Source organism: Loxodonta africana, chromosome 3, assembly GCF_030014295.1.
Source record: "Loxodonta africana isolate mLoxAfr1 chromosome 3, mLoxAfr1.hap2, whole genome shotgun sequence".
Taxonomy (NCBI): domain Eukaryota; kingdom Metazoa; phylum Chordata; class Mammalia; order Proboscidea; family Elephantidae; genus Loxodonta; species Loxodonta africana.
In genome coordinates, this window is record NC_087344.1 from 60,492,700 (window position 1) to 60,770,118 (window position 277,419).

General features: G+C 42.5%; 5 protein-coding genes and 1 long non-coding RNA gene across 10 annotated transcripts; 2 read left to right on the top strand and 4 right to left on the bottom strand.

Moving 5' to 3' along the window:
* Positions 1 to 14,980: 14,980 nt before the first annotated feature.
* On the bottom strand, positions 14,981 to 23,489 carry SYF2 (SYF2 pre-mRNA splicing factor). The gene is made up of 7 exons (XM_003415246.4): positions 23,386 to 23,489; positions 23,098 to 23,208; positions 20,638 to 20,763; positions 20,073 to 20,190; positions 19,650 to 19,740; positions 18,569 to 18,667; positions 14,981 to 17,460 (listed from the first exon to the last, which is right to left on the bottom strand). Exons 1-7 carry the CDS (start codon positions 23,410 to 23,412, stop codon positions 17,295 to 17,297), a joined length of 738 nt encoding a protein of 245 aa, XP_003415294.1. The 5' UTR covers positions 23,413 to 23,489; the 3' UTR covers positions 14,981 to 17,294.
* Positions 23,490 to 47,160: 23,671 nt separating this feature from the next.
* On the bottom strand, positions 47,161 to 52,903 carry RSRP1 (arginine and serine rich protein 1). Of its 3 annotated transcripts, XM_003415398.4 has the most exons (5): positions 52,710 to 52,903; positions 51,812 to 52,396; positions 49,865 to 50,001; positions 48,195 to 48,281; positions 47,161 to 47,622 (listed from the first exon to the last, which is right to left on the bottom strand). In XM_003415398.4, the coding sequence occupies exons 2-5, from the start codon at positions 52,332 to 52,334 to the stop codon at positions 47,503 to 47,505; spliced, it is 867 nt and encodes a 288-aa protein (XP_003415446.1). In that variant the 5' UTR covers positions 52,335 to 52,396; positions 52,710 to 52,903; the 3' UTR covers positions 47,161 to 47,502. The 3 variants fall into 3 exon arrangements, with proteins under 3 accessions (XP_003415446.1, XP_010593394.1, XP_023410145.1); XM_010595092.3 differs by lacking the exon at positions 48,195 to 48,281 and having other exon boundaries at positions 52,710 to 52,900; XM_023554377.2 differs by lacking the exon at positions 47,161 to 47,622 and having other exon boundaries at positions 48,162 to 49,264; positions 52,710 to 52,902.
* A 12,551-nt stretch (positions 52,904 to 65,454) lies between these two features.
* Positions 65,455 to 82,188, bottom strand: LOC111752050 (uncharacterized). Its single transcript, XR_010321327.1, has 3 exons — positions 81,535 to 82,188; positions 79,781 to 79,930; positions 65,455 to 78,414 (listed from the first exon to the last, which is right to left on the bottom strand). It is a non-coding gene; the product is annotated as an uncharacterized LOC111752050 (long non-coding RNA).
* A 335-nt stretch (positions 82,189 to 82,523) lies between these two features.
* On the top strand, positions 82,524 to 102,527 carry TMEM50A (transmembrane protein 50A). Of its 2 annotated transcripts, XM_010595094.3 has the most exons (8): positions 82,524 to 82,867; positions 84,239 to 84,376; positions 86,241 to 86,345; positions 89,172 to 89,284; positions 90,826 to 90,893; positions 92,711 to 92,803; positions 95,416 to 95,476; positions 101,410 to 102,527. In XM_010595094.3, exons 3-8 carry the CDS (start codon positions 86,253 to 86,255, stop codon positions 101,453 to 101,455), a joined length of 474 nt encoding a protein of 157 aa, XP_010593396.1. In that variant the 5' UTR covers positions 82,524 to 82,867; positions 84,239 to 84,376; positions 86,241 to 86,252; the 3' UTR covers positions 101,456 to 102,527. The 2 variants fall into 2 exon arrangements, with proteins under 2 accessions (XP_010593396.1, XP_003415447.1); XM_003415399.4 differs by lacking the exon at positions 84,239 to 84,376.
* Positions 102,528 to 102,948: 421 nt separating this feature from the next.
* LOC100669207 (RH-like protein IC) lies at positions 102,949 to 153,497 on the bottom strand. The gene is made up of 10 exons (XM_023554378.2): positions 152,063 to 153,497; positions 142,823 to 143,009; positions 138,370 to 138,520; positions 134,599 to 134,746; positions 130,908 to 131,074; positions 129,095 to 129,232; positions 127,767 to 127,882; positions 113,457 to 113,536; positions 108,061 to 108,134; positions 102,949 to 103,460 (listed from the first exon to the last, which is right to left on the bottom strand). Exons 1-10 carry the CDS (start codon positions 152,205 to 152,207, stop codon positions 103,434 to 103,436), a joined length of 1,233 nt encoding a protein of 410 aa, XP_023410146.1. The 5' UTR covers positions 152,208 to 153,497; the 3' UTR covers positions 102,949 to 103,433.
* A 20,171-nt stretch (positions 153,498 to 173,668) lies between these two features.
* MACO1 (macoilin 1) lies at positions 173,669 to 239,664 on the top strand. Of its 2 annotated transcripts, XM_064281488.1 has the most exons (11): positions 173,669 to 173,776; positions 190,620 to 190,761; positions 192,254 to 192,380; positions 197,086 to 197,209; positions 198,799 to 198,977; positions 200,178 to 200,676; positions 226,292 to 226,450; positions 228,097 to 228,279; positions 230,493 to 230,613; positions 233,057 to 233,231; positions 237,983 to 239,664. In XM_064281488.1, the coding sequence occupies exons 1-11, from the start codon at positions 173,697 to 173,699 to the stop codon at positions 238,183 to 238,185; spliced, it is 1,992 nt and encodes a 663-aa protein (XP_064137558.1). In that variant the 5' UTR covers positions 173,669 to 173,696; the 3' UTR covers positions 238,186 to 239,664. The 2 variants fall into 2 exon arrangements, with proteins under 2 accessions (XP_064137558.1, XP_064137559.1); XM_064281489.1 differs by lacking the exons at positions 190,620 to 190,761; positions 192,254 to 192,380; positions 197,086 to 197,209; positions 198,799 to 198,977; positions 200,178 to 200,676.
* The last annotated feature ends 37,755 nt before the right edge of the window (positions 239,665 to 277,419 follow it).

The window sequence follows — 277,419 nt, forward strand, 5'->3', positions numbered from 1 at the left end:
CAACAAAACTTTGAAGACTCAGTATCAACGGATGGAAAGTGAGCACCCAAGTTTTTAAGTATTATTTCAAGATCTGCAAAGAGCCCACCAATAAACACTGTACGACAAACAAATGAAATTATTTCCAGCTGCCTTGTAAGTACTCTTTCTTTCGACTACCTCAGACCTGAAGAACAAAATTATGTGCTCTAAATCCATTCTTTTTACTTATTAATTTTCAAATAGAAGTTTTTCCAGTAATGTCCAAACTCAAATGCAAATTTTATTTTATAAGTGTTATTTATTTTCAATTATTCAAATGTATTTGCTCTGGTAGAACCAAATTTTAAAAGCGACATAATTTTATAACCAGTTAAAATGAAACGGCAACAACTACGCGGAGCTCAAAAAGGAAAGCTCAAAAAAGATGAAAAGGATGTGTGAATCCCTGAAGACAATTTCAAAATTAACTTCCTTTTTAAAATGTAATGAATCAGAAGAGACTTCTTTCATTGAATGCTCAAGTTTAATGGATACAAATTGTTGCACCAGTACCCCTAGTTCTGAAATTACTAATAGCAATACGAATATAATAGAATTTGTTCCAAATTCTGCACACATTCTTTGCTGTGGTAAAAAAAATTAATAATAGTGAAATTATAATCCAAAATTGTCACATCTGCAGACCGCTTTAATAACAGAAACGCAGATTGTGCTTTGTGGAATAGTTTTCCTTCTAATGATGTAAATTATTGGATCGAAAGAGAGCCAGGTGATTGTCAACATCACAGTGGACCATTTGAAAATTCTGGATGGCAAACAAACAAGGTTCCGTAGCCAGACTATATTTCTAGGGTGCAAAGCTAACAGTGAAAATTATCAGAGGGAGTGGCTACTGTATTCTCCATCAGTCAGCTCTGTATATTGTTCTGTTTGCCAATTATTCAGTCCTAAATCATTTAATTCTCAATTTGCTACAGATGGACTTAGCAATCGGCATAACTCAAATATTTGATAAACATGAAAACAGTTCAATTCACAGGGGTTGTATGTTGTCTATTTAAACTGAAGACATGGTTTTGGCTTAAACTCATGAACTGGAAACAGAAAGTAATGAAGAATGTCAGTATTGGAAAGCTGTTTTGCAACCTGTTGTTGCTGTCATTATAGCAGTTGCTGAACGTGAACTATCTTTTCCTGGTTTTTGGGTTCACACAAAAAAGAAATTTTGAGGATTTACTTGAACTTCCTGCTTAGTTTGATCCATTTTTAGCACGTCGCATCTCAAAATATGGTAACACAGAAAGGACATTCCACTGCCTATGTCTATAACAATGTGTGAAGAATTAATAAACTCAGTAAGTGATAAAGTTAGATCAACTATTTTCAGTGAAATAAGTATAGCTTGATATTTAAGTTTGCCTGTAGATTCAGTTCTTAAAACATATTTAGGCAATGACAGAGTATTAAGATGCCTTTCTAATACACATTGGAATCCTGGTGCCACAGTGGTTAAGAGTTCGGCTGCCAACCAAAAAGGCAGCAGTTTGAATCTACCAGGCACTCCTTTGAAATGCTATGGGGCAGTTCTACTCTGTCCTGTAGGGTTGTTATCAGTTGGAATCTACTCGAAGACAACAGGTTTGGCTTTGTCGTTGTTGTTGTTGGTTAACACACATTGGGAAGCACATGCTGTAGCAGAGTGCAACCATACACTCAGATTCTAGATGCCTTAGAAAACACTGCTGAAGACAAGACACAAAAAGGAGATAGCAGAAAAGAAGCTGAAAACATCACCAACAAAATGCAAACCCTAGAGTCATGTGTTTGTGTTGGCTATGTGGAATAATATATTGCAGCATTTTCATCGAACAAGTCAAGTTCTCCAAGATTCCGAAGTAAATTCAAAGACATGCACAGACCTCCATCACTCATTAACAGACTATTTAGATACTTTAAGAGAATATTTTGAAAATTTTGATAAAACAAACACTGCCAAATACTGATTATCAAGTAGTTCACCATTGCAGAAGCATTAGAAAGAAACAAGTAAATGACAGAGGTACTCCAGAAATATTGAGTGCCAGAGGTCAATTTCACATAGCTGCCTACTACACCATCATTGACATACTTGCATGAAAAGATGGGCAAAGTGAACAATGTTTTTCAAATTTGTTTTCCTTCTTCAACAATGTGGATACACCTGATGAAGAATGCATGAAGACATCTAAGAAATTAGTGTGGGCTTATCCCGATGACTTAAATATAAACCTTTAAGCAGAAGTGTGACAATTTCATTCTTACATGAGAACTAAGTTTACAGATTCAGGAAAGACAAGTTTTACTTATGTAGGCATGCATGACCTCATAATAAAAGATAAAATACAATGCATATTTCCCAATGTTGAAATTACTTTGTGCATATTCCTAACTGTAATGATCACAGACTACGCAACAGAACATTCATTTTCTTCCCTAAAAAGACTCAGAAACCCTCAGTGTACAACAATGATTCAGGAAAGACTCGGTTCGTTATCCTTATTATATATAGAAGTAGATATTATTTGGTGGTTTAATTGTAAGGAAATCATTGAAGAATTCCTAAGAGCAAAGAATAGTAAGAAATGTTTTTAATTATAACATGTTAAAGATGAAAGATCTATCTAAAAATAAAACATAGTAATTTGTTGTAATTTTTGTTTTCTGAGCATTAAATTGTCTTTTATGACAGCTCATGTACAATTATAGCATTGATTCAAAACAAGCATCAAAACTGAAGTATGAGCCGTTTACAGCAACATTGGTAAAAGTCGATTTTTCATTGTGGGAGACCAACAGAATTTAACGTTGATTGTTGAAACAACTAAATTCACTCACTTCTTTTCTTTGTAGTAGAATATGTGGAGTATTCTTTTGTAAAAACTGTGGTATATAGTAAAAATCTTAGTACTTCACATTCACTAAAAATTTTATAATCCAGTTGATCTCCTTCCACAAAATGGCATACACCATTTCGCATTCATTCACTAATATTATAGTTGCATTTAAAAAGTAGTTACATCACGGATAGCTAGACACATATACACACACATATATGTGTGTATATATCTAACTCACATATCTTGTTCGAATGCATGAGTTAACAGAGGAGGGAGCACCACAGGTTATCCATGTTTAGGGCCTTCACATGCCTTAATCTGGCATGCGAGAGCTTTAACCACTACGCAACCAGGGCTGCTCTTCCAGGCTTAAAAACTCCTTCTCTTCAAAGCATCAGATTGGCAGAAAAAGGAAGTCTCTGCAGGTCTTTTGAAAAATGGCCAAGACTCTCAGGGGCAGGGAGCAAGTCATGTGGAAATCTTACCTCCTTTGGAGATTCCTGCTATTTCAATTTGAGATTATCTTGATTTAGAAGCGAGGAAAGGAGAACAGTCCAACTACAAGCAATGTAAATGACTATTCCTCATGTTGCAATAGGGAAGGATTCTATGGGAGAAATATTAAATGATGCAGGAAGCATCAAAAGAAAATGGAAAAGAATACAGGGTCATTATACCAAAAAGAATTAGTCGACATTCAACCATTTCAGGAGGTAGCATATGATCAGGAACCGATGGTGCTGAAGGAAGAAGCCCAAGCTGCACTGAAGGCACTGGGGAAAAACAAGGCTCCAGGAATTGACGGAGTATCAGTTGAGATATTTCAACAAAACGGTTGCAGCGCTGGAGGTGCCTACTCATCTATGCCAAGAAATATGGAAGACAGCTTCCTGGCCAACTGACTGAAAGGGATCCATATTTATGCCTATTCCCAAGAAAGGTGATCCAACCGAATGCAGAAATTATTGAACGATATCATTAATATCACATGCAAGCAAGATTTTGCAGATCATTCAAGAGCAGCTGCAGCAGTATATCAACAAGGAACTGCCAGAAATTCAGAAGAGCACATGGAACCAGGGATATCATTGCTGATGTCAGATGGATCCTGGCTGAAAGCAGAGAATACCAGAAGGATGTTTATCTGTGTTTTATTGACTATGCAAAGGCATTTGACTGTGTGGATCATAATAAATTATGGATAACATTGCGAAGAATGGGAATTCCAGAACACTTAACTGTGCTCATGAGGAACCTTTACATAGATCAAGGGGCAGTTGTTCAGACAGAACAAGGGGATACTGATTGGTTTAATTTCAACTGGTTTAATTGGTTTATTCAATCTATATGCTGAGCAAATAATCTGAGAACGTGGACTATATGAAGAAGAACGGGGCATCAGGTTTGGAGGAAGACTCATTAACAACCTGCGTTATGCAGATGACACAACTTTGCTTGCTGAAAGAGGACTTGAAGCACTTACTACTGAAGATCAGAGACCACAGCCTTCAGTATGGATTACCACCTCAACAGAAAAAGAACAAAAATCCTCACAACTAGACCAATAAGCAACATCATGATAAACAGAAAAGCTTAAAAGTGTCAAGGGTTTCATTTTACTTGGATTCACAATCAACACCTATGGAAGCAGCAGGCAAGAAATCAAAAGATGCATTGCATTGGGCAAATCTGCTGCAAAGAACGTCTTTAAAGTGTTGAAAAGCAAAGATGAAGACTAAGTGCGCCTGACCCAAGCCATGGTATTTTCAATCACATCATATGCATGTGAAATCTGGAGAATGAATGAGGAAGACTGAAGAAGAATTGATGCCTTTGAATTGTGGTGTTGGCGAAGAATATTGATTACACCATGGACTGCCAAAAGAACGAACAAATCTGTCTTGGAAGAAGTACAACCAAAATGCTCCTTACAAGCAAGGATGGTGAGACTGCATTTTACATACTTTGGACATGTTGTCAGGAGGGATCAGTCCCTGGAGAGGGACATCCTGCTTGGTAAAGTAGAGGGTCAGCGGGAAAGAGGAAGACCCTCAACAAGGTGGATTGAGACAATGGCTGCAACAATGAGCTCAACCATAACGATTGCAAGGATGGTGCAGGACTGGGCAGTGTTTCGTTCTGTTGTGTATAGGGTTGCTACGAGTCAGAACCAACTCAAGAGCACCTAACAACAACAACAACCTGATGGTGATAATATTTATTAATTTTATCATTACTATTACAACCTATATAGCACCAGGCACTGGTCTAAGCGCTTTAGCAAAACAGTTGTCGTCAAGTCAACTCTGACTCGTGGAGACCCCATATGTGTGAGAGTAGAACTGGGCCTCATAGGATTTTTAATGGCTGGTTTTTTCGGAAATAAATTACCAGGCATTTCTTCTCAGGCACCTCTGGGTAGACTCAGATCTCCAGTCTCTCAGTTAGCAGCCAAGCTCGCCTACCCAGGGACTCCTCTAAGCACTAATTTAATCCTCACAATGACCCTCTAAGATAGGTATTATTAATCCTTTTTAGAGCTGTGGAAAAGTGATTAGGTGACTTGCCTGAGATCTTTCACCTGGCAAATGGAAGAGCTAGGATTTGAATCTAGGCCTCCTGGCACCTGAGTCCATGGTTTTAATAGTTATTGCATCCTACTTCTCACCTTGAGAAACGAGCAGGAGAGAGTCCTACTGGAGACCGTAATGGTGACAATAGGAACCACTAAAATGCCTGGGCATTTACCTCACTAGCCACCTGCTCAAAGTGCTTTCATGGATTGCCTGCCCACTTAACACCAACAACAGTCCTATAACATGAGTATCGTTATTGCTCCCATTTCACTAAGGCCCTAAGAGGATTCCAGTGGAGGCAAACTCGCTCCAGAGCCAGCCTGGAACACTATGCTCTACTGCAATTAGCTATAACTAGTAGAGGTTCCACTCTGTCTTATAGGGTCACTATGAGTCAGAATTGACTCGATGGCAGTGGGTTTGGTTTTTGTTTGTTTGTTTGTTTAGTAGCGGTAAAGAAGCATTAGGCTACTGTTCAAAAGGTTGGCAGTTCAAGTCCATCCAGCAGCTCTGCAGATGCGGCAATCTGCTCCCATAAAGATCACAGCCTAGAAAATCCTAAGGAACAGTTATACTATGTCATATGGGGTCACTATGCGTAGGAATCGACTCAACAACACACAACAACAATAACGCAGTAATGTGGTGGTGGTGGTCAGCTCCACTGAGGAAGGCATCTCTACCAAGATGTCACAGCTTTGGGGAGAAAGGGCCAGTGGGGAGGCAGCCCTGCCCATATGAGGAGGAGCAGGGAGAAGGAAGAGCACTGTCACAGGAGCTCTGCCCAGTCAAGACTCTAATCAGGGGATGAACACAACCACCACCGTTCTGCCTGTGAATAAGGAAAGGGACCACTCATCTGTCAGTTAGTTGTACTTCAGAAGCTGGTGTGTTTTTATGATGCTGGAAACTATGCCACCAGTATTTCAAATACCCATGGTGGATAAGCTTCAGCAGAGCTTCCAAACTAGGAAGAAAGGCCTGACAACCTACTTCTGAAAATTAGCCAATGAAAACCCTGTGGATCACAACAGAATATTGTCCCATGCAGTGCTAGAAGATGAACCCTTTACATCGGTCGCACTCAAAATGCACAGTGGCCACAGCAATGGACTCAAGCACACCAACGATCGTGAAGATGTTGCAGGACTGGGCAACATTTTGTTCCGTTGTACACAGGGTTACCATGACTCAGAGCAGGCTCCATGACAACTAACAACAATTTGGAGTTAGTGACAGCCAGGTTAGGGTCTGAGGAGGGTCATTAACATTTCTTCTAGTCCCAGCCACATGCACCTTGAAACAAAGAACACCTTGATCTTCCATTTCCATCATTACCCTCCACATCCCCCAAATAGGCCTTGTTTTCTTTTTTAGGTGCTCAGTTTCATCAGTCCTCATGGGTGGGTTCCAAAAACCAAACCTGTTGCCAACAAGTTGATTCAGATTCATGGCAACCCTACAGAACAGAGCTGCCCCACAGGGTTTTCAAGGAGTGGCTGGGGGATTCAAACTGCCAACCTTTCGGTTAGCAGCCAAGCTCTTAACCACCACGCAGTGGGTTAGAAAGGACAAAAATAAAAGTTCTCCCATTCTGCTGGCACATTTCCCAAAGGGTGAAATGTGCCCCACCAAAAAAAAAAGAAAATCCTCAGCTGCTAACCAAAACAACCGAAAGGTCAGCGATTCGAAACCATCAGCCAGCCACTCCACGGGAGAAAGATGCGGCTCCTGTAAAAATTTACAGCTTTGAAAACCATGCTGTCCTATAGGGTTGCTATGCGTTGGAATCAACCCCATGGCATCCTGCAGAGTCTCTAGTGGGTTCAAACCACCGATGTTTTGGTTAAGCGCCAAGCCACCAGGGCTCATAACCCAGCCCACCGTGAGACAGGCCCTTGTCAGCCCTTTCTCCATCTCGCTGACTGTGTCAAGGAGAAAGCCTCTGTTTGGTGCTAACGTGCATTTAATAACACCTCTCATATTTGCACAAAGAGAGATCTGACTTCAGATTCAGAGCCTTCCATGGGCAGCAGTTGCCTCTGCTTTTGGGGACTCCAAATTATATACACAATGTCCCACAATTCACTGATGCCCTGTTCTTTTTTTTTTTTTTTAACTCTTTTTACTCTCCATGTTTCACTTTCGATGGTTTCTACTGCTCTGACTTCAAATCCATTAATCTCTCCTGTGATGTCTAATCTGCGGTTAATCCCATCTGGTGTAGTTTTCATTTTAGACACGGTAGGTTTCATGCCTAGAAGTTCAGTGCAGGTCTTTTTTATATCTTTTATCTCTTCTTAATTTTTTGAACATGTGGAACCCAGTTATAATGGCTGTTTTAATTTCTGGTCCTATTAATTTCCTTTCACTTAATTTCTAACATGTATCAGTTCTTGGTTACTTTAGATTGATTGATTTTTCTTCTCAGTTATGGGTTCCATTTTCCAGTTTCTTTCAATAGCTGCTGTACATTGTGAATTTGACATTGCTGGGTACCAGATGTTTCTGTGTTTTTTTAATTATTCTTCATCTTTGTTCTGGGATGCAATTAAGTTACTCGGAAACAGTTTGACCCTTTCAGGTTTTACTCTGAAGATTTGTTAGGCAGGCCCCAAGCAGTATTTAGTCTGGGGCTGGTTATTTCCCATCACTGAGGCAAGAACCTTCTCAGTATTCTACTCAAAGCTCTGTGAATTATGAAGTTTTCCATTCTGGCTGGTGGGAAAAACACTATTCCTGGCCATGTGTAAGTGCCAGGTACTATCCTCTCTAACCCTTTAAGATAGTTCTTTCCCTAAAGCCAAAAAATAAAACCAAACCCACTGCAGTTGATTCCGACTCATAGCGATCCTATAGGACAGTGTAGAACTGCCCCATAGAATGTCCACAGAGCACTTGGTGGATTCGAACTGCAAACCATTTGGTTAACATCCGTAGTTCTTTTTTTTATATATTTTTTCTTTTTTTAATTGAACTTTAGATGAAGGTTTACAGAACAAGCTAGTTTCTCATCAAACAGTACACACATTGTTGTATGACATTGGTTAACATCCCCAAGACATGTCAACACTCTCCCTTCTCAACCCTGGGTTCCCTATTACCAGCTTTTCCCTCCTGCCTTTCAGTCCCTGCCCCAGGGCTGGTGCGCCCCTTTAGTTTTGTTTTGTTCCATGGGTCTATTCAGTCTTTGGCTGAAGGGTGAACCTCAGGAGTGGCCTCATTACTGAGCTGAAAGGGTGTCCAGGAGCCATACTCTCAGGGTTTCTCCAGTCTCTGTGAGGCCAGCAAGTCTAGTCTTTGAGTTAGAGTTTTGTTCTACATTTTTTCTCCAGCTCTGTCCAGGACCATCTAGTTGTACTGGGCTCAGTGTGGTGAAGGCCATGGTATATGTGGTCCACCAGTCCTTTGGACTAACCTTTCCTTTGTGTCTTTAGTTTTCTTCATTATTCCTTGCTCCCAAAGGCGTGAGACCACTGGAGTATCCTAGATGGCTGCTCACAGGCTTTCAAGACACCACACAGTACTCACCAAAGTAGAATATAGAACATTTTATTTATAAACTCTGTTATGCCAATTGAGGAAACCTGATGGCCTAGTGGTTAAGTGCTACGGCTGCTAACCAAAGGGTCGGCAGTTCAAATCCGCCAGGCATTCCTTGGAAACTCCATGGGGCAGTTCTACTGTGTCCTATAGGGTCCTATGAGTCGGAATCGACTCGACGGCACTGGGTTTGGTTTTTGGTTTTTTGGTATGCCAATTGAGCTAGATGTTCCCTGAGACCATGGTCCCCACAGCCCCTTGGCCAGTAATTCCATCCTTCAGGGAGTTTGGATAACTCTATGGAGCTGCTGTGGCCTTGCCTTGTATATGTTGTGCTGGCTTCCTCAGTATTGTGTACTGTCTTACCTTTCACCAAAGTTACTGTTTATCTTTTGTCTTTTAAGTGTTTTTCCATCCCCACCCCTCCCCTCCCTCATAACCATCAATGTATGTAAACATTTTCATGAGTTTTTACAGTAGTGGTCTCATGCAATATTTGTCCTTTTGTCATTGACTTATATTTTACTCAACATAACGTCCTCCAGATGCATCCATGTTATGAGATGCCTCACAGAGCCATTGTTGTTCTTTATCGTTGAGTTTATTGCTGTCATTTTGTAGCGCTTTTTTTTGTGTGTGTGTGGTGTTAACGTTTTCTTTGTTCCCCTTACTCTCCTGTGCGGAGTTCCTTTTGTTTGTGGATTTCTTTTTCATTTCTTTTGTTTTTGTAGATTTTGTTTTTATTGAGACTTTATGTTTTTCTTCTTTATTCTGATGAGTAGGTTCATTAACTTTCTTTGTGGTTACCTTGAAATTTACCCTTGTCTTCCTAAGTAATAACCATAACCCACTGCCGTGGAGTCAATTCCAACTCATAGCAACCCTATAGGACAGAGTAGAACTGCCCCCATAGAGTTTCCAAGGAGCACCTGGTGGATTTGAACTGACAATCTTTTGGTTAGCAGCTGTAGCACTTAACCACTCTGCCACCAGGGTTTCCTCCTAGGTAATACATTCCTATTATTACTTGGTATCGCCTTGCCTTCCTCTCCATTAGAAAATTCTATACCTATACTGTTTATTCCCTGCTTTATTGTTCTGGCTTTTGTTGTCATTTACAGATTAACCTCTCTGGTTCCCTGTTGCAATTGTTTTGGTTTTGCATAGTTCTTGAGAGTTCATTTCCTAGGTTGGTATCTGGCTGGTAAAATCTTGCATCCTAGACTCAGGCTGTGGTCTGGTGTTGTTTGTTCTCAGACCAAAGGACTCCCTTTAATAATTCTTGTAAGTTTGGTTTGGTTTTATCCCCTTAATTTCTGTTTATCTGGAAATGTTCTAATTTCACCATCATATTTGAATGAGAGTTTTGCAGGATATATTATTCTTGGTTGGCAAATTTTTCTTTTGAGGTTTTATATATGTCATCCCACTGCCTTCTTGCCTGCATGGTCTCTGCCAAATAATCAGAGCTGTCTGATTGTTTCTCTTCTGTACGTGTCTTTTTGTTTTTCTCCAGCTGCTTGCAGGATTTTTTTCTTTGTTTTTGGTTTTAGTGAGTGTGATTATGATATGCCTCAGTGTTTTTTTTTTTGGGGTGTATTCTATATGGGGTTCGTTGAGCTTCTTGGATGGTCAACTTTTCATCATTCATGACATTAGGGAAGTTTTCTGTCAGCAAGTGTTCAATGATCCTCTCTGTGTTTTCCATTTTCTCTCCCTGTTCTGGAACTCTGATCACTCGCAAATTTTTGCTTTTGATTGTATGGCACATAATTCTCAGGGTTTTTTCATTTTTCAGTCTTTTTTCTGATTTTTCCTCAGAGTTGTATCCAAGTGTTTGTCTTCAATTTCGCTGATAGTGTCTACCACCATTTTAAACCTGTTCCTCAGCCGTTCTATGACACTGTCCATTTCCAAAATCTTGTTTATCTTTTGGGTTTCTAATTGTTGTTTACGTATTATTTCTAGCTGTGAATTTATTTTGGCATTTTGTTCCTATATTACTTTCCTGAATTGTTCCATTTTTTTGTCTGTATTTTCTATGAATTTTTCTCCCTTTTCCAAAAATTGTCTACTTTTTCCTCATTTTTGTCTGCTTTTTGGTTCAACTCTCAGATTGCTCCGAATATTAGGGATTTGAATTCCCTGTCGGGTAGTTTTAATGCCTTTTCTTCTACCAGAAAGTCGTCTGGTGTTTTATTTTGAATGCCTACTGGACCCATCCTGTCCAATTTTTTTATATGTTTTGATATTGTCTGCTGTCTTCAGAACATTCGGTAGGTATTTTCTTCATTTCTTGATTGTAGATTTGTTTGTTTCATCCTGCTTCTTTGTTTTATTTGGTTATGTCTGAGCAGACAGGCTGTGCATTCTTTGTTGTTTGCTCATCTGTAGTCACAATATTTTTCACCTCCTTGTCCAATGTCAGAGACAGTCATTCAGCTATGATGCAGCAGGACAGCTCCAGCTGAAGGGGAGGGGCTGGGATGGATTGTTTTTGGCATGTACTTTAGGGCCGACAGGGAGGGCCAGGAATCAATGCTGGGCAGGTTCCAGTAGGCCGTGCCTGTGCTGCTCGGAAGTGTGATGTTCAGTGCACAGTAGAGGATGTCAGGAAAGATGGGGGAGGCTGTGGTGTGTGGCACTAATAGGAGTATGGAGAGGGAGGAGAAAGAAACAGGAGCCCAAAACAAACAAGCAAGCAAAGAAAGAGAGAGAGAAAAAAAAAAAGAACGCTAAGGGAGCTTGCCGTTGGAGTGGAAAGATAAGAAACCGAAAAATGGAGAAAAGCAAAAACGGAAAAAGAAAGAAAGAAAAAAAAAAACTGATAAAAATTTGAAAAATAAAAAAAGAAAAGCCCCCAGGAGTCCCAGAGTCCCACTGGTTGGGCTGCTAAGACTGGGGAAGTGGCTCCTAGGCTGAGCAGTATAGCCTGGTTACAGCGGGTATAGATGTCACACAGCACCAGGTATTCAGGAGACAGGGAAACAAGTGTAGAGAGGCAAAAACTGAGAAATAAAGACAGAAAGGGAACAAGAGAGAGAAAAAAAAGAAAAAAAGAAATGCCCCCAGGGATCCCACCTACGTGGCTGTGCAGCTAGGGGGAGTGGCCCCTAGGCTGTGCAATGCAGCCCAGCTAGAAGTGGCTCCCAAGCTGCAAAAAGAAAAACAAAACAAACAAAACAGAACAAAGCAAAACAAGGGGGAAAAAGCCCCAGGGATCCCACAAGCGTGGTGTTGAGGGGCAGAGGAGTGATTCCCCAGTCAAGAGTGGCTTCACAGCCTTTTCAAGAAGAAGCAAAGATGGCACACGGAGCCAAGTGTTCCAGAGAAAGGAGAGGGAGGTTGTAGGAGGCACAGAAGAAACCAAAAGAGATGGAAAGAAGCAATATCAGCTTAGGGGCCGGCCAGTGTAGACAGGGTGAGTCTAAGCAGCCTGAGGCTAAAGCAATTGCCTCCAGGCCAAGAGACCTCGGGTGGCAGGAAGCAGAGGAGGCCAAAGGGGGGGGTGGGGAGGGTGCTAGGAAAGCATATATCACCAGTTACCGGGTGCTCTGTCTCCTGCTGGGAACTCATGAAGCTGCCTTCCCATACTCCCTGTCCACTGATCTCCGACGTGGGTGAGGCGAATCCAAGCGGCAAGGAGGCTGCACTTCCCGGCCAGCCAAGCCACCATGGCCAGCCAGCAAGCTCAGAGGTAGAGCAGTGGGGAGAGAATGGGGGGTGGGAAAGCGTGTATCACTGATTACTGGGAGCTCTGTCTCCTGCTGGGAGTTCTGTGAAGCTGCTTTCCCGTGCTCCCTGTCTGCTGATCCCCAACGGGCGTCCAAGATGGCGGATCTGTGCTGCGTTAGCTGGTGGGGCCCTGCGCACGTATCTCCCCTAGCTCTCTGTCCTCTGTCAGTTTTTTATTCCATTCAGTGCTTGACTCAGTTCTCTATCTCTTCATTTGGCACTTCAGGTTCCACAAGTGATGTCTGTCTGTGTTTCACTTAGTTTTTGGGTCTTTGCTGTGGAAGGATGGGTCCGTGGTGTTTCTGTCTATGGCCCATTTTGGCTAGAAGTCCTCAACAGCCTTAACTCTTAACCACTACACCACCAGGTTCTGTCCCTAGCCTTGAGTAATTTCCTCATGCACAGGTGCTGATCAGCACTCTGCCTAAAATTTGAGGTGACCTCTGCAGATTTCCAGAGCTCTCTCTGCAGCTCTGTCCTCTCCAGCACTCTACGGTGAGCTCTTGTCACCTAGACTTTCAGCTCTGCTTCCTCAACTGAGTTCACCAGGTTGCGCCTGACATCTCCCCTTTTTCACAGCCTGGAAACTTTCTCAAGACAGTAAGCCCACTGTCGTAGGGTTCACCTTGTTCTTTTCCTGCTCTGAGGGATCACTGTTCTTCCTGATGTCCAGCATCTTGAAAATTTTTTCACATACGTTATCCTTTTTGTGGATCCAAATGCTATCCAGCGCTATCCTTTTACTTGGATCCACAATCAATGCCCATGAAGCAGCAGTCAAGAAATTAAATGACATATTGCATTGGGCAAATGTGCTGCGAAAGACCTCCTTAAAGTGTTAAAAACCAAAGATGTCCCTTTGAGGACTAAGGTGCACCTAAACCAAGCCATGGTGTTTTCAATCCCCTCATATGTATGCAAAAGCTGGACAATGAATAAGGAAGACTGAAGAATTGATGCGTTTGGCAAAGGATATTGAGTATATCATGGACTACCAGAAGAATGAACAAATCTGTCTTGGAAGATGTACAGCCAGAATACTTCTTAGAAGCGATGATGGTGAGACTTTGTCCCACATACTTGGACAGTTATCGGGGGCCAGTACCTGGAGAAGGGCATCCTACTGGGTGAAGTACAGGGTCGGTGAAAAAGAGAAAGACCTTCAGTGAGACAGATTGACAAAGTGGCTACAACAATGGACTCAAACATAGAAACGATTGTGAGGATGGCACAGGACCAGGCAGTGCTTCGTTCTGTTGTACGTAGATCACTATGAGTTGAAACTAACTCAAGAGCACCTAACAACACCACTTTCTGTTATTTCAGGAAGGACGGCAAATCTGTTCCCTATCACTACATCTCTGTTCACTCTTTCAATTAGATTTTATAATTTTCCTCATAGAAGTCCTATGCCTTCTCACTAAATTTGTGTCTAAGTATTTATAACTTTTGTAGCTATTATAACTGGACTATTTTCTCCCATCTCCATGTCCAGGTACTTATTTCTAGAGTGTAGCCCTCGTGGTGTAGTGGTTAAGAGCTTGGCTGCTAAATAAAAGGTTGGCAGTTCGAATCCACCAGCTGCTCCTTGGAAACCCTATGGGACAGTTCTACTCTGTCCTATAGGGTCATTATGAGTCAAAATTGACTTGGTGGCAGTGGTAGTTCTGTGGTAGACTTCAGTTTGATTCACAGCCAGTGCACCTCATGCGAAACCACTACCTGTCAGTGGAGGCTTGCATGTTGTTATGATCCTGGACGTGATAAGGAGCCCTGGAGGCACAATGGTTAAGAGCTCAGCTGCTAACCAAAATGTTGGTAATTTGAACCCACCCGGCAGCTCTGCTAGAGAAAGACCTGGCAATCTGCTTTTGCAAGATCACAGCCTAGAAATCCCTATGAGGCAGTTCTGCTGTGTCACATGGGGTTGCTGTGAGTCAGAATCAACTCAACAGCACTCAACAATAACATGATGCTAAACAGATGCCAGCAGAGTTTCCAGACTAAGACAGACTAGAAAGAAAGGCTTGGCCATCTACTTCCAAAAATCAGCCAGTGAAAATCCTACAGATCACAGTGGCCCAATCCACAACTGATCATGGGAATGGCACAGATCAGGCAGCATTTCATTCCATTGAGCATGGCATCACCATGAGTCAGAGGCCGACTTGACAGCAGCTAACATTTTTAGAATTAAAAAAAAAAAAAAAAAAAACTATTGCTTTTCGTATACTTATTTGTTGACAGGTGTCCTGAAACTAACATCAGTTCTGAATTTACCCAGCAAGTAATGAGTATCTAGGGCTGGTGCAGCTGCTCAGCAATGCCAACAACCCAAGCACTGCTCCACCCATCCCAGCTCTTGTCCTCATGCTTGTTACTTCATGGCACGAAATGGCTGCTACAGCTCCACGCCACCTTTATGTGCCACAGGCAAGAAGGAAGAGGGAAACAGAGTGGCAACTCCTGTATCAGGAAACCAAATATTTCTCAAAATAAATTCAGCTGGTGTCTTATTAGCCAGAATTATAACATTTGTAACAATTTTAACATTATAACAATTCTGACTGTAACAGTAGTCTGGGGAAGCATGTGTTTAGCAAGAAATATTACCATAAATTCACAAAAAATGTCAGGGTTCTAGCTGGTAATGTAGAAAGAATTGATATGGGTAGGCAACTAAGAGTCTACAACAAGCTATGCTTGAATTCCTAGAATAAATGCTGCTGAGTCATAGTGATTCTTTTAAAAATACTGTCAAGTTCTATTGGATGTTTTTGTTTTTTAGGCTATTGCAGTATTCTGTTAAAGAAAAACTTCAAGGTAGCGGGAATAGCACAAATTTTTCAAAGGTAGCATCAAGATCTTGTGACCAGACCAACGATTAACTACACACAGAAATGCTAGAAATGGAAACAAAATGAGAGCAGAAAACAAAGTGCTACATAAATTTTAAAAAATTACCAGTGGTATTAAATGTTGTCTTCTTTAAAACTAATGCTGAGGTATTTGTGAAATTTTCTCTGTATTTCAAATGTCTCTTAAGTATTTGACCTTTTAATCAGCAAGTAGAAAAAAAATGTCTCCCTTTCTGTTTGTACTTATTAAAACTATTGCTGTGATAATATTTTTTTTAAGTTTTTACTTTCTAGAGACTTTTTTAAGTCTTTACCTTTTAGAGGAAAAGCAAAGATGTCACCTTGAAGACTAAGGTGCGCCTGACCCAAGCCATTGTATTTTCCATATATGCATGTGAAAGCTGGACAATAAATAAGGAAGACCGAAGAATTGATTTCTTTGGATTGTCGTGTTGGCAAAGAATATTGAATACACCATGGACTGCCAAAAGAACAAACAAATCTGTCTTAGAAGAAGTACAGTCAGAATGCTCCTTAGAAGCAAGGATGGCGAGACTGCGTCTTACATACTTCGGACATGTTGTCAGGAGGGATCAGTCGCTGGAGAAGGACATCATGCTTGGCAGAGTACAGGGTCAGCAGAAAAGAGGAAGACCCTTAACGAGGTGGGCTGACACGCTTAACAATTTTAAGGATGGCACAGGACTGGGCAGCGTTTCGTTCTGTTGTACGTAGGGTCAGAGTCAGAACCAACTCGACGGCACTAACAACAACCTTTTAGGGACACTTGCTGAAGTATTTGTAGATAAAACTATACATCCAATATTTGCTTCAAAGTAACATGATGTCATGGAGGGGCAAATGGATAGGTATAAAGGTAAAACAAGACTGGGTATATGGAGTTCACTGAATTATTCTGTCTTCTTTTGACTACATATGAATTTTTCCATAAAAAAAAAAAATCTGTGGAATGAAAATTTAGCATTTTAAACAGCATGTAGAAAAAAATGTCTGTGGACTTTTTACTAAATAAGACTAACGCTGGGGTAATAGTATTGTGATTTTTTTTTAAGTCTTTACGGGCATATATGTGCAAATGCACAAATATTTTAAATGAAACAAAGTGTTCAGCAGAGATCCTACTCCAAAGGATATTTGATTTTTAAAAAGGAATTGTACATGGACAAAAGCCATGGGGAGCTAGTTCTGCTGCTCCCTAAACTCAGTCATAAGCAGCTGTGTGTATAGACTGTATCAACCCCTCAGTGGCTGCTGCGACCTTTCCCAGCACTGTCCACAGCATGGGAGTCTACAACCCCAAATGGTTCCTGGGTCCAACTATAGATTTTGTCAATCTCATATTCATGGCAACAATGACTACATTTCCATATACTTTGAGTAATCTTAAACCTGTAAGGCTTCAAAGATTAAAGTCATACACATTTAAAATACATAGAAAAATAATGTAATTAGAATTTATACAAAGTAGATTTTTACAAAACAAGTACACTACAAGAAATACATCTTATATCCAAGCACAAAAATATGGAAATATACATGGAAGTATATGTTTAAGAAAAAAAAAAAACATTTATTTCTAAACGCTGAGTGGGAAGGCATAGGTTGAGTCCTGGTTGACTAGGAGAATTCTGAAGAAACCTTCGATTTGTTAGCAGAACGTTCCACTCCATTCCCCAGCTTCTAAAAACAGTTCCTGCAGGAGATTAGACAGCTGTCCCTCTTTCCAGGTTTTGTTTAATTTCAGCTGTGTATTTCCCATAGAATCTCTCTGCCTTCTTGTTGAATTTGGCATTCCTCTCATTAATGTAGTCGATATCTGCATCATCATTATAAGGACGTCTCCGGCTATATTTGTCTCGTTTTTCAATTCTGGGGAAGGGAGAAAATAATTTACACAATTGAAAATTGTACTTATTTTGATTTTAATAAAACATGGCCAAGTGGCTAAGGATACAATCAGAACACTTAGAATAGCACCCTTTGGAAAAAAAAAAAAAAAGAGCTGTTTTCATCAAGTTTAAACTGCTAAGAAAAGGCATAACCCTGGGTATGAATTTGATAAATACGAACTCATCTTCAAAATGCTTCTAAAAGAGCAACGATACATTGTTAGGAACAGTACACAGGAAGTATTACTTAAAAGAGGATATAACCAGTTGCCAGTTGCATTCCAGTCAACTCTGACTCATGGCGACCCCGTGTGTGTCAGAGTAGAACTGTGTTCCGTAGGGCTTTCAATGGCTGATTTTTTGGAAGTAGACTGCCAGGCCTTTCTTCTGAGGCGCCTCTAGATGAACTCAAATCTCCAAACTTTACATTAGCAGCCAAGCACATGAACCGTTTGCGCCACCCAGAAACCCCATCATTGAAATAACTATTACCATATTAGTAACGATACCTGCTGCTAATGTGAACTGAGTGCTTAGTGTATGTTAAACATTATTCCTAACACTCTCCATATGTTAACTCCTACAATACAAATTCATCCTGCTCTGCCTGATACTTACCACTACCAGTGTTAAGAAACAACAAATGTAACTGGGGCTCACTTACTAGCACATTATGCTTGCCTCTGCAAATCAAACAGCGGGATAGCTGTTAAAGTAAAAGCCTTTCAAGAAGAGCTATTTTCTTTACGCTTTTCCTCCTCCATTATAACAACTCAATTTCATCAATACTCTGCATCTCCATTACAAATCATATGAACTCAATCCATACTTGAGTTTCAAATTTTTCTTAACTTAGAACATTCTACTTGGGTATTTAGCATTTTAATCAGCACATAGAAAAAATCTCTCTCTGGACTCTTCGTTAAAATAAAACTACTGCTGTGATAACAGTACTGAAGTGTGTTTAAGTCTTTTATCTTTTAGAAATACATACTGTAATTAGCAAGTATAGTTTCTGTCTGCTCAATTCATTCTCAGCATACTATATCCATTTTGTCTTCATTTCAGCTGCTCTATTGAGTACTCACTGTTTTTCCAGATCTATGACCATCCTATCAATTTCCTCTGTGGAAGGCACATGTGTTCCATGAATAAGACTGTTAGATGTTGGGAAAAACTCTTCTCCACTGAAAAGACAGCAAAATGGACTTAAGGCAAGACTACGAATGCTCCACATTGCCAAATTTCAAACTAAACCAACATTCATGATGAGAGATAAAATATACACATATATTTACCATGAGGTCCTACCTTAATTTTTTTTTTTTTTTTTTTAAAAAGGCAAGTACAGAATTGGAAGGAACCTAAGAAACCATCTACTCCAATGCCTTCATTCTACAGACAAAAGAGCTCAGGGCCAGAGTCAGAGAACTTAACAAAATCACGAAGCTGGGATTAGAACTTCTAAGCTCAGGTTATTTCCCTTTCCACTAAAGAAGGGATCAGCAAACTACAGCCTGCCGCTTGTTTTTGTAAATAGTTTTACTGGAACACAGCCACACCCATTCATTTCTGTAGCCTCCATGGGGGCTTTCACACTACAGCAGCAAAGCTGATGAGCTGTGACAGAGACCATGTGGACCACAAAGCCTGTAATATTTACTATCTGGCCCTTCACCAGTTCTCCCACCCTTCACTAATGTATTCTGTCTCCAAAAATGGTATCTAAGTAACTGTGAAAATCTGGGTATTATCCATTTAACAGCTCAGCTAGAAAGACAACCCAGTGGCTGGCTTAACTGCTGAGGAATGAGCAATAAATAGAGTTGTCGAGATCAGAGACCATTCTTAGACAGCTGTTGATAACACACACCTCAGCATTAAGGTATGTTTGTATTTACGTGTGTGTGTCTGTTGTGCATAAACCAAAACCAAACCCAGTGCCGTCGAGTCGATTCCGACTCATAGTGACCCTACAGGACAGAGTAGAACTGCCCCATAGAGTTTCCAAGGAGCGCCTGGCGGATTTGAACTGCCAAGCCTTTGGTTGGCAGCCATAGCACTTAACCACTACACCACCAGGGTTTCCCTGTTGTGCTTATACACACACAAATACACATATGCCATCTCAAGATGAAAAAGGGCCTTGAGTTAAGCCTGTCGACTTACTGCTTTTCTCTCATTCTCTCATACGTCTCCATGTCAGGTTTGATCTGTTTAGTCAACCGGTGATACTGCCGTAACTGGGCAGCAGCATAATCTAAAAATAAGAGTAAAATCAGAAACTATGAATTTCCTTGTTTGGGCATTAGTACTCAGAGAAAAATCAAAACTATTACGTAATGTACATAAAGGAAATTAACTTAAGCATAGTTTCTATCCTGAAGATGCTGACGATATGGGCTTCGACCAATTTTACCACAAAAAATAGAAGAATCCAGCATTTTAGTTCTGTCATATGAGACCTATTTGTATTTTTCCTGGTTTTAGGCCTCTCAGAGAATATTCCATGAAGGAACAACAGGGGGCACATCCCTCCTTGAAACCTGAAACAGTAAAGGCAACATTTAATCAAATAAAGGCCAATTTTACCTGAAAACCCCAGATCGGGGTTTTTCCTCTTCTTCTTCCTCTCCCATCTTTCTGCATCTTCTGCACTGATCTCCAGCAACTTCACTTTCTCATAGTCTTCCCCTTTTGCTGCACATTCCTAAAGAGGGGAAAAAGGAGACAAAAAGAGCTATGACACCTGCAACTGTGACTCAAGCAATTATTTTAAATCAAGGAAAATCCCGTAAACGCATCAAGCAATACTTCAAAAATAACAATATTCAAAAGAAATTTGGTAATCTGTAAGAAGTGAATGCACCAATTTCAAAAATAATATTTACTGTTTATCAGGTACCAGGCCCTGCTTTAAATGTTTTACATGCATTAACACATTTAATTCATAATTAACTAAACAGATGAGAAAACACAAGCACAGAAAGAATACACAACTCGCCCAGAGGGTCACAGCTAGCGAAGGGCAGAGCCAGGAAATGCCATCTAGCAGGCTGGCTCCAGAGCTGGTGTGCTCAAGCACCATGTTATACAGTCTCAGTGCAACACACTGATTGAATACACCACTAATAAAGACAGCAGGGTAGTTCTTAACCTTTTTCTTTTCTTCTTCCCGCAATTCCCATTCCAAACGGGCTTTTTTGGCTTCCCAATTCGCAGGTAACTTAAGCCTTTTATCTTCCTCCACAACTTCCTGGTGATTTAATTTGCGAGCTTCATTCTAAAAACATAACATGAAAACTTTGTCAGGTGAAATGAGAAAATAAATCCAAAAAGATCTCGTTTTCTTTGAGGAGGGTCAGGTCAGACCCTGCAACAAGGGGGTTCCATTTTATCCTAAAGTAACAGAGAGGCATCAAAGGATTTTAAGCAAAGGAACAGCAAAATTAGGTTTGCATATCTGTACAGTCAAGAAAAATTTGTTAGGCCCCATTGGTTTGGTACCTCCAGAGGTAGTTAGTATCAGCTTTGTCACTAGTTAGCTGTGTGGTCCCTTCAGGAAACCCTGGTGGCGTAGTGGTTAAGTGCTACAGCTGCTAACCAAAAGGCCAGCAGTTCAAATCCACCACGCCCTCCTTGGAAACCCTGCGGGGCAGTTCAACTCTGTTCTATAGAGTCGCTATGAGTTGGAATCGACCCGACGGCAACAGTTTTTTGTTTTTTTTTTGGTGGTCCCTTTGAGAAGGTTCCTTAGAGTTAGATTCGAGCAAGGTTTTGCAAAGTGAGGGAGTCATTACTGGAATGGTGCTTGAGTACACTTTAGATGGCATTAAATAATGTTAAATCACAAGATGAGAAAGATACTCTACTTTCACTTCTCTTTTAACCCTGATTAATTCAAAGGAAAAGGCTCAAATTGGGCCTGGAGGGTTTTAACACCTATGTTTATATCATTAACACTTTCTAAGTCCTCCTCCCTTTAATATTTTAACACTTTATATTACGATAAATGAAAGGAACTTTCCATTCAAAATACTAATAAACAGCCTATTTTAAAACAAATTTAACCACGTAAAAGAAGATGAGTAAGTCTTCTTAAGAAAAACTTATGTGAGATGTTTTTTAGGACACGGCTGGTAGCAGAGTTAGTCCCGGAAGCCATGTCTCCCAATTTCCAGTCAATTCCTTTACACAATCCCTCCAAGTAAGTATTTAAGAGTGTTTGTCTATTAGACTGACATTTTCTAGGCAAAGAGAGATATTCCTTTCAACTACCATCCCTCACATACTCTGGGCTCCGGCAATGCCCTGTAGTCAGACACCAAGAACACACCAGTAGTCTAACAAAGTTAGGTTGATTGCACTGGGGAGACAGCACGCCATGGGGAACCACAGGCATTTCGGTGAGAGAGTGTTGGAAGGAGCTGGTTACAGGATTTCAGTTTGTATCAGGTGATTTGGGGTAAGGTTCAAGGAAGCTTAGGTTTGCTCTGAATTGGGCACTGTCAGAAAGCGAGGATAATTCTCAGCCTGGTACCCAAGGAGGTGTGACTAATGGAGACTAATGCTGTATTTCCTAATAAGTCCCTCCTGTTAGCCAGAAGAGGGGGACGGGCGGTCACATCTGTGGTTTGAACAGTGTTCTTGTCTTTGTCTCAGTCCAGTAGTCACAGGGTTATGGTGGAGTTTTGGGAAAACATGGCCTAGCAGATAGCCATGCCAGCTCCAAGAGGACAACAGTCAGGGTCTGTTCTTTTCTTTCCCACTCAACTGCACCCAGCTATTTGCTGGACTCTCATCCCTAATGAGAACTCTTCCTTTGCACCTGCTCTCTCTGCTTGGATACCGCTTCCTCCAATTCCTTTGTCTGTTAATTTCCTACTTTCAAACAGTAGCTTAGGTGTCACTTCTTATATGAGGCATTCCCTGGAGCCTCACTTCACCCCCAAAACTGCATTATTTCCTCCTCCTCTGCATCACCAGGGCACTCTTTTTCTCCTCTACCATGGCATTTAGCACAGTATAATTTATGGTTATAAAGCTGTCTCCTCTACTTAAAAACAAAGACCTTAACTTAATCATCTGGTTCTCTACCAACTAGCTCAGCCATGGCACTGTAGACTTTTATTAGAGGTTAACTGAATGTTTTTGAATGAGAAGACAACCAACTCTAAGGGGCGCTGGTCCGATTTCTTCTAGTCTCTAAAACCAAAAAAACCAAACCTGTTGCCGTCCAGTCAATTCCGACTCATAGCTACCCTATAAGACGGAGCAGAACTGCCCCATGGAGTTTCCAAGGTGCGACTGCTGGATTCGAACTGCCGACCTTTTAGTTAGCAGCTGTAGCTCTAGTCTCTAAAAAAAAGTGCTCCGTATTTCCGTAGGTAAAATGAAAGGCTTGTTAGAATCATAGAGCAGGAAGAATGTTAGTCATAGAGCCTCCCGGGTCTAACCGATAAATTAAATCAGACTGGGGGAAGAGGAAAAGAAGATCCAATTCTGTGGGTCTACAAGGAGTGCTGGTTCGACTTCTTATCGCAGATAAGTTCCTCTGCCAACGCACCTACAGGCCTGGCCAAGTGACAGGTCTGAGCTGGCCTCCGGGACTACTCACCCGCTTCAGGTGCAACTCCCGGAATTTGCGCAGTCGCTGTTCGCGCTTCTGGGCCGCCAGCTCCTCCGTAGCCGTGAGGGGCTGCTCCTCCTCCGCGAGGTCCACCGGCACCTGCGGCGAGAAGGACAGGCTTCAGGCGGGGCAGACTCCACTAATTCCGGTTCGGCCCAGACCGATTCCCGGTCGCTCCCGACAAGCCGCGGAAGACCCTGTAACTCCGATCCCCCGCCCCTGCCTCCCTGTATTCCTCCTCCACAAACACCTCCGGGCAGAGCTGATAGCACCCACCGCCTCAAATTGAGTCGCAGCCGCCATCACAACCTTCCACTTCGCACTTCCGCAACACCAAACAGCATTTCCGTCAGCCTTCCGAACGCACCGCCTATAAACGTTATTAAGCTGCGATGAAGCCCCGCCTCTTCCGGGCGACCTCAATAATTAGGACCAATCGCTGCCCCTTTTAACAATGAGCGGGTTTTGATTGGCCTGGGTGCTGCTCCGCCGCAGAAAGCCTCAGGGGCAGGGCAAGGCAGGGAGGGGCGAGTGGCTGAGGGAAGTGTCAGAAGCGGCTCGGAAAATGGCAGCTTCAAAGGACTTTCCAAAAGGAGCCGTGGTAGAAAGTAACCGAATCTACTTGTTCACTATAAGTGGAAAGTACCTTCCATTCGCGTTCAGCTTTATGTCACATCCCAAGAGGCAGGTCTCCTCTGACTACCTTGTGTCACGTAGGCCTTTGTTGCGGTTGTTAGGTGCCTTCCAGTCGATTACACCTCATAGCGACGCCCTGTACAACAGAACGAACCACTGCCTGACCCTCAGCCACCCGCATAATCTTTGATATGTTTGAGCCCAGTTTTGCAGCCACTGTGTCAAACCACCTCATTAAGGGTCTTCCTCTTTTTTCGCTGACCCGCTACCAGGATGTCCTTCTCCAGGGCCTGGTGCCCAAAATACAAAGTCTCATCATCTCGCTTCTAAGGAAAAATCTGGCTGTACTTCTTCCAGAACAGATTTGTTCGTTCTTCTGGCAGTCCATGGTATATTCCATATTCTGCGCCAACACCAAAATTCAAAGGCTTCAGTGCTTCTGCCTTCCTTATTCATTGTGCAACTTTCATATGCATATGAGGCAGCTGAAAATATCATAGTTTGGGTCAGGCTCATCTTAGTCCTCAAGGTGACATCTTTGCTTTTCAACACTTTAATTTAAAGAGGTCTTTTGCAGCAGACTTTGCCCAGTGGAATACATCCTTTGATTTCTCAACTCCTGCTTCTATGGGTGTTGATTGTGGATCCAAGTAAAATGAAACCCTTGACAACTTCAATCTTTTCTGTTTATCATGATGCTTCTTATAGGTCCAAATGTGAGGATTTTTTTTTTCCTTTATGTTGAGATGTAATCCATACTGAAGGCTGTGGTCTTTGATCATCATCAGTAAGTGCTTTAAGTCCTTTTGGGAACAAGCAAGGTTGTGTCATCTGCATATGCAAGAGCCTTCCTCCAGTCCTGATACCAGGTTTTTTTTTCATATTGTCCAGCTTCTTGGATTATTTGCTCAGCATACAGGTTGAATAAGTATGATGAAAGGATACAACTCTGATGCACACCTTTCCTGATTTTAAACCACGCAGTATCCTCTTATTCTCTTCAAACAACTGCCTCTTAGCCTATGTACAGGTTCCTCATAAGCACGATTAAGTGTTATAGAATTCCCATTCTTCACAATATTACCCATAATTTGTTATGATCCACACAGTCAAATGCCTTTGCATAGTCAATTAAACACAGATAAACATCTTTCTGGTATTCTCTGCTTTCAGCCAGGATCCATCTGACATCACCAATGATATCTCTCATTCTATGTCCTCTTCTGAAGCCAGCTTGAAATTCTGGCAGTTCCCTGTCAATGTACTGCAACCATTTTTAATCATCTTCAGCAAAATATTACTTGCATGTGATATTAATAATATTGCCCAATAATTTCCACATTTTGTTAGATCACCTTTCTGTGGAATAGGCACAGATATGGATCTCTTCCAGTCAGTTGACCAAGTGGCTGTTTTCCAAATTCTCTTGGCACCTCCAGCACTGCATTTGTTTGTTGAAACATCTCAGTTGGTATACTGTCAACTCCTGGAGCCTTGTTTTTCTCCAATGCCTTCAGTGTAGCTTGGATTTCTTCCTTTGGTACCATTTGTCATAGATTGAATTGTGTCCCCAAAAAATATGTGTATCAATTTGGCTAGGCCATGTTCACAATTGTGTCATCTGAAGTGATTCTCTTATGTGTTGTAAATCCTATCTCTATGATGTTAATGAGATGGATTGGCAGCAGTTATGTTGATGAGATCTGTAAGATTAGATTGTGTCTGGAGCCAATCTCTTTTGATATAGAAAGAGAAGCCTCAGAGAGACACGGGGACCTCATACCACCAAGAAAGCAGCTCCAGGAGCAGAGCGTGTCCTTTGGACCTGTGGTTCCTGCATGGAGAAGCTCCTAGTCCAAGGGAAGACTGATGACAAGGACCTTCCTCCAGATCTGACAGAGAAAGCCTTCTCCTGGGCCCGACTCCCTGAATTTGAGCTTCTAGCCTACCAGAGTGTGAGAGAATAAACTTCTGTTTGTTAAAGCCACCCACTTGTGGTATTTCTCTTATAGCAGCACTAGATGACTAAGACGCCATTCATTCTTGATCATATGCTACCTCCTGAAATGGTTGAATGTTGACCAATTGTTTTTGATACAGTGACTGTGCATATTCCTTCCAGCTTCTGACGCTTCATGCATTGTTCAATATTTTGCCCATAGAATCTTTCAATATTATAACTTGAGGCTTGAATTTTTCTCCAGTTCTTTAATCTTGAGAAATGCTGAGCGTGTTCTTCCCTTTTGATTTTCTAATTCCAGGTCTTTGCACATTTCATTATAATGCTTTACTTTGTCTTCTCAAGCAGCCCTTTGAAATCCTTGGTTCAACTCTTTTACTTCATCCTTTCTTCCATTTGCTTTAGCTACTGCTACTCCATGTTCAAAAGCAAGTTTCAGAGTCTCTTCTGACATCCATTTTGGTATTTTCTTTCTTTCCTGTCTTTTTAATGACCATTTGCTTTCTTCATGTATGATTTCCTTGATGTCATCCCACAATTCATCTGGTCTTCAGTCATTAGTATTCGATGTGTCAAATCCATTCTCAAGATGGTCTCTAAACTCAAGTGGGATATGCACAAGGTCATACTTTGGCTCTCATGGACTTTTTAAAATTTTTCTTCAGCTTTAACTCGAACTTGCATATGAGTAATTGATGGTCTGCTCGGCAGTTGGTCCCTGGCCTTGTTCTGACTGATAATATTGAGTTTCTCCATCATCTTTTTCCACAGGTGTAGTCGATTTGATTCCTGTGTATTCCATCTGGCAAGGTGTGTGTGTATAGTTGCCATCTGTGTTGTTGAAAAAAGATATTTCTGACACCAACCATCCCTCCCATGGCACTCTCTACTTCTCTGCTAGGTTTGATAATTCATTGCAATGGCCACACAGAACCCACAGACAATACTCATGATTATGGGGTTTATTAGGGAAATAACAGGTTACAAGTCAGGTTCAGGAATACTCAGGATACAGTACTTTAATCAGGACAGCCTCTTCTCAGCCATGCCTACAGGCTCACCTTTCTCTAGCCCCTTGGCCTCTGCCCTACTTGGGCAAGTGTTAAACAAAACTCTTTTAAATCTACCAGGAAGTGCTCTGAGGCACCCCACTCTGCCAGTAAGCCTCAGCCTGAAGGCCCAGCTCTAAGTCCAGGGGTTGGTAAACCTAGCTCCACCAAGTGCCCTGAGGCACCCCATTCCGTCAGCAAGCCTCCTGTCCAAATGTGCTCAGCTTTCTCACTCCATGGGCCAGGAACCCACTGCGCTGTCTCTTGCTTCTGCTGCCGCCATTTCTCTTCATCTTCAGTGGTACAGCTCGCTCTCTGTGTCCTGGATCTAAGAGATTCTGAGAACAGGGATCTTGGGTCCCAAGGATGCACTCCTCTCCTGGCTCTTCTTTCTTGGTGGTGGTGAGATCCTTCCTTCCCGATTCTGAGACAGTTCATTTAAGCCTAGCAGGATGGGGAAACAGACTAATGCCCTCGTTAGGGTTCCATATACCTTATTTGCATAGTCCCACTCAATTACTGTGTGTGAGTTACAAAGACTATGGCTAGAAGGGCCATATTAAGTAATTCATCACCCCGAAGGCTACAAGATTTAATATTATAAAAACTTAGCATCACAAAAGTCTATCTCAAGTTAGTCTATAAATGTAATGTCAGTGCCATATGAATTTATTGGTTACTGTTTTTTGAAATTGCGATTTTTTTAATTTTTATTGTGCTTTAAGTGAAAGTTTACAAATCAAGTCAGTCTCTCACACAAAAATATATATGCGCCTTGCTATGTACTCCTAGTTGCTCTCCCCCTAATGAAACAGCACACTCCTTCTCTCCACCCTCTATTTTTGTGTCCGTTCAGCTGATCCCCTCTGCCCTCTCATCTCCCATCCAGACAGGAGCTGCCCACATAGTCTCATATGTCTACTTGATCCAAGAAGCTCACTCACCTGTATCATTTTCTTTCCCATAGTCCAGTCCAATCCCTGTCTGAAGAGTTGGCTTTGGGAATGGTTCCAGTTTTGGGCTAACAGAAAGTCTGGGGACCGTGACCTCCAGGGTCCCTCTAGTCTCAGTCAGATCATTAAGTCCGGTCTTTTTATGAGAATTTGGGGTCTGCATCCCACTGTTCTCCTGCTCCTTCAGGGGTACTCTCTATTGTGTTCCCTGTCAGGCCAGTCATTGGTTATAGCCGGGCACCGTCTAGTTCTTCTGGTCTCAGGCTGATGTAGTCTCTGGTTTATGTGGCCCTTTCTGTCTCTTGGGCTCATAATTACCTTGTGTCTTTGGTATTCTTCATTCTCCTTTGCTCCAGGTGGGTTGAGACCAATTGATACATGTTAGATGGCTGCTAGCTAGCATTTAAGACCCCAGGCGCCACTCTCCAAAGTGGGATGCAGAATGTTTTCTTAAAAGATTTTCTTATGCCAATTGAACTAGGTGTCCCCTGAAACCATGGCCCCCAAAGTCCCACTGCTGCTACGCTGGCCTTCGAAGAGTTCATTCAGGAAACTGCTTTTGGTTTAGTCCAGTTGTGCTGACCTCTCCTGTATTGTGTGTTGTCTTTCCCTTCACCTAAAATAGTTCTTGTCCACTGTCTAATTAGGATATACTCCTCTCCCTTCCTCCCTCCCCATTCTCATAACCGTCAAAGAATATTTCCTTCTCTGTTTAAACTATTTCTCAAGGTCTTATAATAGTGGTCTCATACAATATTTGTCCTTTTTGAAATTGCCAAAATAATTTTAAAGTTCATATGCCACTGTAAGACAGGCAAAAATCCAAAAATATAACAACACACTGTGTTGGTGAGATTGTGAAGAAACACAAATTTATATATTGCCAGCGGGACTGCAAATTAGTACAACCCCTAGAAGGGGCAATTAGCAATATCTGTAAAAATTACAAATGCGTTTACTTTCATACAGCTGTCCCACTTCTGGGAATCTACCCTACAGGTGCACTTGCTAAATATGAAATGAGTTATCTACAAGGTTGTTCATTTCAGCTTTTGTGTATGTGCATGTGTGTGTGTAAGAGCAAAAAATTGGAAACAACCCAAATGGGTGTCAATAGAAAACTGCTTAAATATAGTTCATTCATGGGAACACTATGAAGCTATAAAAAGGAATGGTGCAGCTTTCTGTATACTGATTTGGAAAGACCTCCAAAACATACTAATGCAAGGTGCAGAACTGTGTACATAAACCAAAAAAAAAAAAAAAAACAAGCCTCCTTCCCTTCAAGTTGATTCTAACTGATTGTGATCCCATGTATTACAGGGAAGATCTGCTCCATGGGGTTTTCTTGGTTGTAATCTCTACAGGAGCACATCACCAGGCATTTTCTTCCAAAGCATGGTGGGGTGAGTTTGAACCACCAACCTTTAGGCTAGCGACCTATGCAAACAACTTGCATCACCCAGGGACCTTGGTTTTGTGTATATAGTATGCTACATTTAAAGAAGGTGACGGAGGAGGGGAAGTGTTACCAAGAATATATTTTTGTTTTGCATAAAGAATCCTGGAGGGACAGACAAGAAGCTAAATTAAGTGGGAACTTTCTAAGGGGTGTTTACTCTTTGTGTGTGTGTGCATGTGTGTGTGTGCACTGCAATGGGTTACTCTTTATATACAGCCTTTCTGGCCTTGGGTTTATAATTCTGCCAAAAATGATTGGTTGGGCTACAGCCTGTCCTGTGATTGGTCTATTTTACACACCTTGCAGGGATTGTTCAATTCACTATGCAGATAGGGTACATGAGACTACCCAGTGGGATGAGTGACCTGCAGGGATTCATTGGTCTATGGTCCTGTTGGGAGAGCCATGCCTTGAAATTGATAAGGAGATTGCTTTTAAAAGCAGTCAACTCATCCTCAGAGAGAGGCAATGGGAGAAAGAAGGAACCTCCTAAAAGAGTGGTAATACGGGTCAAGAGCTGTAACACTGAATTCTGCATGAGACTGCACCAGCCAGCAGCAGCACTATGAGTAGCAGGAACCATGGGACTGACTTGTAGGCCCATTGATAGAAAGAGAGAGAAAGCTGAGTGCACTTGGGTAGGAGGCTTGCTGGCACAGCAGGGTGCCTCTAGCCACTTGTAGGTGGAGCCAAAAGGACTGTACACTTGCTCAAGTGGCACAGAGGTCCAGCAAAGCCCAGAGGGACCCATTGGCAGAGCCAACAGCAACAGCAGAAAGCTACTACTTAGGAGGGCAGCAACCAAGCGGGCTGCTACACTGGCCATGAGTTGGGCCAGTTAGCAGCAGAGAGGCTGGCAGCAGGGAGAGAAGGGCATGTGCACAGCCAAGAGAAGAGTCTGCCTGTGGTGATGGCCAAAAAGAAGCTGAGAGACATCCTGATTGGAAGCCATCCTGATTAACAAATTTGATCCTATCTCCTGAGTTGTACCCTCTTACTTCCAAGATGATCCTGATCCGAGTTGTAGCCTGTGATTTCCATAATAAACCACAAAACTGTGAGCGTGATCTGTGAGTTCTGTGTGGCCATTGCAAGGAATTATCAAACCCAACAGAGAAGTAGAGAGTTCATGGGGGGCAGGGGGGCAACTAGTGTCAGAAATGGTGAAAAAGTTGGAGGTATGTCTGACTTCCACCTCATAGGAGCCAGCTTTGTGTTGATCCTGATTCTTACCTCTCAGGAGTTTAGGTGAATACCAACACTAGATTACAGTGTGTGTGTAGTATTTAGTCTCAGATAAAAAAGTGACATAGAACAATAAAATCTATTAAGAAAACATTCTACATCCCACTTTGGTGAGTGGCATCTAGGGTCTTAAATGCTAGCAAGCAGCCATCTAAGATGCATCAATTGGTCTCAACCCACCTGGAGCAAAGGAGAATGAAGAACACCAAAGACACAAGGTAATTATGAGCCCAAGAGACAGAAAGGCCACATAAACCACAGACTACATCAGCCTGAGACCAGAAGAGCTAGATGGTGCTGGCTACAACTGATAACTACCCTGAGAGGGAACACAACAGAGTATCCCTGATGGAGCAGAGATCAGTGGGATGCAGGCCTCAAATTCTCATAAAAAGACCAGACTTAATGGTTTGACTGAGACTAGAAGGACCCCAGAAGTCATGGTCCCCAGACTTTCTGTTAGCCCAAGACTGGAACCATTCCCAAAGCCAACTCTTCAGACAGGGATTGGACTGGACTATGGGATAGAAAATGATACTGGTGAGGAGTAAGCTTCTTGGCTCAAGTAGACATGTGAGACTATGTGGGCAGCTCCTGTCTGAAGGGGAGATGGGAAGGCAGAGGGGGTCAGAAGTTGGCTGAATGGACATGGGAATACAGGGTGGAGAGAAGGTGTGTGCTGTCTCATTAGGGGAAGAGCAACTAGGAGTATATAGCAAGGTGTATATAAATTTTTGTATGAGAGACTGACTTGATTTGTAAACTTTCACTTAAAGCGCAATAAAAATCGAAAAAAGAAAAAAAAAGTGGCATAGAAAGGAAAGGTAACATTTTCTGTGGTAAAAATTGCTTAACAAACCTGATTTTATAAGATAATGTATTAAGAACATTTAGAGGAATATCCATCTTGTTTTCCTGGCAATATGGAGATTTGTGTGATTCCTCAAAGCTATTTCAAACTGTATAATTTATTGTAGCATAATAAGTCACTCCGAAACTTGGTAGCCTAACACAACAACGATCATTTTATTATAATTTCTCACAGTTTTTGGGATTGACTGTGCTCAACAAGGCAATTCTCACTTGGAGTCTCGTGCAGTTACAGTCAGATGGTGGTTGGGACTGGAGTCATTGAAAGACTTCCTCACTCAAATGTCTGGTAGTTGATGTTGCTTGTCATCCAAAACACTTACATGTGGCCCCTCCATTTGGCCTTCCTCAAGGCATGATGTCTGGATTTCAAGAACAAGCATCACAAATGTGGTGTAGTGAATGACTTTGTGTGGCCGTTCTAGTCACGATCTTGTGGCTCCCACAAGAGGATTATGTGGAACTATGCAAATAAGGTGCTTGTGGCCCACCAAGGGGATTGGAACACCTGCTAATAATGCAAATAAGGTGCACGGAACCCTTGAAAGTGGGTGGGACTTTGCAAATAAGGTGCTTGGAACCCTGGTAGGGGATTGGTCAGTTATGCCATTCTGCTAGGCTTAAAGGGAGCCTATTCCAGATGCAGAGGGGGACCTCACTACCATCAAGAAGAGTTGGGAGTGAAGCATGTCATTTGGATCCAGGTTCCCTGTGCTGAGAACCTCCTAGACCCAAGAGACAGCATGAGACATTGGGAAGTGAAGGCAGAGTCCAGTGGCAGAGAAACGCCAGCAGCAGAATCAGGAGACTGGCGTGAGACGGCTCGGTTGGCTTCCTGGTCCACTGAGCAAGGTGGCTACGGTGGGTGTGCTGACCCACAGAGCAAGAGAACTGCGGGCCTTTGGGCAGAAGGCTTCCTGACAGAGTGCAGAGCCTCCAGACACTTATCAAAAGAGCTAAAGAGCTTTGTAGCACTTGCCCAAGCAGAGCAGAGGCCAGGCTGAGAGCCGAGGCCCAAGAAAGGAGGCCTGTCATGAGGGAGCCAAAATGATCCCGTCCTTAGGGGGCCAAGAGGAGACCTGCATGGCTGAGAAGGGCCTGTTTGCTTGCACAGCCTAGAGGAGCTGAGAGAGCTGTCCTGCAATGAAGAAGGGAGACTTTGTCTACATGCTTCCTGATCCTGATCCCGAGTTGTAGCCTGTTGATTCTGATCGTGAGTTGTACCATAAACCACTTAACTATAAGTATGGTCTGTGAGTTCTGTGTGGTCATTAGAACAAATTATCCAATCCACCAGAGAAGTAGAGAGTGCTGTGGGAGGGACGGCTGCTGCCAGAATTGGTAAAAAGGTTGGAGAGTGGGGGTGTGTCTGACCTTCACCTTATGGGAATCATCCTTGGGCTGATGCTGCTGATCTTGACTCTCCTTCCCTCTCCTGGAGTTAGATGAGGAGGTCTGACGCCACGCCATTTTTATACCAAGACAACCAGGTGAAATTTGTATCACCTTTTACACCTCAGAAGTCACTATGTCCTCCATAGTCAGAGATTCAAGTCAATGATGTTTCAAGTCGATGAGAGAAGTGTCAACGTCACATGGTGGTTTAAGAACACCTTGGAAAATTCAATTGGCCATACAATTTTTTCTGTTTTCTATATTAATAAATATAATGTGAACAAAGAGCTCTTTTAAGACTTCGTAAATTTTAAAAGTTCTTGCCTAGTCCTGCAAAAAGAATTGTGCTAGGTGTTTTCTGTTTGCTCTTGTAGAACAACTCTCTACCAGTCTCTACCCTATTCTGTGCCCTCAAGGACTGGTGTGTATGGATGTGCCAAGAAGCTCACTTGCCCTCTCCCTAGCTTCTCACTGGGTTCTGCCAGTGGGTGGCACCTACAGATCTGAAGTCCAAAAGAGATGAGGTCAGGATATTTATTACCTGGCTGGATAACAGGCTGGCTGCTTTTCTTTAGTCACAGTTTCTGTCTGAAAGCCTTCTCCTATCAATACACTCTGGGTTCCCATAGCTGCTCCCTCCCCTTGCCTCTTTAAATCTAGGGGTGGCAATGGTTTCCCACTCGTGCTTCACTATCTTTTGTTGGTTTCTCTTAACCCAGTCCACACTTAAATAGATCCTTTATTAAAATCTCCCTAAGTATATAGGACCCAGATTGATACAAGAATCTTTAAAACCTATAATTTTGATCAGTGGTCTTCCTGAAAGTAATTTTGTAATGGAAATTTTTGTATTCCTGAAGAATACACTTGTAGGATTTCTCTATCAATCATATTACAGAAAAAAAATAAATCCCTATGGCTCTGCTAGATTTGCTACAAAGAAATTTGTCCCATTTAAAATAACTATATTAAATAAAGCAATTCCACACGTAATTACATTTTTGTAAGTGTTGCAAAGGAGGAAAATAACTATGAAGAGCTATCTTCCTTCTTTCCAAGGATGGGGAAATTGATTTTTTTGGGGGGTGGTGGAGAGTAGGGCTTCCCTGAAAAGGGACATTTAAGAAGATCTGAAGCGGTAGGGGGATAAATCTGACTCCAACTGGGAAAAGCCAACAATTACTCAGCATTTCCTATGGGCCAGGCACTTGTCACAAATACTGTTGTTGTTAGGTGCCAGCAAGTCAGTTTCGACTCATAGCAACCCTACGTACAACAGAACGAACAACTGCCCAGTCCTGAGCCATCCTCAAAACCGTTGCCATGTTTGAGCACATTGTTGCAGCCACTGTGTCAATCCATCTCCTTAAGGGTCTTCCTCTTTTTCTCTGACCCTCTACTTTACCGAGCATGATGCCCTTCTCCAGGGACTGATCCCTCCTGATAACATGTCCAAAGTATATAAGACGAGAAGTCTCATTATCCTTGCTCCTAAGGAGCATTCTGGCTGTACTTCTTCCAAGACAGATTTGTCCATTCTTTTGGCAGTCCATGATGTATTCAATATTCTTTGCCAACACAATAATTCAAAGTCATCAATTCTTCGGTCTCCCTTATTCATTGTACGGCTTTCGAATGCATATGACACAATTGAAAACACCATGGCTTGGGTCAGGCATACCTTAGTCTTCAAGGTGACATCTTCGCTTTTTAACACTTTAAAGAGGTCTTTTGTAGCAGATTTGCCCAATGCAATGCTGTTTGATTTGACTGCTGCTTCCATAGGTGTTGATTGCAGATCCAAGTGAAATGAAACCTTTTACAACTTCAATCTTTTCTCCATTTATCATGAGGTTGCTAATTGGTCCTGTTTTGAGGATTTCTGTTTTATGTTGAGGGGTGATCCATACTGAAGGCTGTGGTCTTTGATCTCATCAGTAAGTGCTTCAAGTCCTCTTCACTTTCAGCAGGCAAGGTTATGTCATCTCCATAACTAAGGTTATTAATGACTCTTCCACCAATCCTGATGCCCCATTCTTTTTCATATAATCTAGTTTATACTTTACATATATTAATATGTCACAAATACTTTACATATACTAATTTGTCCTCAAATCATCATATGACATAGGCATTACTTTATTATTCCTTTTTCATAAGTGATGAGCCAAAGAATAAACCAAAACCAAACCCCTTGCTGTTGAGTCCATTCTGATTTACAGTGACCTGATGTGTTATAGATTAGAACTGCTCCATAGGGTTTTCTTGGCTGTAAACCACAGTGGCGTTGAGTGGGTTCCAACCTCTAACCCTTAGGCTAGTAGTCAAGCACAAAGTGCAAACTGTTTGTGCTACTCAAGGGCCTAGGAGCCAGAGGATAGATGGATTACATAACCTGAGAATGATTATACAAATCATTGTTCAATAAACAGACGAATAAATGGACAATGATGTTTCATGAATTGTGAAAAGCCAAAGCCTCAAATTAATCCAAGACATCTTTGTGTATCATGTAAATGCTTGAGATCCCTGATGCCCCAAGTCAATCTGTTTCTTCATTCACTCACTCAACAGCATGAAATTAATTCATACTCTGCATCTGGTATGGTTCCCGGCCCTGAGAATCAATTACAAGTTAAGATACAAACAGACTCTGTTCTTAGGGCGTTTACATTGTGCCAAGCAGTGGGGAGAGAGGCTTGGGGGAAGAGTCAATCAACTACTACGCAGAGAATTAAAATAGGATGATGTGGTGTCAACTGTGGGCCTAATGTGGATCGGGTAATGAGGAATCTGAATTACAAGATTGGTTACTTGATGTGCTTTGTGATGCTTTCACACACATTTGGTGGTTTCCTCCCTTATCACTCTTCCTCGTATTTCCCTCTAAGATCCCAATCCCCTAGCTTTTCTATTGTGTTAACCACCACCCCCCCAGGCCCCCCCATCCCCCCGGGCCCCCCTACCCCCCCAGGCCCTCCACCCCCCCACCCCCCATTTGGCCACTCCGTGCAGCTGTGCCTAGGCCTGTAGCCAATCGGATACAGCCTAGGGCTGCGCCGGGCAGGGGTTGGTGCCTCAGCCCTTGTGGGCTCTAGAAAGGGTCAGGGTTTCCCTCAACCTGTGGCTACCTGGCAAGCAGAACTGAACCAGAGAGTCGGAAAAGTTACTTGTTGCCATAAGCCTGGAAAATAAAGCTCTACTGTGTGATTGCTGCTGAGACAGTAGGTCACAGGGCCCTGCCCAAGGGTAGGTGTTGTTGTTGTTAGATGCCCTCATGTTGGGTTCTGACTCATAGCAACCTTATGTACAACAGAACTAAACACTGCCCAGTCCTGTGCCAACCTCACAATCATTGCTACGTTTGAGCCCTTTGTTGCAGCCACTGTCCGTCCATCTCATTGAGGGTCTTCTCTTTTTCGGTAACCCTCTGCTTTACCAAGCATGATGTCCTTCTCCAGGGACTGGTCCCTGATAACATGTCCAAAGCATGTGAGATGAAGTTTCGCCATCCTTGCCTCTGAGGAACAAATCTGTCTCGGAAAAAAGTACAGCTAGAATGCTCCTTAAAGGCAAGGGTAGAGGTAGGGGACATTTACAGGTAAGTCACGCCAAGATGTAGGGGTAATGCCTGGATGCTGGGGCAGGGAAGCGCAGACACTGTGGGGTCAGAGGTGGAAGCCCCAGGCTCAGCATGTAGCTGAACCGGCACCATCTGAAGTCTGCTCCCATCACCACAGGTGCCTGTGAACAGCATGGAGAAAGAGCAGCCCCTCACTGCATCCGAGGAGCTGGCTGCCCGGAAATGCGAATGGACTGCACAAATCCCAGGAGCTGCACCTGACTCGAGTGAGTAGTCCCAGAGGCCAACTCAGACCTGCTACCTGGCTGGGCCTGTGTGTGTTCATAGACAAGGCAGCTACACCAGCCAACCTTCCAGACCGTAGGACTGGATTATCCTCTGAAAGATCTAGCCCGGTGATAACCTTGTAATCATTTTGAAAACTTCTTCAGAAATACACATGGTCAGGCCTCACTCCTATAGTGTTTGATGTGATCAGTTTCTGGACCCAGACATGTCGTTGTTGTTAGGTGCTGTCAAGCTGTTCCGACTCATAGCGACCGTATGCACAGCAGAAGGAAATGCTGCCAGGTCCTATGCCATCCTCACAATTGTTTCTATGCTTGAGCCCACTGTTGCAGCCACTGTGTCAATCCATCTCGTTGAGGTTCTTCCTCTTTTTTGCTGACCCTCTACTTTACCAAGCACGATGTCCTTTTCCAGGGGCTGATCCCTCCTGATAACATGTCCAAAGTATGTGAGACACGGACTCGCTACCCTTGCTTCTAAGGAGCATTCTGGTTGTACCGAGACATAGTTATTTTTAAAGCAACTCCTACACCCTCCACACCCAAGCCCAAATATTTCTATCAAATCTTTCTTTTTGTGGAGTATACTACAAATCAGAGATGAAAAGGAAATTTGTCTAAAAACTCAGTGCGCTGGTCACTCATTCATTCATCCAAAAACAGCCCGATAGCTTCTCATGTGCCACAACCAACTAAATAGTGTAGATACAGTGGTAAATAGGTAAAGGTTCTGTTTTGAGTACAGAAGGCAGGTCCACAGCCAATGATTACTCCATGATTTGGCAAATGCCACGTTGGAGGGAGCAACAAAGTGCCTCCAAAGTGCAGAGAAGAAAAAGACCGTCTTTAGTGGAGACCAGGAATGCTTCGTGTATGAGATGACAATTAAGTCACTTGACAGATGAGTAGGGTATTATCAGACAAATAAGGCAGTTGGGGAAACAGAGGGAACAAGCGCAAAGGATGAATCCTCACTAGGATGAGAGTCCATCCAGGAAGCAGCTGGGTGCAACTGGAGACAGGAATATGTCAGGGGCAAGTGCTTTAGAGCTCTATTTGCCAAGAAAAAATCAGTCAAAAATTGAACACTAATTCACTTGAGATACTGCACAAAGAATGCATATGTGAAAAAAGCAATGATAGAGCATCACCCTTTTGCAGTCTCTAACGAATCACTGATTTAGGTGGTAATTACCAATGGCTGCTAACATCACAAAGAGAGACAGGAGATTTTGTGTCTCCTGAGTACACCAACACCAGCTTCATGTGAAGTAATCTTGCTAAAAAAAAAAAATTAAACCTGAATTGGATAACGCCACTAGATCTAACAACTTATTTATAGGAAATAGAGTGGTCAAAGGAACATGTTAAAGGACATCATAGGGATATAATTAGCAAAATCCACTTTGGGAAACTATAGGACAATCAACTCAGCGTTTTTCAGTCCCCAAACCCAAAAACCCATTGCCATCAAGTCGATTCCAACTTATAGCAGCACTATTTTTTTTATAGGACAGAGCAGAACTGCCCCATAGGGTTTTCAAGGAGCGCCTGGTGGATTTGAACTGCTGACTTTTTGGTTAGCAGCTGTAGCTCTTAACCACTATACAACCAGGGCTTCCCTTTTCAGTCCCCACATCCCCCTAAAAAGGCAAGGGGAAAAAATAGATGAAGAGACGACCTAGAGATTAAATAAGCCTTAAGAGATGAACTAACTGCAGTGTATGGAACTTGTTTGGATCTCAGGTCAAACTATAAAAATAATAAACACTTAGGGGACCATCAGAGCCCTGCTGGTGCAGCGGTTAAGAGCTACAGCTGCTAACCAAAAGGTTCACAATTTGAATCCACCAGCCCCTCATAAACCCTAAGGGGCAGTTCTACTCTTCCTATAGGGTCTCTGTGAGTTGGGATTGACTCGATGGCAACAGGTTTGGATTTTTTGGTATGGGACCATTAAGAAAATGTGAACACTGACAGTGTATTTAACATTAAGGAGTTAATTGTTTTGGGGATGTGATGATGGTACTGTGGTTATGTTTAAAAAGATTTCAAAATATTTATAGGTAGAAAAAAAACTGGAAATCAGGGGATTTGTGTTCTTGGCTGAACTCTGCCATCATCCCTACGACCTCAAACTTTTCTGAACCTTTCATAGACAGTGGGGGAATTGCGTTGGAGTTCTTCTCATGCCCCCTTCATGATATATACGGTAAGTGCACACCACCCATCTACTTGCTCAGTGTTTTTCCTTATATCAGTATTTAAATTTATTTAATATTATCACAGATGGGAACTGTTAAATTTTATCTTTTTTTTTTTAAATCTGTAGGTTCTCCTTCCCCTTGATCTTTTCGTTTTGCAATGTTTTTTAGTTGTATGTGTGTGTTCGTTGGGGGAGAAAAACAAAAAACAGGTTGTTCTATAGTTTCCCAAAGTCTGGATTTTGCTGACTGCATTCTGGTAGTGTTTTTAAGCCCTCCTCACATTTTTGTTTTTAAAGGGAATCTAAAGAGGTATTAAAATAGATATTTTAAAAATTACTGTTAAAACCCATTAGTCCCCGAGATCTTTCCTCAACCTAATCAAGATTAAAAGGGAAATGAAAATGCCATCACTGCCTCACTGTGTGTGACTCACTGTCATTCAGTGCCATCTGAAATCATCTCAAGAACCTCTGTATAGCTAAACTCATACTTTTTGAAATCCTGTTTAATTCAATCTTAAGACACTTGCTTAAAATTGTACAGCTATATAATAGTCAAGTCAGTACTGCTCCTCAGCTCACTTCTCCCAATCGGTGCTCTCTCCACCCCCCATCCCTCCCTAGCATAGGATCCTCCAGTGGCTCCCCCTCCTGTCAGGATAAAATCAAAACCTCTCTTTTGAATGACCTCCCAGACACCAAAACAGGTAATTATTTGGATATTTTTCCATGCCTACACTGACAAACTTATGTGTCCTGGTGATAGAATGAAGCTTGGAAATTAAATCACCATGAAGCAGTGGAGAAGGTCAAAAGATTTAAATTACCTGCAAACTGGGAAGCTCAAAAGCTAGTCTGGAATACGAATTGCAGGAAGAAGAAAAGAAAAAGTAAGTGTAATTCTGCCATCTTCACAAGCCGTGGACTCAAATATTATATTGTCTTTTGAGGCAGGCTGCCTGGCTTTGCCCACCTGTCATCTTAGCCAAATAAACTTCTGGCGTCTCTTTCCTCATCTACACCTAAGAGTTGTAAGAATAAAATATGTAAAACATTTAGAACAGTTAGACATTGTTAGTGCTACATAAGCAATGGCTAGATACATAGGTGAAAGGCTAAGCTACAGTAACAAAAACTCCAACAATAAAACCCATTAATCTCTCAGTTTCCAGGTGAGCAGCCCAAGTCAGAGGGGCAGGTCTGCTCCACACAGGTATTCATCCCATTGTTGTGCTGCCTTTTCCCTGGGCCTTGTTCTTGTCCGCATGGGCAAAGGTGGGTAGTTTTAAGTTCCAGCAGCAGGAAGGACAATGGGTGTAGAAGAGGCACAGCCTGAGTCTTAAGGTCTGGGCCTGGAAGCAGCACTCAGCACTTCTATTTTGTTAAGAACTTAAGTCACCTGGCCTGACTCAAATGCAAAGGAAGTTGGGAAATTGGTGGCCACGAGCCCAGCAAGGAAGGGAGAATGGCATTAAAAAAAATTTTTTTTATTATGCTCTAAGTGAAAATTTAAAGTCAGTCTCTCATACAAAAATTTATATACACCTTGCTATATACTTTTTTTTTTTTTTTAAATATACTCCTAGGAAACCCTGGTGGCATAGTGGTTAAGTGCCATGGCTGCTAACCAAGAGGTCGGCAGTTTGAATCCGCCAGGTGCTCCTTGGAAAGTCTATGGGGCGGTTCTACTCTGTCCCATAGGGTCACTATTAGTCGGAATCAACTCGACGGTAGTGGATTATATACTCCTAGTTGTTCTCCCCGAGACAGCACGCTTATTCTCTCCACTCTTTTCGTGTTCGTTGGGCTAGCCTCTGACCCCCTCTGCCCTCTCATCTCCCACCTAGACAGGAGATGCCAACATAGTCTCATGTGTCTACTTGGGCCAAGGAGCCCACTCCTCACCAGTATCATTTTCTATCCCATAGTCCACAGTCCAATCCCTGTCTGAAGAGTTGGCTTTGGGAATGGTTCCTGTCTTGGGCTAACAGAAGGTCTGGGGTCCATGACCTCCAAGGTCCTTCTAGTGGGAGGAAGGATTTTGATGAACACCTATCTACCACAGCTATTTGTATTACTTCTTATAGATCACAGCCAATTCCACAATTTGCTTTGAAAGTCGATCAACCTTCATCATGTGTAATAAGCAGTAATAGCACTGATTGCCATCTCTAAGTCTTTCTTGATTTAAAAGGAACCAAGGAATTATGAGGTAACAGAGCTAATGTTTTCCCCCTTTTTAGGAAATGTGCAGCAAAAGGGGAAGACTCTGAGAGAATAAAATTGCTGGAGATCAGTGCAGAAGATTCAGAAAAATGGGAGATGAAAAAGGGAAGGAAAAACCCTGACCTGGGATTTTCAGGTAAAACTGGCGTTTATTGAATGGGCCTACCAGTATTGCCTTCAGTGTTTCTTGTTTTAAGAAATGATATGCTCTTTGTACTTCCTTCATGGAATATTCTCTAAGAATCTAAATCCAGGAAATAAACACGAGTACAAAAGTAATAATGCTGCTTTCAATCAGCTGGTAAATTAAAGCCTGGATTATCACCTCTTCAAGCCATGACTCTTATTAGCTTAGTGTCTTGTGCATCATTACTTAATACTAGGTCTAAAAACGCCTCAACATCTAAACAGTTTGTGGTACTGATTTTTAGATTATGCTGCCCAGTTATGCCAGCATCATTGGTTAACCAGGCAGCTCAAACCTGACATGGAAACGTATGAGAAACTGAGATAAAAACAGTTAAGTCAATGTGATTTATCATCATACTCCTTGTATGTTGAGAAGGGCTTTAGGAGTGCTTATTCTGCAGCTTTACTTCCTGGCCCCATCACTTACAAGCTGTGTCACAAAATTTCTTTGCCTCAGTTTTCTCATTTGTATACAGGGAATAATAGTATTTAAATACCGTATACGGCTACTTTAAGAACTAAATGAATTAATTCACACAATGCACTTAAACAGTGCTTGGCACACAGTAGCACTATATATATGTTAGCTGCTGTTCTTACTGTTACTACTGTGTCCCTTAGCAATGGAGGATTTATACTTTCATCATGTATAATGAGCAATGCCAAACTGCAGTTTCTCTAATTATCTAAGACAATTTACGATAATATCTAAGATAGTATGCATAAAATAATGGTTTATAGATAATAAGAGTGGAAAGAGCTATAAATCATGTAGACTAGAGAGTGGTTCTCATTCAGGCTCTGCCACCGTATGAACTTGGTGGGTAAATTAATTGTCTATGAGCTAATTTAACTGCAGGGCATTGGACTAGATGATTTCTTAAGTGTCTTCCAAATCTGAATTCTATTAATTTGAAATCAAACTGTAATCCCAAGCGTTTCCATTTTTACTAAACACTGTCCAGGTCTAAAGGCATAGGATCTTTATAATGTTACTCACCAACTTACCCTTTCTAAGCCAAGAAAAGTTCTACCTAAAATCCAAGTCGTCTTCATGGAACACATGTGCCTTCCACAGAGGAAATTAACAGGATGGTCACAGACCACAAAAGCAGCCTGAAGTTTCAGCACTGATTTCATGCCTAATGACAAAGTTCATTTTTATCGACTCTTAAAGTGTAACATACAGATAGAAATTAAGAACACCTGAAGTACTGATTTGAAGCCCTGGTGGTGCAGCAGTTAAAATGCTCAGCTAATCAAAAGGTCAGTGGCTTAAACCCTCCAGCCGCTCAGAGAGAAAGATGTGGCAGTCTGCTACCATAAAGACTTACGGCCTCGGAAACTCTATGGGGCAGTTACGCTCTGTCCTGTAGGGTTGCTAAGAATCAAATGAGAGTAGTTTGAAGAATGGTCCCATTCACCATTTTTTTTTTATTTAGGCAGAGATAACATAAATGAAAATTCTGTCTCAAAGTAGTGTAATATATTAAATTTACTGCCATTGAGTCGACTCATAGCAACCCTACAGGACAAAGTAGAACTGCCACCAAGAGTTTTCCAAGGCTATAATCTTTATACAGTTTATGGAAGCAGACTGCCACATCCTTCTCCTGCAGAACAGCTGGTGGCCTCAAACCCCCACCCACTCAGCAACTGAGTGCTTAACCACTGTGCCGCAAGTAATGTATTTACTGCCCTCATATTTCAATATGAATCTGGGTTATTTCCCAATCTTCAGTCCAGATCATCTGACAATACTAACTTATAAATTAAAATGAAAGTCAACAAGGCTCATTAAACATGTTTCTTTACAGAATGTTTTTCTATTGTTTTCAATCTTTACTAAAACCAAAAATGAAGGCAGCTTTTATTTCTGTATTTCTCTCCATAACAGGATTGAAAAATGAGACAAATCTAGCCATAGATGACAATGCAGATATCGACTACGTTAATGAAAGGCATGCCACATCCCGCAGGCGACGGACAGATCCTATGGGAAAGAGTAACAGCTGTCTAATCTCCTGCAGGAACTGTTCTGACGTGCAGGGAGAATTTGGGTAGTGAAGTGCCAGTGACAAATTATAACAATAAACCTGGACTCTCTATGTCTTTCTAATATGTACAAACAAACCCACTGACATCGAGTTGATTCTGACTCATAGTGACCTTATAGGACGGAGCAGAACTGCCTCATTTTGTTTCCAAGGAGCACCTGGTGGATTCTAACTGCCAGCCTCTTGGTTAGCAGCTATAGCACTTAACCACTACGGCACCAGGGTTTCCTCTAATATGAAGTGTTCTAAGTTTCTAAAAATGTCTATTTTCATGTTCATATATTTTTTTGCACTTGTTTTAAATAAATCTGCCTTGAATTTGTTTAAAGCATGTGTGTATTTAATGTATGAAGCCTGCTAAGCTTAAATACTAGCTAGACATATGTTGACTCATCACTGTCCTGAAATTTGTCATGTATTTCACCTGACCTGTTGAACTTGGGAGCTAAATTAATAATTTTTCTTACAAGCTATGTAGTGAATAGAAGGTGGCAGTAGCTACCTCTCCCCAGAAGTCATAATTACAGATGCTTGCTTGTCCCATACCCCAAGTACATTTACCTGCTGACTAGTAAGGCAAGAATGTGAGGTAGGACACTGACGCTCTTAGGGCATTTTATGAAAATGTCAAATTTCAAAAAGCAAATACCCCTTGGAAGAAAGTCGCATTAATTTGGTCAAAGTATTACTAAAATATATACAAAATTTCAAAATTAAAAAGGCTTAACTGGTTCAAAAGACTTATGGACCAAAACTACCACAGCCTCCACCAGACTGAGCCCAGCACAACTAGATGGTGCCCAGCTACCACCATTGACTGCTCTGACAGGGATCATGATATAGGGTTCCGGACAGACCTGAAGAAAAATGTAGAATGAGATTCTAACTCACAAAAAGATCAGACTTACTGGCTTGAAAGAGGCTGGAGAAACCCTGAGAGTATGGCCCTCAGACACCCTTTTAACTCAGTACTAAAGTCACTCCTGAGGTTCACCCTTCAGCCAAAGATTAAGACAGGCCCATAAAACGAGACTAAAGGGCACACCAGACCGGGGCACGGACGAGGAGGTAGGAGGGGACAAAAATGCCGGTTATGGGGAACCCAAGCTAGAAAAGTGGAGAGTGTTGACATGTTGTGGGGTTGGCAGCCAATGCCACAAAACAAAGTATATTTAGTTTAATGAGAAACTAATTCACTCTGTAAATGTTCAACTAAAGAATTAAAAAAAAAAAAAAAAAGCGTAACTGGAATTCAAACCTTATTTCAGCCAACAGGTATTACCCAAATCCATTGCCATGGAGTTAATTTCAACTCATAGTGACCCTATAGGACAAAGTACAACCACCCCATGGTTTCCAAGTTAAAACCTGGTGGCAAACTGCAGATCTTCTGGTTAGCGGCCGTAGCTTTTAATCGCTGCACCACCAGGGTTTCCAACAGGTGTTTAAAAAAAAAAAAGGTGTTAGGAACCTTTTATTTCAACTGTTTAAAAAATTGGAGCATATGGTTTGAATACTAATTACGGAAAACACAGGACAGAAAACCTGAAGTCAGGACCATCATACAAAAGTGAAAGAGATTATTTATACGGGGGCACTATCCGTGTGACTAAGACTGGGAACAAGTTGGGTACGTTTGTATAATACTCTGTATATACCCACCCGGAAGGGAAACCCTGGTGGCGTAGTGGTTAAGTGGTATGGGTGCTAACAAAAAGGTCCAAGTTCGAATCCACCTGGCGCTTCCTGGAAACCCTGTGGGGCAGTTCTACTCTGTCCTATAGGGTCACTGTGAGTCAGAATTGACTCGACAGCAATGGGTTTTTTAATACAAGGAAGCTCTAATTTAGTTTTTTTTTTTTTAGTAACTAGAGATGGTAATTTCAGTTCTACTAACAGAGACACTGATCCCTAGGTAACAGGTCTGAGGTCACGTACTAACCCAAAGGTTGGAAGATGGGCCTGCTGATCTGCTTCCCAGAGGTCACGACCATGAAACCCTATGGAGTGCAGATCTACTGACACACGTGGGGGTTGCTCTAAGCTGGATTCAAAGTGACAGCAACTAGTTCTGGTTTTTAGGGTGAAATTTTCCTTCAGAGCAGCTGTCTGAAAGAACTTCCTGTAATGTTAAGTAATAACTTCCATTTCAGAAGTAATAACTTCCATTTCAGATTAACTTTTTAAATATACAAACTTCTATCAAAGAACTTAGGGCTTCTCCTTGTGGACAGCCTGTTATCTATTCATTCTATTCTTTGGGTATTTGTCTTTTTCTGAGTATTTTTTGTTGACCCTCTAATATTCTGCCTATCATATTAACTTCTCATCCGTTGACTGGAAATGTCATCATTTCTCAATTTGCTAAAATGGTGGCACAGGGGGAAGTAAAACTGGTAATTAAAAAGGTACTTAACACTTAGAATGTTTTCCTGATTATGCAAAGGCATTTAACTGTGTGGATCATAACAAATTATGGATAACATTGTAAAAAATGGGAATTCCAGGCCACTTTAATTATGCTCCTGCAGAAGCTACACATAGACCAACAGGCAGTTATTCAAACAGAGCAAGTGACTACTACTGCATGGTTTAAAGTCAAAGAAGGTGTGGGTCAGGGTTGTGTATTTTCACCATACTTATTCAGTCTGTATACTGAGCAAATAATCCAAGAAGCCAGACTCTACGAAGAACGGGACATCAGAACTCACTAACAGCCTGCAACATGCAGATGACACAATTTTGCTTGCTGAAAGCGAAGACTTGAAGCACTTACTGACAAAGATCAAAGAGCACAGCACAGCCTTCAGTATGAGTTATGTCTCAACATAAAAGAAAAAAATCCTCACAACTGAACCAATAATCAACATCATGATAAACAGAATATATTGACATTGCCAAGGATTCTGTTTTACTTGGATCCACAATTAACTCCCATAGAAGCAGCAAGTCAAGAACTCAAATCTGCCACAAAATACCTCTTTTAAGTGTTAAAAAAGTGAAGATGTCACTTGGAGGACTAAGGTATACCTGACTCAAGCCACTGTACTTTTGACAGCTTCATATACATGCAAAAGTCAGACAATGAATAAGAAGACCAAAGGAGAATTGATGCCTCTGAATTATGGTGTTGGAGAATACTGAATATACCATGGACTGCCAGAAGTCTTGGAAAAAGTACAGTCAAAACTCTCCTTAGAATCAAGAATGGTGACTTTATCTCACGTACTTTGGACATGTTGTCAGGAGCAACCAGTCCTTGGAGAAGGACATCATGCTTGGTAAAGCAGAGGGTTGGTGAAAAAGAGAAAGCGCCTCAACGAGATGGACTGACACAGTGGCTGCAACAATAGGCTCAAACACAGCAACAATTGTGAGGGAGGCACAGGACGGGGCAGTGTTTCATTCCGTCGTACATACGGTGGCTGTGTACCTAACACAACAGCACCTAACAACCACAAACAACATACTTAAAAAAAAAGGAAAATCCCAAAATGGCAAACTGAATCTCATGCGTATTTTTATCCTAACAGCATTTTTTAACCTAAAATTTCAATTTGATAACTAAGAGCTTTTAAAAAGCAAAGCATTAAGAATAAAGAAATACAATTAAATCTCGGATTCTATAGCTTATTTAGGTATTTCCATTTCAACTTCTGTCTGTCTTAGTTTGCTGCCCTGAAGTTCTTATTAGCGCTTCAGGTAACACTACTCCAGTTGTCCGTAAATTTTAGCTCAAGCTTTTCAAATTTTAATAAGTATACAAATCAACTGAGAACTTTTTAAAAATTCAGATTCTGACTCAGGTCTGGAGTGGGGACTTGAGTTTCGGCATTTCCAACAAGCTTCCACTTACAGCCAGCAAAGCCCCTACCGGTCCATGGACCGCACTTGGGACTCAAGTAATATACACATAATAAAGTGACACTAAAATAATTTAAAAATGGCATTTATTAACAAATATACATAGCACAAACACAGTTCAATTGCCATGTTTGTCTTACAAATTTCAATTCTACTTAATCAATTATACAAAATATGTACTAGTATATACAAGACTCCCACCTGTTTGTAACCTCTGGTCCATTTGTGCTATCTCACATCTGCAAGACAAACCTAAATTGTTAATATTTAAAAATTTAAAGTACTTAAATCTTACCATGTTGGGTTTTTTATTTGCAACAGTTAGCATCAAATGGCTCAAAGAGATGGGTTAATGCTTGAAACTTTCAATAAAGTGCAGTTTCAGACACCTTCAGCCATTAGTTTTCTTCTTTAGATAGGCAACCACAGTTCATACGGACTTTTTTTCTTATCTACTTTTGGAGATCCTGAAGAAGTCTCTTCACCAGTGGCTTTAGCTGTTTTCTCAAGTGCTGACTTTGCTACAGAATTCTGTAAGAGAACAAGTTCTTAAATCAAATTCCCAAACACATATGATTTCACAAACTTAGTAATTCCACCTACAGTTAAGACTTATCAACCAAATGCAAAGTGTGGAACTCATTCACGACCTGATTCAAACAATCCACAATATCCTAAGAAAACTATTAGGGAAAACTGGACATGCAAAACGTATCTCATGAGAGGCGTCATTAACAGTTCTGACGTTTTGTTTTTTAAACCCTTATCTGATTCTGAGATATTCTGATTTAGGGATATTCTCAGTTCTGCTTTTAAAATATTTCAATTAAAAAAAGTATACAGGGAATAGATAAAAGAATGGCAAAATACTGAAAACAATGTGGATGTGTTAAGATATGGGACCCCATTATACTGGTCACCTGTGGAAGTAGCACAAAAATATAAATCTATCAACTCTATTTAGAGAGGCTTAAAAGACCCCCAACAAAGACAAAACAATAAGCCTTCCAACAGAAGAGCCTACATTGTACTAGTTATGTTCTAAATCTGAATTCTGAATGTCCAAAGCTTAGATTGTTGTTGTTGTTGTTGATAGTACTTACTAAATTAGAGCTAAAAGCTATGCTTCTTTGCTGGAAAGATTTTTCACTGGGACTTTTAGTTCCATCTTTGGTTAGCTTTTCCGATAGCTAGACAGGTAAGAGAGTATATTTTTTAAAAGCATGCCCTTGGTTTGAGTGCTGTGTAACAAGTAGTATACAAATTCAGGTGCTTACACAAGTCAAGCTGGCTTTAACCATATAATTATCAGCCTAAACAACAGACTACTGTTGAGGTTTTCCCTCAAAATTTCTTTAATGAAAACCTTGATTAAGGCATCATTTGCCATAATACAGATAATTTTATCCCCCTACTCCAAATTCAAATAACTTTTAAGAGTAAAGTCATACCAGAAAACACCTAGTTTCTAATTTATTTCTTCAATTAACTATGACACTTGTCTGTTTAGGCACCTAACCACCTGAATAAGCAATTCAACTAAGACCCTATTTGTCTACTAATAACAAACCCACATCGCGGTCCCAACTGTAGACTCATCTAGATAGCACATCTAGAACACATCATCTGTGTTCAACGTTAACTGATTCTTCCACGTTTTTTTATTCAGACACTTGAGAGTTAAAGGATGTATTCAATACAAAAAAAAACTAAGCAGTCCCTAAGTTCAACATAAATCAGAAACAAATATGAACATCAACTGATAACTCCCTTAAACCTCTGAAATTATGAATTTTATGCTTTAGATTTCACATAAAGAAAGTGTCATTTGCCAGTGCATATCCTGCCCATTTCTGGAGAATTACAACAAACTTATCTGCAAGTGAAGCGGGTCTCTTCTTCAGTAATCTTTCAAAACATCTGGAATATATTGCATATATTATGAAAGGGACATCTATAACACAGATGCGCCATCGTTACAAAGTGTACTGTCCATTAGTTTTAAAGCTTTTAGTGCCTGACCCAAATTCTAGCATGCACATCATCTAACTAACCAAAAGCTAAGCTTTCATGTGTGAACATATTTAAAGTTATTTAAACCTGATGCTTTAGCCCATGTACCAATTACCAACAGATTTTCTTCATCAATGTCTGGAGACCACATTCAAGATTTCTATAAGACAGAAATAAAGCAGGTAAACTATACTGTATGTCGAGTACAGAACTGTGGGAACATAACGCTGCAAATGAAAGCTACAGATAAATTATATGTAAAGCCTAGAGTTTAGGAAAATCTGGTAACTATATAGCTATCATCTATGAACCAGTTACAACACATAAGCAGTGTATGATAATTACTAGTATTGTGTCAAGCCAAAATAAAGTTCATTATTTTTCGATTTCCATGGGTGAAAACCTATCTAGTACATTCAGGTCTATTGTTTTTGACACATTTAGGTAGCTTGTCCACAACGCACTGCTGAAAACCAGGACTTTTTGCACCTAATAGGGGTTTCCTACAACACACACTTTCCAGGACAGTCCTAGGCAATCTGGGATGGTTGGTCACCAAAATATAAAGTTCATAATTTCCATTTTGACAGATAACAGCATTTCTAGTATTTTCAGATCTGCTATTTTGAAATTAGCAAATTACATTTGTTAATCTTTCTAAGAAATATACTGTAAAGTAAATCAAATAAAAATGGGTAATCACATCTTCTTGTTAGTAATTCTTCCAAATATTTCCTCTGGATAAAGATGGAACACTTACCTCGAACTTCACAGCTGTTCCACGGTTTGCCTCTTTAGCTACAGGCACAGTTCTCAGACTAGGTGGCAAGTCAAGGTTGGCTGTTCCTAAAGCTTTCGCTGCATTGGCTTTTGCGATTTCTAACAGCTCCACTCGATCTACAAAAATAAAAACAAGATTCACTAGTACCCAAAATGACTGAGAATCACAAACTAAGCATAAGTTTTATGTAGAATATAAACACTCTGTCACTTGTTTTTATTTTTTACATAAAGAGTAACTATTCATGAAAAAAGAGCCCTGGTGGCACAGTTGCTAACCAAAAGATTGGCAGCTCAAATTCACCAGCCACTCCTTCAAAACCCTATACAGCAGTTCTACTCTGTCCTATAGGGTCACTATGAGTCTGAATTGGCTTGACGGCAATGGGTTTTGATTTTTGAAAACAAACGCCTGCCCCTTTTGCTGAGAAAAATATAACAAACACCCTTAAATAACGTCAACAATTAGTTTTCCTTACCAAAGAACTAAACTTCATACTGTTTTTGCCTTCGCTTCGTATTTATATTTCTCAGTTTCAGTTTCGTGGTAATACTTATTTCAGAACAGTTCTAGATTTACAGAAAAGTTGTAAATTTAGAGTTCTCATATCCAATTTGGGAAACCGTGGGGACATACTGGTTAAGTGCTATGGCTGCTAACCAAGGGTCAGCAGTTCAAATCCGCCAGGCACTCCTTGAAAACTATGGGGCAGATCTACTCTGTCCTGTAGGGTCGCTATGAGTCAGAATCCACTTGAAGGCACTGGGTTTGGTTTTATATCCAATTTGACCTCAGGCTGCTAACCAGAAGTTCGCCAGTTCAAATTCACCAGCTGCTCCATGGAAACCCTACAGGGCAGTTCTCTGGCCTACAGGGTGGCTGAGTCAGGAATCAACCTCAATGGCAACAGGTTTGGTTCGATTTTTTTAATACCTACTTTACATTAACATATTACATTAGTATTATGATTCTAATTAATAAGCCGATAATGATAAATTAACTAAAGCCCATACTTCCTTCAGATTTCCTTTGTTTTTCAACGTCTTTTTTCTGTTCCAGACTCCCATCCAAAATACCACTAATTATTTGATTTTCAATTACAGTATAATCCAGCTTTTATTTACTGATATAGTAGTAACTTACAAATTTTCTTTTTACCCTCCGGATTTTGGCCAGTATCAGTAACAAAATGTATACGAAAAAACATAGGAAAAAGATAAAATTGAGTTCAAAGCGGTGATAATGTTCTTACCACTCAGAACAATCTATACCATACTACCTTCAAAGCGCCAGATGTAGTTTGACCTGAAAAGCTAAGGAGGATCAGGCCTGGATAGTACTTGGATGGTAGACTGCCTGGGAATACCGGGTGCTGTAGGATTGGTTAAAGAGCTGGACTGCCAACTGAGGTTGGCGGTTCAACATCACCAGCATCTCCAAAGGAGGAAAACTTGGTAATCTGCTTCCCTAGAGATGTAAAGCCTTAAAAACCCTATGAGATCACTATGAGACCAATAGACTTGATAGCAGTGGGTATTAATAGAAACTGCTTAGTCAGGCCAGGTCATTAATTAACATTAACAAGGCTCCCAAGTAAACGGGTTTTCCTACACCGAGAGCCATTTATTTAACACCCATCATGACCGCGATGAGTCACAACTGACTGGACAGCAGTGGGTTTTTTTTTTTTTTAAACACACCTTTAATTCAGATGAAAAACATCACCATCCATTTAAAAATAGATTAATAGTATTTTAGTGCTGATCAGCTCAACAGCCACCCCGGCCAAAAATACACGGATTTCCTGCTAAGCTAATACACTGAACTTACAAAGCAACTTCAGTTCTGTCCTACACATACACCGTCACCACGCGAAAAAACGTGAAAAAGGAAAACCATGCGCCCCTCTTAACGATAAATACCCACCTTTCTCAGTTAAGCGAAAGGGGGTTCTGCTCCGCGACCTCGTCCTGGATCTCTCCCTCCAACTTCTGTGTTCTCCCGGGTACACGGTGCGGCCAAAGCCATAGTACCGTCGGCCCCGCGCGAGATCACCGGTCTTTCTATAGTAGGACCTCCCCCGAGAGCGGGACCTGCTGCGGGATCGGTGGCGCGAAGGAGGGCGGTAATGCCTCCTAGAAGACACGTAGCGCCGTTCTCGGTACCGGCGGCTGCGGGACCGCGAACGGCTCCGCGAATACGACCGCGAGTAGCGCCTGCAATTCCGCTGGTGGTGCCTCCGGGAGCGAGACCGTGACCTGCCCCTTCTCCGGAGCAGGCTTCGACTGCGAGACGACGACCGACTCGAGACGCTAACGCCGGACCGAGCGCTTCTCGAAGAGGAGCGACTACTGGACCGCGAGGACGACCGGCGGCTGGAAGGGCCCGTGGGGGGGGACTCCTTGTCCTGCGGCGAGCCCGGCCACATGTCGTTCACATAGTTAGACATCTCTGCCTGCGGCTTTAACCACTTCTCCGAGAAGGAACACTTCCCGAAAACTCAAGTTGTTGCTTAAACAGAAACAAACAAAAAAAGGTGAAGTCCGGCGGCGGATGCCCGCGCCGCGTTAGGGCTCCCTCCCGGAAGCGACCCGCCCGCGCCCTCGGGCCGCCCAGCTACGGCGCAGGCGCGGCCAGGCCCTGCGCAAACAAGCGAGCCTTCCTTCACAGCCCGATGAGGGTGTGACTCCGCCAAGCTGCCCCCAGGTTCTTGCCTTCCCGCCCGCCACCCGTTCCACGTTTTGCGCCACGCAGGGCCCAGGACCTTTCTTGCCGCTCACACCTGGGATAACTCCGGGGCCGACCTCACCACCTGAAAACTTACCACAGGCCGTCGATGCCCCACTCAAGACGGATAGATGGTCACAACGAACGCTTCCCTGTCGAAGTTTAGGACGAAAAGAGGCTTCTCCAACCTACTCTAGAAGCTCAAACTCAGAAGCTCCACTTCCGACGTCCTGTCGCGAACGCAGAAGACACCACACAGGCGCGGTCGAAAGTACTAGAAACTAGCGCTCAGCGCATGCGCAGAGACGTTTAGGTGGCGGGCGTGGCTCTCTTCTGGTCCAACCACTGCCCTTCCTCCTCTCTCCCCGCGCCCTTCCTTCCTCGCGTAGTGCTACCAGGCTGCGCATGCGCGGCTGAGCCCCCAGGGGAGAGTGGTGCGATACTGCTACACTTCATTGTTCCGTACCTTGTGGCTGTTTCGTTTTCTTGATTGAAACTAGGAGGAAGTGACGTGGTCCTGCGCTGCGCGACCCCGGGCTCCTAACCTACGGCACGGGCGGGGTCGGGCGGAAGGGCCAGCCGTGGAGTGGGGGAAGGGAGAGGAAGAGTCGCAGTCTAGGGCGCGGATCCGGGACTGTGTGACTCTCCGATAGTTGCCTCCATCCCCCGGGACATTACAGACAGACACTGTGTCTCAGTGGACCCTTCCTGGACGCTTCTGTCTTGTGTCCGTGCCCGGCCCGCAGCCGGTGAAGGCGACTGCACCGCTCCCCCAAGTTAACAGGATTTCTGAAAATGCAATACTAAGTTTTAAATTGCTTCCATGTTTTGGCCAATAATGGTAACGAAGGGTGGAGACAATGCAAAACAGATAGGAAAGTGAGCAAATGGGTGACACCGTTCTTCCTCGTTAACTTAGTAAGAATCTTCAAGTAAACGTTTAATGCTGCTTTTTGTTATCACCTTTGGTTGTGGAGCAGACTATCGTAATCCTTAAGGTTTTTTATTGGAATTGGGTCGCATGGCGTTTCTTCCAGGGTGCCACTGAGTGGACTCAAACCTCCAACCTTTGGTTAGTAGCCAACTACTTTAACCGTTTGCACCACCCAAACCAAAAGCAAACACATTGCTGTGGAGGGGCTTCCGACTCGTAGCGGCGCTATAAAACCAAACAACCGGTTGTCATTGAATCCATTCCAACTCACAGCGAACCTATAGGAACTCCTAATACTGCTTTGGTCACTACTACCACCATCCGCTGCCATCAAGTCGACTCCCAATTGATGGCAACGCCATGTGTGTCAGAGTAGAGTTGTTAGTTATAAATTAACATTAAATACTCTCCACTAGAACTGCCATCTTCAATGAGATGGATTGGTAACAATGGACTCAGACATACCAACAATAATGAAGATGGCACATGATTGGGCAACATTTCATTCGGTTATGCATAAAGTCACCATGACTCAGAACCACCTTGACAGCAATTAATGAGAAGAAATGCCAGCCACTATTAAAAAGGGTTTCCCCAACCTGAGCCTTTAACACCCATAAAACCAGTTGCCACTGAGTCAGTTCTGACTCATGGCAACCCCGGTGTGTCAGAGTAGAGTTTTCATGGCTGTCACCTTTTGGAAGTAGATCAACAGGCCTTTCTTCCAAGGCACCTCTGGGTGGTCTTGAACCACCAACCTTGCAGCAAGTGGTCTAGCACTTAACAGTTTACAGACTCTTTAACACCCATAGTTAATCTCTGATTAGCCAGAATGATGTCTGAGATGTCTGTTCCTAGGAAAGAGAGTGCTTTTTTGTGGTTATTAGGTACCATGGAGTCAGTTCTGATTCATAGCAACAGAATCCTATGGACAGTAGAATGAAACATTGCCCAGTCCAGTGCCATTCTAACAATCACTATGCTTGAGCCCATTGTCGGGGCCACTGTGTCAGTCCATCTCATTTAGGGTCTCCCTTTTTTTCGTTGACCCTCTACCAAGCATGATGTCTTTCTCCAAGGACTGGTCCCTCCTGATGACATGTCCAATGTACATAAGATGAAGTCTCACCATCCTTTCTTCTAAGGAGCATTCTGGCTGTACTTCTTCCAGGACAGATTTGTTTGTTCTTCTGGTAGTCCATGGTATATTCAATATTCTCCAACACCACAGTTCAAAGACATCAATTCTTCTGTCTTCCTCATTCATTGTCTACCTTTCACATGTATATGACATGATTGAAAATACCATGGCTTGAGTCAAGTACACCTTAGTCCTTAAAGTGATATCTTTGCTTTTTAACATTTTAAAGAGATCTTTGCAGCAAATTTGCCCAAGCAATGTGTTGATTCCTTGACTCCTGCTTCCATGGACATTGATTGTGGATCCAAGTGAAATGGAACCCTTGACAACTTCGATCTTTTCTCCGTTTATCCTGAGGTTGCTAACTGGTCGAGTGGTGAGAATTTTGTTTTCTTTATGTTGAGGGGTAACCCATACCAAAGGCTGTGGTCTTTCAGCTTCATCAGTAAATGGTTCAAGTTCTCTTCACTTTCAGCAAGCAAGGTTGTGTCATGTGCATATAAAAAAATATATATATAGCAGGTTGTTAATGAGTCTTCCTCCAATCCTGATGCCCCATTCTTCTTCATATAGTCCAGCTTCTCGGATTATTTGCTCAGCATACAGATTGAATAGGTATGGTGAAAGAATATAACCCTGGCACGCACCCCTCCTGACTTTAAATCACACAGTATCCCCTTGTTCTGTTTGAACAACTGCCTCTTGATCTATGTACAGGTTCCTCATGAGCACAATTAAGTGTTCTAGAATTCCCGTTCTTCGTAATGGTATCCATAATTTGTTATGATCCACACAGCACACAGTCAAATGTCTTTGCATAGTCAATAAAACACAGATAAATATCTTCCTGGCATTCTCTGCTTTCAGCCATAATCCATTTGACATCGCTTGTTCCTTGTTGCCTTCTGAATCCAGCTTGAATTCCTAGGAGTTCCCTGTCAATGTACCTCTGCAACCACTTTTGAATGATCTTCAGCAAAATTTTACTTGTATGTGATATTAATGATATTGTTCGATAATATGCACATTCTGTTGGATCACCTTTCTTTGGAATGTGCGCTTCCAGCGCTGCATCCGTTTGTTGAAACATCTCAGTTGGTATTCCATCAATTCCTGGAGCCTCGTTTTTCGCCAGTTCCTTCAATGCAGCCTGGATTTCTTCCTTCAGTACCGTGGGTTCTTGATCATGTGCTTCCTCCTGAAATGGGTGAATGACAACCATTTTTTCTGGTACAATTACTGTGTATTCCTATTTTCTTTTGATGCTTCCTGTGTCGTTCAATATTTCGACCACAGAATCCTTCAATATTGCAACTCAATGCTTGAATTTTTCATCAGTTCTTTCAGCTTGAGAAATGCTGAGCATATTCTTCCCTTTTGGTTTTCTATCTCCAGGTCTTTGCACATTTCATTATAATACTTAGTCTTCATTTTTTTTTCTTTAATTGTACTTTAGATGAAGGTTTACAGAACTAGTGTTCTCATCAAACTGTTAGTACACACATTGTTCTGTGACATTAGTTAATAACCCCATGACATGCCAATGCTCTCCCTTCTCAACCCTGGGTTCCCTATTATCAGCTTTCCTGTTCCCTCCTGCCTTCCAGTCCCTTCCCAGGGCTGGTGCACTCCTTTAGTCCTGTTTTGTTCCACGGGCCTATTCAATCTTTGGCTGAAGGGTGAACCTCAGGAGTGACCTCATTACTGAGCTGAAAGGGTGTCCAGGGGACATACTCTCAGGGTGTCTCCAGTCTCTGTCGGGCCAGCAAGTCTGGTCTTTCTTTTTGAGTTACAATTTTGTTCTACATTTTTCTCCAGCTCATCTGGGACCGTCTATTGTGATCTCTGTTAGAACAGTCAGTGGTGGTAGCCAGGCACCACCTAGTTGTGCTGGACTCAGTCTGGTGAAGGTTGTGGTAGTTGTGGTCCATTAGTCCTTTGGACTAATCTTTCCCTTGTTTCTTTAGTTTTCTTCACTCTTCCTTGCTCCTGAAGGAGTGAGACCGGTGAAGTATCCTAGATGGCTGCTCACAGGCTTTTAAGACCCCAGATGCTATTCACCGAAGTAGAATGTAGAACATAAAAAAAACTGTGTTATGCCAATTGAGCTAGATGTTCCCCAAGATCATGGTCCCCACAGCCAAAAATTCGGTCCCTCAGGGAGTTTGGATGTGTCCACAGAGCTACCATGACCTTGCCTTGTACAGGTTGTGCTGGCTTCCCCAGTATTGTGTACTGTCTTATCCTTCACCAAAGTTACCACTTACCTATAGTCTATTAAGTGTTTTTCCCTCCCCACCATTCCCCTCCCTTGTAACCATCAAAGATTGTTTCTTTTTGTATGTAAACCTTTTCATGGGTTTTTATAGTAGTGGTCTCATACAATATTTGTCCTTTTGTCATTGACTGATTTCATTCAGCATAACGTCCTCCAGATTCATCCATGTTACGAGATGCTTCACAGTATTCATCGTTGTTCTTTATCTTTGTGTAATACTCCATTGTGTGTATGTACCACAGTTGGTTTATCCATTCATCTATTGAAGGGCATCTAGGTTGTTTCCATCATTTTGCTATTGTGAACAATGCTGCAGTGAACATGGGTGTGCATATGTCTATTTGTGTGATGGCTCTTTTTTCTCTAGGATATATTCCTAGGAGTCAGATTGCTAGATCATTTGGTATTTCTATTTCTAACTTTCTAAGAAAGTGCCGTATCATTTTCCAAAATGGTTGGATCATTTTGCATTCCCACCAGCAGTGCATGAGAGTTTCTATCTCCCCATAGCTTCTCCAACATTTGTTATTTCCTGTTCTATTGATTTGTGCCAGTAATGCCGGGGTGAGATGGTATCTCATTGTGGTTTTGATTTGTATTTCTCTAATGGCTAGAGATGGTGAGCACTTCTCATGTGTCTGTTGCCTGCTTGAATGTCTTCTTTGGTGAAGTATCTATTCATTTCCTTTGCCGATTTTTTAATTGGATTATTTGTCTTTTTGTTGTAGAGGGGTTGGGTTTTCTTGTAGATTTTAGAGATCAGACCTTTATCTGATTTGTAATAGCCAAAATTTTTTTCCCAGTCTGTAGGTTCTCTTTTTACTCTTTTGGTCAAGTCTTTTGATGAGCATAATAAGTGTTTAATTTTTAAAATATCTCAGTTATCTAGTTTATCCTCTGGAGCTTGTGTGTTGTTGCTTGTGGTTTGTAGTACTTTGTTCTTGAGGGACCCTTTAAAATCTTATCTTCAACTCTTTTACTTCATAGTTTCTTCCTTTCTCTTTAGCTACTCAGCATTTAAGAACAAGTTTCAGAGTCTTTTCTGACATCCATTTTGGTCTTTTCTTTCTTTCCTGTCTTTTTAATGACCCCTTGCCTTCTTCATGTATGAAGCCCTTGATGTCATTCCACAACTCATCTGATCTTCAGTCATTAATATTCAGTGTGTCAAATCTATTCTTAAGATGGTCTCTAAATTCAGGTGGGATATACTCAAGGTCGTACTTTGGCTCTCCTGGACTTGTTTTAATTTTCTTCAGCTTCAACTTAAACTTGGATGTGAGCAACTAATGGTCCAGAGTCGGCCCCTGGCCTTGTTCTGACTGATATTGCGATTTTCCATCGTCTCTTTCCACACGAATACTATGTAGTACTTGAGTTACAGTCTATAAGACTAGGGTGCAAGGAATGTTGAATTCCTTTATTTCTCTAACAAAATAAAATCTCTAAAACAACAAAAAGACAACCAACCCAGTAAAAAAAATGGGCAAATGACTTGGACAGTTCACCTCAAAGAGGATACTCACATGGCCTGTAAGTACACGAAAAGATCAACATCATTATCCATTTAAAAAAAAAAAAAAGGTGCAAATCAAAATCACAGTAAGACATCATCCCTATTAGAAAGTCAATGATCAAAAAAAGGAAAAAAAGTATTGGCAAGGTTCTGGAGAAACTGGAACCCTCATACATTGCTGGTAAGAATGTAAAGTGGCACAGCCACTGTGGAAAACAGCATGGTGTTTCCTCAGAAACTTGAACACAGAATTATCATATGACCTAGCAATCCCAATACTAGGTATATACCCAGAATAAGTGAAGGCAGGAACACAAACAGAAACCTGTATGCCAATGTTCATTGTAGCATTTTTCACAATAGCCCAAAGATGGAAACAACCAAAATGTCGATCAAGAGATGAATGGATAAACAAAATGTGGTATGCAGTCATCCCTCAGTATCCATTGGGGATTGGTTCTAGGACCCCCCTATGGATACCACAAACTGTGCATGCTTGAGTCCCGTATATAAAATGGTGTAGTATTTGCATATAACCTACGCAATCCTCCTGTACACTTTAAATTATCTCTAGATTACTTATAATACCTAATACAATGTAAATGCTTGTAAATAGTTGTATTATTTAGGGAATAATGACAAGATGCAAGGCAAACAATGAGTGCTGGAGAGAGGCTGGGATCTGTGAAATGGTGGGAGGCTACAGCTGGGTATGCCTACACATCATTTCATTTCTGTGGATTCTGCATAGTACTCAGCACATGGGAAATTAAAGTTTTGCTTTTTGGAATATTTTTTTTCACCAAATATTTTAGATCTGTGGTTGGTTGAATCCGTGGATGCAGAACCCATGGATACAGTGGGCCAGGTGTATACATGTGTGATAGTTAAAGCTCTGTGTCAACTTGGCTAGGCCATGATTCTTAGTGACGTTACGTAATCATCCTCTATTTTGTGATCTGATGTGAGCAGCTAATCAGTTGAAAGGAGGATTTCTTTGGTGGTGTAGCCTGCCTGCATCCAATATATATGGATGTTCTAGCAAAGAATTCTCTTGATTCTGCATTCATCTCATCATCCTCTGACCTCCAGTTCCTGGGACAAGAGATGCCTTCAGTTTGCTGCCTGACTGGCAGATTTTGGGTTCGCCAGCTCCTGCAACCCCATGAGCCAGTAACCTGCCTTCTGATCTGCAGATTTTGAATTTACCCATTCCCACAACCGGTGAGCCAGCCGCCTATTCCTGACTCCCAGATTTGGGACTTGCCAGCCTTCACAATTTCATGAGCCATTTCCTTGAAATAAATCTCTCTCCCTATATATTTATATATACACTTCACTGGCTTTGCACCTGTAGAGAGCCCAGCCTAGGACAACATGCAATGTAATATTATGCAGTCATAAAGAGAAATGAAGTTCCGATACATGCCAAAACATGGATGAATCTTAAAAACATCATGCTGAGTGAAATAAAGTAGTAGTAAAAGGACAGATATTGCAGCTCTCACATTTGAAATAAGCAAATATATAGAAACCAAAGATTATTAATGGTTACCAGGGGTGGGAGGGGGGAAGAAAAGGGGAATTTTTCTGGGTGGGAGGGAGCACTGAGTTCCCATTAATGGTTGTGGAATGCTTTCGATGAAGATAGCAATAATGGTGGTACAACATGAAAAATATAATTAATGTAATCGAGTTTTAAGTGTGGAAGTTGAGTTGGAGGATGTTTTGATGTGCATGTTTTTACCACAATAAAAAAAAGATATGTATGTATGTGTGTATGTGTGTGTGTGTATATACACACATGTATAAAATCTCTGAGCATCTATTCACCCACCTGATGGGAAATCCAATTTCAGTCATCATCAGAGCATCTTGCACTGAATTGATATGTAGGAATGACATTTTTACAATAGGACATCTTCCCATCCAAGCATATTATACTTTTCTCTGTTTACCTAGGGATTTTTTCTTTATGTCCACTGCTGTGGTTGGCAGACTAATAGTTCCCTGAAGATATCCATGCCCTAATCCCCAAAATTTGTGAATACATTTCATGGGAAAAGGAATTTTACAGACGTGATTAAGGCTAAGGACCTTGAGATGAGATTATTATGGTTTACCCAGTTGCTGCTGCTTAAATTTCAGGGGTTATGTGCAAGGACCAGAGACAGAGGCCTCTAGTAGGTAAGCCTGGCAGTCAGAAAGGAAATGGAGACCTCAGTCCTACAACCTCATTTTAATTTAACAAATTACACCTGCATAGACCGTACTCCCAAGTAAGGTCACATTCTGATGTTCTGGATGGACAAGAATTTCTTTTGGGGTGGGGGGACACTATTCAACCCAGTACACAAGCATATACAGCTTTTCATGAATATGAGCCCATTCTAAACAAATGGATATGAAGCTTGCTTTTATAATCAACATCCTTTAAGATAAATCATACAGGCATAACATTTCTATTTAATAAATTATAGCTGTATGATAATCCACAGTCTAGATGTATCAGAATTTAATATTTTATTTAATCTTTTATTATTTATTCATGGGCATTTATGTGGTTTCCAGTTTTTTCATCACTAAAAATTATGCCTCAAATGCATAGAGACCAATGTTTACTGGTGGTTACTAATGGTAGGAGGGACAAAGAATAGGGAAGTCGTTTAGGAATCAGTGAGTTTTTGTTTATGGTGATGTGAAATTTGTCAGTGATTATGGGTGATGCTTACATGACATGATTAATGTAATTAATATTACTAAATCATACACCTGAAAAATGTTGAATGGGCAAATATTGTGTTGTATACATATTTTCACAATAAAAAAACTGCCTCAATAAACATCCTTGTACATATATCCTTATGCACTGGTACTTTTATAGCTATACAATGATGCTAGTGAACCTCTAAAACTGAGGCACTTGGCATAATAAAATGGCTGACATGGGGTCTGAATCAAAACTCCATTTTGTTACAAGCTCCTGCTTCTGTATTCCTGAGAATGTAACTTTGGCTTCTTCCCATTCATATGCATATGACCTTGGGCCTCTCGCTGGGTGGGCCCAGAAGACCCTGATCCCCTATCAATCCTCTTGTTTAACCAGCCTGGCTCTTGTCCCAAGTCACTCTTAGGTAAATAAGGGTAGGGGCCAGGAATGCAGTTTAGCATCTCTTAGTAAGTAAGAACATTTCAAGATCTACTGTCCATGTTAGGATAATATCCATATGCCAACAAGAAGACCAGTTAATACAATTACTATTCAAATTTACACACCAACCATTAATCTCAAAAAGAAGAATTGAAGATTTTTACCAACTTCTGCAGTCTGAAATTGATCGAACACGCACTCGAGATGCATTGATAATTACTGGTGATTGGAATTCAAAAGTTGGAAACAGAGCAATCAGGAGATGGAAAAAATGGCCTTAGGGACAGAAACTGATGATGCAGATCACATGATGGAATTTTGAAAGACCAATGACTTTTTCATTGCAAATACCTATCTTCAACAACATAAATGATGACTACACACATGGACTGGGCTGGATGGAATACACAGGAATCAAACGCCTACATTTGTGCAAAGAGAAGATGGAAAAGCTCAATACTATCAGTTAGAACAAGGTCAGGGGCCAACTGTGGAACAGACCATCAATTGCTCATATGCAAGTTCAAGTTGAAGCTGAAGGAAATTAAAATAAGCCCATGAGAGCCAAAGTATGAACTTGAATATATCCCACCTGAATTTAGAGACCCTCTCAAGAATAGATTTGATGACTGAACATTAATGACCAAAGATCAGATGAGTTGTGGAATGACATCAAGGACATCATAAATGAAGAAAGCAAGAAGTCATTAAAAAGACAGAAAAGAAAACACCAAAATGGATGTCAGAAGAGACTCTGAAACTTGCTCTTGAACATGAAGTGACTTAAACAGATGAAAGTAACGATGAAGTAAAACAGCTGAACAAAAGATTTCAAAAGGCCACTCAAGAAGACAAAGTATTATAATGAAATGTGCAAAGATCTGGAGTTAGGAAACTAAATGGGAAGAACACACTCAGCTTTTCTCAAACTGAGGAAAAAATTCAAGCCTCGAGTGGCAATTTTTAAGGATTCTAGGGTCAAAATATTGAATGATGCAGGAAGCATCAAAAGAAGATGGAAGGAATACACAGTCACTGTACCAAAAAGAATTGGTCGACATTCAACTATTTCAGGAGGTAGCGTATGATCAAGAACCAATGATACTGAAGAAGTCCAAGCTGCACTAGTGGAAGGCACTGCCGAAAAACAAGGCTCCAGGAATTGATGGAATACCAATTGAGATGTTTCAACAAACAGATGCAGCACTGGAAGTGCTCACTTGTCTATGCCAAGATATTTGGAAGACAGTTACCTGGCCAGCTGACTGAAGGAGATCCATGTTTGTGCCCATTCCAAAGAAAGGTGATTCAACAGAATGTGCATATTATCGAACAATGTCATTAATAATACATACAAATAAAATTTTGCTGAAGATCATTCACAAGTGATTGCAGAACTGCCAGGAATTCAAGCTGGATTCAGAAGAGGAGGGTGAACAAGGAATATCGTTGCTAATGTCAGATGGATCTTGGCTGAAAGCAGAGAACACCAGGAAGATGTCTACCTGTGTTTTATTGACTATGCAAAGTCATTTGACTGTGTGGATCGTAACAAATTATGGATAACATTGCAAAGAATGGGAATTCCAGAACACTTAATTATGTTCATGAGGAACCTGTACACAGACCAAGAAGCAGTCATTTCAACAGAACAAGGGGATACCATGTGGTTTAAAGTCAGGAAATGTGAGCGTCAGGGTTGTATCCTTTCACCATACTTATTCAATCTCTATGGTGAACGAACAATTTGAGAAGCAGGACTATACGAAGAATGTGACATCAGGATTGGAGGAAGACTCATTAACAACCTGCGATATGCAGATGACACAACCTTGCTTGTTGAAGGTGAAGAGAACTTGAAGCACTGATGACGATCAAAGACCATAGCCTTCAGTTATGGACTACATCTCAACATAAAGGAAACAAAAATCCTCACAGCTGAATCTATAAGAAACATCATGAGAAAAGATTGAAGTTGTCAAGGATTTCATTTTACTTGGATGCACAATCAACGCCCATGGAAGCAGCAGTCAAGAAATCAAACAATGGATCACATTCAGCAATCTGCTTCAAAAGACCTCTTCAAAGTATTGAAAAGCATTATGGTATTTTTGATCGCTTCATTCATGTGAAAAATGGACAACAGTAAGGAAGACTGGAGAAGAATTGATGTCTTTTAATTATGGTGTTGGTGAAGAATATTGAATATACCATGGACCAGCAGAAATAAGTCTGTTTTGGAAGTACAGCCAGAGTGCTCCTTGGAAGTGAGTATTGCGAGACTTCATCTCACATACTTGGACATGCTATCAGGAGGAACCAGTCCTCGGAGAAGGACATCATGCTTGGGAAGGTAGAGAAAGGGTCAGCGAAAAAGTGGAAGAACCTCAACGAGATGGGATTGACACAGCTGGTTGCAAAAATGGGCTCAAACATAGCTCTACCCTAAAAGTTATATATTCTAAAATGTCTTCCAATAATTTTAATTTTTAGGCTTTACATTTAGATCTTTACTTCACCAGGAATATGAGCTTCCCCCCCACTTGTGTCAGTATCAATTATTTTTTCCATTATATTGAAACACCTTGTCTGTCATAGGTTAAAGTTCCATATGTACTTGTCTGTTTTGTGCCATTTATCGAGTCTTGTGCCATCAGTGCTTTCTTTACAATCACTTTGTGGTAATGTAAGTAATTTATGAAGGAGTTTGCACTAGAAATATGGGGTGTAAACATGAAACAACTTTAATTTTTCCTGGAGCTACTCTCAACATCCTCTATGTTGAATTTGTTTTTTTCTAAAGAGTGGGTCCTTTAATCACATCTTAACCATTTGCTACAACTTTCTAGTCACCCTTGGTTATAAGAATAGACTCACTTTGGTTTTTAAAACTCCATCTTATTTTAAACTTCAATCTCAAACCCAATTCAGAGCTCATTCTTCCTCAATGCAAACTAGACCGGTCTATGGCTCCGGGGACTTATGGTAGAGTGGATTATGGTGTTCATTCTTTATATACAGACCCCTTCAGTCTCTCTTTGAAAGTCTACCCACTCCTCCCTTCAGATTCTATATTCTCCTGGAGCTACCCCTTGCTCGTATGACTGGCTTCTTGGTGGTAGGATGGTTGATGGGCTTCACTGTAATTAATCCTCATTATCTGGTATGGTGATCTTTGCTGATGGTCTGCCCTAGACAGTGTACGGTGTTCTTTGTTATGTTAATGAGGCAATATCAGTGTAGGGTGTGTGTTAAGCCAATCCCCCCTTTTTTTTTAATAGTTTTTATTGTGCTTTAAGTGAAAGTTTACAAATCAAGTCAGTCTCTCACACAAAAACCCATATACACCTTGCTACACACTCCCAATTACTCCCCTCCTAATGAGACAGCCTGCTCTCTCCCTCCACTCTCTCTTTTCGTGTCCATTTCGCCAGCTTCTAACCCCCTCCGCCCTCTCATCTCTCCTCCAGGCAGGAGATGCCAACATAGTGTCAAGTGTTCACCTGATCCAAGAAGCTCACTCCTCACCAGCATCCCTCTCCAACCCATTGTCCAGTCCAATCCATGTCTGAAGAGTTGGCTTCAGGAATGGTTCCCGTCCTGGGGCAACAGAAGGTCTGGAGGCCATGACCACCGGGGTCCTTCTAGTCTCAGTCAGACCATTAAGTCTGGTCTTATGAGAATTTGGGGTCTGCATCCCACTGCTCTCCTGCTCCCTCAGGGGTTCTCTGTTGTGTTCCCTGTCAGGGCTGTCATCAGTTGTAGCCGGGCACCATCTAGTTCTTCTGGTCTCAAGGCCAATCACTTTTGAGGTACAAAAGGAATAGATTAGGCACTGAGAAGGAAGCAAGGACAAACTAGGAAGGTAATGCCATGTGAAGCTCACCAAGGAACAGATGCTGAAAGAGACTAAGATCTTCCCCCAGAGCCTACAGAGGGAGAGCCTTCCCCTACAGCCCATGTCCTGAAATAGGCCTTCTAGCCTCCTAATATATGAGAAAATAAATTTCTGTTCGTTAAAGCCACCCACTTGGCAGTATTTCTGTTATAGCAGCACTAACAAAGTAAGACAACCTCCCTTGACCCCATTCTAGCCCCTCATTCATCTTTCAAACTCAGTTAACAAGCACTTTCTCAAGAGAGCTTTCCTTATCCCTCAGACCAGGTCCTTTCCCATATTATATGTTATCCTAGTTTCCTGTGCTTCATATTTTTAGCACCACAAATATTTAATGTTTTATTTTGTATTGTGTTTTTTTCCACCAGAATATAAATTACATGAGGACAGGAGCTTGTTCTTCTTAGATTCCCCAGTGTCTTAGTCATCTAGTGCTTCTATAACAGAAATACCACAAGTGGATGGCTTTAACAAAGAGAAGTTCATTTTCTCCCAGTCCAGTAAGCCAGAAGTCTGAATACAGGGCGCCAGCTCCAGGGGAAGGTTTTCTCTCTCTCGGCTCTGGGGGAAGGTCCTTCTTGTTAGTTGTCCCTTGGTCTGGGAGCATCTCAGCACAGGAACCTCAGGTCCAAAGGACGAGCTCTGCTCCAGGTGCTGCTTTCTTGGAGGTATGAGGTCCCCAACTCTCTGCTTACTTCCCTTTCCTTTTATCTCTTGAGAGAGAAAAGGTGGTAGAGGCCACACCCTAGGGAAACTCCCATTATATTGGATCAGGGATGTGACCTGGTAAGGGTGTTATAATCCCACCATAATCCTCTTTAATATAAAATTACAATCACAAAATGGAGGATAGCCACCGAATACTGGGAATCATGGCCTACCCAAGTTAAACACTTTTGGGAGACATAATTCAATCCATTATACCCAGCATTCCAGACAGCACTGCATATAGTAGGTACTCAGTTGGTTTTACTGAATGAACAAATCAAACAATCTGAACTAGGTCTTAAAGGACAGATAAAAGGAAAAAGGAAGAGAAAATTTTAGAGAGGAAGAAAGGTCTTGGCAACACCTTGGAAATAGAAATGCCCATTTTATAATATTGATAAATACCAAGGAACATGATTGCTGGATATATGAACTTACAGTTTTTAACTGAAAATTCTTTAAACTTGATTTTATCAAAATAAGAACTTCAGTACATCCTAGTTTAGTCTTTCTGATCAAGTAATCAGAATCAACAAAGATTTTATTTTAGTGCCTTTATTTCTGTTGATGATGATATTATTGAAAACAGAAAGGATGCAAAACTGACAACAAACTTTGAATCTGTTCATATACACATTTGCAGAAAAGGAAAACCAGAAGTAAATGGTAGCTTCTTTAATTAAGGATCTGGTATCTATTCATTTATTCATTCAACAAGCATTTTCTCAATATCTCCTATTTTACCAGCTACAGGAAAGACTAAACATGATTCTTCTCCGAAGTACAGCACAGGCATCTGGATGTTACACTGTTTTACACGCGTTCAACTGCAGGACACAGTGTAGGGCACTGTTTACATACTCTTCTGAATGCTAATGCCACAGCCCTGTGCACTGATTACAAACACAGGCCAGGATTCTATTTTTCTTGCTACATGTCACACTTTGCCAAAGAGAATATGGAACATAAACAAGCAGTTTTCTGATGCAGTTCTAACTACTACATAAGTTGTCAAAATGAACTCCACTGCTTAAGAAAGGCACAACCACAGTTATAATCACTGCATATAACTGTATATAGGTTGTTACTGTGGGGAATAATAGTTTGTCCAAAGTATTTCCTTTGAAAATTTTGACAGACCAAGGTTCTTTGTTTACATAATAAAAAAAATAACCAACAGCTATCAGATTACCCTGGTCTCACTTATATAAATGTCTTTAGTGTTGTCTTGTGCTGTTGAGTCAGATATAGTTGCACATATATAATTTATGAATTTATTTTTCCTGGGCTCTTAAATTATGAGCATTATTTGAATGAAAGAGAAGCAATCTATGATTCTTTAAAACTTTCACAGACCTCTAGAAAAAATTTTAAACACAGAAGAAAATATTTTTTGATGGTTCTGAGGGTGGGGAGGGAGAGAGAAGGGTATTCACCGATTAGATAGTGGACTATAACTATTTTAGGTGAAAGGAAAGACAACACACAATACAGGAGAGGCCAGCACAACTGGACAAAACCAAAAGCAAACAAGTTTCCTGAATACAACCAAATGCTTCCAAGGCTAGAGTAGCAGGGATAGGGGTTTGGGGACCATGGTTTCAAAGGACATCTAGGTCAACTGGCATAACAAAATGTATTAAGAAAACCTTCTGCATCCCACTTTGGTAAGAGGCATCTGGGGTCTTAAATGCTAGCAAGTGGCCATCTAGGATGCATCAATTGGTCTCAACCCACCTGGAGCAAACGAGAATGAAGAACACAGAAGACATGTGGTAAAGATGAGCCCAAGAGACAGAAAGGGCCACATAAACCAGGGACCCCAACAGCCTGAGACCAGAACTAGATGGTGCCTGGCTACCACTGGTCACTGCCGCAACAGGGAAAACAACAAAAAATTCCTGATGGAGCAGGAGAACAGTGGGGTGCAGATCTTAAATCCTTGTAAAAAGACCAGGCTTAACGGTCTGATGGAGACTAGAGGGATCCTGGAGGTCATGGTCCCTGGGCCCTCTGTTAGCCCAAGGTTGGAACTATTCCTGAAGCCAACTCTCCAGACAGGAATTGGACTAGACTATAAATAGATGATACTGGTAAGGAATGAGCTTCTTGGCTCAAGTAGACACATGAGACTATGCAGGCAACTCCTGTCTGGAGGCGAGATGAGAAGAGGGGGACAGGAGCTGGCTGAATGAACACAGGGATTACAGGGAGGAGAGGAGGAACGTGCTGTCTCATTGAGGGAGAGCAGCTAGGAGCAAATAGCAAGGTGTGTGTAAGTTTTTGTATGAGAGACTGACTTGGTTTGTAAACTTTCACTTAAAGCACAATAAATAAAAAAAAAACTTTCACAGAATTTTTTTTTCATATAATGTACAACAAAGTAAATTGACGCAACTCCCAAACATGTGTGTACGCATGTGTGTATACCCTCCTCGGTGCCCTTCAAATTCTAAGGTGATGCCACTCATAGTGACGGAAATCTTTCTTAGTCATTAACAGACAACAGGTATGTAAAGATACTTTTAAATTGTGATTATGGTCCTTATGCATAAATTCACTCAGTGTTGTTCTGCTTTTCAGGTTTGCTGCTATCTTAAAGACTGCTTTGAAAGAATGTGATTCTTTATGGCCCACATTACCAATTCTGTGTTAATTAATTCTAATACCTCTATTGATGCTTAGTGTATTCCAGGAATTGCCCTAGATTCTGAGGATACATATGTGAGCAAACCACAGGCCCCGTTCTGAAGGAGCGCACAGTCTGACTGAAAAAAAAAACAAACCAAACCCAGTGCCGTGGAGTCAATTCCGACTCATAGCGACCCTATAGGACAAAGTAGAACTGCCCCATAGTTTCCAAGGAGCACCTGGTGGATTCAAACTGCCGACCCTTTGGTTAGCAGCCGTAGCACTCAACCACTATGCCACCAGGGTTTCCTATAGTCTGACTAGAACATTAGAAATTTAGAAAACTGCTACCTTCAAAGATCCCTTGGAGTTCATGAATCCCAGACTGTGAATTGTATTACCTAATAATCCAACTTGCTCATTTAAAAAAATTTATTCATTAATTCACTTATTTAACCAACATTTATTGAGTGCTCACTTTGAGCCTGGGATGCAGAAATAAATTGTATGAAGTCCCTGCCCTCCTGAAGCTTGTATTCCAACAGAGAAGACAGGTAATACAGAATGTAATGTCAGGTAGTAATAAGTACTTTGAGTTAAAATAAAGGTAAGGGGAAAGAATGTCAACTTGTAAAGGAGGCTGGTATGCAAGTTAGGGTGTGAGAGAAGGACTCTCTGAAGAGGTAACATCTGAAGAGCCTTGAATGAAGTTAAGTGACAGAGTGAGCCATAAGGCTATGCTGGGGATGAATGTTTCAGGTAGAGGGAACAAATGCAAAGGCCCCAGAGCAAAGGCCTTAGAGTCAGCAAGGGAGCCACTATGACAGAGTAAGCCAGGGGAAGTGGTTTATGGATGAGGTGGCCCAGAGCTAGAACGTGAAGGATTTTATTCTACAAGAGGAGAAGCCACCGAAGCCTTTGAGAACGGAAATAACATAACCCATGTTTTAAAAGGCTCCTGGCTGTTATGTGGAGAAAAGGTGGAGGAAGGGGGGCCAAGACTGAAGCAGGGAGACAACTGCTGCTGTTAAAGTGAGAAATGATGCTGGCTTGCACTAAAGTGCTAGTGTGGAGGTGTTGAGATGTGCATGTGTGTGGTTTTTTAAAAAAGTGAGGCCCAGCAGGTGTCCAGATGGATTGGATATTCCATGTGAAACAAAGAAGTGTCAACGGTGACTCTATAACTGTGCTAATACTTTCCCAAGCATTGTGATTTCTCACAACAGCCTTATCAGAGAGGCACTACTATTAACCCCAGCTTACATAAGGCACTGAGGTTTAAAGAGGTTAAAGCAACATCAACACCAGTCAATATTGTACCTGGTACTAGGTACCAGGGAAACATTGGTGGCATAGTGGTTAAGTGCTATGGCTGCTCACCAAGAGGTTGCCAGTCCAAATCCACCAGGCGCTCCTTGGAAACTCTATGGGGCAGCTCTACTCTGTCCTGTAGTGGTGGGGCAGCTCTACTCTGTCCTATAGTGTTGGGGCAGCTCTACTCTGTCCTATAGTGTTGGGGCAGCTCTACTCTGTCCTATAGTGTTGCTTTGACTTGGAGTTAACTCGAAGGCAATGGGTTTGGGTTTTTTTGTTTGTGCCAGAGCCAGGCCTCAAACTCAGGTCCATCTGATCTCAAGTCCGTGCTTGACGTCCTCTATACCACTCTCCAATCTTTTTCTTTCACTGAGATGGAGCAACAACCAACTTCAGATTTGGGGATAATCTTTGACTCCTTTTTTTTTTTTTTTTTGCTTTCCTTTTTATATCTTAAGTAGTCACTCAGCCATCCATCTTATTTCTTTGTAGATTTCTCATTCCTTCAGATTTATGTCAACACCATTTCCACTTTAACCTTTCCCAGGGTCCAAGCTCTATTACCTTAGACTTGGATTACTGAAAGTTTCTCACCATGTTCTTCCTATTCGTTCTCTTCATTTCTATCTTCTGAATCTAAAAGCCTCATTTGTGTTTTCTTCCCTCCCCGCTCCCCACCTAAAACTTTAGCTATAGCAATTCTTTAAAGGGCCCTGCTTACACAGTGGTTAAGCGCTTGGCTGCTAACCAAAAGGTTCACGACTCGAACCCACCAGCCACTCCTCAGGAGAAAAATGTCAAAGTCTGCTTCCGTAAAGATCTGCAGCCTTGGAAGCCCAATGGGGGCAGTTCTACTCTGTCCTATAGGGTCACCACGAGTTGGAATCAACTCAAAGGCAATTGGCTTGGGCTTGGTGGTGCAAACAGTTAAGCACTCGGCTGCTAAGTGAAAGATTGGTGGTTTGAACATATCCAGTTACTTCATGTGAGAAAGACCTGGTGATCTGCTCCCACAAAAATTACAGCCAAAAAAACCCCCTATGGGGTAGTTCTACTCTGTCACATGGGGTCACAGAGTTGGAATCTACTCGATGGCATCCAACAACAGCAATGCATCGCGTCTATTATGTCATTGATGAGTGCTCCCTAGCATTTAAAGCCCTCCATAATAGGATCTGGAGGCCTGGTGGTGCGGTGGTTAAGAGCTCAGGCTGCTTAACCAAAAGGTCAGCAGTTTGAATCCACCAGCTGCTCCTTGGAAACCCTATGGGGCAGCTCTACTGTGTCCTACAGGGTCACTATGAATTGGAATCGACTCGACAGCAACAGGTAACAGGCGTAATAGGATCCAACTCTCCACTGACACAACTTCATTTCTTACCACTACCTAGACTGCCCTCTTCAGTTTAGCCAAGCCAGTTTCATCTCTGCCTCCTTCATTGTCCTCCTCCCACCCCACATAACTCATATTACGCTCACTTCCCCCATCTTTGCCTTTACTTCTACCTCCTTTTAGAATGAAACAATAATAATCATAGTAATACATGGCAGCAACTACCACTTCCTGAGCACTATGTAGAAAAACACTGTGGTATGATATTTACATTACTTAAACCTCACATAAACCTCATATTACATAGGTATTATTATGCCACCTGATTAGTAATTTTTAATCATGAATGCCATATGATTAGTAATTTTTAATCACGAAATGTTGTTACATACATACAAAAAACACCTACAATGTACCTAACCAGCTCCTCAAAACTGCCCAGGTCGTCAAAACAAGGAAAGTCTGAGAAACTGTCACAGCCAAGCGGAGCCTAAGGAGACATAACAACTAACGTGGTATCCTATATGGAATCCTGGAACAGAAAAAGGACAACTGGAAAAAACTAAGAAAATTTGAATGGATTTTAGCTAATAATAATGTATCAGTATTAGCATGTTAATTTTAACAAATGGATCACACTAATGCAAAGATGTTAATAGGGAAAACTAAGTGTGTAGAGGGGAGGGGTTTCTCAATTTTTCTGTAAATCTAAAAGAAAAAAAGAAAAGAAAAACCAACAATGTACCCATCTTCCACATTTAATGTAAAGACTTTTGCCATTTTTGCTTCAATTTTTTTGTCTCCTAGGTTTGGAATTAGGTGACTTGCTCAACTTACACTACAAAGTTGATATTTGAACCCAGGTTTGACTGGCTCCAAAGCCCATGTTCTTAACCTCTATGCTTAAATTGGTTTCCGTTAGTGTCCTTGGAACCCCTTTCTCTTTACATAGACGTCAAGGTTTCACCTCCTCCAGAAGGCCCTTCCTTGTATGATTCTATCCTGCTTTTGATCCTAATAATACTAGCTCATGTTCATTCATTCAACAAATATTGCACATTTCCTAGATGGCGCAGTGGTTAGGAGTTTGGCTATTAACTGAAAAGTTGGCAGTTCGAATTCACCAGCTGCCCCTTGGAAACCCTACATGGCAGTTCTACTCTGTCCTGTGGGGTCGCTATGAATCACGATAGACTCGACAGCAGATGGATTTTTTATTTCATAGGTTCCAGGAACTGTGCTTTTAACTATGCCTCATGTAATTCTCACCATAATCCTGTGAGGCAGGTACTGCTATTAATCTGAGGAAACTGCGGCTTATTAAAAAATACAAAAACAAATTCACTGCCATCGAGTGGATTCTGGCTCACTGTGACCCTATAGGACAGTAGAACTGCACCAAGGTGTTTCCAAGGCTGTAATCGTCACAAAAGCAGACTGCCTCAGCTTTCTCCCACAGAGCAACGGGGCTGGTGGGTTCAAACGGCTGACCTTTCAGTTAGCAGCTAAGTACTTTAACCACTGCACCACCAGGACTCAGAGAGGATAAAGCACTTTTTCAATGTTATACACCTATTAGGTGCCTGAGCCAGGCACCCAACTCAGGTGTGGCTGGCTCTAAAGTCACTGCTTTTAATAACCTCCTTTGTTTACTGGAGAGAGAGTATTAAATTTCTTGACCTGTGTTTAACATGAGATGACTGCTGGGGGCTAAGGGCAGGTTAATGTCCCATAACCTCAGGACCTTTTGTCGCACTGTCCCATCCTCTAATTGTCTATACCTCTATTTTGTATTTCCCAGGCCACTGATTATTTCTTCTGCTTCTTTTCTCTCTCCCAGAAGACTGGAGCTCCTTATATGCACAGAACGCTTTACATCTGTACCCTGACACCTAAACAGCTGGAAGGAAGCTGCATGTTCTCTTCCAAAGTTTCATCCTTCTCATTTTAGTGCCTCCTTTCTGAAGCTCTTCTTTCCCTGGTTACTTCGGCACTGAACTCTCTTAGTTCTCTTTCTGTGATCACACATCTTATTTTCGTTATTCCTCCTTCCACTTCCTGAAATGTAGGCAGTTCTCAAGACTCTGTCTGGAACCCTCTTCTTTTTCCTTATTTTCTCATCTCCTTCAACGCCTTCTGTGCAAACATCTCAAATCTTTTATCTTTAGCCCTGATCTCTTCTCTGAGATCTAGGCCTAGGGCTCTGGCCGTCAGACAAATTCAACTTGTGCAAAGCTAACTTCAACATCTACTCTCACCAAACCTGTTCCTCCCTGTATGTTCAGTGCAATGTCATCCCATTCTCTCAGTCAGGTTATCATGGCTATCATGGATTGAATTGTGTCCCTCAAAAATATGTGTCAACTTGGGTAGGCCATGATTCCCAATATTTTGTGGTTATCCTCCATTTTGTGATCTGATGTAATTATCCTCCATTTTGTGATGTTGTAAATACTAGCATCTACGCTTGTAGTTACATTAATGAAGCAGTGTCATGGATTGAATTATGTCCCCCCAAAAATGTGTGTATTAACTTGGTTAGGCCATGATTCCCAATACTATGTGGTTGTCCTCCATTTTGTGATTGTAATTTTATATTGAGAAGTTTAGGGTGGGATTGTAACTCCACCCTTACTTAGGTCACCTCCCCGATCCAAGGTAGTTTCCCTGAAGTGTGGCCTGTACCACCTTTTATCTCTCAAGAGAAGGAAGGGAAGGGAAGCAAGTAGAGAGTTGGGGACCTCATACCACCAAGAATGCAGCACCAGGAACAGAGTGTGTCCTTTGGACACGGGGTTCCTGTGCCTGAGAAGCTCCTCAACCAGGGGAAGACTGAGGACAAGGACCTTCCTCTAGAGTCAACAGAGAGAGAAAGCCTTTCCAGGGAGCCGACACCCTGAATATGGACTTGTAACCTACTAGACCGTGAGAAAATAAATTTCTCTTTGTTAAAGCCATCCAGCTGTGGTATTTCTGTTATAGCAGCACTAGATAACTAAGGCAGGATTAAAAAAGGTCATGTTAATTAATATTAGGTTATGTTTGTTAAGTCACCACCCTTCACACCCTTGCTTGAGTCACACCTTTTATCTTAACCCACTAAAACCCACTGCCGTCAAGTCGATTCCGACTCATAGCGACCCTATAGGACAGAGTAGAACTGCCCCATAGAGTTTCCAAGGAGCGCCTGACAGATTTGAACTGCTGACCTTTTGGTTAGTAACCATAGCACTTAACCACTACACCACCAGGGTTTCCCCTTTTGTCTTACAAGAGATAAAAAGAAAGAGAAGAGAGCAGAGAGAGAGACCTCGATACTACCAAGAAAGAAGAGCCAGGAGCAAAGCATGTCCTTTGGACCTGGGGTTCCTGCACTGAGAAGCTCCTAGATCCAGGGGAAGACTGAAGCCAAGACACACAGAGATCTCCAAGGGGTTCAGGGCCCACAGATGTTGAAAGGAGACAATGACCTTCCCCAAGAGCCAACAGAAAAAGAAAGCCTTCCCTAGAGCTGGTACCTGTATTCAGACTTCTAGTCTCAACTGTGAGAGAATAAATTTGTTTGTTAAAGCCACCCACTTGTGGTATCTCTGTAATAGCAGCACTAAATGACTATGACATCACTTCATTCCTGTACCTTTACCAAAGTCCCTTGGCGGGGGGCGGGGAGGGGGTCTTCCTATTGCTAGTCAAATCCTACTTCCACCATAACTAATGCCAAAGTAATCTTAAAGGCAGCTCAGATCAGTTCACTCTCCTGTGCAAATAAGACTTTAATGGGATTCCCACTGTCTATCACCTCAAACTGGACATTCAAAATGCCCTTTTTGAGCTGCTCTCAACTGACCTTTCAGGTCAAATTAATCTGTTTCATTTTCTCTTATCTACACATCCCCAATTCTGTATCTTTTTCTAATGCTGTTTTTCTCTAGAAAGCCTTTCCTCATTTCTGACTATTAAGACCAACTCAGCCTACGAGGCCCTTCCTTGTGCCCTCAGCCAAAAGTAATAATTCAGTGGTTCTTTTTAACCAAGAATATCTGGTACTGGAGGGAAAAAAGCCCAAAGAAAGAGAATTCACTTACAACAGGGGCCAAATTTTCATAGTTAAAAAGGATAAAAGGAATGACTGTAGGGAGAGCCAACCCTGGAGAAAGCCACCCCTCCCCCAAACACCATAATACACAGTAATCATATATATGTGTTATTACTTTAACATGAAAATCAAGGATATTTGAAATTTATACAGTTGTATTATTTACATTTCGGTTATATAATAGCTATTACTTAAACAAAACGACAGGACTAGTTTACATAACCATTAGTAATAATAGGATGTATTAAACAAATACATATGAAAGATATCCCATTGCCCTTGAGTCAATAGGGACTCAGAGAGACCCTACAGGACACAGCAAAACTGCCCTACAGAGTTTCCAAGGAGTGGCTGGTAGATTCCAACTGCCGACCTTTTGGTTAGCAGCTGAGCTCTTAACCACTGCACCACCAGGGCTCCATGAAAGATAAGCAATATTTCATGTCTTTATGTCCTCTCATATACCAATTAATTTTAACTTTTTAAAACTTTATTGCATAGTGCAAAAATGGTGTGGAGGGCGTCAGACCTCCTTGTCTAACTTCACAAGGTAGAGGAGAGAGAATCAAGATCAACATCAGCCCAAGGCTGATTCCTATGAGGTGGAGGTCAGACATACTTCCTCTCTTCAAACTTTTTAACCAGTTCTAACACCAGCTGTCCCTCCCACAGCACTCTCTACTTCTCTTCTGTGTTTGATAATTCATTGCAACGGCCACACAGAACTTACAGACTATACTTCAGGGTTTCTTAGGTTATAATTCAGGACCAGGAAGGGCTCAGAATACAGTTCTTTGGTCAGGACAGTTTCTTCTCAGCCATGTTTGCAAGCAGGCTTCTCTTTGGCCCTTGGCCTGGCCTCTGCCCTGCTCGCACAAGTGTTACAAAGCTCTTCAGCTCCACCAGTATATACCTGGAGGCACCCCACTCCGCCAGGAAGCCTCCTGTTCAAAGGCACTCAACTCTCTCGCTCCACTCCGTGGGTCTGCATGCCCACTGCAGCCACCTCACTCCATGGGCTGGGAAAACTGACTTATCCCCTCGTTAGGGTTCCATATACCTTATTTGCATGTTCCACCTCTCCCATAAGGGTTCCATGCACCTTATTTGCATTGTCAGCAAGCTGTCCAATCCCCTTGGTGGGCCACAAGCACCTTATAGGTGTAGTCCCACCCAATCATTTTGTGGGAGTCACAAAGGCCATATTAAGTAAGCCACTGCACTAAATATTTAAATTGTGTAGGCTATATTACTGTATATTCTTAAGGCACAAAAATATAAGACTTTTTAAAAAGAAAATGTAAATACGATAGGACTAATTAAACAATTATCTATATTTAATAAAAAATAACAATGGTATGTTTCTTTCTGTTCCATGATATAATAGGACGCTTTATTTCTTCTGTTTCCTTTTCCGATAATACTGCCTGCAACCTTTCGGACATCCTTCTTTCCTTTTATGCAGTAGTAAAACTGAATACAGTCAAAAGGAAAAGTGTCTTTGATTTGTAGCTGTGCTCTTATCAAGCCCACATTACACTGATTCCTGGTGTCAGTCCAATGTGATGACATCAAGTTAAATATCCTCTCAACAAAAACACCTGAACATGGAATACTTAGGATTTTGCTTACTAGCAACAGCAGGTTTTAGACTTGTAGGAATTAAGTTTCTGGCTCTCCAAAAATGTCCATCCATTTTTTAACTGACAGGCTTGTTTTGGTAGACCAGCTGTTTGTCAAGCAGGTCCTTTGCACCTATAAATTCATCATACAGGCTATCCATGTCTAAAATGTCCATCATTTTTAAACATTCTAAAGCGCACTGGATGTCATTATAAGTTAAACCTTTCTTTCTCAAGAAAAATGGTTTTAAAGCACAGAGGTTATCTGAACTCGTGAAATCAAAATTGGATTCCAAAAAAGTTATGGCTCTAGTGAAGAAATTGAGAAAGTCCTGTTTAACTTGACTGCCCTTTTCTGGTGACATTTTTTGAGTTCGAAAGCAGTGTTCTTTCCAACAAATGAGTCTTTTTTTTGCTGCATGAGTTTTTGTTGCAACCTACACATAATCTCAAACAACTCAGGTACAGTCAGTTTATCCTTTTTCTAGGCTTCTTATGGCCTCTTCAAACATCGTCAAGCAGCTTTGGAGAAAGAACATGTAAATTTCTGTTATACTGTGATTCTTTTCTCCATTCTCATCCTCAGTGTATTTCCAAATGAGAGAAAGGCATTCTTCTTTTCCCACACTTTGAAAATATGACTTCATGGTAAGGCCAACATTTTAACATTTTTCTACGGCTGGCAACAATGATAGCCATCTTGTAGGAACATGTCTAAGGAGTCTATCACCTTCCATCTCTAAAAAAAATTAAAAATCTCATTGAGTGCTTCTGCTTCTTTTGAGGAAACTGAAAAGTAACCAAAAACTTTCATTATGAAAGCTTCAATATCACAGGAAAGAAAATCCCACTGGTTTTCAGCAGCCTCTTGTAGAAGGTGTGCAGGACATTTGGCAGGTAAGATCTTGTCATTTTCTTTGGTCAGAAGGCTACAGACTGAATGGAATTAGCCAAAATTCACATTTTCCCTATCTGTTGAATATGAAGAAAGATGAGCAAGGTCTAGTTTGTATTTGGACAGGGTATCAGCAATCTTTTTGTTTTGTTTTCCGGGGTTTCTTTAAAAGCTTCATAGAAATCAAGAAGACGATCTGAAACTCCTCCATCTTTTAAATGAAGGCACGTTAAGAGCTGGGGCAACACCTTCTTGTTGCTGTGATTCAACGCATCACTTGATTCACTATAGAAAACATGGTCATTGGTAAGACCTGACAGAATCAGCTCTACACTGTAAGGAGCCAACATATCTGTTATCAAATCTCCCCCTTTGTTTGCCCACAGGACATTTCAGTTGCAATCTCTGAATCAGGAAATGTAACTTGAGTTCACAGAGCAGTCAAGGCAGCGGTATGATAATGCATGTTCACTTGTGCAGTATGCCCAAGCTAATTCAGCTGCTATTATTTTCGACTGAATATTGATGTCTTTTGGGGAGACAACCACACTTTGAATTGATTTAAAAGTACTTGCTTGTCTCATCCCAGACCTGTGAGATTCAGTCTCCATATGTGCTTTTACATCGCGTTCTCACCGTGTCCAACCCCAAACTCTTTTCTGCATATTGGGCATTATGCTCTGTTTGGGTTATTTACCTCCCTAATCTAGTTGTGTATGCGTCCTTCCATCAGTCATTAAAGTAACATGGCCATTTAGCCTTCTTTTTCGATATTGCCTAGATCTGCTGGTGTTGATTTTGTTTTCATCCTCATTTTCATTATTTCAGTTCTTAGTAAACATGGTCATGATCTTCACAAAGTTAAAATTTAAACTAACATTGTCTCCAGACAAAGTGCAACAGTTAATCAGACTAACACAATTACAGCACTTCGGCATTTAAATTAGTCTGAGAGAATGCAGCAATGGATAATCCATTACTGTGAACCACAAACCAGGGCTGCCAACACTAGGTGTCAAGAGAAGCCGGTGATTACAACCATTTGACACTAAAAATTGTTGTCGTGGCTTCTATTTTTCAGGCCACCATATAATATAGTTTTATATTTTTCCCCCAACTTTCCACACTCATTGCTGAAAATCAGGACTTTCTGCACCCAGGATGGTTTGCTGGGATGTAGGACTTTCTGGGACAGTCCCAGGCAATCGGGGATGGCTGGTTTAACAAAAAATAAATGTTCATAACTCTTCCATTTTCATAGATGACAGTCTATCTAGTATTTTCGGATCTGCTATTTTTGGCATTAACAGATTATATTAGATCGTCTTTCTGAGACATATAGTCTATCAAAAACCAAACCCACTGCTGTCAAGTTGATTCTGACTCATAGCAACCCTATAGGACACCGCAGAACTGCCCCATATAGGGTTTCCAAAGCTGTAAATCTTTTAAGGACAGACTGCCACATCTTTCTGCAGAGAAGCTGGTGGCTTTGAATCATCGATCACTGAGTCAGCAAGGGAGCACTTAACCACTTTGCTACCAGGGCTCCTGCAGTATAGTCTAAGGTAAGTCAAAGAAAAACAGCTAATCAGATCTTTCCAGCAGTAGCTTTTCTGAAGATTTCCTTTGGATAAACCTGAACACTTACCTCAAACTTCATAGCATTATTTGGTACAGCAGTTCCAGTTTGTTTCTTTAGCTATAGGCACAGTTCTGAGACTAGCTGGCAAGTCAAGGTTGGCTGTTCCTAAAGATTTAGTTGCCCTGCCTTTTGCTATTTTTAACAGCTCCACTCTATCTACAAAGAACAAAAACAAATACTTGTTAATTCAATAGCATACCCCAAAAAGACTAAGAATGACAAATTAAGCATTTGCTTTATTATAACAGCAATCTAAAAATGTTTTAACCCAACTATGTAATGGCCAGTAAAAGTAAAAAGGGTGGAGGGCACAGAATGCAAAGAGAAAGGAAGTGATAAAAGGGTAATACTGTTTCTCCCACACTAGTTAGTTAACCTGTTAGAAGCCTAAAAACGAGGTTCCTTAAATGCTATTCAGAGTTGGAAAACTAATGTTAGTCACAAATTAACATTAAAAAGACTCCATTGGGAGCCGCCTGCACCAGATCCCCCCAGCCCGAGCCAGTTAACGGTCACAAAAACCCCCAAAACCCATTGCCATCAAGTCGATTCCAACTCACAGTGACCTTATAAGACAGAGTAGAACTGCCCCATAGGTTTCCAAGGAGTGCCGCCCGCCGCAAAGCCAATACTGAGACAGGAAGAGGTAAGCAGTAAAAAGCAGTAAGAGGGCTTTATTGAATACTGGTATTCAAGAGACAGAGGGGGTTAAATTTCTCCCAAATTCTGTCTAATTCTAAAGAGCTAGTAGGAGAATTTCATAGGGGAAAGGTCAGGGTTACCTAATGTTTTGATCACGCAGTCCACAGATGGTCTTATACGTCACAAAACAACTACAAGAAACTCTTTATTAAACTAAAGGTATGCCTGTCAGAAATCTGGGCTCTAATCAGTATATTTGTAACAGGCTGAAAAAACTCACATAAGAATCTCTCGGCTAGTGGAACTGTTCTGCCAAGTCCATTCTGGGTGAGATAGGGAGCAAGAAAGAAAGGTGTAGATTAAAAATGTCAGGCATCTTTTCTAGCTGTTGTCTTATGGGCTGAAGGCCATTTCTCAAGAGAACAAAAAAGAGAAGAGAGACCAAGGCCACAGGAACTGAGAGAGCTCCGCACTCCTTTGGAAGAGACGGGTGCGGCTGATGCAATAAAAAAATGTTTTTAGAGATTACTTAGAGGATCATTATGGCGTTAGTTATGTCAAGTTCTCAATCGCCCATTGTGAATAGGAGAAAACATGTTGTAAGGTATCAGGGTGTTTGTCAAGAGTGGAACAGAACGGGCTGCTCAGTCATATCTTGAACAGAACCTGTGCCATTTTCTAAAGGCTAAAAATTAAAAAAAGATTAATCACAGCTTATACAGTTATACTAAAACAAATAAGGAAATATATTCTTTTTAATATTAAAACACTGGAGAAAAACTATTTTCTCTACCTCAACCTGGTGGATTCGAACTACCTATCTTCGTTAGCAGCCGAAAAACCTTAACCACTATGCCACCAGGGTTCCAAACTTTAACCCTGAGGGGTAAAAATGATGTCCGTTTAAAAATAAACTGTAGGCTGTATTGTAGTTTTATCTAATAATCAGCTAATGTCCCCCCCAAAACACTCCATAGATTTCATGCACCAAAGAGAAATAAAAAAAAAACTACACAAACTTTTGCTCTAAAGCCTAGTCATATATTGTCCCCATACATGTGAAAGAAGGGAAAAGAGAGAAGTTAACTGTGCGCCACTCTTAAAAGTAAGTGACCCACTATGGGTTCTGCTCCGCCACCTCGTCCTGGATCTCTCCCTCCAACTTTTGTGTTCTTTCAGGTACACCGTGCGGCCAAAGCGAAGGATCGTTGCCCCCTCGTAGGCCCTTCTACAGTGGGACTTCCCCCAAGAACCGGACCTGCTGCAGGATTGGTATCGGACCCGCAGTGCCGCTCTCGGTACCGGCGGCTTCAGGATCGCGACCCACTTGGCGAACAGGACCGCAAGCAGCGCCTGTGCTTCCGCTGCTGGCGCCTCCTGGAAGACGCTGACCTGCTCCTTCTCTGGGGCGGCTCCGACTGCGGGACGACGACTGCCTAAGTCACTCTGGAACAGGACGCAGAGCTGCTGGGAGAGGGGGTGAGCCTGGCCGCGCCGTTCACGTAGCTAAGACGTCGTTGCTTCCTGTCTTTACCTTCCTTCTCTTTTAAAAGGGTCACTTCCCGAAAACCCAGGCCATCCCCTAACAGTGATTCTCAACTGGGGACGATTTTGCCCCCGAGGGGATATTCGGCAATGTCTGGAGACATCTGTGGTGGTCAAAACTTGGGTGGGTGCTACCGACGGAGGCCAGCCTGGGGCGCTACTGAACACTCTATAGTATACAGGACACCTCCAGCAACACAGTTATCCCGCCGAAAATGTCAACAGCGCGGAAAACCGGTCAAGTCCCAGAAGTGGGCCACCATGCCGGGACTAGGTCCCCACGATCCCCCCAAACCGAGGCGCGAATTCCCCGCCTCCCTAAAGTGACCCCGCCCTTCCCTGGGAGGCGGGGCTACGGCGCGGGCGGGGCCAGGCAGTGAGACAATAAACAAAACTTGGAAACCCACCCGAGGCCGCAATCCCGCCCCCGCCTTTGGAGCCACTCAGGGCCCGGCACTTCTCCTGTCACCGCACCTGAGATAACTGCGGGACCTACCCCGCCACCAAGAAACTTCCCACAGGCTGTCGACGCTTCACTCAAGACGTATAGAAAGGCCGTAGAACAAACTACAACTTCTCAAACCCCCTCTTGGAAGAGTGTACTCAAAACCACCACTTCAGCCACCTGGAAGCGGTGGGAAGTACCTGAAGCTAGCGCCCGGAGCATGCGCAGCACGGTGGCACGGTGGGCGTGGCTCATTTCTTCCTTCCCGCCTCCATGACGTCACCTCACGCAGAGCCACGAGGATGCGCATGCGCGACTGAGCCCCGGAGGCGGTGCTGCCACATCCGGGTGTTCGGCGGCCTGTGGTTGTTTTGTTTTCTTGGCTGAAATCAGAAGAAAGCGAGGCGGCCCGGTGTGGCGCAACGGCAGGCTGCGGACTTACTTCACAGGCGAGGTCGCGCGTAAGTGCCGGGCTGGGAGTGAGGGAATGAGGAGGAACAGCCTCCGTCTAGTGCTCAGATCCGGGGCTGTGAGTGGCAGATGCAGGCAGGGTCCTTGCCTCCACCCTCTGGGACGCTGCAGATTAGGGTTTTGCCTGTCGGATCGCTATGAGTCGAAATCGACTCGACGGCAACTGGTTTTGATTTCAGTGAGCCCTTCCTGGACACTCCTTTCGTCCTGTGTCCGGCCCGCAGTCGGAGGGGCGACAGCGCCCAGACCCCGCCTGCCCGCCGGACTGGTGGGGGAGATGGAGATGGGAGATCACAGCATCCCTGAAAATCGTTTCACCCTCCTGCTCTAGAGATGGGAAACCGGGGCCCCGGAAAGGGAGTGTAACCTGGCTGGTCCACACAGCGGGGAAAGTGGCCGAGCTGGAACTAGTTCCCAGACCTTGCAAGTCTCAGTCCACTCTCTAGACCTAAAATTCCCATAGTCTTGGAAGGCGGAGTTTGGGCAAGAGTTGTGTCAGTAATCATGCAAAGCTAAGTAGACTCGGGACGGCGTCACTGGGGAGAACCGAAAGTAAAACATACTGGACTGCTGTTTCTCCCAGGGCAGGAAACAACGAATGACTTTTCAAAATTGAGCCTGTCTTACAATTGTCCCAAAGATTAGCTCTGGTTATAATCACAGTTGTTGTTGTTGTTGTTTTAAATAATATGATACTGTGTTTTGAGTGAAGGTTTACACAGCAGTTAGGTTCCCATTCAGCAGTTTCTACACACATCGTTCACTGACATTGGTCACATTTTTCACAATGCATGAACATTCTCATTATTTCTGTTCTGATTGTTTCATTTCTATTAATCTAGTTTCCCTGCCTCCTTACATTCTCATTTTTGTTTTAAAAGTAATTGTAGACTCTTTGGTCTCATATAGATGATTTGTTTTGGCAAAGTGAAAGTCATTATCATTTATGGAAAGAAAACGATAAACAAGAGATTCTCAAAAGGAGAACTTCTTATCCTTCCTCAAATGACCCGTGTCCATTTTTATGTCACTGGGGAGGCATGCCGTGGCTCAGGTCAGTTGTCAGATGCTGTCTTCATGTCACCACTGCCTCTGGCTACCACCACACTGCTCAGGGCTTATGCTCTGCTACTGAAGCTCACTGGGCCTTGCTTGCTGGCAGAGAGACCCTACATAGGATCTCCCAAGCCTCTGCCACCAGCTCCCCCAATGCTAACTTAGGGCTTTGGGGCTGTCTTGCCACCACACTACCTGGGCCCGCGTTGTCCAGGCGGGGAGGCATACAGTCCCTGCACAAGGCACACTGAGGCTTCCTTGCCCTGCACAAGCAAATGTTACAGCTCCTTTGGTTCTGCTCTCAGGCTTGCTGCCCAGAGGCATCCGGCTCCTTGCTGCAGTAGAAAGACTCCTACGCAGGATCCTCTGAGGCAACACCTGCGTGGGGCAAACTCAGACCTCTGCCTGCACAAACAAGTGTTGCAGCTTATTTAGCTCTGCCGGTAAGCCCCTGCCCAAAGGTGTTCAGCTCTTGCTCCACATCCCAGCAAGTCTACTGCAGCTGCCTTGCTTCTTGGTCTGGCAAGCCCACCATCACTATCTTGCACTGTATTTAGTGTTACAGCTCTCTCTTCTGGATATAGGACGTTCTCAGTGCAGGGACCCCAGGTCGTTGGTCCAAAGAACACACTCCTCTCCAGACTCTTTTTGATGGTAGTGAGGTCCCCCTGCAACTGTGGGGTTGGCAGTTATCTAAAGAAACTCTTGTCAGTTTCAAGGTATGACCCTCACACCAGAACCCTGAATTGAGCAATCCCCTCAGTGGACTTCAAGTCATTCAATTTGCAAAGTATACTGACCAATCCCTTGCAAGATTGTGGCCCGGCCAAATAAAAGCAATTCACTGCAGTAGAAAGGCTATATATATAAAAGCAATTCGCTGCACTGCACACTGTCTTGGTTTTCATTCTTCAGCCAGAATGTTGAATTTTAATAATGTATAATCACAGTTTTTAATATTTACTGTAAAAAAGGGAGGTTATCATTGGATTCGTTTACTTTTTGTAGGATTTAGTGTTTCTGTTGTTATTAAGTGCCATGGAGTTGGTTTCGACTCAGGACCCTACGTACAGCAGAACGAAACACTGCCTGGTCCTGGCGCCATCCTCACAATCGTTATGTTTCTAGACAACCATAATAGCTTCATGGATGGATTCAGCCTTTTTCTAGGAGTTTGGGTGTTACTTGATTATTAGCCAGTTATATGCACTCCGTGCTTTTTCGTACTCTGAAATAGAGATAAAGTCGATGTGCCTTAGGAATGTTTTATGTAATTCATTAAGACAGTTTAGTCGGCAGCTCGAATCCACCAGCTACTCCTTGGAAACCCTATGGGGCAGTTCTCCTCTGTCCTTTAGGGTCGCTATGAGTCGAAATTGACTCTACAGCAATGGGTTTTTTTTTGTTTTTTTGATAAGGTTAATAACCTCATGCTGTGCTTTCTTTTGATTTGGAAGCCATCTGTTAGCATTGTAGTCAGAGAAGTTAAAATGGGTATTCTTTATGTAGAGGAGCCCCGGTGGTGCAGTGGTTAAGCGCTCGGCTGCTAACCGAAGGTCGGCTGTTCGAACCCACTAGCCGCTGTGCCGAAGAAAGATGTGTTGTATAAGATGACTCTAGAAAGACAGGCTTGGAAGAGAAAAAAATGGTGGGATGAAAGGAAGTGATGTGGGCAGAGGTAAAACCTGCAGTGCAGTGTTTAATTTCTTAATCTGAGTGTGAATAAATGTGTATTGTAATAAAATGTGTGCATCGTTAAGAGAAAAAAACTTTCATCTGGATCCGTGCTTTAACTCAGAGCCAAAGTTTAACACTTGTCTCTGCACTATCTTAGTGCCCCTGAACTGTAATATCAAAATTATATAACTTAATTTGGAGTCAGAAGGATACAAAAGAACTCTTGTGGCTTAGTGAGGATTTATGCTAGGTTGTTAAAAGACTTACTTAAACTAATTTAATAACCTACTTGGAAATAATACGTGACATCTAGCAGGAGGAGGTCAACCAGTAGTTAAAAAAAAATTTAGTATTTGGGTCCCCCACCTTTGTTCATTTTACCTGAATATACAAAACCATCTTTTATATTTAAAAAAAAAAAGAAAGAAAGGATTCCAAGTTTTGTTTTCCGAAGTTATAATGTAGAAATTTATCGAAAGCTAAATCAAATATTCAGAAGATGTAGAGCCAAAATACAGCATTTCTAATTGTGTAATAACTTCTATTAAGTTATTCCAGAACTATGCTAATTATTTTCTAGGAATATAGTTTTGAAGCAACTAAATAAAAATACTTTATTTTTTATTTAAGTGACCTGAGAAAATGTCTGGATTTCTAGAAGGCCTGCGATGCTCAGAATGCATCGACTGGGGGGAAAAGCGCAATACTATTGCTTCCATTGCTGCTGGCGTCCTAGTAAGTGTCATGGGTAATTGGGGCTTTCGTTATTTTGGTGTGTTTATGTGTTTTGAATTCTGCGTGTTGTTTTTATACTTGCATTTTTTTTTTATTAACTTTTATTGAGCTTCAAGTGAACGTTTACAAATCCAATCAGTCTGTCACATATAAGTTTACATACATCTTACTCCGTACTCCCACTTGCTCTCCCCCTAATGAGTCAGCCCTTCCAGTCTCTCCTTTCGTGACAATTTTGCCAGCTTCCCTCTCTCTCTATCCTCCCATCCTCCCTCCAGACAAGAGATGCCAACACAATCTCAAGTGTCCACCTGATATAATTAGCTCACTCTTCATCAGCATCTCTCTCCCGCCCACCGACCAGTCCCTTTCATGTCTGATGAGTTGTCTTCGGGGATGGTTCCTGTCCTGTGCCAACAGAAGGTCTGGGGACCATGGCCGCCGGGATTCCTCTAGTCTCAGTCAGACCATTAAGTATGGTCTTTTTATGAGAATATGGGGTCTGCATCCCACTGATCTCCTGCTCCCTCAGGGGTTCTCTGTTGTGCTCCCTGTCAGGGCAGTCATCGATTGTGGCCGGGCACCAACTAGTTCTTCTGGTCTCAGGATGATGTAGGTCTCTGGTTCATGTGGCCCTTTCTGTCTCTTGGGCTCTTAGTTGTCGTGTGACCTTGGTGTTCTTCATTTTCCTTTGCTCCAGGTGGGTTGAGACCAATTGATGCATCTTAGATGGCCACTTGTTAGCATTTAAGACCCCAGTCTGCGTGTTGTTTTTAAATATGTACTGTTTATCTTTGGCCAATGAATTTATTTTATAAATGTTGATATTGTTTTGTTTGTTTATGAGGGAGTTGATTTATTCCATTTTGAAAGCTAAAATTAGGTTTTGAAATTTGAGTAATTGGTTGATTTTTTTTAGCTGCATGATAAAAGTAGCATAATAAGACATTATATTTTATGTATTTATTCATTATAGGGATTATAAGTCCTCCTAATGAGTATAGTAATTTGCCAGGAAATGTTTAAGAAACAATCAGGTTCAAATCAGTCAAGAAATATGATTGCATTTCTCAATAATCCAGGGTTAACTTTCTCCTCAATCTTATAAAAAAGTAGCAGGAAATGCACTAAAATATATTGCTTCGAAGTAACTTACAGTCTAAAATTCTTATTTATACTGCATATTTCTTAAGGGATCTAATAATTGTGTTTTATAGTTTTATGGTGTCATGTGCTCAAAAGAGTAAATTTGAAATAAAAGAATGACTAAAAATCTAAGTTTAAATATCTCCTCTTCACCTAATCCCTAACATTTATGAAAGTAGTTATCCTATACTCTTTCTAAAATGATGGCAAAATTTAAGACTACTATAGAAAGTCTGATCTCCCAAATATCAAATAAAGCTTAAAATTTTAGCACATAAAGAAAATATATTGAATACATTGAGCTGAGGGTGAAAAAAAAAAGATAAAGCAGTACTTAAGCTAGCCAGTAAAAATGTTGTAGTAGAGTATGGATCTATCTATAACCTGATAAAAATAATTTGATCAGGATGAAATAGTTATTTTTAAGTAATTGCCAGGAGATGGTGAAGCCCCAGAGCTGAGTCAGGGTTGAGAGTGAGGGAAAGGTCTACTTTCAAAACCTCCTAAGCCCACTTGTCAGAGTTTGGTTAATATCCTTTTATTATAGCTTCTGCTCAGATGATAAAAGATTCTGTGCAGTTTTAATTGTATTTTTCATCGTGTATTTGCCCTTCATAATATCCAGAACTAAATTCAATTCATATAAATTATAATTTGACACTTAAATTAGGGGGCCATGGTGGCTCAGTGGTTAAGAACTTGCTGCTAACCGAAAGGTGGACAGTTCAAGCCCACCAGCTGCTCCTCAGGAGAGAGATGTGGCAGTCTGCTTCAGATTACAGCCTTCGAAACTCCGTAGGGCAGTTCTATTCTGTTTTGTTCTGTAGGGTCCCTATGAATCGGAATCGACTCCATGGTAATGGGTTTTTTTTAACTTAAACTTAGCATTAAGAAAAAGTCTGTTGCCATCAAGTTGATTCCAACTCACAGCGACTCTCTAGGACAGAGTGGAACTGCCCAATAGAGTTTCCAAGGAGTTCCTGGTGGATTCAAACTGCCAGCTTTTTGGTTGGTAGCTGTAGCACTTAACCACTATGCCACCAGAATTTCTAAAAATTTAGCATTACAGCTGACCTATCTGTAGGCTGCACTGCGATTCTTAGAGCTAAAAAGAGCTAGGGACACCCAAATGAAAAGCATACCTGCAGAGCTGCTACTTATTTCACAGCACAAAGAGAATAGCTAAAATTCTTGACGCCTCCATCAGATGCAACATATGTATCGACAATATTTGTACCCAATATTAAGTATTTTTTTCTTCATTTTTGATAACATTTTCCTGGAGGCTTATATCAGCGATAGACCATGCCTCTGTCAGTTGGAACCTGAGTCAGTTTTATTCCTTTCTCTTCTTGCCAAAAGATACTGTAACTTGTTTCTGGTTCAAAAATTAGATCATGGACTATTATGATAATATAAAAGAATGATTGAAATGGATTTTGAAAATCAGCACGTGTTAGTAGGTATTAATCATTATCAGATTTAAGGGTATCTGGTATGCAACTGCAACCAAATATTAAGCTCTGTGCAAATTATGTACAAGATATTATGCTAGGATCCCCAGAAAATTTGAAATTAATCAGAAGGGGCTGCTATACTTAGACATTGCTCTCTTTAACCAGTAAGATCTGAAATGATTGTAATTTCTCATTGGTTTTACCACTTGCGGTTTTTTTTTAGTTTTTTACAGGCTGGTGGATTATCATCGATGCAGCAGTTATTTATCCCTCTATGGAAGAGTTCAACCACTCATACCATGCCTGTGGTGTGATAGCAACCATAGCCTTCCTAATGTAAGTGTCATTGTTACGGCCACTGCTACATAGATTGTCACAAAACTCTAATGTTTTGCGTACACAGTAAAACCTGTGAAAACCAGAACCTGTGTAAGGGAAAAATCTGTCAGAGAAGGAAAATTCAATATTTTCCACTAATAGAGAGTGATAGAAAATTGGTAAGACTGCACCCTAGCAAAGGCAGAACACTTGAGAGACTCAGAAAAACAAGGCAGTCCTATAGAGTTCTGGCTCTCACAGGTTTCACTGTAGTTGAATAGACTTAAATTTTAAAAATGTTATTAAGATAGCATATTGGCCGTGCTTAAAGTCAGAGAGTAGAGAAGGGCTTATAAAGAAATGCCACAGTCCCGTTTTCACTTCCTCTCCTCTCCACTTCTGCCTCCCACCTGCTCTCAACTCTCCTTCTATCTCTGTGCTGCCGGTGTTGATTACATTTAGGTCAGAAACTATGTACTTTGTCTAAAGGTTTACTTATTTATCCAATAATTATTTATTAAGCTTTTATATTCCAGGCACTTTTCTAGGTACAGAAGATACAGTAATGAATAAAACAGGGGAAAAATCCAGGCCTTCCTGGATTTAATGAATGAGATTAGATCCTTTCATGGATTTAATAAATGAGACAGACAGCAACTAAAGAGAAATAAATTAAACTATAGTGTGTTAGATAATAACAGATACAGAGAAAAAAATAAAGCAGAGAAGGGAGATAGATATCAGCAGGGGGGTATGGAAATGTCAAGGAAGGCCTCACTAAGAAGTCTTAAAAAAATTAAGCTGGCCATGAGGATATATAAGGGAAGGTCATTCCAGGCAGACAGGACAGCAAGTGCGAAGTCTCGATGGCAAGGAGGCCAGTATGGCTGGAGTGGGGTGGTCAAGGGAAAAAGTAGTTGATAAGGTCAGAGAGTGAGAGGAGAGGCGGGTATGGAATAGTCTTGTAAAGCATTGTCAGGACTTTGCTTTCATTGTGAGTAAAATAGGAGCTGTTGGAGAGTTTTGAGCAGAGGAATGACATGATCTGCCTTACGTTTTATTTTAGCAGGATCACTTCTGGTGAACAAAAGTAAAAAAGGAAAGAAAACTCACTGCAAAGCCAAATAACCTGTTATGATACCAGTTTCCATGTCGTGACCCATACTACTCAAAGGAAAATTTTCAAATGTAGTTTTTCTCCTTGCACTCTTAACAGCTTCTCAAATCCATACTACATTTTAGTTTGCTTCACATTTGACATTTTTCTTACTGAGTACTGTTTGTTTTTCCTGGAGTTTCCCTTTAGTACTTATAGATAATTTTCTAACAAGTTCCCAGGCGATGCTGATTCTGCTGCTCTGGGGACCACAGCCACTGCTTGAGAGAATATTTGGTTGAAGGGACTTGTTTAAGGTCATATGAACCCATAACTCAAGACCCATGAGGCATAACTTTAAATTTGAGGAATTCTAGCTTATTGTATCTGGTAATTTCATGTCGTGGATAGTTTCTTCTTGGAGTCAGAGACCCTGATTCTTGGTTTTATTTTATTCATACAGGATTAATGCAGTATCAAATGGACAAGTCCGAGGTGATAGTTACAGTGAAGGTTGTCTGGGTCAAACAGGTAAATAGGTGCAAACAACATTTTGTGATACATGTCTACATCCTTAAATTGAGAATTATACATGGAAGGGCCGCTTGTCTAACTCCTTCAGATCAGGGATAGGATGGAGTTGTATCTAGAGCAGAGGTTATAGTTTCCAGGGCGTAGGAGAAAAATCGCCTCTGGTCAAAGTAGCCTGTATAGTATAGAATTCATAGTCTGGAGTATATAACCCTATGTAATAATATATAGATATAAATGTATAAAGTATGTAGTAGAGAATAGTATATAATAGAGAGGAAATGTGCAAAATAGAATTTTTAATACTTTATACCATATAAATTATTTTCTTCGCTTTTGTTGCCAACCATATTTGGTTAATTAGCATATCATAAATTCACAGATAATGAGATTTCCCTGTATTTCGGAGGATTTTTATAATTGTCATTGCTCAGGAATCTGTAGGAGACATTTGCTGAGTATCAGAAAATTTGCTTATCTTTGAAATAGTTTAGAATTGTAGAATTTTAGTGCTTGGGGTTCTTCTAGACCCTCTCTTCTCTACTTGGGAAGTCTTATCTTCTGGAATCCATAGCTGTGTACCTGAGATAAGCAAAACACAGGGTACATGTGGCACAGCTTTCTAAAGAGCTGAGCTTAAGGATTTGAGGGGGCATCTATACAAAAATGAATATACAAAAATAAACCTGGATGTAGACAAATTTCAACTCTTTTTTTTTGTTTTTGTTTTTAATGAAAGAGGAAAAACGGCTATAGGCAGCTTTGATCTATGCCCTCAGACTCTCCTCTGGTTCACTCTCCCGTTAGAGAAACTTAAGTAGAAGAGATACAGAAACACTGATCTACCATGACCTTGTAAACTCTGGAAGAATAGATAAATGTTAGCAGTTAGCGTTAATAACAGTAAGCCAGTAATAGCTAGAGCCAGGACTGAATAGAGAGTTTTTACATCTTGAAATAAAATTTTTGTTAGCTAATCAGGCACAGTTTTGGAGACTCAGAGCTAATTGTATTTGTTTTAATATCACATCTTATGAGCAATGGCGTATTATTTCTGAATTAGTGTTTTATGTTTGGGACATGAAATAAAATTAACATATAATATATAATTTCTGATTTCACATTCACTGTGCTTTATGGAGCTAGACAGCATTTTTACTGAAACGTATTTGTGCTAATTCAATAAAGAAGCTCACTTATCTCAGAATTTATTTTAGCAAGTGTAATGACTCCATTTATTTGATAACAAATCTTCATAAATATCATTGAAATGTGATTTAAAAATTGATTGTTCTCCTTTGTTCACATAACTTTAATGCAACTTTCCTAAGCGCTAGCTACAGTCAGTGTGAATTTACTTTGCTGTCTGATTTCCCTGAAACTGAAATATGGTACCTTTTAGATTTATCACTGAATATGATTTTTTTAAGTGTATTTATTTAATTGTTTGAAAGTATTTCTGGAGAACTTTAAAATTTAAAACACAGATTCTAAAAATATATGGAGAACGAGCTTCTAAATATGGTAAAACATATTTTGTGAGATGTTTTATAGGAAGGTTGAATAAAGCTTTTTTAATATAGGTAATTGGAGAAAGTAAATACGTACTTAGAATATACAGACCAACCAATCAACAGGTTAAAAAGGTCAATGAAAGGCTGATGAAAGAGACTCAGCGTATCTTCTTTCACCTCCTTTAATGACAACTGTATGTTCTTTTTTTTTCCTGTTTGGGTTTTTGTTTTCTTTTTGAAAAGTTTGATTGTATGCACTGGCCGTATGAGAAACAATTCTGGTAAAATGGTATTTCTTTCAAGGTGCTCGCATTTGGCTATTTATTGGTTTCATGTTGGCCTTTGGATCTCTGATTGCATCTATGTGGATTCTCTTTGGAGGTTATGTTGTTAAAGGTAAGGGAAAACAAAAGTTTACATTTTACCTCAATGGAATACTGAAATTTTGCATTAAAATTGGTTATTTTAGAATAAAGCTTTTTTCATATAAATGGGCTATCTACTAACAATGCATTTTTAGTTTCCCTTTTCTTCTGTATTTTTTGTTCTAACCTAGAGTGGGGAAGTGATGGGACACAGCTCCAAACCTTGTTCCTCTTTGATGTCCAGACACCTCAAGCAGAATATATATATATTTTTAAGTACATTTGTTTGTTTGAAAGCACTCTTGGAGAGCTTTAAACTTTGAAACACAATTTCTAAAAATATATGAGGAACGAGCATCTAAATATGGTAAAACATATTTTGTGAGATGTGTTATAGGAAGGTTGAGTAAAGGTTTTTTCAGGATAGGTAGGTGGGGAAGTAAATATGCACTTAGGGTATACAGACCAACCAACCAACAGGAAAAAGGCCAGCATCTGCTCCGATGAAGGATAGTATATCCTCTAGCTATTGGGCAGATTTTGACTTACTGAATGATGTCCTTGCAAAGTTAATGTCCTAAAATTGAAATTTACTCACTTAAGCCTCCCTGGCTATATGTTATGATCTCTTTATAGATGGAAATGTAAATCAGTACTTAATGTCCATCTGATATATAAGGTCACTTTGAGGCCGGCTCAAGAGAGGGCTTACTCTTAGATCCCTGGCTGAAATTTCACCTCGAGGAACCTCAGAAAAATATCAGACCCATTTAATGTTCATGGCAAAAACTGACTATGCCTATCCTAATAAAAATATAATATTAATAATTTACAAAAACTAGATCAGCATAAACCTAGCTCATGTTTTAACACCACTTCTTAGAATAAAATGCAGTTCTCTGGATTAAAGTCATGGGTTTCCTGATTTTTTATTAAAATCCTTTAAATTTTATGAACAGGAATGACGGGCATTTTTAATTTTTGTATTTTTTTCTTTTGTTGATACAATTTATTATTAAAACCATGTTACCAAAAACTTTAATTTAAAAAAAAAAAAAACTGTAATAACCTCACCACTCTTAAATGTTTGGTGTGTTTCCTTTTGGTCTCTTTTTTTATGATTGTTAAATCACGGGATCATTAGGTATCATAGAGAAAATACAATTTGGAACCCTGTGTTTTGCGTTTAACGTGGCATCGTAGTAGTTTCCTTGCCACTGCAGGGTCTTTATCACATTTTAAAACAGGAAATTCTTTTGTGTGTGATCATATAAATTGCATAATACTCCTTCGTTGTAGAAAACAATACAAAAGAGCTCCAAGAAGAAAATAAAACTGCTGATGATTCTTCTTTCTCAGATATACCACCATTAATACAGACATTTTGTAGGACTGTCTTCGTCTCATAGAATTTTAGGTTATTTTCTTAAAGGCTTCTGAAGCCAACTAGCACGAGGCTATGCTCCAAATATCATTAGCAGCAGATCTGTAACTTTGCCAGGTTTGCCTGTCCTTCTAGTGGCAGTAGTCATTTTATGGGAAATAGTAGTGAAGGCCTATCCAAACCAGATGAATTTAGGATTAACCTGTCCTGAGAAAAGGTTGACAGTTTATCTATTCATCAGGCCTCAGTTTGTCACTTAGTAAGTAATCATTGATAGCTCCGATAGTAGAAATTTATGAGAATCTCAATCCGGGATAAAATGTTCCTCCAGCAGTCTTCCTCCATCTTACTTACTGACTACTCCATCCTTCCAGGTGCTCAGGCCAAAAACCTTGGGTGGTTAAGGTCTGTCAAAGATGACGTCTCTCTTTTTCTCACGTCCAGTCAATCAGCAAATCATATTGACTCAGCTGTCAAAGTACATCCTGAATCCATTTTTGCCATCTGCATTGCTACCACCGTGGTTCAATCCATCACTATCTCTTTCCTGATTTCCTGAAATAGCCTCCTAACTGGTTTCTCTCCTTGCCCCCTTTAGTGTCCTCACCCTCAGTATAGCAACTAGAGTGATCCTGTTAAAATATGTCAGCTTATGTCACTTTTCTGCTCAAAACCCTCCAGTGGCTTCTTACATCACTCAGGGTGAAAATCAGAGTTCTTTCGGTGACCTACCAGGTTCTGTAGGATCTCCCCCGACAACCCCCCCCCCCACTTTCTGCTTTTGTCTCCTTTGCCCACGTGGCTATTCCTCTGCTACACCAGGCACGCTCCCACTGCATGGCTTTTGTACTTGCTGTTCCAGCTGCTTGAAAGTCCCTCTCCCCAGATAGCTGTACTGCTCCTGCCCTCACTTCCTTCACATCCTTCCTCTTGTTACCTTCTCAGGACGTCTTCCTGGCCACCTGGGTAAATGTCATCATCCAATACCTTCCCTGCTTTATTTTTTCTCCTTATTTGTTTATTCTGTTTATGGTCTAGCTCTGTGAGGACAAAAAAAAAAAAATTGTCTGATTTGTTTACTCCTGTGTCCTTAGCACCATAAACAGTGTCTGGCACATAGTGTACACTCAGTAAATGTTTGTTAAATGAATGAAGGGAGTTGTCCTTTATTAATGGAGGAGGCAACTGATTTGCAGTACACCTTGAAACTTAAGTGACTCATAATCATAAACCTCTGAATATTACAATTATTTTTACAGAAAAACCCACAGTTTACCCTGGAATTGCCGTATTTTTCCAGAATGCCTTCATCTTTTTTGGGTAAGTTTGTTTTGAATTCTTCATCCTGTCTTTGTGTTTTCATTTTAGTTTTTTAATAGATAATTTCTTATATGTCATTTACTGTATTTGATTGCTTAATTTACTTCTGTCTAATGCCCCTCGTCCATGTTATTGTTAGAAAATATGAAGAATGAGGATGACAGGATATTTTTAAAATGTCATTTGTTACCAGCCTTGGGAACATACGTTAATTTTTAAAATTGCCACCACTCCGCATTTAATGAAGAGCTGTGATTCATGTAGATTTAGTTATATAACACTGATGATGTTCATTTTAAACCTAGGTCACTAATAGTTGCTTTTGATGAAAGCCTGCTTAAAGCCGTTTCTTCTTAAAAATGTAGTTTCTGGGTACATTTCATAGTTCTTTCTATTCTTAGTGTCATTAGAATTTGTAGGTGAGATTTGAGGTATGGAGAAAAAAGCCCTAAATTCTTTGATCCTTACAGTTACAAATTAAAAGATTATTACCATGAACATCTGCCTCCTTTGTCATGAGACCAGAACTGAATGGTGCCCAGCTACTGTTACTGAACATTTTGATCAAAGATTATGTAGAATCCTAATCAAAAGGGGGAAAATGTAGAACAGAATTTCACATTCTTATGGATTCCACAGAGTCCATGGAGGCTGAATGAACGCCTGAATGAACCATTACCCCAAGATAATCTTTAAGTCCTAAACCAAAAATATCCCCTAAAGTCTTCTGGAAACCAAACAGTAGCTTAGGTTAACTAGCCAAGAACGTCTGCCTTGACAATTATGTTCTTTTAAGATCTATCCACATGGGATCAAACTGACAACAGAAACTCGAAAGATAAGATAGGAACCTTAGGCAGCAGTGAGTTTATATTATTGGGGAAGGAATAACTCAGAAAAGGAGTGTGAGGATGGTTGCACAACTCAAAAGATTGTAATCAGTGTCACTGAACTGTACATGTAGAAATTGTTGAATTGGTATACATTCTGCTGTGTATATTCTCAACAGTAACAACAAAGACAAAATAAATTATTAAAAAAAGAAAAAAAGATTCTGAAAACCTCAGTACTTTCATCAGTAATCTTTTCTAACGTTCATTCTTTCCTGGAAACTTATCCTGCTCTTTCCCCTACACTTAGCCCCAACCCACACCAAAACTTCTCTTTACCCTCTGCATCAAGATTTCTTTTTTAAAAAATAATATTTTATTACGTTTTCAGTGAAAAACATCAGGAGTTCTTAACCTGGATTCCATAAGTAGGATTCTGAAGATAGGGAACCAGTAGACATTTCCATATGCCAAACATTGGTGTTTCTGATTGTTTGCGGGAAGAGAAGTCTGTGGCTTTCATCAGATTTTCAAAGAAATCCTGAATCCTAAAAAGCTTTGTTAGTTGCCATTAAGTCAGTTCCGACTCATGGTGACCCCATGTGTGAAGTGGAACTGCTCCATAGGGTTTTCGAGATAGTGATCTTTCGGACATAGGTCGCCAAGCTCAACTTATGAGGCGTCTCTGGGTGGATTGGAAGCACTTAATCTTTCATGCCACCCAGGGACTCCTCAAAAGAGATTATCTGCTGTGTACTGTAGATGTCTCCTCCCTCATCACTCCTCATCACCTCTAAGAAGGAAAAAAAAAACATCCGGATATGAACCACTCTTTGAAATGCTAACTGTGCTATTCAGTACCAGTCAGCAGTGGGTATTCACACCTATTCAATTCCGCCACTAGGCATTTTTGCAATTTTATAAAATCAGTGTGGAAATAAGAAAAATGTGAACTTGGATGTGGCAAGATCATAACCACTTTGGGTCATAGTTTGTGTCCGGAAACTGGTGTGAAACTCCAAAGAGTTGAAAAATATATGTGTGTGTGTGTGTGTGTGTGTGTGTGTGTATATATGTATGTAAACCCCAAAACCAAACTCATTGCTGTCTAGTCGATTCTGACTCATAGCGACCCTATAGGACAGAGTAGAACTGCCTCATAGGGTTTCCAAGGAGCGGCTGGTGGGTTCCAAATGCTAACCTTTCGGTTAGCAGCCAAACATTTAACCATTGTGCCGCCAGGGCTCCATATATATATATATGTGTCTGTGTATATATACATATTTTTAAGCCATTGTGTTTTATGCAATTGAGCAATTCCTATGTGCTAGGTACCATTCTTAGTGCTTTACATGTACAGTCTCATGTTATCCCCGTAATAACTCTCTGAAAGTGGTTCTATTATCCCCGTTTTATAGATGAGAAAACAAGCGCAGAGAAGTTAGATAGCTTGCTTGAGATCATGTGGCTAAAATTCAGACTGAGGCTGTCTGACTGTAAAATTCAGCCTCTAACTACTATTGTGATGAAATTTGAAAGTTTGGATGAATTCAATTGACATTTGTTCTTTTTGCTACGGCTTCGACCAGTTGATTAGTATTAGTTCTGGTTCCCTCCTCACTTTTTTAAAGAATGTAAATTGTAGTTAAAAATACAAAATGAGTAAACTCCACCCCCAAGTTAATGAAATAAAATTTTACCATTGTAAAGGAAAGTTGGAGAAACATAAGCTATCTCCCAAAGTCCCTTTAAAAATCATTTTCTACCCAGAAAGTCCTTGTTTCCATTTTTAAGAAGTAAAAAGATTGTATTTCATTTTTACAGAAAAAAAAAAAAGTTATCTTTTAGGGATCAGTAATGTTTTTTTGTTTTTTTACCATTTCATAACATTCTAAAATGTATTGCTCCAGCTGTTTAAAGCTTGAGTAAGCTTGACATTCTGTAGGGTAGTATAGCATGTGTTTTATGAGAGAGAGAGAGCAAAATACTTGAGCAACATTGATACTTGGGGTTTCTTTTCCTTTCAAGTTGCAGTGCTGAGACTTAAGCATCTTTTAAGAAGGACCAAGCATCCTCAGCTGACCGCTCCAGTCTGCACAGGGTTGGAGACGCGCTGCGGAATCAGTCACCATAGCGTCAGCCAAAGGAAGATAGGGTCCAAGGCTCAGAGGCAGGGGTGAGAGAAGCTTCAACGGTAGGCAGGGCATTTACTGAGAACAAACTTGGCCCTCATCCAGTGAGGGGCAAAGGGCAGCCTTCTTTATTTTAATCTTTGTCTACCCCAGCAAGGATGAAGAATAAAGGAAGCTCCACCTTGAAATGCTGCTTTTGGCAAAGAAGTCATATAGCAGACCAGAACAGAGGATTGGGAAAGGAAAACTGATGTAAAAGCTTTCTTCCAATGGAGGAGAAACACTTAAATTCATACAGTAGTTATCCCATTTCATAAAACATTGGAAACTGATCACTGACTTGTCATTGTCTCAAAATAGTGACAACAAATACTTTTATACACATCAAGTTTGCTTTATTTCTTATTTACTGCTGTACCTATGAAGTCTAAAAACCAGCTCAGTTTTGTGAATATTCTACAAGCAGATTGAAATTCAATTCAGATAATTGACATTTTTATCGAAATAGTTGCAGCAGATTGCCTCCCATTCTGATTTATAACAGAACAGTCCTCAGCAGCGGCTTAGAAATTACAATTTCAGAAATTAGAAACAGATGTCAGTTCCAAAGGTAACCATCTGACAACGTAGGAGGGATGGGCTCTTACCCGAGAAACTCTTCAGATTACAGTTCACATCTCTTGGCTAGTATTCTGAAATTACCCTGTCTCTTTTAAGCTGTCTGGAGAGGAGAGACCCTAATAACCCATTTTGGTTTTTCTTTTTATGGCAGTGGGTCTGATATTAACCATAAGAGCAGAGATTGAATCACCTTTTGGAGGTTTATTAAATTTTTTATAAAGAGAAATTAATATACTTTCAAAAGGCATAGATGACGTCCTGGTTGCTTTTTTTTTTTTTTTCCCCATTGAAAATCACTTAAGTATTTACCGTTATAAAGGCCTTATGAAACAGTGCAAAATTGATTAACAGCTTTGGATTTGACCTTGAGTATACACTTTGTTTATACACTGGTAATTGGAAAACAGAAAAGAAGACAAAATTAGTACCAGCCTATGCAATTGAAATGTCTAATCTGTCATCAATTTATCCCTCATACTCACCTGCCTCCCCCGACCCAATTCCTGCTGAATCTGCCTCTGAATTGTCTTAAACCTGCTCTCTTTTGTCCATTCCGTTGTGTTTTGGTTGTCATCACCGGTTGTCTAGACAGTTCACATTCCTCGCTGGTTCCTCCCTGTGCCTCTGGTCTCATCCTCCCTCTGATTCATTTTTCCTGCTGCCAGTTTTCCTCCTAAAACATACTCTTATCCTGTCATTTCCCTCTGAAAATTTTTCAGAACTCTGGACTGACTACAGGAGAGATCAAAACTGGCAGCTGTCAGGCTAAATTCTGCCCACACTTATTTTTTATTCAGCCTATATGGTGTTGTTTGTTTGTTTTATTGAGCCCACATTTAAAAATCAGGAGATTCTACATAAAAATCTGTATTTTTAGCTTTTCTTGAAAAACTGGAAGATCCGACAATCCTGGGTGCCCTGTGTGGCAACAGTCAGCCGGCTCTGAGTAGTCATTCCTTTTAGGTAGAGGATGTACCTTCCCTAGTGCCGCTGTGCTCACTGCCTGGGACTGAGTAGCAGCTACCCTCTTCATAGAGCATACAGGCTGGCACCTGCCCTCGTGACTCTTTGAAGGCACCCCTGGTCAATTGGCTTCCCAAGTCTTGGCCACCTCCATTCTCTATTCTCTTCGTCTCTTTTAAACACATAATCTAGCCGTGTTGGATTCTTCCTGGTACTTTTTATGCTTGTAACTGCCCTCTTTTCCCTCTTAGATGAAGCCTTGATGGCAGCTGCTGACCATCCCCACCTAACTCCTAGATTGCGGCAAGCTCTGTGAGAACATATTCCTGATGTGCCAATCTCCTGGTTTCTCCTGAGGCCCCCGAGTCTTTTATGCCTTTTTGCCTTTTGATACACTATCACCTCTCCCTGAAACTTCTTCCTTCATCACCCCATTAGCTCTTGTTCCTACCAACCTCCCATTCAGAATCCTGCTTATCCATCAAAGCCCATCTCAAACATCACTACCTTTTTAGATCCTTTTCTAACACATCCAGGCAGAATTAATTCTAAGTTTCTATGCTTTTTTATGGGAGAAAGGTGTGGCAGTCTGCTTCCATAAAAACTTGCAGCCTTGGAAGCCCTATGGGGCAGTTCTACGCTGTCTTGTAGGATTGCAATCATTTGGAATCCACCTGAAGGCAATGCTCTTTTAACATTTGGTATAAATACCTTGTTCTTTCCCCCCAATATTTACCACATTGTATCATCAAGAATGTGAGGAACTGGAGGACAGGGACTACATCTTACTTACTTTTATAGCCCCAGCATCTAGCACCTAGCACATCAGGATGTGCAAAAATGGGCTCTTGAGTGAATTTGATCAAATCAGACATATCATACCAAACCCACTGCCACCGAGTCAATTCCAACTCATAGCGACCCTATAGGACAGAGTAGAACTGCCCCATAGAGTTTCCAAGGCTGTAAATCTTTATGAAAGTAGACTGCCACATCTTTCTCTGGCGGAACAGCTGGTGGGTTCGAACCTCAACCTTTCAGTTAGCAGCTGAGCGCTTTATGCACTGTGCCATCAGGGTTCCTTAGACATATAATAAGAAAATAGTTATGCATAAATACTGGTTAACTTTTGGAAAGTGACATGTGTCTCCAGTACTCAGACATTAATAGCTGTTGTGGGGCAGCTGATGGTCAATGTCACGGTTGAGCCTAACAGAAGCATTGATTACCTTTGTATGATCCGTTTCTGTTTTGATATACACTCCGTGATTTTTTTTCCTACAGCACGTCAATTATTCGTTGTTGCTAGTTTCCCACCTTTCTCTGAATCTCATAACTCTTTTCCTAAACTCAGGTAATGATATGCTATTTCTTGTTTTATTCACAGAGGACTGGTTTTTAAGTTCGGCCGCACTGAAGACTTATGGCAGTGAAAACCTGTCCTACAGCACAGCAGCCCTGCCTGGGTTTTTTACGCTCACTCCCGGTCTTTTGTAATGGCATTTTCTAAACTTATTTCTGAGTGTAGTCTTGGTTTAAAGTTGTGTAATACAAAAATCATGAGAACTTCCAATTTGAACAACAGAATAATCTATTGTGATTTGTACTTGATTAACTTATAAAATGTTAAAGGAAAATACTTCACAGGGGAAATTTTTTATCAGATTTCATCATGGTATAATTTGTAAAAATAAAATCATGGCTATATCATTACGAGTATTTGTCACACCTGAGGTCCAAAACTGAAGTTAAAATTATCTAAAGATTTAATGTACTTATTTAAATGTGGCATCTTCAGTGTTAACGTTAAATGAAATGTAAACATTTTCTTGTTCTTAAAAACTGTTCATTGGCCAGAATTGTTTTTCACTATACTTTGTTTGGCTTACACAGTTTTACCAAGAATTCTATAAACATTTCAGTGTAAATAGCTGTTGAGGGCTTCCTAAGCAGTGAAATGAACATGTCAGAAGAGAGAAGCCCCACGATCCTGCCGCCAGACTCGTCATGTCCCTTCCGTGGGGATCTCCTCCACTGTGCCGCTCATTCTAGGGGATAAGGGGTATAAGTCAGCCTGGACACTTGGTCCTGGTGGAACGCTGACAGTCGTTTCACATCCACCGTTGAAGGAAGAAAAAAAGGGTAAGGACTTGATGCTCCAGTCCCTTACCCAGGTGAATTTTTTGTTGTTGTTGACGGTGGTGGTCTGATAATGGAATTGGCTGCCATGTTGTTTCATTTTATCTGTTTAGGAGACTGAACCACTAAGCTCATGCTACACCTGCCAGGTCAATTATAGTTACAAACAGTATTGGTAATTCTCATACTTTTTCCTTAAGAAGAGCTTTGTTATTGTCCCAGGCGTCCCACCTTAGCAAAACGGAATTTATTTTTTAATAAGCTAGCTATCAGATAAATGTTCTTCAGAACTACAGCTTGAATGTTTTCTCTCATAAAACTTGTTACAATTAGCTCTTCATTAAACATAAAATATCTCTTACGTGATTTAAATGTGTGATATTCTTTTCCACGTCAGCCATAACTAACTGCCAATATATATGTTTTGAATAATGCCTGGTCCTCAAAGCCCTACTCAAAAAAAAAAAAAAAAAAAAAAGACTATATTGCTGTCATCTCACAGCAAATCAGTCATGGTGAATTTTTAAATCTGTGAGTGTGAGAATTGGAGGGGATATTAGAGGTTGAAGTCTACCCTCTCTTTTTACAGATGAGAGAATCCAGACCTTGGAAATCTAAATAATTTCCTCAAGGTCATACTAGTTTTTCAATGCTGAGGCAGTCTGTCTCCTACGAGGGACCACATCTTTCTCGCAGTGCAATTCAGAATGCACTCAGAGAATGCAGACTACCTTGTAGAACTCCCGGAGTAAAAGTGTAATGTCTGCAAGGACTATATGTAAGTAGCTTCTTAATTTTTTTTTTTTATTAACTTTTATTAAGCTTCAAGTGAACGTTTACAAATCCAATCAGTCTGTCACATATAAGTTTACATACATCTTACTCCGTAGGCTTCTTAATTTTTATCTATTTTGTATTATCTGTTCTGCTGATGTAGGCAAGAGTTAACTGCATAGCACTCTATTAAGCATGAGAAAGGATCTAAAGAATTATAAATAAAATTTAACAGAAACCTTAATTCTGTGTCTGTATCCAAGAAAATATTTATAGCATCATCTTTAAGGAAACTTATCATATTTGAAACTATTATTAAATGACCGGTTAAACAAGTTTTTAGTCTTTTATTTTTAATATCAAATTTATCTCTGACCTTATTTCATTGAATATAATGCGACCTTGCTGTAATGAGTGTTGTGCACAAAAGTGGGGAACAGCCAAAGAGAGTTGTCTTATTTTTTTTGCACAGGACTTGTTTTCCTTGGGTGCTTTGGCTTAAAATCCAGCAGCCAAGTGGGGAAACTGTAAAAGCAAAGCAAACATTTTTATTACAGATGAACCTTCATACTCTTAAATTTTGTATACATATTGATTCTGACTTGATCTTCTCAAACTTACGGTGACCTAAATGTCATCTTGTCACACAGACCTTAGAAGTTTGTTCATAAAATCCTAGTTGGAAGAGACCTACAATAGTTCATTTCATACAGTCCTTTGCATGGATCATTGCTAAATAGTCATCTAGCTTCTGTTTGAAGCCTCCAGTGATGGGGAACTTAACTACCATATGAAGTGGCTCATTCCATTTTACAGATAGTTCAAACTGTTAGAGATGTATACTGCGCTGCCGTTGGGCCTCATTAAATTCTTTGGAGAAACAGAAAAACATTCTTCCTCTTCTACGTGACAGTCTTTCAGGTGTTTGAAGAGAGTTCTTAGGTGTCCGTTCAGTCTATCTTTTCAGACTGAACCACATCATAGCCTGCTGCACAACATCACTGCATGGTTGAATAACCTGGGACCATAAAATTCTAGGACTGGAAATCAGGGCAGCTAACACTTATAGTGTATTTTCTGTGGACCAGTCAGTGTGCTAGCATTTCACACACATTACCTCCTTTAAATCCTGACAATAACCCAGTGAGTGAGTTACTATTATTATCCCCATTTCAGAAATGGGGAGACTGAGGCTCTGTGAGGTCACAGAGCTGGAAGTGGTAGAATTCAGATCTGATTCCAGAATACACTCTCTTAGATCATGGGATTTGATCTCATTTTACAGATGAAGAAACTGAATCCCAGAAAAATAGAGTGACCTGCCTGGGGTTTCAACTCACATCTGCCTCCCACAGCAATGCTCTTTTCACTGGGCCTCCCTGAGACTGGGGGAGGCATCTGGCAGGTTCCAGTCTGTTTTCCTACTTTGCTGTAAAAGCTGCCACTCATTTTGGTTGAACAAGCACTTGGGCATTTACTGTGTGTCTAGAATATACATTTTAGTTCAGAAGCAGGGGTGATACCAGGGTGACAAGGCCAGTTTTTAAGAACGTTGTCTACATGACACAGCAAGAGGAACCCTTAACACATTTTGTTGTGGTTTTGTGCCAAAACAGTGGTGGTGTTTATGTTTTTTGGGGGAAAAAAAACCTGCAAATTCTTGTTCAGAAGCTAACAAATGATCTTTAGCATATTGCAGTCGTTTCAGAATGCATCCTACACGCTTAATCCCATCCTTCTACTAAAAACACTCTATTGCATCATTCCCCCACCGCAGCCTTTGGGAGCTTCCAATGGCCTGTAGGAGGAAATTCGAGTGGCTCCAGCCTGCTTTTCAGCCTTCTCTTCACAAAGTCTGCTAAGCCAAGCTGCTTTATGCTTCTGTTCTTGCTCACAGCCTCCCTCTTGCTTGGGATGCTTTTCACTTAGTCGAATCCAACATACCTTTAAGTTCCATTTTCCCAGCCCTGTGCACGATCTCTCCGTCCTCTGGACTCTTCTAGCAGCTACTGCCAGCATACGTCATTCAACCCCTAGTTTCTTCGTCTGCACTGTACACAATGCCTAGCTCAGGGGCTTGCCCACAGGAGACTAGCAATAAAAACTCTTCACTTGGTTTCACAAAGGCTAATTGTAGGATTAATTTTCAAAAAAGTAGATGCCAGTGGGTCCTTGTGCTTTGGAAAACATAAAATAAATCTGTGGCTTATTAAATTGAAATAAAGAAGGAAGCAATTTAATTATTCTTTTAGTGAAAGCTCATGACACATGAAAAAAATTGTGTTGTAAACTGAATTTTTGTAAATCAGTATCTGGGGTTAGGATCATTGTAAACTACAGAGAGATAGGGGATCAGTATACTCAGTGCCTTGAGACCTAGAATTCAGTTTTATTTAGATTTGTCTTTCTAGCACTTAGCACAGTGCCTGACACATATTAGGCAACACATTTAGTGGAATGAATTAGTGAGTGAATGAGTGAATTTTAATAGAACCATCCAAGGATGAGATGAGTGCCCTTGCAGAGTGGTGAAGGGTCCATCCCAGGAAGTGCCAGGCATAGTCTGAGCAACCAAGGAAGGAATGGTTGAGCCCGCCTCCATGTCTTTTCCAACCCTTGTAGTCTGAGTCTATGATATGCAATCGGGATTCAATAAAGTTTAAAATGTATTTTTGAATAGTTTACATTAAAAAAAAAATCACCCCTGTATTTAATCAGCTTTGCAAGTTTGAATTCTTGCCTCTTTAATGGATTTTTGGCCTTTCAAATGCAAGCTGTAAGTGCTATACTGCTGAGTAAATGGTTCTACTCAGCTGCAAGAAAATAAATTAGAAGATTGGGGGGTGGGGGGAACAACTATTCTCCAGTAGCTGCCACAACACATACACACACACTTGCTGTGTCTTTGGAGCCAAGGTGACATCAACCCCAATTCCCCCTGTCCCATTTGACTAGCTCTGTAATTTTGGACAATTTACTTAATCTCTATAGGCCTCAGTTTCCTCATCTATAAGATGGGGAGACTTATTCTCGTGCAGGGTTTTTGTGACAATAAAATCAGATAATGTTGAAATGCGTCAAGCACAAAACCAGAAACAGCAGGTCTGCAATAAACGATAGCTATTACGCTCACCCATACTCCTTTGTGGCTGGCTAAGCCGCTAGGAATAAACTTCTACATGGATGTAGTACTTTGCATTTTACAGAGTGTTGTTATAGACATTATTACTTCATTTGATCTTCAAAGCAACCCAGTAAAGTAGAATAAAGATTACTATTATTTTACCAATGAGAAAAGTCAGTGGACTTGCCTAAATGGTACATTGCAGAAAGGTAACTAGAATCCATGTCTTCTCATCCCAGGTGCACACTTATCACCTGTTGCTGCAGTGTTAGGCAGGGCTCTTCAGATTTCCTTCATGTGTTCAGCAAAGATTTATTGCACCTCAAATTTTTGAGCTGTGTGTCTGTCCTGTTTGTGGGATCCCTGGTTGATTAACATGATGCCTGATAGTAATTGCTGAATAAATACTTGTGGAATGAATGAATCTGGTTTTCAAGAGTCCTTTCAGTAGATCACCCTGCTTCAGCTTAAGGAGCAACAACACTTGCTGTTGTAGAGGACTGGGAGGGACTGGCTGTTGGGAGAAGCCAAGAGCTAATAACGGCTTTAGAGAGAAGCTGGTGCAAGATGGGGCAGGTTACATGCAACAACATGGATGAATCTCAGAATAATTATGCCAAGTTAAAGGAGCCAGACCAAAAAAAGTACATACAGTAGGGTTCCATTTACATATAGATTCTAGAAAATGCAAACTCATCTATAGTGACAGAAAGTAGTTTTGTGTTTGCCTGGGGGTGGGATGGGTGGGGAGGAGGCAGGGAGGGGTTCCAAAGGGGCCTGAGGAAACACTTGATGGTGATGAATATGCTCATTATCTTGATTGTGCTGTTGTTTTCACAGGCGTGTACATAAATCAAAACATCAAATTGTACACTTCAAATACGTGCAATTTATTGTATGTCAATTCTACCCCAAGCTGAAAGAAGAGAAAGAGAATGAGGACGAAGAGAATAAAAAAGAGAAGAGTAGAAGTGGAAGAAGAAGAAATGAGAAGAAGTAGGAGGAAGAGGAGGAGGAAGAGATGACAACAGTGGCAGCAATGGCAGCAGTGGCACTCTGCTTTGTCACTAGATATGCCCAGGCCCATAGCAAGACTGGTTCTCTGTACTTTAGTAATCAGTCTCTTGGCATGGTGGGTGGAGAAAGGGTTGGCCTGGGACTCAGAAGACCTGGTTTCTGGTCTTGACTCGGCCACTGACAGCGGTGTAATGCTGGGCCTGAGCCTAACCTCTCTTGTCCCCACCTTCCCATTCATAACTTGGCAATATCCATCCCTGCTTGCCCAGCCTATCTGATTACCTAAGGTCAGATACATCACAGGGTTTGTAAACTGTCAATGTAGGTCAAAGGGGGAGGTCAGTGGGCTGGCAGAGAACAATCGCTGACCTTTCTAGTCCCATCATGATGACAAACATTACAGTGTAATACAGAGTCCCTCAGCAGCAGCTAGGTTGTTGGAGCTCATTTTCCCTTTGCTAAATAACCCAAGACTCCTATACCACAAGTTTTCTCGTGTCCATTAGTCACAACTCATCAAGAACAGTGTTTGAGATTCAGCTGTGAGACGGACTCACTGTGAGATGTTGCACAAGTCATCTCCACTCTGAGCATCTGTCAAATGAATGGTTGGACTTGATGGCCCCTGTGGTTCCTTCTGACTCCTACATTGCCTTTGTTTCTAACCATTTGCCCACTTCAGTGACTCCATATGGGGAACGGGAAGTGTGGTCAGTGACACTTTTCTCATTTCTGACTGCAATAACCTCAAGGTATCAGGGAAATATGGTCATCTTTAACCACCTCCCTATCATCTGGCCAACACACATACGCAGACACGCACACACACACAGCTTCATGAATTTGCTCCTTCCCCAATGCTCTTCGTTTTTGTTTTAATCTCATAAACACCAAGTTCACATAGATAACCAGATACCTTTTGAAGTTCATGTACTCCAAATCTATGATGTTAATAGGTTAAAAAAAAAAAAAAAAAAAACTTACCTTCCAGAAAGTTTGGTCATGATAATATTTATTCCTGTCAGGTGCTTTCCATATTTTGAGCCTCAGAAGACTACCTGTTTAAATTTATAATTAAATGTTAAACATTTGGAGTACATTTGTTTTCTCAAGATTAATCAAAATATCATATGTCAACTATGGTATCTCAGTAGAAATTCTTTATCTTCCACGACCAGGAGACAAATTGAAGCCCTGTCTTTCCTTGACCAGCTTAATTCTATAGACACCTTCTAAAAGGAACTAGCAAGAGCAATGATCCCTAAAGGATTTAGATGACACGGAGCAGTGTAGGATAGCCATGTATCTGACATCTGTCCCAGTAGGGAGTAGAAGAGCTCTGTAGGGACTGCCGCATTTAAAAGCAAGAGCTACCATGGAGAGCGACTTAAAATAGCTGCCCCCAAACCCTGATGGCATAGTGGTTAAGAGCTAGGGCTGCTAAACAAAAGATCCAGCAGTTCAAATCCACCAGGCGCTCCTTGGAAACCCTATGGGGCAGTTCTACTCTGTCCTTTAGGGTTGCTATGACTCAGAATTGAATCTTGGCAACGGGTTTAAGGGCGCAATGGTTAAGAGCTTGGCTACTAGCCAAAAGACGGGCAGTTCAAATCCACCAGCTGCTCCTTGGAAACCTTATGAGGCAGTTCTACTCTGTCCTGTAGGATCTCTATGAGTCGGAATCAACTCTATGGCAGTGATTTTTGGTTTTAAGCACAAGTGGGGAGCCCTGGTGGCGCAGTGGTTAAGGGTTCAGCTGTTAACTAAAAAGTCATGCTTCAAATCCACCCAGTGGCTCTGAGGGAAAAAAGACCTGGTAATCTGCTCTCATAAAGATTACAGCCTAGGAAATCCTATGCAGAAGTTCTACTCGATCGTATAGGGTCACTATGAGCAAACGGTTAAGTGCTCAACTACTAGCCAAAGGTTGCAGTTTGAACCCACTCATAGGAGCCTGGGAAGACAAGCCTGGTGATCTGCTTCCAAAAGGTCAGAGCCTTGAAAACCCTATGGAGCAGTTCTACTGTGCACGCATGGGGTCTCCATGAGTCAGAATCAACTTGACAGCAACTAACAACAACGACAAGGTCAGATAGAGGTCCCTGGGTGGCACAAACAGTTTGTGCTCGACTACTAACCAAAAGGTTGTCTGCAGGAATCCACCCAGTGGCTTGGTGAAAGAAAAGGCCTGGTGATCTGCTTCGGTAAAATTTGTTGTTGTTGTTCGCTGCCATGAGCCTAGGCCTATGTGTTACAGAGTAGAGCTGCTCTGTAGGATTTTTTTGGCTGTAATCTTTATGGAAGTGGTTCACCAGGCCCTTCTTCCACAGAGCCACCAGGTGGGTTCAAACTGCCAACCTTTAGGTTAGCAGTTGGCTGAAAACTGCGCCACTCAGGCTCCTTCTATAAGATTACAGACATTGAAAACCCTGTGGAGCAACACATGGGGTCACCATGAGTCAGAATGGACTCAATGGCAATAGGTTTTTTTTTGGGTTCGTAGGTCAAATAAATATACCACACTGTCCCCACTGGTTCCAATAAACTCCCAGCAACTTCAGCTCAAGATTCCACTTGTATGACTAGGAAAGTAGTTTGTAACAGCTTGCTTTTCTACGCGTCCTTCTTTTTACCCATCCAGCCTCTGCCTAGGTAGTTTCACCCTATGGATCCCTCTATTTTTCTCAAAGTCAGCTGAATTTCCCGATACATTCTGTAAGAGTGTACTTTTCACATGAAGCGGCGAATTGCTCTTGTTGGATTTTTCTGTGTGTTTTTAATGATGATAAGTTCCAATGTATTAAATAGTACATTAACAAGAGTAGGAGTGTGCTTAGTGAAATTCTTATTTTCCTGTTGCAGTGAACACCTTTAACTGATATAGCATGTAGGGTGCAGCCAGCACTCCTCATTTAGCTAAAATTACTCAGAAATGATCACTATCTCCCATGTGTATTTTCTAGATAGCTGAGGCTTACTCATCACTGACGAAAATCTAAAATGCGTTGCTTTCTTGTCTTATGAGACAACACTGAACATATTTAGACTCTTTTTTTTTTCAAACATGCAGAAGTGTTGCTAGGAGCATCCTTTTACGAAATGTGCTGTATAACGTGGAGAAGGTACATGGTTGAGGGAGTTGGGTTATTCACTGAACAGTCCGAGCTTTTTGCGTTCTTGTGTCTGGTTTTACGAATTTCTTTTCTGCTGGTAGGCCCTCCTCTAATCTGTTATTTCTAATCTGCCTGAACTGGTAAACTCAATAACCATGCTTGCTAGGATTATTTCTTAAATAAGTATAGACAGGCTCCAAACAAGGGGGTTTCTTACAAGCAAAATGCTCAGCTTTAGGGGGTCAATTGGATGCTGTTGCGGGATCTTTTTCCCTTTCCATTGTCCGAATTCTTTTAATCACCAGTTCGCTAATGTTAAAGGCAATATGTAAACAGGAAAGCTCATTTGTCTTAACTGGTAAAGGAATAATATGAGTTTCTCTTCCTCTTCCTCCTCCTCTTCTTCTTCTTCTCTCCAGTGAAGCCTAAAAAAAGCCCCCTCAGTGCCTTACAAGGAAGAGTTGGAGTCCGTATCACCTTATAAATACCTGTGCTAATGGTGAGTGGGTGAGTGGGAAACCCTGGTGGCATAGTGGTTAAGTGCTACTGCTGCTAACCAAAAGGTCGGCAGTTCAAATCCACCAGGCACTCCTTGGAAACTCTACCAGGCAGTTCTACTCTGTCCTATAGGGTCACTATGAGTTGGAATTGACTCGACGGCAGTGGCTGGGCAATGGTGAGTGGTATGAGCCCAGGAGTACAGTTGCCAGATAAAATACAGGATGCCCAGGTAATTGTAATTTTAAAAAAAGGTGTATTTTCAATTGCTAAATCTGGCAACCCTACCTAGGTGGGTGGGTACTGCCGCTGTGAACAGACTGTAAATTTATGGAGGGAGGTGTTTTTCAGATCTGTATTTAATTAATCACCTCAGACTGTCAGAAAACTGAAACCAACTAGTACATTAAAGCAATTCTAGCCAACTTCACTCTAAAATTACCAAGGTAACTCCAAAAAGTAGCTTTATACATTTTTTAGAACTGGAAGGAAGGCAAAAGATTTGTTTCCAAAATCCTTTCATTTTACAGAGGAACCAGTGGAGCCCCAGAGAGAGGCAGGTGACATGCCCAATGTCACACAGCTCATTAATGTCTACTATGCTATTTTGTTTCTTATTTGATGTCCACCCCCTGCTGAGGGACACACTGTGTGGATGTCTAACCAATAAAAGATGGTCGTAGAATAAAAGTGGACAGTTCTGGACAGAATGCATATTTTTGCCTGGCATATAAATGTCAAAAAAAAAGAATACAAACCAAGCCCATTGCCGTTGAGTGAATTCTGATCCATAGTGACCCTATACGACAGAGTACAACTGCCCCATAGCGTTTCCGAGGAGCAGCTGGTGGATTCAAACTGCCCCATAGCGTTTCCGAGGAGCAACTGGTGAATTCAAACTGCCGACCTTTTGGTTAGCAGCTGTAGCTAGCCATAGCTGTTAACCACTGCACCACCGGGACTCTGGCATATAGGCTGGCAAATTAGTAACCCCCAGAGATTCTTTGCTGTTCTGTCACATTGCAGGCACAAAAACATACTTCACTTCTTTGTTAAAGATTCCCAGGGGCTTCCCATCTGTTACAGTGATCTGGCTCCCTTTTACCACTCTGCCCTCATCCCCTGTCACTCTCCCCCTAACTCTATCCACATCATCCATGCTGACCTTACTGTTCCCCAGACATGCAACACATGCTCCTGCTGTAGGGCCTTTGCAATTGCTGTTCCCTTTCCATGGAACCTCTTCCCCCCAAATAAATACATGACATGCCTCCCTCCTCTTCACTCAGGGCTTTGCTTAAAGGTCTACTTATCAGCTAGGCCTTCCCTGAAGACCCATCTAAAAGAGTACCCCCCCCACACACACAGAGACTATGTTCCCCTACCTTGCTTTATATTTCTTCCTAGCACCTATTGCTGTCTGACCTAATATACATTTATTTGCTGATTTTTTGTTAATACCCCTCACTAGAATGTCAGCTCCATGAGGTCAGGGAATTTGCTTTGTTCACTGCTGTATCCCCAGTGCCCAGAACAGTGCCTGGCTCATAGTAGATACTGAATAAATATTTGTTGAATAAAATAATATTATGGATGTCCTCAGGAGTCCCTGAGTGATACAAACGGTTAACACACTTGGCTGCTAACCAAAAGTTTGGAGGTTCATGTCTACCCAGAAGCTCCTCGGAAGAAAGGCCTAGCAATCTACTTCTGAAAATCAACCATTGAAAATAGCTATGGAGCACAGTTCTACTCTGACACACATGGGGTCACCATGAGTCAGAACTGACTCAATAGCAGCTGGTTTCTGGTTTTATGGGTGTCCTCAGGAAATAAAAGGCAGGCTTTTTTGGCATAAGGGTTTCCTTGATTTTCTATACAAAATTGAGTAAAATCACCAGCCTTGGGCTCAAGAGGCTGCAATGTCACCACTTGTCTCCTCATCCCTACTTATAACCTCAAGAAAGTTCCTTACGAACACAACAGAGAGTCCCTGATGGAACAGGAAAAAGGTTGGGTGCAGAACTCAAATTCTAGTAAAAAGGCCAGACTTAATGGTCTGACTGAGACTGCAGGAACCCCAGAAGACATGGCCCTCTGTTAACCCAGAACTAAAACCATTCCCAAAGCCAAGTCTTCAGACAAAGAATAGACTGACTAAAACCAAAACCAAACCAAACCCACTGCCGTCGAGTCGATTCCGACTCATAGACTATAGGACATAAAATGATACTCGTGAAGAGTGCGCGTCTTAGTTCAAACAGATAAAAAAAACACAAGACTAAATGGGCAGCTCCTGCCCGGAGGCAAGATGAGAAGACAGACAGGGACAGGAGCTGGGTGAATGGACATGGGAAATCTGGGGTGGAAGGAGGAATGTGCTGTCACATTATAGGGAGAGCAACTAGGATCACATAACAATGTGTGTATGAATTTTTGGATGCGAAACTAATTTGAGCCGTAAACTTTCACCCAAAGCACAATAAAAAAAAAAAAAAAGAAAGTCCCTTCCCTTCCCTGGACTTCGGAGTCCATATCTGAAGCAGATGACCTCTGAGGGCCTTTCCAATTCTGAACTTACGTGAGTCTATAATTTTTTTTTTTTTTTCAATCAGAGGCTTGAGCCCTTGGCCTCGTTTGGTTGCACCTGAGGGCGTCTGTTCTCAGGGCAGGGGATGGGCATGCACGCTTCCAGCCACAGGGCAGGTGCACTGTGGGCCAGGACCTGTGCCCTGGCCCACAGTGCAAGAAGGGGTGACTCACACTGACCTGTCAGGAAACCAGTTGCCAGACTCATAACCATGACGAAGCTGAGCACTCCTATGTCAAACAGAATCTTGTAGCACATCCTAGAAATGACAAAGCAGAGGTGGTCACACTCGAGCGCCAGGCTGCAGAGGCCATCTCGGACACAAAGGACTGTTTGGATAATCGTTGGTAGTGACACCGTCAGGAAGGGCTTTCAGGAGAACACGTATACCTTCCCCAGCTAGCTCACGCCCCTGTCATTTGCCCAAAAAACCACGCAGACCTGTAGGACAGAAAGGGGATTCCAGGATCTTCTTTGGCTTATTTTAATCTTCAAGCCCTATGGAAAATGAACTAGACCAGGAGTCAGAAAACTCAAGTTCATGTCCCAGCTCAGTCACTTCCTAACTGTGTAAACCTGGACAAGTCACTTACCCTCTCAGAGCCCACAGTTTCCTCATTAGGGAGTTAAGGCTGATGGCCAGGGAAAAGCCTGGCTACCTGACCCATCTCCCCCGTCTTCACCCACACGCCCCTTAAACATTCTTCCCCTTTCACTCCCCTTCAAGCCAATGACAGGGCTTTGTTTTAAACATAAGACTATTAGGAGGGCCCTGGGGTATTGAGTATGGTTTTCTTAGGGCCCAGCATACACCTGCCCCTTCATTCTAGCCCCACGAATAGCTGTATAGAATGAGCTAGTTTTTAAGAATTCCCAAGCCCTGAGCTCTACCATCTCGTGTCACACAATCCTTACAACCGCCCTGTGAGCTATTAGTGTTCCTATTGCATAGACGGGAAAGCCAAGGTTGGAGAGGTGAACCAAGTATTCCAAGGTCACGTGGCTTGGAGTGGGTAGAGCTTGGGATTCAAATTAGGCCTGTCTGACTACGAAGTACAGCTGGATGTTTCCTAAATTTCAGCATTTGAAGTCCATAATGGCATTCCAGGAATACTATTTTTCTACTTAATATTTTCCTTTAGATTTTTTTTAAATATAAGTAAATGGATCTACAAGGGAATTTTGTGTCACTAGAAGAGAAGTGGAAAGCAACTGTAAAAAGAGATATAATGAAAACAAAACTTTACTAAATTCTTCCCCAATGTGGCAGCCCAAAGGTCTCCTCTGCTACTGTCAAAAGGGATACCAGCAGGAGTCAGAAAGGGGCAGGTAGTCCCTGGCTGGTGCAAAGAGTTAACAGGTTTGGCTGCTAACTGGAAGGTTGGAAGTTCAAGTCCACCCAGGTGTTGTGTTGTTCGGCACCTGTCGAATCAGTTCTGACTCATAATGACCATGTATGTACAACAGAATGAAACACAGCATGGTCCTGTGCCTTCCTCCTGATAGTTGTTATGCTTGAGCCCATTGTTGCGGTTACTGTGTCAATCTATCTCATTGAGGGCCTTCCTCTTTTTCACTGACCCTCTACTTTACCAAGCATGATGTCCAAAGTATTTGAGTTGAAGTCTCACCATCCTTGCTTCTAAGGAGCATTCTGACTGTACTTCGTCCAAGAAAGATTCTTTCTTTTGGCAGTCCATGGTATATTCAATATTCTTCGCCAATACCATAATTCAAAGACATCAATTCTTCTTCCTTATTCATTGTCCAGCTTTCGCACGCATATGAGGCATTGAAAAAACCATGTCTTGGGTCAGGCACACCTTAGTCCTTAAAGTGACTTCTTTGCTTTTTAACACTTTAAAGAGATCTTTTGTAATAGATTTGCCCATTGCAATGCATCTTTTGATTTCCTGACTGCTGCTTCCGTGGGTGTTGATTGTACATCCAAGTAAAATGAAGTCTTTGACAACTTCAGTCTTTTTTCTGTTTATTATGATGTCGCTTATTGGCCCAGTTGTGAGGATTTTTATTTTCTTTATACTGAGGTGTAATCCATACTGAAGGCTGTGGTCTTAGATCGTCATCAGTAAGTGCTTCAAGTCCCCTTCACTTTCAGCAAGCAAGGTTGTGTTATCTGCATAATGCAGATTGTTAATGAGTCTTCCTCCAACCCTATGCCACATTCTTCTTCATATAGTCCAGATGCTTGGATTATTTGCTCAGCATACAGATTGAATAAGTATGGTGAAAGGATATAACCCTGATGCACACCTCTCCTGACTTTAAACCATGAAGTATCCGCTTGTTCTGTTCAAACCACTGCCTCTTGACCTAGGTACAGGTTCCTCATGAGCACGATTAAGTGCTCTGGGAGTCTTATTCTTAGCAGTATTATTCATAATTTGTTACGATCCATACAGTCGAATGCCTTTGCGTAGTCAATAAAACACAGATAAATACCTTTCTGGGTTCTCTGTTTTCAGCCAGGATCCATCTGACATGAGCAATGATACCCCTGGTTCTACATCCTCTTCTGAATCCAGCTTGAATTTCTGGCAGTTCCCTGTTGATGTACTTGCAACAACTTTTTTTTTTTTTAATTAACTTTTATTGAGTTTCAAGTGAACATTTACAATTCAAGTCAGTCTGTCACATATAAGTTTACATACATCTTACTCCGTACTCCCACTTGCTCTCCCCCTAATGAGTCAGACCTTCCAGTCTCTCCTTTCGTGACAATTTTGCCAGCTTCCCACTCTCTCTATCCTCCCAGCCCCTCTCCAGACAGGAGATGCCAACACAGTCTCAAGTGTCCACCTGATATTATTAGCTCACTCTTCATCAGCATCTCTCTCCCACCCATTGTCCAGTCCCTTTCATGTCTGATGAGTTGTCTTTGGGGATGGATCCTGTCCTGTGCCGACAGAAGGTCTGGGGACCATGGCCTCCGGGATTCCTCTAGTCTCAGTCAGACCATTAAGTATGGTATTTTTATGAGAATTTGGGGTCTGCATCCCACTGATCTCCTGCTCCCTCAGGGGTTCTCTGTTGTGCTCCCTGTCAGGGCAGTCATCGATTGTGGCCAGGCACCAACTAGTTCTCCTGGTCTCAGGATGCTGTAGGTCTCTGGTTCATGTGGCCCTTTCTGTCTCTTGGGCTCTTAGTTCTCGTGTGACCTTGGTGTTCTTCATTCTCCTTTGATCCAGGTGGGTTGAGACCAATTGATGCATCTTAGATGGCTGCTTGTTAGCATTTAAGACCCCAGACGCCACATTTCAAAGTGGGATGCAGAATGTTTTCATGATAGAATTATTTTGCCAATTGACTTAGAAGTCTCCTTAAACCATGGTCCCCAAACCCCCGCCCTTGCTCTGCCAACCTTTGAAGCATTCATTTTATCCCGAAACTTCTTTGCTTTTGGTCCAGTCCAACTGAGCTGACCTTCCATGTATTGAGTGTTGTCTTTCCCTTCACCTAAAGCAGTTCTTATCTACTAATTAATCAATAAAAAACCCTCTCCCTCCCTCCGTCCCTCCCCCCGTCGTAACTACAAAAGTATGTGTTCTTCTCAGTTTATACTGTTTCTCAAGATCTTATAATACTGGTCTTATACAATATTTGTCCTTTTGCCTCTGACTAATTTCGCTCAGCATAATGCCTTCCAGGTTCCTCCATGTTATGAAATGTTTGACAGATTCGTCACTGTTCTTTATCGATGCGTAGTATTCCATTGTGTGAATATACCACAATTTATTTACCCATTCATCCATTGATGGACACCTTGGTTGCTTCCAGCTTTTTGCTATTGTAAACAGAGCTGCAATAAACATGGGTGTGCATATATCTGTTTGTGTGAAGGCTCTTGTTTCTCTAGGGTATATTCCGAGGAGTGGGATTTCTCCGTTGTATGGTAGTTCTATTTCTAACTGTTTAAGATAACGCCAGATAGATTTCCAAAGTGGTTGTACCATTTTACATTCCCACCAGCAGTGTATAAGAGTTCCAATCTCTCCACAGCCTCTCCAACATTTATTATTTTGTGTTTTTTTGGATTAATGCCAGCCTTGTTGGCGTGAGATGGAATCTCATCATAGTTTTAATTTGCATTTCTCTAATGGCTAATGATTGAGAGCATTTTCTCATGTATCTGTTAGCTGCCTGAATATCTTCTTTAGTGAAGTGTGTGTTCATATCCTTTGCCCACTTCTTGATTGGGTTGTTTGTCTTTTTGTGGTTGAGTTTTGACAGAATCATGTACATTTTAGAGATCAGGCGCTGGTCGGAGATGTCATAGCTGAAAATTCTTTCCCAGTCTGTAGGTGGTCTTTTTACTCTTTTGGTGAAGTCTTTAGATGAGCATAGGTGTTTGATTTTTAGGAGCTCCCAGTTATCGGGTTTCTCTTCGTCATTTTTGGTAATGTTTTGTATTCTGTTTATGCCTTGTATGAGGGCTCCTAGGGTTGTCCCTATTTTTTCTTCCATGATCTTTATCGTTTTAGTCTTTATGTTTAGGTCTTTTATCCACTTGGAGTTAGTTTTCGTGCATGGTGTGAGGTATGGGTCCTGTTTCATTTTTTTGCAAATGGATATCCAGTTATGCCAGCACCATTTGTTAAAAAGACTATCTTCTCCCCAATTAACTGACACTGGTCCTTTGTCAAATATCAGCTGCTCATACGTGGATGGATTTATATCTGGGTTCTCAATCCTGTTCCATTGGTCTATGTGCCTGTTGTTGTATCAGTACCAGGCTGTTTTGACTACTGTGGCTGTATAATAGCTTCTGAAATCTGGTAGAGTGAGGCCTACCACTTTCTTCTTCTTTTTCAGTAATGCTTTGCTTATCCGAGGCTTCTTTCCCTTCCATATGAAATTGGTGATTTGTTTCTCTATCACCTTAAAATATGACATTGGAATTTGGATCGGAAGTGCGTTATATGTATAGATGGCTTTTGGTAGAATAGACATTTTTACTATGTTAAGTCTTCCTATCCATGAGCAAGGTATGTTTTTCCACTTAAGTATGTCCTTTTGAATTTCTTGTAGTAGAGCTTTGTAGTTTTCTTTGTATAGGTCTTTTACATCCTTGGTAAGATTTATTCCTAAGTATCTTATCTTCTTGGGGGCTACTGTGAATGGTATTGATTTGGTTATTTCCTCTTCGGTGTTCTTTTTGTTGATGTAGAGGAATCCAAGTGATTTTTGTATGTTTATTTTATAACCTGAGACTCTGCCAAACTCTTCTATTAGTTTCAGTAGTTTTCTGGAGGATTCCTTGGGGTTTTCTGTGTATAAGATCATGTCATCTGCAAATAGTGATAACTTTACTTCTTCCTTGCCAATCCGGATACCTTTTATTTCTTTGTCTAGCCTAATTGCCCTGGCTAAGACTTCCAACACGATGTTGAATAAGAGCGGTGATAAAGGGCATCCTTGTCTGGTTCCCGTTCTCAAGGGAAATGCTTTCAGGTTCTCTCCATTTAGAGTGATATTGGCTGTTGGCTTTGCATAGATGCCCTTTATTATGTTGAGGAATTTTCCTTCAATTCCTATTTTGGTAAGAGTTTTTATCATGAATGGGTGTTGGACTTTGTCAAATGCCTTTTCTGCATCAATTGATAAGATCATGTGGTTTTTGTCTTTTGTTTTATTTATGTGATGGATTACATTAATGGTTTTTCTGATATTAAACCAGCTTTGTATACCTGGTATAAATCCCACTTGATCGTGGTGAATTATTTTTTTGATATGTTGTTGAATTCTATTGGCTAGAATTTTGTTGAGGATTTTTGCATCTATGTTCATGAGGGATATAGGTCTGTAATTTTCTTTTTTTGTGATGTCTTTACCTGGTTTTGGTATCAGGGAGATGGTGGCTTCATAGAATGAGTTGGGTAGTATTCCGTCCTTTTCTATGCTTTGAAATACCTTCAGTAGTAGTGGTGTTAACTCTTCTCTGAAAGTTTGATAGAACTCTGCAGTGAAGCCATCTGGGCCAGGGCTGTTTTTTGTTGGGAGTTTTTTGATTACCTTTTCAATCTCTTTTTTTGTTATGGGTCTATTTAGTTGTTCTACTTCTGAATGTGTTAGTTTAGGGAAGTAGTGTTTTTCCAGGAATTCATCCATTTCTTCTAGGTTTGCAAATTTGTTAGAGTACAATTTTTCGTAATAATCTGATATGATTCTTTTAATTTCAGTTAGTTCTGTTGTGATGTGGTCCTTCTCGTTTCTTATTCGGGTTATTTGTTTCCTTTCCTGTATTTCTTTAGTCAGTCTAGCCAATGGTTTATCAATTTTGTTCATTTTTTCAAAGAACCAGCTTTTGGCTTTGTTAATTCTTTCAATTGTTTTTCTGTTCTCTAATTCATTTAGTTCAGCTCTAATTTTTATTATTTGTTTTCTTCTGGTGCCTGATGGATTCTTTTGTTGCTCACTTTCTATTTGTTCAAGTTGTAGGGACAGTTCTCTGATTTTGTCTCTTTCTTCTTTTTGTATGTGTGCATTTATCGATATAAATTGGCCTCTGAGCACTGCTTTTGCTGTGTCCCAGAGGTTTTGATAGGAAGTATTTTCATTCTCGTTGCATTCTATGAATTTCCTTATTCCCTCCTTGATGTCTTCTATAACCCAGTCTTTTTTCAGGAGGGTATTGTTCAGTTTCCAAGTACTTGATTTCTTTTCCCTAGTTTTTCTGTTATTGATTTCTAGTTTTATTGCCTTGTGGTCTGAGAAGATGCTTTGTAATATTTTGATGTTTTGGATTCTGCAAAGGTTTGTTTTATGACCTAATATGTGGTCTATTCTAGAGAATGTTCCATGTGCGCTAGAAAAAAAAGTATACTTTGCAGCAGTTGGGTGGAGAGTTCTGTATAAGTCAATGAGGTCAAGTTGGTTGATTGTTGTAATTAGGTCTTCCGTGTCTCTGTTGAGCTTCTTACTGGATGTCCTGTCCTTCTCCGAAAGTGGTGTGTTGAAGTCTCCTACTATAATTGTGGAGGTGTCTATCTCACTTTTCAGTTCTGTTAAAATTTGATTTATGTATCTTGCAGCCCTGTCATTGGGTGCATAAATATTTAATATGGTTATGTCTTCCTGATCAATTGTCCCTTTTATCATTATGTAGTGTCCTTCTTTATCCTTTGTGGTGGATTTAAGTCTAAAGTCTATTTTGTCAGAAATTAATATTGCTACTCCTCTTCTTTTTTGCTTATTGTTTGCTTGATATATTTTTTTCCATCCTTTGAGTTTTAGTTTGTTTGTGTCTCGAAGTCTAAGGTGTGTATCTTGTAGGCAGCATATAGACAGATCATGTTTCTTTATCCAGTCCAAGACTCTCTGTCTCTTTATTGGTGCATTTAGTCCATTTACATTCAGCGTAATTATAGATAAATAAGTGTTTAGTGTTGTCATTTTGATGCCTTTTTATGTGTGTTGTTGACATTTTCATTTTTCCACATACTTTTTTGTGCTGAGACGTTTTTCTTAGTAAATTGTGAGATCCTCATTTTCGTAGTGTTTGACTTTATGTTTGTTGAGTCGTTACGTTTTTCTTGGCTTTTATCTTGAGTTATGGAGTTGTTACATCTCTTTGTGGTTACCTTATTATTTACCCCTATTTTTCTAAGTAAAAACCTAACTTGTATTGTTCTGTATCGCCTTGTATCACTCTCCATATGGCAGTTCTATGCCTCCTGTGTTTAGTCCCTCTTTTTGATTATTGTGATCTATTACATATTGACTTCCGTAATTCCCTGTTATGAGTATTTTTTTTTTAATTAATCTTAATTTGTTTTTGTGATTTCCCTATTTGAGTTGATATCAGGATGTTCTGTTTTGTGACCTTGTGTTGTGCTGGTATCTGATATTATTGGTTTTCTGACCAAACCATATCCTTTAGTATTTCTTGTAGCTTTGGTTTGGTTTTTGCAAATTCTCTAAACTTGTGTTTATCTGTAAATATCTTAATTTCGCCTTCATATTTCAGAGAGAGTTTTGCTGGATACATGATCCTTGGCTGGCAGTTCTTCTCCTTCAGTGCTCTGTATATGTTGTCGCATTCCCTTCTTGCCTCCATGGTTTCTGCTGAGTAGTCTGAACTTATTCTTATCGATTCTCCCTTGAAGGAAACCTTTCTTTTCTCCGTGGCTGCTTTTAAAATTTTCTGTTTATCTTTGGTTTTGGCGAGTTTGATGATAATATGTCTTGGTGTTTTTCTTTTTGGACCAATCTTAAATGGGGTTCAATGAGCATCTTGGATAGATATCCTTTCGTCTTTCATGATGTCAGGGAAGTTTTCTGTCAGGAGTTCTTCAACTATTTTCTCTGTGTTTTCTGTCCTCCCTCCCTGTTCTGGGACTCCAATCACACGCAAGTTATCCTTCTTGATAGAGTCCCACATGATTCTTAGGGTTTCTTCATTTTTTTAATTCTTTTATCTGATTTTTTTTCAGCTATGTTGGTGTTAATTCCCTGGTCCTCCAGATGTCCCAGTCTGCATTCTAATTGCTCGAGTCTGCTCCTCTGACTTCCTATTGCATTGTCTAATTCTGTAATTTTATTGTTAACCTTTTGGATTTCTACATGCTGTCTCTCTATGGATTCTTGCAACTTATTAATTTTTCCACTATGTTCTTGAATAATCTTTTTGAGTTCTTCAATAGTTTTATCAGTGTGTTCCTTGGCTTTTTCTGCAGTTTGCCTTATTTCGTTTCTGATGTCTTGAAGCATTCTGTAAATTAGTTTTTTATATTCTGTATCTGATAATTCCAGGATTGTATCTTCATTTGGGAAAGATTTTGATTCTTTTGTTTGGGGGGTTGTAGAAGCTGTCATGGTCTGCTTCTTTATGTGGTTTGATATGGACTGCTGTCTCCGAGCCATCACTGGGAAACTAGTTTTTCCAGAAAATCCGCTGACTGGGACGCTGGCTCCGGGCTCTGAAAACAATCGCTGCTTCCCCGTATTTGTTCGTTTTCCATCTCTAAATCTGTGTTTGTTGTTCAGGGTTCGTAGATTGTTATGTATGTGATCGATTCACTTGTTTTTCCGAGTCTTTGTTGCAAGAGGGATCCGAGGTAGCGTCTACCTAGTCCGCCATCTTGGCCCCACCTCCTTGCAACAACTTTTGAATGATCTTCAGCAAAATTTTACTTGTGTGTGATGTTAATGATATTTTTCGATAACTTCCTCATTCTGTTGGATCACCTTTCTTTGGAATGGGCATAAACATGAATCTCTTCCAGTCACTTGGAAACCCTGGTGGCACAGTGGTTAACAGCTATGGCTGCTAACCAAAAGGTCAGCAGTTCAAACCTATCAGGTGCTCTTTGGAAACCCTGTGGGGCAGTTCTACTCTGTCCTGTAGGGTTGCTATGGGTCAGAATTGACTTGAGCGCAATGGGTTTAGTTTTTCTTTTTTTTTTTCTTCCGGTCAGTTGGCCAGGTTGCTGTCTTCCAAATTTCTTGGCACAGATGAGTGAGCACTTCCAGCACTGCATCCATTTGTTGAAACATCTCAATTGTTATTTTGTCAATTCCTGGAGCTTTGTTTTTCACCATGCCTTCAGTGTAGCTTGGACCTCTTCCTTCAGTACCATCAGTTCCTGATCATATGCTACCTCCTGAAATGGTTGAACGTAAACCAATTCTTTTTGGTACAATGACTCTGCATATTCCTTCCATCTTTTTTTGATGTTTCTGGTGTCGTTTAATATTTTTCCTGTAGAATCTTTCGATATTACAATTTGAAGCTTGAGTTGTTTTCTTCAGTTCTTTTAGCTTGGGAAATGATGAGCATGTTCTTCTCTTTTGGTTTTCCATCTCCAGGTCTTTGCACATTTCATTATAAAACTTTACTTTGTCTTCTTAAGCTGCCCTTTGAAATCTTCTCTTCAGTTCTGTTGCTTTATTAACTTCTTCCTTTCGCTTTAGCTACTCTACTTTCAAGAGCAAGTTTCAGAGTGTCTTCTGACATCCACTTTGGTCTTTTCTTTCTTTGCTGTCTTTTTAATGGCCTCTTGCTTTCTTCATGTATGATGTCCTTGATGTCATTCCACAACTAGTCTGGTCTTCGGTCATTAGTGTTCAATGTGTTAAATCTATTCCTGAGATGGTCTCTAAATTCAGGTGGGATATACTCTAGGTTGTTCTTTGGCTCTCTTGGACTTGTTCTAATTTTCTTCAGTTTCAACTTGAACTTGCATATGAGCAGTTGATGGTCTGTTCCACAGTTGGCCCCTGGCCTTGTTCTGACTGATGATAGGGAGCTTTTCCATTATCTCTTTCCACAGATGTAGTTGATTTGATTCCTGTGTATTCCATCCGGTTGGTCCATGTGTGTAGTCATTTATATTGTTAAATAAAAGGTATTTGCAATGTAGAAATCGTTGGTTTTGCAAATTTCTGTCATGCAATTTCCAGCATTGTTTCTATCGCCAAAGCTATATTTTCTAACTACCAATCCTTCTTCTCCGTTTCCAACTTCTGCATTCCAATCACCAGTAATTATCAATGTATTTTCATTGCATGTTTCATCAATTTTAGACTACAGAAGCTGATAAAAATCTTCAATTTCTTCATCTTTGGCCCTAGTGGTTGGTAGGTAAATTTGGATAATAGTCATATTAACTGGTCTTCATTGTAGATTTATGGATATTTTCCTATCACTGACAGCATTATACTTCTGGAATATGAAATGTTCTTTTTGACGATGACTGCAACACTGTTCCTCTTCCATTTGTCATTCCCTGCATTGTAGGCCATATGAATGTCTGATTCAAAATGGCCAGTATCAATCCATTTCAGCTCACTAATGCCTAGGATATAGTTGCTTATACATTCCAGTTCATTTTTGACCATTTCCAATTTTCCTAGATTCATACTTGGTACATTCCACATTCCAATTATTAATGGATGATCGTAGCTGTTTCTTCCCATTTTGAGTCACGCCACATCATCAAATGAAGGTCCCGAAAGCTTGATTCCATCCATGTCATTAAGGTCAACTCTATTCTGAGGAGGCAGCTCTTCCCCAGTCATATTTTGAGTGTCTTCCAACCTGAGGGGCTCATCTTCTGGCATCATATCAGACAGTGTTCCACTGCTATTCATAAGGTTTTCAGTGGCTAACTTTTTTCAGAAGTAAATCACCAGGTCCTAGTCTGTCTTAGTCTGGTAGCTCAGCTGAAACCTGTCCACCATAGGTGACCCTGCTGGCATTTGAAAACCGGTGGCATAGCTTCCAGCATCACAGCAACACACAAGCCCCCACAGTATGACAAACTGACAGAGATGCTTCCAAAGAAAGGTCTGGTAATCTACTTCTGAAAAATCAGTCATTGAAAACCCTTTGGAACACAGTTCTACTCTGACACAGATGGGGTCCCTTTGAGTCGAGGTCAACTCGCCAAGACTGGTTAGAAAGGTACAGAGACTCCATACCAAGTAGAAACTTTCTCCCTGATGTAATCAAAGGATTCAGAATTGGAAAAGTAACACCTGCTGTATTTGTGAAACAGTCTTAGGTACACTCATCTAAATAGGAAACGAGCATATATTGTTTGTGGAATGAATGAAAATTTCACTGACTTGCCCTAATATTAAGTGTTCTGACTGCAAGGTTAGTCCTCTCTCCATTCTTTCCAGTATGTCCAGATGCTTCTTGTATGAAAGCATAAGCATCAACATAAAGAAAGGGGTCATGTATTGGGCTTAATGTCCTGAGGCCTTTATATCACTAAGTCCTCACAGCAGCCCTGGACATAGATCTTATTCTCCCATTTTACACATAGAAAACCAAAGACTTAAAAAGAGAGTTTGAGTAACATGCGTAAGTGTTATCTCGATCTGTCTGTCCCTGAAACCTGTGCCCTCTCCTTCCACCAGACCAAAGGACAAGAGAGGCCACTGCTATCACTCTGCCAGGGGTGGATTCACCAGTAAGCACGGTATGCACTGGCTTGTGTTGAGCAAGGTATGCATGGGCTTAATTGTATTCACTTGCTAATCTGTGATGAGCAATTTTGTATGGGTTTCACCACATCTTTGATGTGGTGGGGGACAGGTGAAATTGTGCACTGCAGGTTGATGGGAAGGCCCAATTGGGCCCGTGCAGACCTCGCTTATTGGGGAATCAGGCCCTGCTGACTCTGCCTTTGTCTTTGCCAGGTCCTTGCCGAGGAGAGAGGACAACTACTTCTTGGCCCTCAGCTAATTCATCCTGATGAGAGATGACTTGCAGAGGTGTGCTGGAGCCAGTTCACACAACAACTCTGCATTTAGTGATGTTATGTTGGTAGCTTGAAATTGGCCACAGTGGGGGTATTTTTACCATGGACATGGGCAAATACTACAGATCAGGACTTTGTTTTTCTGGAGAGCTGTTTGTTAATCATTTACCAACATACCACCGGCTGACAGCCTTTTTTTTTTTTTTTTTCTGCTATAAGTCCCAAACCTACTGCTGTCGAGTCAATTCCTACTTATAGTGACACTATAGGACAGAGTAGAACTGCCCCATAAGGTTTCCAAGGCTGTAAATCTTTATGGAAGCAGACTGCCACATCTTTCTCCCAGTGCTATAGGTCAGTGATTCTCAAAGTTGAGATAGCATGAGAATCACCTGGAGGGCTTGTTAAAACACAGACTGCTGGACCCTAGACCTAGATTTCTGATTGAGTAGGTCTCAAGTGGGGTCCAGGGACTTGCATTTCTAACAAACTCCCAAGTGATGTCGACGCTGTTGAGAATCACTGCTCTAGGAGAACCACAGAATTTGGAATCTAGACAGGTAGCTGGTTCAGAGGTTACATGCTGGCAGCCCACAAGCAGAATTTGTTCCATACAGTATTTCTAAAAAAAGTTTGAATTTTTTGGCAATGCTTAGAGATTAGGAGAGAACATGCATGACTTTAGATTTCTGGATTCTCTTGAAACATCATTAGACCTGGCCACCCTGAGCCTGGGTCCCAGCACGGCAATGGCAGCCTGGAGCTGAGGAGCAACTGCCCGTGCTTTCCCAGCCTCTTCTCACTGGCCTCATTTTTTTTACCTTTCCTACCTGGCCCCTGCAAGCATCTGAGTTGGGAACCCTTGCTAGATCAAGCCCTTGTTTCAGAGGTGTGGACTCAAAGCCCAGGGAAAGGAAAGGATTTGCCCAGAGTCGGCCAGCTCTTACAACAGTGGCCGATACATCACTAGGGCCCAATACTGAGGGGCCTTGCCGCCCCACCCCCAAACAGGTTTCTCTTTGCCCACCTCAAGCAGTCAAGAAGGGATGTTTCACCCACCCAGACATGATTCCTACAACTTGGTCATCTCTAATGTTGGAGCTGGAAGGGACTCAAGAGTCAAAAAAAGGACCCCAGCTGTCCATGATTTCTCTGAGATGCCTCCAAACACTGTGAGCTCCTCCTCACCCACTTCAGGTGCTCCCAACCTTTACAGACAGGTTCCAGGCAAGTGATCTTGGGCAGGTGATTCCCCTAAGTATCATCTCTTAGGGAATGACAATGATATTTACCTTACATGATGGTTGTGAGGATTACATGAGCTGATATGTGTAATGTTCTCAGCACATGCCTTGCACTTAGCAGTCAATGAAAGCTAGTGACCCAGTAACATTATTGTAACTATGTCAGTTCATCTAGAGAAATCTCTCCCTGTATTGTGCCCAAGTCACACTTTCATCTTATTTGGGCTACAACCAGAAGGTACTCACACAGCCTTCAGGAAATAATGGCCAGGATCCTGGTATGGCAAGCTGATCGTTGCCATCCATTGTCTGAGGGTCACAGGACCTAGCTCTGGTCTAGAAGCCCACATTCTCATCCTCCCTCTGCCACTTCTTCACGGTGAGACCTCAGTCAAGCCCTTTCTCTCCCTGGGTCTTGGTGTAAAATGATAGGATTGGTCTGTGCTTAACATTTTCCTGATGCTAAGAGCATCTTCCTCATAACCACATGGTGCCTGCCATCAATTAAAAAAAAAAAACTATTAGAGGCTCAATAAAACATTAATGAATGACTCCTCCCATAGAAGGGGTACTATTGCTAACTTCACTTACAAACGGGAAACAGAGGCTGAGACAGGTTAATTAGCTTGCCCCGCTAGTAAGTGGAGAACCAGGTTTCAAGACCAGTCCGACACTCCACAGCACACTCTTAACCATGACTCAAACCTCCATCAGTTGAAAAATTGACTCAACTATCTCAGGCCTGATTGACCCCCTCTGTCTGCATTTTGGGGGCCTCAGGACTGCCTGTCTTTGCCCTCACCTAAGCTTGCCCCTTTGGAAGGAAGTGGCCTGAGGAGGTGATGACTCTATACATGGTAGGAACTGGCAAGAATTTCTGAATTAATAGGCCAATAATTATTTGTTGAGGGCCTACTGGGTGTGTGGCCCTGAATGCATGCACCCCAGGTAAGGGCTCTGGCACATTTCTTCCTGAGTTGGATGGGGTATTAAGGGGGTGAGTCAAGTGACTCACAGAGAATTCGTGGTCGAGGAGAGCTGATACACCTTCACAATAATGTAGGCGAATTCTCCAAGAAGACCCGGCAGGCCGAAGGTGTAGTGAACCATCAGCATACGGTGAAAACGCATCTGGGGACAAACAGCATCATAAGTAGGTCTGCAGATGAGCTGATAATCCTTACCCACCATTTTTACAGATCCTTGGCATCCAGGGCCACCAAAGGGGGATGGGCACTAAGGCTCACCTAAAGAAGCACTTCTCAGTCTTAAATGTGCACTCACATCACCTGAGATCTTGTTAAAAGGCAGAGTTGGATTTAGTGGGTCTTGGGTGTGGTCTGAGAGTCTGCATTCCTAACGAGGTCCCAGGTTAGGCCAATATTGCTAGTTCACAGATCATACTTTGAGTAGCAAGGGTCTAGCCCAGACAGTTTTAACATTTTGGACTGATAATCCTTTGTTGTAATGTCCTGTGCATTGTAGGATGTTCAGCAGCACCCCTGGACTCTACCTGTAAATGCCACTAGCATATTCCCTGCCTCCCACCCCCAAGATGTGTCAATCCAAAATATCTCCAGACATTGCCAAACTACCCCTGGCTGAGACCCACTGGTCTAGCCCAACCTTAAGTGCCATCCCAAAGGCAACATCACTGGTTGGAATAAAAGTCAGAAGAATCTGACCACAATTCCAGACTCCCAGTTCAGTGTTCCTTCCACCTTACCACTTAGCCTCCAGATGGCTGTAGGCCAACAGGTGTCAATACAAACACAAATTTGATCCTGCTGGTTCCCTCTTAGAAACCTCATTGTTTTCAGAATAAAAATCCAGACCTGTCAGCTGGCCCAAGAGATATAATCCAACCATCCCGTCTCTTGAGGCTTTGGCTCTGCCATGCTACCCCAGAACCCTATGCGTAAGCCACAAGAACTTCTTTCTGTTTCCCATGGGGCCCCATGCCCTTCTCGCTGATGAGTCTTTGTCCATGCTGTTCCTTCCCCCTGGAGTATATTTTCCCACTTCTTTACCTGGCTAATACTACTTACTTGCCAACACTCAGCCAAGACATCCTCTGCTGTGGGGGGCATTTCCTGCTCCAAGCTAGTTTAGATGTGCTCCTGTAGCAGTTACCCCACTGTGTTGTGTTTATTTCCCTCACTAAACCATAGCTTAGAAAGCAGAATAAGTGTTAAAACACATGTGATGGATGGGATGGAGGGATGGAGAAGGTGCCAATGCCCGCCCAATGTAGCCCATAGCACCACATGACAGCCCATCATGGTCCCAGGGGTCTTGCTGGTCTAAATCAAAGCAGAGGATGTGAGTTGCCCAGTTTCTTACCGGCAGGCACTTGGCTCCCCCGATGGAGATCAGCCCAGCCAGAAGGCCCAGCACCATGGCAGGCCAAGGAGAAGAGATCAGATGACACGAGGCACCCATAGCCACGCCTCCCGCCAGCACAGCATTGTGGATATGAGCCTGCAAAGAAATAGCTTGTGGGTGAAGGAAGTGAAGCATAGAGTGGATAACATCTTGCCCAAAGTACACAGCAAGCTGATAGCAAGGCAGAGCTGTAATGTCCTCCTTGCTTCACTGATCCTGAGACCATCCTCTCCTCTTGGTTGGGACTTGTGACCTTCATCAATGGGCTTATCTCACACCCCCGTCCCTCAGGTTCAGGGAGAATTTACCGGACTGGGAAGCATTAGGAATCAGCTTGAAAGTGCAGGTGACTCAGCATCCTTGCACCCCTCACACCTATTAGTGATGTGTTCTTGGGCGCTTAAACTCTCAATGCCTCAATTTTCCCACCAGAAAAATGACGTTGTGATTGTACCTACTCGATAGGGTTATTGTAAGGATTAAATGAATTACCACATGTATGGCTCCTAGCACAGCGCCTGGCACTGAGGATCAAAAAATGCCCAGTAATCATAAACCATTATTCTTTTTCATTATTATTATTGGCTGCTGGGTGCCTACACCACTCCATATGACTGGACCCAGTTCCAATAGCTTCACCTTGTTCCTGGATCACATCTCTGTCATGTTCTTCATTCTCCTAGAACTGGGCCTTGCCTTGCTTTTATCCTGCCCCCACCCCCAATTCTAACCATGTGTTACAACTTTGGGCTCTGGGACCAGCTGTAGGGAAGAGGGGGACCCTCAGTGAGATGGACTGACACAATTGCTGCAACAATTGTTGCTCAAACATAGCAACAGTTGTGAGAATGGTGCAGGACTGGACATTTTGTTCTTTGTAAGGCCACCATGAATTAGAGCCAGCTTGACAGCAGCAAACAACAACCAGCTGCTGAACTTCCCTGGTCTGATGCCTTCACCTGCCTCCCTGGATGTCCCCACCTTGCCTGCTCTTAGGTTCACTGTTACGAAGGAGGTCACCTGTGGGGATGCCAACCTCCCCTCAGGGCTGGGCATATGCTGTTAACCTGTCATCTGCGGCCACATTCTGTCCACGCCAGGCCCCCTGTCGGTCTAGACTTTTCCCTACCACCTCTGGCCGGCTGACCCCATTCCCAAATTACCATGGGAACTTGTTTTGCCTTCAGCTCTCACTTCTCACTCTTCTCTTCCCACCCATCTCACACACAGTCCCCCAGCTATCTTAATAACAGCAGCTAATGTTTGCCTAGCACTCACTTTAAATTGAGCACTTGGCATGCATTTTCTCTTAATTCCCACTTTACAGATGAGGCAGTTGAGGCTCAAAAAGTTTAAGCGCTTGACTCAGGTCATGTGGCTAGTGTAACAGATTACTTCTGACTGAATCTGATAATTCCATTGTTGAAATTTCTTGGGTGAATGGAGGAGACGAATTCTATTCTTGTTTTTTAGTAACTGGAAACCACAGGGTTCGGACTTGGATCTGTTTGCTCTCAAAGCTCATGACTTAATCACTCCCCAGAGAGTCTTTGATCACGTCAGAGTCTCCCAAGTTCCAGTGCCCATTTTGATAGCCCAAAGCTCTTGACCTGATGCTCCATGATACTGTGGGCACTGCAGATGCTGGGCAAGCACTTTCCCAACCCATGGGGCTCGCATTGAGGACAGGCGGGGGTCGGGGGGGTGTAGGGGATGAGTATCCGTGTCAGGCCTGGAGGGCCCAAGGCTGCCTTCCCTCCCCTCTCCTCACCATGTTGATCTTCCCTTGAGGGTGAGCTGACGCCGACACCGAGATGGCTGTGACAGTACTGACTGCAAGAGCATAGTAGGTGTTGAACACAGCGTTCTTCCTTTCATCTGGACTGTACAGCAGAGTGGAGTTGAACCTTGGCCAGAAAATCCATAGGAAGAGAGTGCCTGGGGGTCAGAGAGGGTCACTGAGGGTCACTGGCCAGAATCAACACTCCTGCTCTGAAGTTCTGAGTCTCTGGGGGCTTCAGACGCTGAGCCTCTGGGGCAGGCTAACTCATCACTTTCTAGCTATGTGACTTTGGGCAAGTTGCATCTCCTCTCTGAATTCTCCAGGTGGTAGGAAGTAGCTGGCATTTTTTACAGGCAAGGAAATTAAGTCTCAGGGAGCTGAAATCAGCAAATCTTAGGCCTCCTGACATTGGTCTGTGATGGCCAAATGCTTATTTAAAATAATCAATGGACTGCTTTAATTTGGCCCTGTGGCCTGATATTCACTCACCTGCTATCAAGCTCACTGCTTGATTTTCTCTAAGCCTCTCCTAGGCATTAGTGAGCTGAAATGGACTGGTATTGGCCATTTTGAATCGGACAATCATATAGTCTACTATGCTGGGAATGACAACTCAAAGAGGAATGGTGTTGCATTCATCGTCAAAAAGAACGTTTCAAGATCTATCCTGAAGTACAACGCTGTCTGTGATAGGATAATATCCATATGACTACAAGGAAGACCAGTTAATACGACTATTATTCAAATTTATGCACCAACCACCAGGGCCAAAGATGAAGAAATAGAAGATTTTTATCAGCTGCGGCAGTCTGAAATTGATCGAACATGCAGTCAAGATGCATTGATAATTACTGGCGATTGGAATGTGAAAGTTGGAAACAAAGAAGAAGGATCAGTACTTGGAAAATACGGCCTTGGTGATAGAAACAATGCCAGAGATCGAATGATAGAATTTTGCAAGACCAACGACTTCTTCATTGCAAATACCTTCTTTCACGAACATAAACGGCGACTATATACATGGACCTCGCCAGATGGAACACACAGAAATCAAATTGACTACGTCTGTGGAAAGAGACAATGGAAAAGCTCAATATCATCAGTCAGAACAAGGCCAGGGGCCGACTGTGGAATAGACCATCAATTGCTCATATGCAAGTTCAAGCTGAAACTGAAGAAAATCAGAGCAAGTCCACGAGAGCCAAAATATGACCTTGAATATATCCCACCTGAATTTAGAGACCATCTGAAGAATAGATTTGATGCATTGAACACTAGTGACCGAAGACCAGACGAGTTGTGGAATGACATCAAGGACATCATCCATCCATGAAGAAAGCAAGAGGTCACTGAAAAGACAGGAAAGAAAGAAAAGACCAAGGTGGATGTCAGAGGAGACTCTGAAATTTGCTCTTGAGCGTCGAGAAGCTAAAGCAAAGGGAAGAGTTGATGAAGTAAAAGAACTGAACAGAAGATTTCAAAGGGCCTCTCAAGAAGACAAAGTATTATAATGACATGTGCAAAGAGCTAGAGATGGAAAACCAAAAGGGAAGAACACGCTCGCCGTTTCTCAAGCTGAAAGAACTGAAGAAAAAATTGAAGCCTCAAGTTGCAATAGTGAAGGATTCCATGGGGAGGGAAAATACTAAATGATGCAGGAAGCATCAAAAGAAGATGGAAGGAATACAGAGTCATTATACCAAAAAGAATTAGTCAATATTCAACCACTTCAAGAGGTGGCATATGATCAGGCACCGATGGTACTGAGGGAAGAAGTCCAAGCTGCTCTGAAGGCACTGGTGAAAAACAAGGCTCCAGGAATTGATGGAATATCAGTTGAGATGTTTCAACAAACAGATGCAGCGCCAGAGGTGCTCACTCGTCTATGCCAAGAAATATGGAAGACGGCTTCCTGGCCAACTGACTGGAAGAGATCCATATTTATGCCTATTCCCAAGAAAGGTGATCCAACCGAATGTGGAAATTATAGAACAATATCATTAATATCACAGGCAAGTAAAATTCTGCTGAAGATCATTCAGAAACAGCTGCAGCAGTATATCGACAGGGAACTACCAGAAATTCAGGCCAGTTTCAGAAGACGATGTGGAACCAGGGATATCATTGCTGATGTCAGATGGATCCTGGCTGAAAGCAGAGAACACCAGAAGGATGTTTACCTGTGTTTTATTGACTATGCAAAGGCATTCGACTGTGTGGATCATAACAAACTATGGATAACACTGCGAAGAATGGGAATTCCAGAACACTTAATTGTGCTCTTGAGGAACCTTTACATAGATCAAGAGGCAGTTATTTGGACAGAACAAGGGGACACTGATTGGTTTAAAGTCAGGAAAGGTGTGCGGCAGGGTTGTATTCTTTCACCACACCTATTTAATCTGTATGCTGAACAAATAATACAAGAAGCTGGACTATATGAAGAACAGGGCAACAGGATTGGAGGAAGACTCATTAACAACCTGCGTTACACAGATGACACAACCTTGCTTGCTGAAAGTAAAGAGGACTTGAAGTACTTACTAATAAAGATCAAAGACCACAGCCTTCAGTATGGATTACACCTCAACATAAAGAAAACAAAAATCCTCACAACTGGACCAATGAACATCATCATGATAAATGAGAAAAGATTGAAGTTGTCAAGGATTTAATTTTACCTGGATCTACAAACAACAGCCATGGAAGCAGCAGTCAAGAAATCAAAAGACACATTGCATTGGGCAAATCTGCTGCAAAGGACCTCTTCAAAGTGTTGAAGAGCAAAGATGGTCACCCTGAAGACTAAGAAGCGCCTGATCCAAGCCATGGTATTTTCAGTCACATCATATGCATGTGAAAGCTGGACAATGAATAAGGAAGACTGAAGAAGAGTTGACGCTTTTAAATTGTGGTGTTGGCGAAGAATATTGAATATACATACCATGGACTGCCAAAAGAACGAACAAATCTGTATTGGAAGAAGTGCGGCCAGAATGCTCCTTAGAGGCAAAGATGGCGAGACTGCGTCTTACATACTTTGGACATGTTGTCAAGAGGGATCAGTCCCTGGAGAATGACATCATGCTTGGCAGAGTACAGGGTCAGCAGAGAAGCGGAAGACCCTCAACGAGGTGGATTGACACGGTGGCTGCAACAATGAGCTCAAGCATAACAACGATTGTAAGGATGGCGCAGGACCGGGCAGCATTTCGTTCTGTTGTGCATGGGGTCGCTATGAGTTGGAACTGACTCAACGGCACCTAACACCAACAACTCCTAGCAGCTTAAGTTCATCATTTTCGCAGCAGTTTTTCAAAATGCAACATTACACCTATTCTCTTCCTTCTCCCACCCCCGTTCCTCTATCCACTCTGGGACCTGCTTTCTTTACTTGTCCAATCCCCTCATTTTAGTTGAGGGCAAAAGGATTGGATAAACTTATTTAAACTCAAACATAACCAGTTTCTCCTCTCGACTGAATATTAATAAAGGGAGGACCCTAGAAGGAAATGCTTAACTAAAGGCATGATTTCAACCAACACTACTCTCGGAAGTGTATGGGGGCTTTCAGACACCCAGGGCAGATGAGTAAAGAAGAGATTTTTTTCAGCAGAGCCTTTTTGGGGCCTCTCAGTTCAGCCCAGGTATAAGACCACCCACCCTACCTTGTCCTTACCCAACATGGCGAACAAACTGGAGCTCTTTGCCAACCTTTCTTCCATCTGCTCTTTGGAGGGCGTAGACATTGACAGGCACCAGGTCACAGCCAGCCCGAAATAGGCTGCAAACACGTGGATGTACATCATGCTAGTGCACTCCTCCAGCTGCAAGAAACCCAACAGGGGCAATGTGGGTCAGCCACCTCTGCCCACGGGCAAACCCCTCGTGTTCCTCAGAGAAAGCTCTTCGTGTCACGCAGAGGGTGGGGCCTGAGAGCTTAACCAGCTCAGCAGGCGTCCTCCCTTCGGAAGAGTTCCATGGAGAGCCCTGGATTTACTCCAGGGAGGTCACCAGCTGGCATTTATCAAACCATTTGGCGTCGAGTTGATTACAACTCATGGTGACACCACGTGTCAGAATAGAACTTCGCTCCGTAGGGTTTTCAATAGCTGTGATTTTTTGGAAGTAGATCACCAGGACTTTTTCTTGAGGTGCCTCTGGGTGGGTTCAAACTGCCAACCTTTTGGTTGGTAGCTGACTGCTTAACTATTTGCACCTTCCAGGGACTCTGACTTTTATCAGGAGCTCCTAAATGTTTGTGACAGGGGTCCACTTCGTAGGGGCAAAAAGCCACATGGACATGCACAGCACTCTTTCTTACTTTTCAGTGGAATTCCAACTATTTGAACGGGGGCACAAGGGATATAAACTTTGCAACACGAAGCAGCCAGAATTCCTTGTAATACGGAACTAAGCCCTCAGCGAATTTCAAATATATGCTAATTTTGCTTTATGAATATCAAATGTAGTAATTCTTAATAACGCACTAAGTGAGCTACTGGTAAAGTAGCCTGTGACTTCAAAGATTCCCAGAATTGGCAGGATTTCTACCACCTCTCCCCATTGACACCACCTTGGTTTATCCACCATACCACTACCCCAAATTATTGCACAAGCCTCCTAACTGGCCTCTCTGTTTCCACCCTTGCCCCCTACCAATTAGTCTCCATGCACCAGCCAGGGTGATCCTATTAAAATGTAAGTCAGACCACCAAAGTCTCAGAGAAGAAACTAGTTTACGGGGCTGATAGCCTACACGAGCCACAACCTCATTTGCCTTGAGACCAGAATAATTAGATGGTGCCCGGCTACCACTACTGACCATTCTGATCAGGGCCACAATAGTTGGACCATGATAGAATGGGGAAAGTACAGACTTACTGGACCAGTTGACACTGGAGGACTCCCTGAGACTACTATCCTGAGATACTTTTTAAACATTGAATCAAAACTGTAAAACAATTTAGCAAAATAATTTGGCACACAAAATAAAGAATATCACCCGTGAGTATGGTTCTCCATTAAGGAAACATCTGTATGAGACCAAAAGGTCCACAGTTACTGTGAGGCAAAGATGAGAAGATAAGGGGGCAAGGAAACTAGGGTAATGGGAACAGAACAACCAGAATGGAATTAAAGAGAATGTAGACTCATGGTGGAAAATCTAAAAAAAAAAAATGATGTAAGTCAGAACAAGTCACTTCTCCGCTCAGAATCCTCCAGTGGCTCCTATCTCACTCCAAGTAAAAGTCAGCCTTCTTGCTATGACCTGCAGGACCTGTGTGATCTGCTCTTCCCTAACCTCCATGATTCACCTCCTACTCCCTTTGCTCCACTCCAGACACACTGTCCTCCTCTGTCTTTCTCAAACCTACCAGGTATACTTCCACCTCAAGGCCTCTGCACTGGCTATCCTGCTGCCTGGACCGCTCTTCCCCCCGGCAGCACTGTAACAAGGGGAGGGTGGAGGTAGCAGTCCACCCTGGATGCAGGCAATAAGGGGGTTGTCTGTAGGTTCCCATACAACGTCTCCACTGGGATGCCTGATACACATCTATCTCTAACCCTGACCTTAACCGTAACCCTACCACATTCAAATCTGATTTCTGGATTTTTCCTCCCAGATCTACTCTATGCCGGTGCTCCCCATCTTGGTAAACGGCACAGTCATCCACCCATTTCCTCAGGAGCCAAACCTTGGAGTCATCTTTGACGCCTCTTTTTTTCATAGCCCATGTGCAATCCATCAGCAATTCCTGTCAGTTCTGCCTTCAAAATGCAGCCAGAATCCAGCCACTTCCCACTACCTTCATGGCTGCCAAGCCTGGATGATTGCAGCAGTCTCCTCTCCGGTCTCCACCTGCTTTCACCCTTGTGCGCTTTAGTCTATTCTGAACCCAGCAGCCGGAGAGAATCTCTTAAAACGGATCATGGCTCTCTTCTGCTCAAAGCTCCCCAGTGCTCCTCAGATTTCTCAGAGTAAAATCTGAAGTCCTTATTATGGCACATCACAGGACACCAAAGAGGGCTTACATTTTTTAAAAACATTTATCATCTTGTTTAAGGTTCCTGCATAATGTAAACAGTTTGCACTCAACTACTAACCAAAAGGTTGGTACTGCGAACCCACCCAGCAGCATTGCTGAAGAAAGCCGTGGTAATCTGCTTCTGCGAAGACTGTTGTTGAATCTGTAGAGATTGTACAGCCAAGAAAACCCTAGAGAGAGCAGTTCTACTCTGTTAACACGTAGGGTTGCCATGAGTTAGAACTGATGAGAAAACTGGTTTTTATGTTGTTGTTGTTGGTATCATCTTGTTTAATTAATTCAGTTTTTCCAAAACCCCTATAAAGCAGTAACGTTATCTTCGTATTACGGATGAAGACACTAAAAGATGAAAACACAGATCAAGATAAAAAAAAAAAATTTATAGATCAAGATACTAAAGGTTAAATTGCCCAAATTCACATGTGGTTTATGGTAGAACTGGGATGCAAATTCCAGTCTTTGACTCCAAGTCCAGTGTTCTTTCTCCTAAACCATGCTGGGGCTCTGGGCTCTGACCTGGGTTCTTCTATCACCTTGCTGTGTGATTTGGGCAATCCCTTTCCCTCTCTGGGGATCAGCTTTCTCCCCTGTGAGATGAGGATGTCAACCATGTGATCACTCAGTGTCAGGGCCAGGGAAGGGGAGCTGGGAAGGTCATTTGGCCTAGTCTCACCTTCATAGGGAATCCTTGTATAGTAGGAAGGATTAATGTACTTGGCTGCTAACTGAAAGGTTGGCAGTTTGAGTCCACCCAGTAGCACCTCGGAAGAAAGGCCTAGAGATCCACATGCAAAAAATTAGCCACTGAAAACCCTATGGAGTCACTGAACAATTTGTGTTGATATTGTTGAATGGGAACCTAAACTGATGTATAAACCTTCACTGAAAACACAGTAACATATTAGGAAAAAAAAAAGAAAACTATATGGAGCACAGTTCTATTCTGACACACATAGGGTCTCCATAAATTGGAATCTACTTGACAGTGGCTAGTTACTGGTTTTCACTCTCACAAGTGGCTCTAAACTTAAGACTTGACAATTTCTCCTAATGAGATCACATGTACAGTTACTGACGCACTGACTAGCTTGAAAGAAGACAGTGGTCAGACAACTAGGTAGCTCTGATGCCTTTAGGGCCATGGGAGTTAATTATCTTTTTATACATTTCATAATTATCTTGTGAATAGCACAATTCTATATTATCGTGTCTTGAATGTTAAGAGCATCATTTTGCTGTGTTTAAACATTTTGCATAGACTACATTTTATAACCTCATTTGGGACTGTTTTAATTTTTTTTACAATCCCAGAAGCTGCCCAAAATGGAGGTGGTGGCCCCCTCCTTTCCCCCTCCTCACCCTTCCTCCTAAGGTCCCCCCCCATTGGCGCCATGACTTACACTGAAGACTTTTTTGCTGGTCATATACACGACACTGAAGGCCGTCACCTCCACCAGTGCCATCATCATCAGCTGCACCAAGTTGGTCTTCCCCAGGACAGCACTTGCTGAGATCAGCACAGACATGGCACTCATGGTGGCCACCTGAATACTGGTGGAGAGAGAGAGACAAGGTGACGAAGAAGGAAGGATGTCTTCTCATTCGTTCATTCAACAAACATTTGTTGAATCCCTACTCTGTGCATGGCACTGCTCCAGGCACTGGGGACACATTAGGAGATTTCCACCCACGTGGGGGCTGATACTGCAGTCTGGAGTTTCTTTCGTTCCCTTCCCCGTCAGGGTGGCAGCTACACTCTGAGTAATTGATCTGAACACATTCACACTGAAGATTCACTGAGCTTCTCATACAAGGTGTCAGGGTGAGTTAAGGAAGGTGATCGTTCACGCAGAGCCCGCTCTGAGATCTAGCAATGGGGACTCTGCCACGGATTCTTCTCTTTTGCTGTCATCACTCACAGGTGCTCAATAGAGGGCGCTCTTCACCTGCTGGCCTACCCACCATTTAGTCCCTGCCAGCCTCATCTGTGGCCATTGTGTCTCCTCTCCCTATCCACGGTGGTGGAAGGAGGCTGAGCTTTTTCCACGTGAGTAGCTATTTATATAACCTCCCTGAACCTGTTTCTCCATCTGTAAAATAAGTATGACCATAATACTTATAATAGTACTTATCTCATGGCGGTGGTGTGGAAATTAGAAGAAACATTGGTACATGTATATCTAGCATCATGACTGGCACAAAGAACTAACTCATGAACTATTTATGAATAAACACTGGTATTACTACTACTATTACCTAAATACTTCCTGGGTGGTTCAAATAGTTAAGCACTTAGCTCCTAACTGAAAGGTTGGCAGTTTGAACCCACTCAGAGACATCTCAGAAGAAAGGCCTGGCAATCTGCTTCTGAAAGGTCACAACTATGAAAACCCTATGTATTGCAATTCTACTCTACAACACATGGGGTCATCATAAGTTGGAATTAACTCGATGACAACTGGGACTGGTATTACTGAGTCCTTCCTTCCCTGACAAATGAGCATATTCAGCCCAGGGGATCAGGAGGAGAAAACAATTTCATCTTCAAGGTGCTTATGATCCAGCTGGAGAGACAAGGCTGACACGCCACAAGCCTGTCAGCTAAGGGTATCCATGAATGATAGCAGCTTGCTAGGGGGGTTCGCTGGAGGGAGAGAGTGATGTGGACTGGACTCATGGTCGGGGGGCTTCCTGGGGGAGGTGGCACAGAATCGGACAATCCATGGTGATTAAACCAACCCACTCTCCCCTGGGGCACCTTCCTCTGAGGCCCCCTACTCCCCCTGGGAAAATGAGGATTCTTCAACCACCACTACAACAATGGGGATTTATTGAGCATCATGTATAACAGGCTTGCACCTACATCGCTTATTTAAATGTTAACCCTCTAAGGGACCCTCTGTAAAACAGTGCCAGGGGTTCCTTTCAGTACCCCTGTTTTACAGAAGAGCGCATTGAGACTAGAAGGGATTGCTTTCATGGCAATGGCCACACAGCTAGTTGATGGCAAACAGGAAGCTCAAGCCCAGTTGACCTGGATCCAGAGCTGAAGACTCCCCAGTGTTTGCTACCGAAGCAAATGTCCTGCTCAGAGCTCAGGGACTTCAGAGGGAAGGACAGAGGAGGGCGAAGGACAGCTGAAGGGGTCTTACAAGGACCAGGAATTATTTAGAGCAAGGGGCCACTCAATGCTTCATCATGGCTCGAAGTGTTACGCCTGTCCAGTGAGCACTCATTTACTTGAAAAGGTACCATTGGAAAGGGCGTGTGCCAGTGGTGGCATTTGAGACCTCAGGGGCCAGGAGGGGAGATGTTGAGACAGTGAACCACGGTGGTTAGGAGTGCAGTCTCAGGGCCAGACTGCCTGGGCTAGAATCCTGACTCAGCTGCTTCTTGGATGCGTGTCCTTGGGCAAATTACTTAGCCACTCTGTGCCTCAATGTCCTTGTCTACAAGGAGGAGACAACATCTATGGAGCTGTTGTGAGGGTGAAATGAGTTAGTCTACATAAAGAACAATAAGAAGGTTGGTTACTGCTATTATCTTCTGAAGGGAGCCCTCTTGGACCTTTCAAAATACAGCGTTTAAAAAAAAAAATCACACCATTGAGTGGTTCCTTTTATTCTCCTTTTTGTTCCAAGAACCATTTACTAAGTCATTAAAAACAAAGGAGGACAAAGATGAATAAGACAGGGCCCTGCCCTGAAGGAACTGACTGTCCCTGACTCAAGGCAGAACCAATTCAGTGCCAAGTCAGGCGGCACAGGAGTGGTGTGGCCCTGTCCCCGGAGGCAGGCCTGGACACCGCCCATCAACCCCACCCTGGCAGGAACCCAGTCAGGAAGGAGCCCATTGTTCAGTCTATGAAGCCAGTCCCAGAGGGAGTCACAGCCGGGAGGATCCCAGTGGTCAGAGACAGGGTCAGGGGAGCTGACTTGGGCTCGAAAGGCCCTTTTTTGGTCGTGTTGAATTAAGAGCAAACAGGTGGGGACTTCAGGAGGGGACAGTCAGATGGGAAGCAGCTTGAGACACCCTTGCTTGTTAAGACTACTGGAGTCTCTGGGTATTGTGAATGGTGAAATGCTCAACTGCTAACCAAAAGGTTGACAGTTTGAACCCATGCAGAGGTGCCTCAGAAGAAAGGCCTGATGATCTAGTTCTGGAAGGTCACAGCCACTGAAAACCCTAGGGAGCGGAGTTCCACTCTGACACACGTGGGGTCTCCATGAGTCTGAAGTGACTCAACAAGTCCTTTGGTTTGGTTTATTGAGACGACTAAGTCTTCTGGTTCTTCAGCAGGAGGTTGAAGGCTTATGTGACCTTCCTTCTGAGCCAGGGTGGCAGGAATGCCCAGCTAGGCTATCACCATGGTCAGAATTCCCCCAGAGCTGATGCTCTTTGTCACTTCCTCGGGGTTACTCAAGTTATCCCGTCCCCCTGGGTATAGCCCTGAAATCTTTAGAAAGAAAAAATGTGGAGTGTTTATTTTCAGGGACTTAGGGAAACTGGCTAGAATGTGTTTAGCATCACAACCCTGGAGTGGGCAGGGAAGGCTGCAGGGTAGGTAAAAGCTCAGAAGCCATTTCCAACACTTAGCTGGGTGACCCTAGGTAAGTGCCTTACTGTCTCTGAGCCTCCGTTTCTTATCTGTTTACCAGGTTATGCCCCTACCTGGGTATATGTTTGTAAAGTGCCTGGCTCATGGAGAGACGTTCAGCAGCAGGGCCCAGAGGTTGGCAGGGTCTCAGAGGAGAGCGTGGGGTGACCTTGAGAAGGGACAGGGTCCCTAAAATGCCAAAGATGGGATTTACTATCATCTGAGCAGATTCAGAGATTCAGAGTTGGATAAAACCAAGAAAACAATTTTTAAGGAAAAGTTTTACTGAGCTTTGCAACCCTGGTGGTGTAGTGGTTAAGAGCTATAGCTGCTAACCAAAAGGTCGGCAGTTCGAATCTACCAGGCGCTCCTTGGAAACTCTATGGGGCAGTTCTACTCTGTCCTATAGCGTCGCTATGAGTCAGAATTGACTCGATGGCAATGGGTGTGGTTTTGGTTTTTTCTTTTAAGTGCTGGTGCCTTTTAAAAAAAGTGCAACTTGATGGATTTTTATACATATCCCTCCAGAAGCCCTGGTGCCATAGTGGTTAAGAGTTTGGCTGCTAACCCAAAGGTCAGCAGTTTGAATCCACTGGGTGCTCCTTGGAAACTCTATGGGGCAGTTCCACTCTGTCCTATAGGGTCACTATGAGTCGGAACGGACTCCAAGGCAATGGGTTTGTGTTTGGTGTAACCACTGCTAGGTTAAGATAGAGAATATTTACTGTATCCCATAAGGTTCCTTTGCGTACCTTTCTCGTCAATAACTACCCCCTTCCCCAGGTGACCACTATTCTGACTTCTAGCACCAGGAGTTAGTATAAATGCATATAAATGGATCAGAGTGAATTTAAAGAAAGTAAAGGAATGGATATTTCTTCTTTTCAAGAGACTCTCTCTCTGGGTGTGACATTTCTATTTCTTTTTATCTAATCTTGCTCTCTTGATTTTTCCATGAACCTGTATTGATTGTGTAACTTTACGAAATCATAATTGATAAAAAAGAAAGGAAGAATTCAGGGAGGGCTGTAGGTTGGGCCCCCAGTGAGGCCACAGAAGTAGGGTTGCCAGATAAAATACAGGATGCCCAGTCAAATTTGAATTTCAGATCAACAACAAATACTTTTTTAGTATAAGTAAGTCCCAAATAATGTATGGCATTGGTGCTAGAAGGAGAGGGGGACATCCCAACTCTTCTAGAACCCACCCTCTCAGGCCTCACATCCTCAAGAACCCAAAAGCTGCCATCTGGTTACCTGGACAGTTCGATGACTATCTCACCGTTGTAATCATCCTTCAGGAAGCCGTTCAGCAGGACTGCCCATTGCACCCCAACAGCCAGAATGAAGAGGTCGAAGGCTATACTGCTCCAGCTGTGTTTGGGAAAAGACGAGGCAAGGAAGCCCAAGCCAAGGGCCGCCATGACGGTAACATCCTGGAAGACTGCACAGGGAGAAGTCGAGAAGGAGGAGGAGGAGGAGGAAACAGACAGGATGGAAGGTTATGTGAAATTAGAGTTTTTACATGTCCTTGGTCAAGTGACTTCACCTCTTTGAGCCTCAGTTTCCTCATCTGAATAATGAAGGTGATAATATACGCATACCTGCAAGGTTGAGGAAACCTTGGTGTAGTGGTTAAGAGCTATGGCTGCTAACCGAAAGGTCTGCAGTTCGAATCCACTAGCGCTCCTTGGAAACTCTATGGGACAGTTCTCTTCTGTCCTGTAGGGTCACTATGAGTCGGAATGGACTCGATGGCAATGGGTTTGGTTTTTTTGGTTTCACAGGGTTGAGGTAAAGATGAAACGAGCTAATGCTGGTTAATGAATTAAGGCAAGGTCTGGCCCACAGTGAGTGCTCAGTAAATGTAGCAATTGTTCTTATTTTTAAATGTAGTGACGTCATCTAGGGTAAAAGAGCCCTGGTGGCGTAATGATTAAGTGCTCGAATATTAACCGAAGGTTGGTGGTAAGAACCCACCCAGAGGCTCCAGGGTAGAAAGACCTGGCAACCTGCTCTCATGCAGATTAAAAAAACAAAAAACAAACCCACTGCCCTTAGGTTGCTTCTGACTCAAGATTACGGCCTGGAAAACCCTATGGGGCAGTTCTATTTTGTCACATGGGGTCACTATGAGTCAGAATTGACTAGACAGCACCTGACAAAGAATTGGGACCAGTGCTTGGCACATAACTGACACTTAGTAAAAGTAAGTATGGTTGTTATTATTGATCAGGTTCAACTCCCCAATCATAAAAAATCATACACATGAGAAAATAAAACCAGAGAAGCCAAGTGACTTGGCACAGGCCACACAGGGAGGAGGGAGCAGAGGCAGGCCCATAGCCTCTACGGGCAAGAACCAAAGTATCTTCATAGAAAATGGCTCTCTCCCTTTGCCACTTGCTGTGAGGGACCAGGTGGGCCAGTAGAAAGCACAGGGCCCTTTGGGTGGCCCTTACATTTCCTGGCTTCAGAATCTGAGCAGGGGCTGCTGCGGCAGGTGAGTGGAAGCACGGTAAGAGGCTTACCTTGTGCAGGGAGGGCCCAGCAAGGAAAAGGGTGGAGGTTTTGACTGAATTAATTCCAGTTTTAAAAAATGGGGTTGAGAACTAGACAGGCCTGGATTTAAATCAGGGTTCTGACACTTTCTATATGTGTGGTCTTGATCTAGTTATTCAACCTCTGTGAGCTTTTTAGTAACAGCCTACATTTGTTAAGTGTTTACCATGTGCCAGCACGGTTTTAATGGTTTTATACAGACTATCTCTTTTAGTTCTCACAACAACCCTTTGAGGTGGTGCTGTTAGTATCACCATTTTACAGGCATGAAAACCGAGGTGCAGAGAAGTTAAGTAACTTGCCCCAGGCTAGTAAAACCGTGATTTAAACCTAGACAGTCTGTTCTGGAGGCTGTGCCTTTACCCACCGTGCTATCTGCCCCTCTTAGTTTTCTTGTCTGTTAAATAGGAAAAATAAGTCTCTTAGAGGCTTGCCAGAATCAAATGGTGTAATGCATGTAATTGCTCAGAATAGTAAATAAACACCAGCTATTTTCGCACATGTATAAATGCCTGGGGAAAGGTCTTTAAGTCTTCTTTTTTTTTCCCTTCAGTGGATATTGTCCCTGGGTTTGGGAGGTTTTTTACTTTCTTTATATTTTCAGTGCTTACATTTTCTATAATCAGCATGCAGAAAAGCATGTTAAAAAAGAAAAAATCATGGGCTTTAGTTCAGACAGTTATTTTTTATACGAAAATTTGGTAGATATTTATTTTATGTATTCATATAAGAGTTAAATTTTTGTTAGAATGCATCTCTTTTTTTTTTTTTCTTCATTGTGGTAAATATGTAGGCAACAAAATATTTGCCGTTTCAACCATCTTCACAGGTACAGTTCAGTGATATTATATATGTTTATCATGTTTAACCGTCATCATTAACCATTCCCGAATTTTTCCATCACCCTTACCAGAAGCTCAGTGTCCCCTGAGCGCCGGCAGACAGTTCTGTTTTGATCCCAGCTCTATCATTTCTCATTAGGTTGAACCATATTAAATTGTCAACACTTGACCGTTTTGACCTATAACAATGGCAATTCCTATGTTTCATCCTCATAGCTGTGTGGCCTTGTAGGTTGCTTACTTTTCCCATTGGCTAAATAAGGACAATTATACCCACCTCGAAGGGTGTGTGAGAGCTGAAGGAAATAATAGTTTGTTCACATGCTTGGTACAGTGCCTGGCACCTGGAGAACGCTCAGTAAATGGTAGCTATTCATCATCATTGCCATGATGGCAATCACAGCGGCGAGAACTCACTTGCCACTGGCCTCCAGTCCTGGTTCTGATAAAGATGAGGAAGCTCTCTTTACTGGAATTCTCCAAAGTCTCAGAAACCTCCTTAGATCTCAGAGTCCATTTCAATTCACTTTCATTAAAAAATAGGCATCCCTAAAGCCTGGCACACAGGGTTTGGGTGGGTGTTGATGTTACCAAATCAATCTGACAGTTGCTCTAGGATGTAGAAGGCCCCTGAGACCTCTGTGAGCCTAGGGATTTAAGGAGTGGGCTTAAGGAGATCAACTACTTGCACCCTCTCCGCTTACATGGAGAAGGGGAGAAGGGGGGTACAGAGAATGTTTTGGTCTCCTGCTTGCATTCTTTTAAGAATGGGGTTGGGGATAGGTGGACAGGGCACATTTGTATAAGAGTTTCTCTTGGGATGGCTCAAATTCCTTCAGGAGTGAAGCAGGAAACTATGTATGTGAAGGGTCAACGTCTATTTGGGAGTGATGAGGCCTGTGGCTAATTGCAGACTGCACCCCCCACCAAGTGCTTTAGATATTCATATTCAATCTTTTATTAAACACTGTGCTGTTGAATAAAACATGTCTGCCATTTTGTAGCCACACTATCCACATAGGGTCTAGACTTACTGAAGAGTTCATGTATAGGGAGGCCCCTTGATGGTACCCTTCACTTTCCTCCAATTTTACTGAAGGGAATCAGAGAGAACCAGTGACTTCCTTAAGGCCACACAGCATGTCAGCGGCAGAGCCAAGCTCTGAACTCCTGGTACAGGGCTTTACTGACAGGCCGGGCTGTCTCTCACTCTTGTTCTCTCTGAGGGACCTTAGGCAAGTCCTTAGCCCTCTCTGGGCCTCAGTTTCCCCATCCGTAACACCTGGGAGTTGCACTTGATACTCTAAGGCCCTTATAGCCCTGGCATATTCTGCGGAGGGAATTAGTGAGAAGGCAGGGAGAGGAGGGCACCAGGATAGGGCAGAAGTGGGCCCTGAGGATCCAGAAGTCAGAGAATCAAGGGCAAAGGCTTCATCAGGCACAGCAGCCACCCTGCTTCCAGGTACAAGAGCTTGAGGCCTCCATCCTGGAGGTTCTAACTGTCCCCAAGGGAAGAGCCATGCTTCGGCCAGCAGGATGAAATTAGAGCATCAGTTAACTAGAAGCTGTTGACAGAGCCCACTACTCACAAACTGGTTAAAAAATAACATTCGATTTCAGGACCTTTTGCCTCACCCCTGTATCCTCTTCCTCTCATTTCTTCTCTCAGTCTTCTGGCATTCTAGGCCCACAGCCACCCCTCCGCATCTCACTACCTGGCCCCTACTTCAGGGCTGGTTCCCAGATCAGGGTGTCCCATTAGTGTCAGCCTCCACCTCTTGGAGTCTGCTCTGCACCCCACGTCTGATAAGCTAGTGGGCTATAAGGTGTTCGGGATGATAAGGAATGGGTGTGCTACTGAGAGTTTTACTGTCTAAGGCCTTCAAGAGAAGTTTGTGAAGGCCCATGACTTGGAGACAAAAAGTCTAACCTTAGAGTCCACCAGTATGAAATGAGGCAATAATTAACCACCATTGTAATGGCAGTCCTTCCCATATGTTACTTTCTGCATCCCAGGCACTGTGCTAAGCGCCTTACAGCGTTAACCAACAACAACCTCATATGGTAAAAAAAAAACTCTCGTGCCATTGAGTCGACTGCAGCTCATAGCAACCCTATAGGACAGAATAGAGCTGCCCCATAGGGTTTCCAAGGAGCGCCTGGTGGATTCGAACTGCCGACCGTCTGGCTAGCAGGCGAACTCTTAACCACTATGCCACCAGGGTTTCCTCTCATACAGAAGATACTATTTATTATTCTCACTTTACACAAGGGAGAGGGAGGCACAGGGAGGTGCCATAATTAGCCCAGGTCACACAGCTAGTTTATGGTGCTGGGAAGATTTGAACCCTGACCTTATGGGTTTAACCACTACAGCATCCTACTGCTCCATATAGCACATACAGTGTAATGGTTAAGAGTGGGGGCATCTGAGGTAGATGGTCAGGGTTCAGAGTCTGGCTCCACCTCTGTGTCCCAAATTCCTAATTGGTAGAATGGGAAGAAGCAATGGCACGTGCTTGGAGGATGGCTGTGAGTACTGAGCTCACTAGGCCAGTGTCGGGGCACAGTGAGTGTTAGTAACTATTATCCCGTGCCTGCCCTTATTAGCTGTGTGACCTTAGGCAGGACCATTCCCTCTCTGGGCCGTCTACTTGTAAACAGTCCATTTGTATAATTTTAGTGCCAGCCTTCTGAGTCCATCCACATGGACAGCTGCTTCCTCCAGCTTGGATGCCATGTGATTATGGCTCTGTGCTCCCACTCACCACTGCCCTTCTCTCTGGCCTGCAGATACCTCAACACCAACAGCTTCTGGTTCTCAGGCTCTGGGCTTGACCTTCTCACCAGGGACTAATAAGAATTCTGCAGCCCCAGGCTGGAGTCATGTATTGAGCCCCACTCTGCCTCACTGTCTCCACAGCTTCCAACTCTTACCCTCCACTCACACAGCAGCCTGGGAAGAGAATAAGAGACTTTCCAAAGAGACCCCCTCAAGGTTGAAATGTGGAAGGTGCCAGGGTTGGGGGCATTTACATGTCACTGGGAAAGCCCCTCTTGCCTTTAATTGCCCTTCTCCCTGCCTCTGAGGAGTAAAGGGGCACTGGGTGGTATCTACAGCAATAGATAACTGAAACACCCTGTTTCCCCTAAGCATTTCACAGGCATCTCAACCCCAAGCCCAGAATGAATATATGTATCATTGTTCACTTACCCTCCCCCCTCAACCTGCCCGTTCTCTTGTGTCTCCCATCTCAGCAATAGCCACAGGGCCCAGGTGGTTCCCCAATTTAGCAGTCCTAGGGCAGGTTCTGTGTGGTAAATTTTTACAGTAATGGCCCCCAGTGAATCATGCCTTCTGGTATAGACCCCTTCCCACCTGGGTTTGGCCTTGTGATTTTCTTTGGGACATTAGTTAACATGGTACAAGCAGAGGCTTGACAAGACCCTGCACATTGGGCCTTGCCTTCTCTTAATGCTGGGGACTTTTCTGATGCCATGTGAAGAAGTCTGGGCTAGCCTGATGGAATCCCATGGGCTAGCTGCCAACCAGCACCAACTGCCAAACATGTGAATGAGGCATCTAAGACCATTCCATCCCCAATGAATCTCCAGCTGCAGATGTATGAGGGGCCTAGGTGAAACCAACAGAAGAACCGCCTAGCCGAGCCCAGCCCAAGTTACTGAACCACAGAATCGTGATCATAAGCAAATTAAATGGTTGCTGTTTTAAGCCACTAAGTTTTGGGGTGGCTCGTTATGCAGCAATAGATAACTGAAACACCCGGCTTCCACTAAGCATTTCACAGGTACCTCAACCTCAAGCCCAGAATGAATGTATATATCATTGTTCACTTACCGCCCCCCGACCAACCTGCCCCTTCTCTTGTGTCTCCCATTTCAGCAATAGCCACCTCATCTACCAAATCACACAAGCTGTCCTCAATTTCTCCTTCTTTTTCACCAAGTACAGCTAATTTGAGCTCCTAAATATTTCTTGAACTGTCTTCTTGCTTCTCCTCCACTGCCCCTGCCTGTTTGGCCTGATTGCAGGTCAGCCAGACCAGTGGTCATCAGAGAGGGAACACATCTCAGAAGATGCTTATGACAATCCACAGGGGGTTCTGGAAGAAAGTATTAGCCCAAGTCTAGTTTTATTTATTTTTACCTAAAATAAATAAATAAGAAATTAGAGCTAAATAGTAATAAAGGCTATTATTCCTTATCAGGATTTATATGTTAATTCTTTTAAATCATTTCAATCATTTATGAAATAAGTACTATTATCATCTCACGGAGGTTGAAACTGGGACAGAGAGAAGTAGAGTAATTTGCCCAAGGTCTCACTGCTAATAAGAGAAAGAAGCAACATTTGAATCAGACAGTCTAGCCCGCAGTCCTAAAACTTTAGCTGCATCAGAACCACCTGCAGGGTTTGTTAAAACACAGGTTGCTGGGCCCCATTCTTAGAGTTTCTGAATCAGTGGGTCTGGACTGGGGCCCGAGAATCTGTATTCTCTACTAAATTCCCAGGAGATTCTGAGGCTGTTCATAGCGGACCACACTTTGAGAATCACTGATCTAGGCTATTCTGCTTATAAAGGTGTTTGGTGAAGTTTGCAACTCTGCAAGTGTCAATATTCAGACTGACCCTGGAGCCTTCTCCCACTTGCTCAAGTTACCAGACAGCCTCGAGTCTCCTAGCTTTGGAAAGTGTCCTGAGGGAGTGCAGGGCCACCAGGAAGTGGCTGACAGGTTCTTCTCCATATTCATCATATTGCAACTAATGGCAGTTAATTTTTTCAACTCATTAATATAGAAAATTTCAAACACACACAAAAGCAGAAAGAATAGCATGGTGAAATCTCATAGCCTTCTCCCAGCTCTGACGACCATAACCTGGGGCCAATCTTGTTTTTATTATCCTTCTCCCCTTTTTTCTGGGATTTTCTGGCATAAAGCAAATCCCAGACATCATGCCATTTCAGATCGCTCTCTAACAGATAGGTCCTTTAGGACCCCACACAAAATTAATAACAATTCTTGTATATCATATAATACTCACTCTACGTTTAGATTTACCTGATAGTCTTAAAAATCCCTTTTTAGAAATGGCTGGTTTGAGTAATTTATTGGATTAGATAAGGTGGACTGACAGATTAAGTTACCTAGTTTTAATTAAACTCACCTTCACAAAATGGACCGATGACTTAACTCCTGCCAAACACACACACACACACACACACACACACACACAGTCCTGACAACAATGGCTTTTGCTGTGCTCTCCCTCTGGAGGGCTTTCTTTTTTCACCTGGTTAAGTCAGGTTTTTTTTAACTCCTACTAAGCCTCCAAGGCCCAGTTGGGCAGTCATCTCCCTCCAGAAGCCTCCCCTGACCCCACCATCTCCCCCCGCCCTCCCCTCCCTGGTTGTGAGCACTCCTGTGTATTTCCATACAAAGAGTCTGAGGGCATTTTACACTTAGAGCAGCGAACAGTAGGGGTGAAGAGCACAAGACCTGGAGCCAGTCGACAGGGTTGGAATAGTGACTTCTACCCTTACTGGTTATACTGCCTTGAACAGGTGAGTCGGCCCCACGGTAAAGCCTAATGGTTAAGTCCTTGGAAACTAAAGCAGATTGCCTAAATTTAAATCTGCTGTGCTAGTGTTAGCTGAGTGACCGTGGGCAGATTATTTCACTTCCGTGTGCCTAGTTTCCTCATCTGAAAAACAGAGATCATAACACTACCTAGCTCATGGGGTTGTTGTGAGGATTCAATGCAAAGCATTTAGAACAGTGTCTGGTACATAGTAGACCAGTCACCATGGAATTGACTCCTGCTCATGGCAACCCCATGTGTGTCAGAATAGAACTGTGCTCCATAACATTTTAAGTGGCTGATTTATTAGATCACCAGGCCTTTCTTCTGAGGCACCTCCGGGTGGGCTTGAACAGCCAACCTTTCGGTTAGCAGCTGAGCGTATTAACTGTTTGCCCCACCCAGGGACTCTGGTATGTAGTAAGTGCTCAGTAAATGTCAGCTCTACTCAGTCCATGTCTGACTCCTGCACTGAATGTTAATACATGGTTGAATGAATGAATGCGCTGAATTATATTGTATTGGATTGAAAAGACTTAAACTGAAATGAATTAAAACTGTGCCCAGGGCTTGCTTGTCTAGCACTGAGGGCCCCTTTCTGGTCCAGTCCATTAAGTGGGATAGGGGATTCCCACCCTGAGTCATCTTGTTCTTCTACTTTCCCCAGTCGTGGGTCCTGGAGTGCCTTCTGTTTGCTTTCAGTTAAATAGTCAGTTAACGTCACTTAGGAACAAGCAAGCACTCAATGGGTTCAAGCTTCAGCTTTGTCTCAGGAATGTTGCTCAAGGAGGTCTGTCCACTTTGGTAAACAATCAGTCAGCCCACTGAGATGCTTGAAAGTCATCTCAGCTTAAAAAAAAAAGGCAAAGCCATACCACTGTGGACATCTGTCTTGTTTACAGTTGTTCTCATCACAGTCTGAAGAATATTTTTAGCTTCATATAAAAGAACAACCATTCTACACCCCCCTCCCTTAAGGCATACCTTATGGCTTCTCCGGAGTTGGAGACAGAATGTGGGCTTCCCAGCCCCTAAGTGAGAAGAAGACTGAGGTGGGAGGCGAGAAGGAGAGGTAGGAGGGCAAGACTAAAGAGGGCAGTACAAAAATGAGCAAGAGAGACTGAAAACAAAAAACCCTCATGACGATAGCATGAAAACTCTTGCTGCTAAGGAGAGAGAAGTAGGGGAGAAGCAGGGAAGCAAAAATTATCAAGACAATTTGACAGATGGAATTCTACAACCTAGAAAAGGAGGCCTCTCACTCTGCCCTGACAAATCAACGGAGGCTTTACGGAAGAGGTGATGCCTGGGCTGCTTCTAAAAAAAGAGCCTACATGGTTGGCTAAATCTTTGCACAATCTATGGAAGAGGATGAGAGAATGCCTTTTCTTGGAGACTTTGTGGAAAGTCATGCCCCCAGGGGACCACAGACCTCCCCTGTCCCTGCCCTTGCTATTTGCCTTCGTGACCACTTCCCCTCTGGACCCTCACCTTGATACTTATCCATGAGCTGCTGTTTCTCTGAGACAACATCGTAGGTGGTAAAAAAGAAGAAGATGAGAATGAAAGCCGTCTCCACCACTAAGGCGCACAGGGGCAGGCAGGTCCGGACAGACACCGGGTACTTAGAGGACATCCTGTGTCTGTATCTGTGTGGGGGCTCCACCAGCACCAGACATCAGTTCTGTCCCCCCACACCCACTTGAGGGAGTGATAAGGGAGACACCCGCTGAAGGCCTTATCTCAGGCTGCAAGGCTGCTCCTGCTGGCCTGTCCATGGCGTTAACACAAGAGCTGAAGGACTATGACAGGGAAGGGGGAGGAAAGGCATTTATTTCAATGTTCATTCATTCATTTAATTGTTCATTCATTCAACAAGTTGTTGTTACATTTCTACTGTAGACCAGGCACTGTGCTCAGTTTAAAAGAGGCCACACTATATATAAAACTTGGACAACTTAACAACAAAAAGACAACCCAATCATAAAATGGGCAAAGAACTTGAATAGACAACTCGCCAAAGAGGACGTTGAAATGGACACTAAACCTGTGAAATGATGCTCAGCGTCATTAGCCATCAGAGAGATGTAAATCAAAACCACAACGAGATACCATTACACTCCCACTAGGATAGCTAAGATAAAAAAAAAAACAGAAAACAACAAATGTTGACAAGGATATGGAGAAATTGGAACCCTTACCCACTGCTCGTGGGAATGCAAAATGGTCGTTGTGAAAAACTGTGGTAGTTCCTCAAAAAACTAAAAATAGAACTATCATACCAAAAACCAAACCAAACCCATTGCTGCTGAGTCAGTTTCAACTCATAGCGACCCAATATGACCCAGCAAATCTACTCCTAGGTATATACCCAAAAGACTTGAAAACAGACTCAAACAGAGAGACTTCTATACCAATGTTCACTGCAGCTGTATTCGCAACAGCCAAAAGGTAGAAACAACCTAAATACCCATGAATGGATGAGTGGATAAACAAAATGTGGTACATATATACAATGGAATACTACTCAGTTGGTAAAAGAAATGAAGTCTTGATACATGCTACAATATGGATGGTGCTGGAAGACAGTATGCTGAATGAAATAAGTCAATCACTAAAGGATAAATATTGTATGACCTCACTTACGTAAAAAGACAAGAAAAGACAAATGTATAGAGAACAAAGATTATTAGTGATTACCAGGAAAAAAGGAGGGGGAAAGGTGGGGTGTTGATGGTGATAGAAGGGTAGAGTTGCACAGTTGATTAACGTAATTGCTGTCAATAAGTTGTACACCTGTAAAAAGTTGAACTGGCAAAAGTTGTGTGATAGATATATTTACAACAATGACAAAAAATAAAGAAAGCAATAGTAACTGCTGAGGATGGTTATGTAAGCAAAAACCTCGTGGGATTTGGTTCCTTGGTTTGGAGGTTTAAGGTCATGGTTTCATGGGGCATCCCAGTTAATTGGCTTAATAACTTCTTCAGTGCCTCTGTTCTACCTCCTAGTTCGATTCGCAGTGCTCGGGGTCTTAAAAGTTTGCAAACAACCATCCATGGCAAAACAATAGGTCTCTATTCACCTCGAGCAACAGAGGAAGAAGGAGAGCCAAGAATAGGAGGAGGATATGGAACGTGTGCCTAATTGCCTCGATGAACAACTGCCTCCTTTGCCATGACACCAGAAGCACTGGATGGTGGCTGACTACCATTACCGAACATTTTGATCAAAGATTCCATAGAAGAGTCCTGATCAAAAGGGGGAGAATACAAACTCGAATTTCAAATTCTCATGGACTCCAGACTTCCTAGAGCCATGAAGGTTGAATGAACCCTGAAACTATTGACCTGATATAATCTTTAAACCTTAAACCAAAAATATCTCCTGAAGTATTCTTGAAACGCAACAATAGTTTAGCTTGACTAGTAAAAAATGTCTGCTGCCTTGAAAAAAAAAAAAATTGAGCATTACGCTATTTTAAGAGTTATCTATACGGGATCAAAGTGACAACAGCAACTCGAAAGATTAGATAGGAACTTTAGGGGGCAGTGAATTTAAGTTAACAGGTGAGGAACAATTCAGAAAAGGAGGGTGAGAATGATTACACGACTCAAAAGAGTGTAATAATGTCACCGAACAGTACATGTAGAAACTGTTGAATCAGTGTATATTTTGTTGTGTATATTCTCAAGAACAACAACAACAAAAGAAATAAAATTACATGGAAAAAGACACACACACATACAAACGCCAGCACACAACCATGATAATCCTTCTTTACTCATTACTTCAGTTTATCCTCACCATATCCTTGCAAAAAAGGCAGAGAAGGGGTTGGCACTTTTATTTTAAAAAAGGGAAACTGATGCTCGGAGGGGGCTTTGGATTGGCAAAGCTTCTCTTTAAAACCTTACCACATGGCAGACAGGACACCCGGTGAGTCTTTAACAAGAATGAATAAAGGAATGAAAGTCAGAACAGTACTAAGCCCTGGGGAGGATATAGACAGAACCTATGGAGAATGGGCTCCTCAGAGTTACATAGTTGAAATCATTTATTTGAGTTATTTATATCTGGATTTAAATCTACTTGTTTCTAAGCATGTTAAGAGTAGACAAGGGAAGAGAAAGGAGGCTTGGGTTCAGCTCTCATGAAAACCTGGAGAAAGTCCTGTCCAGCCCTAGGCTAAAGTTGCCCCCACCTCTGGTCACCTCCCCACAGAGCAGCCCAGGACTCTTCCTGGGCAGGAGCACTACAGTGCATCTGAGGGAGGCCACCAGCCTGAGGAGTCCATCTCACAGTGGTGGACAGTTTTCTGGAATGGGATTTAGAGAATCTGGGATCTAGTTTTGACCCTGAAAGTAACTCTGCTTATGCCAACATCCATGTGCCTAGCAGAAGGTCTGATAGGTGAAAAGCATCCAGTGAATGTTTACAGAATGAAGGAAGAAGGAAAGGAGGAAGGAAGGATGGGAACGAAGGAGGAGGGAAGGAAGGAAGAAAGGAAAAGAAGGAGGGAGAGAGGGAGACAGAGATGGAAAGAGGGAAGAAAGAAGGGAGGAGGAAGGAACTTAAGTTTCCTGGCTTTCTAGACTGGTCTCGGCCACTGGCCACTGAATATAGACTGACTGCGTGGGGGGCCCCCAGAGAATCAAACTAGGCTGGAAGCTACAAGGAGGCAGATATCAGCCCAACATAAGTGGATGCTTTACTGACCATTACAGGCATCCAACAATGAAATAGGCCACTCATGAGGCAGTGAGCATCCTGTCATTGGAGGAATGCAAGCAGAGGCTGGAGAGTTACTCATAAGAGAGGTCTTGGAAGTGATTCATGTGTGGATCATAGGAATTTTTAATCACCAGTAGAATCTTGTCATTTTGTTTTTAAATGACGAAACTAAGACTCAGAGAGGTCATACTCAAGGTCATACACTCAGGTGGCATCAGCTTTATTTACAGAAGGAAAATTCAAGAATAGCTCGTGTCCGATAGCAGGGTACTGGTTAAGTAAACTACAGAACATGCGATTGCCACTGATGTTATGGTTCTGAAGACATGGGAGGAAAAGACAGAGGAAATGCATTCAGGTTTATCAAAAGTGGCACAGAGGATATACTATTTGGTGAAAAAATAAAATTAGAGACCAGTATGTATAGTATGTTCCCATTTTTAGAAAATAATAATAACAGTATGCATAGCATGCATAGAAAAAAAAATTGGCTGCAAACTGCTAACACCAGTTACTGTTGGTTTAAAACTTTTCCAGAGCTAACATTTATTAAGTGCTTTCCATTGTTTTTTTTTTTTTTTCCATTGTTAGTTAGGCACTGTTCTAAGCACTTTACAGGTATTAATTCAGCTAATGACCCTGTGAGGCGGCTACTAATTAGCCTTATATTATGGATAGAAAACAGAGGCACAAAAAGATTAAGTAACTTGCCCAAGGTCATAGGACTAGTAAGTAGTAGAGCTGGTATTATAATAAACCGGAGCAGTCTGACTTTAGCACTTGGGTGTTTAACCACTTTACACTATTCCAGGTTACTTCTGAGGCTTCTTCCAACTCCGAAAGTCTCAGTATGTAAGATTCTAAGCCCTCTGCTACCCCAACAGCAAACAAAGGAGGGAGAGCCCTGATGCTCAGAGGTCCAACCAAAACCAAACCAAACCCATTGCATTGAGTTGAGTCAATTCCAACTCATAGCAACGCTATAGGACAGGGTAGAACTGCCCCATAGGGTTTCCAAGGAGCGCCTGGTAGATTCGAATTGCCAACCTTTTGGTTAACAGCCGAACTCTTAACCACTATGCCAGCTGGGTTTCCCCCAGAAGGCAAAGGTCTTCATTCCCCTTGAGGTCCCCTGTGCTTTTGATTTCTGGTCTCCCGGCAATCAGCATTTCTTGTAACTGTGTTTCCTTAAAGAGGGACTCGCCTGTGTGGGGGTATGGATGAATGTGACTCCTGCTGCCCTAGGCTCAACATTGTTGTTGTTAGGTGCCGGCAAGTCAGTTCCATAGCCACCCTATGGACAACAGAATGAAACACTGCCTGGTCCTGCGCCATCCCCACAACCATTGCTATGTTCAAGCCCATTGTTGCAGCCACTTGTCAATCCATCTCGTTGAGGGTCTTCCTCTTTTTCGCTGACCCTCTACTTTACCAGCATGATGTCCTTCCAGGAACTGGTCCTCCTGATAACATGTCCAAAGCATGTGAGATGCAGTCTTGCCATCCTTGCTTCCATGAAGGTCTGTAAATCAGGCAGCCAACTCCCCCGGGGGTGTCAGATGTCAGCCAGATGAACACTAAAGATTTTCAGCAATGACCAGCCCCCTCCCCTGACAGTCCTGTTTACCAGCTAGCAAACTCAGTGTGGGTGGCAGCTGGCTCCATGGCACACCAAGCCCTGTGATTCCTGATCCTGCCTCAGTAAGGAAGCAGGAAAGACTGGCTGCTTGATGTGAGGGCTGAGCTCCTTGTGGAACACAGAGCCTTTCAATCTTGAAGGGAGGTGCCCCTTCAGTTGACCTCTCCCAAAAGATTATCAAAAGGGAAGTCTTCTCTTTCCCCCTTTGATTCTTGCAAAAGGCCCCTATTTTCTTTTTCTTTTTTTAAATTTTATTTATTTGGTTGTTGTTGAGAATACACACAGCAAAACATGTACCAACTCAACAGTTTCTCCATGTAAAATTCAGTGACATTGTTTACATTCTTTGAGTTGTGCAACCATTCTCACCCTCCTTTCTGAGTTGTTCCTCCTCCTTTAACGTAAACTCGTTGTCTCCTAAATTTCCTATCTAATTTTTCATGTGCTGTTGTCTCTTTGATCCGTATAGATAGTTTTTAAAAGACCATAATTCTCAAGACAGACTTTTTTTTTTTTTTTTTACTTTTTTAAGCTAACTATCCCCCACATGTCTGTCAGTTTGTCACACTGTGGGGGCTTGTGTTTTGCTGTGATGCTGGAAGATATGTGACTGGTATTTCAGATACCAGCAGGGTCACCCATGGAGGACAGGTTTCAGCTGAGCTTCCAGGCTAAGACAGACTAGGAAGAAGGACCCGGAACTCTACTTCTGAAAAGATTTAGCCAGTAAAAACCTTATGAATAGCAGCGGAACATTGTTTGATATAGTGCTGGAAGATGAGCCCCTCAGGTTGGAAGGCACTCAAAAGATGACTAGGAAAAAGCTACCTACTCAAAGTAGCTTTGACCTCAATGACGTGGATGGAGTCAAGCTTTCGGGACCTTCATTCGTTGATGTGGCACAACTCAAAATGAGAAGAAACAGCTGCAAACAGCCATTAATAATCAGAACATGTATGATGTATAAATCTAGGAAAATTGGAAGTCATCAAAAATGAACTGGAACTCAGAAACATTGATATTCTAGGCATTAGTGAGCTGAAATGGACTGGTATTGGCCATTTTGAATTGGACAATCATATGGTCTACTATCCCGGGAATGACAACTTGAAGAGAAATGGCGTTGCATTCATCGTCAAAAAGAACATTTCAAGATCGATCCCGAAGTACAACACTGTCAGTGATAGGATAATATCCATATGCCTACAGGAAGACCAGTTAATACGACTATTATTCAAATTTATGCACCAACCGCTAAGGACAAAGATGAAGAAATTGAAGATTTTTACCAACTTCTGCAGCCTGAAATTGATTGGACATGCAACTAGGATGCATCGATAATTACTGGAGATTGGAATGTGAAAGTTGGAAACAAAGAAGAAGGATTGGTAGTTGGAAAATATGGCCTTGGTGATAGAAACGATGCCAGAGATCACATGATAGAATTTTGCAAGACCAACAACTTCTTCATTGCAAATACCTTTTTCACCAACATAAATGGCGACTATACACACGGACCTCGCCAGATGGAATGCAGAGGAATCAAATTGACTACACCATGTGGGAAGAGACAATGGAAAAGCTCAATATCATCAGTCAGAACAAGGCCAGGGGCTGATTGCAGAACACACCATCAATTGCAGATATGCAAGTTCAAGTTGAAACTGAAGAAAATTAGAACAAGTCCAAGGGAGCCAAAGTACAATCTTGAGTATATCCCACCTGAATTTAGAGACCATCTCGAGAATTGATTTGACACATTGAACACTAATGACCAAAGATCAGATAAGTTGTGGAATGACATCAAGGACATCATACATAAAGAAACCAAGACGTCATTAAAAAGACGGGAAAGAAAGAAAAGACCAAAATGGATGTCAGAAGACACTCTGAGGCCTGCTCTTGAACGTAGAGTAGCTAAAGCAAAAAGAAGAAATTATAAAGTTAGAGAACTGAACAGAAGATTTCAAAGGGCAGCTCAAGAAGACAAAGTAAAGTATTACAATGACGTGTGCAAAGACCTGGAGATGGAAAACCAAAAGGGAAGAACACACTTGGCGTTTCTCAAACTGAAAGAACTGAAGAAAAAATTCAAGCCTTGAGTTGCAATAATGAAGGATTCCATGGGGAAAATATTAAACGACGCAGGAAGCATCAAAAGAAGTTGGAAGGAATACACAGAGTCACTATACCGAAAAGAATTAGTTGATATTCAACCACTTCAAGAGGTGGCATATGATCAGGAATCGACGGTACTGAAGGAAGAAGTCCAAGCTGCTCTGAAGGCATTGGCGAAAAACAAGGCTCCAGGAATTGATGGAATATCAATTAGGAGATGTTTCAACAAACAGATTCAATGCTGGAAACGTTTACTCATCTATGCCAGGAAATTTGGAATATAACTACCTGAACAACCAACTAGATGAGATCCATATATGTGCACATTCCAAAGAAAAGTGATCCAACAGGATGTGGAAATTATCAAACAATATCATTAATATTATATGCAAGTAAAATTTTGCTGAAGATAATTAAAAAATGGTTTCAGTGGTACCATCAACAGGGAACTGCCAGAAATACAAGCCAGATTCAGAAGAGGTTGCAGAACCAGGGATATCATTGCTGATGTCAGATGGATCCTGGCTGAAAGCAGGCGATACCAGAAAGATGTTTATCTGTGTTTTATTGACTATGAAAAAGCATTCGACTGTGTGGACCATAACAAATTATGGACAACATTACGAACAATGGGAATTGCAGAACATTTAATTGTGCTCATGAGGAACCTGCACCTAGATAAAGAGGCAGTCATTCAAACAGGACAAGGGGATACTGTGTGTTTTAAAGTCAGGAAAGGTGTGTGTCAAGGTTGGATCCTTTCACCATACCTATTCAATCTGTATGCTGAGCAAATAATCTGAGAAGCTGGACTATATGAAGAAGAATGGGGCATCAAGACTGCAGGAAGGCTCATTAACAATCTTGCTTCCTGAAAGTGAAGAGGACTTGAAGAACTTACTGATGAAGATCAAAGACTACAGCCTTCAGTATGGGTTCCGCCTCAACATAAAGAAAACAAAAATCCTCACAACTGGACCAATAAGCAAAATCATGATAAATGGAGAAAAGATTGAAGTTGTCAAGGATTTCATTTTACTTGGATCCACAATCAACACCCATGGAAGCAGCAGTCTAGAAATCAAAAGATGCATTGCACTGGGCAAATCTGCTGCAAAAGACCTCCTTAAAGTGTTGAAAAGTAAAGATGTCACCTTCAAGACTAAGGTGTGCCTGACCCAAGCCAAGGTGTTTTCAATCAACTCCTATGCATGTGAAAGCTGGGTGATAAATAAGGAAGACTGAAGAAGAATTGACGTCTTTGAATTGTGGTGTTGGAGAAGAATATTGGATATGCCATGGACTGCCAAAAGAACAAACAAATCTGTCTTGGAAGAAGTACAACCAGAAAGTTCCTTAGAAGCAAGGATGACGAGACTATGTCTTACATACTTTGGACATGTTGTCAGGAAGGATCAGTCCCTGGAGAAGGATACCGTGCTTGGTAAAGTAGACGGTCAGCAAAAAAGAGAAGACCCTCAATGAAACAGATTGAGACAGTGGCTGCAACAATGGGCTTAATCATAACCCTGATCGTGAGGATGGTGCAGGACCACCAGTGTTTCATTCTGTTGTACATAGGGTCACTATGAGTTGGAACCAACTTGATGGCAACAACAACAACAAGCTAACTATTGTTTGGATTTAAGAAGACTTCAGGGGATATTTTTGGTTTAAGGTTTAAAGATTATCTCAGGGCAATAGTTTCAGGAGTTCGTCTAGCCTCCATGGCTTCAGAAGGTCTGGAGTCCATAAGAATTGGAAATTCTGTCCTGAGTTCTCCCCCTTTCGATCAGAATTTTTCTACCAAAATGTTCAGTAATGATAACCGGACACCATCCAGTTCTTCTGGTATCATGGCAAAGGAGGCAGTTGTTTATGGAGGCAATTAGCCACACATTCCATATCCTCCTGTTCCTGACTTTCCTTCTTCCTCTGTTTTTCCAAGCAAATAGAGACCAATTATTGTGCCTTGGATGGTTGCTCACAAGCTTTTAAGACTTAGGCACTATGCATTGAACTAGGAGGTAGGATAGAGGCATTACATGTGATATTAGGCCAATTAACTGGGATGTCCCATGAAACCATGACCCTAAACCTCCAAACCAAGGAATCAAGTCCCATGAGGTATTTGGTTGTACGTAATCAACCTCAGCAGCTTTTTTTTTTTGGTCGTTGTTATAAATGTATCTATGACACAATTTTTTAGAATTGTGCTTTATGTGAAAGTTTACAGAGCAAATTAGTTTCTCATTAAACAATTAATATACACACTGTTTTGTGACTTTGGTTGCCAACCCTTCGACCTGTCATCACTCTCGTTTTCTTGACCTTGGGTTCCCCATTTCCATTCGCCCAGCTTTCCGGTCCCCTTCTGCCTTCTCATCCTTGTCCCCGGGCTGATGTGCCCATTTAATCTGGTATACACGGTTGAGCTAAGCATCATACATGTTTTGCTAATTCAGCTTTTTACAGGTGTACAACTTATTGACAACAATTACATTAATCAGCTATGCAACCCTACCCTTAATCAGTGTGATCTTTCCATCACAGCTAACACCCCCTTTTCCACCTCCCTCTCAGGTTATTTGTCTTATTGCTGTTAAGTTGAAGGCCCCAATTTTCCGACTACAAGTCTGGATAGTCTCTCTTCACATCCTCAAGGCAGGTCTCCTGGTACAAAAAGCACAAGGGATCTAGGGTAGATATGTAATTAAAGAAATCCGGTAAAATGCTAATTGTTGAATTGAGGTAGGAGGTGTATAGTTCTTCACTGTACAATGCTTTCAATTTTTTGTATACCTTTGAAATTTTTCATAATAAATGTTGGAAAAAAGGCACAGGGCACCTGGAGACAAGGGACTTTACGTACTTGCTATTCCCTTTGCCTAAAACACTCTTACTACCAGGTGTCTGCATGCTCCCAACCTCCCTCCTCAGGTCTTTGCTCAACTGTCCCCTTCTCAAGGAAGTTTTCCCTGACTTCTTGTTGTGTGCCATCGCATCAATTTCGACTCATAACCACCCTACAGGACACAGCAGAACTGCCCCACCGGGTTTCCTAGGCTGTAATCTTTACAGGAATAGACTACCAGGTCTTTTCTCCCACAGGCCCATTGGTTGGTTTGAACAATTGACCTTTCAGTTATCAGCTCAGAGTCTAACTGTTGCACCACCGGGCCTCCTTCTGGCCCCTTCTCACGAAAGTTTTCCCTGACTGCCCTGTTTAAAAGGGTAGCACCGCACCAGCCCTTTCTCTCTTTTAGTTTTTTTCATAGTACTTATCAGCATCCGACACTGCACATATTTTTACTAATGTAGTTGTGTATTGTCTATCTTCCTCTTCAAGAACCTAGGAGGGAGTAAAGGAGATAGTGCCCATAAAGTATTACATGAATAGAAAATGCTCCATAAATGTTACTGAACTTGAGAGCAGAGAATTTCGAATGTTTTGGTCACTCTTGTATGCTCAATGCCTAGTGATCAATCCATAGTAGGTGCTTAATAAATGTTTGTTAAATGTTACCAGCTGCCATTACTGGAATGCCAAGCATTGGACCAAGCATTTTGCATACTCTATTTCATTTAATCTTACCCTTAAGCCTGTGAGTACAGCCATCATTTTACACATGGGGAAACTGGGGCACGGAGAGGTGATAAACCAAACCAAACCCACTGCCATTGTCAAGTTGATTCCAACCCATAGCAACCTTATAGGAGAGAGTAGAACTGCCCCATAGGGTTTCCAAGGCTATACATCTTTACAGAAGCAGACCGCCACATCTTTCTCCTATGGAGCAGCTGGTGGGTTCAAACCACCAACCTTTTGGTTAGCAGCTGAGCACTTTAACCACTGTGCCAACAGGGCTCCTAGAGAGGTGATGTGAGTGCCCAAAGTCACACAGCTAGTAAATGGCATAGCTGGGACCCAAAGCAGATCTATCTGACACTACAGCTTATACTGTTAAATACTTTGCAATTCTGCCTCCCAAGTTACTACACCACCTACAGTCTTAATTTCTTTATGAGTCAAATAATATGACCTGCTTTCCTCACAGGGTTATTACAAATGTGAAAATACTTAAGCATACTTTTAACCTGTGTTACAGAAAAGGTAGGCAAGTGGTGTCATGTCTGTGGCATCCTAATCTGGGCTCTAGGCTTCCTCCAGGTACAGTGAATCAAGTCAGAGAGACCACAGCTTTTACAGGTGATTATGCTTTTTCTGTAAAAACAGGACCCTATGAGAACACTTGCCACGCCCTTCTCTCCTGTGTCAAGCATATTAAAGCTCAGTCTCAGGCAGTGACCAACAAGGTAGGTCTAACCACCAGTTGCCATCAAGTCAATTCCAACTCATGATGACCCCAAGTTGGTTTGAGTAGATCTGTGCTCAAAAGGGTTTTTATGGCTGATTTTTGGAAGTAGGTCACCAGGCCTTTCTTCTGAGGCACCTCCGGATGAACTCAAACCTACAACCTTTCATTAGCAGCTGGGCACATTAACCATTTGTATCACCCAGGAACTCCAAGGAGGTAGGTAGTCCTCCATTCTCTCCCTAGAAGCTTGACCACACCAAGGGTGCGATCCCGTTCTAGGCATGCCTGGTTAAAACGCAGCTAAGCCAATCATGCATAAATGTTTACTGTAGAAAACTTTGAAAAGGCAGGGATACATAAAGTTTCTATAAAATGCTCATGATTTCAACATCTCCCAAACTAGTACTTTTTTTTTTTTGGACATGTAGTTGTTTCTCATTATTCATAGCAGTTTTGGTCTATTAAGTCAGTGAGAACACTGAATTAGTGAATACTGACCCATTACTCCTACGGGAAATAAAGAATTGGGTTTTTGCCAGCCTTTGGTCACAACATTTGGTCATGACATCTTCATCGACCATTAACAATTATAAGTTTGTTTTATGTGTGTTTCCATTTAAGGATCTTTCTTTAATATACAGTCAAATCTGCAAAAGCTGGAACTGGTGTAAGGTGGAAACCTGTCAGAGAAGAAAAACTCAAATATTTTCCACTAAAAGAAGCAATAGAAAAGTGGTAAGACTGCACCCTGTCAAAGGCAAAAAAACTTTTGAGACTCAGAAAAACAAGGCAGTCCCACTGAGTTTCAGATCTCACAGGTTTCACTGTATATTGTCAATTCATTAATTGAACTCATGGTCTACAGAACTATAACTCTTGTCTGAACAAAGCTTACATGTATTTTCTCCGTAACGCAAATCACAGCCTTCTTGCACTTAGGAACACTAGACAAGCACTTCAGTGCTATGCTTAGGGGCCATCTTAACACAGCAAAATCACCAGCGAAAAGCATAAAAAAATGTAAAATCATGGCACTAAATAGACTGTGTAAAGGACACTGTTTATAGTATAAGAGCTGAAACAAGAAGGCACCATTTTCATCTGGTAATGTTCATGATGAGATTCATTTTTCAGAAGTACATAAAAGATGATTGTAAACTCTAAGAAAGTTTATACTCACTGGACTAAAAGTAATTGGCTCTGCTATTTTTATATAACCTCAGCTCTCCTAATCTATAGACAGGTACAACAGAATTTCCATTGCCTTTAAAAAGGAATTTCTGATCTTAGAAAACTACTCTTTACATTAATATTTAGTGACAGGTAGCTGTAAAATATGAAATCCAGCCTCAGCTTGAAACATGACCAGAGAATGACTCTGATATTTTGCTGCCCTCCGTATGTCCACAAATGACACTGAAAGTGTCATGAGTACCGATTTTGGGGTAACCTATAAATTTTTAGCAAGTAGTCAAATTCACTTACTTTGTCCATTCAAATTCTGATTATTAATGGTTACTTACAGCTGTTTCTTCTCATTTCGCATCATGCCACATCAGCAAATGAAGGTCCTGAAAGCATTACTCCATCCACGTCATTAAGGCTGACTCTACTTTGAGGAGGTAGCTCTTCCCCAGTTGTATTTTGATTGCCTTCCAACCTGAGGGCCTCATCTTCTGGCACTATATCAGACAATGTTCCATTGCTATTCATAAGGCTTTCACTGACAAATTTTTTTTCAGAAATAGATCACCAGGTCCTTCTTCCTAGTTGGCCTTAGTCTGGAAGCTCTGCTGAAACCTGTCCACCATGGGTGATCCTCCTGGTATTTGAAATACTGGTGGCACAGCTTCCAGCATCACAGCAACACAAAAGCCAACCACAGTACAACAAACTGATAGATGAGTGACAGCCGAAAACATCCATTAATAACAGGAACATGGAGTGTATGAAATATAAATCTAGGAATGTTGAAAGTCATCAAAAATGAAATGAACACATAAAGATAGATATCCTAGGCATTAGTGAGCTGAAATGGTGTGGTATCGGCCATTTTGAATAGAACAATCATATTGTTTACTACCCTGGGAATGACAAATTGAAGAGGAATGGTATCACATTCATCATCAAAAAGAACATTTCAAGATCTAGCCTGAAGTACTGTGCTGTCATTGATAGGATAATATCCACACACCTACAAGAAAGATCAGTAATAAAACCGTTATTCAAATTTACACACCAACCACTAATGCCAACAATGAAGAAATTGAAGAATTTTACCATCTTTTGCAGTAGGAAATCAATCAAACATGCAATCAACATGCATTGATAATTACTGGTAATCAGAGTGCGGAAGTTGGAAGCAAAGAAAAAGGATCAGTAGTTGGAAAATGTGGCCTTGGTGATAGAAACGAGGCTGGAGATCACATGATAGAATTTTGCAAGACCAACGACTTATTCTTTGCAAATAATTCTTTTCAACAGAAAGAGTGACTGACTATACATGTGAACTTCACATATGGAATACACAAGAATCAAGTTGACTACATCTGTGGAAATTGATGATGGAGAAGCTCAATATCGTGTCAGAACAAGGCCAGGGGTGGACTGTAGAACAGACCATTAATTGCCCATATGCAAGTTCAAATTGAAGCTGAAGAAAATTAAAACAAGTCCATGAGAGCCAAAATAGGACCTTGAATATATCCCATCTGAATTTAGAGACCATCTTAAGAACAGATTTCACACACTAAACATTTGATAAGCTGTGGGATGACATCAAGGACATCATATGTGAAGAAAGCAAAAGGTCATTAAAAAGACAGGAAAGAAAGAAAAGACCAAAATGCATGTCAGAAGACACTCTGAAACTTGCTCTTGAATGTAGAGCAGCTAAAGCAAGTGGAAAAAATGAGGAAGTAAAAGAGCTGAACAGAAGATTTCAAAGAGTGGCTTGAGAAGACAAAGTAAAGTATTACAATGACATGTGCAAAGACCTGGAATTAGAAAACCAAAAGGGACGTATATGCTTGACATTTCTCAGGCTGAAAGAACTGAAGATAAAAATTCAAGCCTCAAGTTTTTTTTTTTTTTTTTTTTAAGGAGAAAATATTCCATGATGCAGGCAGCATCAAAAGAAGATGGAAGGAATATACAGAGTCACTGTACCAAAAATAATTGGTTGACATTCAGCCATTTCAGGTGGTAGTATATGATGAAGAACTGATGGTACTGAAGGAAGAAGTACACTGAAGGCACTGGCAAAAAACAAGGCTCCAGAAACGGACGGAATACCAATTGAGTTGTTTCAATAAATGGATGCAATGCTGGAAGCACTCACTCATCTACGCCAAGAAATTTGGAAGACAACTACCTGGCCAACTGACCGGAAGAGATCCATATTTGTGCCCATTCCAAAGAAAACTGACCCAACAGAATGTAGAAATTATAAAACAGTATCATTAATATCACACACAAGTAAAATTTTGCTGAAAATAATTCAGAAATGGTTGCCGTAGTTCATCAACAAGGAACTGCCAGAAATTCAAGCCAGATTCAAAAGAAGACACGGAATGAGGGATATCATTGCTGCTGTTGGATGAATCTTGGCTTAAAGCAGTGAATACCAGAAAGATGTTTACCTATTTTTTTTTAATTTTACTGTGTTTTAATGAAAGTTTAAAGAGCAAATTAGTTTTTCATTCTAAAATTTCATACGCAAATTGTTTTGTGACATCAGTTGCAACCCTACAATGTGTCAGCACTCTCCTCCTTTCCCTTTCCACTCTGGGTTCTCAGTTTTCCTGTCCTTTCCTGTCCTTTCTTACCTTCTCATATTTGTTTTTGGGCAGATGTTGCCCACTTGGTCTCATATACTTGAATGAACGAAGAAGCACATTCCCGCATGTGTTATGGTTTGTTTTATAGGTCTCTCTAATCTTTGGCTGAAGGATGGACTTCAGGAGTGGCTTCAGCTCTGAGTTAGCAGGGTGTCCAGAGGCTATAGCCTCAAAGATTGTTTACCTGTGTTATTTGACTATGCAAAGGCATTCGACTGTGTGGATCACAACAAGTTATGGATAACATTGCGAAGAATGGGAATTCCAGAACACTTAATTGTGCTGATGAGGAACCTGAACATAGACCAAGAGGCGGTCATTCTAACAGAGCAATTAGATACTGCGTGGTTTAAAATCAGGAAAAGCATGTGTCAGAGTTGTATCCTTTCACCATACTTACTCAATCTGTATGCTGAGCAAAAAATCTGAGAAGCTGAACTATATGAAGAAGAACACAGCACTGGGATTAGAGGAAGACTCATTAACAGCCTGTGATATGCAGATGACACAACCTTGCTTGCTGAAAGTGAAAAGAACTTGAAGCATTTACTAATGATCAAAGACTACAGCCTTCAGCATGGATTACACCTTAACATAAAGAAAACAAAAATCCTCACAACTGGACCAATAAGCAACATCATGATAAATGGAGAAAAGACTGAATTTGTCAAGGATTTCAATTTACTTGGATCCACAATCAATGCCCATGGAAGCAACAGTCAAGAAATCAAACAACGTACTGCATTGGGCAAATCTGCTGCAAAAGACCTCTTTAAAGTGTCAAAAAGAAATCACTTTGAGTACTAAGGTATGCCTGACCCAAGCCATGGTATCTTCAATCGCCTCATATACATGTGAAAACTGGACAATGAATAAGGAAGGCTGAAGAAGAATTGATGCTTTTGAATTATGGTGTTGGCAAAGAATATGGACTGCCAGAAGAATGAACAAGTCTTGGAAGAAGTACAGTCAGAATGCTCATCAGAAGCGAGAATGGAAAGACTTCGTCTCACATACTTTGGACATGTTATCAGGCGGAACCAGTCCTTGGAAAAGGACTTCATGCTTGGTAAAGTAGTTGGTCAGCAAAAAAGAACATCCTCAATGAGATGGATTGATGCAGCGACTATAACAATGGGCAAAAGCATAACAACAATTGTGAGGATGGCACAGGACAAGGCAATGTTTCAATCCACTACACATAGAGGGTTGACTGGATGGCACCTAACCACAATAGGCAAATTTGCAAACACAGAATCTGTGAATAATAAGGATTAATTGCATATCCTTTCAGATTTTTTCTATTCATGTGGGTTTATGTCTTAATTTTTTCTCTACTAAAATGACATGTACTGTTTGATAACTTGCTTTTCTCATGAGCAGTATATCATGAAAGTTTCCAAACCTGGAAAATCTTTCTATAACACTCTTGCATAGTGGCTAAGAGCCCAGCCTCTGGCACCAAACTGCCTCAGTTTGAATCCTAGCTGTGTTGCTTACTAACTGTGTGACTTTAGGCAAGTGACTTAGGCCCTCTGTGCCACAGCTTTCTCATGGGTAATATGGATCCAATAATCATCTTACCTCGTAAGGTTATTGTGCAGATTAAATAAAAACGTCTATTGTACTTAGAGTAGTACCATGTAATAAGTGCCATATATAATCATTATCTATGATACACTTGCTTCCATGGTAAGGATGTATAACAATTTGTTTGACCAACCCCCTCTGTGGGATAAATGGGCTGTTTCCCAGTGGTCTCGGCTCTAAACACAACCGCGAACATCTTCCATTAACAGAGTTCTCTGAGGAAAGAAAAACATGTAGAAGAGGTGGCCATCTCAATGTCTGGACTTAGTGATGCCTGTGGGACATGGACAAAACCCAGGCAAGCTGGACCAGCCCTACCTGGTTGGCTTGGGGGATTGAAGTTGGTGAAGGAAGTGGGAATGCAATTTCACTATTTGTGAAACAAAGTGTAATGATCTCTCTCTAGGGCTGTTCTGGGCTCAGCTGAAGCTTGAGTGCAAATCCTAACCCCTTGCACTTCAGGAAGTTCCAGGAGGAGAGGAGAGACAGACCTGAATTCCTGTCTGGGCTTTGGTCTTTTCAATGAGAGCAAATTGTTTCCCTTCTCTGTCTTTCTCATCAGTAAAATGGCTACTGCTGATCTCCACTGCTTCCTGATTGGTGGTAGAGGAGTCGGGAGCTAGAGGGGTACACCCTGACTGGAGGCCTGGCTCATGTTAGCCCAGTTCTGCGCTCTTAGAATCCCTAAGGGCCAGAGGGGAAAAGCTGGCTCTTGGCTGGGGCCAAAGGGGCTTGGGCTAGGGTAGGGGAGGAAAAAAGAGAGTTCAGTTAGGATAAGAGGAGCGAGAGAGAAGGGAATGGAGGTCCGTTTGCCCTCCTCTGGTTTGTCCTTAGGCTCTTGGCAAGGAGACCATTCCTGTCATCCCACCCCAGCCAACCACCAAATCAACAACCCCAACCACCAATAGCCATCTATAGGCACCATAGCATTTGCCTATAACCTCAGAGCTTGATCTTGCTAAGCTTGTGCCTATTACTAAATTGCTCTACCATATCAATTATGTGACCTTGTTTTCTGAGTCTCAGTTTTTAGGGACTAACATGACCTGCTTCTAAACATAGGGCTAGTTGTGTCTCCTAAAGAGCCCTGGTAGATCAATAGTTAAGTGTTTGGCTGCTGACTGAAAGGTTGGTGGTTCATATCCACCAGCCACACTGTGGGAGAAAAGACCTGGCAATCTGCTCCTTTAAAGATTGTTGTTATTAGGTGCCTTTGAGTGATTCCGACTCATAGCAACCCTATGTACAATAGAACAAAACATTGTCTGGTCCTGTGCCACCCTCACAATCATTGCTATGTTTGAGCCCATTGTTGCAGCCACTGTGCCAATGCATCTCATTGAGGGTCGTCTTCTTTTTTACCAACCCTCTATTATACCAAGCATGATGTCCTTCTCCAGGGACTGGTCCCTCCTGATAACATGTCCAAAGTATGTGAGACGAAGTCTCGCCATCCTTGCTTTTAATGGGCATTCTGGCTATACTTCTTCCAAGACAGATTTGTTCGTTCTTTTGGTGTTCCATGGTATATTCAATATTCTTTTCCAATACCATAATTCAAAGGCATCAATTCTTCTTCAGCAGGGTCACCCTTGGTGGACAGATTTCAGCTGAGCTTCCAGACTAAAACAGACTAGGAAGAAGTTCCTGGCAGCCTACTTCTGAAAAATTGGCTAGTGAAAATCTATAAAGATTATAACCTAGGAAGCCCTATGGGACAGTTCTACTCTGTCCTGTAGGGTCATGTGGAGTCAGAATTGACTCGAGGGCACACAACAACAGCCGAAGTGTCTCTAAAGGGGATTTTGGCACAGGATGGGCAGGTAATTCAACCAACAGCATCAGAGTTGGCATCCGAATTGGGACTGGGACCCAGGACTCCAGATCTCCAGACTTCTTCTTAGGCCATCGCTCTGAGATTCTCTCTGCCCTTTCTCTGTTCCCATGTGGCCCTAGAGCCCAACAGTAACTCTCAGCCACATGCTCCCATAATCCTCTGCACTTGCCTTGTCAGGAACTATTTGATGGCAGTCTAGACAGTGAGCTCCAGAAAGCTGGCATATGTCTCCAGTGTCTCTCTCATCTTTTCCCTGGATACTCACCCATGGATTCCACAATGTGCCATGGCACTGTGCTAGACAACAGGGATACAGCGGGAGTGGAAAAGACCACAGATACAGTTGATTGTCTTAGTTTCATGCTCAGGCAATCTTGACCCTTATGGTCAGGAGGATGAGGCCTATTCAGGTCTGTGGCTTCAAGCCTCCAACCATAGTGAATCAGGTCCCACCTGTATCCTCTCCATGAACCAATCTGCCTCAGTAGCTGAAGTCTTTCTCTGTTGCCTCCCAGCACGGCATTCCATTCATATCAGCAACAGGCAGGCCTTGGTGAAACTTTGAGCTCTCAGAGTTTGTAATCCTTGGTCTCTCAGTGCCACTTTATCAACATGCTGGAGTAGAAGTGAGGGATGAACAGCTATACTGTTAACAGCAGTTGCCATTTATTAAGTGTCTACCGCATGGTTGGCTCTGAAAGTTCATTGTCCTTCAAACTTTAAAACAAACCTGAGTAGAAACAGGCTCTGATCAATTCAGTAACTTGCCCAAGCTAGTAAGTGGCCAAGCTGGAATTTCAACCTTGGTCTGAAAAAGCATGTACTCCTGTCATTTTTCTAAACTGTATCTTCTATAGGGTATGGATCCAATCCCCAAGAAGCTTTTTGGCTAGGTGAACGGACAAACCTCACCCAAGAAACCACAAATAAGCAGTGGCACTGATGGAGATACTCTGTGTGGGTGCAAAGGCAGGAAGGTGAGAAGATAAATTTGAAGTGGGTTTAAGGACAGTGAAAAGTAAGGCTTGCTTGCCTAGAAAAGGAGGCTGGGCACTGATTGTGACCAGCTCTGGATGCCATGATAGAGAACAGCACTGGGTGCTCTTTGAAGTTTTGTGAGCAGGAGAAAGTAACAGAGAACATCTATTGATATACAGATATAGCATTTGCTATAAACTACAAGTTCCTCCTTAGGGTGGGCATTGATTATGGGTGTGATCACAGGGCAGGGAGAGGTCCACCCATCCCAGGATGGAGCAAGATGGCATCCATTTCCCGAGAAGTTTTAAAATGTGCTCCTGGAAGATCCCTAACTATCCCATTGTTGGTGAATGGTTAAGCTGGTACAGTCACTTGACAGGACATTCTGTAACCATCAGAAATATTCATGTGCATAAAGCAGATAAAATGCTTGTTAAATAAAGAGCAGGACACAAAATTGAACCTCTAGTATGATCACTATTCCTTTTAATAAGAATAACAATTATAAATTCATTAATGGGGAAACTGGAAAGAAAGGAAATGCAATAAAATGCTAACAGGGGTTGTGTTAAGATAATGAGACCCATGAGTGCTTTGTTTTTTCCCACTCCAGTTGTTATTAGGTGCTTACTTTTCTACATTTTCCTAGTTTTTTGTAATGACATACATTCTTCTTTCCTAAAAAATAAAAACTGCTGTCTTTTTTTAATTTTGCGATACCTACATTACGGGGGGTGGGGGGTATGAGAAGCAAAAGAGAAAGTAGATGCAAAGCGTACAGCACCGTGCAGGGCACAAAATCGGCGTTCAATACGTCCCGCCCTAGCCCTCCGCTCAGGGGCGGACACGCGCCCCAGGCCTACGCTCGGCGCCAGCACCCTCGGCAGCCGTCCAGCCCGCCACGCAGAGCCCTCCGTCCCGCCGGCCCCGTGGAGCGCACCGCCACACTGCCCCTAGCTGCCTCGAGCAACGTCGCGCACACCCACAGCCCCGCCCCCGTGACGCGACCCCAGGGGGCGGGACCGCAGAGGCCCCGCCCCCGCCTCCGGCGATTGGCCGTCGCGCTGTCACCATGTCGCGGGAAGCAGGCAGGGGGTGTGTGTGTGTTGTGTGTGTGTGTGTGTGTTGTTTGCTCTGTGTGTGTGTGTGTGTGGTGTTTGCTCTGTGTGTGTGTCTGCGTGTGTGTGTGTGTCTGCGTGTGTGTGTGTGTGTGTGTGTAGGGTTTGCTTTGTCATTCGTACCCCCATCGCACGCTGCTGCGGCCGGCTTGGCCAAGCGCTCCAGGATCCGCCGAAAGGGCCCCCGCCGCTGCTCCCGGGATGCTCCAGGTTGGGGAGGATGCTGCAAGCGCCTTACATAATGACGCGACTGACTGAAGCACATGTTAGCGCAGGAACACCACATGCCGCACACCCAGGCCTCCCGATTTCATATGCCGCTAGATGAGAGCGTACAATGCAATATAGCACGGTATGCTTTGGTATGAGTTATAATGAAACGCAATCCAATAATAATAAAATGTACCTTCTCAACGAGGCATAATATAGGATGTTATATTTATAGGGCCTATTTATAAGCCTCTATTTAAATCTTTTTTGATAGGTCCAGCGGCGGACCCAGACATTATAAGGATTGGTGCATTCTTCTGTCCTTCAAAGAGGCGGGCTCTAGAGTCCGTTTTGCCTCAGCCGGCCTTGGGACTGGCCGGGCGTGTAGAGGCGGCGCCTCTGATTGGCCCCCAGGGCCGTCCGTCGGAGCCGAGAAGGCGGGGCAGGCGGCTGGCTGGTGTTGGGGCGGGCGGGCCCCGGAATTGTCATTTCTTTGTTTCCGAAGGCGGAGGTGGCTCTAAAACCCCCTCCTCGTCCCACCCCTTCCCCCCCGGGCGCTGGTTCCATGTCTGTGTGACCGGCCCCAGGGGTAGAGTCCAGGCCCGAAGTGGGGCGGGCCGGCGGCGGCGGCGGCGGCGGCGGCGGCGGCGGCGGCGGCTGGGGTGAGAGACGGCGGCGGCGGCGGCGGCGGCGGCGGCGGCGGCGGCGGCGGCGCGGGCACCCGGCCCCCCAGCGGGAGGATGAAGCGGCGGAACGCCGACTGCAGTAAGCTCCGCCGCCCCCTAAAGCGGAACCGGATCACCGAGGGCATCTACGGCAGGTGAGCGGCGGCGCTCCCGCCTCCGCCGGACATGGGCGCCGCGGCCCCCGACCGGCTCCAGAGGAGCCCGGCCCCGTTATGTAACTCCGACTAGGCCGCACGCCCGCGCCGGGGGCTCTCCGGAGGAGCGCTGCCCCGGGGGCCACTCGCCGGCCCGCCAGGGGGCCGCCCCGGGGCCGCGGGGCGTGGCGAGGGCCGGCCGGCCGGGCTGGGAGGGCGCGGCGGCCGCGGGGTGAGGGAGCCGCCGCGCCGCCGTTGGGAGGGCCCGGGCCCGCTGGGGGGAGGGGCGGCGAGCCCCCTCCCCGCCCGACGCCCCGAGTCTGCGCCGCCGGGCCCGAGGGCAGCTCCCGGGACCCGGCTGGCCGCCGCCGGCCCCTGAGCCCAGCTCTCGCCTGGGAGTTTGGCGGCCGGAGCGCGGAGGCGCGTGGAGCGTGTGCACTGGGGGAAAGGCTGATTCCACTCTTCTGGCTCCCGAGCCAAAGTTAGGAGCAGACAGTGGCCCCTCGTCCTCGTGGGCTGCCGGCAAGCTGAGCTGGTGGCCACGTTGTCTCCTCTTTCGCCTTCTACTTCCCTTATGGGATCTCAAACTTGGCACTGTGGGCTGAAGCCAGTACCCCCAAATCATGCCCTGTGGCCGGGCTCCAGACTCGGAGAGGGGCTGATGAGCATTTTCTCAGCAAATATTTTGATAATTCCAAGCAGATCGTTTTCTTCAAACCTTTTACTAGGGATTTTCTGCAAACTTCGTTCCCCCAATCCCCTCTCCCTCACTCCCCAAAAAGAAAAGTAGTGTCCCTTTAAATAGAAATTAAATTCAGTACTCTGACGGGGAGAAAGACAACAGGTTCATGGAGCAACTTAGTGGCAATGAAAGCTTCCCCAAGTAGAATTTGTGTATGACTGTAATTTCTGGTTATTCTCACAATGTTAATTCTAAATGGTACTCGCCTTGATAAATTATTTCAGCGGAGAAGTAATTAGTTGGCAAAGGAGAATTCTCAGTGTGCAGAGAGAGGCTTAATTGAGTCCTCATGGTGTTTTACAATTTAGCTCTTCTAGCTGTGGGACTTAGAGAAGTATGTGAGGTGACTGATGACACCCAAGTTGTCTTAGCATAACTGTACACTTATGCACATGCCATTGTTTACACATGGAATGAGTGCTTTTCCTAAGCAACTGGGGTAAGCATTTGAGGTTGTTTTCCTTCTTTCAAGTTGAAAAGAATTGAGAACTCAAAAAGTTCTTGGATATCTCCTTACGTAATGAGCCATAGATCATAGGAATAATTAATTCATTCAACAAATGTGTATACTATGTGCCATGCACTGTTCTAGCCACTAAGGATACAGCAGTGAGTGAAACAGGTCAAAATCCATGCTGAATCGACCAAACCTGACCATTTTAACTAAAACTATAAAAAGAAAAACAATTCTTCCAACAGATTTAATGGGTAGGGAAAAGTCTATTCAATTCAAGTTACACACACTATAACTTTTAAATAAAAGAAGGCTTTTTTTTTTTTTAATAACCATACCTGGTTGTTGAAAAAGATTTGAATGACTTCATGTTGATAGTGACACAAGAATTAAAAAAAGTATATTAAACAGAGTGGGTAGACTATGGAGGACTGTGGCATTTGAATGGCTGCTATTTACGGTAACATGAGGTACCTCCATTTATAGCAAGAAGATTGAGAGTCCCATATTGTTCACATGTTTTCTGCTGTCTTGCAACTTTTCTTTGGATTTGAACAATTACGTCCCGTTTAGTACGTGCCCCACAGTAGGCACTCAGTCAGTGTGAATCAGTGTAAAGTGAAATAGTTGTCTATGAAGAGACATTATTTTACCAGCGCTCTTTTGGAATTTGAATTTTCTTACCCTAAGAGTTTAATATCAAATACCGTATGCAGGTTACTCTGTTTCATCTGTAAAAAATAAAAAATCAACATACTTCAGCTCTCAAATATGTTTACCCTCCTCTGTTTGGCGTTCTTTAAGTTAAAAGACCTGCATGTATTTCTACCTGTCTTTCCTCGTTGTAGCATCATACATTAAATGAGGGTCTCAATTTACTATCTGTTCGTTTCTATTATGGAGTGTTGGACTGAAGGACGAGATCATAATTGGGAGTTTTTCCCCAAGTAGAGTTAAATTAAAAATAAGTTTACAAAACTCTAAACAGAGTTCTGTTTTTAGGAAGAACTTTAGGAGATTTCCAGTTATTTCTAAAACAGAACAAATGGGCTGGATATAAGTTATGACGTTTGAGGATTCGTGAATACCAGATTTCTGTTGATCATGGAATTTAGGTCTGTCCTGAATTGTTTTTCACACATCTATTGCCCATTTTGTTTCTCAACATCTGACCAGTTTTGGTCTCATTAAACAAAGAGCTTTGTTTTTTCCTGAGACTATGCTGACAGTTTTGATAACCAATGTCTACTGTTGTCTAAGCTTTCATGGACTTATTATTTTCATGTTTTCAGTCTGTCCAACTTTCCAAGCTCTGGCATAGGAAGGAAGCAGCTGTGGTAGAGTAAAGAGAGCACTGGACTGAGGGCATTAGGAGACCTAGGTTTGGACTCCGAACCCCAGCTCTTTGGACTGGCAGAACATCCCGCAGTTTGGAACCCCCACTGTCTCATCTGTCCAGTGTGTTTTGTGGACTAAAGGAGATAATGTAGCTTGTGAAAACCGTTTGTAAATTCTGACTGCCATACAAATATTGTTTACCATGGTGTTATCACAATTTAACGTGCTTGTTTTAGTGTTTAAGGAAAGACTATAAAATTTGGTGCAACTATAAATAAAAGTTAGTAGTCAAAACTAGGGGTCAGTTGCTGCTTGGTCTTGCTCAGAAAAATCCTGTTGCTGAGATGCTTTCAGTCATAAGCTCCAATCCAGCTCTTGTTACCAAGTGAGCATCAAATAATAATCATTTATTTTCAGTATCATGGCTGTGTTAGAATTTTGTTTCGGGGCAACATAGAAAGAAAATAAATTTTAGACATTATATTATTGTTATGTACATTTTATATATCCCATCATTTGAAAATTAAAACATGCTATATTTGGAAACCCTGGTGGCGTAGTGGTTAAGTGCTACCGCTGCTAACCAAAAGGTCAGCAGTTCGAATCTGCCAGGCACTCCTTGCAGACCCTACAGGGCAGTTCTTCTCTGTCCTATAGAGTCGTTATGAGTTGGAATCGACTAGACGGAAGTAGGTTTTTTTTTTTTTTTTAATAGAAGTATTATCCCAGTCAAGATAATAATCAGGAATAAGAGAAAGGAAACAAAAATGGTGATCATTTTCTTTTCTGTTAAAACCAAAACCAGATCCATTGCCGTTAAGTCCATTCCAGCTCATAGTGACTCTATAAGACAGCGTAGAACTGCCCCATAGGGTTTCCAAGGAATGGCTGGTGAGTTCGAGCTGCTGACGTTTTGGTTGACAGCTGAGCCCTTAACCACTGCGCCACCAGGGCTTTGGTGACCCAGTGTACGGGCTGAAATTCAGTGTCACTTAAAAAACATATGAGCTAGCGCAGAGTCTGACACAGAATAGGCATTCACTGCTTAAGAAATATTGAATGAGTTAATTAGTAAACAATGATTATAAACTAATCCATTCCATTCATTAAGAACCCGCTGTGTACAAAACACTGTTCAGGGAATTATGGACGATCTAGGATGAGACATGGCTCCTGTCTCAAGGCGTTCACAGTCTTGTAGGCCATAGTAGTATCATCTTAAATTTATACAGTGGTTTAGAGGTTCCAAAGAACTTTGAGATCTGTTCAAGTACAAATATTTCTGTTGAACTAAATTTTAGCTGACTGTTTTATTGGTTCACCTGAAACAGCAATGGCTTCATTTTGCTCTGCGCAGGTTTATGAGGAAGCATGCAGTTGCCACTAAATGAGGGAGTATTGGCTACTTCAAATGAGATAGATGTGAAAGTACCTGGAAGGCATGAAAATAAGTTATTAATAAGTGACAGCGAAATGAAAACTTCTGCTTAATTCTTACATTTTAGAGATCCGCAGGTTGTATGGCAGTAGTTCTCTCCCTGTGTCTGCCTTCACACACAGGCACCAGGCACTCCCAACAGTCATATCTCATTACATGCAGTGATTCTCCAGGAGAAGGCGAGTTGGAGTGCTGTGTGGCGTTAAAAAGCCTTAAGGGGCTTCTGAGTGTACTCCCACCCTGTGTACTCACCACCCCCTTGTCCCCTGAGAGTTACTGACTTTATGAGAGGAAGATGAGGAGATAAGCTGTGGCAAGTAGAACATGTAGGCAGAAAGATTTATCTTTAGAGTCTATTCCACGACTCTGCAGTTAGAATTGTTACTTAAAATAGTAAGTATAATAAGAATTTTTAGTAAGGTATATGTTTTGAACCTCAGGAAATACCTTCGTTACTGGTGGTTGAAGGAAGCACCCCTTCACTTGTGAATTTATGAAGACTTCTGTCTTCCTGTGCCAGGTTCTGCTTGTAGCATGTTGCCTGAAGCTTACGCAGTGCACCACTGTGCCTGACTACCACATTTTTAAAGCTTAATGCCTTAAAATTAGGACTTAAGGACTGCCCTGCTCCGTATGATGCTTTTCCCCATCTTTATACCAGTTTTCTGGCCTTTAGCTTTTTGAAAGTGACTTTTTTTAAATGATCAAATTTTGAGCCCTTCTCAGCTTCCTGATTTCCTTTTTCAGACCTTTGTCCATAATCTGGTCTCCCGAAATTTCACCTTACTGCCTTTTCTGCCACCTTAGTGATGTTTCCTAAGTCTAGTTTTAGACTCCTTTGGACTATGCTTACTAAAGCTGTGGAGGCTGGCATGACCCTTGGCTGCTTTGCTTGTACACATGTTCTGCAACTGAAACCCTAGATACCAGTGTCGCAACCTCACAGCCTCAAAAGCGTTTTAGTAATCTTGCTTGGCTTTACTTCGACAATGCTGGAGTCGATATAAAAGTGTAAGTTCTACATTGTTTAGGGAGATGTTGGGGAAGGAGAGGAGTATCATGGAGAAGTTGAGATGTTTTCACTAACTTGTCCAATGAGGCTAAATCCTTATTATTAAAGAACCTGCCACAATGGAGTATTTGCATTTAATTTTTGCTAGTTGTGTACTACCTTAAAAAAAAAAAAAAAAGAAGTACTTTCCTCCAACTTTCGTTTATGAGTCTTCTAGTCCAAGCAGTTTTGGCAGTTTAGTTTTGTTAGATGTTTTGAAAATCCGTTTAAATTGCTGCTGCTGGGTTGAGGGGGAAAAAGGGGAAATGATCCATTTCAGATTATTTGCTTAAGAGCTTCCTGTTTTATCAGTGATATTCTTCTTTTTTTTTTGCATTGATTCCTTATGGCCTTTCTTGAACTTCACTAGATTTGGAGGTGAATTTTAGTAGTAGGCTTAATAACTAACTTATTATTTTCACTTTCATGCTAGCAATATGCCTATATATCATGGACACAGTCTGTGTTGCATAATGTACTTATATTTCCAAAGTCTTTTTTTGGCCATTTCTCTCAGATCTCTCTGTTGCTGTTAACCCTTGGGATTTTGTGTGTGTGTGTGTGTGTGTGTGTGTGTGTGTGTGTGTTTTGTTCTGTCATTTTCCAGGCTACTATCCAGGTGACTATTTTAAGGGGATAAAAGGATATATCATACACCTTGTGGATTCTGGAGGGTCATATAGAAGTTTCACAAACCTGGTTAAGATCACGAAGTAAAATACTGTAATTGGGTTACTTTCTTCATAAAATTTCGTGTGGTCTTCAAATATACCAATTGCTTTATTTTCTGTGCTTACTAGCTTCAGGCATAATGGTTTTATTTGGATCATTTTCAAGAATTAGGTCTAGAAGAGCAATAAGCTGTCAGTTCAGCAAGCTACGTGAGTAAAATGACACATACCTCCCAAAGAGACACATATCCTCTGCTGGACTTTTGTTTCCATCCTGGGTTTCTTCACGTACCTAAGGAGTGACTGTTTCCTCCAGGTCTCTCCCTCACCTTCAGGCGCGTGCATCGTAGCTATGGAGACTTAAAAAAAAGTAATCAGCTGTTAGAGAATGTTCTTTGAGGCTTTATATCTTTTATTTGACATTTAATTTAACTGACATCAAGTTGGCTCCAGCTCATCAGACTGCCAAGGTACCTATTATCCCCAGTCTTTGAAGCCCCTTCATAGCACTGGCCTTTATTCCTTTGTATTTTTTTCTCTGCTGCACTTAAGACCACTGCTCACTTTGAGTCATGGGATTGTGACATCAAAAGTAATTTATCCTCATCCCATCTCTTCTGGTGCCTTTTATTTTTTAGATGTTTTATATTTGATGGATTGAAAGGGTACAACTAGTCCATTTTAGTGTATCTGTAAGATACACTGATGCATTTGAGCTGTTTGGGATCCATTTTTTGCCTAGCACAAGGGAAGTGACTAGAAATAACCTTGCTCTGTTTTTAAATTATATTATTACTTTGTTCATCTTCAAAACACTTTTGGAAACCAAATAAATGGCTCGGTACTAAAGTCAGTATTTTGCCCATCTTGTAGTGAGGACCCTTGAGTTCTACAAAGAAGGAGTGCCATGTTCATGGCCAAGGCAAAAATTCCTGTCTCAGGTGGGAGAAATACGAAGGCTCAAGTCTTCTTTCTCAGATGTGTCACGAATTGTTTTCTTGTCTTTTTCTAGGCTCTACCTCACGTTTCATTTTGCTTTTGACTTAAAGAAAAATGAGCTCTGTCTTTTTATTTTTTAATTGCATATTTGTCTATTAAGTGACCGTTCTAGGAGTGAATATAGCGTTGAAAAGCAGTCTTGAGTTGTTCCACCTTTTATGCTATAGTTATTTCTGTAAAGAACATTTGACTTAAAATTTTTTTTTTTCTGCAGAGCTTTGGAGTGTTTGTGAATTAAGTTTATGAATTTGTAGTTTACCAATTAAGATGCTGAGGGTTTTATTCTTTCATAAAGTATGCCTGCTCATTTTTTAAGAGGTTTGATTCTTTTGGAGAATTAAAATAGTATATAACTTGAATATGAATTTAAGAAGCTATATGAAGAGTAAAATAATATCTATTGAGCACCTGACGTGAGGTGAGAAAGTTCAGGGTGATGGATAAGTGTATGGACCTTGAAGCTATATGGATTTGGGTTCAAATCATGTCTCTGACGCTTACTAGTTATGTGATCTTAAGCAAGTCATTTACCTACTTTAAGCCCAGTGGGGATAATAATATTATCTACTTTATAGAGTAAGGATAATTGAGATAAGTCCCATAGAATACTTAGCATAGTGCATGACATAGATTAATTGCCCAAAAAATTGTTTCCTGTTAATTGTTTTTGTTATTATGTTTTTATTTTCATTCTCTAGTTTAGTCCCAGTAGGGGTATTAGCTTCATTTTTAGGTGAGGAAATCGAGGTTGCCGGAAGTTTAGTCGCTTGATGGGGAGCCATATCTGTCCATCTGCAAAGCCCGTCCTGTTTTCATTTCATTGTGTTGTGCCACTCCATCCTTCTAAATGGCGTTTATGTGTAATAACTCATCTGATTCTCTCAAGTTCTCCACTCTGTATAGGGCAAGTGCCATCATCTTCACTTTCCGGATGAAGCAACAGGTACTAGGAGTGTTTTCTCCAAGGCTGTTGACCTCTTTTCCTTCTCAAAATGGGACTCTCTCCTGTATTTAAAAGAAAAAAAAATCCATGTAGACATGACAACTTAATGTAAAATATGATCCTGGATCCTGAACCAGGATTTTCTTTTTTTGGCTATAAAGGATATTTGTGAGATAGTGAAATGTAAATAAGGTCTAGATTAGATATAGTGTATATATAAAAAAAAAAGTTAATTTCCTGGTTTTAATAATTATAGGGTGTTTGTATAAGAGAATGTCATTGTTTTCAGGAAATTTAGGCGTAAAGGGGCATTACGTTTGCAACTTTCAAATGGTTCAGAGAAGTTAAATGTGTGTACATACGCAGGGAGGATGATAACACAAACCTGAGAAGAGGTTTTAGCATTTGTGGAATATGGGCAAAAGGTGTAAGGGACTTCCATGTACTATTTTTGTAGCTTTTCTGTCAGTCTGAAATTATTTCAAAATAATTTCAAAGTAAAAGTTTAAAAAAATCGAAGTAACACATGCTCGTTATAAACAATTTAAAACAATATGACAACGTATAAGAATAACGTGAAAGCCGTTAGTAGTCCTGCCCTGGGATGATCGCTGTCATATAAAAGATAAATATAGTTCCTTCTTTTTTTCTATATAAGCAAATGTGCATTTTTTCTCTTCTTAACAAAAATAAGATTCTATTTTATGTAAAAGTTTCTTGGCTTTGCCTCTCCGCTTACTCTTCTATCTATTTCTTTACATACAAATTTATCTTATTCTTTTTAGCAGCAACACTGTTCCATTAGGATTCACATTGTTCTCTGTGGTCTCCTGACTCCAGTTCCGGGCTCTTTCAACTGTGCCCTGTAACCTTTTAGTTCTCTGTTCCTCAGGTTTCTTTCCTATAAAATGTCAATAACTGCCCTGCCTACTTCACAATTTTGAGGATAAAATGAGATAATAAAAAAGCATTTGGAAAATTTACAACCGTTGATAGGAATGTAAAATGTGATTAAAAAGAAAAACGAACCCATTGCTGTCAAGTCGATTTCTGATTCAAAGGGACCCTATAGGACAGAGTAGAACTGCCCTTAGGGTTTCCAAGGAGTGGCTGGTGAATTCGAACTGCCGACCTTTTGGTTAGCAGCCAAGTGCTTAACCGCTGTGCCACCAGGGCTCCCTATGGTGTGATTAGGTAGATGATTTTTATTATTAGTGGTATGAAGTATAATACACTGATTCACATATGAAATGAATTTCTAATGCAGCATTAACACAATTTTTTAAGGACCCGTGGGCTGTTTATTCTCTCCTGTTTTGCTACTTCAGTCCTGCCTCATCCCAAGCTCCACAGACTCCATGTTGTCAAAAGTATTTTTTGGAGGAGAAATTCTAAAACTCCAAACTCTCCAGTTGTACTAGGTTACAGCACCTGTCCTTGATATCTCTGTGGTCTGTGTAGGCCTTTGTAAAAAATACTGTACCACATAATTCTTAACAGCTTTCTTCAGGGGTCCTCATTCTAGGTTTTTTCTTTTGTTTTTAATCTGGCATATTTCACACTGTTAGATTTGTCATTACAGTGGCTGTGTGTGTGTGTGTGTGTGTGCGCACGCGCGTGTGTAATTCACTCTAGAAGGGTTCTCATCGCAGTCTGCAGGAGGCCTAGAATAGAAAAGAAATACAGAACAGCTGGAGTCCTCTTAGCCAGCTCCCTTTTCTGGGTTTTATGCAAGGATGATGTGGGTGCAGAAACTGGCAGTGGTTCTAGTCCGTTTTACCTTGAGGTTCATGCCCAACTTTCTGTAGTCCAGCATTTCTCAGATATTTTTGTCTCTGGACCTCTTTACGTTAAAAAAATATAAACCAAAGAGCTTTGGTTTATATGGGCTGTATCTATCAGTATTTACTGTATTAGAAATTACAACTAAAATTTTTTTTTTAACTTTTGAGTCATTTAAAAATAATAAATTAATTGCATAGAAATCTATTTACTATTTTTTAACAAAAGACATGTGCTTATCAAGGTAAAAAAAAAAAAAAACGTAGTGAGCAGAAGTATGGTTAACTGTTTTTGCAGATCTCTTTAATGTGTGGCTTTAGTAGAAGACACTTTAAGAACCACTGCTGTAGTGAGCCAGTGGCAGGTAGGCCGAATGGACTGGTAGTCTGGCACCAGAGCAAGGCTGATTAAATTAGTTTCTTCAAAGTGAAGAACAGTTAGGAAGAACAGATTGGGAGCAGGTGCACAGTAATCCTTCAGGCAGAAGGGGTAATTGTTACTTCTGTTAGTGTGCTGTGTTCAGACACCCGTTCAGTTGCTTGTGTGTCGTCTCTCCCCCTACCTTCATTGTAAGTGTGTGATCTTGTCGGTCCTAAACACGCTTGTGCATTGCAAGTCATTCCTTCAAGGTGCTGTGTCGGGCGCTGAGGATAACGCAGGGAACAAAACTGGCAGCTCCTTTGTTCTTTTGGACTCTGCGTCTTCATTACGCAAAAGGTTATTTTATGATAATTGTAATTAAATGTTCTCGTAGTACAGGATGCCAATGGAGTATATATATAATGAGGGGCCCAGCCTTTAGTTTGGAGTCAAGGAGGCCCTTTTTGAGGATGCTCATGCTGTATGCTGAAGGCAATGCTGCTTTTAGTTTAAATTGTAGTAAGGTAGAGATCTTGTCTGTGAATTAGAACTTTAGAAAAATGGAAGAACTAACCTTGAACAGTTGGAATGTTGCCAGTCGAGGGGAGGAATGCCAGTAGTTTGGAGATAAGTACTGACTATCTGATTAGAGCATTACCTTCTTTCTGAGACATTGTGAAATTCAGTGGAAGTTCCATGACAATGAGAAGTCCCTGCTGTAGATCAGTGGTTCTCAAAATTCAGTGTACACACAAATGGCCTAGGGATCTGGTTAAAATGTTGTTGTTGTTAGGTGCCATCGAGTGGGTACCAACTCACAGTGACCCTGTGCTCAACAGAATGAAACACTGCCCGGACCTGTGCCATCCTTACAGTTGTTGTTATATGCTTGAGCTCATTGTCGTAGCCACTGTCAGTCCATCTTGTTGAGGGTCTTCCTCTTTTCTGCTGACCCTGTTAAAATGTAGACTTAGATTAATGTATACTTAGATTAAACAGGTCTGGGATAGGCCCAGAAATTCTGCTTTTCTAAAAAGCTCATACATGATGCTGATGCTGCTGGTCCATGGCCCACACTTTGAGTAGCAAGACTATATAGATCACAAATGGCCATTGTGAGACTTTAGCAGGAATACAACCTAAACAAGAGTCTGGATGAGTATTCTAGAGGTTATGCCCAATTTAAAAAAACTGTTGCCATTGAGTGAATTCTGACTCATAGCAACCCTATAGGACACAGTAGAACTGCCTCCTAGGGATTCCAAGGCCGTAATCTTTACAGAAGCAGACCGCCACATCTTTCTTCTGCAGGACAGCTGGTGGGTTCGAGTGGCTGACCTTTTGGTTAACAGCCAAGTGCTTAACCACTGCACCATCAGGGCTCCCTGATGCTCACTAGGGAGAGGTATTTGATAACAGAAGACAAAGCAATTTGGTCCAGGAGGTATCGTGCTACTTAAAAAACCAAACCAAACCTGAGGCCGCAGAGTTGATTTTGGCTCATAGTGACCCTATAGGACAGAGTAGAACTACCTCACAGGGTTACCAAGGAGCGGCTGGTGGATTTGAACAACTTACCTTTTGGTTAGCAGCCAAGCTCTTAACCACTGGGCCACCAGGGCTCTCTCATGCTGCATACCAAATGCTAAAGGCGATTCACAGTTGGCTTTACAGAGAGGACTGGAAAGCTAAGGGTTGAGATGGATGGCCACTAGCGTAACAAGTGAAATATTCCAGAGTCATTTCTGTGGTAAGGACCAAGTGAACTAAATGGCCATTAGTCTGCCTAGGGAAAAGGTCAGATACTGAGGATTGATGGCCACCTTATAGTAATTATGTGGGCTCCAGAAAATGATCTAGGTGACAAGCGGCTAGAGATACCGGGAAGGAGGTGCACTTTATTTGGAAACAGAAGAACGTTCAATATTACTTCTCATTAATCATAGATGATTAATCCATAGATGGAGAGTATTGCTAAATGGATTCAGATAAAAAGTGGTTCTAAATGGCTAGGGTGGGAGTAGAATGGAAAAAAAAATCTTATAGTTAACATCGACTTTGAAAGATAGTTAATAATGACTTGAAAGAATCACCACCATTAAGACTGATAATTACAGATATCTTTTCTTTATTTCATTGGCACCCAAAATAGAAGCCTGTAGTACTATCAAAGGCCTCTGTCTGCCCTTGTTTCAATATATTATGGAAAATAATCTTTTTGTTGCAGTTATGCTTTAAGATTTCGTTGAAGATATATTAAAGTTATCAGCAAATTTTTTTGGATCAGAGAATTAAAGTAGCATCAGATTCATTATAAGTCATATAATGAACTGTGTGTATAAAATATTTTGCTAATAATGTTTTTTTCATGGTTTAAAAGAAATATTTTGAAATGTTACAATGGGTAAAAACCCTAATTAATATTCTCCCCCTTTCGAATGGCATCTCTTTGGACCTAGCAAAGCCTCTTGACCTTCAGAGGATGGAAGGAGAGGAGTTAGTTAAGATTTCCACACTGAGAAAGAGTGTTCATTTTAGATCGCTTGTCTTCTAACCTTTGTACAGGTACTTATAGGAGGATGATAGGTACACTTGACAGAGAGGGCTTAGTGAATACGGAATCAGGCAGCTGTCTTAAACTTTATTAAACCCCGTAAGACCGAAATGACTCAATGAAATGTAAAGACTAGTCCTAGAGTAAAATCGCTCCTATTAATTAGACACTGTCTTTTGGTTTTAGCATCTAAAAAACAGACCCACCTAAAAAGGGAGCCTGAGGAAAGCTGAGAGTGGGTCGTATGTTTGTGAACGACCAAGTTTCCTTAGATATCTGTACTTCTGAACTGTGACTCAGTAAGAACTGGTTGTTAAAGAACGTCAAAGGTGTGAAAGCCGTTGCTTGAAAAAAAGTGGAATATACAAAAAGGAACCTCACGTGAAGTTACTGAGCTGAAACTGAATAGTCCGCTATAACAGAGATGGTTACTTTTATATTGCCCTTGGTTTAAATGATTTGAGTTATTAAAAAGTATTCAGCATGCTGCCATTCTTTGGATAATGCAGGTAAATAATGAAACAGGAACGTTGCTGGCGGCTAGACAGGGATCCTGCCACGCCTCGGGGGCATCCTGGGCAGCCGGCTCCTCCTGGGAGATGGTAACGACTAGACACGACTGAGGCACCCACCACACTCTCAGCCTGCTCTCTTCCAGACAGCCCCACGGGAAGAAGTGTTAGCCGGGAAAATAAATACATTTTCATGCTATTTTATAAATACCTTAGAAACGTGACCGAAAACCCAGAAACATAATTCTAGAAACAAGAAAAAAAAAAAAAAAACTTTTAGTTTTAAAGCCAAGCAGCTTGGAAATCTAGTGTCAGACTAGATCTGTGCTCCTAAATGCCTGCATGACTCAGTTGTTCCTTCTCATAAAATGTACATTGCTTTCCTACTGGGTCAGTGACGGATTTAACACCCTTCAGTGGGAATGAGAGCCCTGTCCTAATCTGGCCAAAAGAACTGTATGGGAGTAAAACCACAGGTGGGATCTAGGATTTAAGACTGTTCTTCTGGTTTGCCTTGGGTTCCGTGATTCTGTAATGTTTAAGCTCAAAGAAGTTCTTCTAAGAATTAGTATTAGAAATTGACCCTAGTTGACAGTTTACATATTGTGATGAATAAATGTATCATTAGGGGTCATATGTGTCCATTCTTGGTATCTTTTTCATTACAACTTTAAAGGATGCAAAAAGAATCCTCCATGTTAAATCCTGCTTTTGTTTTTCCCACCATGCATATGTCTTTTTGTACCTTCTTTTAATATGTTTCAATTATATATTAAAACTCTTGATTTTGTTGTTGTTGGTATATATTCAGATAGTTAATTTGATCACATCAGTATTGGAGTATTTGTGTTGCAAAACATCATGCAAAGCTTTGGCCCATGTCCAAGTGAATTCAGTGTTTCCAATCACGTTATCTTAGAAAACTGTTTTTTTAAATACCTAAATATAACCCGCTTTAAAATTGACGGGGTTACAAATTGCTGTTGAGTTTGTTCTGATTCGTGGCAACCCTACATGTGTCAGAGTAGAACTGTGCTCCATAGGAAGTTTTTTTTTAAGTAATATTTTTGTGTGTTTTCAGTGACGGTTTACTCAGCAGTTTAGATTCCCGTTCAGTAATTTCTATACAAGCTGTTCAGTGACACTGGTTACATTCTTCACACAATGCATGAACATTCTCAATATTTCTGTTCTGATTGTTCCATTTCCATTAATCTAGTTTCCCTGTTCCCTTACGTTCTCATCTTTGTTTTAAAGTAATTGTTGACTATTTGGTCGATCTCGCTGTCTTAGAAATGCCTGTTGTCCGCCTCCTCTACTTGACTGTGCACATAGATGATTTTTTTTAAGGGAGCACAGTACTTATGGGTGATGCTCATTTTTTGAGCCAATTTATTATTTAGCTGCAAGGTGACTTCAGGGATTAGTTTCGGTTCAGGGTCTGAAGAGTATCTCAGGGCACTAGTCCTGGGGAGTCCTCCAATCTCAACCAGTCCAGGACGTCCGGCTTCTTTTTTTTAAAATAGGAATTTGAGGTTCTCTTCCACATTTTTCCCCATCTGTCAGGCACCATCTATCAGGGTCCTGATTAGAATGGTCAGTAATGGTAGCCTGGCACCATCTAGTTTTTCTGGTCTAAGGGTAGTTTGTCCTGTAGACAGGTTTCTCCTTTGAGTCTTTGGTTTCCTTCTTTCTCTTTTGCTCTGGCACAAGTAGGGACCAATAGTTATATCTTAGGTGGCCACTTGGAAGCTTTAAAACCCCAGATACTACTCACCAAGCTAGGATGTAGAATGTAATGTAATTTTATGACACATATTATGCCAGTTGCCAGAGATGTCCCACGAGACCATGGGTATAATCCTTCAAACCCAGAAATCCAATCCTGTGAGGTGTTTGGTTATGTCTAAGAAGTATCCGTAACTGTGCCGCCTGTGTGCTTTATTATACATACGAATATGTATGTGTATAGCCACATAGGTGCATGTGCATGCAGTTATATATACACACACATATACATAGCTCTGGTGGCATAGTGGTTAAGAGCGTGGCTGCTAACCAAAAGGTCAGCAGTTCAAATCCACCAGCCATTCCTTGGAAACGCTATGAGACAGTTCTACTCTGTCCTGTAGGGTCGCTGTGAGTCGGAATCAGCTTGATAGCAACAGGTTTGATTTCTTTTGGTGTACAGACGTATGCCTACATATGTACATATGTACCCACACATACATTTTTTGTTTTTTTTTTTTGCTGTTGTTTCAAAATTATATGTGCCGTAGCAATTACCAATAGGTCCTTTTATCTTGTGTACTTTTTAGTGACATTGTTTATCATCATCAAGCTGTGTATACATCACCCTTGTTCGGTGTTACCTTTCCTATCACCAGAAATAACAAGTGTCTACTGTCTAGTGAGTGTCCGTACGGTTTTTAATGACTGACTTTTCAGCAGTAGATTGCCAGTCCTTTCTTCTGAGGCATCTCTTTGGGTAGACTTAAACCTCCAAGTTTTTAGTTAGCAGCCAAGCACATTAACCTTTTACACCACTCAGGGACTCCTCAACAGGGTGGTTGTTGTTGGGTGCCCTTGAGTTGAGACCACTTGTGACAGAGTAGAACTGCCCCATAGGGTTTTCTTGGCTGTACCTTATATGGAAGTAAATCTCCAGGTCTTTCTCCCATGGAGTCTCTGGGTGGGTTTGAACAGGCAACCTTTCAGTTAGCGCTAAGTGTTTAACCATTGCACCACCTGGGGTCCTTTGACAGGGCTAAACCCATTGCCGTCAAATCTATTCCAACTCATAGTTACCCTTTAAGACAGAGTAGAACTGCCCCATAGGGTTTCCAAGGCTATAATCGTTATGGAAGCAGACTGCCACATCTTTCTCTTGCAGAGCAACTGGTGGATTTGAACCACCAGCCTTTGGTTAGCAGCCTGAGTGCTTTAACTACTGTGCCACCAGGGCTCCTCTTGACAGAGTTGGCGACATAGAATTAAACCCATTGCCATCGAGCTGATTCCGACTCATAGTGACCCTATACGACAGAATAGAACTGCCTCACAGTTTCCAGGGAGCTCCTGGTGGATTCAAACTGCCGACCTTTTGGTTAGCAGCCGTAGCACTTAACCGCTATGCCACCACGGTTTCCATTAGGGCTTATTAATAGGTAGAATCTAAAGGCTTATGCATTATGCAACTGATAAACTTTTAGATTAAAAAAAAAAAATGATAATTTTTCTCTGTCTTATTTTGAGCTGCTGCAGCAGTTAGATGTGTGTCCCAACTAGCTTGTCAAAGTATTTCTGTTTACTGTAAGTGCAGTAGGGACTGGGAATACACGTTTACATCTCAGCTAGAGCAAGGCCTGAATGCTTGAGAATTTTTTTCTCTAATGTAAATTTTTATGACCTCACAGTAGTGATTGGCATCTGCTCTTTAAATTACTTTCTGTGTATTTTGAGAAGTCATTTGGGTTCTGTTTGCTTAGTGCAGATGAATACTGTATAGAGAGGCAAGAGGCGAAAGGGGAAAAAAGCCCAAATTCTTCAAGCATGTAGGGATGTGCATCAAGAATTTCAAACACTGTGCAAACAGTTGCAGAGGGGTGGGGAAACAGCAAATTTGAAGCCTTTCAACCGTGACATTTTCTTCTAATGAAGAACAGCTTGAAAGCTGTAATTTTGAGAGTGTTGCAGTATTTTGAAGTCAGACACTTAGCACGTTTTTAAATAGTGAAGAGGTTTAATATTCCCCCCCGCCCCATGTCAAATGGAATTAAGCATCTTTGGTCATCCTCGTATCTTGATAGCTGTGGGGCTCAGAATGAATACCAAAGCTTTTAAAATTTAGGTGGGCCATCGCAGTGCCTCTTACTACCCTTTATCTCCATTATTTTCATGATATTTGAAGTAATTTTTTGTCTCTTTTAAGCAGAAACATTGTGTTGTCTTCTAGTTCTTCACAAATGACCCTGAATTCTTTATTTTTATATTTTGCAGTACATTTTTATACCTGAAATTCCTGGTAGTGTGGGCACTTGTCCTCCTGGCCGATTTTGTCCTGGAGTTCAGATTTGAATACCTGTGGCCATTCTGGCTTTTCATCAGAAGCGTCTATGATTCCTTCAGATATCAGGGACTGGTATGTTTACTAATACATGTTTTCCAAGAACGAGGGGTTGAATTACCCTTCTAAGAAAATCTTCATTAGCTAACAGTGAAACTGTTTAAAGTAGATTTTATTAGCAATACTTAGTTGACTGTATTGGGTCTGTGGACGGAAAGTGGCCTCTAAGGTTGTTTTGTCGAAACTCACGGATCAAATCCTTTCACTTTGCCTCCTCTCGTTTCCAGTTAGAAGTGGGGGTGGCGTGGGGAGGAGGATGTCAGGAGGGAGACAAAATAGATGAGGAGGCAATAATTACTTACTCCAGTCTTACTCAGAAATATTTCTGGAGCCCCTATCACTGTGCTGGCGAGTAGGTTACAGTTAGAACAGTGGCCCTCAAACTTTTTGGTCTCAGGACCCCTTTACATTCTTAAAAATTACTGAGAGCTGCAAGGAGCTTTTGTTTATGGGGGTTATTACATCATTATGTTTACTATATTTGAAATTAAAACAAAATTTTAAAATATTAATTCACTTAAAAATAGCAGTAACAAACTCGTTACATGTTAATATAAGTGACATTTTAAAAATGAAAAATAACAGTGATTTTCAAAACAAAAGAAGAGTTAGAAGAGTGGTTACCTTTTTGGGAATCTCTTTAATGTCTGGCTTAATAGAAGACAGCACGATTCTCGTGTATACTTCTGAGTTCAGTCTGTTGCATTATAACATGTCTTGCAGCTTCTGGAAAACTGCTGAACTCAGAGTTCTGAATTAGAGTGAAAAAGGCAGATAATGTGTTAGTATTATTATGAAAATAATTTTGACCTCGAAGACCCCCTGAAAGGGTCTCAAGAGTCCTCCAGGGATCCTCATGCTGTATTTTGAGAACTACTGGGTTAGAACAAGGGTACAGGCCTGAGCTTGTTCCCTTGGTTGACCTTTTAGCTCTGTTGTGTTCCATAGCCACATCCTAAACCTACAACCCTTCTACCCAAGCCTGGAGCAAATCCATGCCCTGAAAAGATGGTTTTGAGCCCATGTCCTATTTTCAGTATATAGTAGGGCCTAGGGGAAGGCTGTGTTATGAAATTATTAACATTGTCCTAGCTCTTACTAATATTTTGGTTTGTCTGTGCTCCAGCAGACCTATCCTTCCAGAATGAGGCTCTTTAGGAATGGTTTGTGAGGAGAGAGGAACCTTTTTTGTGTTAAAATTCAAGTCCTTTCAGATAATCCACCTGTGGAGTCCAAATGAACTCCCTGTGGACCAACCTTCATTTGTTCTGGTCCACTTCTTTGTGATTTGAGGACCGTAAATAGTTTTACTTTTTGATGTTAAATTAACACTATTTTAATATGTATTTATGTTGATTTTAAAAGTTTAAAATTTCCCCTTGTTAACTGGCTCTGTAGTTATTGCACAGTGGTTTCAGAGATTATGCCCAACATGATTTTAACAGCCTCTGCTTGAAAGTAACAAATTCTAAGACTGTTTTTCATCTTGTTTTGTTTTTCTCTTTAGGCCTTCTCAGTATTTTTTGTCTGTGTAGCATTCACGTCAAATATAATATGTCTGCTGTTTATCCCCATACAATGGCTTTTTTTTGCTGCTAGCACATACGTATGGGTTCAGTACGTATGGCACACAGGTAAGTTGTGGTGGTATCTTAGATGGGTAGAAATCTTAGATCCAAGTTTTAAAAATGTGATTTCTTTGGATAACTTATTTAGAGTTGAGTTTACATGAACATTTTAAAGTTGCCTTTCCCTAATAGATGGCAATATACCTTTTTAAAAAAATGTCTTTTGTCTTTCTTTCATTATCTGAATCAAAGGCTGGTCCTTATGGTGACTTTGCCATACTGAGCCAAAATCTTCCTGCTTACACTTTTTTTTTTTTTAATAATTTTTATTGTGCTTTACAAATAAGTCAGTCTCTCACACAAAAACCCATATACACCTTGCTACACACTCCCAAATACTCTCCCCCTAAGGAGACAGCCTGCTCTCTCCCTCCACTCTCTCTTTTCATGTCCTTTTCGCCAGCTTCTAACCCCCTCCACCCTCTCATCTCCCCTCCAAGCAGGAGATGCCAGCATAGTCTCAAGTGTCCACCTGATCCAAGAAGCTCACTCCTCACCAGCATCGCTCTCCAACCCATTGTCCAGTCCAATCCCTGTCTGAAGAGTTGGCTTCAGGAATGGTTCCTGTCCTGGGCCAACAGACGCTCTGGGCCCCATGACCACCAGGGCCCTTCTAGCCTCAGTCAGACCGTTAAGTCTGGTTGTATGAGAATTTGGGGTCTGCATCCCACTGCTCTCCTGCTTCCTCAGGGGTTCTCTGTTGTGTTCCCTGTCAGGGCAGTCATCGGTCATAGCTGGGCACCATCTAGTTCTTCTGGTCTCAGGATGATGTAGTCACTGGTTCATGTGGCCCTTTCTGTCTCTTGGGCTCATAATCACCTTGTGTCCTGGGTGTTCTTCATTCTCCTTTGATCCAGGTGGGTTGAGACCAATTAATGCATCTTAGATGGCCGCTTGCTAGCGTTTAAGACCTCCGACGCCACTCTTCAAAGTGGGATGCAGAATGTTTTGTTAATAGATTTTATTATACCAATTGACTTAGATGTCCCCTGAAACCATGGTCCCCGGACCCCTGCCCCTGCTACGCTGGCCTTCAAAGCATTCAGTTTATTCGGGAAACTGCTTTTGGTTTAGTCCAATTGTGCTGATCTCCCCTGTATTGTGTGCTGTCTTTCCCTTCACCTAAAGTAGTTCTTATCTACTATCTAATTAGTGAATGCCCCCTCCCACCTCCCCTCCCCCCTCTCGTAATCACAAAAGAATGTTTTCTTCTCAGTTTAAACTATTTCTCAAATTCTTTTAATAGTGGTCTTAGACAATATTTGTCCTTTTGCAACTGACTCATTTCATTCAGCATAATGCCTTCCAGGTTCCTCCATGTTATGAAATGTTTCACAGATTCCTCACTGTTCTTTATCAATGCGTAGTATTCCATTGTGTGAATATACTATAATTTATCCATTCATCCATTGATGGGCACCTTGGCTGCTTCCATGTTTTTGCTATTGTAAACAGCTGCTTACACTTTTGAGCCAACACCTACCAAAAAATATGTCTTAACTATTTGGGGGCTTGCTGGTCTGTTAGAGGATCTAAAGAGGCTTTCCCCAGAAAAATATATGGGAATGCACAAAACTTTTCTTTAACATTTAAGGGGCTACAGACCATACCCTCAAGGCCAAACAATGCGCTCCTGCATTGGAACATACTAAATGAGCGTAGTTTCTCTTCCATGTTAGCCATATTAACATTTCTTTAGATATTTAAAGATACTGTTATAACCTCTTCTGTAGGAAAAACATCTCTAGTTCATCAGCTTTTTCTTGTATGATATTTTAAGTATTTTTTTCTTTACCATCCTGGTCTCCCTAGTTCCTTAGTGGTTCTCTTAACCAAATTGTACTATTGCAGTTATGTTCTGACTAGAGCAGAGCTCCACAGTCACCTCCATTCTTAGATCTGTACCTCTGTTAAGATCAGATGAGATGTCTTGACAGCTCCAGCCCACTGTGAAAGCTAGAGTATGGTATGCACTGGATGTGAGGATTGGCTCACAGGGCGTCACATTTATCTGCAAAGATGCATGAAACTTGATTCTTAGGCTCAGGTGAAACCTGTAGGATTTTGACCACTGAGGGAGCGCCAAATACTAAAAGCTCTCTGGAGCAACATTTCATCCCCTTATCAAAGCTGCTAAGAGGATAAATGTTGGTCTGTGTAGAAGAGACATGGAGCTCTATTTAAAGTATCCAGCATAAGCATGGTGTTCTCCATATTTAGCATTTTCTTGTATCTGATTTGATTTATAAGCTAGCATGAAGGGTCTTTGTTCTGCTTTATTTTAAGTGTTTTTTTTTTTTTTTGTATATCAGTTTTGACTTGTATTTCCTTGTCCTGGACGTCAGTTTTGAGTGAGTTGCCTTTTACAGTGCACTTTGGTGGAGTGAGATCCTTCTGTCACCCTCTCTATGCCTCAGTTTCTTCTGTGTCGTAGAAGGTGGAGCAGTCTAGGTAATGTCTAAGGGAGTCCTTCAGCGTCAATCTGCTGTGACTCTGATGAACTCTGGTGATTCCCTAACTTACTTAGTAATGTCTTAGTAGTTGAGAAGAAACTACTTATATAACTATTAATGGAACCTGTTGAGAATTAGTTCAGTGAGTGGTCCGTCAGGGCAGCAGTGATCCTAATGTCATAAATGACACTGGCCTTTCTTTAGCCCTAGGCCCAGAAATGCGTGTTAGAACAGACAAGTTGTGAAATGTTTTAATTTGGGATGACTGGTGCTTAAAAAAAGCAAACAGACAAGCAAAAAACATTGTGTTCTTATTGAACCAGACAAATATGAGTACAGTTTATATAACTTGAGGCTAATTTTTCTTCTAGTTGTTGAAATTTAAAATTCTTTCATAAGAATATAGGGAATGCTTGACAAAATTTTGTATGGCTACAAAAGAATGATGAAATCATTATAAACATTTTTCCCGTCCTGTTAAGAGGGGAAATAACCAGTACACAAAACTTTGTGTACAACCTGATTTTTATACTTTTTCAGAAATGCTTTCAATGTGTTGTTTTTTTTTTTTTAATAGCTGTAAAATTACAGGTATTCTGTAATTTGTTCTTACAGCGTGCTTATTATATTTATAATAACTTTAGAACTTGATACAGGGATAGGGAATGAAAATTTTTGAAAATGCATTTTAAAATTATTTTGAAAATGTATTATCCTATGAGTTGCTGTTTTTACACTGTGGGAAAAAATTTTTTTTGGTATGTTAAATCCATAAGAATGGTTAAAGCCATTAGCTGCTTTCACAGAGTTTCCAATGTCATCTTACCTCACAGACATGGCCTAAGGGAACTTAGGTTCTAGTCAAAAGCAGACTCAGGACAACCTTTGTGCACTTGGACCCAATTTGCTTAAACTCTGGGTCTTTCTCACTTTTCTCTTCAATAAAATGAGGAAGTAAGACTAAATGATCTTTCTACTTCTAAGATTCTATGATGTTTCTGTAGTTTTATCCCAAAGTTCCTTAGCAAGAAGCCATTTAGTTCTTCAGGTCACTGTTTTTCCCTCCGTCTTCTCTCTTTTGTAACTTGCTTGTCTTACATAGTCTCAGAAGAACTTTCTAGACTTACTGCACGTCATGCCTGTGTAGTCCACATTCATAAAATACCCCATTATTAATCATGTTCTGACATAGGTGGACCTATCCTGCGGATTTTTTTATTGTTGTGAATATATGTATAGCACAACATTTTCCAATTCTGCGTTTTTCAGGTATACAATTTAGTGATATCAAGTACATTAATTGTATCCTACAGGTATTGTTTCTAAAAGGCCAATGAAAAGTATCCCATTATTTGCATCCTATTTATTTTGTTACTAGTTGTTTTCTTCCTCCCTTGAAAATTGTTTTTAATTGCAAAAGGAATATGAGCTCGTGCTTAAGGGAAAAAAAATGTTTTTGAACAACACTTAAATGTCAGAAAAATTTCTTTGTGCTGCAACTCATCCTTACTTAAAAAATGATTTTTGTATAACATTCCATGTCTTTACAGATCTTCCTCATTCTTGTGAAAAGCAGCATTGTATTTCACTGTATAGATTTATCATAATTAAATATTTTCTTGTTGATGGACATTCAATTCCGAATGTTTACTATTATAAATAATACTACAGTGAATATTCTTATACCTTTATCCCCAGGGCTCTTTTGTATTTCTATAGTGTAGATTCCTAGAAGTGGAATTTCTGGGTCGAAGGTACAAGTATTTTACATTTATACTTCCAAATTGCCCTCTAGAAAGATTGCCCCAGTTTACATTATTGCCACGTATGAAAATGAACTTTTCCCCATATTGGCCGTTACCAGTCTTTAAAATTTTTGCCTGATAGGTTTAAAAATGGAATTTTATTTTGTGTTTCCCTGATTAACAGTGAAATTGACCATTTTCTCATGTGATTTTTAGCCACCTGTATTTCTTCCTTGATGATATGCAGATGTTTCTCATCAAGGCTACGCACCCTTTGTTTTATATATATTGAGAATATGTTCTGCCAGAATGTTTGTCTTTTAACTTTGTCTATGCTTCTATGGCATCTTTTGTCATATAAAAACTTTAGTTTGGATCAGATTGCTTTTTATTAATTCATTTAGTTGAAAGTCTTGATGAAAGTTACTGTAGTTGAATAGGTCTCCCAGACAATCCATCTGTTACATTAGCTGATGTATCATCAATGCATGTTTCTCTGCTGCTTTCCCACAGAAAGGGGAGTGTGCCTGCCTACAGTGTCCCTCTGGATACTCTTTGTTTATATCGAAGCAGCAATTAGATTTAAAGATCTCAAAAATTTTCACGTAGACCTCTGTCGTCCATTCGCTGCTCACTGGTGAGTGTTATGTGTATTCCTATTCTGTAATCCATTTCAGGGTTTAAATGTAAAGTGGTAAATTCAACTATAAATTTTTTCTGAGAGGTTTTACCTGAGCCCAGAAAGCAGCATACCGTGGCGATAAAAAGCCTACTCCCCTTTTCAGCCAGATGAGTGTATGAGTCCCAGCTCTGTCTGTCCCCTGATAGCTGTGTTGCTTTGGGCATATCACCCTCTCAGAGCCTCAGTTTTCATACCTGTCTGTTGAGTTTGTACCTGTCTGTTGGGGACCTGTTCCATTTGGCCATGGAAGAGAGGTGATATATGTAAAGTGTTTAACTTACTGCCAAGTCCATAATAAGGGCCTGATAGGTACTAAAAAAAAGAGCTGTTTTTATTATAATCTGATACTGATTCAAAAAAGTCTTGATGAAATATAAAGCTATTTCATGAAGCTTAAATGAACTTAGAATTTTCTTGGCCTAAAAAGTATGAGAATATTACTAATAATTTTTAAAGGAATATTATTTTTCTTTGTGAAATATAAATGAGTATTACAATATTATTATTCATTTAACCTTAACCACAAAACATTTTCTAAAATAAGCTTGATTCTTATTTGTCTGTTGTGGAAATCACCACCTAATATATGTTTTTCTTTTAAATACACCACTTTTTGCTAACATTTGTGGTAGAAACCAAAACAGTCAATCAACTAAGAATATACTGTTTTCAGTATTTTTAAAGTCTTTTCACAAATAAGTGAATTAAATAAACCTGGTCAGTAAAACTTACCACTTTAAATTTGTAGTGAGGCCGCATTTAGACTAATTATAATTGATAAATTTTAAAGCTAATGAAGCTTAGTACGGGTTTTGACAGTGTTTACAGAAGTTTTGAAGAGACATTAGATAGGCTGATGAAAACCCAGATGAGTTGAATGAAAATAGTTCAACTCACTATCCCAGAGATTAGAGTTGTAAGTATGCTGATTTAATTTGGTAGTACAAACCAAACGTTGGCACTGATAATTATCAGATCCTTTTTAAAATGATTCTTGAATTTATGTATGATGGAGTGTTTATGAACTAATTTTCCCAGAATAGCTGGTGACAGCAAGAAGATTAAGTTAATGTAGTCACCTGAATTTGACCCTGCCTTCTAGTATTAAGAACCAAATATTTGTAGCCACCCATAAAATCTGTACCCTCTTAATTATTAAAAGCATATAAATGCCTAAGTTCTAACGTACAAGGCAATTCCATATTTTTAAGAAATATTTCTTCAAGACATTAGCCACTGTACCTACCAGTCAGTATGGTGACTCCTTGAGTTAGCTTGGGGAACACCAAAGTCTGATGGGAAGTCTGCTGCTTTCTTATGGTCTAGGAGGCCCACTATTCCCTGGGAGTTTGTTCTTTGTACCATTAGCCTCTCATTTCCATAGCAGCATTGTATTCATTTATGGGCTCACTGAATGTTATCTCCAGCTACCATCATCAGCTAGAATTTATTTTTTAATTGTAGTGATAGGTGTCGTTGTGTGCTTGATGCATATGTTGTTGGTTTTTAACATAAAACTACTAGCTGGATTGTCTTCTTTCTAGTATTGGGTACCCTGTGGTGACTTTGGGCTTTGGCTTCAAAAGTTATGTAAGCTACAAAATGCGGTTAAGGAAGCAAAAGGAAGTGCAAAAAGAGAACGAATTTTACATGCAGCTTCTTCAGCAAGCCCTCCCTCCAGAACAGCAGATGTTACAGAAGCAAGAAAAAGAAGCTGAGGAAGGTAGGTCTTTACTCTAAAGCTGTGGGCTCGATAGGCCAGTCATTATCTTGTCTGTCAGAAGAATCTTCTTTTTTGGAAAAGTTCCTGGGGCTTTGGAAGATTAATAAGGATTTTCTTGATCCCTGGAATTCCTTCTCAGGGCCATTGCTTTAGTTGGTCATACTTCATGGAGTGTGGGTGATGTTTCCTTCCTAATGTCCGAAGACCATGTGCTTATAAATATGTTTATTGTATCTTATTTTTTAATACTGTTATGAATATTTAAAAATACTTATTCTCAGCAGAAAGATAATATATAACTATGTGATTTTGTAATTGAAGCAAGCAAAAAACCAAAGTATAAGCAAGACAGACATGTGGACATGTAGAATTGAGTTTTCTCAGTCAAAATTTTTCTGAATAGAGCAAGGATGACGAGGTCCTATTCTAAATGGTTCTTTTAATGCAATCTGGATTTTAAATGGACCCCTTTCTAATGGGGCTTCTTTCATATGCTTTTAATCAATAGAAATGGATGAATTGACAGTGATACCAATTTTCTTTGGTTTGAATGTCGGAAGTTTAAGGGCATGTTTTTAGTTGATCCAAAATCTTATTTTCTGGTGTGGTGCAAAAATATCTTCTCAAGTAGACTTTAACAAATTGAATGTGTAGGCTTGATACAGAAAATTCTTTACAACTAACCTGGCAAATGATAGATATACATTTTATTACTTCAGCACTAGGGTCAAGGAAATGGATAAATGTCCTGTACCCTAACATCACACTTCTTATTTTGTTTCATTTAACCCCTTTTCAGTAAATTTGCTACTAGCAGTTTGTTTAATCCTGGCTTTTTTAAAGTATGGTCTCTTAGAAGGATACTTGTGCCCTCTCATGCAATGATAAGTTTGATTTGACTGATACATAAAGTATGGCTTAATTAAAAAATCCTGATCTTATTTTGAAGGCCAAAACTTAATGGATGGCATTTATAAATGATGGTGATTTCCAAATGTGCAGCTCCTCAGATTTATTCGGATTTGCCCTTTGAAGTTAGCATACTGTGCTGTGGTTAGTGCTTCTAATAAGTTTGCAAATTATAGTGAGTTTCTAAGCATAGATATTACAGTTTGCTAAATCAATCTCTTTTATGTTTTTAAAAAACTAAATATTCCGGTGTGGGTTTTTTTGTTTGTTGGTTTGTTTTTGGTATTGTAGCAGCCAAAGGATTACCTGATATGGATTCTTCCATCCTTATACACCACAATGGAGGTATCCCAGCCAACAAAAAACTCTCCACAACTTTGCCAGAGATAGAATACAGAGAAAAAGGGAAAGAAAAGGACAAGGAAGCCAAAAGACACAACCTTGGAATAAATAACAACAATATTCTACAACCTGTAGACTCTAAAATACAAGAGATTGAGTATATGGAGAACCATATCAATAGTAAAAGATTAAATAACGATCTTGTGGGAAGTACAGAAAATCTTTTGAAAGAGGACTCATGCACTGCTTCCTCAAAAAATTACAAAAATGCCAGTGGAGTTGTGAACTCCTCACCTAGAAGTCACAGTGCAACAAATGGGAGCATTCCTTCGTCTAGTAAAAATGAGAAGAAGCAGAAATGCACCAGCAAGAGCCCAAGTACACACAAGGACATAATGGAAAATTGTATTCCTAATAACCAGCTAAGCAAACCAGATGCACTGGTAAGGTAAGTGTGTGTGCTGTGTCCTTGCCAACACTTTCCAGTAAACTTGACATATGTCTTGAAAAGCCAACACCCCATATGGGCCTGTAGGAATTGTTCGTGATCAGATACTGTGATTCTTAACCCTGCCAGATTGGACACTCTGGTGTTGGTTAACTCCATGGCCTTGCCCTATGGCATCGACTTCAGTGAGTTTCCCCTCAGGCTTTTTGGTGTTTTGAGTAAGAGGTGACAGTGATTACTTACCACATTTGACAAGTTTACATGTGACTTGATTCTCCTGGTGGTATTGAGAGGCACTTCTTCAGTCCTGTCCTTTTCTGTTTGCATATCCAAATTCAAAGTTCTCTTGGCACAGTGCAAAAAGAAGAGTTTGTGCCCTGTTCATGCAAACCTCTTTATTTGTAAAACAGATACAGAAGGGGGGAGGGGTGCTGTCCTTAAGGCCTTGTTGCTTGTTGGGTTTTTTGTTTTGTTTTTTTGCTTAGAATGTGAATTATCCTCATATCTCTGGGAAGGTTGGGATTTGAAAAGTAGCCTCTTTCTAAAAATTGCATAGGCAAATACAATGTCAAATGATTATTAGACATAATCAGAAATGCTCCTTGTCTCATCTTTAGTTAAAAGAATAATGGTGTATTAGCTTGGCTGGCTCAGACTTAATTTTGCTGTCTTTTATCTGATGTTTTTTTTATGTTAGGTAAACACAAGTATGTTCATTTTACCTCAGGTCTTTCATTTTGGAAGGTGAGATCTCAACTGGAACTTTTCTTTTTAACTCAAGAGGACAGTTGTAACTTACTCCCTCCAATAAGTTATCTCAGATTGCTCTTCCTTTGGCTTGCTTAAGGGTAGACGGTTTATTCTAGGAGGAAGGGTTTACAGTTTTATAGATTGTATGAACCAGATTATTAGTTTGTTTAATTTTCTTATTAGCAGCTAGATTAAGGGAAATATATTTGGGTTCTATTGCTAAAGGTTCCACAGGTTTCACAGCCCCCAGGGCAGTTTTGGAAGCGTGTCATGCTGTGGCCGATGCCAGTCTGGCATTCACATCTGCTTATTATGGCATTCTGCCCATCAGGACCTGCAGAAGAAACATTCAGCAGAAAACCCTCTCCCAGATGCCCATGGAGAAAGACCAATTGAGCTGGCCTTCTATTTCAAAAAGAATATCCTAGAAATCCACTAAGACGTGCTATAAGTGAAAATCTATCTGCAACAATCTTTTTAACATCCCTTTTAACACAATTTTAATAACAGCACTGAAGCCAAAAGAGGTTTTCTCTGTTGGTTGTTGCAGAGAAAGCAGCCCAAGCTCAGTCTTGTGACGCCATCTTGCTTGGCTCATTTGTGCTGCTGAGTGGAAGATGGACTCTACTACTTGATCGTCCTGTAGTAGAGAAGTTCAAGGACCCAGACAGCCAGTTGACATGTAAACTGGGGGAAATGTCTTGGATCCAGTGTCCCTATGCCTGCTCCTGGGGTCATTAATGTGTACTCTGATTTTCCTAACCAACTAAGTAAAAACCCGTGGCCATCGAGTCTGTTTTGACTCAGTGACCCTATAAGGCAGAATAGAACTGCCCCATAGGGTTTCCAAAAAGCAGTTGGTGGATTCGAACTGCTGACCTTTGATTAACAGCTGAACTCTTAACCACTGTCCCACCAGGGCTTTGCCAACTGAATAAATAGAAAATATTTTTAAATGGTTTTATAAACTTCTGTAGGATTATTTTGAACTTTTAATGTAATACTATAAAAAATAAGATGACAACCAAAATATCCAACAGTGGGGGAGAAATTTAAATATTTTATCTCCATCCATTTGATGTTCTCCTAATATTACAGAATCATATTTTAGAGCCATATTAAACAGTATGGGAAAGTGCCCATGACATAATGTTTTATGAAGAATGCAAAAAGCAATTTTATTTAAAAAAAAAAAAAAAAATTTTTTTTCTGTTATACACAGAAAAAGAATTTGAAGGAAAAGGAACCAAAACGTTAACAGTAGTTCATTGCCCCATGATAGTATTGTAGCATTTATTTTTTCTTTGTACTTTCATACATTTTTAGATTTTTCTGTGATGAATAACAATGGAAGAATTTTAAAAGAAGGGTATCTGTCCGAGTGCATTATCCAGCTTGGTTGTAGGAAGCCTTATCTCACTTCCTCTCGCCCTCCTTGGCTATCTCTTCTGTTTCCTCTTGTTTGACTTCATGTAAGTTTTGATCAATGTTAAGACTAATCTAAACCTAACATCTCTGAATCAGTAGCTAGAGACTGGGTTTGTTATCTTCAGAGGGAGAGGGCTGGACTCAGTGGTCTCCAAGGCTCTTTGAATGCAAGCATACATGGGTTAACAGTATGTGCACGTGTCCTTCGCTTCTACAGGCACACCCAGGGTCTTGCACAGTTCCGTGCTGGCAGTAACTTCCACAGGGATGTTTTAGGGATAAGATTGATCTACCTTTTTAAATATAGATATTTAAAAAAATTTGAAAACTATTAGCATGTTATTGTTGGATCCCGTGGAGTTGTTTTTGACTCAGAGTGACCCCATGTGACAGAGTAGGACTGCCCCATGGGGTTTCCTAGGCAGTTATCTTTACAGAAGCAGGTTGCCAGATCCTTCTCCCCCAGAACCACAGTGTGAGTTCGAACCACCAACTTTTTGGTTAGCAGCCCTGTTAGTGACAAACTAATTGTGACACCCTCTACAGCAGTGTTTGTCTCAATACCAAGGTTAAAAACTGCTGTATTTGAGGAACTAGTTTAGTGACTTTCAAGGGTAAAAATTCATTATTACTCCACTTTCAGGGAGAATCATATAGATTGATGTGGCTGTCAAAGTAAGGTTTGATGACCATTCCCTATGAAGGGACAAGCAGTCCCTCAGGTCTTTCTGAAGCTCTCCAAGTTATGTGGGATGTTCTCTAGTGTGCTGTATACAAAGGATTGGCGAACGATGGCCTTCTGGCCAAATCTGGCCCACTGCCTGTGTTTGTAAATAAATTTTTGTTGGAATATAGCTAGTTCATTCATTTACGTATTGTCTGTGGCTGCCTTCACACTGCCGTGGCAGAGTTGAGTAGTTGCAACAGACCATGTAGCCCCTGGAGCTGAAAACACTTGCTGTCTGGTATCTGGCGTTTACAGAAAAACGTGTGCTGACCCCTGTTGTGTAGCAATTGTTTTGAGAATTTTTTTTCCCACTAGACTGTGAGCTCCATAGGACAGAAGCTGAGTCTCTTCATTCTTCTATCTCGGTATAAAAATAAAGTGCTTAGTGAATGTTGAATAAATGAATGAACTTGGGGCAAGGGAGCAGGTTCTGGTCTGCTAGGAGAATGTGGGCAGAAGGTGCTGGATATATCACTAAAGGAAAGGAATATGGGGGAAGGTAGGGAATTTGGGAACAAGTCTTGCCTGTAGGGCTCTTCCCAAGAAAAGTATGGGAACTTGCCAAAGCCAGTCCAAAGTCTTCTTTTTTTTGGTTTGAGAAATGGCTGTCTTACAAAATGACCCTGTTTCTGCCAGCTTGATTTCTGAATTCTTTACCCAACATATTTAAAAACAGACTTATGTTGGTAGCCAAGAATATTTTTAATTCTGGTGTGGGAAAAAAGCAAGACAGAAACAGAAAAAGCAATGAGGAAAATCAATTATTTTATCTAAGTGCCGGATTAAAAGGAATCATGTAAATTAGCATAGTTTGTTTAAATTTTTTCTTCAGTGGTCAATTTAAAAATATTTTAATTATAGAAAATTTAGAGAAAAGGGAAAAGTTGTCCCTTAGCCCTACCACCTTGACAGACACAAACACAGTTAAAATTTTGTTGTTTTTACCTCATTTGATAATTTTACATAGCTGTGGCTGTAGTGTTTTGTGTCCTGCGTTTTTTCCCTTAAATTGTATCAAAACCATTTTCCCAAGTTAGCCTAACCCTCCTTTTCAGTTGGTGTGGAATATTCCATGGCAGGGCTATGCGATCATCAGATATGGGTGAGACACCTGAGCTGCTTCCCTGAAGTTTCAAGGCCTGCACTACAGGCAGAGGAATCAACAGTTTTGTTTGCATTTGACACAAAGCTCCCTCTCAGGTACAGTCCAAGCCTGTGGGATTTCTTGTTGATGATTGTTACTTGTTTCAGTTTCCTGGTTAAGGGAGGGAATTTAAGACTTCGAGCTAACAAAATGTGAAGTGATCCATACTCTGTAGAAATGTTGAAGCAGAAGTCTTCTTCTGGGTTTATTTCCATTCCTCTGTATTCCTTGTACCCAAGACAGAAGGTTCATCTTTTAAGTGCTTATTCTTAATATGATATCAACTCCTCAGAGTTGTTGAATAGTGTCTGGCAGTGCCAAGAGTCATAAAGCAGCTTGCCACAGCTTACCTACTAGAGGAGCATTTAACGGAGTCGAATTTAGAGTGATTATTTTTTGGAGGGAACTGGAAGAGATTTTAGAGACATCTACACCAGCTTCCCCGCCCCATCATTTTATCAGTGAAAGAGAGGGTCCTTAGAAAATTAAGTGACTGATCCAGGTGACCTAACTAGAGTGGCAGTACTAGAACTAGAATGGAGGTTTCTAGACTTCTACCCGTTGTTAAACCATGCTACCTTTTAAAAAGTTGAATGTTGTTGTTAATTGCTTTTGAGTCAATTCCGACTCATAACGACCCCATGTATAACTTGCTTTATTTCCCTGTTTCATAATTTGTTTTTTTGTTTGTAAATACAGCTAATATTGGCTGTAGAATTGACATCAGAGCTTGATTTTATGTTCTCCTGGCTAAAAACTATACAAGAAATGCTTAGAATTTCAGAATTCGTTTATTTTTTTAATCATCTTTCTGCTTAAGAGATGCTGTTTGTTTAAAAAAAAAAAAAAAAATTCTTCCTCATGCCAAAGATAAAAGGGCATACTTATCTTTGAACAGAAGAGGGCCAGCCACTTAAACCCTTACAGGATCTCTGAAAATTCAGCCTCTGGTTAGGGCTAGTTTAGGAATTATTCATGCCCAGATAGCCTGGAGCCACCCAGCCTGGGATTTGCCCTTTGTTTCTGGGATAGGCTGAGCTTGCTAGTAGCCGACCTGAGAGCTTTGAACTGGAAGACTTAAGATGGGGAATGAATCAGCCAGCTAACCCTGCAGAAAGGCCGTCATTGACTGTTTCTCCTTCTGCTTGGAAGGCCTGTGGCTCCTGGGGCGGGCATTGCGCGATAGTAAGTACCTAGAAATCTTGAGGCCACAGAAAGGGAGAAAGCCATTTCTTAAGGGGAAAATAGAAATTTGAGGAATGTTGGAATATGTCGAATACTCTTTTCTTTCTCTCTCAATTCATTTGGTTATTTTACCAATTGCTGTTGAGTTGATTCTGACTCATGTGTGTCAGAGTAGATCAGTGCTCCTTACGGTTTTTAGTGGCTGATTTTTTGGAAGTAGATTGAGAGGACTTTGTTCCCAGGCATTTCTGGGTGGACTTGAACCTCCAACCTTTGGTTAGCAATGGCGTGTGTGCAGTGTGATGGCCTTTTTCTCGCCATGGTCTTGTAACTCCTGCCCAGGTGATTGGGCAGGACTGTGCAAATAAGGTAATTGTGGCCCGCCAAGGGGATTGGTCAATTTTGCCATCCCGCTAGGCTTAAAAGAGAGCCAATTCCAGAGCAGAGGGAGGATCTCAATACCACCATGAAAGAAGAACCAAGAACAGAGCATGTCCTTTGGATCCAGGATCCCTGCGCTAAGAAGCTCCTGGGACCAGGAGACAGAGAGAGCTCTAACACTGAAGATGGCAAGAAGCGGTGACAGAGAAATGGCAGCAGGAAAGACGGGCAGGAGACGGCGTGTTGGGCCTTCCAGCCCACTTAGCGAAAAGCTGAATGCCTTTGGGCAGGAGGTTTGCTGGCAGAGTAGGGTACCTCCAGGCACTTGGTGCAGCTAGGTTTGCACACCCACAGAGCTAGAGCTGAACACTTTCAGCTGAGGCTTACTGGCAGAGTAGGGTGCCTAAGGGCGCTTATCAGCAGGGCTAAAAGAGCTTTGTAAGACTTGGTCAAGTAGGGCAGAGGCTAAGAGAGAGGCCATAGAGAGAGGCATGCCTGTGGGCACAGCTGAAAAGAGACAGTTTTAATGGAAGAACTGTATCCTGAGCGTTCCTGAACCTGAAATGTAACCTGTTAGTTACTTCCCTAATAAATCCCATAATCATGAGTACTGTGTATGACTTCTCTGTGGCCATAGCAATGAATTATCGAACCCAGCAGAAAAGTAGAGTGCCATGGGTGGGATGGTTGGTGTCAGAATTGTTAAAAATGGCAGAGAGAGGAGGCATGTCTGTCCTCCACCTCAGAGGAATCAGCCTTGGACTGTTGATCTTGATTCTCCTTCCTCCTTGTGAAGTTAGAGGAGGTCAGATGCCCCTGTCATGTCATTCTTACAGTATGTTAATCATTCGTACCATCCAGGACTCCTTGGTTATTTTAGGCACACCAAAATGTTGTTCCTTATAACTTGGTTTGCTCATACGATTCTGTTTATTTGGAGCTTGAGAACGTGGGGGAGGGGATGAAAATTTTTTTCCAGGAATCTCTAAGCAAGTGGTGGCTTTGCCTCAAGAGGAGGGGGAAAGGTAGGGATAGAGAAGCACTGTTAGAAATTTTAACTCATTGGCTTACACTGAGGAGTGTTTAACTTACACTTACACACAGGAAGTAACTTATTGTATCAGCTTCTTAGAAAACTGTTTTTGGAGCATACAGATTGATAAACAATATAGTTTACAAATAGGCTATAAAATGTTCTAGTCCATCAGTGACTATGTTCATTAGCATTTGTTTTAGTTGACTGTGATAATGAGTATTTGTGACTTATCACTTTCTAGTTTCAGCTGGTGGGTGAGCAAAATATCATTGTTCTTCCTTTCACTTACAAGTACATATGAACTTTGTATTTATGTTTTATGATATTAAATTTATCTTAAAAAGGATGAAAATAGCAGAAGCTAAAAACAGCCAGTTTTCATCTTTGACTGGACTTTGCTGGTGGCACAGGTTGCCCAAATGTGGTGGTGTGACTAGTTCACTACTTCTGAATTTAATCTTACCTTCCAGATACACCTGGTATTTAAGAAAATATAATTGCTGTATAACCTCTAAGGAGCCCTGGCGGCACAGTGGTTAAAGCACTCGGCTGCTAACTGAAAGGTTGGTGGTTCATACCCACTAGCTGCTCCACGGGAGAAAGATATGGCAGCCTGCTTCCCTTCTGTGAGGATTACAGCCTTGGAAAACCTCTGGGGCAGTTCTGATCTGCCCCGTCGCGTTGCTATGAGTTGGGTTCGACTTGATGGCAACGGGTTTTCCTGTTAGTTTGGTTTAACTTCTGACTTACACGTTGTTGTTAGGTGCCCTCTAGACAGTTCTGACTCATAACGGCCCTGTGTACAACAGAAGGAAACACTGCCTGGTCCTGGACCATCCTCACAATTGTTGCTATGTTTGAGCCCATTTTTGGAACTACTGGGTCAGTTCATCTCATTGAGGGTCTTCCTCTTTTTTGCTGACCCTCTACTTTACCAAGCATGATGTCCTTCTCCAAGGGCTGTTCCCTCCTGATATTATGTCCAAAATACGTAAGACAAAGTGTCTCCATTGTCGCTTCTAAGGGACATTCTGGGTGTACTTATCCCAAGACAATTTGTTCATTCTTCTGACGGCCCATGGTATATTTAGTATTCTTCGCCAATGCCATAATTCAAATGCATCAATTCTTGTCCAGCTTCCACACACACACGAGGCAGTTGAAAATACCATGGCTTGTGTCAGATGCACCTTAATCCTCAAAGTGACATCTTTGGCTTTTAACACTTGAAAGAGGTCTTTTGCAGCAGATTTGCCTGATGCAATGCATCGTTTAACTTCTTGACTGCTGCTTCCATGGGTGTTGATTGTGGATCCAAGTAAAATGAAATCCTTGACAACTTCAGTATTTTCTCTTTTTATCATGATGTTGCTTATTGGTCCAGGTGTGAGGATTTTTGTTTTATGTTGAGGTGTAGTGCTGTTATAACTACAGTTATGATCCCCACAGTCAAATGCCTTTGCATAGTCAATAAAACACAGGTAAACATCCTTCTAGTATTCTCTGCTTTCAGCCAAGATCCATCTGACCTCAGCAGTAATATCCCTCTTTCCATGTCCTTTTCTGAATCCAGCTTGAATTTCTGGAAGTCCTCTGTCCATGTATTGCTGCAACCATTTTTTAAATTATCCTCAGCAAAATTTTACTTGTGGTTGATATTAATGGTATTGTTTGATAATTTCTGCCTTCTGTTGGGTCACCTTTCTTTGGAATGGTCACAAATATGGATCTCTTCCAGTTGGTTGGCCAGGTAGCTGTCTTCCAAATTTCTTGGTATAGACAAGTGAGGGCTTCCAGCTTTGCAGCCATTTGTTGAAACATCTCAAGTGGTATTCCATCATTTTCTGGAGTTCTTCCTTCAGTACCATCGGTTCTTGATCATATGCTTGCTACCTCCTGAAGTGGTTGAACATTGATCAATTCTTTTTGGTACAGTGACTCTTTGTATTCCTTTCATCTTCTTTTGATGCTTCATGCATCATTTCATATTTTGCCCACAGAATCCTTCAATACTATAACTTGAAGAGTGAAGCTTTAGAAATGCCGTGTGTGTTCTTCCCTTTTGGTTTTTTATCTCCAGGTCTTTATACATTTCATTATAATATTTTACTTTGTCTTCTTGAGCCTCCCTTTGAAATCTTCTGTTCAGATCTTTTACTTCATCATTTGTTCAATTTGCTATAGCTACTCTGTGTTCAAGAGCAAGTTTCAGAATCTCTCCTGACAACGATTTTGGTCTTTTCTTTTCTTTCTTGTCTGTTTAATGGCCTTTTGCTTTCTTCATGTATGATGTCCTTGATGTCATCCCACATCTCATCTGGTTTTTTGTCCTTAGTGTTCAGTGCATCATATCTGTGCTTGAGATGTCTCTAAATTCAGGTGAGATATGCTCAAGGTTGTTCTTTGGCTCATGTGAACATGCTCTAATTTTCTTTAGCTTCAACTTGAACTTGCAAATGATAGTCTGTTCTGTAGTCGGCTCCTAGCCTTGCTCTTAGTGATGATACTGAGCTTCTCCATCGTCTCTTTCCACAGATGTAGTCGATTTGATTTCTGTGCATTCCATCTGGTGAGGTCTATGTGTATAGTTGCCGTTAATGTTCTTGAAAAAAGGTATTTCCAATGAATAGGTTGTTGGTCTTGCAAAATTCTATTATGAGATCTCCGAAGTCGTTTCCCTCACCAAGGCCACATTTTCCAACTACAGATCCTTCTTTTTTGTTTCCAACTTTCTCATTCCAATCACCAGGAATTATCAGTGCGTCCTGATTGTATGTTTGATCCATTTCAGACTGCAGAGGTTGGTAAAATCTTCAGTTTCTTCATCTTTGGCCTTAGTGGTTGATGCTTAAATTTGAATAATAGTTATGTTAACTGGTTTTTCTTGTCGGTGCATGAATATTGTCCTGTCACTGACAGTGTTGTACTTCAGGATAGATCTTGAAATGTTCTTTTTGACAATGGATGCGACACTGTTCCTCTTCAATCTGTCATCCCTGGCGTAGCAGACCATATGATTATCCGATTCAGAATGGCCAGCACCAGTCAATTTCAATGTACTATTGCCTAGGATATCTATCTTCAAGTGTTCCATTTCATTTTTGACAACTTCTGATTTTCCTGGATTCATACTTCATATATTTCACCTTCTTATATAAGGCGCCTTACCGTAGTTGTGCTACTTGAGAAAAAACCAAAAGGCGACAGTTTATAATACATTCTATTTTTCATTACCCCACTTTTTAATGTGCATAAACACAATTAAAAATAATATGTGTTCATTGAAAAGAAAGAGCCATATTTTTTTTTAATTTATTTAATGTGCTTTAGGTGAAAGTTTATAAATCAAATCAGTCTCTCATACAAAAAGTTATACACACCTTTCTGTGTACTCCAACTGCCCTCCCCTTAATGACACAGCACAATGCTCCTCTCTACCCTGTATTCCCTATGTCCATTCAGCCAGCTCCTGTCTCCTTCTTTCTCATCTTGCGACCAGACAGTAGTTGCCCACACAGTCTCATGTGTCTTCTTGTGCCACAAAGTTCAGTTCCTCACCAGCATCAATGTCTATCTTGTAACAGACCGAACCCACTGCCGTCGAGTCGATTCCGACTCATAGCAACCCTATAGGACAAAGTAGATCTATCTTATGATCCAGGCCAATTCCTGTCTGTAGTGTTGGTTTGGGGAATGGTTCCAATCTTGGGCTATAAAAGGGTCTGGGGACCATGACTGTCATGGTCCCTCCTGTCTCAGTTAGACCATTAAGCCTGGTCCTTTCACGAGAATTTGAGATCTACATTCCGCTGTTCTCCTGCTCCCTCAGGGATTCTCTGTTGTATTCCCTGTCAGGGCAGTGGTCGGTGTAGCCAGACACCATCTAGTTCTTCTAGTCTCAGGCTGGTGGAGACTCTGGTTTATATGGCCCAGAAAGAGCCATATTTTTAGATGTTGATTTTAATAATCAGTGGATTCACTGTGATTTGGTATGAATAACTATGAAACAACAAAGTAAGAGAGAGTCCAGGATCCCCCTCTTTTGTCATCTTAGAGAAGCACTTTAAAGTAACAAGGGAAATTATAGGCTAATGTTGCTTACTGGAAGAGCAAAACGACCCCCATCTTCTCTTACGACTATCTGTCTTTCCTTTCCATTGTGGGGAGCTTGCTTGGGTACTAGCCTGGGTCAGGACTCCTAGCTCTGGAGTCAAGGAAGAAACGACAACTGGTGCCAGTTGTGAGTTGGCAGCAAAAGTGGGGAAGAAGATTCAGAGCATTGATCCCAAGGTTGTGGACACAGAGCAAGGATAGGATCCAAAGCTAAGGCCTGATTATTGGGAAGAAGCAAGACAGAGCAGTCAATTCCGGAAATATAATCTATGAGCATCCCCTGAGATAAGTACCCCAGGAGGAGGTGGCCTTTTATGGACCTCTAAAGGGTCCTGAGTGGGAAATCACAACCGTTTACGTGGGAAAGATAAAGAATTGTCTTGAAAGGTAGAAGTCCATCTTAAAAGAAGGTAAAGGAAATTACTCAAGATTTATTGTTAAAGCGGGGAAAGTAGCAAAAGAGATTATATAGTATGAACCTATGGAAAAAAATTGGATATATTTTGTATGTGCATGGAAAAAATTTTTAAATAGTACATATGAAATGGTCAATAATAGTTGATTATAGGTGACATTTATATTCTGCATTGTGTATTTTTGTATAGTTTGAGTCTTTACATCAGGCTTGTACCCATGTAAGCTCGGTGAGGGCAGGCACCATCTTTTCTTTTATCCACCACGATATACAGTGCATGACACAGAGTAGATAATAAATAATTGCTTAATATTACCTTTGTGTAGGGAAAATATTAGAGAGGAGGAAAGGAAGGTGGGGCCCAGTAATTTTGTCATAGTGTAACTCGCAGGCCTTTGAAGTTAGGAAAACTAAAGACTAAGTTAGACTGGGCCAAGGACCAGACGTCCAATGTCAAAACATTTGTTGTTTTTGAGGAGGTTTTTTCTGATTTTATTTCTAAAAAATAGAAAGGCTTTTTACTCCAAGACCCCTGTCCTTGGTATTTCCCAGAAGTTTTTAAATCATTGTGTCAGTACTTTTTCGAAGGCTGTATAGGAGGTTCAAGAATTTCTGGAAGTTACAAGGGACGAGGGGAAAAAAAATCCTCTGAGGGGCTGCTGTTGAAAAGCCATTTGCTCTGGCAGTGGCTTAGTTGTACTTCAGGGCCAAGGAATCCAGCACAAGCCACATCTCAGCCAGGATCATAGAAGTCTCAGTTTACCTTGTCTCATTCATCTCTCTTGGTGGGTCTTGCCCCCTACCTCCAACCCAGATCATTCTCTTTGTCTTTGTGGTGGCTGGAGAGAGCTTAGATCCAACATTTCTGTTCCACTTTTCTGTCAAAGAAATCCCCCAGGTTAGAAAATATGTTTGGCTGCTTATACATCACCTCTGGTACTAGAGAGAGAGTGATTCATTTGCTTGTCCTCTTGTATTTGAATGCATTTTGTTTGTGTGTCAAAAATAGTTTGCGGAAGAAAACCTGACCTTGGGAGACAGTGATTTGGGCCTCGGGGGCTTTACTGTGGCTGCTTTCCTTGCCTGTGCAGCCTGCACACTCACCACGGTGCTAACAAACTGCTGCTGCAGAACGACTCGCTTGACCCTCTATGGCTGAAAAACAGGGCTTTCTGCTTTTCCCCAGTGCATAGCATTATTTGTAACAATACTCTTTCTAGCTGAAGTAAAATTGTAGTAAAAATGTACAAAATTAATTAGCGTGAGGACCCATGAAAATTGGACACTCAGAGTTTCTAACTAGACTAGATTAAATATGTACTCCTGGATGCAGCTGCTACTAAATTTTTTGGAAATCATGTGCGCAAAAAAAACAAGCAGTAGAGCCAAATGTCTATTTGGTAAATTTACTGTGTTTGTTTTCTGCCTCAGTGGAAACATAGTCTTGGTTTGTATTTGTCTCGCACTGTCTCTGGGCAGATAAATGTTGTCAGTCACTAAAACCCACTGCCGTATTTTTATTTTCTGCTATGCCCATAATATTTTAGGTACCTAGAAGTCTTAACTTGGGTAACCCTGTTTATATTAATTCACAGTATAGTTTGAGTTGATTTTAACCATTGCAGGGATTTAAAACTACCAATATTCTGGGATGTAAATGCTGTAGTAGAAGCATGACTTTATCCTTGAACAGGTCTGTTTTGTGACTTGAAATCCATGCTCCATTGTCAAAAGAGGCATAACACTTTAAGCAAGCAACTTAACTAATGTTTCCATATTCAGGTGGTCAAACCAGAAGGTGATCATCTATGTTGTGTGGATAAATTATGAAATAATGCATGAATTATCCAGGGGTCCACATTGAGAAACATTTTTGCTGAGTATTAAGTATCTTCTAAGAAAACAGGGGTTCCTAGTAAGAAGATTTGAAAGTTTCCTCCGTAGAATGGAGGAAGAAGTACTGTATAACTTTAAAGGCTTTGTGTTAAATTCTGAGTCAGTACCTCTGCTAGCATGTAATGAATTGAGATTTCTGACTAAGGGGATTAGGGGTGAATTCCCTGAAGGGGAGATACCCCTAAGAAAAAGGAACCATATTCTTTAAATGTTACTCACGCTGTCATTTAGAAACTGACGCTTTGGTACTTTGCTGGCCAGTGTGGATGTATTTCAATCTTTGTAAATCTCTTGGGGGCCTTAGACATTTTTTTGTAGCGAGCAGGGACTCTCAAGATGAAAACAAGCTTTGGCTTCTCATTTGTTGGAAGAGTGGCAACTCTCCTCTATGGTAGGGTACATTTCACCTTTCTTGTTAGAGTGGTGTAACGTATTCAAAACAGAAACCCAAAATAATGAAAAGACCATTGCCCCTGCTGACTTCCCCTCGCTCTAGAGCAGGTGTTACAAGTGCAGACAGGCATGGGACAGGGCACATGAGTGAGTGGGGCAGGCCAGGGTTGTCATCATTGGTACTCGGTACTCAGTACTGCATCTGACCCCCGGTAGTGTGGAGCACGAGAAAGCACATGCCCTTCCCTTCCACTTTTTGCCATGGGGGAATTGTAGGCCTGGTGTTGCCAAATCTTCTCGTATTTTGAAGACATACTGAAAATAGACAGCTTCGTGTGAAATCTCCACATTTAAAAGAGAAGAAAACTTTTTTTTTTATATCCTGTGGAGGGAGGGTCAAACAAAACATGTTCATGGGCCAAATTGGCTCACCAGTTTGTAACCTCTGGTCCTGACTTTTCCTGTTATGCTTGTATTTTGTTCCCTCTCCACCCCTCACTCCACCCATCAAAGCTTGACTCTCCTATAGGAAGGACTTCTCTACTAGGAAATACCTGGTATATCCCATAAATTAATCCTCCAGGTATTAATGGAACTTACTTGCTTCCTCCTCTCCTCTGTTTCCTGCAGTTCTGGAAAATACACACATCTTGACAGTGCTCCCTGGAGTCAAAGACACTCCTTTACTGTTGAATCCCCACACCTTACAGTGAGGCTTTCAGGAAGACCACCTAGGAGGAGAAGGGGACAGCTTTGTGATGAGAAGGGTGGTTTGGGGGCCTTCCTTTGTTCCCCAAACCATAAAGTGCAGAACCCTGCTTAGGCTACCTGTGCTAGGACTGGTGACTTCTTTCATGCCAAGGTGTTTTTCTGCTGTGTTCTTGAAGCATAAAATACACCAACACTCGGAACATGGACACTGGTTAATCACAGACATCACAGGCCAGCTGGTTAAGACTTTGACTTTCAGCATCATGCCTTGTAACTGTTGGTGGTACAGTTTATGAACCTAAACATGACTAGTGTTGGAACAATGCCTGCTCTCCTAAGGCCAGTGTTGTAACCTAGTGATCTTTCCAAAGGGAGCCAGAACAGGACAATAAGTTGTAGGTCTAGAATTTAGATTTAGAAAAGCTGTTGTTCTGATAGGAGGTGATGACTGGGAAGCAGTTGATGTAGATTGAGGATTTAGGAACTCTCTATTTCAGAAAAATAAATTCCCCTTTTTTGCAGTGACCTAAAGAGTAAAAGATTTGGATTTTCCCTAAGGCTTTCAGATTATCCTGAAACTGGACAGTGACATGGGCAAATGTAAGAGTAACAGTGAACACCAGCAGCTAAAGAAAGCAGATTAATAGTCTCTTCTCTTCAAATAACTTTTCTCCCAATTATAAAACCATAATTAAAAATAAGTTATACATGTTCATGATACCAGATTTTAGAGATAAAAACAGCTAGCCACTATTTTGGTTTACATCCTCTCAGCGTCTTTTCTCTTGCATACGTACATACTCTACACAAAACTGAGCTCATTACTATGTGTGTTGTTCTGTAACTTGTCTTTTTCACTGGACCTATCATGAGCTTTCTCTTATGTCATTGAATATTCTTCCTCAGTGACATTATAATAGTTGCATGACAGACACATAAATATACTGAAATTTATTTAGCTGATCTTCTGTTGACTATTTAAACGTTTCTGGTTTCTTTTTTTCCTTATTTTAATAACGTTGCAACAAGCGCGCTTATGTGTGAGTCTGTGTATGTATTTCCAGTTCCTCAGAATAAACGTCTGGGAGTACGATTGCTACCTCAACAGATGTGAACATTTTAAAGGCTTGGTACAGACTATTAGATCCAACCACATTCCTTTAAGGACCTTGTTTAAAATACCAGCTCTTGGCACTCATAGCTTTGCTCTTGAAGGGCTATAAGAAGTCAATTCCAAACACAAAAAATAGTTTAAAGAGAAGAAAATCTTTGATGGTTATGAGAGTGGGAAGGAGGGAGAGGGGTATTCACTAATTAGATAGTAGTCAAGAACTATTTTAGATGAAGGGAAAGACAACACACAATACAGGAGAGGTCAGCACAACTGGACTAAACCAAAAGCAAAGAAGCTTTCTGAATACACTGAATGCTTCGAAGGCCAGAGTAGCAGGGACAGGGGTTTGGGGACCATGGTTTCAGGGAACACCTAGGTCAATGGGCATAATAAAACCTATTAAGAAAACATTCTGCATCCCATTTTGTTGAGTGGTGTTTGGGGTCTTAAATGCCAGCAAGTGGCCATCTAAGATGCATCAGTTTGTCGCAACCCACCTGCAGCAAAGGAGAATGAAGAACACCAAAGACACAAGGTAATTATGAGCCCAAGAGACAGACAGGGCTACATAAATCAGAGACTACATCAGCCTGAGACCGGAAGAACTAGATGGTGCCCGGCTACAACAAATGACTGCCCTGACAGGGAACACAAGAGAGAATCCCTGAGGGAGCAGGAGAGCAGTGAGATGCAGAGCTCAGATCCTCGTAAAAAGACCAGACTTAATGGTCTGACTGAGACAAGAAGGACCCTGGAGGTCATGGTCCCCAGACCTTCTATTAGTCCAAGACAAGAACTATTCCCAAAGCCAACTCTTCAGACAGGGATTAGACTGCACTATAAGATAGAAAATGATACTGGTGAGAAGTGAGCTTCTCGGCTCAAGTAGACACATGAGACTATGTGGGCAGCTCCTGTCTGGAGGTGAGATGAGAAGGCAGAGGGGGACAGAAGCTAGTTGAATGGACACAGGAATACAGGGTGGAGAGAAGAAGTGTGCTGTCTCAATTAGGGGGAGAGGAACTAGGAATATATAGCAAGGCGTATATAAATTTTTGTGTAAGAGACTGACTTGATTTGTAAATTTTCACTTAAAGCACAACAAAAAAAAAAAGAAGTCAATTTCATATTTCCCTATATGGCTGGTTGTGTGAAAGACTCCAGAATTCCCTTTCTGGTTCTCTGTGCATTCTTTAATGAAAATTAATGTGTTTGCCTTTTGTGTTTGACAGATTATGGAGCAGAGACATCAGGTACTTTGTAACACGGTTTCATCTAGTAATCCTGTCATTGGGCTATTTAAATATATTTGGACACTTGTGCCTTATAAGCAACTGTAGTAGCCACAGTGAGACCTGAGGTAGCCTCACTCTGGTTATTTCCAATGCTGTGGCTTAGAGAATATACTGGAGCAGCTTTAATTCCGGCTAGGCCTCGCTTAAGATGAGATGGATCCACTGTGTGTACTTGGAATGCATTTTTATATGAATGACCCATGCTGCCCGTCCTGTCAGTGTGGATGACCTGAAAAGGGGAAGCGGAGGGGGCTGCTGCAGAGGGTCATCGGTATTTCTTCTGGGGACAGAGCTTTGATTTATGAGCTCAGCTTTCCGCAGACAGCTGTGTGGTCCCCAAACAAGTCTTGTCTTGTATGATGAATGTATACCAGGGGATCTCCTAATGGAATTAGGTACTTACCAGGATGAAGCAGTTGCTCTTCATTCATTCTTTTCACATGTACTCGCCTTCTTGATAAGCAAACGCTCATTTGCCCCTGTCTCCTAGAGCCACTATATAAACTAAAAATCTGTCAGCCTACTCTCGATGAATGGTTTCCAGAGCCTTATATGTCATAACACTGACCCTGTTCTATTCTAAGCACTGAGGAGATGGACACAGAATTAGAGACATGGACTGTAAGGATTAGAAGAAACCTCAGAAATATTGTCTTGACTTCTGATTTTATAGCACAGTCAGTTGCGGGCTTCAAAAATCTAACACTCTTGTTAGAAGTAAAAATAAATATACAGAAAAATAAACATCACAAGGCAGTGGTTGGTGCCAAATGAGAAGCAACAACAGTACTTTCAGAAGGAGAAGGAACTTTGGTCTCCGATGATCAGTGTCTCTTGCTGGAGAGTTTAGTTTGTTTTGTTTTGTTGTTTTGTTAACTCATACTTGAAGAAAAGGTGAAATTGAAAATTGAAGGCCATTCCTACCATGGGAAATAAGGTGGGTCATGTTAGCTGGTGTGAAGGGTTTGGTAGAAACCCTTCTGTACATCCTTTGCTGTGTAATTTGAAGATGACCCTCTAAAGCCCCTTTCCTTACAGAGCAAGCAGTGCTATAAGTTCTGTATTATAGAGCCTTGGGAATGTCTGTCAGGTGGTAGCTCTTTAGAACTCAGAGATAACCAGAAAAGCAGAGACTCTTCACGGGGCTCAGCCAGCACCCCACAAAGATACACATTTAGGTTGTTTTCTGGAGTGGGTATGGGGTGTGACATGTAGAGTATTTGGGGAGCCGATGGCCACCATTCATCTGTCAGCGGAGGCTTGTATGTCACTGTGATATTGAACAGGATTCAGCGGACCTTCCAGACTAAGGCAGACTAGGAGGGAAGAACTGGCAATCCACTGCTGAAAATCAGCCAATGAGAACCCTGTGGACCACTGCATAACTCAAAGAATGTAATCAGTGTCATGGATTATATATGTGGAAATTGTTGAATTGGTATATATTCTGTGTATATTCTCAACAACAACAAAAATAAACTATATGTATATATAAATCCTGTAGATCACTATGGCCCAATCCACAACCGATCATGGGGATGGCGTATTTCCTTCCATTGTACATGGGGTCATTATGAGTCGGGGGCCAACTTGACAGTAGCTATCCCACAGCCGTCATCTCTAGGTGCAGCCTTGTCTGTGATAAGATCTGCCTCTTTTTTGCAGGACTTGCTTCCCAGGGGAATTTACTGCCCCAGTGCCTTAAACTCTTTGATCTATCTCTGTCAGGCCTCATACTAAACCTCGAAGTTATTGGCAGTATCTATTGGAGACTTTTAAACTTTCAATAAAGTCATAGTGCTGTGAGCTATAATAATTCTAGTAATTCACAGAAGGTGAGAATTACAAATATTTAGGCCTTTTCAGATACTTAAAAACAATACCTGTTTCAGCTAAAAGCTGATACTCGAATACCTTACTTTGCCTTACATTTAAAGCTCCTTTTCCCACTTAGCCTGCCTGCTAACATTTGGTCAGCTAAATTACCCCTTATTAAAATATTAATACTTTCCTTTTTAAAATTAGTTTTCAGTCATTTACATTGTGATTGTCCTTAGTCGTGATTAGGGAAAAGATCAGATAGAGGTCATTCGGTGGTAGAATTCTCACCTGCCATGCAGGAGACCTGGTTTGATTCCAGGCCAGCGCACATCATGCACAGCCACTACCCGTCTGTCAGTGGTGGCTGGCACCTTGCTATGTTGCTGAACAGTTTTCAGTGGAGCTTCCAGACTGATGGACTAGGAAGAAAGGTCTGGCTATCTGAGTCTGAAAATCAGCCAGTGAAAACCCTATGGATCACAATGGTCTGATCTGCAGCTGATCGTGGGGATGGTGCAGGACCGGGCAGCGCTGCATTCTGCTGTGCATGGGGTTGCCGTGAGTTGGGGCCAACTTGACAGTAGCTGGCAATGACGACAACAAAATGTAGTTAACAGTGGGTGGATAAGAGGGATCCTCAGCTTGTCAATTGTGCTTTGAAGTCAGCCTGGGCCATTTGACGGGGAGACCTGAGAAGCACTGCTGTAGCTGGGTTCCAGCTGTTGCTTGGGAGTTGGGTAATCTGCTGGAATTCAGAGGTTAGCTTCACAGCTCTTTCCTTGGAAATCTTTCTTAATTATGAATAAAGGGGTTAGGAGAAGTTTCTGGACTTAATATCTAATATTTTGAGTTCATCAGAACCCTGCCTTATATAACTGGACAAAAACAGACATGTTTATTGAACTGTAGCTTTGCAGTGGGCCTTGTCTGTCCAAAGTGCTGACACTATTGGGCAGGCTTTTGTAAGGGTGAAAACTGGTTTCACCAGAGTTGGGCAAGCAGGAAGTACATTTATTCCCTGGCTAAGCCTCACAGAAGTTTGGTTCAAATCTATCTGGCTTTTTTTTTTCTTTAAGATGGGATTATAGCTCTTCTCAGGGAGCATTCTCTTTTATCCCTTAACCTTCCATAGGGTGGGGAGGAGAGTGGGATGTAGCCGTAATAACAGCAATCTGAGCTTGTGGATAAATTTTTTTCCTCCTTGCTTTCGACCCCTATTTCCTGAAATTAGTCGCAACTGTTACTTGTGCCTCATTTCCTGCCTGACCACTTGCTTGTAATTCAGGTTGCACGTATTGACGTTTTAATAAAATCCCGTGAATACATTTGAAGATTTTGCATTAACCTAACACCATTTAATCAGAACTTCTCGGTGCTTCACGTTAACAAATTATATCTCTGCGTTTTGCCTAGAAAGTATTGACTTTCAACACAAAAGGTTTAAGTATACCATTGAAAAAAGTAGCAGTTATATGTTGAATAAACACCATAACACTTGACTGGCTTGATTCAGTCCAATTTACTAATTCGCATAATTCTTTTAAAACTCATGACATACGTTTTCTATTGAGCAAATGCAAAATTTGAGATAGATCTTAGAAAACAGGATTTTATAGTACATGCGTCTAGTGGAATATCACGCAGCAATTAAATTGTTTATGAGGAACGTCTTATGGCACGGGGAAGTGTTTACATGTAGACTGTAGATGGTACTCTCTCACCAGTATTAAATATTTTTACATGTGTGGAGAAGGAGAGAAAGAAAAAAGACGTGTGGCAAAGAAGTACACCAGGTGAATAGTGATTCTGTCTGGATGAAAGAATTATGAGTTATTTTTATTCTTTGTAATTTTCTGTGGCATCCCAATTTTTATACTGACTGGGTATCACTTTTGTAATAAAAAATAAATCCAGCGAGGAATTGTAAATCATTTTACTGCCTACCTCAGTAGAGATTTAAAACATAAAGTGAACATTCAAGGTTAAATTAATGCTTTCCATAGAGAGACAATGAAAAATCGCCCATCGTGAATTCAAAAAATGGGCGAGAATTTACCATTTAGCACACGTGCAGGGTTCAGTGTGAAACTAGGGGATGCTGGTGTTAACTCACAGGTTTGCTGAAGCTGTTTGGGAAAGCAGTAATTCTGGTATTTACAGAATTAATGGTAGCAGTCAGGGAAAATCCTGAAGCATTTTAGTTCTATGTCTTGTGTGATTATTTTATTTTTAAATAAACCTTTTTTTTTAATTGTGGTGGAACACATACTAAAGTGTACAAGTCTTAAGTGTACAATTTATGAATTTCCGTGAAGTGACCATATCCCTGTAGCCACTTCATTTTACTTTTGTTGTATGTGCTGCTATTTATCCTTTACAGAATTTTCATGGAATTTCTACATAAAAATATATTGTTGTTTAGTGCCCCTTGGTCTTTAGAGGTGACACCTGCTTTAGATATATTGCACTTTTTGCCCTCCTAAGTGTGTTAGCACTTTGGATTTTGAGATTTTTTTGAGGAACTCTAAAATTTCACTCAGAATAAATCCTGTGATTCTTAGTTTATGCTAAGAGAATTTTGCTTTTATAGATTTAAAAATGGGGAAAAAAAAAGTACTAACTGCAAAATTATTGACATCTGGCCTCTGCAGATTTAATTTTTCTTTGTTTCCAGCTGCAGCATCTTTTGCCCCAGTAGGCTGCTGGCGTGAACTTTTTTCCTGTGGATCTGCATGCGATACGGTTTAGTTTGCCCGTCTGAAGAAGCATATCAGCGGCCGTTTGTCAAATGTATCAGACCCAGAAACCCTAAACCACGCTGGGAGAGACTTTAGAGATCGTTGGTCTCAGATGGGGAAACTGAGGCCCGGGAAAGTACAGGCTGTACGCGTCTTGGAGTTGGCACCAGAGCTGAGTCTAGAACCCTGACTCTAAACCTCTTCTCTAAACCATACTGAGTCCCTATTCTCAGCTAAAAACTCACTTTTCCTACTAAAAGTGTGATCTGAAGGCTGTGAAATCGACTTCTCAAGAAAGAAATTACCTAACGTGTTTTCCAGCCAAAATTCTTCATGGGGATAACCTGACAGCATTGACCTGTTTCAGCATAGATCTCTTGGGTTACTCGGGTGAATGAGGGGCGGTGTGGTGATGGCGTAAGTGCCGGTCTGTAATTATTGAGAGCAGTTCCGAGAGCACCTCCAACTGGAAGAACCCTGGCAATGGGGAAAGTGTGGTGTGGTGTTGACTTGTGACCCTTCCCTGGGGAGCGAGCTATGTCAGGGACCCGGCAGCGCTGCTAGAACACAAGGTCTGTAGTCTGTGTGCCCAGGTGCGGGTCAGGGGAACTGGCCGCTACACTTGGGAGATGGCCATTAGTGTTTCATGATTTTTGTTTATTGAGATTTTTCCCCCTTAAGTTGGCTAAAGGTAGGTAGATAAACCTGATTTTTGGTGTTCTAAGGGAGGCCAAGCGACATATATCGAGTATGTGTTGGATACTATGCTGTTGTGTGCTGTCAAGTCGAATCCAACTCACAGAGACCCTGCGGGACAGACTAGAACTGCCCCACAGGGTTTCCAGAGCTGTAATCTTCACGGAAGCAAACTGCCGCGTCTTTCTTGTGTGGAATGGCTCGTGGGTTGGAATCACTGACCTTTCCATTCGCAACTGTAATCTGTACGGAAGCAGACTGCCGCCTCTTGTGTGGAATGGCTCGTGGGTTGGAATCACTGACCTTTCCATTCGCAGCTGTAATCTGTACAGAAGCAGACTGCCACGTCTTTCTTGTGTGGAATGGCTTGTGGGTTGGAATCACTGACCTTTCCATTGGCAGCTGTAATCTGTACGGAAGCAGACTGCCGCCTCTTGTGTGGAATGGCTCGTGGGTTGGAATCACTGACCTTTCCATTGGCAGCTGTAATCTGTACGGAAGCAGACTGCCGCATCTTGTGTAGAATGGCTCGTGGGTTGGAATCACTGACCTTTCCATTCGCAGCTGTAATCTGTACGGAAGCAGACTGCCGCGTCTTTCTTGTGTGGAATGGCTCGTGGTTTGGAATCACTGACCTTTCCATTCGCAGCTGTAATCTGTACGGAAGCAGACTGCCGCGTCTTGTGTGGAATGGCTCGTGGGTTGGAATCATTGACCTTTCCATTCGCAGCTGTAATCTGTACAGAAGCAGACTGCCACGTCTTTCTTGTGTGGAATGGCTCGTGGGTTGGAATCACTGACCTTTCCATTCGCAGCTGTAATCTGTACAGAAGCAGACTGCCACGTCTTTCTTGTGTGGAATGGCTTGTGGATTGGAATCACTGACCTTTCCATTCGCAGCTGTAATCTGTACGGAAGCAGACTGCCACGTCTTTCTTGTGTGGAATGGCTCGTGGGTTGGAATCACTGACCTTTCCATTGGCAGCTGTAATCTGTACGGAAGCAGACTGCCGCGTCTTTCTTGTGTGGAATGGCTCGTGGGTTGGAATCACTGACCTTTCCATTCGCAGCTGTAATGTAATCTTCACGGAAGCAGACTGCCACGTCTTTCTTGTGTGGAATGGCTCGTGGGTTGGAATCACTGACCTTTCCATTGGCAGCTGTAATCTGTACGGAAGCAGACTGCCGCGTCTTTCTTGTGTGGAATGGCTCGTGGGTTGGAATCACTGACCTTTCCATTCGCAGCTGTAATCTGTACGGAAGCAGACTGCCACGTCTTTCTTGTGTGGAATGGCTTGTGGGTTGGAATCACTGACCTTTCCATTCGCAGCTGTAATCTTCACGGAAGCAGACTGCCGCGTCTTGTGTGGAATGGCTTGTGGGTTGGAATCACTGATCTTTCCATTCGCAGCTGTAATCTGTACGGAAGCAGACTGCCACGTCTTTCTTGTGTGGAATGGCTCGTGGGTTGGAATCACTGACCTTTCCATTCGCAGCTGTAATCTGTACGGAAGCAGACTGCCACGTCTTTCTTGTGTGGAATGGCTCGTGGGTTGGAATCACTGACCTTTCCATTCGCAGCTGTAATCTGTACGGAAGCAGACTGCCACGTCTTTCTTGTGTGGAATGGCTCGTGGGTTGGAATCACTGACCTTTCCATTCGCAGCTGTAATCTGTACAGAAGCAGACTGCCACGTCTTTCTTGTGTGGAATGGCTCGTGGGTTGGAATCACTGACCTTTCCATTCGCAGCTGTAATCTGTACGGAAGCAGACTGCCACGTCTTTCTTGTGTGGAATGGCTCGTGGGTTGGAATCACTGACCTTTCCATTCGCAGCTGTAATCTGTACGGAAGCAGACTGCCCCGTCTTTCTTGTGTGGAATGGCTCATGGGTTGGAATCACTGACCTTTCCATTCGCAGCTGAGTGCTTAACCACTGCACTACCAGGGCTCCTTGAGGCCTTAGGAATTTAAAAAACCAGTTGCTGCCGAGTCGGCAGCTACATGGCCACCCCCTGGGTTTCAGAGCAGAACTGTGCTCCACAGGGTTTTCAGTGGCTGACGTTTTGGAAGTAGATCACCAGTCTTTTCTTCTGAGAGGCCCTAGCCCCCACCCCAGAAAAAAACTCCAACCTTTCGGTTAGCAGCTGAGTGTGTGAACTGTTTGCACCACCCAGGGACTCCCGTGGAGATTTAGTGCTTAATAAAACATGTTTGTGAGGACTTACCCTGTGGAGCTGACAGTTCCAAAGAGCGATCCTCCCCTCCTAGAAACCTTAGTTCTTTTGCTATACTGCATTAGTGACATGCACAGGTCTCATCAGACCAAGCAAACTGACTCTTACCTACCTACCTGGGAGTTCGCACCCTGATGGGAAAGCATCTTCTAAGCCTCACATGGCAGCCATCCTGGGCCTGACCTTCAGTGCCACCCCCTGCAGTCCTGTCTACCAGACTCATCCTATCCTTTCTCCCTTTGCCCTCAGTACAAGTCCCCCTCTGAGGCCAGACTGATCTCTCTGTCCCCAAATATCAATGGCTGTTCCTGCCTTTAAGCTTTTGAGCATGTTTTCCCCCTCGTTTAGAATGCCTCCCCCTCCCCTTCCTCTTCAAATACTGTGCAACCTTCAGGGCCCAACTCAGTTCCCATCTTCTCTGCAAAGCCTTTGCCAGTCACCTTAGACCATGTTGTTCTCTCCCCTGAACTCATGTAACACTCCCACCTGTACTGTGGTACGTACAGTTCAGCCTCGTGGTGAAGGGGTGGACTGTGGAGCTAGACTGCCTGTGTGACACTGGCTGTAACTTTTCCAGACCCAGATTCCTCCTCTGTAAAATAGAGATGATAACCGTGCTTAGCCCATAGTTGAGCAGATTAAATGAGTTAATACAGTTAGAGCCTAGAGAACAGTGCCTGGCCCCTCAGTTCTTATTAAATGTTATAGTACTCCTGCTTGTCTTCCTTGTGGTGGTGTTTCATCATTTTAAATATCTATTTCTTGGCCCCTTGTGAAATTGTAAAGTCCTCCCATGAAGAAAGGGACTTGATTTTACACTTTTTATTGACCCTTTTCAGTACTACCTGTGCATATAATAGGTTCCAAATACACATTGCTAAAATGAAATCTCTTACTGCACAGAAGAAAATAGATGGAACAGAAGGCATTGAAAAGAAAAGACGAGCTTCCGTTCACAGATGGAGTTTTCTTATCATTCTTAGAGCATGTAATTTGCTCCTTTGGTTGTTGTTGTTGAAATCTAACGAGTCTCCCACAGTCACCAGAAGTGTGAGCAAGCACTTAGCAAGGATGCTTACAGTCTCAGGAGGTTGTTTCAGACCCCGTTTTCTTCTTGGCCAATAGGGGGAGGAGATCTCAGGCAGTAGATTCTGGAAAATTCACCAGTAGGAAGGGGACCTTCGCCTTCAACCATACTCCCTCTGCCTTCACCTCCATTATTAGTAATTCGGATACTCACAAACACCATGTCCACCTATCAGTGTTCAAACATTTGCGGGAAATCAGAAGTCACCCCCTAGTGGTAAGAGGTTGGGACCCAGGTGAATAAAAATAAAAAAAAAAATTAAATTAAAAAAAGAAAGGTGAATGGGCTCAATAAAAAGTTAATTGCAGATAGGATTCCTGGTGATGGCAGGAGCTGCCAGAGGGGTCTCTGCCAGCCATCCAGCAGCCGGGACCTCAGCCAGAGTCTCCCACAGATCCCTGTGGGTGACCTCTCCGTGACGAAAACGCTGCGTTTCTCCTTCTCCTAGGCTGGAACAAGACATTAAAAAGTTAAAGGCTGACCTGCAGGCCAGCAGGCAAGTGGAACAGGAGCTCCGCAGTCAGATTAGCTCCCTCTCGAGCACCGAGCGCGGGATCCGCTCAGAAATGGGCCAGCTCCGGCAGGAGAACGAGCTGCTGCAGAACAAGTACGTGTTCCTTTCAGGCTGTGGGCCGTTTGCTGAGTGCCTCACTGTTTCTCTTGTTTCCAGGGATTGGAGCACAAGATGCAGTGTGACAAAGGGCTTCTTTACCTAGTAGAACGGTTTTTAAGATGTTTAAAATATTTAATTTAGTACTCCATTAGAAATATGTATAAAACCTGTTGCTGTTGAATCGATTCCAACTCATAGCGATCCTATAGGACAGAGTAGTACTGCCCCATAGGTTTCCAGGGAGTAGCTGGTGGATTTGAACTGCTGACCTTTTGGTTAGCAGCCAAGCTCTTAACCACTGTGCCACCAGGGCTCCTGACAAACATATATGTACAAATGTATATAAAATCTACAAAAACTTACTTTCATTACAACAAAAGCAGTTTATTATTTTGTCTTCTCTCATTTAATAACTTCTGTTTAAAATAAGTTATTGAGCTTTCGTAATAGTATAAGTAAAATTGACAAGAAGTAGTTCTGTCAAAATTTGAAAATCTTGCACCTTCGAGTGAAGGTTTCCAGAGGACTAAACTGTATTTGCTTTGATTTCCAGAACTAAAAAATGATTTTGAGCTTTGATAGATTTTATTTGAAAAGGCAGGCTAAAAGCCAGCTCTTCTGTATGAATTCTTTTAAGCTTTCCATTAACTATTCTGGAATGACTTCTTGACTCAATGTGGGTCTGTCCTTTTTTTGTTTGTTTAAGCAGTGTGTCTGTGGCAGTGATGACTGTTACAGGCTCTGGGCTTTCTGGGTTTTCCGTGTTGAAAGAAAAGTCGTTCAGCATGTAACTCAAAGCTAGAATGTTACAGACAAATAATCTTGCCATTGCTTCTTACCAACTCTGGTGATGGCTCTAGCATTGGTACACAGAGAACGTCCCAATGATAAGCTCACATCACGTGGATGTGTAAAACTGGGAATGGTGGTAGGCAGGGAAGGCAATATGGCTGCAATTTTTATCTGAAGTGAAGCATACTGTGATCTAACTAAGAGAGCTATTTTGGGATGCTCTGAGAAAACGTCTCACAGCTGGAAAGCAGAGGCTGCAGTGGGCACCAGCATAACTGTATTCAGGATACCCTCCTGCCCCTTGTTGCCAGTGTCTGTAGGACTGGACCCATTAGTAGGTTCTTGGTAGGAGTGAAATTCCTTCTGTGCACTACCTAATGTGTTCTGGGGCACTAGAAGTAGTTTGTGTTTTATCCTATTTTGTGGGCTGCTCTCTGTAGATCACTTACCTTAACAGGGTAGGGGCCAGGTCTGATTCTGTACCTGGTAAGTCAGCTTGTTTATTGTTGTGTAAACCCGTTGCCTTCAAATCAATTCCAACTCATGACGACCCTACAGAACAGAGTAGAACCACCCCGTAGGGTTTTCAAGGAGTGGCTGGTGGATTCGAACGGCTGACCTTTTGGTTAGCAGCAGAGTTCTTAACCACCAGCGCTCCATCATTGGTATTTAGGAGTTGTTAAACAACAATGACAACGTGTTTTCCCTGAGCACTGTGGGAATTGACATTTATGGTATGTTGTTCAAACCTATTTACCTGACCTTAAAATGATAAAAGCCATGTTTCTCCAGGACATACAGGGGCATTTCTAATGGTAAAACTCTATATAACGATCATTTCCTTATAGGCTACATAATGCTGTGCAGATGAAGCAAAAAGACAAGCAGAATATCAGCCAACTGGAGAAAAAGCTAAAAGCTGAGCAGGAAGCGCGAAGCTTCGTAGAAAAGCAGTTAATGGAGGAGAAAAAAAGGAAGAAGTTAGAAGAAGCCACTGCTGCCCGGGCTGTCGCATTGGCTGCTGCGTCTAGGTACGCTTGTATCACCCTCCACGAGTGGCCTTCCTTGTACTCAGTAAGACACAGCGAGTTGGATACCTTGGGCAGGATTGAAAATACAGCGATCATACACAGATGGATTGTTTCTAAGCGCTGTTTTGTTAGCTGGCTTCAACTCCATCTGTGCAGCCTTGCACTCTCTTACAGCAACTTCATCCCTCAGTGACCTCATCTATGACGTGGGCCTAGCGAATTGCCTTGCCTTCCAGATTCGGGAGCCAAAGCGCTGCTGATGAAAGCATTCCAGTCACTTTCTCTAAGACCAATGATGACTTAAATGCCTTAAGAGAATTTGATTTAGGAAAAGATTGGTTTCATCTGAAGTTTTTTCCCCCTTTATACAACTACAGTTACTCTCTACTTTAGGTATATGTTTCTGCAGTCTGACTTAAAGCAGTAGAAAGGTAAAATCTTGGTTGCCTAAGTACTGTACTTACTGACTGCTCATGTCTTTGTTGGGTATCAGCAGACTGTCAAATGAGCTGGTAAACATAAGTGTCTATTAGAAAACATTAAATTTGTGGAGTGACGAAAACGTGGGGACCGCTTCCTAAACCATTGAAGAGCAGTCCTGTATAGCAAGTATTCCAAAAATGAATCCGCAGATGCCATCTGAATTCCAGTAAGGAGAGAAGATAGTTAAAATAAGCCTTTTTATTTTGGGGGGTCTCTACTTCACTTTATCGCTTTTTCTTTGGGTTTTTGGACAAGTGAAGTCCATTTGTATGGTGGGGGTCAGTTATGGGCTTGCAGATGCACAATGAGGATTAATTACTATTATTTATTTCATTTTTCATTTCCATCCTAATTTGTATCTGTGTGGTATAATTCCTCTGTAATTCTTCCTTGAGTTTTGCTTTGTTGTATTAAACAAGTAATTTCCGTGCCAACCTTTGGCATGCTGACAGCCTTCTTTTTGATTCTGGCACTTGGAGAATAATTGGTGAATCATCAGTTCACCTTTTAGGAAACAACAGCAAAAGAAAACTCTTTCTCCTTGTGTGATTCTGCCTTGCCCTCAGAAGACTGTACCTCAGGTGGCGGGGCTCACTTGCCCTATCAGCAGCTACACAATCACAAGACGTTGACAATCCCACCTAGGATGTGGGCTTCTTTGTTTGTTTTTAAGGATTTGTAGTTTTAAGCTTTTCTGAAACACATTCACAGGAAATTTTCCTGGACAGTCATCTGGTTTGTCCTGGGCTGTCTTTAATTCACGTACCACCTGCCCTTTTTAAAAACCCGCTAAGGAGGAATAGTAGGTCCTTAACCATATTGTTTAGTGTCTCATATGCCTGAGAGTCAGTAAATTTGGGTCAGCGTCTACCCTAAGTCTCTTTGGCTTCCAGGTAAGCTTATTTGGTTTGATCTTATCCTTGGATGCTTCTTGCTTGCCATCACTAATGGTAGAGGCTGTCTTCATTGTTGAGGAGATCTCAGGCATTAAGCCTCTCCCTGGACCTCCCATTTTGGTAGGCAGAGAACACCTACTTTCTACATTGGATTTTCTGAAACCTTAGTAGTTAAATAGCTCCGGACTGGCCACTGCTATCCCCTTTTTCAGCTGTTGTTAGTACAGTCCTGAGAAGCAGCCTAATGCTGCTCTTTTTTCTTCTTTTTCTTTGTGCTACAGGCTCATGGCAACTTAGTGACCAAGGAAAGCTGACATTCCCAATGCATAGCCTCTCAAAAGTGAAAAAAAAAAAAAAATTTAGCTCACTGCCCCCTGCTGGAGACAGCATATGTTTGGACGAGCATATGTTCTTGCTCAGCTTTGTGTGGTTTGTCTTAAGTTACCTGGCCTGGTGGAAACCTTGCTGGCTTGGGATGCTGGCAAACCTCTGCCAATCTATAAGCTAGGTGACCTTGTACTAGTATTACATCTGTCTCACCTTAGTTTTCTTATCTGGAAAATGGGATAGTACACCTTACCCCATAAAAAAAAAATATAAAGACTGAATAAGGCAGTATAGGCAAAATACCTAGCTTGGTGCCTGGCTTGTGTTAAGACACCTAGTAAATAATTATTATAGATCATTGTTGAATTTATCAAAGAACAGAGAATGAACAGACTGGGTTAAAAGCTAAAACCAAACCGTGGAGCATAAGAGAAATGTGACCCCTGCAATGTGAGTAAGCCTATAGTCCTTTAAATCCCTTTATTTCCTTCTGATTTTTTCCAAAAGGGGGGAGTGCACCGAGACCTTGCGGAATCGGATCAGAGAACTAGAAGCAGAGGGCAAGAAGCTAACAATGGACATGAAGGTGAAAGAAGACCAGATCAGAGAACTAGAACTGAAAGTTCAGGTACTGTGGTGAAGGGAGGGTGGGCAAAAGACTTTCCTCTCATTTGAATTCCTCTTTTATACTAGATTGGTGCTCTGTGTTGCAGTGTGGAGATGGTGCCTTTTGGTCCAAGCCAAATCCCATCGCACCTGAAAAGCTCTGTGACAAAAAGATTTAAAGCACTAATCTTGCCCAGCTTATTTCAAGTCACATTTAATATACCCCAGTTCTAATACAAACCAGCAATGTTGACGATGCTTTGACGTGTTTCATACCAGGATCTGGCTTACTGTGAATTCCTTCCATTTTTTCAGGTTAGGTAGGCCAGATGAGTGTCTTTCAGAACTTATGCATCTCTTCTTAGCCCTAACCTACTCAATCCACGGCCAAGGAACTGCCCCTCGTGGATGGCTCTGCGCCTTGCAGATTGTGGTTCTCAGCAGTGCTCGAAGAAGAAAGGTGCCGCTGCTGTGGATATAGCTAGTCTTTTGGGCTTGTTTACCTTAGCCAGGTACTTGGCATTGGCTCTTCAAAGGGACATTTAAAACCAATGTCATACATTATGAAGTATAGTAATATTGAACCATGTGGTACTGGTAAGGAAATTACTGGTAGGTCAGTGCAGTAGAGGAAGTGACTTGGAAACAAAGCCTAAAGCATGTAGTAAAGACAGCATCAGAAATAGATGGCAGAGTGAGGCTTCGTCGGTGAGAGGCTGTGGAAAAGCCGGGTAACTGGAAGGAAGAAACTAAAATTAGAAGCTCATTTCATGCCACACACAAAAAGAAATTCCGGATGAAGAGTTGAATACAGGAATAAAAACAAAACAAAACGTAAAAAAAAAAAAAACACCAGGTGGAAATATAGTAGAATTTGATCTTGAAGCAAGAAAAGACTTTCTAGACACAAAGCAATGGAAGAAATCCCAAAGGGAAAAAAATAAATGAAAAGTAAAGTTGATTGGGGAGGATACAGATGGTGCAAAAAATATAATAAATTAAGGAATTAATATTTTCAGTATATAAATAGCTCACAAAAATTGCTAAGAAAAACTTACATATACAGAAAAACAGGCAAAGGACAGGAACAAATAACCCACAGAAGAAATGCAGGTGACTAATAACATAAGAACATGTCCTCTTCAGGCATCGAAGACATGCAGATTAAAATTAGGTATCATTTTTCTCTTTTGAAATTAGCAAAGATGTTCTTAAATGATAATATTAATCTTGGTGAGCAATGAAATAGGCCTTATACATTACTGGTGGAAGTGTAACTTTCTGGAAAAGGTCATGTACTTTTTAAAGATTTTTGATGGACAAGCTGTTCCCCCCCCAAAAAAAAATTTCCCCTTTTAAGAATCTAGCTTACAGTAAATATTTAAAAATCTGATCAATGATCGATGTACAAAGATGAAGATGTTCATTATAGTGGTATATATAAATGCAAAATCGGAAACAGTCTTAACAATGGAGATTCTTTCATCATGGTATACGTATTACTGTGAATATTATGCAGCATTAAAAATTGTATTTTGAAAAAATACTTGAGGTGATAGAAATTTTCTAAAAGCTATATACAAAATTGTACACACGGTGTTACGCTAAAAGACACACATACATAGTAAAAAGACTAAAAAAATATATCAAATTTTTCGCAGTGTTATTTGGGTTTTGGGATCATGGGTGATTTTTTTTTTTCCTGCGAACTCTTCTGAATTTCTAAATTCTCTGTAATGTTTGGATTTCTGTCTTAAAATTTTTTTTTCAAATATCCGTGTACATATTTACTGGCTACCCGTTGTTTTAAGTGTGCTTATTCTGCATATGCCCAGTCAAAATTACGAACATTTTTGCAGTTTTAATGTAGGTTGAGCGTAGAGTTTTGACAAATTTGACTACAGCATTACAGCAACATTTATAGCTAACCAGCAAGGAAAAAGTTCTTTGTGGCGCTAAATTAGGCTTGCAAGGAAGTATTTTATATGAAGCCAGAGTCCATTGTTATGTAGACTTACGCCCAGTACAGAGTCAAATAACTTTCTACTGAAATTTTTTGCATGTGAATATCACCATACATTTTTAGGTCTAAATCCACAAAATGCCAGGCTGCTGTGTTCTGGTGGCCAAGTCACTGCCTTCAAGTCATTTCTGACTCATAGGGACCCTGTAGGACCGAGAACTGCCCCATAGGGTTCCAAGGCTATAATCTTTATAAAGGCATACCGCCACATCTTCTCCCGTGGAGCAGCTGGTGAGTTCAAACCACCAACCTTTTGGTTGGCAGTCGAACACTTTAACCACTGCACCACTGGGGCTCCTCAAGTCAATAATAAAAAATAAAAAAAAAAACTTTTTTTTTTTTCCCCCAATAATAGTGGGATTTAATTTCTGATCTCAGGCTAATTCATAGACACCGATGCCAAGACTATCTCATCACATTGCTGTGTTGATGTTATTGATAGGAGCTTCGGAAGTATAAGGAAAATGAGAAGGACACTGAGGTGTTAATGTCAGCCCTCTCAGCCATGCAAGATAAAACACAGCACCTGGAGAACAGTCTGAGCGCAGAGACCAGAATCAAGCTGGACCTCTTCTCTGCACTCGGCGACGCAAAGCGGCAGCTCGAGATTGCCCAAGGTAAGAGAAGAGCAGGCCTGGGTGAGATGGCATGACCAAGAATGGACAGGGAGGCAGAGAGCAAACCTTCCCTTAGAGCTCTGAACCAAAGGGCATTCCTGTTTTCTCTTCAAGTGGTTTGGTAAGTGCCCAGCACTGAAATCTAGAATTCATCACCCTATTTCATTCTGCAAATGTATTTTGAGATGAGAACATGTCAAGTACAGGGCATATAGAGAAGAGTAGGAGCTTCTGTGCTCAAGGAGCTTACAGTGTTGTTAAGGAAATACAGAACTGCGGAGTCATCAAACCGTGCTGTTGTATCAGTATGTACAGGGGCTGTGAGAACAGAGAGGCAGGGGCTAGACCAGTCTGGGGAGTTAGAGAGGTCTGTTTCCCAGGGGAGCTAATATCTGAGCTGGGTCTTGAATGATAAGAAGGAGTTAGTCCAATGAAGAAGCAGTGTGGTGGGAGCTTAGGGGCAGAGAGGCATCTAAATAAAAGAAGCAGCCTGGGCAAGGGCAGGAAGGTTAGGTGGGGCCTGATGCGTTCAGAGCTGCAGCTAGCCCTGCTTGGCAAAATGGTGGGCGAACAGGCTGGAGAGCAGGCCATTCAGTCAGTAGGTATTTACTAGCACTGTAAGAGTCCCTCAGGGTACAGCCCTAGTAGGGACAGACAGTGAACAAGTAAATATATGATATACCAGATGGTAATAGGTACAATGAAGAAAATAAAGCAGTGATGAGGCATGTGTTTGTGTGTAGGGCCACTGCTTTGATAGGGTAAGATCCCTTGAATACGTAGCATTTGAGCAGAGACCCAAAAGAGGAGAATGAGTGAATATCTGAGGAAAATCCCTCAGGCAGAGGGAGTAGGAATAGGCAAGGTGGCCAGTGAGAGCAAGCTTGGTGGCTAGCAGTAGTGTGCATAGTGGCCAGGGGGGTTGTGTGAGGTGGACAGTGGGGCTGTAGCCTGCATGTGAGCAAGGGCCACAGGAATCAGAAATAGCAGGAGCCGGATTCTCTAGGGCCTTGTAGCCTATGGAGATAACTTTGGACTTTACTCTGAGTGACATGGGGAGATTTGGAAAGATTCTGAACCAGAAGTGTGACATGCTCTGATGAAAAGAAATTTGGGATTTGTCCAAAAAATGATTAGTAGCCCCACTGATTAGCCACCAAGAGATTACTGGGAAAAAAGAAAAAATTCAAGCCAAGTTGATTTGGAGAAAAGAAAAGAATACTTCAATTCAGCAGGTACTCACAGAGCATTTACACTTACTGTGGGCAAAGCATTGTTTTAGGAGCTAAGGGAGACAAAGATGATACAAGAGGTAGTCTAGCAGGGGATTTACAAAAGTAGTGATGTGCAAACTGTGTGATCTTAGGGGCCCCTTTACACTTGTAAAATTATTGAGGCCCCCCAAATTTTTTTTAATACCTGTCAATATTTACCTATTAGAGATTAAAACTTAAGTATCAGGCATTGTTTTACATTTAGCAGAGCTCCATCTCTGCTTCTGCATTCAGTCTGTTGAATATCACACATCATGTCGTTTCTGGAAAACTCCACTTACACTCAGGAAAGAACGAGAGTAAAGAAGGCAGGTAGCATCTCAGTATTGTTACGAAAACAGTTTTGACCTGGTGGGCCCTATGACTGCACTTTGACTACTGCTGCACTGGGGTAAGCCATGCAGAAGGGCCTGCTTGAAAGGCCAGAGGAGCGATCGGGGATGGCTTCGTGAAGAAAGGGGCAGGGGGTGGACTTTGAAGGATAAATTCTGAGAGCAGAGAATGGCAGGGAAGAGCATTGTTACCTGAGGGAAGAGTAAGCAAAGAAGGAAAGTGCTGGGAGTGTCCAGGTTTGCAGTGGCCTCATCTGGAAGATGCCAGAGAGTGGGAGATGAGGGGACTGTGAATGAAGCCATACAGTGTATTCCCAAGATTTTCAGGAGGAATGGGGCGATGTGTTCTGACGGTTATTTTGGAAATGTCTTTCCAATAGCAGTAGCAGGGTGAAAGATGGATTTGAAAGGTGAGATTGAGTAGAGGCAGAAGCCAGTTAGGAAGCTCTTACTGTCCTTTATCTGAGAGGTGGTGAGTACGGGTTAAGAGGACGGTCCAGCCAGGTGAGTAAAGGAGAGAAGGGATGCCTGAGAGATCTGTGAAGATAGAGTTACTGGAACCAGGAGGGAGGGCAGAATGGGTTTAAGGGGCGAGAAGAGAGAATGAGTTTGGTTTTAGATGTTTTGATTTGGAGGTGCTTCCCAGACCCCTAGGTGAGAGATGTTCATCAGTCTGCAGAACTGGGGGCCTAAAACCTAGAGAGAGGTCAGAACCTGGGGTGGGGGATTTGGAAGCTATGAGGCCTTAGTGAAGCGTAGGAGTGGCTGGTGGCCCAGGTGATGCAGCAGGAAGAGAAAAGGGGCTGAGAATCAAGCTCCTTTGATGGGAGAGTCTGTGGATGCAGGGAGAGGTATTTAAGAAGGCTCCTGGGAAAACCCAAACCAAAAACCCTGTATCCTGCATTAAAGCGGAACTTCTTACCTTGCACCAGCTTTTTTGCCTGCCTGGCTCAGCACCCTGAGGAGTAACCACCCTCTCTGCCTCGTTCCTGTTCACTTAGGTTTACAGGCTTGAAACAGATTCCCCCCAGCCCCTCCCCAGACTGAAGTACCACCTGTTCTCAATGTAGTCAGGGGGAGCTTGGCTTCCCAGCCCAGACTTTATGCTGCCGCCAGCCCAGGAATCCTCATAAAGTAATAAAGAAGGAAACAGAGCTCTGAGAATGTTTGTATGTTACTGATGAAAATAAATCAAACTTAAATATGCATGGAAAACGATCCAGTGGCTCTAACAGCAGATGCCCTTAGGTATTTTATTCATCTGAGCCTTATTTTGCTCAAAGAGAAGGAGGGTATTCGATGCTTACTTAAAGCTGAGGGGACATGAAGGAAGCGAGAGAGAGCAGTTCCTTTCTGCTGCTCTTTGCTGCTGCCTTCCCCATTGCTTCCCTCCACTGGCATGCTCAGAATATTCTAGTAAGAAACTGAACTTTGTAATTCAAATCAAACCCCTGTTGCTTTTCTCCTTTTACTTTCTACATCATTTGATTCATCCTGGTTCCAAAATGACTTTCATCTCTACTACATACTTTTTAAAAAATGTCACCAAGCTCTCTTACACTGCAAATACGTTACTGTCACCTGTAGGACCCAGGAGCAGTCTCAAATGAGTGTAACTCAAGTGCAATTCCCCCCCACCTTTTTTTTAAGCATTTAAGAAATACTCATAAGTGTTTCTTTCCCTCGGTAGACCAGGGAGCTTCATAGCATGATGAAAATTGCTTGCTCTTTGGAACAAAGTGGTCCTGGATTCAAATCCTGCCTCTATACCTTAAGTGAATGGCTTTGGGCAAGATATATAATTTTCAGAGCCTCAGCTTTTTCATCTTTAAAATGGAGATAATAATATCTGCCTCATTCAATGAACAAATATTTATTGAGTTGAGCAGGGCACTGGGCTGGGCACTAGGGATATAGCAACTGAAAAAACAAAAAATAGACACAGTCTTTGCCCTGGACACAAATCATCACCCAAATAAATACATAAGAGATGGAAGAGCACTAATAGTGCAAACTCTGGAGCCATGCTGATGGGTTTGAATTCTGGTTCTGCTGCTAGCTGTATACCTTGACAAGTCACCCAGCCTCTCATAGGACTGTTGTGTGAAATAAACATGAAGCACTTAGAATAGTGCCTGACACACATGGAGCCCTATGTGAGTGCTAGCTTTTGTAGTTATTGTCACTATTACAAAAAATAAGTAACAGGAAGGGAAGTTTAGGGTGTGTTTAAAGTCTAGGAAGAAAGGAGAATCTAGAATGGAGGACCAGGAAAAGATTTGCTGAGGAAGTAGAAACAGAAACCTCAAGAGAACAGGAAAGAGCGGGGGAAGCACAGAAGGGGAAGGGGGCCCAAGGCAGGCGGGAGCTGGTTGGATCAAGAAACTGAAGTGAGGGAAGGTGTGCTGTGAAGCTGAATAGGATAATGTTAAAATGTCTTTCCAAGTGCAGACTGGGTGGCCCATCCGAGGGGCACTGTGCCAAGAGACTCCCTCCGTGAGGGCAAGGGCGAGTGGTCTGGGTCATGGAGAATCCCCTCAGGGCAGCAGACGTAGAGGTCCTTCTGTTTTCCATGAGAGAACCTCTTGTGTTACTGATACTGAGACCTTGATTGGACCGTATTCCTTGGACTAACAAACACTCAGAGGTAGTCCATCCTCCCAGGAAAAAAAAATTCCAGTTCAAGAGGTGGAGCCACAATTCAAAATCAGCACCACTATGAGACTGTCGTAGGTGACTGCCATGTTTAAACATGGCTCATGGGCTCTTTACTATAGTTACACCTACATGAACAAAATCACTTTTTACCTCTAAACCAGGGGTCAATCAACTACAGAGCTCACAGGCCAAATCGAGCCTGCCACCTGTTCTTGTACCGCTTAGGAACTGAAAATGTAAGAATGGTTTTTACATTTTTCCATGGTTGGAAAACACAAAACTCAACAACAAAGACAGTTTGTGAATGTGACCCGCAAAGCCTAAAATATTTACTCTCTGGCCCTTTACCAGAAAAGTTTGCCTGTCCTCACAAACATCAGGCTGGAGCTGTTCACGTTGACCCGGATCCACTCAGGGATTGTCCCAAGAGGGCATTGTGTTGGGTGAGCTCTCCCTCCTCACTAACAATGAGTCTTTGATCTTCTAGGACAAATCCTTCAGAAAGACCAGGAAATCAAGGACCTAAAACAGAAGATAGCTGAAGTCATGGCCGTCATGCCCAGCATAACGTACAGTGCCGCCACCAGCCCCCTGAGCCCTGTTTCCCCCCATTATTCTTCCAAATTTGTGGAGACCAGCCCCTCTGGACTTGATCCCAATGCCTCTGTTTACCAGCCCCTGAAGAAATGAAGGCCAGCTGTGTGTTTTGCCCAACCATTTGGTTACCAGAAAGCATCGCAAAGGAACGTCTCTGGCAGTCAAGATAAAAAAAAAGTTTATATTGTATTTTGTGGGGACTGTACATGTTGTCATTTTTAAAATGGGGGGGAAGATACCATCCAAGTCTGATTAGAACTGCCCATCAGTTTTTCTTGTAAATTTTTAGAAGACCTCACAGAACTTTGCAGTTTATTTTTCTCGGTCAACACATTAAAACCATTCTTGGATTTCAAGTGGCCAATTTTGCCTTTTATGTATTCTTACATGGTTTCCTCTTGAAGAAAAAAAAAAAGTCAGGGTTTTTGCATCTCAACCCTTAATTTTTGTTTTGTTCTTAAGCAAATAAAACCTGCACATTGGATTCACATAGGATAATGAAAACTTTGAGTTTTTAGAGTGAAAGGGTTAAATAATCTAACACAGCTTTGATTTTATAGCTGCATCAAAGAAGAGGATTATTGATATTACAGAAAACAAAAATTGATTACCCCTCCAAGGACTAGTTCAAGGATCATCATTTCAGCTGAGAGGAGAGACTTAGTGATGAGACTAGCTGTGATAATATAACAGGGGTTGTGTTTTGAAGTATTTCTATTCCCATCGGTGTGGTTAGTCCTAGGAAATTGCTGGCAGCAGTCTTGTTCACAGTGCCTTGGGAACAGACGTTTCAAGAGGAAACTTGATAATTTTAAACTATTTTCCCCCTTTACTATCATCTATCTCCTGTCTATATCAAGCTCACTGCGAATCCTGCCGTAAAGCTGGTGGGTAGCTGGGCTATTCGTTACCACCAAGGTTGTATCTTCTCTGTTGTTTTAATAGAAAGCACCTCAGTGTTCTGTAACTGCCTGGAGTAAAGCACTTTGGGAAGGGAAACTGGGCAGTTTGTGTATGGGAGACTGTAATGGTGGCTACCAAAGCTGCAGTTCTTGGTGGGGTCCCCCCCGCCCCCCGCCAGTTTATTTAACTCTGTTTTCCACTTTTCATCATCTTGTGTTTGACTGTTGAAAAGAAGCTGACTTTCTCAGCTCTTGTGCCAAGGAGAGTTTTTTTTTTTTTTTTTAAGTTTTTAAATCCAAATTGCATAAAGATTTCGTTTCAAATGTATATTCTACATTGGTAGAAAAATGTTTGCACTGGCAACTTTTGGAAGTGTTTAAGAATAGAGTGGGGTGAGGGGAGGGCCTGGGAGAGGGAGGGGCAAATCAAAATTATATGTGGAAACTAGGAAAATTAAGAAACTAAATAGATTGGTTTTGCTTCCTTGTCACGGATTCTGGAAGGACACAGTTCTTCTAAAATTTCCTGTTAATTGGCATGTACGTCTCATTTTAAACCAAATTAAGTAGGACAAGCAAGTCAGTAAAATAGGAGTATTAAAAAGAATCATCATTTTATTCACTGATCTTATTTTGGGATTAAAAAAAAAAAAAAAAAACCTCTAGCTTTGGCCAGGTGTGCATGTTGCTGCCATTTTGCATTTTTGAATCATCTTGTGTAATTGTCACCATGAAAGTGTTACTCAGAATTGTCACAGATTTTTTTTCATCTTTGTGGAAAAACATGGAAAATTGTCACTGACTTTGTGTTGAGGTTCCCCCCATTTTGCTGCCTTTTGGGACACTTTTCTTTAAATACGTGGATTTGGCTGCATTCTTTTTTTTTTTTTTTCCTCCTGTGGGGTTCAAAAGAATAAACATTTTCTTGAAGATAAAACTAGTTTTCTGCCTTTTTAACTTTTCAGGAGGGCACAGCCAGGTAGATTGTTCCAAGTGGGGCTTAGATGCTCACTGTCTTGTTCTCTCGTCATCTCAGCACGCCTTCAGATGGTGGTGCCCCACACAGCTTCAGCCACTTGGCAGAGAGCATACACCGGACTCTGGAGGAATCCATCTTAAGTTGGTTTTATTTCTGTTCTTACTTAAGATATGTTCATCTCTCTGTGTCTCTCTCTCATCTGATTGGTGGAAAGGCTGACTTGTTTTCTGGTACAACCCTATCTGCTATAGATCCTGAACCGAACTTCAAAGTAACTACTTTTCTTGTCCATCTTGGTTTTAGAGGCTTCTTCTGTTTTCATCTGAGAAGCCAGCTGCCTCTCTTGTCCCATGTTTTCCTCTTTTGGCCATTGTTAACAATTGGTCTTGGCTCCAGTTTTGGAAAATTCTGCCCTTTGCACCCCACCCTCTGTCCCTATTGCTGGATAGCCTTTCTGGATCTTGGCCATTAATTCTCTTGCTAGACACACCACACTTAATGCCATGAGCAGATTTCCCCAGGGGAAACGCCTTGGCTTTTGCCTTCGGCTTCCCTGAAAGAATGTGTCTGCCTAAAGCATTCTTATTGGCACATTCTTTTCCACTAAGGAAATCTCCAGTTGTTGTCTTTGTTATTTTAGGCTCATCATAAAGTGGCTCTTAGTACATTATAATTTATTACATGCCATAAAGCAGCGTTTGCCATTCTAGATGGTTAAATATTTACAGATTGCGTGGGCTGAGTGTGTTTTGACTGGCTGAATAACCTCTCTTTATTGACATCTCCCAACTTTATATAAGGAAATAGCTGTCGTACGTCCATTCTGCCTGTGCTAATCTTTCCAAGAGATCCTATAAAATGAGAGAGAATAGCCTTTTTCCTCCCACCCCATTTCCGCATGCTCACCCAGCTGTGTTAATTCAGGCAATGTGAAGCCTCCTGAGAGGGCTGAACATTTCTAATAGCTGCCCTCAGATTGCTTCTGCAAAACTCACACTGCACCAGAGGGAGCTAAAGAGTAAATGGGAAACCCATCCCAAGGCCAATTCAGTGATGTCAAGCTAGTAAGTAAACTGTTTTCAGGTGGGCCACAGTAGCTAGACCTGTTGCCAGTTAGGTTAGAAGGCCTCTGGGACCTATAAACACATCGTTTTATATGACTCTTAACGAAGTTTATTGCTGAGCTGGCTTCGTCACAGGCCTAGAAGCACTGGCCAAGGGCCTCCCCACCTCTATAATCGCCCAAGTCTATTCTGGGCCATGCAGAGCATAGGCAAGACCTCTGGATGGGCTGAGGGGACATGGGAATCTGGTCCCAGCTTTGCCACCTCTGTCTCTGTGACCTCCCTTAACCTCTCTGGGGCTCCATTTCCTTACTTTTAAGAAGTATTCATTCTTGCTCTCTTGCCTGCTTAAAGGTGTTGCTACGGAGACTGTGTGCCACGCTGCCCACATGGAATTCCAGAACAGCAGCAAGGAGTCGCTTTGAGGGTAGGGACCTGGCTAAGGATTCCTGTTCTGGCGCTAGCTTCACCCGGCAACATGCCTCCTACTCAAAAATGTCCGCAGCTATGGGCTAGTAGCCCCATTGTCCCCTAGGAGCTCGTCAGCTGCCATTGAATCAGCCCCTGACTCGTGGAGACACCATGCACAATGGAATGAAACACTGCCTGGTCTCATGCCTTCCTCAGGATTGGTTGTGGATTAGACTGTTGTGAGCCATAGGGTTGATTTCGGCAGATTTTTGGAAGCAGATTGCCAGGCCTTTCTTTTTAGTTTGTCCCAGTGTGGAACCTTTGCTGAAACCTGTTCGGCATCATAGCAACATGCAAACTACGGATGATAGACAAGAGGTGACACTTCACGCACAGCCAGGGCCTCGGCATGGAAAGTGAGAATTCTACCGCTGAACCACCAGCATACCCCTCAAGGGCTTTTTGGAAACAAAGACTCTCGGGCTCTTCCGCAGACCCACTGAGTCTGAATCTGCACTCTAAAGAGCTCTCCAGGTGACTCACTGGCACATTCATGGTTTTAGAGCCCCTGTCCTGAGCTGACTCCGCTAACATGAAAACTAGCAAAGACTGTCATAACTCAACGTGAACACTGTCACCCTCTCCTAGTCCAGAAAAAGACTACAAACGAGGCATTGAAAACACAGAATCAAGAGTTTAATTAAGAGGCGAGCTGGAAATGAAGATCTCTAAACCTTTATATGGAGCGCTGGTAGCCCGGTGGTTAAGAGCTACAGCTGCTAACCAAAAGGTCGGCAGTTTGAATCCACCAGCTGCTCCTTGGAAACCCTAGGGTAGTTCTGCCTTTTCCTATAGGTTGCTATGAGTCAGAATCGACTAGATGGCAACAAGTTTTTTGTTTTTTTTTTAAACCTTATGTAAGTTTAGTCCTGGGTGGCACAAACACTTAAGTGCTCAACTACTAACCAAAAGGTTGGTGGTTTGAACACACAGAGATGCCTGGGAAGAAAGGCCTGGCAATCTGCTTCCGAAAGGTCACAGCCTTGAAAACCATATGGAGTGCAGTTCCAATCTGCACATATGAGTCACTACAAGTTGGAAAAAACTATGGCAACTAACAACAACAAAACTCATATATTTTACTTACTTCGTTTATGTCTCCCCCCATTAGAATGTAGACTCCATGAGGGCATGGATTTTTCTGTTTACTGTTGTAACCCTAGAACCTAGAACAATGACTGACTGCCACATAGTAGGTGCTCGATAAATGCTTAATGAATGAATAAGGTTAAGGAATAGATAAGACATGTAATCTGAAATATGTCTTAACTGAACCAGAGCATTGCTGTAACAGTCCTATTAGAATAACAGTATGAACAACTTCCTAGAAGGGGAAGGGAAAATTTTGAGGTGGCATATTTACCGTGATATCTCCCATCTGCCTGTTTCTGGTTTCCGCTGAAACCTTGTTTTTCTTGTCAGATCTTCTTTACAAACTCCTGCTTGATTTGACCAGGTGCAGAGATTTCCTAAACAGCTGGATGCACTGAGAACAGTCTCTTCTCTGCCTGGGAAACCTCACTGCAGGGAACTGCTGGGGGCCTATCCATTCTTCACTCAGTTAGAGCCTTAGACTGCATTTCCCCGAGAGCCTGCACCGCTGCGTCTTGAGTCAGTGTGGGGCTTTTTCATCCTGACAATCATCTAATTATAAAACATTTCCTCCAGGAAGGTGGCTGGTTAAATGCATGTCCCCAAAGACCTCCTTCCAGCGGATCGCACTGCTGTTCTTTACCCCTTCCTTCCTTGGACTTCAGCTTTGACTTTTTCTGCTTTATTCCTATCTCAATTTTTGCTTTTAGTTCCTCTGTCTTCTGCCTGAGGTTCAAGTCTTACATCCCCCTCAGAATGTGCTTTCTAGGGCTGTGGAATCACTCTGCCATTTTAACTCTGGTCTCTGTCCTAAGAAGCCCCTTCACACAACGTGGTGTGGGCTTGTAAACCCTGTCGGAGAAGCCTGGATCCGTTTGGTCTGGGACACGTCTGTTCTGCCTTTATACCCCAGTTCTGCAGCCTCCAGACACTGCAGGGTTCAAAGGGCGGTGGGATTCAGTGTGGGGGCAGGGACCTTTCTGTGGTGTATTTGGCGAAGTTGTCCTGGCACCAGCGTGTCCCATGTAGTCACTTTCTTGCCATTCCCCTCCCTTTCTGCTCAGCTGCTGGGTCTTGGGGACAGTGTTTTACTCTCAGGGACCTATGCTGTTCTGACACACTTATCCAGTACTAGCACTTATTAGAAGAATGGCTGTCACACTGGAGCGCTCATCAAAACCACCTGGAGGGTTTATTAAAGCGCAGATTTCTGGGCCCCATTCTCTGTGTTTCTGATTCAATAGGTCTGGGGGAGGGCCTAAAAAATTGCATTTCTAACAAGTTCCCAAGTGAGGCTGATACTGCCAGTTGTGGGAGCCCACTTTGAGAACCACTGACTTGAGAGAGGGAGGGCAGACCCTGGGGCCCAGCCCTTGCCTGAAGCCATCCCCTCCAGCTGCCACCAGAGGGCATATTCGGCCTTAGGGAGAGTTTTTGTTTATCTGCCAGTCCAGCTGGACACCAGAGGTTCTTCCCTAAAGACTTGAACCTAATTACAATGATTGTTGTGTATTAGGAAGAAGAAACGTAGATGTAAGAATTCAAGTGGGTTTCCAACGTCTGACTCTGGCAGTCTCATGGGCCAACCTTTTGAAGATGTTCAGTGTCCCGGCTCTCGAGAAACGGAGCTAACCATTCCCACTGGACTAGACTTGTGGGCCCCTCACTCAGCACAGCGAAGTGGGGACTTCCTTCAGAACGACCTAGGGTCTTTCTGTATTCAGAACCCAAGGGCTAATTAAGATTGTTGCTGTTGTAGGTGCCGTCCATTTGATTTCAACCCCATGTGACAGAGTAGAGCTGCCCTATAGGATTTTCTAGGTTGTAATCTTTATGGGAGCAGATCGTCAGGTCTTTCTCCTGTGGAATTGCTGGGTGGGTTCGAACCACCAACCCTTCGGTTAGCAGCTGAGCATTCAACCATTGCACCACTGAGGCTCCTTCAGTTAAGATTACAGGTGATTTTAATTTTCTTCTTTATACTTTACTGTATATTCCAAATTTCCTAAAATAAACATTACTTTTATAATTAAAAAAAACAGTTTTAAAACAAAAGGAAAATACCCAAGCTTTGGCTGAGCTTGAGGTAAGGTGAGAAACCCCCAGCTGGCACTTGCTCCCCAAGATTCTTTGCTCTTTGGTCCTGCTGAGGTATCTGGCTGGGCCAGGGGCAGCGTGGGATCACAGTCGGCTGTCTGTTGAGGAAAGCAAGGCTGGGACCAAGGAACAGACAGTTATTGGTGAGGATTTGTGACTACAGTCTGTCGTCTTCTCTGTAGTTCATCTGTCGCAAGTGCGTGGGGTCTGATGTGTTTGGGTTCAGCCAGCCCCAGCCCAAGCACAGCACAAAGTCACACGGTGCTGCTGTGCTCACACGCCCAGAGACTTCCAGAGGGTCGAGCGCATGGGAGCAGGCCAACAATATGAAAACTTAGAGACTTTCTGGCCCAGAGGCTCCTATTTAGTGGCCTGTACACATTTATGTTTGCCCTGAATAGAATTTAATAAATCTGAGCTAACATTTAAAAATTCGGAGATTTCAGATGAAAATAATCCAGATTCTTTGTGTTTTCTGTTGAAAACATGCTATCTTGTGGCTGGCACCCCTAACTCCACCCTGCAGCAGGAGTAGCTTCCACTCCGTGGGCAGGAAGGGGCTTGGAAGGAGAGGGCAGTGGGTCGCAACCCTGGCTGCTCACTAGAGTCACCTGGGGAGCTTTTAAAAATGCCCATGCCCAGGCCCCACCCCCCAGAGAGCCTGATTGAACTGGGCTGGGGAGGAACCTGAGCACTGTATTTTTTTTAATTCTCAGAAGTTTCTAATGTGCGACCAATGCTGAGATAATGGGAACTAGAGGGTAATAAGAGGACACTTCGGTCCTGGCTGGGCCTGGGGCCTGAGAGGATGTATGTGGTCAGGGCTAGGCTGGGGCCAGGACTTGGCATGTTTTTAAACCAGTTGCCATCGAGCGGATTCTGACCCACGGCCACCCCGTGTGTGTCAACAGAACTGTGCTCCATCGGCTTTTCAAGGCTGATTTCTCAGAACTAGAACACCAGATCTCTCTTCTGAGACGCTTCTGGGTAGATTCAAACTTCGACCTTTCAGTTAGTAGTAGCGAAGCACGTTAACCTTTTGCACCACCCAGGAACTTCAGAATGTTTTTAGCTGGCCCCACATTGGGAAGTGAGTAAGGCTGTTCTCAGCTCTCTCCTTCCTTCAGGCCCCTTGGCCTCCCTCTAGGCCCTTGTCCTGGATTTCCCTTGTCAACCATTTTTAGCACACTGATCTTTCCCAGTTTAAATTATTAGCCCTCCTTTTTCCCGGAAGAGATTCTGTTAGCATCACCTCAATTTGTTATTATTGTATGTTCTTCTCTTATCTGAGGATTTTAATATTGTGACCCGTGGAAACTGACAGCGGCCGATATCAGCCCAAAGGGAATGAAGTGGGAGGGGATGGGACACGCACGCTCGAGGATGTCTGGAAGCCTGAAAAGCCAGCTGGGGACAGACAGGAGCCAGCCAGCTTGGGAGGTCTCTGAGACAGGAGCTGCTCAGCAGAGCCTGGGCCCTAGCCCTGGGATGAATGGGTCCATGTCCTAACCTCTCCCAAGTCGGTCTTGGGAGATTGGGGTAGATGTGTATTACTGTTCCCATTTTCCACTCCCTCTCTGCTGAGAGAATGATACACCCACCTTGCCTCTCCTCCGTATGGATGGAGTGCACTTGCTCTCCTCAGAAGTGGAATGGGCCGGGTGACTTAAACTGACCAGTGGAATGTGAGCAGATATCACGTGCACCAGATCTGAGCAGAAGCTTTAAATGCACCTGAGTAGTTCAGGTTAGCCTCTTGCTTCTCTCTGCCAGGAGAGCAGTATTTCCCAGATATGGGTCCCACCTTCAGACATGTAGTTGAGGGTTGAGCAGAGCCACAGCCAACCCTCAGATCTGTGAGCAAAACAAAACATGTTATCAGTGTAAGCTGCTGAGATTTGGGGGCTGTTTCTTACCACAGCAAAAGCTGACTAATACAGAGTCCAAGGTGGAGTCACATGCCCTCCCCTTGGCTGGGCTCTGGGAAGGAGAGCAGGAGTCTGGGGCCCCCATAGCTTCACAGTCAGAGACAAGGCCACACGCAGAAACAGGTCATTACCCAAAACAAACAAAGGTACGTTGGGCTGAGGGGGGCAAGAAACCACAAATGCCCACCATATCAGTAGTTTTTGTAGCCAAAGCTCAAGGCAATGAGTCCCAGCCTTTCCTCCACCAAGGCCCCTTTCAACTTCCTCTCCTATGAGCTCCATGTCTGAAGGATTTTTGCCAACAAACAGAACTAAGTACATGTATTAATTCATTACAACCAATACCGTATTAGTCCAGGGCATAACTGCTAATAGAACTTCTGATCGACAACCACGGCCAGTGGAGCTGAAAAGTGAGAGAGTTCAACCTTTCAAGTCACCTGTGCAGCCTCATCCTGGCTTCTTGAAATATCAAAAATAGCTTTGGGGATGCTGTTACCACCTTCCTGAGCCGCTATACATCTGGGCGCCCTGGTGGGAACTGACAACTTAATATGCTCCCTCTCCTGAGAGTGTGCCATTCCTGTAGCAACACTGGAAGCTGAAAATGTCCTCAGGACCCAAAAGAACAGGCCCAGTGGGGGCATTTCAGGCACAGCAGCCAGTCGATGCAGCGACCAGGCACGTGGCCTTCTGAGGGAAAGACCGTGGGGGGCAGCAGAAGCTGTTCTGCAGACCAGTTGGTCCCCAGAGCCACCACCACCAAAAGAAAAACCTCCCTGAGCACTTCCCTTCTGCCAGACCCCATGTCCACATAGGACCATTTACTCCAACGATGTCGGTGGTTAGCAGAGTTATCCTGGCCTCTGATGAGGAAACAGAAGGAGATGTCTACCAGCTTCCCAGGCCCACATCGCTGTCCAACCTGGGATTCCTCTTGTCATTTCACAGTTGGGAAAAATATGGTCTAGAGACAGGGGCTTTGTGCTCAGGGCCTGGGCAGTTTGGCAGTGGGAAAGTGATTCAGCCCAATAAGAACACCGTTCCCGTTTGAGGAGGGGTCTACAATGGGCCAGGTGCCTTCCTGTGGGTGGCCACATCTCTGTGCAAGTGAGGAAACTGAGGCCATGCCAAAGGGCTCACAGACAAGAAGAGGGGCTGGAACCCAAAACAGGTCTCCTTGATTCAGAGCTTTTAACTTGCCTCGGGAGAGTGATTGAAAAAAAAAACCATTGCCGTTGAGTGGATTCCAACTCATAGTGACCCTACAGGGCAGAGGAGAACTGCCCCGTAGAGTTTCCAAGGAGCACCTGGTGGATTCAAACTGCCAACCTTTTGGTTAGCAGCTGTAGCATTTAGCCACTATGCCACCAGGTGGGGATTTATCTACAAGTCCTCGGCTTTGGGGAAAAGAAATGAGTGGACAGATGTAGCCATCTCCCGAGCATCCAGACCGCCTTCTTTCACCTGGGGACGCTGCCTTTCTTTTAGGGGATTCACCTCCCTCGCCTTCTCAACCTGTACATTGGTTGGAATTGACCCCACTCACTTCCAGGGGACGGACTCCATCCACCAATACCCTCCTTCAGACCACCCTGATTGGTTGAGGGATGGCATACAACAGTCAGGACCAATGAGATGCAAGAAGACATTAACTGGGCCTTCTGCGAAACGGTAGCTTCTTCTCTGTGAAAGCTACTAGGAAGCTCCTCTCTGGCTTAGACCGCCTGATGGACGAATATTAAGTTGAATACTTTTGGAGACATGCTAAGAGAGTCTGGGTCTGTTGGGGGCGGGGGGCGGGGGGGGGGGGGAAGCGGCTCTCAAAGGTTATAAACGAGACACTGAGGATTGATCCCAGGCTTCTTTAGTCCCTGGCCAGAGTGAAGAGCAAAGTCAGGCCGGCGCTCCTGCCCTATGTGTGCTCACCTACCGCAGGGCCCGACATGGACCAGGGATTTCATAAATACCTAGCGTCTAACTGCAGTAAACTTCTGAATAAATGAACAACAGATGAATGATGCTTGCTCTCAGGGCCCCATCCCTAATGAGCGACTGAACTGGACTTGCTACCTCTCCTTCAGTTGTTCCCTCTTCCAAATGTCTCTAAGCCTCAGTTTCCTCATCTGTAAAAAGACCATAATAATAGTATCTACCTCCTAGAACTATTGTGGAAACTAATGATTTAATATGTGCCTGGCACGTAGTAGGCCCATAACACATGCCAATTATTATTTCTCTCTTGTAGTTACAGTTTCCTCAGCTGTGAAGTGGAAATTCATTTATTCATTCAACAACCTGCTTATCTTAGTCACCTAGTGCTGCTATGACAGAAATACCACAAGTGGATGACTTTAACAAAGAGAAATGTATTTCTTCAAAGTAAGGTAGGCTAAAAGTGCAAATTCAGGGCATCAGCTCCAGGGGAAGTCTTTCTCTCTGTGTCGGCCTTCTCATCGATCTTCCCCCGGACTAGAAGCTTCTCTGCACAGGGAATCCAGGTCCAAAGGACTTGCTCTGCTCCTGGCACTGCTTTCTTGGTGGTATGAGGTCCCCAACTCTCTGCTTGCTTCCCTTTCCTTTCCTCTCTTGTAAAAGGTGGTGCAGACCCCAGGGGAACTCCTTTTACATTGGATCAGGGATGTGACCCGTGTAAGGGTGTTACAACCCACCCTAATCCTCTTTAACATAAAATTACAATCACAAAATGGAGGACAACCACACAATACTGGGAATCATGACCTAACCAAGTTGACATTTATTTTGGGGGGACACGATTCAATCCATGACATTGCTGATCATCCATGTGCCAGGCATTGTGGTTAAGGTGAGGGGCAATTACAGAGATAAACCACCATTTATGCCCAAAGAACTCACCGTCTGGTGTGGCAGGCAGGCAATCAAAATTTAAAACCCATGGGAGGAGATCCACAGTATATGCAAAGTCTACTGTGTTGGAGTGGGTGACCCAAGAGTGGGGGACAGCTACCTCCAGAAAACAAAACCAAAACCAAAACCATTGCCATCAAGCCGGCTCTGACTCATAGCGACCCTATGGGACAGAGTAGAACTGCCCCATAGAATTTCCAAGGAGCGCCTAGTGGATTCAAACTGCCGGCCTTTTGGTTAGCAGCTGTAGCACTTACATAGATTTGAATTGAGGTGGAGGATGGGAGCTGACTCCAGGTCCCCTGTTCTTTCCAGTATATTGAGTTGGCATGAAGACATATGGCGTGAGATCCAGTTGTTGACCCGAGCCAGACAAAAAAAGGAAGACAAATCACCAGATAGCCCAAGGTTTAGAGTAGTAGATAAATAAAACTTAAGGATCATGAAAGAAGAAACCAAATTATATCTCAGGCATTTTCTCCTGAAAATAATATCTTAATTTTTAAAATCAGGTGAAATAATGTATAGATATAACCCTTTAAAGAATTTTATCTTTTTGAAAACTTTATTTAAATAGAGGTCAATCGGATATGAGCGGTCACATTACACCGCCACCTGGTGGCAGCATACTAAAGTAACAGATTTTATTTTGTGATGAATAAATGAGGCAAGCTCAGTTTTGTGATGTAACCAAAGATATCAAAGCCACTCCCTCCTTTCCCCTTCTCTCCTTTGCTAAAACTTCCAAGTCTGAAGCTCCATAGTTGAAGCTCCCAAGTTCCCAGCCTTGTGTTTGAGCCACACCTGCTCCCGTTTCCCAGCAGATAAGCCAACCTTCTCCGCTTCCCTATCCTCTGCCCTTCGCCAGCTTTAGGGAGCCTTGGACCCCTCCTGCCCCCCCCAGCTCTACATTGGTACTAACACCTCACCAAACCCTCAGCCTAGCACCGAAGGAAAAAGTAGGTGTAGTGAGAGAATCCAGCCCAAAAGTATACATGGGTTCAAATAATGACTTCACCACTTACTGTCTGGGGGTTCCTGGATCTCTCTGAAGGCTCTTTGAGCTTCAGTTTCCCCATCCGAAAAATAGGATAGAGTTTGTATTCAAACCCAGGTTACTTGTTCTTTCTACTGTCCGTCTCTACAAGAGCTGGAGCAGATAGCTACCAAGACCTGGTGGGGAGGGGTGGGATGGAGAGGAGCATGGGAGGCAGAATGCCCCTCCACTGCACTTCCTTCTTCTCGATGCCTCTCTCAGAAATGGTTAAGGTCACCTCCTGCCTGGAGCTCCCTTATAGTCTCCATCCCAGAGCCCCTTCCCCCAGCATCCTAATCTAGCCAGAGTCCTCTTCCAAACTTCCTCAGAGCCTGGCCCCCAACACCCTGGGGCATCTTATAACTCGCTTAGCACTGAAGGGGCAAGGAATGAACAAAGGTCCATTGCCCCCTCCTTGGGGCATTTCATTGTAAAATTCTACCCCACGGAAGGCAATGCTCAACCTCCTCAAATGCCTTACAAAAGATAGTGTTCTAGGTCCGTGGAAAAGGGAGGCATTTGGGAGCTGGCCTTCTCCAACCTCAGCACCACCAGAGCCCTGTCCTGAAGCTTAGGAAACCAGCCTTCCGGCTGATGCTCAAGCTGCCTGGGTCTTGTTTGGTGGACAAGTCACTTACTCTCTCTTGAGCCTTGAATTCCCCACCTGTAAAGAAATCTCGCTAGTATGGCCCAGCTCTGACAACATGGCTGCTAGGGTTGCTGAAGGGAGGGCAATGTTAAGGGGTCCTCTTCCCTTCCTTCCCTTCCCTCCCTTTTTGGGGAACCTCAGGGTCCTGCTAGGAGTAGGCAGCGCTGCTGTCCCTGGGGGAGCGGTTCCTGGGGATAACCAGGAATGCTCCTCCACCCTCGCTGTGGGCAGCCAGCCACAAGTGCTGTATTAATTATTACCAACTCCCCCTGGGAAGCAAATTCAAAGTGAGGTCACCATGGTAACCCAGACAGTTGCAATGTGACCAAATTTTTTAATTGTTCAAAATGTTCCAGGCAAATTACCTCTCAGTGGAAGAGAAAAGAATGGAGCCTCCATCCCACACCTCGGTGGTCTTAGGAAGAAGAGCTCAGCAGCTCCCTTGAGGATTGAAACATTTCTACAAAGAGGAGATGAGCGGGGGCAGGGAAGGGAGACTGGAGCCCCTGCCTCAAGGGACCAGACCTGGTGCCTGAGACTGTAATGGCATTCAGCATCCTGAATGATTCCTCACGAGGCCTGCCTGGGCAGCTGGAGGTCCTGGGTTCTAGTCCCAGCTCCAACACCATCTTGCTCTGCGGCTGTGGGTTGGTCTCTTGCCCTCTCTGGACCTCCAGAAAAGCCTTAGTCAGTAGCATTTCTTAAAAGATAAGACAGATGAGCCGGTGGGTTATTAACCTCATTTTTATGGGAGGGGAGGAAACCCTGGTGGCGTAGTGGTTAAGAGCTACAGCTGCTAACCAAAAGGTTGGCAGTTCAAATCCACCAGGCGCTTCTTGGAAACTCTATGGGACAGTTCTACTCTGTCCTATAGGGTCGTTGTGAGTTGGTAATCGACTCAATGGCAGTGAGTTTGTTTGAGTTATGGGAGGGGGAAAGGAGCCTGGTGGCACAGTGGTTAAGCACTTGGCTGCTAACTAAAAGGCCAGTGGTTAGAACCCACCAGCTGCTCTGTGGAAGAAAGAAGTGGTAGTCTGCTTCTGTAAACATTTGCAGTCTTAGAAACCCTATGGGGCAGTTCTGCCCTGTCCTACAGGGTTGCTATGAGCCAGAACCAACTCGATGGCAGTTGGTTTTTTGGTTTGGGATGAGAGAGGAGGTGGGTGAGGCTAATCAGGCCTCCAAGGCAGAGGGACCTGAATTCAAATCCCACTCCTGCCACCCAGCAGCCATGTGATCTTGGGCCAGTGACTTGACCCCTCTGAGCCTTGGCTTCCTTACCTGTAAGAGGGGGACTAATAGTAGTCCCACCCCTCAGGGTGGTTGTGAAGTTTAAATAAGATCACCCGTGGAAAGCACTCAGTTCAGCACCTCGCACGCAGCAGGTGCCCTTGTCATCGTCATTGCTGTCATTTGGTAAGCGTCCCATGTGCAGTTCAGAGCTGAGCACACTGGGCATGATCATCACTGAGCCCTTACCGTGGTCCTCCCATGAGATGAGTGCTATGCATTAACCCCATTTCACAGATGTGGAAAGTAAGGTTAGGGAGGCGAGGCGAATCATCCAGGTGCCCAGACACTCGTGGGATTGGACCTAGATTCAGATCCAGGTATGTCTGCCCCCAGAACTCAAGGTCCTAATTGTTTTTCGCACACCTGGGGATGAAAGAAGACGTGGGTTGAGTGCCCCACATGGTGTGATAAACAGTGTTCATTAAACAGTGGGCCCCCACAGGCACACCCAGGTTTCATGTCATAGCAACTGATCCCTGATCCCTGTCTTCTGGGGCTTGGGAGCCTGGATCTGGTGGGTTCAAGTCTTCCATGGCTCAGGCAGTGAGGAGAGAATTAGAGGCAGCGACCCCAGTGGGTCCCCTCCTCAGGGCACTGCCCAAGGGCTGCCAGGATCCTCTGCATCACGCTGGCCCTGCCCCCTCTCCACCCTCGCCAGTCTCTGGGGCCCTGGCTGCCCTCGCACTGCAGGGACACAGACGGCCAGGAGCTACCCTCATCCTGCTGTAGGTACTCCCTGGCCCTGCACAGCCCACTCGTGCCCCTCCTGCTGGGTCAGCACCCCACCCCTGCCTCACTCCCCAGGAACCCCCTGGCAGGACTGGCTTTCCCAGGACAGAATGAGGTCAGGCCTTTGAGTGATAGATGAATTTAATAACCAGCTGCTCCTGCCACCAGTCCACTCACCCTCAGTGTCCCAGGCCCATCCAGGGGCCAGAGCCAGTCTGACCAGTCAGGGGAGTGCAATCAGAGGGGTGGAGACCCTCTCCCAGCCAGCTCAGGGCTCTGCTGAGGAGTCCAGAGCAGCTCCAAGTCCAGATCTGGAAATATGGACACCCTAGTTTTAGCCCTTCTGCTCGATGGTGGTATGACCTTGGGTGAATTGCTGCTCCTCCCTGGGCCTCAGTTTCTCCATCTGTAAAATGGAGTGGATAATCCCCGATCCCTGCCTTCTGGGGTTGCTGTAGGGACTGAGCCAGTAGCAGATGCGACCTCACTTTGTAAACCCTCATGCACACAAGAGGCGTGTCTCAGTTTCCTAGCGCTGCTGTAATACAAATACTACAAACCGGCGGCTTTCCAGACCAGAAATTTACCTTCTCACAGTTCAGGAGGCTAGAAATCTGAATTCAGGGCACCGGCCCTAGGGGAAGGCTTCTCTCTGTTGGCTCTGTAGGAAGATCCTTGTTGCTTTCAGCTTCTGTAGCCCTGGCACTCCTTGGTTTCTTCACGGGGCATCGATCCCCCCTCCAACTCCCATCTCCACGTGTATGCCTTTTTATCTCTGTGTCTATGCAGCTGCTTATAACTTGGAAGCATTTAGGCTTAGGACACACCCTACACTGATATAGCCTCATTAACATAATAAATAAAACCCTATTTCCAAATAAGATTACATCCACATGTATAGGGGTTAAGATTCCAATTCCTATTTTGGGGGGACATAATTCAATCCATAACAAGAGATGTTCCTGGTTATTAATAACCTTGGCTGCTCTCTGGGCTGGGCTTCCCGGAAGCAGACCCTGAGACAAGGACGAGAGAGCAAGTAGTTCACTTGGGAGGTAATCCCAAGAAGCACCGGGGGGAAGTAAGGCAAGAAAGGAAGAAACCAAATTAGGGTGCGTTAATGAGCAGTGACAGCCAGGGACATCTGAGTCTCGAAACTGCTGCGCCTTCTGGGAGATGGAGCAAAATGTGCCTCAGATTTGTCCGAATCAAAGGGTGAGAAAACTGGGGTACTGATCCACTAAGTCCCATCCACTGTTGGCTAAGGACTGCTCCCAAAGACATCAGCTTCCTGGAAGGAGCAGAGTGTGCTCCACAGCCAGAGAACGCCCTCAGGCAGACAGTTGCGGGCACTTACAGCAAGAGGTAGCCATGTGCACAGGAAAGGTGACACTGAGGGGACACAGGCACGACTCCACACACATGATCTTATTTATTGTTATCTTCCCACCAGCGCTGAGAGGGAGGTAGTATTTATTACTGTACCCATTGCCATCGAGTCCGTTCTAAATCATACTGACCCTATAGGACAGAGTAGAACTGCCCCCATAAAAAAAAAAAAAGTGTCTCCAAAACTGTAATCTTGACGGAAACAGATTGCCACATCTTCCTCCTGTGGAGCAGCTTGGTGGTTCCAAACGGCAACCTTTTGATTAGCAGCCAAGTGCTTTAAGCACTGCACCACGAGGGTTCTCTGAGGTAGTATTAGTAGTCCCTTTTTGCAGATGAGGAATGGCTTGCCCAAGGTCACACAACTTGGAAGGAAGGGGTAGGGCAAGGACTAGAAATGGCTACAGTGTCTGGTCTTTCTACTGCCTTCAGAAAGGCAGGACTTCTCTGCATGCGGGTTGCCACCAGTGGTGTGCTGATGAATGTTTAACAATGGGTGGGGGTGAAAGCCTTGACTTATAAAAAGAAAACTCACAGGGACACTATAGGACGGATTAGAACTGCCCCATAGAGTTTCCAAGGAGCGCCTGGTGGATTCGAACTGCCAGCATTTCAGTTATCAGCTGTAGCTCTTAACCACTATGCCTCCAGGTTGCCGATTGCCGTGATGTAAATATTCCCACCATAGCCAATTTCAAGCTATTGAAGTGACATCACCGAACAGAGTTGAGAAAAGATGCTAAAAATAGGCTCTTATGAGCTGGTATGAGCTGGCTCCAGAACACCACTGGTTGGAATATTTTGGGCCTCGTTTCCTACCCGTCCCACAGTACCAGGTAGACTGAATATCTCTTTAGGGTGCAAAGGCACCACACTTACTCCAGCTCCCACCCCTTTGCTCATGCTCTTCCTCCCCTCTGTAATGCGCTTTTCGTCCTCTCCATGTGTTCAAATCTTATTCACCCTTTAAGAGGTTGCTCTGGTCCTACTTCCTCCAGGCTGAATTAGTTAGGATAAGTTAACACTAGCTGCTATAATAAACAATCCTTCAATCTCAGTGACTTAATACAACGCACATTTATTTTTCACTCATCCTGCAGTCCGCCGCAAGTGGCAGAGGTGTTCTGCTCCATGCAGCCATGGGAACTTAGGTTCCTACCATCTCGTGAATCAGCCTTTCCCTCCCAAGTTCACCGCAGAAGGGGGAGAGAGCATAGAACATCCTGCAGGAGTTTTTTGGGGGGAGGCCTGGAACTGATGCTCATTATTTCTGCCTACTTTGGTTGGCCAGACCCAGTCACAAGCCCCTCCTAAGTACAACGAGGTTGGAAATGTGATTTTCTTCTATTTCCCTGACCACCATAGCCCAACCCAACTTCTTTCTTTTGTAGGTTTTTCTAGAACATATTGCCTACTGTTTTCTTTGGTGTTTGACTCAGTTGCCCAGCATGATTACTGGGTTGTCTTTTCTGCCTCCACAGACTCAGGGAGGCTTGGCTGTCAAAGGGAACCTAGGGACAGGTTTCCCAATGCTTGTTTCAGGTGTAAATCACCTGTGGATGCAGGGTTTCCAGACCAGATACAGGGAATTGGTCTTTTTAATCACCTTGCCAGGTAACTCAGATGCACAGCCAACATTGGGAATCAACAATCTTGTCCAAATGTCCCATTTCATGGAAGTGGAGACTAAGACCCAGAGAGGGGGAGGGTTGTGCCCCAAGCCATGGAGTAAGTTAAAGCTGGATCCGAGACTTGAACCCAGGACTCCCAACTCTTAATCCTGGGTTCTGTCTGCTATACTTGGTGTGTCTTACCTAACACATCTGACTCTAAACCCCAGCATAAGACACAGGTAGATGCTAAGTCAAGTCACAGGTAATCCAGATGAACTTTGAGGCCAAAAGATAATGGGTTCAGCATGAGCTCTAGAGGTAGGCAGACCTGTGTTCAAACCTTACCTCTTCCACCTACTTGTTGTGGGATCTTATGTAGGCAAGACTCTTTTTAAAAAATAAAATAGTAATTTTTTGTTATCGTTGTTGAAAATATACACCGCAGAACATACACCAATTCAACGATTTCTACATGTACAATTCAGTGACAATGATGACACCCTTCAAGTTGTGCAACCATTCTCACCCTCAGTTTCCTAATTGTTCCTCCCCATTAATGTAAACTTACTGCCCCCTAAGTTTCCTATCTAATCTTTCAAGTTGTTTTTGTCAATTTGATTCCATATAGTTCTTTAAAAAGCACAATGCTTGCTTTAGTTATCTAGTGCTGTATAACAGAAATTCCACAAGTAGAAGTCTTTAACAAACAGAAATTTATTTTCTCACAGTTTAGGAGGCTAGAAGTCTGAATTCAGGGTGCTGGCTTTCTCCCTCTGTCGGCTCTGGGGGAAGGTCCTTGTCTCTTCAGCTTCTACTGCATGGTTCCTTGGAGAGCTCCATGTGTCTTACCCCATCTCTCTCTGCCAGCTGGTTTAATCTGTTATAACTCTCAAGAGAGATTGACTCAAGATACACCCTACGCTAATCCTGCCTCATTAACATAACAAAGACAACGCATTACTAAATGGGATTATAACCACAGGAATAGAAGTTAGGATTTCTAACACATATTTGGGGCGCAATAATTCGATTCATAACATTCCACACTTTGGCCCTCAAAAATTTATGTTCTTGTAATATATTCTAGACAAATAAGAGAAATGCACACCCATGTTCATTGCAGCTTTATTCACAATAGCAAAACGATGGAAACAACCTAAGTGCCCATCAACAGATGAATGGATAAACACGCTAAGGTACATACACACAATGGCATATTATGCAATGATAAAGAACAATGATGAATCTGCGGAACATCTCACAATATGAATGAATCTGAATCTGGAGGGCATTATGCTAAGTGAAATCAGTCACAAAAGGACAAGTACTGTATGAGACCACTATTATAAAAATTCACGGTAGGGCTTACACACAGAAAGAAACAATCTTTGAGGGTTGTGAAGGAGGGGAGGGGAGGGAAAAACACTAACTAGATGATAGATAAGTAGTAATTTTGGTGAAGAGTAAGACAGTACACAATACTGGGAAAGTCAGCACAATTTGACCAAGGCAAGGTCATGGGAGCCTCATAGATGCATCCAAACTCCCTGAGGGACCAAATTACTAGGCTGAGGGCAGGGGACCACGGTCTCGGGGAACATCTAGCTCAACTGGCATAACATAGTTTATAAAGAAAATGTTCTACGTCCTGCTTTGATGAGTAGTGTCTGGGGTCTTAAAAGCTTGTAAACAGCCACCCCATCTGGAGCAAGGGAGAATGAAGAAAACAAAGACACAAGGGAGAGAGATTAGTACAAAGGACTAATGGACAATAACTACCACAGCCTCCACCAGACTAAGTCTAGCACAACTAGATGGTGCCTGGCTACCACCAACAACTGCTCTGACAGGGATCACAATAGAGGGTCTCAGACAGAGTTGGAGGAAAATGTAGAAGAAAATTCAAAACTTACAAAAAGATACTAGACTTACTGGTCTGACAGAGACTGGAGAAACCCTGAGAGGATAGCCCTGGGTGCCCTCTTAACTCAGTACTGAAGTCGCTCTTGAGGTTCAACCTTCAGCCAAAGATTAGACAGGCCCATAAAACAAACAATAACACATGTAGCTCAACCATGTATGAGACTAAATGGGCACACCAGCCCAGGGGCAAGGACAAGAATGCAGGAGGGGACAGGAAAGCTGTACGAATGGAAATGCGGAACCGAAGGCAAAGAAGGGGAGGGTGTTGACACGTGCCTGGTTGGCAACAAATCTCAAAAAACAGTATGTGTATTAATTGTTTGATGACAAACTAATTTGCTCTGTAACCCTTCATCTAAAGCACAATAATAAAAAAAAAAAAATTCATGTCCTTGCTACATGCAAAATACATTTACCCCATCACATCATCCCAAAAGTCTTAAATCAACTCCAAATCCAAAATCTCATCTTCTAAAGATTCTAAATCAAATATGGGTGAGATTTTAGGTGTATTTCATCCTGGGAAAAATTCCTATTCATCTGTGAACCTGTGAAATCTAGAATACAAGCTATCTGTTTCCAAAGTACAGTTGTGGAACAGGCACAAGGTAGACATTTCCATTACAAATGGAAGAAAATGGAGGGAAAGAAGGGATAACAGGCACCAAGCAAATCCAAAACCTAGCAGATCAAATTACATTAACTCTCAAGGCTTGAAAATAATCCTTTTTTCCCTGAGACCATCTGGCCAAAGCCCCACACTCCCGATTCTGGGTGTTGGACACACTCTCCGGATTCTAGGTGGAGGCCTCTTGGCCCTGGGCTTCAGCTCTGCCTTCTAGGCCCTCTGGGATTGCAACTTTGTTCCTTCAGCTTCGGGCAGGCCATTCACCTCGTCCGTCTGAGTGATGACCCCACACCCTCAGCCCTAGCAGGCGGTGTTCTTCTTCCCCTTGGGCATGAGCCGTACTCCCTCAGATTTGGGCAGCAAGCCTATCCTCCTGGCACATCTTAATGGTAGCTGCACAGTCCAGACCCGAGTTGGAGAAGGGTCGACTCTTTGAAACCTAGGAGGCTGTGGCCCAGTCCTTTGAGATCCAGGAGTCTGTGACCCCACCCTTTGAAATCAAGAAGGCCCTGCTTCCTACGCTACTTCCAAGAGCTCTGCTCATCTCCAAGCTGCTCCAAGGATTGTCCTTTTCTTTTCTTGGAGAAAAATAGATGTAGCTCCTTTGGCCTGTTTCCTGCCTGTAGAATTCCAAGATGCAGACAACATTGTTCCCTTTCTTTCTTTCTCTGTCCTCTTAGTTCTAAGCTGATGGGTTTTCTGCTGTGGTAGCTAGTTAGATCCATCAGTCACAGGCTTAGTCGCTTTACCAAAAGATTTTGTAGTCAGGGCTTCGAACCAGTTCTAAACAGTTCAGTCATGGCTGAAGGAAACAAGGCAGGACTTTGAACCAGTTTGAAGCAGTTCAGTAATGGTTGATAGAAACAAGGTCAGTGTATGCATTTCATATCAATCAAATCTCTTGTGCATCAGCTTTTGACCCAAGTAGGAAACAGGCAGTGGTGCCCTTCTCAAAGATGGCAGCTGACTACACTGCTTTGAATGTGTGTCACTGTCCAGAGTCCTGCCGGTAATCCAACCTCCCACATCAGGAAACTTTTAGGAGCCAATAACCCACTCTCTTGCATCAGGAAATTTTCAGGGTTAACCACAGTCATAGAGGTTAGGATTTACAACGTATCATTTGGGAGAACATAATTCAACCTATAACAATGCTCAAGGCAGACATTCTTTACTAATTGAGCTAAATTGTTTTTTGGTTTAAAGAAGACTTCAGGAAATATTTTTGGTTTAAGTTTTAAAGAGTATCTCAGGGCAGTAATTTTGGGAGTTTATCCAGTTGGGCAAGTCTCTTAACCTCTCTGAGCCTTGATTTCCTCATCTAGAAAATGGGGGTGATAGTAATACCTACCCCAGAGGGTGATTGGGAGGATAAATGTATGAAGCATGCTCAGCAGAGTATCTGTTAAACTCTTAATACATATTTATTGTTGGCTCTGAGTATCTGCTGAATGACCAAGAGGTCAGGATAAGACTAATCCATGAGAGAGCTTTGTCTAGGTAAAGTTTCAGCCACTATGCAGAGAGATTTTTCTCAAGAAAATCAGCTCCCAAAATGTACATGCCGATCCCTTGGAAACTCAAGCTGCACAGCTTGATCTTGATTTTATCCAATTTGGCGCACAACTAATTGTTTTAAAAATATACCCAAGCTGTGCCTGTGCATATGCAAGCCTGGACAGTGTTCAGCGCACAGAGCCAGGTGGGTCCTGGCCTACGGAGGGCCGTGGCAGTCAGGAAAGATGAGGTCCTGCTGCACTGACAAACAGCCAACAAATCTCAGTGCTTAGAATGATGAAGATTTCTCAGTCCCTCTTCATGGACATCGTGGGTCACCTCTGAGACTCAAACCCAGGACTCCCAACTCTTTTTGTGTGTGTGTGTGTACTTTAAGTGAAAGTTTACAATTCAAGTCAGTTTCTCATACAAAAACTTATACACACATTGTTATGTGACCCTAGTTGCTTTCCCTACAATGTAACAACACGCTCCTTCTCCCCACCCCATATTTCCCATGTCCATTCAACCAGCTCCTGTCCCCCTCTGCCTTCTTGTCTCGCCTCCAGACAGGAGTTGCCCACATAGTCTCATGTGTCTACTTAAGCCAAGAAGCACACTCCTCACCACTATCATTTTATGTCTTATAGTCCAGTCTAATCCTTGTTTGAAGAGTTGGCTTCAGGAATGGTTTTAATTTGGGGCAACAGAGAGTCCAGGGGCCATGACCTCTGGGATCCCTCCAGTCTCAGTCAGACCATTAAGTCTAATCTTCTTACTAGAATTTGAGATCAGCATCCCTCTTTTCTACCGCTCCATCAGGGATTCTCTGTTGTGTTCCCCATCAGAGCAGTCATTGGTGGTAGCCAGGCACCAACTAGTTCTTCTGGTCTCAGGCTGATGGAGTCTCTGGTTTATGTGGCCCGTTTTGTCTCTTGGGCTAATATTTTCCTTGTGTCTTTGGTGTTCTTCATTCTCCTTTGCTCCAGGTGGGTTGGGACCAATTGATGCATCTTAGATGGCTGCTTGCTAGCTTTTAAGACCCCAGATGCCACTCACCAAAGTGGGATGTAGAACATTTTCTTAGTAAACTTTGTAATGCCAGTCGACCTAGATGTCCCCTGAAACCATGAAGACTCCCAAGTCTTAATTCAAGGGGCTCTGCTCGTGGTAGACACTCAAGGGCCCAGGCTGATGGAGCAGCCACTGTAAAAACGGCATCGCAGTGTCATCTGAGCTCCTTGTCTAACTTCACAAGGAGGAGAGAGAATCAAGAACAACATCAGGCCAAGCCTGTTGAGTCCTATGAGGTGGAGGTCAGACATACCTCCTCTCTCCAAAGTTTTTACCAATTCTGACACCAGCCGTCCCTCCCACAGCACTCTCTACTTCTTCGCTGGGTTAGATAATTCATTGCAATGGCCACAGAGAACTCATAGACCATACTTGAAGTTATGGGGTTTATTAGGGAAGTAACAGGTTACAATTCAGGATCAGGAATGACTGAGGATATAATTCTTTGATCAGGACAGTTTTTCTCAGCCCTGCCTACAGGCAAGCCTCTCTCTGGCCCTTGGCCCCTTGGCACTCAGACCTGGCCTCTGCCGTGCTTGGGCAAGTATTACAAAACTCCTTACCTCCACCAATAAGTGCCTGGAGTCACCCCACTTTGCCAGTAAGCCTTGGCCCAAAGGCTCTCAGCTCTCTGGCTCCATGGGTTAGCAAGTTCCGGAGGCACCCCATTCTGCCAGGAAGCTTCCTGCCTGAAGGTGCTTAGCTGTTTTCTCACTGGTCTCCTGGTTCTGCTGCTGGTGTTTGCCTGCTGCTGCTTCTTGCCATTTCACACCATCTTTGGTGTTACAGTTCTCTCTCTCTGTATCTTGGTCTAGGAGGTTCTCAGCACAAGGACCCTGAGTCCAAAGGACACACTGTACTCCCGGCTCTTCTTTCTTAGTGGTAGTGACATTCCTCCTCTGCTCTGGGATTGGCTGTCTTCTTAAGCCTAGCAGTATGGCAAAAGTTGTGACCAACCCGCTTGTTGGTGTTCCATATACTTTATTTGCAGGGTCCCACTGCCACATGGGTTCCATGCACCGTATTTGCATTGTTAGCAAGCTGTCCAATCCCCTTGGTGGGCCACAACACCTTTTTCGCATAGTCCCACCCAATCATTCTGTGGGAGTTGAAAAGCCCATGGCTAGAAGGGCCGTATTAAGTAATTCACTGCACCGCAGCCACCCACTCAAATGTTGCTGTTCCCTGTGCCCAAGGGAAAGAGGGCTCAGGAGGGTCTCACACTGGCAATTAAATGCCCTGACTTGGGAGGGAGTCACATCATTGCTTGAGTCCTGAAGTAGCTGCCGCTTCAATGAGGCAAATCCTTTAACCTGCCTGTCTTAGTTATCTAGTGCTACTATTGAAGAAATACCACAAGTGGGTGGTTTTAACGAAATGAAATTTATTTTCTTACAGTTAAGGAGGCTAGAAGTATGAATTCAGAGTGCCAGCTCTAGAGGAAGGCTCTCTTTCTGTCTGCTCTGGAGGGAGGTCTTGGCTCTTTTTCAGCTTATGTTCCTTAGTTCCTTGATGATCTTCATGTGACATGGCATCTATCTTCCCCCATCTCTGCTCACCTAAGCTGCTCCTTTTATATCTCAAAAGAGATTGACTCAAGGCACAGGCTACACTAAAACTGCCTCTTTAACATCACAAAGAAAACCATTCCCAAATGGGATTATAACCACAGATACAGATAAAACCAAAAAACCAAACCCATTGCCACTGAGTCAGTTCCAACTCATAGCGACCCTATAGGTCAGAGTAGAACTGCCCCATAGGGTTTCCAAGGAGTGGCTGGTGGATTTGAACTGCCAACTTTTTGGTTAGCAGCCGAGCTCTTAACCACTGGGCCACCACGATTCAATCCATAACACTGTCTGTTTCCCATCTCCATAAAGGGAATCAGAACATACATACCTCTAGGACTAATGTGTAGGGCTAACTGGTAGGAGGCTGTGAAACTCTTAGAACAGTGCCTGGAATGGTGAAAGTGCTTGATAAATGATGAGTCATAATAGCCAAAACGTGGAAACAACTTAAACATCCGCCGACTGATGACTGGATAAACACCATGTGGTATAGCCATACAATGGAGTATTATTCAGCCATAAAAAGGAACAAGGCATTGATGCATGCTGCAACATGGATGAATCTTAAAACATGATGCTAAATGAAGGAAGCCAGACCCAAAAGGTCACAAACTGTATGTCCAATTCCATTTATACGAAATGTCTAAAATATGCAAATCCTCAGAGGCAGAAAGTAGATGAGTGGTTGCCAGGGACTGGGGGTCAGGGAGAATGGGGAGTGACTGCTAACAGGTAAGCGGTTTCTTTTGGGGGTGATGGAAATGTTCTGGAATTAAATAGTGGGGCTACTTGCACAATATTGTGAATATACTAAAAACCACCGAATTGTATACCTTAGAATGGTGATGTTTATGTTATGCGAATTATATTTCGATGATAATAATGAAAAAGTTAAAAATAATAAATAAATGATGGATAAGGAATACTCCTCCCCCTACAGAGTTGCTCTCCCCCACCCAAACACTGTGAGCGCCCTCTATAGTCCTTACCTTTATGTCGTCATTGCCTGGGGACTGGCCTGTCTCCCTGGGCCAGGAGCCCTATAACGGTGTGGTGAAGCCTGGCTATTTGTGTTCCTTTCTGTGGCCCCAGGTCCTGGCAGCAGCATCAAGTGTGTGATCTGTACTCTTTCTTGCTGTTACTCATAGAGCTCTGGCCCCACGCCTTGTGTGTGAACTGGACCTGGAGGCTGCAGAGAATGGGCCTCACAGCCATTCCCTGGGCAGGGGCTTCCTGCCCTTTCTGGTCTCCCCAGACCTATCTCCTGCTGCCCAAGGATCCCATGGAGGGAAGAGCCTTTGTCCATCAGCCATCTGCCCCCTTCCATTTAGCAATGAGGAAAGCCAGGCCCAGAGAGGGAGGGACCAATGACCCAGGCACCTCTCAGCTGGCCCAGTGCCTTCCTGTGATGACAGATGTCAGAGGGCGGGCCAGTGGGGCTGGGCAAGCACTGGAGAGCTCTTGGACCTTCTTAGAGCACCTCCACCAGACAGGTGGTCAACCTAGTGAATGAGGAGGTGAAGAAGACAGAGAGCTGCTGGGATGGGGGAGGGCTCAAACTAGTTGGGAAAGGTCCCAGCTTCTTTCCCACTGACACTTCCTGTTTTTGTCATTGTTTGTCAAGGGCAGCAGTTGTTACTACAAAACCACAGCAGCAAACCCACTTGCTCCAGTTGCTTCCTTCTGTATGTGGCCCTCCCTTCCTAGGCCTCTCTTTGGGATCCTGGCCCCCTTCGTCTCCTCAAGGCCTTCAGAACAAGGTCCCCTGTGTTGGAGATGGGGCTGAACCCAGAGAGGGACCAGCCATCGATGTCAGTGTAGTCAGGTCCACAGCCTCACTGAAGTTGGGGCCCATCCCTCTTCCAAAGGCTCTTCATTCCTGCATTTATTAAACACCTACTATGTGCCAACTCCGATATCATGTGCTGAAGTTACAGGGAGAGCAAAACTGACACAGGCCTTGCCCTCATGGGGTGGGCAGTCTAGAGGGGAGACAGGCACCCAACAATTCCAGAAATAAAGCTCTCAACTGCATCCGCCATGACTGAGTCATCGAGGATGGACAGGGAGCCATGTGATGGGGTGAGAGGTCCTGACATGGTCTGGGGGTGGAAAAATTTCTCTGAGGAAGAGAAGCCTGAGGCAGAAGGGGTAGAGGGTAATCTACCTTCCTCTTCTCTCCATGTCTTGTGTCTCCCCTCCTTGGGATAACTCCACAACATGGACCAGATGAAGAGTAGAGTCCAATGGATATGTGCGTATTGTGTGTGAATATGTGTGTTGTGTGTGTACTATGCTGTGTGTGTATAGTGTGTGGTGTGTGTGTGTATATGTGTTGTTACAGCCACTGTGTCAAGCTATCTCATTGAGTCTTCCTCTTTTTTGATGACCCTCTACCAAGCACGATGTCCTTCTCCAGGGACTGGTCCCTCCTGATAACACTTCCAAAGTACGTGAGATGAAGTCTCGCCATGCTAGCTTCTAAGGAGCATTCTGGCTATACTTCTTCCACGACAGATTTGTTCATTCTTCTGGCAGTCCATGGTATATTCAATATTCTTCGACAACACCATAATTCAAAGGCATCAATTCTTCTTCGATCTGACTTATTCACTGTCCAGCTTTCACATGCATATGAGGTGATTTAAAACACCATGGCTTGGGACAGATGCATCTCAGTCCTCAAAGCGACATCTTTGCTTTTGAACACTATAAAGACGTCTTTTGCAGCAGATTTGCCCGATGCAATGCGTCTTTTGATTTCTTGACTGCTGCTTCCATGGATGTTGATTGTGGATCCAAGTAAAATGAAGTCCTTAATAGCTTCAATCTTTGTTTATCATGATGTTGCTTATTGGTCCAGCTGTAAGAATTCTGGCTTTCTTTATGTTGAGGGGTAATTCATACTGAAGGCTGTAGTCTTTGATCTTCATCAGTGCTTCAAGTCCTCTTCACTTTCAGCAAGCAAGGCTGTGTCATCTGCATATCTCAGGTTGTTAATGAGTCTTCCTCTTAGGGCACAGAATTTAGGGAGACACTCATTCTTAATGATTACTCTTAGAGTAATTGTCTCCTTAAATTTTGCACCCTAGGCATCTCACTTGCCTCATATAAGTCCCAGCCCTGCAAAAGAGCAGGAGAGAAAGAAAGCCTGCTGGCTAGAAAAACATTCTGGAAGTCACTGGGGTTCTTGAGTCATTCTCACTGTAGTTCCCCCATAGGACCATACACTATTTCAGGAAGGCTGGCCGGCAAGTCTGCTGCCTAAATACAGTTGAATGGGTTGTGCATTGCACAAGAGCATGAAGCCAAGGAGGAAGCCTAGCAGAAATCTGGCTTGTTTCCACCCTGTGTGTTTGAGCGTGGCAGCTAGTCAACCTGGAGGAAGGAACATCTTTTAATATTTTGTCCACTGAAAGGGCACTTTTCAGTACTGCCTACAAAGGCATCAGGTGTGCTAGGGGTGGTCCTGCAGCCAGGGGAGGAAGCTGAAATTAGAGAGGACGGAGACTTGCTCTAGGATACTCAGTAGCAGGGTCAGGATTCAAGCTTCTTGATCCCTTATTTAATCTTCTTCCCTCTACCTCAAACTACTTTTCACTGTAGTAAAATATCTTAAGGAACTGAGCATTCCCCACGGCAGAAGTAAATCTGGAATATGGTGTCTCTTTCTCTGTCCTTCTTGTCTGCATTCCCTCACCCCCACCCCCCAAAAAAAAAATTTTTTTTTTTTTTTTCTTTTTCCACCAAGGCAGAGTTAATTCCCTCCTTGATGCCTTTCAGTAGCTTGGACTTGCCTTTAATCCTGCGCCTGTCCCCCCACCGGATTGTGAATTCCTTGAGGGCAGAGACCGTGTCTTTGTAGCCTCACTCTCAGCACAAGGTCTGGTAACTTACAAGTGCACTGTATGTGCATAACCCACGTACATATCTTGGGGCCCAATGGGACCCAGTCTCAGCACCATGTAGGCACTTAATAAGACACAGTCCGTTAACCAGAAGTAATTTAAAAATAGTTCCAACTTTTAATCGTGTCTCTCTAATACTCTTAAAGTCCTTTTCCTTCCATGTCCCTGTCCCTTTTCCTCTCACTTTTCCACTTCAGGCCCTCTGCATCCATTTTCTCAGTTCTGTGACACAAAACCAGGAAACCAGGTTGTCCAAAATCTGGGCTCACCTTAGAGAGAGAGAATAGGTGTTACAAAGACAGCTGGTTGTTCTCCAAAATCCATTGTCCTCTTCCTCATTGGCACGTGGCTGCTGTGCTAGACTGCATTTCCCAGTCTCCCTTGTGGTAGTGGCCGCAAGGCTAAGTCCTTGCCATTGGAATGTGAATGGAAGTGATGGGAGCCACTGCCCGGCCTAGGCCAGAAGTCACTGGGTGACTATTAGCTCTTTGTCCTCCCTGCTGCCTGAACCCAGACATGGTGACAATCCAACTTCAACCATAAAGACGACAATAAAGTCTTATGGGATGGAGGAGTAACACCTTGGAAGGAAGGTGGGTCTCTGAATGACCACATGGAGCAGAACTGCCCTCTAGACCTGGAACACTCACCCCAGGACTATTTTACGAGAGGGAGCCATACTTTTATATTCTTTAATCTACTGTGTTTTGGCACCTTTTCCTTTAAATACATAACAACTGCCACCGCCTCCACCACTTCCACCACCTCCACCTCCACAACCACAACCACCTCCACCACATATGTCTGTTGGGAATCCTGTAGAACAGGGTCAGGACTAGGATGAGTCTAGTGAGGCACTTGTTGTTGTTAGCTGCCATTGAGTTGTCCCCATGTGATCAGCATGGAATTGGACCATTGTGATCCATACAGGGAAACCCTGGTGGCGTAGTGGTTAAGTGCTACAGCTGCTAACCAAAGGGTCAGCAGTTCAAATCCACCAGGCGCTCCTTGGAAACTCTATGGGGGCAGTTCCACTCTGTCTTATAGGGTCGCTATGAGTCGGAATCGACTCGACGGCACTAGGTTTGGTTTGGTTTTTGGATCCATACGGTTTTCATTAGCTGATTTTTGGAAGTAGATTGCCACACCTTAGGAGGCCTCAGCAGTTTAGTCTTACCCTAGGTAATAGAGCAGGGAAGAGGGAGAAGCTGGCTGAGGTGTTATTGCAGCACTAGATAACTAAGCCAGAATTTGATACTGAGAGGGGATGCTGTTCTAACAGATGCCTAAAATGTGGAAGAAGATGCCTAGAAGAAACGGTTGGTGGGATTATGGATGTCAGACAATTCTGGTGAGGACCGAGAAGGAAACGAGGAGGGCTATTACACTGGTGACCATGCAGATGGTAAAAAGCAGCATCAGAGAACTGGCAGCAGCAGAACCAGGAGAACAGCGTGACATGGCACTGCAGCCAACCCATAGAGGAAGAGGGCTGAGTGCATTTGGCAAGAGGCTTCCTGGCAGAGTGGGGTGCCTCTGAGCACTTAATGATGGAGCTAGGCTTGCCAACTCATGGAGAAAGAGAGCCGATTGTCTTCCAGTCGAAGCTTACTGGCACTCATCGGTGGAGCTACAGAGCTTTGGAACATTTGCCCCAGTAGGGCAGACATGGGCGGTGAAGCCCAAAGGGCCAAGAGGCCAACGAACCAGGAAGCAGAAGCTGAAGAGACAAGGAACATAGGAAGCAGAGTTGCCTCAGTCTCAAAGGGTAGGGCCATGACCTCTGGGGTCTCAAAGGGTAGAGCCATGGCCTCTGGTGTTTCTAAGGGTAGAGTCACCACTCAGATGGACTAGGAGAATGGTGTGCCTAAAGCCAAGGGAGCAGAGTTGCCATTCCGGGGGGCCTGGAAGGCAGAGCTGAAGCCCAGGGCCAAGAAGCCTCCACTCAGGATCTGGAAAGCGTTGCCAATATCTAGAGTTTGGAGGGCAGGGCTATTGTATAAATGGTCTCAGACACAGAGGATTATTTTCCAACCTTGAGAGCTAATGTAATGTGTTCTGCTGATTTGCTTGGTGCCTGTTATCCCTTCTTTCCATCCAGTGTCTCAAATTTGTAACAGAAATGTCTAGGTTGTGCCTGTTCCACTGTTGTACTTTGGAAGCAGATAACTTGTATTCTAGATCTCACAGATGCAGAGGAATTTTTGAATTCTGGACTTGGAGTTGATTTAAGACTTTGCTATGATGGGATGAATGTGTTTTACATGAGGCAAGGACATGAATTTTTGGGAACCAAAGGGTGAAATGTCATGGAATGAATCGTGTCCCCCAAAAATATGTGTATCAATTTGGCTAGGCCATGATTCCCAGTGTTGTGTGATTGTCCACCATTTTGTCATCTGATGTGATTTTCCTATGTATTGTAAATCCTATCTCTATGATGTTGATGAGATGAAATTAGTAGCACTTATGTTAATGAAGCAGGACTCAATCTACAAGATTGGATTGTGTCTTGAGCCAATTTCTTTTGATATATAGAGAGAAGCGAGCAGAGAGACATGAGGACCTCATACCATCAAGAAAGCAGCGCCAAGAGCAGAGCGTGTCCTATGGACCTGGGGTTCCTGTGTAGAGAAGCTCCTAGGCCAAGGGAAGATTGATGACAAAGACCTTCCTAAAGAGCTGACAGATTTTCCCTGGAGCTGGCACCCTGAATTCGGACTTCTAGCCTACTAGACTGTGAGAGAATAAACTTCTGTTTGTTAAAGCCATCCACTTGTGGTATTTCTGTTATAACAACACTAGATAACTAAGACAGAAGTCAAGACCAGAGTTCTCTTTGAGAGAAAGGGCGAGCAGAGGCTGGGACTACTCCCACGTTTTGTGCTTTGTTCTATCACACATGCTCGTGGAATTTATGAATGGCCAGGTGATGGTTGCCATTGCAATAGAAGCTGACTGTTTTTCTCATGACTAAAGGAGAGGGAAGGAGCCCTGGTGGCACAATGGTTAAGCTCTCAGCTACTAACTGGAAGGTGGGTGGTTCAAACTTACCAGTGGCTCCGAGGGAGAAAAGACCTAAGGATCTGCTCCCATAAAAATTACAGCCTAGGAAACCCTGTGGAACAGTTCTACTCTGTCCTATAGGGTCTTTATGAGTTGGAATCAACTCAAGGCACACAACAACAACAAAGGAGAATGGAGAAGAGTAGGGTCATGGGCATCAGGGAAGCATCGGGGTGCAGCGTTCACAGCGAATAAAGCTTGCTGGAAGCAACTTCTTTTCATCCAGTATTGTTCCTCTAAAGGACTCAGGCCCCTGCCACCCCTCCCTGGGAGGAGGGAGGGACAAAGGCACTCCCTCCCCCATTCCACAAGGGACCTCCCAAGAGGTGAGTGGCTGGCTTGCCCAAGGTCAGCCTGGCAGTTAGAGACAGAAGGGGCCGAGGAAGCCCCAAGAGAGGTTTTGGAGCCAAAAAGGATTTGAAGCTGGAAGCAGATGGGGAAATCTGCAAGGGAACTTTTCCGAGGGGGAAAGATTGACTCCAGAAATTGCAGCCAAAGACAATCGATGGAAGTGACCTAAGGAATCCCAGGCGGGTGGGAAGCCTGTGCAGCTTGCAGGGCAGCCGCCATTCGCACCCACAGTGCTGGGGGACAGGAAGTCGAAAGGCTGAATCGCTGAGGGCCAAAGAGGAATGCCGGAACCCTGAAGTTCTACGTCTGGGCCAAATGGACAAAGAAAAAGAACTGAAGCCCAGACTGCTGGGAATAGAAAGCCTGATGGGCTGAAGTCACGCCAGAGAGTGTCCATTCATTCAACATCCCTGGATATTAACCTCCCTGTCCTGGGAACCCCCATGCCCTGGGGGAAACACCACAAACTACACAGACAAAACCCCTGGCCTCCAGGCACCCACATCCTAGTTGGGGAAGCAGAACATAAGCGATAGTCGTGATAAGTAAGTCATACAGAATGTTAGATGTGATGAGTGCTATAATAAGGTGACTGGGAGTGACGGAGACAAGGCCAGCTACAGGATTTGCAGATCCTGTCCGAAATGAAAATGTGGGGCCCCTTGTTCAAAAAGACGAGAAAAAATTGCCTTTAAAGATACACATGAAACTTGTTCTTTCTTTCTGCAGTCTCTCTCTCAATCTGCCGTTGCGTTTATTTGCTAGTTGTCGTTCTAAGTAAAGAAATATTAAACAGTTAAATTACTAGCATGGATTTGGCCATTCATCTTTGTATTTTGCAATGCTAGTTTTAAAGAGCCCTAGTGGTACAGTGGTTAAGTGCTCAGCTGCTAACCAAAAGGTCAGTGATTCAAACCCCGCAGCTGCTCTGTGGGAGAAAGATGTGGCAATCTGCTTCCGTAAAGATTTACAGCCTTGGAAACTTTACGGTGCAGTTTTACTCTTAGAGGGTCACTATGACTCAGAACCAACTCAGTGGCAGTGGGTTTGATTTAATGCCAGTTTTAAATACACATGTCAGAACATTTAAAATCATATCTGAAATCACGGAAATTACACAATTCATATTTCATGGCTCATCCCTGGGGGTGCCTGGAGGTGGCCAGAAGATACAGACACGAACCAGACTCAGAAAGGTTGGAAAGAAGAAGAGACGATTCCCAGACACAGAGCGAGGGATGGTTTCTCAGGGCACAGGGACACTCTCAGGGCACAGGAATACTGTAAAAATGGTGTGGTGACAGCATTGGCCCTCATCTAACATCACAAGGGGGAAGGTGACTCAAGATCAACAGTTCAAGGCTGATTCCTACTAGGTGGAGGTCAGATACATCTCCTCTCCCCAGGCTTTTCGCCAATTCTGACACCAGTCATCCTTCCCACAGTACTCTCTACTTCTCTGCTGGGCTTGATAATTCGTTCAATGGCCACACAGAACTCACAGAAAATACAATTACGGGGTTTTTTTAGGGAAGTAACAGGTTACAATTCAGGATCAGGAATGACTCAGGACACAGTTCTTTGATCAGGACTGCCTCTTCTCAGCCATGCCCACAGGCAGGCCTCTCTCTGGCCATCGGCGCCCTCTCGGCCCAGCCTCTGCCCTGCTCAGCCAAGGGTTACAGAGCACTTTAGCTCCACCAATAAGTGCCCAGAGGCACCCCACTTGCTCGACCCAAAGACGCTCAGCTCTCTAGCCCTGTGGGTGGGTAAGCCTAGCTCCGCCAAGTGCCTGGAGGCACCCCACTCTGCCAGTAAGCCTCCTGAGCAAAGACATGAAGAGCAAGAGGGAATAAGTTACCATGTGAATTTCTGTGGGAAAGATGTTCTAGACAGAGGGAACAGCAAGTGCAAAGACCCTGAGTTGGGAGTATGTCTGGTATGTTCAAGGAGTAGCAAGGAGGCCAGTGTGGCTGAAGTGGAGGGAGTGAGGGAGAGAGGGGGGCAAGTTGTGTACGGTCCTTGTCTTAGTCATCTAGTGCCGCTATAACAGAAATACCACAAGTGGATGGCTTTAACAAACAGAAGTTTTTTTTCCTCACAGTTTAGGAGGCTGTTGTTGTTAGGTGCCTTCCAGTCGGTTCCGACTTATAGCGACCCTATGCATAACAGAACGAAACACTGCCCGGTCCTGCACCATCCTTACAATCGTAGTTATGCTTGAGCCACTGTGTCAATCCACCTTGTTAAGGGTCTTCCTCTTTTCCGCTGACCCTGTACTCTGCCAAGCATGATGTCTTTCTCCAGTGACTGATCCCTCCTGACAACATGTCCAAAATATGTAAGACGCAGTCTTGCCATCCTTGCCTCTAAGGAGCATTCTGGACGCATTTCTTCCAAGACAGATTTGTTCATTCTTTTGGCGGTCCATGGTATATTCAATATTCTTCGCCAACACCACAATTCAAAGGTGTCAACTCTTCTTTGGTCTTCCTTATTCATTGTCCAGCTTTCAAATGCCTATGATGCAATTGAAAATACCATGGCTTGGGTCAGGCGCACCTTAGTCTTCAGGGTGACATCTTTGCTCTTCAATACTTTGAAGAGGTCCTTTGCAGCAGATTTGCCCAATGCAATGTGTCTTTTGATTTCTTGACTGCTGTTTCCATGGCTGTTGATTGTGGATCCAAGTAAAATGAAATCCTTGACAACTTCAATCTTTTCTCCGTTTATCGTGATGTTGCTCATTGGTCCAGTTGTGAGGATTTTTGTTTTCTTAATGTTGAGGTGTAATCCATACTGAAGGCTGTGGTCTTTGATCTTCACTAGTAAGTGCTTCAAGTCCTCTTCACTTTCAGCAAGCAAGGTTGTGTCATCTGCATAACACAGGTTGTTAATGAGTCTTCCTCCAATCCTGATGCCCCTTTCTTCTTCATACAGTCCAGCTTCTCATATTATGTGTTCAGCATACAGATTAAATAGGTATGGTGAAAGGATACAACCCTGCCACACACCTTCCCTGACTTTAAACCAATCAGTATCCCCTTGTTCTGTCCGAACAACTGCCTCTTGATCTATGTAAAGGTTCCTCCTGAGCACAATTAAGTGTTCTGGAATTCCCATTCTTCGCAGTGTTATCCATAGTTTGTTATGATCCACACAGTCGAATGCCTTTGCATAGTCAATAAAACACAGGTAAACATCCTTCTGGTATTCTCTGCTTTCAGCCAGGATCCATCTGACATCAGCAATGATATCCCTGGTTCCACATCCTCTTCTGAAACCGGCCTGAATTTCTGGCAAGTTCCCTGTCGATACATTGCTGCAGCCGTTTTTGAATGATCTTCAGCAAAATTCTGCTTGCATGTGATATTAATGATATTGTTCTATAATTTCCACATTCGGTTGGATCATCTTTCTTGGGAATAGGCATAAATATGGATCTCTTCCAGTCAGTTGGCCAGGAAGCTGTCTTCCATATTTCTTGGCATAGACGAATGAGCACCTCTAGTGCTGCATCTGTTTGTTGAAACATCTCAATTGATATTCTATCAATTCCTGGAGCCTTGTTTTTCACCAATGCCTTCAGAGCAGCTTGGACTTCTTCCTTCAGTACCATCGGTTCCTGATCATATGCCACCTCTTGAAATGGTTGAATATCGACTGATTCTTTTTGGTATAATGACTCTGTATTCCTTCCATCTTCTTTTGATGCTTCCTGTGTCGTTTAATATTTTCCCCATGGAATCCTTCACTATTGCAACTCGAGGCTTGAATTTAGGAGGCTAGAAGTCCAAATTCAGAGGGCCAGCTCCAGGGGAAGGTGTCAGCTCTGTGCCAGCTCTGGAGGAAGGTCCCTGTCATCAATCTTCCCCTGGTCCAGGAACTTCTCCACGAAGGACCCCGGATCCAAAAGATGTGCTCTGCTCCTGGCACCGCTTTCTTGGTGGTATGAGGTCCCCTTGTCTCTCTGCTCATTTCTGTCTTTTATAACTCAAAAGAGATTGATTTAAGACACAACCTAATTTTGTAGATTGAGTCTTGCCTCATTAACATAACCGCCTCTAATCCTGCCTCATAAACATCATAGAGGCAGGATTTACAACACACTAGCAAATCACATCAGATGACAAAATGGTGGACAATCACACAATACTGGAATCATGGCCTAGCCAAGGTGACACACATTTTTAGGGGACACAGTTCAATCCATAACTGTCCTGAAGGACAGTCTAAGGTCTTGGGTTTTTAATCTGAGAGAAAGGGAGAGCCAAGGGAGGGTTTTCAGTAGAGGAGTGGCATGATCTGACTTAGATTTTAAAAGGATTCCTGCTATCTTGAAAAACACCACGCTGAGTGAAATAAGTCAACCACAAAAGGACAAATATTGTATGAATCTACTTATATAAAATAAGAATAGGCAAATGTATGTTGTTGGGTGCCATCAATGAGCCAGAGCCCCCACAGTGCTATATTCAAAATCCTGTTTCCTTTGCTGGTCTTCCTCCACCCCAGCTTTGCATTTGAATCCTGCTTTTGCCTGGAGGTTATATGTAAACCCCATTGCGCCTACATGGTATGATCAAGAATGTCGCTGGCATAATTTGTATGAACTCCCTACTTGCAAACCCCTTAAAAGTAACTTGCCTGCCCGCCCTTGGGAAACAGTCTTGGCAGCAGCAGCTCTGACTGACTCCCTTTCCTTGTACAAGGAAGTAAAGGTGCCTTTCATATTCTCCCACCTGGGTCTCTTGTTTATCGGCCCATACGAGTCATGCCTAGCAAGCACCTGGGGTTTCCACCCAGTAACATCAAGTCAATTCCAGCTCATAGCAACCCCTGTGACAGGGCAGAACTGTTCCCGATTTGTTTGTTTAGCTGTGATCTATACGGGAGCAGATCACCAGGTCTTTCTCCTGTGTAGCCACTGGGAGGGTTCAAACTGCTGACTTTTGGGTTAGCAGCTGAGTGCTTAATCATTGCACCACCAGGGCTTCTTGGCACATGTACAGTCCTGAATTTGTTGTTTAGGAATCAATGAGTTTATGGTGGGAAATTTGCCAATGGTTATAGATGATGGTCGCACAACGTGATTAATGTATGTGTCATCACTAAATCATACACCTGAAAAATGTTGAATTGGCAAATGTTGTGTTTTACACACACACACACACATTACAACAAAAGGAAAAAAAAAAAGGATCCCTGCTGGGTTGAAAATTGGCTGCAGGGAGGCTGGAAGACAAGCAGGGCTATTGCAACAATCCAGGAGAAGGATGGTGGAGACCCGGATCAGCCTGGAAAGGTGGTTGTCAGATTCTGGATATTTAATAATAAGGGTTAATATAATGAACATTTACCTGACCCCACCTAGGCTGGGCAGGGTTTGAGGCTCAGAGTGGTGAGTGGGAAAGACGAAGCTCCTGCTCTTGACAGTCTGAGCAGGTGGTGTCAGATGATAAGAAAGAACTAAAGAACATCAGTCAGCAATAAATGTTCTATACGAAAAAAAAAAAAAACCCCAAACCCCTTGCCGTCGAGTTGATTCCGACTCATAGTGACCCTATAGGACAGAGTAGAACTGCCCCACAGAGTTTCCAAGGAGCGCCTGGTGGATTTGAACTGCTGACCTTTTGGTTAGCAGCTGTAGCTACATATGTAGTAACCACTATACCACCAGGGTTTCCAAATATTCTATAGAAGAATAAAATCAGGTAACTGGGAAAATCTTTCAGATTGGTGGCCAAGGAAGGCCTCTCTGAAGAGATGACATTTAAGCCAAAATCTGAGAGACAAGGAGGAACCCCCTCGAGAAGATCAGGGGAAAAGAATTCTAAGCAGTGGGAACAGCACGTGCAAAGGCCCTGAGTTGGGAATGAGCTTGGCTAATCTAAGGTAAAAGAGAGGCCAATCAGCAAGGGGGAGAGTGCTGCAAACTGAGATGGGAGAGGCAGGCGGTGGTCAGCTCGCATAGTCTTATGAGCCAGGCTAGGAAATTACTTCTAAATGTAGATTTTTATTGAGCACTTACCATGTGTCAGGCCCAGGTACGGTGCTAAAGGCTCTTCAGACATGATCTCATTTAATCATCACGGTAATCCTGTGAGGTAGCTATTATCTCTGCCTGTTTCTGTCAGTTTGTTGCACTGTGGTGGCTTCTGTGTTATCATGACGCTGGAAGCTACGCCACTGGTGTTTCAAATACCAGCAGGATCACCCATGGTGGACAGGTTTCCAGGGAGCTTCCAGACTAAGACAGACTAGGAAGAAGGGCCTGATGATCTACTTCCAAAAATCAGCCAGTGAAAACCCTATGGATCTCAACAGAACTTTTTCCAACTCACTTGCTGCGGACATGTCATCAGGAGGGATCAACTGCTAGAGGAGGACATTGTGTTGGGTAAAGCAGAGGGCCAGCATGAGGGTGAGCGTGACCCTTAATGAGGTGGATTGGCACTGTAGCTGCAATGATGGACTTGAACATGCTGGTGATCATGAGGATGACACAGGACTGGGCGACGTTTCATTCTGTTGTACACAGGGTTGCCCTGAGTCAGAGCCGACTGGACGGCTGCTATCTGTCTCTATTTTACCAGTAAGGAGACTGAAATCTAAGCAGCAGTGTTTAGAGAGGCAAGACTCCCTGCACTCGTCCCTCTTACCCCTCAGCCCTGGTCCCAGCGCCATCAGAGGACAAGTGCAGGAGCACCCCTGAGCTCAGCCAGGCAGGATGGGCCTTGCAGACAGGCTGGCCTCAGGAACAAACACTGGACTCAATCCAACAAGGGCATATTGAGCACCTGGTCTAGGTGAGGGGTCGTGGGTTCTCCAGGTGAATCAGGCTCAGTCCCTGTGAGCTAGGCCAGGGTTTCTCAAGGTCAAGTTCTCAGGTCACCTATATCCACATCTCCTGGGGCACAGATGCCTGGACCCCACCTGTGGATACAGCAGCTCTGGGGTGCTGCTTGGGAATCTACCTTTTTAACCAACATCCCAGGGAGAACTCCTGCTGTAGGGGGAGGGGGCAAGGAGCTGGAGAAGGGGCAGTGGAGGCCTGCACACACGGTGCCTGCCAGGAGGGCTAGAGCCACTCGTGTTGGCCTGGAGGGATTCCAAATGACTTCCTAAAGGCAATGGTGTTTCAGTTGAGCATCCAAGCCGTAGTAAAGATTCTG

Coding starts and splice junctions, on each gene's coding strand:
- SYF2 (XM_003415246.4), bottom strand. CDS start 23,412: ATGGCGGCTGCGACTCAATTTGAGGCG. Junction 23,209..23,385: donor CTGCGACTCAATTTGAGGCG/GTGGGTGCTATC, acceptor TTCTCGCCGCAG/GTGCCGGTGGACCTCGCGGA. Junction 20,764..23,097: donor GGGAGTTGCACCTGAAGCGG/GTGAGTAGTCCC, acceptor TTATGTTTTTAG/AATGAAGCTCGCAAATTAAA.
- RSRP1 (XM_003415398.4), bottom strand. CDS start 52,334: ATGTCTAACTATGTGAACGACATGTGGCCGGGCTCGCCGCAGGACAAG. Junction 50,002..51,811: donor CTTTCGCTTAACTGAGAAAG/GTGGGTATTTAT, acceptor TTATTTTTGTAG/ATCGAGTGGAGCTGTTAGAA. Junction 48,282..49,864: donor GAACAGCTGTGAAGTTCGAG/GTAAGTGTTCCA, acceptor TTACCTGTCTAG/CTATCGGAAAAGCTAACCAA.
- TMEM50A (XM_010595094.3), top strand. CDS start 86,253: ATGTCTGGATTTCTAGAAGGCCTGCGATGCTCAGAATGCATCGACTGG. Junction 90,894..92,710: donor AGGTTGTCTGGGTCAAACAG/GTAAATAGGTGC, acceptor ATTTCTTTCAAG/GTGCTCGCATTTGGCTATTT. Junction 92,804..95,415: donor TGGAGGTTATGTTGTTAAAG/GTAAGGGAAAAC, acceptor TTATTTTTACAG/AAAAACCCACAGTTTACCCT.
- LOC100669207 (XM_023554378.2), bottom strand. CDS start 152,207: ATGTCCTCTAAGTACCCGGTGTCTGTCCGGACCTGCCTGCCCCTGTGC. Junction 143,010..152,062: donor GCTCATGGATAAGTATCAAG/GTGAGGGTCCAG, acceptor CTCCCTGTGCAG/TCTTCCAGGATGTTACCGTC. Junction 134,747..138,369: donor CCAGCAAAAAAGTCTTCAGT/GTAAGTCATGGC, acceptor GGTTTCTTGCAG/CTGGAGGAGTGCACTAGCAT.
- MACO1 (XM_064281488.1), top strand. CDS start 173,697: ATGAAGCGGCGGAACGCCGACTGCAGTAAGCTCCGCCGCCCCCTAAAG. Junction 198,978..200,177: donor AGAAAAAGAAGCTGAGGAAG/GTAGGTCTTTAC, acceptor TTGGTATTGTAG/CAGCCAAAGGATTACCTGAT. Junction 230,614..233,056: donor AACTAGAACTGAAAGTTCAG/GTACTGTGGTGA, acceptor TGTTATTGATAG/GAGCTTCGGAAGTATAAGGA.